Source organism: Haliotis rubra, unplaced genomic scaffold (assembly GCF_003918875.1).
Source record: "Haliotis rubra isolate DU_JTF1 unplaced genomic scaffold, ASM391887v1 Scf58, whole genome shotgun sequence".
NCBI lineage: Eukaryota > Metazoa > Mollusca > Gastropoda > Lepetellida > Haliotidae > Haliotis > Haliotis rubra.
The window spans coordinates 2,038,105-2,326,462 of NW_025767279.1; the positions used below are offsets into that span (position 1 = coordinate 2,038,105).

Here is a 288,358-nt window from a genome sequence, read left to right on the forward strand (position 1 = left end):
CATTTTTTCTTCTGTCGGTATTGCGACGATCGACAAGTACTGCCTTTTACCCAGACACGCTACCATTGACAGGGATGTGTATCTAATCCCACGGGGGTAGTGTAAATGTGGCTAGGTACTTGACGACTAACGCAAACACTCAGGTAATGTATACTGAAACTTACTTGACTTCCCGGTACGGAAATGTAATAGATCATATAAAACACCAGTACAGGTTTACAAAGTGTTAGGTTTCATAGCCGCTTGTTGAGCTTCGCCTTGTGCTAAACAATCACGTGACTCAGTCAATCGGTGCCACATGACTGAAACAGTCAGGCTGTGTGATCTTCCCTGAATCGATGCGGTGACTTATCTCAGCCCCCTGATTGGGTGTGGTGTACCCGGAAGATTGGATTTCAATGAATAAACTGGAAGGTCGAATGGTAGAAAAGAAAACTTATTGTGACATAATTACAGAGCGCAATGAGTCGAAACCGGGCTGTTTTGTTATGGTCGCGTGAAATGTGGGCTTCCGATATGCCAGGTCTCAATTGGCAACAAGATCATCCATGTTTCTTTCTTCTGATTTCAGTCTATCCACTTACCGGTTTTCATTTTCGTTTTTCGCCTGATTTAACTTCAGTGCACTCTGGTTATAACGCCAACCTGGTTACAGAGTTTATGATTTTCTAGTACGGATTTAAACCCATTGATATTCCCGGGTGTAATGTCAAAACTGGCTCTAACGCCACCGCCAGACCATTTTAGAACAAATATACCAATCCCCTAGTTATACTGCCCATGTTTGAGTAACACACTCTCTCACTCTCTCTCTCTCTCTCTCTCTCTCTCTCTCTCTCTCTCTCTCTCTCTCTCTCTCTCTCTCTCTCTCTCTCTCTCTCTCTCTCTCTCTCTCTCTCTCTCTCTAGTAGATTAATGACCTACAATTTATGCAATGTGAACACATGTTGTAGATGGTGAGAACACCGATTGTGAGATTGCCGATTCATAAACTCAGCGTTCGCCTCAGCACATAGCGCATCTCAGTAGCAACCGTTACATCTGCAGAAAATAATGCATGACGACAACCATGCCCAAGGCATATAGTCAACCATCACTAATGCATGGTTGCATGAATGCAATGGCTACAAGGATGGTCGAGAATCATCACCAATAAGACAAATTTATTTGTGTAGGTTTATTTCTTTTTCTATTTCATACACACGCATGACTTCATGTAGAAAGACTTTACAATGCTCCATAGAGGTGAACTAAAACGTACGTAAGTATTTATTAAAATCAACGCCGGTATATTTACTGCCTCAATTACCCTAAGAAATATGTCATGTTGGACATGATCTGATTGAGGGTTTTATTTTTACTTTCCTTTCTTTTCTTTTCTTTTTTTTTGGGGGGGGGTGTGTGTGGTTGGGGTGTGTGTGTGGTAGGGTTGGGGGTGTGGTCTTTTTGTTTACACTGTTGAGATGTTCGAGATCATTCTACCGACTGATATTTAAATACGACTACAATTGTGGCGTCATCTGGGCACGTTATCTTAAACGCGCACATCCACATCCTAAGAGAAGCCCATCCTATGAAAAGCGGTGAGGCGTGCTATAATGTTGTACAACATAACTTAACACGTGGAATATACGTCGAGCAAACAGAACTGTTTGAACTTTCCATTATTAACACAACCAACATCTCCCTCTACGTACTAAAGATTCGCAGTTGACAATACATTCTGCATTATGTCAACAGCAGAGTGAAAATACTAATTAGTGAATGCATAACATCAAACAGCATATTCTCTGTGAATATAGAACATAGGTTGTGCAAAACAAAAACAACATACTCTCTGTGAACATGGGGTGGGCATATTACCAACAGCATACTCTCTGTGAACATAGGTTGTGAATATTACCAACAGCATACTCTCTGTGAACATAGGTTGTGAATATTACCAACAGCATACTCTCTGTGAACATAGGGTGTGTATATTACTAACAGCATACTCTCTGTAAATATGGGTTGTGCATATTACCAACAGCATACTCTCTGTGATCATAGGGTGTGTATATTACCAACAGCATACTCTCTGTGAACATAGGGTGTGTATATTACCAACAGCATACTCTCTGTAAATATGGGTTGTGCATATTACCAACATCATACTCTCTGTGAACATAGGGTGTGTATATTACCAACAACATACTCTCTGTGAACAAAGGATGTGTATATTACCAACTGCATACTCTCTGTGAACATAGGGTGTGTATATTACCAACAGCATACTCTCTGTAAATATGGGTTGTGTATATTACAAACATCATACTCTCTGTGAACATGGGTGTGTATATTACCAACTGCATACTCTCTGTGAACATGGGGTGTGTATATTACCAACATCATACTCTCTGTGAACATAGGGTGTGTATATTACCAACAGCATACTCTCTGTAAATATGGGTTGTGCATATTACAAACATCATACTCTCTCTGAACATGGGTGTGTATATTACCAACAGCATACTCTCTGTGAACATGGGGTGTGTATATTACCAGCATCATACTCTCTGTGAACATAGGGTGTGTATATTACCAACAACATACTCTCTGTGAACATAGGGTGTGTATATTACCAACAGCATACTCTCTGTGAACATGGGTTGTGCATATTACCAACATCATACTCTCTGTGAACATAGGGTGTGTATATTACCAACAACATACTCTCTGTAAACATGGGTTGTGCATATTACCAACATCATACTTTCTGTGAACATAGGGTGCGTATATTACCAACAGCATACTCTCTGTGAACATCGGTTGTGCATAATACCAACAGCATACTCTCTGTAAACATGGGTTGTGAATATTACCAACATCATACTCTCTGTGAACATAGGTTGTGCATAATACCAACAGCATACTCTCTGTGAACATAGAACATGTGTTGTTTTTACATAATACCAACAGCATACTCTCTGTGAACATCGGTTGTGCATAATACCAACAGCATACTCTCTGTGAACATAGGGTGTGCATATTACCAACAGAATACTCTCTGAGAACATAGGTTGTACATAAAACCAACAGCATACTCTCTGTGAACATCGGTTGTGCATAATACCAACAGCATACTCTCTGTGAACATAGTGTGTGTATATTACCAACAACATACTCTCTGTGAACATAGGGTGTGTATAATACCAACAGCATTCTCTCTGTGAACATAGGGTGTGTATATTACCAACAGCATACTCTCTGTGAACATAGTGTGTGTATTTTACCAACAACATACTCTCTGTGAACATAGGGTGTGTATATTACCATCAACATACTCTCTGTGAACACAGGGTGTGTATATTACCAACATCATACTCTCTGTGAACATAGTGTGTGTATTTTACCAACAGCATACTCTCTGTGAACATAGGGTGTGTATATTACCAACAACATACTCTCTGTAAACATGGGTTGTTCATATTACCAACATCATACTCTCTGTGAACATAGGATGTGTATATTACTAACAACACACTCTCTGTGAACATAGGGTGTGTATATTACCAACATACTCTCTGTGAACATAGGGTGTGTATAATACCAACAGCATACTCTGTGAACATACGGTGTGCATAACATAAACCCAATACACTGTACAATGTCAATGTCAGCAGATCATCCATGAACAGATAACCGCTGTGTCTGCTAAATGTCAACAGTAGACAACAGTTCTATGATTATGACGCGACATAGTATTTCGTCAAGTCAATGTCATACTATAGGATTTAATGATTCACAGCTTGTCAGACTAGTTGTGTTACTTGCATCGTAATCCGAGACACACGGTTTGTAGTCAAGGTCAGTGTGTTGCAAGCACATTATTCTGGGTTATAATGTATGACAGATGTAGTTATGCAACCATGAACTTTATTCAATGCAATAATCTTGTGGTTTTACTTCTTGCACACGCTTGCCTGCTTGGTTGCTGTCCCTAGTATCTCCGTCCCATTCTTGAGAAAATGTTGTATTGGGTTAAATTGGGTTCAGATCCAAAGGATCACATAGACTTTCGCACTAACACACTGCAGGCTTCATTACTTTACTACAAATAGTTGTCCCCTGTGACACCTGTTTTCACATCCATGAGATGTGCAATTGTCGCTTTGCTAGCAACAGATCCATCACTGTAATTCTCACAACGGCCAATTCGGTTATCACTGGGTCCTGATTCTGTCGAAGACTCAGAAAGACCACGGCTTTTATAACCTGCTTAGACGAATTTCTCCTCTTTACAGCTGTTTCCATCACTGTGATTCTCACAACGGGCAATTTGATCGTCATTGGGTTCAGATTCTGTTGAAGATTGAGAAGGACCACGACTTTCACGCCGATACATAGCGGCTTTTATAACCTGCTTAGACGATTTACGTCGTCTTACAATCGTTTTTGCATCTTTGAGATTTGCAACTGACTCATCGCCTTCGAGACCTTTGAGCATCTCCCTAATTCTCACAAGAGGCAGGCGTAACCCTTGACCCGGAAGTATACAGCCTCGGAGCAGATGGGAAAGAGTCTCTGACACTTCCAGATCTCGCAGCTTCAACATACTGGAAGGATGAATTCCCTCGATGAAACGAGACAATACCCACGTTCGTTGTTCTTCATAAGGCCGCTGTTGGAGAAGGAGTTCATATAGGACGATCCCAAATCCATAGACATCAGCATCGGAGTCGTAGATGCCCCCTCTCAGAACCTTGGGACTCAGGCAAGTAAAGTCTCCAGCTTCTACCGATTCAACGTCAACTGGGAACTTGCAGGTCCTTGGAAGACACATGTTGCACAGTTTCACATCTCCAATTTGGTTGATCTATAACGATATGACGGACAGTGACTTAAAGTTAGACCTCGAGGGAGTGAAAATTTGAAATGCGTCTGAAACAATAAGCACCAGATTCTGAGCTGAAAGTTGGCACTGCCAGAGTTTTTCGGACTAAAAATGTGAATAAAAGTTTCTGTGCTATGTGACTAAGGTCCCGGTGTGAACTTCTAGATTTGAAAGTAAAAGTAAACGTAATTATTGTTAACATTAAGTTATATGAACATTATATTCATCCGGGTCTTCGTATATGCCTGTTGGGGCGGTGGGGTAGCTTAGTGGTTAAGTGTTCGCTCGTCACACCGAAGACCCGGGTTCGATTCCCCGCATGGGTACAATATGTGAAGCCCATTTCTGATGTCCCCCGCCGTGATATTGCTGGAATATTGCTATAGGCGCGTAAAACCATACTCACTCACTATATGCCTATCACTTTAAAAGAAGAAATGTTTACTCAGGAGTGGTGGCAAGGATTTCTGATGAATAGCACACACAAGTGGTCAGGGCGAGCACCGTTAGTACTTACAAGTACGGTATCCAGAGAAATCTCCATGTGGACGAGGCCATCTTTGTGAATGGCTTCAATTCCTTTGATAAGTTGATTCAGCAACTGCGGGACTGCATCCTTCACCCTCGTCGTCGACCGTCTCAGGTAACGACGTGCCGACGTCAGCTGGTCCCCAAAGATGAACGTTGTCATGTTTTCAGTGCGTGTCATCCCCAGAAATGACGCCACAGAAAGGTGATCCAGGCACCTGGGGAGAAGTTGAAGATGGATGGATAAATGGACGCGGCAGTTGACGAGGCTGAGATATGTCCTACAATTACGTCTTACACGTTGCCAATATGGTGCACGTAGAATGGTAAATGGTCCCGATTTATTGTTAAATGTTTATTGTTTATACTCCTATACTGAAAATCACACAGAAAGTGTTTCGTATATCATTTCTTATTTCATGTAACATGAATCATAAACTTCCCTTCTATAATGGTTTGGTTTGCCAAGTGGAATGCCAGAAAGATAAGTATAACGTATATTTCGTTAAAGATGGGCTTCCACCACAGCTGTAGAGTAAAACTCCCAGACTTGTTCCATCTGTTCCTGTCTGTTTCTCAATGGGAATGTAAGATCACGCTGATCATGTCAATATGTTTTGAAGAAACTACCTGAGATGTAAAAACCTGCACACAAGCCACTTCCCTTTCTCGGAAATATGTTTAAGTCAATATCTTACAGAATATTTGTAAAACGAGATGCTTTCTTAACAAATAATGCATTACCTCAATTTTGCGATTTCTTTGAAAAGATGCTGATCTTTTAGAGGACTGATGTAGTGTTTAGCCATAACCGGAATCTTGTCATTGTCAGTGTTGAGCTCTGCTGCTTGTACAACCGTCCACAGACCTGTTGCTGCAGCCTTCCTTGCAATGTGATCTGAGTCGGACGTTCTGAGGTACACGTTCACCTTCATCTGCGTTGAAGAAGATGCGCCCAAGTTGTCCATTTGCAGCAGGATCTCATCTGATGTAAAGTCCTTGACGTGGAGGTAGCCGAAACCCCTGAGTAGTTCCTTCAGAGGTTCCAGATGTTCCATGGTCTGCTTCAGATGGGTCTTGTCCTGTCTGGCTTCTCTACGGAACTGGATGACCTCCTTCATTAATTCTTCATTAGATTGGATGAAATTAGGGATGTTGAGGCTGATGGTGTTGATCTTCTGATGAATCTGCTCCGTGTATCTTGACACAAATTTACTGAGGAATTCTTTATCATCTTTGACAGTCGCGATTATCTTTTCACTCCTTTGCTCCATGTATTGCCGAGGTTTTTCTTTGAACGAACCCATAGCACGCTCTTGTGCCATTTTGAACATTTTACCCACAAGAGGTGCTATCATCCTGCAAGCGAATGCGCGTGGATTCACAGCAGCTGTGTTTCTTCCTTTTTCAGCGATGTCTCTAAGTCGCTGAACAATACAGCTTTTCTTTCGTATGCTCTTGAATTTCTCCACCAGGTCGTTTTCTTCATCACTACTGTCCGTTGAACTACTGGAAGAAGATGCCCTCAGGGCATTCGAAATATCGGTCATGTTTTGGTCTAGTAAATTTAAACGAAATCTGACTTGAAACATCATCTTGGTGCACATGTCTTGAATGAAAGTCTCGGACTCTTCAGTTTCATCGAACAGTTTGTAAATCTTATTCAAAATCATACTATCTATCAGTTCTTTATGTTTTTCCCAGCCGTCGACCGAGTCGGGAACGTCTGGAAGATCTCGATCATTCCACTTTTTAAGTTGCCCCCTAAAACAATCTGAAACAAGGATTCTTCTAAATTCCACAGCAAGTTCCTTGGCAGCTGAATCTACCTGCTCCCTGAGCTCGGTGATGGTTTCAGTTGCTTGGGCATTTAACGCTGACAGTTGCTGTCTTGCTTGCAGGAATTTCTCATCATGTTCCCTTTCAGTCATCGTGATCTGGGAGAGGATTGTCTTGAGGTATTTGGTGGACTCCTTCATTGCGTCTTTCAGCCAGCTGCAAGAGAAGATAATTAAATACTTCACTGTATTGTTATATCTACTTTAGTTTCGTCAGTTTGTTTGTTGTTTTACGCCGCACTCAGCAACATTCCAGCTATATGGCGGAGGTCTGTACATAATCGAGTCTGGACCAAGCAAACCAATGATCAACAACATGAGCATCGATCTACGCAGCTGAGATACGACATCATGACTGTGTCAACCAAGACCACCCAGCGGTCCCTAAGTAATCAAATCTGAACGACAAAATCCAATGGTTGACAAAATGAACATCGATAGGCCATGTTGAAGCCAAGTCAGTGAGCCTGACAACCCGATCCCCTTAGTCGCATCTTACGACAAGCATGGGTTGCTGAAGACCAATTCTAACCCGGATCTTCACGGGTGGTGTGTTTTCAGTTACAGGGCAGAACGGACAACACTCTTATATGACCAGCCATATTAACCACACCAGTAAGTGTCTGTTCCAGAATGCTATTCTTTAAAAAAGTGGTTTGGATTACATTACTTGGTAGATTGCGTGTCATTGTGTTGTGAATGTCACTGTGCTCATGACATTAGTCATTGGCTTGCCTGGTCCAGATTTAATTATCTACAGGTTGACGTCGCGTACCTGGGATGTCGATGTCTACGGCGTACAACATCATGCTTGGCGTCCGGCAATGATACAGCACTAGAATATTGTTAAAGCTTTCTCAAATCATTCTTACTGGATCGTAACTTTCATTGTACCTTCCTTCTAATATAATTGGGTGGTGGGATAACGTAGTTGTTCCAGCGTTCGCTCGTCACGCCGAAGACCCGGGGGCAATGCGTGACGCCCATTTCTGGTGTCCCTCGCCGTGATATTGCTGGAATATTGCTAAAAGCGGCGTAAACTCCAACTCACTCACTCACTCAAATATAGTATAAGTTTGAATAGTATTGAAAATGGGCATTCAAACGTTTACAGGCGCGTAGCAAGCCTTTTTTTACGTGTAAGCCCGATTGGTTGCAAAGCTTCATATTGAGATAGTATTAGGGGCTTGCCCAAACATTTTAACAATCATGTGTAAGCCCGGGCTTTTTTTTATAATGGTAGCTACGCCCCTGGTTTAAGAAATATATCCATGTAAATATATCTTACCTATATGACCTTTTGACCTCATCTTGCTGAGCCAGATGAAACAGTCCATGGAGGGAGGTCAGAAGAGCATGCAGATCATCTGTGATGTACTCACTGTCCACGCTAAGACTTTTCTGGGCCCTGGATGAGGACATGAAGATGACCTGATTGTCCTGGAGCTCTGGCCAGATGTCGTTTAGCTTCTCAAGGGCGTTCTCTCTGACATCGGACTTGTAGCTATCCTCGATCAGGTCCCAGCGATTGCAGACAAACAGGGCAGCTCGTGGGTTGAATGAATGTAACGAGGTTTGACCCTTGTTGTGTTCAAGGAAGGTCTTCAGGAATCGGACCAGCTGCAGGATGGGAAAGAGAGTGTCAGACCTCGGGACTAAACTATTACAAATAAAATACAGTACTCTGGTTTAACGAGTCAAATGGGTGTCGTAATGTCCCAGTAACAGAGCATAAAGGTCATGACTTTGGGGGTTTCCGGACTAAATGATTTCTATATATAGCATTGGGTATTCACACTGCAAACTCCTACATTTAAGGGGTGGTGGTGTAGTCTAGTGGTTATTTCAAAGAATTCGCTCGTCACGCCGAAGTCCCGGGTTCGATTCCCCATATGGGTAAAATGTTTGAAGCCGTACAATCCATGTTTGGAACTAAAATTCAGTATATCCATTATGCAAAATCTCCCTTTTCTCTCGCTCACTCAGGGGCGGTGGGGTAGCCTCGTGGTTAAAGCGTTCGCTCGTCACGCCGAAGGCCCAGGTTCGATTCCCCACATGGGTACAATGTGTGAAGCCCATTTCTGGTGTCTCCCGCCATGATATTGCTGGAATATTGCTAAAAGCGGCGTAAAACCATACTTAGTCAGTCAGTCAGTCTCGCTCACTCCTGCATCCAATCGAGCCGTATAATAAGAACACGGAAACATGAACACGGAAAATGAAAAAGAACTGGTAAGTTCTCTGAAACTTGGACTCAGAGCACTTTACTTCCCTTATCGGTTCAACCTTGCTTGTAACCTGTGACCTTCACACTCTACTGGCTGGGACTAGCTCCTTTCTATGTAATCAGGTAAGGTAATTATCCCACAGTTAAAATCTATATGATACAGACGGAAGGATGATTGTGCAGACAAGACAATGAGAATCTATATAGATTGACTACTCCTCTTTTATCTGATGACTTGATCTCATAATACGTGAAAGTCATTTCACCCGTGAGTGAATGAGTTTAGTTTTACGCCGCTTATCACACAATATCCCGGCGGGGGACACCAGATATGGGTTTCACACATTGCACCCATATGAGGAATCGGAACCGGGTTTTACGGGGTGGCGAGCGAAAGCTTTAACCACTAGGCTACCCCAACGACCCTTCACCATTTAGTATTTATGTTATATAACGGTGTGTCAGCTTGATCTGGGTGGAAACCCGATGTTAACCCGACCTTCACGACTTTGGTGAAACCTACGAGCCGCGAGTATGGGACTGACCACGCGAGAAACATTATCAGGGTGAAACGGATTCGAACCCGCGATCACCTGAGCCTTGTATGTTAAGGGAGGCAACTCCGAGCTGCGACCTGCAGCACCTCAGAGCAGTGTGGCCCCTGTAAAGAAAATAACCTGTACGGACTGTTTTCGAAAGTCTTACCCTGTCCTCCTGCACTCCACCAGCGCTGTCGGTTTTGACCACGTAGACAAAGGCAGCAACTTGTCCCTGGGTGACGAAATCACGGACCAGCTTCTCCATGGCTTCGTACTCCCCGAATCCAGGAGTGTCGATGATGGTAACGCCAGTCTATCGGGACAAATACATACCTTAAATTCCACAACTCTCACCTACATTAAGCAAACAAAGTAATGCTTAAAGAAGACAGACATTCTGAGATGCCTTGAAAACAGCGCAAGGTTAAGATCATAAGTTTCTTTCGGACATGCTGTTTGATACACCATTAGTTTTCTGTCACATAAGCCACATCTACGATACTAAGCTAAGGCCATCGTACTCTCTTGCTCAAAGTGCAACACATATCTAAAGCAATTAAAAAACCCCACAGATACACGATTGACTAAGATCACACGTCACATTCACACATAGGCCTACTTTGAGAATAGCAGCCGGAAGTTCTATGTCCACTTCCGGTACAGTTTCCCCGCGCTCACGGGCATCGATTTTTTTCTCTGCGACCAGATTGTCTAAGTAGGCCATTGTCTCCCCTTGGTTGTTGAACACGCGTTCGTTGACCTGGTCTTCCTGCTTGACCTTGACCTTGAACGTGGAGCCATACCGAAGTTTACAAATGCTTGATGTACAACTTAGGATGGATTTCGGCAAGACGTCCATACCCAGTAGCACATTTAGGAGGGTGCTTTTACCAGCGCTTGTTTGTCCTGGAGGGAATAAAGTTTCGTTTACGTATTTGTTGTTTGAAAGCGCACTTTACGATATTTCAGGTCTACATAATTAAGGCTAAATTGTTCTAATTAATTGTTAATTGTAAATAAAGTCGTGTGAGCGGGTTAGGCGGTTGACTCTGTGTGCTGGCGATTAGGGGCCTGACTCTGAGGGTGTGAGTTCGAATCCCGGATGGGGCTCAACTCAAAAAGGTACTAGAATTTGTAGTTTACTAAGAAAGTGTGTTACGTTCGTCACTGGTTGAACACATGTTACATATGGGATAACACGGTTGTACAAACTCTAGTAGATCTTGAGTAGAATCCGAACAGGGATTCGACACCACCCCATCCAAACCCCACACCGACCCCTATACCTCTCACAGAGAGGCACACAATCGTCGGCAGTCAGAGAACATACCCACTAGGCCACCGATCCTCCCACGAAACCAAACGTCAAACACCTGGCAATCTGGATTACGTACCTGGTGTACAACTCCGACAACTGGCACAGATCGCACGGCCGAAAGCTATGTAAACCCGTAGACAATAACTAGAGGTATTTGTGCTGACTAAGAAAGTGTAATCCGGAATGTAACACAGTGTTACATCTGACAATTTCTTAAAGGCATTGTGTATTCGGGTCGTGTACTTTTTAAAACGCATATTCTCCACGATAATAGTACCCGTGAAGATGTGGGTTAGAATTGGTCTTCAGTAACCCTTATACAATTGTCGTAAGAGGCGATTACGAAATAGGGTGGTCAGGCTCACTGATTTGATTGACACATCTCGTATCCTAATTGCGTAGATCGATGTCCATGCTGTTAATCACTGGATTGTCTGGTACAGACTTGATCATTTACAGACCGCCGCCATATAGCTTGAATATTTCTGAGTGCCCCATTAAAAACATACAAAACAAAGCACACAAACCTCCCTTTTATAATCAGGAATCCCAAAAGTGTAAAAGACCGCCTCCGTGGTGTAGTGGTTAGAGCGTCCGTCCGGAGAGCGGAAGGCCGCGGGTTCGATCCCCGGCCGCGTCATACCAAAAGACGTTCAAATATGGTACTTGTTGGTCCCTGCCTGGCGCTCGGCATTAATGGGTCCATCAAGGACTGGTCGGCTCGGAGTCAGTATAATGTGTCTGAGTGGGGTATTCATGCTTCACTGCGGCATGGTATCTCAGTGGGCTAGTACTATAAAACCAGCTTAAGTCTGGGCTAGTGCAAGCAGCCGCACATACACATACACACGCATGCACGTCGTCATATGAGCGAAATATTCTCCAGCGCGACGTTAAACCCAATTTCACCTCACCTCACCTCACCTCACCTCACCTCACCCAAAGGTGTAAAAGAAGTAATACAATTTGGAACAATTGGAACAAATTTGGACTATATCAACTACTTAGTCTGTGTGACACTCACCTGCTATCACTATATTGCATTCGCCATTCTTGAGGGAAGTCAGATTGTCCTGGAGTTCCTGTGCCAAATCGTCCGAGATTCCACGAGATTTCAGGATGTTGGACAAGAGCGGGAGACTGCCCTCCATGCTGGTTTGTACACTTTCTAGAATGTTGCATATGGCTTCTCTAGTCTGGCGGCATTCCGTACGAAGATTCTCGTGGCGGACAGGGTCCTGTAAACAACAACACCATATGAAATAAGCACATGTACATTTCATTGTTTGGAAGGACCGTTTGAATCCCCAAAAATTAGACGCTTAATAGTTTTCCCAAAAGTATTCATGATTCATCATTTGGCTGGAGCCCTGGAATGGAGGGACTGTTTTTTAGTCATTCAGTGTTTAGTAAGAAATTACTTTTCGTATTGTTTGTTTGTTTGTTTAAACATGCCACTCAGCAAAATTCCAGCTATATACCAGCGGTCCCTCAGTTATTGAAGCTGAACGACAAAATCCAATGGTTGGCACAATTATTGGTTGGTTGGTTTGTCGTTTAAAGTCGCCCTCAGCAATATCCCAGCTATATGGCGGCGGTCTGTAAATAATCGACCAGACAATCCAGCGAACAACATCATGAGCATCGATCTGCGCAACTGGTATACGATGACATGTGTCAACCAAGTCAGCGAATCTGACCACCCGATTCCGTTAGTCGCCTCTTACGACAAGCTTAGGTTGCTGAAGACCAATCCTTACGGTTCACTCCCAAAAGACAGACCTCCCATAAAACAGACTCAATGAGTACACCAATTAGCTGAGCCATGCTGTCCACCCCTATGTAATTAATGAGCTCACCCAGAGGCACTAAGAACACATTCCTATCTCTCCTAGTTTACAAGTGAATACATTGTGAATATGATAGTATTTAATACCACAAACTAAAGCTATAATTACCATTTATCTTATCATTGCAAAGACTCTGTGACAAATCACAAAGACTCTGTCACAAATCATAATGTTTCTGTCGCAAAAATCACAAAGATTCCACCCTCATTGTAACCAAGTTCCCTACCAGTGCCACTGATGATGTTGAAGTGACTTTCTAATAAGTGTTATCTGTGAACTGACAAACATATGATGTAAAATAATATGGTGCCTGGTCTCATATGCTTGATTGGTACATGTATATGAATTATTGTTTTTGATAATATTCACAAGTATATGTGAAAATATATGTTGATGTACATATATATGTTGATGCAATATGTCTTAATTTAAAATTATAATTGATTACATCAATTGATAAAAGTATAGTTAATACCTAATGTTGTCTTTGTTATTTAGGCACATACCATTATTATCAAGGGTACAGCTTGATGCTTATGCAACCAACCATAAAATGTGTTGTTTTAAGCGATCTGTCTTTTGGGAGGTCTGTCTTATGGGAAGATACCATTCTAACCCGGATCTTCACTTGGGGGGGAGTGGGGGTGGGGTCGTGGCAATTCAATTTATTTTCTGCACCATTGCTTCGATTTTTTTGGGTTATTTTTACATTAACCATAAGACCTTTTTTCAATTAATTCTGCTTAAAATATCTCAGGTAACTTCTATCTTGTATCTGGATCTGTACCTCTGGTGTTTAACATGATGCCTAAATAACAAGACTAGCGCTCACACATGAATTATTCAATGCAGTAGAGTTAACGTATGTGTCACACCCGCGTTCGATCAATAAGCAATATTTAGAAATCTATTGAAGCAAGTTTATATATTACGCAATATATTACTCGTGTTTATTCAACACGAAGCACAAAAGTCTGTTTGAACAGGATCGAATAGTTATATTATTCTCATACGACACCTGCATAAACGACTGTACTTGTGCAGCTGGTTCCTAGAAAGCGCCCCCAGATAGGGAAAACCAATGCAATACAGGGCAGTCCACTGGCGTGCACATGCTACCTAAAAGAGTTTTAAGGGGGTGGACAATTGTACTTTACATTCTAGCTCCCGGTCAAAACAGAGCCCTGTCTAAATATCGTGTATATGTCCTATTCATACTTCAAATCAGTATATTCTTAGTAAGTTCCTCCAGCTCGGCCCACGTCGTTCCGGCTGCCTTTGCCTCTGTGTCGATGCTTCTGCGTCTAGTCTGTTTTGGTCGACCCACTTTCCGCTTCCCTTGTGGATTCCAGTCTAGGGCCTGACGGGTGATGTTACAGGCGGGCTAGCGTATGGCCAATCCTTCCCCTTTTCCTTTTCTTGATCTCGGACACAATTGGGGCGTGTCTGGTCCTGTCCCACAGTTGTTCATTGGAGACAACTTCCGGCCACCTGATGTTGAGGATGTTCCCGAGACATCTGTTGGTAAATGTCTTGAGTTTATGGGTGTTTGTTTGCCACTCCAGGGAATGCTCGATGATGATGCGCATTGTGGCGATGTGGTCTGTGCATGATCTGTTCATCCCGGAGTGTCTTGTCCAGTGCCGTCTTCAGTCTTCTGGTACTCTCTCTTGCACCCAGATCTTATGTAGGAGTGGGTGCAGCCTGTCAATTGAAGTCTGGATGTCTGCCTTCAGTACTTTAGGTGGTATACCGTCAGGGTCTGCTGCTTTGCCTGACTTGATGGCTTTTGTGATCTCGTTCTTGGTAGGGGGGGTCGGTGTTGATACCAAGGAGTTCAGTAGGTAGTAAGATGTCTGGCGGGACGGATGGTGCAGGTCTGTTCAGTGTTTCCTTGAAGTGTTCAGCTCACCTTGCTCTCTGGTCCTCCTCACCAGAAATGGCATTGCCATTCTTGTCTTTGACAGGGCGACTAGGTTTGCTGTTTTTTCCAGAGAGGGTCCTCCCAGATTGCGTGTAATCTCATACAGACTCTTCATGTTTCTTTGGCCCGCTGCAGTCTGTTTCCTGAGTCAGCTCCTCAATAAAGTTTCTCTTGACTTTTCTTGCGGTTCTTTTAACTGCCCGGTTCTTGTCCCAGTAGCGCGCTTGCAGTACCTGCTTCTCTTCTTTGTCTTGCGTTTGGTTGGTCTGGTCGTTTAGCTGTTTTCTCTCGTTGATCAGTGTCCATGTTTCTGTTGTCAGCCACTCCTTGTGTTTCCTTGTATTCTTCCCCAGGACTGTTTGGCATGCTGTCTTCCAGGTCTCACGCAGACTGTGCCACTGCTCTTCAATTGCTTCCTCTGGGAGCTGGGAAAGCTGAAAGTTGTTCCTGAAGTTGTTCCTCAGTTCAAGCTTGAATTCTTCCGCTTTTCCTCTTTCCTTCAGGCTGTGCACGTTGAACTTGTGTGATGGTCTTCCTGTCCGGTCGTGGTACGCTTTGAGCTTGGTCCTGAGGGTGGCAACAACAAGATGATGATCTGATGCTACGTCTGCTCCGCGTTTCACCCTGACGTCGTGCAGGCTCCTTCTCCACTTTCGCCTGATTGTGATGTGGTCGATCAGGTTTTCGGTCCTGCAGTCAGGGGAAGTCCATGTGGTCTTGTGGGGATTTCATTATGGGGAATATTCCAGGCTATTACAAGAACACTAGTACATAGCCTGTATATAAATTCCCCAATACCGTTATTCAATTCTGAAATACGGAGTGCGACCCACCAGAGTCCATATACGGTATATTGCAAGCCACTACATTAAATCTGGTATAAACGCTCCGATATCCCTATTCTACGGAAGCGCTGAAGGGACCTCATAAAATAAAAATTATCTTGAGCGCACAAGTTAATATCTTGAGCGCTCAAGTTAGTTATCTTGAGCGCACAAGTTAGTATCTTGAGCGCACAAGTTAATATCTTGAGCGCTCAAGTTAATATCTTGAGCGCACAAGTTAATATCTTGAGCGCTCAAGTTAATATCTTGAGCGCACAAGTTAGTTATCTTGAGCGCACAAGTTAGTATCTTGAGCGCACAAGTTAATATCTTGAGCGCTCAAGTTAATATCTTGAGCGCACATGTTAATATCTTGAGCGCTCAAGTTAACATCTTGAGCGCTCAAGTTAATATCTTGAGCGCACATGTTAATATCTTGAGCGCACAAGTTAGTATCTTGAGCGCTCAAGTTAATATCTTGAGCGCACATGTTAATATCTTGAGCGCACAAGTTAGTATCTTGAGCGCACAAGTTAGTATCTTGAGCGCACAAGTTAGTATCTTGTGCGCACAAGTTAATATCTTGAGCGCTCAACTCCGTGTTTAGCATCTAATGGCATTAATGGAACGCACATTTGCTTGACTGCTGTCTAAAATGTACAAACTTATATCCTTTTTGGAAGATTTCAAACGATGCAAAGTCGGAGTTAACAATAGGTGTTTATGATGAGACTATGTAAAAGTATGCAAATGTATCATGAACATTGATAATGTTTATCATGTAAACGTTCATCGTCTTTATGCTTGTCAATACTATTCTTTGTATCTGATTTTACCACTTTTTGCTTTATTACATAAAGCAGGCCTAGGTATGTGTAATGTCATAATAAGAATTAAAACATAAACATGAGTAGGAGTTTATTGCAGGGATGAATAGTGGTTTTACTTGCTTCTTATATTGGTACATAGAATTATGAACACTTGGATAACTTGTTTTTTGCTACGGCTTTATTATGTATATATAGTATTACATGACCATGAAAAATGTAAACATTAAGTTTTATACTTAATTATCTTAATTATAAAACTAATGTCTGATGTATTGGAAGTAAAGTCGACCACTTTCAGGGAACTATAGTCTGTAGTCTTGGTTTGCATGTATCAGTAATGTTTCCTAACGTGGGTACAATGGCAGTTTAACTCTGTACAATATCATTTAAAACCCGCCTGATTTATTTGATCCATTAGTATGTGCACGTATAGCATATATACCGACTTTATTTCTTACTAAAATACCGTGTTCCCCGTTTCACTTCTTCCGTATCAATCCCTAATGTATACGTATGTGTGTTGTAGTTTATTTAACATGTTTTAACAACACAGGAAGTTGAAGAATAAAGACGTCGATGAAGACAGTGTCCTGAGCGAAATTCAACACCATTCGGGTCCAACAACGACCGTACAGTATCCTGTTTCACGATTAAACCGCATTGAATACATTTTTGATGCATCAACGATAACCATGTCTTTGTTCAGATCGTCGAAGTCGTCCGCAATAAAGTATGTAACATCAGCGCGGCGGTGGGGTAGCCTCGTGGTTAAAGCGTCCGCTCGTCACGCCTGGGTTCGATTCCCCAAGCTGGGTACAATGTGTGCAGCCCATTTCTCGTGTTCCCCACCGTGATATTGCTGGAATATTGCTAAAAGCGGTGTAAACCGTATTCACTCACTCACTCACTGTAACATCAGCAAATCTGGTATCTGGTACGAGAGAGGGACATACACCTCAGAATACGCTTCAAGTGGCGTACTATACTATACCCTGAGTTTTGACAAGAAGATGTGTTATGTGTTTGTATTGGAACCCAAGACTGAAATAAGCATGAATCAGTTCGCGTTTCCGCTCCTCCTTGCTTCCACATGAACTGCTTATGAAGCAGTGTATCTCAATATATACTAAGTTGAGCGCTCAACATACTAACGTGTGCGCTCAAGATACTAACTTGTGCGCTCAAGATACTAACTTGTGCACTCAAGATAACTAACTTGTGTGCTCAAGATACTAACTTGTGCGCTCAAGATACTAACTTGTGCACTCAAGATACTAACTTGTGCGCTCAATACTAACTTGTGCGCTCAATATACTAACTTGTGCGCTCAAGATAAATTATATTTCATGAGGTCCCTTCAGCGCTTCCGTACTATTCAGTGTTCAAAACAGGGAGAGTAAACACTCAAACTTGATCTACGGGTTGGTATATTGCAAGTCATTATATCAAATCTGGTAATCTCCCCGCTGTCCTTTTTCAATGTTAAGGGAGGAATAACCACCTTTCAATATCAATATACGGTTTTGTAGATTAGTAAAGTAATGAACTATAAAAGCCAGAGGCTCAAGTACATTCCCTGACAAACAATAAATGTACACATGGAAAAAAGTATCGCAACACCGTATATTTTTCATAGTATCAATATGTTATCATTCAATCCTCGTTTTAACTTAGTGTCTGGATAAACCGAATTTTAAAGAATTAGAAAATATAATTTCCACTTTTCATTATTTTGTTTTACTTTACCACTATTGTGGAATACGATTCGATTTGTTGAAGTCAACTCTCAAGCCCCACTACTTACAGAAGGATGCCAGTACATTAACTTTCTTCTGTGAACCCAATACTGAATCAGGAAAAAAACAAGCACAAATCACAAATCATCGGCGTTTAACTACTCATATTTTCTATACAAATATACAAATATGGTATAACGATAAATATAATTCTAGAAAGTCCTCGCCTACACAAATACCCGGGTCACCATGAAGTTGTAATACATTTTCAAGTTGATTAATAAACATGAAAACTAAAAGAGAACTGGACAAAATAAGTTAGGGATATTGGTATATTAATGATTGATATTTTATCAGTCTGTTAATGAATAAATATATTATTATTTCAAAATTTACATATCCCTAACTATTTTTGTCCAGTATATAACCTTGTCTAGCACCACTTCAGCACTCGAAATATTCCGAACTGCTGATGTCAGATAAATTCAAAGCTGCTGTGGTGTTACAAAAGTTATCCCGATTAACGGTTACCATTTTCCCACGAGTACTTCACTTTGACAAGACATACCATTAAGTTGTTGATGGAATATAATGTTTTGGCCTGTCCACAACAGAAAACAGACAATAGAAACTACATGTAGATTTTGATAGTTATTTTTGAATCAGCGACTGAAAGTGTGAAGCTAGTATCATCTGTTCAGCATCCTCTACAAAACCTGACTGACATTCTGGCTATTTATATACAAATCTACAAACTCCTTAAGCACGCTGTTGAGAACATATCTAAATATGTTCTCTCTAAAAATCTCCAGAATTAAAATTAAGGTGAAAAAGTACATGGAAATACGGAAACAACATATCACCTCCATATTTTCACACATCAGTGGTGATATTCCATCAGGTCCTACAGTTTTGCCACATTTAAAAAACAGATAAAGTTGATATTATTTCTACTTTTGTTATGCTACCCTTTAGAATACCGCCACTGTCGTCATGATTGTCTTAAGTGTAATCACGTGAAACATAGCCTCAGGCAAAACATAAAAATCAACAGATTGACCGATTTGTTCATGAAGTAATCACTCCACTTAGAGCTGGTGACGGAAGTCTATGATGAAGATGGATTTTGTATTCCATATTAAATGACAAACATTCTTTGAAGCATTACATTGACATTACATACGTAAGCAGTACATTCGAGTCGGACGAGTTCCCTTTACCTGCTCTTTAATGTTTCAGATTATTATTTGTTATATATATGGGTATATAGCGCTATAATCCATCCCATCTACAAACATGCGCAAAGCGCTTTTATATTTTGCCTCCATCATTAGATATCAATTTCAACGGCACATCGTATTTTCAATGTGAACTCCCTGGGGATCATACAACTCGTGAAGTCACTAGGGTGAGGCAGATGATCTAATTGTACTGAATGTTTAATGATGTGCGTGTGTATGTGTGTGCGTTTTTGTTATTTTTTTCCACGGGGTATTCTGCTATGATAAACATGTCCATTTGGCTGTTAACGCAAAATAAACAATATGTTGAATGCAGGTACTATATTTGCTTATGGGCTGAACTTCATTATGCTTTATTACACGTGCCATCAAGGAGTTCTCAAACATGGATTTAATTCAATTTCAGAAGGTGACGCTGGCCTAGAAGAGGGTAACCTGATCTTGGAGACAGACATATCGTTCATGATTACCATGTGACTGGAAATATGACCGTAAGAGGCCATGAACCTGAAAACAAATTACCCATGGCAAAGCAACAGCGTTATATGGGTAGGGCGTCTGAATAGGGGTAGCGTTCTAGGTTTGTCCTCATTCCTTTTCAGATAATACCCTTAACAAAATAAATCCCCAGTTGTATATCATAAATCACATTTTTCATTAAGCTCTAGTCAATGTTCTTTCCCCGGGTGTTTGTTCGTTTAATACCCAGGAGGTACTTTTAAATACCCAGTACTTTAATCATTTATATCAAGCTTAAATAACCAGTACCACAGACAAGAAGATTTCTAAGACTTTTAAAGGCATCGGGAACTTAATTTGTGTGATTACGTTCTAACCGTCACACCAATGCAGTTAATCTCAACCCTGTTGATAATACCTTTGCAAATAGCGATGTTCCTTCTACGACAATAGTCTAATAGGCTACTGTTGTTGTAAGGCGTTGTTTTGTTAAAACTGGGGTACGGATTCACCGAACGCAAAAATCAAGAAACTATTTAAACATAAACATAATTCTTAATTGAAAATGTTCTGTTACCACTAAGTCTGAAAAATCATTTAGCAAAGTATGTCACAAATTGTCAAGACCTAAAACATGAGGGGTTATAATACCTACTACCACATGATTTCAATACTAACCTAAAGTGATTTATTTCATCTATGTCTGTTTGCTTGCTTGTTGTTTAATATCACACTCAGCAATATTCCAGCTATATGGCGGCGGTCTGTAAATAATCGAGTCTGGACCAGACAATCCAGTGATCAAGAGCATGAGCATCAATCTACACAACTGGGATACGATGACATGTGTCAACCAAGTCAGCGAGCCTGACCACCCGATCCCGTTAGTCGCCCCTTACGACAAACATGGGTTGCTGAAGACCAATTCTAACCCGGATCTTCACGGGTCTAGGAAGACGTCGTAACGAGGCATGTCATTGTGGTAGCCCGGTGGTGTGGGATCAAAGGCGCCGACATACTTCACTAAGCGATAAAATATGTCTCCATGCCAGTGATACTACTCTGATTTTATAAACAACTGGCCTTATAATTGTATGAAATTATCCAACAAGATTTCGGATCGGCTTGTATGAACGCCTCAGAGACGTCTCTGGGCTCCCTGCTTAGAAAGTGAGTGGGTAATGTTTTACGCTGCATTTAGCAATATTCCAGCAATGTCGTCTACACCAGAAATGGTTTTAACACATTGTACCCATTTAGGGAATCGAACCAGGGTCTTCGGCTTGATGAGAGAACACCTCAATCACCCTACCCACGACACTTCTCTTACTAAGACTTAGTTCATATTATATAGACAGACGTCCAAGTATGTAAAATGTTTTTTCATATTTACAACTAGTACTTTTATAGCGATATGTTTGTCATTTCATCATTCACAAAAATGATAAATGTGTATGTTTAAACAAATTGACATGTCTGATTAAATCTGTACAAAGTGTTTAGATTGGATATAAAAGGGTTATGTAAACTCGCCAGTGTCTATTACTTGGCTAAGCGATAATGCACACTATATACAACTTGACTTTATTTTACGAAAAAACGTATACACAATGTGAAATTTATATATGTTATCAAATCAGAAAATATATTTAACAAACATAATTTGCATGAGTCCTCCAAGATCTCATACTTTTGGTATCATTAAATTTTCAATAGTATTCTTTAAAACTGTTAAAGAGCAACTTCCTCTGTCAACATAATTCTATATCACACTTCAGAAATTAACCGAAACTGCTAAAGAAAAAGCCACCATCAACTGGATTGGAATGAATATTTCAAACCAGAATAAGGCTTGCTTTTCACGCACGAAAACTCCCACTCAATGATAGAAACCAATAAAGAGTTTGCACTTACCAACAGGTGTTTGTTTTTGCCGGTAATCTTGTTCTTGTGGATAACCAGTCTCTCTTTCAAGTCCTCACAGGTTTCACATCCCTCCAATGACGCACCGATCTTGTCTGCTTTCTCCAAAATGTCGTCAATACTTTCGACATTCTCCACGTCTATGTTTCTCAAGCTTTCCTCGTTCATATTGAAGGTTGTTTACTTCCAATTTGATACATAAATGTTCAGTCTGAACTAAAAGACAAGCAAAGTGTTTCACCTGTCGTCTGCTTGTCGCATGACCGGATGTCGTCTGCTAGTGTTTGAGTTGAAGCGAATGTTCTCGACACAGTAGGACGTGAGGCATGTAGACAGTTGTAAATTCTGAAATACAAAAGTCATAAAGAATAGTTTTTAAACAACAAGACCTGACTATGTAACTATTTCCTGCAACACACCCTCGTGGATATAACATGTATAAACCTACACCACACGTCCCTCGCTTACCTCTAGATGATACGCATGACTGTCCGTCTGTACATCTGCGCAAGGCTTCTCGTTATATGTTAATGTCTTCCTAGAACAGGCACAAGACGTACCCGAGACGTAAATAGATATGGCTAACCAACCAGGAAGATACTTCGGTGGGTGAGAAAACAATGGTAGCCATATCGGACTACACCTGCCATGCCTTCTAGACGAGGCGAATGTTGAACAGACGACTCGAGAGAGTTGAATTCCTGTCGGTGAGCTTAACAACTGTCCTACAAAAGCTACATGCTTTGGATAAGTGTTCTATCACTACACCGTGTATACTGCAGCATTACTAGATCTTAACCACTGTGGACATTGCGGACTGTCACTTGGGGACTTAACACTTAATAACCTACCTTGTTATTTGGTTATGTTAAAGGGTGGATTTACCGCTGTAAATGTGTCTTACTTGTGAGTGGAACTGAGACAATTTTGAGGCATCCTTGGTGATTGATTAAAATATGAATCGAAAAGCATTTCGCGTTGAAAAGTTGGAACATGTCGACAAGATCCCCGACCTTCCGACAGCGATACGTGTGATGGACGAGCTACAGATCCCGAGAGGGAAGTGGTTCAACCTCCAGGAAGGGAAACGCTTGATATCGGAATACTTCCTCCAGAATGAGAAGAGGGTGAACAGTTTCTACCAGTGGAAGGTATGGTTGTGTATATTTCCCTTTATGATCTCTTCTCCCTGTGTCTGTTAATTCGCTGCTCAGGTTAACTGTTCTGACAAACGAAAATATCACCCAAACTTTGTCATGCGTATCATTGTTATTGTTAGGCTTCTCGTTGTCATTTTCATCGTCAGGAACTAGGATGCAGGGCTGGTCGAGTTGTATAAGGCAGCGCCATTTGCCTTACAGAGTTGCGCCCCTTTGGCGTGCAAGGAACGTCGGATCGTGGGTTCGAATCATATAATCTTAAGGTGTCAGCACCGTACCCGTGGTATTAAGTTTCCCCAAATTGGTAAACGGCTTAGACCTGCATCACTTTGGTCTCTCCTCTCTCATGAAGCTGAAACTCCATGCAATGGGCGGAAAGAGTTTAAACCGGTTGCCGGTTCAGTTATGTGTCTCATCGTGTTCAGTATCGATTCGAATATAATATTCGTTAAGACGCCACATACCTCAGTGTCGTTAATAGGTGTTAATATCATTTTTAAATAACCCTTCCTCGAGGCCCACTTGCACAGGGTGATGTCAACTCAACGGCTGTCCTAAGTCTATGTTAAAGTATGGAAGTTACGAACCGAAGTGCTGGAAATACTTCGAACAACGAGAACCTTACCATTGCCGAGTCTCATCGGGGATTTAAAGGACAAACAGAATACATGTCATCGTTCTCAAAAGGTTTCCCAATACAGCAATACCCGTGAAGGTCCGGGTTAGAATATTGATCTTCAGCAACCCATGCTTGTCGTAAGAGGCGACTAAGGGAATCGGGTGGTCAGGCTCGCTTACGTGGTTGACATATGTCATCGGTTCCCAATTGTGCAGATCGATGCTCATGGTGTTGATCACTGGATTGTCTGGTCCAGACTCGACTATTTACAGACCGCCGCCATATGGCTTGAATATTGCTGAGTGCGGCGTAAAACTAAACTTACACACTCAATACAGCAAACGTCCAAGTCGTCTAGAATTTCCTAACTTGATCGTAGCAGCATCCACTGATTGTGGTTTGGAATCCCAATTTCGCAACGAATTTGATCCTTTGGTTTCGAAATGCAACAAACATCTGCGAACGACCTGCCTGATACCTAGCTCCGCCATAGCTGACACAACAGAAAAATATTTCCGAGCGGCGTTAAATAAGATTCATTCACGTACTCCAGGTCACCCAATGGCACCGCCCTTTTACACAATGGCACGAAACACTGACTATTCTTACATGAACGAATCGGATAATTTTTAAGCTTCTTTTGAGTATATAGAAAAAAACCATCAACAGGCTGAAATATTCACTGCGCGTTTTATATCCACTTCATGGTTGACATATGGACAAACAGTGCCTACCTTGCATGCAGTCATAATATGCATGAATTCAAAAGCATACCTATACACTATGTCACATACCACCACTCGCACACAGCCTGGCAGGCAAACTTTTCAGCTGTGGATCATTCACGCTACTGATATGTCACAATCACACGAACCACTTTACGTCTTTCAGAGATAAAAAATGAAAGCGTTTTTGAATAGACTTAAATTTAACTGCCTGAAATTGGTGCAATAAAAGGGTTGTTTAAAAAACGTAATGTAAGTAAGACCATGAAACGGGTTTATTTAGTGTCAGCGATGAAGGGGACTCCCGCTGTGTTTTACTGTGAGGATTGGAAATGGTTACAAATAGGAGGGAACGCTTTAATAAAGGCCAGCTGGTCATGGGTTGTTTGGGTTGTTTGTGTCATAAGTAATAACAGTGACATAATCAACAGATAAAGATAGTTGTATATCTAAAGACCTTGATACATTCGTAAGGATTGTATTTTGACTCCACAGTCTGAGGTTGAAAGCAACAGCAACTCCTGCTAGTTTAGTCGTTATAGGAATGTGGCTCGAGCAGTTACAACATACATGTTTATATACTGAGTCAAACTGGAAACTTCATACTGATATATTAAATAATATATAAAAGAAAGGACACAAGAATGTAGTATACAGGTCATCATTTATTTGTTAAGGTCGATAGGATGAACTGAGAATAATCACAACGCCAAAACATCGGTTCCATGTGGTTACAGAATTTATCAATGAAAGGCGTAAACAAAGTGTCAAGTCACAAGAAATTAAATCTGATGTTTGACACGTTCAGTAGCGTGTATGGCCATCCCGTGCGTTCACAACTAGCCAAGGAACGCCTCCTCATGGACTGTCTGATGCGTGTAAACACATTATTGGGGAGTAGGCGCAATTGTTCCTGCAAAGCAGCACCAAGATCCTGCAAATTCTGGGGTTGGTTCCTGAGAGTGCGCACACGTCTACCAAGATCATCCCCCAGATGTGCTCGATTAGTGATCAGGTGACCTTGACTGCCAGTCAAGAACGTTGATTCCTGCGTTCTGCAGGTAATTCCTGGTCAAGATGGTTGTATGGGGTCTGGCATTGTCATGCTGAAAGTGCAGACCTGGACCATGTGCTGCCATGAATGGAATACGTTCGGGGGCTAGCACCTGGTCGCGGTAACCTGCAGCATTTAGGTTCCCACGGATAACCAGAAGTGGGGAACGGGCAATCCCACAGGAAGCTCCCCCCCAACCATGACACTTCCGCCCCCAAATCTGTCAACTGCCTATACACAACACTGAGCATAACGTTCACGGCGTCGCCTCTCATCCTACCATCAGCGAATCTGAGGGTAAATCTTGGTTCATCACTGAAGACAACTCGAGTCCAGTCTCTTTGAGTCCATCGGAGGTGTTGTCGGGCCCACAGAAAACGCTAACGTCGATGGAATGGCGTCAAAATGGTTCCTCGATATGGTCGTCGAATTTTAGCACATCGCAGCTGCTTTGGGTGGTTTGTGCCGACAATCGACCCCTAAACAGCTCATTTCAGATTCCTGTAGCCGTCAAGAAACGGTTACGGAGGTGACGTAGCACAATTTGACGGTCCTCCTCCTGTGACGTCGGCCTGGTGCCAGTTTGTTGCAGTCGAGTCTGCAAATCATAAACAGTCCGACGGCTGCACCCCATTGTCCTTGCTACGTCACTTACTAACGTTCCCGCTTCCAGCATGCCAACGGCTCGTTTATGCTGCACATTGAGAGGCGCGGCATAAGAACTGGCTGTTCTCAATAGTGCTGTAAAGTGATTTTTCACTATGTACAGTTGATGGGAACATGTGCGATCGAATGCACGAGCAATGATAAGATCACGTGACCAGGTACACGTGAGAAACAGGTTTCAGCACTATTGTGGGGTGCACGATGTGTGGATTGACTTAAATGTGTTTTTTCTTGATTTTGACGATACTTGGGGATATCTCGCTTATGATACCCGAAAACTGTCTGCTATAACAATTCATATTTTTATTAACAAATATGAATTGTGAAGTTTTTATTTTGACTCATTGTATGGATGAATATATACAGATATGATATTTATGATTAATACGTTGAAATATGATCAAAACATATGAAAATGAGTGTCATATTGAAGACAATGGATTCAAACACGTCCTATACGGTATGGAGACACACTAATTGATTACTCATGCAAATCTCACGCCAAACTGGATTCATGTGAAATAAATTAAGGCACGTATAGTTATTTTCTCTTGCACGAACTTTCTGACCACCTAAAATTAAACAAATAGGTCTGAAGACATCGTTGTCAGTGACCTTTCTGAGGAGGAATTTGCAATTATGCGTTGGCCTCAGGTGGGCGGCCCTTTGACCCCGGTATATCAAACTTTTCTCTCTCTTGGGGTGAAAGCTTTTAAAATATCCATATCGGAAAGATGGGGAGGGAATCCATCAGTAGGCTTAGCACATTGTACCACAATAACCTGTCCATGACATTCTGTGTCATAACAGATCGAGATATATTTTTGACTTATAAAATTATACCCGTCTCTTGATTCGTGATTCTTTAGCATTACAGTATACTCATAGAATCGCATTATAGTTTATGTAGACTTTGTCTTGCGATTTACATGACGTATGGGACTGTGGGGGTTGACTGAATATAGTGTATCCTATGACAAGCATATTTTCGTCATATGAAGCTATGAAGCCCAGAATGATCTCCACTATTGAGTGAAGGCGACATAACGTAACAAATATGCACAGCATGAACATCTGGATATTGCTGGAAACCGGTTTTACAGGTTCCGTGTTACACAATAGCCACTTTTTAAACTATTGTTAAGTGTTGAAACCCAAGTTGAAACTAAACTGTTAACCGGGAATCAGTCCGTAAAAGAACAAGGTGTTAAACAAACGAACAGCAAAGAAAACTGATGTAATGAATAATTGTATTCTAGAATTCACCGGGTCATTTTCAAAATTGGTTTTATTTCTGTCCGTTCCAAATTTTTAAAAAACTTATATGTTTACCAGACAGTAAATGTGTTGTCTTTTGAAATTTATACTTAACCTCATTTTAGGGTCAAAATCGGCAGATCTACTCTGTCCTGAGGTGACGTTCCTAATATCAATATTCACAAATAATGTTAACATGAATGCAAATAAACAAGTTAATTCATATTATGCCAATTAGGATTGACCAAGCATACTCAAACTGCATTTAAAATTCTACAAATTGTAACATGCTTGTCCTGTGATTTGGGGTCCTGACCGTGTATGAAATTCCGCAATAATATCTCCCTAGAGCTGGATTTTAATTCTAATTCCCGTGTCTGCTTGAGCTACCCCGTGTGCATGTGGCAGCAGATGAATTAAAGAGATTCATCACATTTTGCAGAAAATTGACACCATCAAATAAGTATCAATGTTATGTGACAACCTTAATTGTCCAGACCGTTAGCAACGTATTTTGTGTCAAATAAATCTCTCTTTTTAAATTTCAATGGATATGTTGCCCATAAATGGAGGAGGTGGAAGGCGTGTCCTTTGAAATCTTTTAGGAATCATTCATTTTTTTTCTATTAGATTTATTTACATGTTGTAATTAATAATTGCATTCTAGAATTAACTAAGTTTACAAATCAGTACTAAGATATCACTATGGCAGCACATAGAGTGGCAGTGAAATTTCAGTTATTATTACAATACAATTAAAAGCATTGATTTTAGCCATCAAGACTGAGATGGTAATAGTCACTTCACAACAACAGTGGTCACCCAATCAGACCACCCGGTTTTGTTCGGTTTAGGGAAATATTACCTTTAAAAGACTGGTTAGCCAATCAAAAGTTTTAAAAAACAATCACATAATATTTGTTTATTGAGAAGTTAAGGCAACACCAACGTTGTCTTGATAAAGTAGATGGACAATGTTCCGATGCAGGCCGGTTTTTTATTCCTCTGATAAAAATCAGAAGCATGCGCTATGGTTTTGTGTTAGAAATGTCTGTTCAACATACAGACAGGCACCCAATGCATTGTCTATCGTGACAAATGCTATAGAACTCCGAAAAGGCTTTTCGAAAAAGCACCACAATGGCCGAACTCGACTGCGACAAGGTGCCCTTTGACATCACCCATTCTTGATGGGCTGGCGCATGCATTTGATGATGTCTGGTGACGTCGGTGAAGTATTGTGTTGTATACATGCCTGTGCAATGAGAACATATTACAACGACCATCCTCTGTCTCAGATTCGACAAACTGTAGCGCCTGTATGCTGCCATTAACAGGAAGGGGTATTGTCAGCTCAGTGTCACGGCTCATTATCTACCATGTACACGAGGTGCAAACCCTTTCGCCCCGCTTCCCTTAGTTTCTGGGCCATTTGGTCTGCAAAACCATATCAAGCATTTCCCATATTACTCCAATTTCAATATTATCAACTCCGATTTCGTAGTGAGTTGATATCATATAAATGAACTCCAAATTCGTTATGTAGTTCAGTTTTTAGTATAACACGCCTCACTAATCCAATAAAACAACATATTAAAAGAAAGAAAGAAAATATGTACATTTGTGTGTCACATGGTATATATCAAACATACATAGACACTTTAAAACAATCAATAAAATGTCATGTGGCCTACGAGACACAAGACGCTATAATATACATAAAACAGATAGTTGTAAATAAAATATCACGGCTTTGTAATCAACAGTGAAGTGTGGAATATTTAATTACATGACTACAAAGTGTGTTTACGTCTATTAAACATTTTAATAACCAATGCAGCTAAGGGAGTTCTTAATTTAACATTACCTAGCATACATATGTTCACCTCAACCAAACATCAAAGGATTTTCACTGTAATACCAAATGTCGTTTTCCAGGGAAGACACCAATCCACGTGCTACTTCCTGGTTGAATTCAGCACTGTCATGGAAATCGTGTCATCACACCGATAGTTGTTGCCTGGAATATAGGTGATATTACCACCCGAGCGATAATGTCGTATTAAGTATCTTATTAACTACATACCTTCCTCCATTATATGTCGCGCTGACGTCATGGCTGTAGATCCACCAAGAAGAAATGATAGAATGTACACGTTAGGAGCCCACATTTCCAAATCAAACCTGTTTGTAATATACATTTTAATAAGATGTTTGATAGACATTTAGAAGTTGGTAGGGTAATACAACACACTTGATATGGATGTGCAACTTGCCCCTTCATTCACATGATGAAGGGGCGCCTGATGAAGGAGCAAGTATTAGCCCAGAAACGTTGATCATTCACCTGATGAAGGGGCGCCTGATGAAGGAGCAAGTATTAGCCCAGAAACGTTGATCATTCACCTGATGAAGAGGCGCCTGATGAAGGAGCAAGTATTAGCCTAGAAACGTTGATCATTCACCTGATGAAGGGGCGCCTGATGAAGGAGCAAGTATTAGCCCAGAAACGTTGATCATTCACCTGATGAAGAGGCGCCTGATGAAGGAGCAAGTATTAGCCCAGAAACGTTGATCATTCACCTGATGAAGGGGCGCCTGATGAAGGGGCAAGTATTAGCCAGAAACGTTGATCATTCACCTGATGAAGGGGCGCCTGATGAAGGGGCAAGTATTAGCCCAGAAACGTTGATCATTCACCTGATGAAGGGCGCCTGATGAAGGGGCAAGTATTAGCCCAGAAACGTTGATCATTCACCTGATGAAGGGGCGCCTGATGAAGGGCAAGTATTAGCCCAGAAACGTTGATCATTCACCTGATGAAGGGCGCCTGATGAAGGGGCAAGTATTAGCCCAGAAACGTTGATCATTCACCTGATGAAGGGGCGCCTGATGAAGGGGCAAGTATTAGCCCAGAAACGTTGATCATTCACCTGATGAAGGGGCGCGCCTGATGAAGGGGCAAGTATTAGCCCAGAAACGTTGATCATTCACCTGATGAAGGGGCGCCTGATGAAGGGGCAAGTATTAGCCCAGAAACGTTGATCATTCACCTGATGAAGGGCGCCTGATGAAGGCAAGTATTAGCCCAGAAACGTTGATCATTCACCTGATGAAGGGGCGCCTGATGAAGGGGCAAGTATTAGCCCAGAAACGTTGATCATTCACCTGATGAAGGGGCGCCTGATGAAGAAGGCAAGTATTAGCCCAGAAACGTTGATCATTCACCTGATGAAGGGCACCTGATGAAGGGGGCAGGTATTAGCCCAGAAACGTTGATCATTCACCTGATGAAGGGCGCCTGATGAAGGGGCAAGTATTAGCCCAGAAACGTTGATCATTCACCTGATGAAGGGGCGCCTGATGAAGGGCAAGTATTAGCCCAGAAACGTTGATCATTCACCTGATGAAGGGCGCCTGATGAAGGGGCAGGTATTAGCCAGAAACGTTGATCATTCACCTGATGAAGGGGCGCCTGATGAAGGGCAAGTATTAGCCCAGAAACGTTGATCATTCACCTGATGAAGGGGCGCCTGATGAAGGGGCAAGTATTAGCCCAGAAACGTTGATCATTCACCTGATGAAGGGGCGCCTGATGAAGGGGCAAGTATTAGCCCAGAAACGTTGATCATTCACCTGATGAAGGGGCGCCTGATGAAGGGGCAAGTATTAGCCCAGAAACGTCGATCATTCACCTGATGAAGGGGCGCCTGATGAAGGGGCAAGTATTAGCCCAGAAACGTTGATCATTCACCTGATGAAGGGGTGCCTGATGAAGGGCAAGTATTAGCCCAGAAACGTCGATCATTCACCTGATGAAGGGGTGCCTGATGAAGGGGCAAGTATTAGCCCAGAAACGTTGATCATTCACCTGATGAAGGGGCGCCTGATGAAGGGGCAAGTATTAGCCCAGAAACTTTGATCATTCACCTGATGAAGGGGCGCCTGATGAAGGGGCAAGTATTAGCCCAGAAACGTTGATCATTCACCTGATGAAGGGGCGCCTGATGAAGGGGCAAGTATTAGCCCAGAAACGTCGATCATTCACCTGATGAAGGGGCGCCTGATGAAGGGGCAAGTATTAGCCCAGAAACGTTGATCATTCACCTGATGAAGGGGCACCTGATGAAGGGGCAAGTATTAGCCCAGAAACGTCGATCATTCACCTGATGAAGGGGTGCCTGATGAAGGAGCAAGTATTAGCCCAGAAACGTTGATCATTCACCTGATGAAGGGGTGCCTGATGAAGGGCAAGTATTAGCCCAGAAACGTTGATCATTCACCTGATGAAGGGCGCCTGATGAAGGGGCAAGTATTAGCCCAGAAACGTTGATCATTCACCTGATGAAGGGGCGCCTGATGAAGGGGCAAGTATTAGCCCAGAAACGTTGATCATTCACCTGATGAAGGGGCGCCTGATGAAGGGGCAAGTATTAGCCCAGAAACGTTGATCATTCACCTGAAGAAGGGGCAGGTATTAGCCCAGAAACGTTGAGCATTCACCTGATGAAGGGGCAAGTATTAGCCCAGAAACGTTGATCATTCACCTGATGAAGGGGCAGGTATTAGCCCAGAAACGTTGATCATTCACCTGATGAAGGGGCGCCTGATGAAGGGGCAGGTCTTAGCCCAGAAACGTTGTGTGTAAATAATAAAGAAGTTGCACATCCATATCAAGTGTGTTCCATTACAACTTAATTGCATAAGTCAGATACATAAAGAAAATATCAGCGCTATAAAATACAAAAGGATGTAACTGACAGTCCTTCTGTAGAAAAGTCGAGGAGCAAGACTCTTATGCGTCCCTCTTCTTGGTTTCTTCTTAAATATGAAACTTGGAGTTGGTTGGTTGTTGGTTGGTTGACTATAATGGCTATATCCCAACTATATGGCGTCGGTCTGTAAAGAATCGAGTCTGAACCAGACAATCAATTGATCAACAACATAAGCATCGATCTACACAATTGGGGCACGATGGCATGTGTCAAACAAGTCAGTGAGCCTGACCACCCGATCCCGTTAGCCGCCTCTTACGACAAACATGGGTTGACCAATTCAAACTCGGATCTTCACGGGTATAAAACTTTGAATACATAGCCATCTTATTGGTTTAAATAAATATATGCAGACACAACAACGAAAACTCAAATAAACACTTGTGGAAACAAAAGAAACAGGTTAGGGCTTGAAATACAGGAGGGTAGAGATAACGTGAGTGAGTGAGTTGACTTTAATATCGATTTTAATGGTAATTCAGTTACAACATGATATGTCAGATAAGTGCGGGAGGATATGTCGAAGTAATGGAATCTAAGACTTTACCACTGTTGTGAAACTACGGGTGCAGATATTTTGCTAGGTAAAGTTAGGACATATTTGTTTTAATTGCGAATGGTTTAAGAAGGGAGGGGGTTCTAACACGAAGGGAACAAGTTAATGTCACTGAAGAAGAATCAGTAATCAGCCAGAGACGGCAGCAGTTTGCTCATATACAAATGAATCGAAAGGATGGGAAAGTCACATTAACTCGATGCGCCTAGTGACTGCAAGAGTTGTATGATCCCCAGGGAGTTGAGATTGATAATATAATGTGCCGCTGAGATTGACATCCAACGATCGAGGAAAAAACCTAGTAAGGCCATGCTTGTTTTGTATGTTGCGTATCTCCAATCTAGTAAGGCCATGCTTGTTTTGTATGTTGCGTATCTCCAACCTAGTAAGGCCATGCTTGTTTTGTATGTTGCGTATCTCCAACCTAGTAAGGCCATGCTTGTTTTGTATGTTATGTATCTCCAACATAGTAAGGCCATGCTTGTTTTGTATGTTGCGTATCTCCAACCTAGTAAGGCCATGCTTGTTTTGTATGTTATGTATCACCAACCTAGTAAGGCCATGCTTGTTTTGTATGTTATGTATCTCCAACCTAGTAAGGCCATGCTTGTTTTGTATGTTACGTATCTCCAACCTAGTAAGGCCATGCTTGTTTTGTATGTTATGTATCTCCAATCTAGTAAGGCCATGCTTGTTTTGTATGTTACGTATCTCCAACCTACTAAGGCCATGCTTGTTTTGTATGTTACGTATCTCCAACCTAGTAAGGCCATGCTTGTTTTGTATGTTACGTATCCCCAACCTAGTAAGGCCATGCTTGTTTTGTATGTTTCGTATCTCCAGCCTAGTAAGGCCATGCTTGTTTTGTATGTTACGTATCTCCAACCTAGTAAGGCCATGCTTGTTTTGTATGTTATGTATCTCCAACCTAGTAAGGCCATGCTTGTTTTGTATGTTACGTATCTCCAACCTAGTAAGGCCATGCTTGTTTTGTATGTTACGTATCTCCAACCTAGTAAGGCCATGCTTGTTTTGTATGTTATGTATCTCCAACCTAGTAAGTCCATGCTTGTTTTGTATGTTATGTATCTCCAACCTAGTAAGGCCATGCTTGTTTTGTATGTTACGTATCTCCAACCTAGTAAGGCCATGCTTGTTTTGTATGTTATGTATCTCCAATCTAGTAAGGCCATGCTTGTTTTGTATGTTACGTATCTCCAACCTAGTAAGGCCATGCTTGTTTTGTATGTTGCGTATCTCCAACCTAGTAAGGCCATGCTTGTTTTGTATGTTACGTATCTCCAACCTAGTAAGGCCATGCTTGTTTTGTATGTTATGTATCTCCAACCTAGTAAGGCCATGCTTGTTTTGTATGTTACGTATCTCCAACCTAGTAAGGCCATGCTTGTTTTGTATGTTATGTATCTCCAACCTAGTAAGGCCATGCTTGTTTTGTATGTTATGTATCTCCAACCTAGTAAGGCCATGCTTGTTTTGTATGTTACGTATCTCCAACCTAGTAAGGCCATGCTTGTTTTGTATGTTACGTATCTCCAATCTAGTAAGTCCATGCTTGTTTTGTATGTTGCGTATCTCCAATCTAGTAAGGCCATGCTTGTTTTGTATGATATGTATCACCAACCTAGTAAGGCCATGCTTGTTTTGTATGTTACGTATCTCCAATCTAGTAAGGCCATGCTTGTTTTGTATGTTACGTATCACCAACCTAGTAAGTCCATGCTTGTTTTGTATGTTGCGTATTTCCAACCTAGTAAGGCCATGCTTGTTTTGTATGTTACGTTTCACCAACGTAGTAAGGCCATGCTTCTGTTATATGGTACGTATCCCCAACCTAGTAAGGCCATGCTTGTTTTGTATGTTATGTATCTCCAACCTAGTAAGGCCATGCTTGTTTTGTATGTTATGTATCACCAACCTAGTAAGGCCATGCTTGTTTTGTATGTTGCGTATCTCCAATCTAGTAAGGCCATGCTTGTTTTGTATGTTGCGTATCTCCAACCTAGTAAGGCCATGCTTGTTTTGTATGTTACGTATCTCCAACCTAGTAAGGCCATGCTTGTTTTGTATGTTATGTATCTCCAACCTAGTAAGGCCATGCTTGTTTTGTATGTTGAGTATCTCCAATCTAGTAAGGCCATGCTTGTTTTGTATGTTGCGTATCTCCAACCTAGTAAGGCCATGCTTGTTTTGTATGTTACGTATCTCCAACCTAGTAAGGCCATGCTTGTTTTGTATGTTATGTATCTCCAACCTAGTAAGGCCATGCTTGTTTTGTATGTTATGTATCTCCAATCTAGTAAGGCCATGCTTGTTTTGTATGTTATGTATCTCCAACCTAGTAAGGCCATGCTTGTTTTGTGTGTTATGTATCACCAACCTAGTAAGTCCATGCTTGTTTTGTATGTTACGTATCTCCAACCTAGTAAGGCCATGCTTCTGTTGTATGGTACGTATCCCCAACCTAGTAAGGCCATGCTTGTTTTGTATGTTTCGTATCTCCAGCCTAGTAAGGCCATGCTTGTTTTGTATGTTACGTATCTCCAATCTAGTAAGTCCATGCTTGTTTTGTATGTTGCGTATCTCCAATCTAGTAAGGCCATGCTTGTTTTGTATGATATGTATCACCAACCTAGTAAGGCCATGCTTGTTTTGTATGTTACGTATCTCCAATCTAGTAAGGCCATGCTTGTTTTGTATGTTACGTATCACCAACCTAGTAAGTCCATGCTTGTTTTGTATGTTGCGTATTTCCAACCTAGTAAGGCCATGCTTGTTTTGTATGTTACGTTTCACCAACGTAGTAAGGCCATGCTTCTGTTATATGGTACGTATCCCCAACCTAGTAAGGCCATGCTTGTTTTGTATGTTATGTATCTCCAACCTAGTAAGGCCATGCTTGTTTTGTATGTTATGTATCACCAACCTAGTAAGGCCATGCTTGTTTTGTATGTTGCGTATCTCCAATCTAGTAAGGCCATGCTTGTTTTGTATGTTGCGTATCTCCAACCTAGTAAGGCCATGCTTGTTTTGTATGTTACGTATCTCCAACCTAGTAAGGCCATGCTTGTTTTGTATGTTATGTATCTCCAACCTAGTAAGGCCATGCTTGTTTTGTATGTTGCGTATCTCCAATCTAGTAAGGCCATGCTTGTTTTGTATGTTGCGTATCTCCAACCTAGTAAGGCCATGCTTGTTTTGTATGATACGTATCTCCAACCTAGTAAGGCCATGCTTGTTTTGTATGTTATGTATCTCCAACCTAGTAAGGCCATGCTTGTTTTGTATGTTATGTATCTCCAATCTAGTAAGGCCATGCTTGTTTTGTATGTTATGTATCTCCCAACCTAGTAAGGCCATGCTTGTTTTGTGTGTTATGTATCACCAACCTAGTAAGTCCATGCTTGTTTTGTATGTTACGTATCTCCAACCTAGTAAGGCCATGCTTGGTACGTGTTGTATGGTACGTATCCCCCAACCTAGTAAGGCCATGCTTGTTTTGTATGGTTTCGTATCTCCAGCCTAGTAAGGCCATGCTTGTTTTGTATGTTACGTATCTCCAACCTAGTAAGGCCATGCTTGTTTTGTATGTTGCGTATCTCCAACCTAGTAAGGCCATGCTTGTTTTGTATGTTATGTATCTCCCTAGTAAGGCCATGCTTGTTTTGTATGTTATGTATCTCCAACCTAGTAAGGCCATGCTTGTTTTGTATGTTATGTATCTCCAACCTAGTAAGGCCATGCTTGTTTTGTATGTTACGTATCTCCAACTTGTAGTAAGGCCATGCTCCAACGTTTAAGGCCATGCTTGTTTTGTATGTTGCGTATCTCCAACCTAGTAAGGCCATGCTTGTTTTGTATGTTGCGTATCTCCAACCTAGTAAGGCCATGCTTGTTTTGTATGTTGCGTATCTCCAACGTAGTAAGGCCATGCTTGTTTTGTATGTTGCGTATCTCCAACCTAGTAAGGCCATGCTTGTTTTGTATGTTACGTATCTCCAACCTAGTAAGGCCATGCTTGTTTTGTATGTTACGTATCTCCAAGCTAGTAAGGCCATGCTTGTTTTGTATGTTGCGTATCTCCAACCTAGTAAGGCCATGCTTGTTTTGTATGTTACGTATCTCAAACCTAAACTAGTAAGAGAACAGGGAGCGGGGGCGAACACAATAAAGTTAGAAAAAATTAAAAATATGTTTCTGACGAATTCAAATAAGTTTATGGTGTAGATCGAATCGCTTTGTTTCGGAAACAGGTTTTCAATGTATTTAGACGAAGAAAGGCCGAGCTGACCTGTTTTTCGAGCGTGCTCGAGTAGGAGTATTTCCCATTTATTAGGGCATGAGTTGACACGGCGGTGGGGAAATCTGAGGTGGGACATGTGAATGAATAATTTGCAATGGAAATTTGGGTGGGTGGGAGATGAGATATACTGAAAAATATACGCACCAAAATATTGTGACGTCACGATCTGAATGTCTCCTACAAACAATTTTCCCCAGATTTCCATCAACACATGTGTGACTTTACTGGCTGAATTTCAGCGTCATGTAATTCTAGTTCGAGCTATACAAAGCTAAGAGAGGACTGTTTCGGTCGGGCTGTTTCTTATAATAGATAGCAAGTAAGGCGCAGGACAATCCACCATGAGGAATAACTAGACGACATTGAAGCTGACAACCCTTCCTCTTTTGTGATCTTATTATGAGGTCATAATAGTGACGTGACATTTAGAAGTAACCATGGCAATGGTTCACGACATCACTACAGAGGTGTGAAGCTTAGAAAAATTACAAATTCATTTTCTGCACTGATGCTAGTCTGGATTATGCTAACAGAATATCTACCTACGTGGTTTTATTGTGCCACGCTGAAGTAATATGTTGACAACAATGGTTTTGCTACATAACTTAAAAACGTATGTAGATTGCGAGGCTCTTAGTGATCCATGAAATCGCTCTTTCAAGAAGCTTGCTACAGGCTTAACCAATGACACATCACAATCATACCTGCTTCCCCTTCCTCCCCACCCTCCTTCCCCACCCAACCCACCCGGATACCGGAAAGCCCAAAGTTCGGACGCAATGTTATTCCGAAACCACTTATACCTGATGCAATGTCTACATGTATTGTAATGAACATGACTCAGTTTTACGTTTTCGTGTTAATCCCGATGTTTTTGTGAAATAATAATGTTTCATACTACAATACAGTATTTCTAGAATACTATTATCCTTACGTCATAGCCATGGAACGCCTGGCTGGCCTCGTGTTATTACCCCCCAAGAAGACGGCGCCAGTATTGACAGTGTTGAAGTATGTCTGTGGGGTATTTCCCTTCTTATATGTGACCCACATACACACGTGGGGAACATACCGGTGCATTGGTTTCAGGATAGGGGAGGCGATGTTGGAGTGGGTGCAACGATTGATGTATTTGGTTATGGTCCGATGGCAATGCATCCACAAGATAATATGCCATTAACTAAAATGTTCTTTGATCAATCTTTCTGAATATTTTATTTGACAGTTCTGACTTCTTAGTTGTCGACATGTTAAGAGGGCACGGTAAACTAGCAATTCGCTATGTCAGCACCATACCCAGGCTATCGCATTTCTCATAATCAAAATTCATTCACTCTTACAAATATCCTCATAAAAGCGCATTCACCCAAACCAATAGTCCCTATCATTTCATCCTACCCAATTCCACCGATACAACCCGTGAAGACCCGGGCTAGAATTGGCCTTCAGTAACCCATGCTTGTCGTAAGAGGCGACTAACGGGATCGGGTGGTCAGGCTCGCTGACTTGGTTGACACATGTCATTGTATCTCAGTTGCGTAGATCAATGATAATGCTGTTGATCACTGGATTGTCTGGTCCAGACTGGATTATTACAGACCGCCGCCACATAGCTGGAATATTGCTGCGTGCGGCGTAAAACTAAACTCACTCGACAAATCACCCAAACAGCCAACCCCCGATAAACATCCATACCCAGCAACCTACCCTCACCAACACCCCACGCTTACACTCACCCACTCCGAATAGTCCCTATCATTACAAACCATTGCGAAACCAAACGCTGTTGTCTTTTCCCGGATGTTCTTTCGGCGAGGTCCCCAAACATGATCCGGATCAGACAAGAAAACTGTGATGAATAGACACGCGATACAACCCTCGGACAGATGGGCGGGGCTATATATTTTTTCAGATGGCATTCCAATGACTTTAATTGAATTTTCAGACTTAATGATGTGGAGGTAATAATTAAAATGGGATAGGTACTACAATGGAGATCTGACATTGCTCCACTTCTAACTGTTCCCTGAAAACCTGACCTGGGTTGGCTGACGTGACTAAGGTTTTGTTGGGCATTCCAATGACGCTTATAGTGACGAATGGAAATCCCGCGCTAAATCGGGTTCTTAGTCAGGATTGTAACGGTAGCTGGGTACCTACTGTTGTATTACTTTGGAATGTCGCTACATGAATGAGATAATATCCGACGTTAAATCCAACTTTACCAAACCTCCGTTGTCTCTTTGTAATAATGTTTATCATATAGAGTAAACAACCTTTTTACGAATACGCTTATGGCGAACTAACGGATACAACGAACTTGGGTGTTTCCCGTCCACCTGCTGTATATTTTAATCGATCTGCGTATAACGAACTACGGTTATAGCGAACAAGACTAACTGGTCCATTGAGTTCGTTATAAGTTTACTTTAAATCATTATGATGCAGCTTAAGTGTTTAATTAGCAAGCAAAGTCCAGTGAGATCTGAATGAAATTTGTTAACCCGTAAAGATCAGGGTTAAAAATGGTCTCCAGCAACCCCATTCGTCACCACTCACCCCTTTCCGTAACCTCCAAGAAGCTAGCTTGTCCCGGAATAACACGAGTGGGTCACGAATGCTTGTCCCGGAATAACACGAGTGGGTCACGAATGCTTGTCCCGGAATAACACGAGTGGGTCACGAATGCAGCAACCCATGCTTGTCATAACAGGCCACTTGCGGGATCGGATGGTCAGGATCGCTGACTTGGTTGACACATGTCACTGGATTGTCTGGTCCAGACTCGATTATTGACAGCCCGCCGCCATATAGCTGGAATATTGCTGAGTGCGGCGTTAAACAACAAACAAACGTATGAAACTTGCTAGGATGCTCTGTTTTGAACGTCGTTCTCCCAAAACATATTCCCGTTCAAACTTGAAACTGGACGCATTCATTTGTGACATCAGAAAAACTTCCTGCAATGTTTGATTGTTGGGTAAGTGTGGGCGCTGTGGTGATTTCAAGGGTAGATCAGATCTCTTCTACCCTATCTTTGTCGACTTAAGAATATTGGATGGTAGAAATTCCTACATGTGCATTATCCGTCGACGCTGCTCATGCTATTGACTTTGGTTTACCTGGTACAGACCCCCGTTCTGCAAAGTGAACAGAGCAATACGATTGTCATAAGCCTGTGTTAGATAATCGGAAGGATCGCTTTGTGGAATTTTGATGACAATCGGATGTTCTAGACAGATGTATGTACTGAGGCCACACCCACTACTACTGTTTCCTGATTGGCTGAGAAAAAGAAAATTGGAAAATACCCAGCCTAAATTGTTCAGCTTGTCCGAGTAATAAATAGAGCTCTCGCTCGGGAAATACCAATATTTACTCACTCGTGTCGTAAACATAGTATGATACGGGAAGGAATATAATATTTTGTTTATTACCGAAGCCAAATCTGTTTTCAAACATAGGCTGGCTACCGCATTAGAACGCAACGTCATAGAAGAAAGGTGACGTCATAGCATTGTTCATGACGTCACGTCACCATGACAAAGTGATATTTTGCCCTAGGGCATGGTATGAAAAATATGACCCCCGATATTTTCGCCCTCTTAGTTAATAAATAGAGAATATCATATGAGTGCCCATGTCATACTATACGCAGCAGCAAAAAAAACGTCAGTACGAATTCAAAATTAGATAGGCACTGTAATCAAAACAACAACAGGTGGCAGCACATTTTCCAATGCCATCGTAACACGATATCTGCATTGGTCAGTTGTTATGGAAACAGTAATGACGTCGCCGACCACCCACGTTTTGGGCGTCCCAAAGTAACGACGCCAAGACAGGACAGATGGATTCGGATGAATAATCTCAGACACAGGTTCCAGACGGCAGTGACCACGTCCCAAACCATTCCCCAGGCTTTCAATGCTCATTTGGTAGCCTATATGCGTCGTCGATGCACTGCTGTTCTTCACGCGCATGATGGTCATACCCGTTATTGACTTTGTGACTTCGTCGTGTGACCCCCTACTCAATTTTGAACTTCTGACGTCATCGTTACGGATATTGTTCATGTTCGCATTTAAAATTCGATAGGCACTGTAATCAAATCATTACAGAAATGGACATAATAAGCTGATCAAGTACATGTTTTGTGTACAATATCTTGACACATCAATAAATAACTCTGCACAATTCCAAGACATTATGTGAACGTTTGCAGTCCATTCAGACTCTTGACTTCAGAAACCGCCTCCGTGGTGTAGTGGTTAGAGCGTCCGCCCGGAGAGCGGAAGGTCGCGGGGTTCGATCCCCGACCGCGTCATTCCAAAAGACTTTAAAATATGGTACTTGTTGGTCCCCTGCCTGGCGCTCGGCATTAATGGGTACAACAAGGACTGGTCGGCTCGGAGTCAGTATAATGTGTCTGAGTTGGGTATTCATGCTTCACTGCGGCATGGTATCTCAGTGGGCTAGCACTATAAAACCAGCTTAAGTCTGGGCTAGTACAAGCAGCCGCACATACACATACACACGCATGCACGTCGTCATATGAGCGAAATATTCTCAAGCACGACGTTAAACCCAATTTCACCTCACCTCACCTTGACTTCAGTATCTAGTGTGACCACCACGAGTGGCAATAACTGCAGCACGTCTATGCATGGACTGCACCAATCCATTGATGAAGGCAATTGGCACCTGGAACCACACTCTGAGAAAGGCCTGGCGCAATAAATCGGCTGTGTTCGACCTTGGTACGACATTATTCAGTCTCCTCTCCTCCACTAGTGTAATACCGCTAGACTTGTGACAATTCTCTGTCACAATGGTATTAGACCCTGCTTGACTCGCGGAAAGTTGATATGAGAGTCATCACACTGAAGGCAGTTTTTTTATCAGTTTATGTTGGAGAGTAATAAACAGAATGCTAAACTCGCTTCCGTGAAATACCATATTTAATAAACTCGTGAAAGATTTAGTGTCAAATCATTAACTCGTTTAATAAAAATGGCATTGCAAGGAAGGTCGTTTAGTATCCTCTATGAAACAAATGTCAGTATTGTCTAATTACCGCATAATGTACATGTACATTTACAGTTAAAGAACCACTAAACTTTGTTTTTTGTTACTCTTTTAACCATTACATATGAAAGATTTGTGGTTAGTCTTATGCGGAAGACAAAATTTATTCTTTAAAAACTTGTGGTTGATTAATACCGAGCGATTAAAAGTGGCCAAAAAGTCGCCTGCTTCTCTCTCGCCCGCCAACGAAACCACAGACAGGTTACGTAACTCTGTCGCCAGAGCACTGCAGTGACGTCATATGAGGAACGATTTTCAGTTAGTTGTATAGAAAGTGTGTAGCATGCTCATCATTTTGATGATTTCTCGACATCAACGACGACATGCCGAATCGTTGCTTTGTCGTCAATTGCTCCTAGGGGTCGGGCGATGGTGTCACCATTCACAGATTTCCACAGAACCCCGCAGTTCGTGCTAAATGGGTTATGTTTGTGAGTGCGAAGCGAGCGTTGTGGAAGACTGAAACGATATCTTACTTGTGTTCAGATCGCTTCACGGAAGTTAAAGAATCAAAACTACTTACTAGTTGTAGTAAAATATGTATATGATTGATGACCATAAAGATTTTCCATGACACAACTTGTAACATAACGATTTCTTCCTCGAAGTGAGGTTGTGGTCGAAGTAACAATAATATTGTAAGTAGTATTATATTGACACCCACCTCGCTGCCAGGAGAAATTGTTATGTTATACGCTATGTCATGCAAAATCCTATTGGCCATCAATAAAATAAATATTTTACTACCAGTAGAAAATAGTTTTGATTTTAAACTCGGTGAAAACAAACCTAAATAGCATTTATCCTCAGACTGGCGGATGTTCCCGACAGAAGTCGCCGCCATTTTTGAAAATCGTAAAGTCTGTTAGAATTAATGAGATTATAGTTTGTTTTCATCAAGTTAGAAAATCAAAACTACTTTCTACTCGTAGTTAAATAGTTATTGGAATCATAACCAAACGGATTATGCATGACACAACTTATAACATAACGATTTCTTCCACGGAAGCGAGGTGGGGGTCGAAGTTACAATACTGCGCGATAAATTTCTTGCTACATTCACATGGTTAATGTCCACTCACCAGTATGTAGATACTAGTCAATGTGCGTCTTTATATTTGGTCTTATAATCCTAATTAGTTTATTATCATACTTGTATGCATTTTGAAACTAAATAAAAAGCAGACGATCTGCTGATACTTATAGTGAATTTATAACAGAACTGTAATAGCTAGACATTTTATAGTTTGCCAATGTGAATCATAATCCGCACACACACCCTAGTGTATGTTGTCTGTCTCATTACACTTCACGGCGAAAACAATGATTCTGTTGAATGCTACGACAAATGAATAAAAACAAAATGCAAATATTAAAATTAAAACAGATTAAAGTTATAGGAACAATATCAGGCCATTACCTTGTTCGAGGAATGTATCCATCAATATCCACAAAACTGTTCCAAATGATGTGTCGTTTAACAGTTTAATATACGAAAAAGTGATCAATCTTTTCAGGTATTGGTGTATAGTCTCATTGGTCACCCAAGATAGCACACCTGGCAACTAATTGCATAATGTCCGCCTTTCTTTAAAAACAGTAAATTAGTTAGCCAATAATGGGCAATCAATCAATGTATTGCCGGTTAATCCTTTGAACGAAGCACGTTGCTTTTACGCAGACACCGACACGACAGAGTGTATTCAGTATAGATTAGTAAATCTACATACATAAACACTACCTTTTGACAATTCCGCTGTGTAAGATAAAAGTAATTAATCAATCAGCGTGTTATCGGTTAATCCTTTGATCGATGTTTATAATGTTGAATATTTACTCCAGACACAAGAAATGCCAAATGGGAACCTTTGTCGGGTAATCTAAGTGTGTTACCACTAATTATACCTGTTATAAATTCATTAACTGACCATCAAGTGAATGATGACAAATAACATGTGTAGGTTTATACCACCTAACACGGGTTACAACAAGGGAGTATTAATTGCTGTATTGCATGTGAAAACTTATGGGCCGACACTGTTTTGAGAATACAAACAGATTTTTACATGACATGATTAAATATCGAGGTAAAAAAACACAGAAATGGGATCAATTTAGATCAGTCATTATACAAATAGGGCCTAACGACACCAATCGATTTTGACAGAATCGTCTATGAAAACAAGTTGTAACTCGGAAACTAGGCAAAGCAGGAGACAAAATTAAATGACAGTAGATTGTGAGAACATATAGCTTTCATTTTCCACAACAATTGTCACGATTTCAGGTTTATACAAGCCTGTAAACAAGATAATTTACCCCCCTAAAATGTAGATGAATTCTGCATCGGCCCTCAAAGCTATTCCTCATATGACGTCACAGAGACGCGCCGCTCTGATTGGTTGAAATTTCGTTCGCGGGTGAGAATTGTGCACTGTTGTCAAAAAGGTCGATTTAAGTCAATTAAAGGTCGAAATGAGTAGTTTTAATGACGGGGTTTCATTTATAACGATGCCAGTTAGTGATTTATGTATTTGTACCCCCTAGGGTTTATGTGACCTTTAAATACATGTGTTATAGGGACTAATTCAGGACAGTCATCGTCCAAATATTTTAAAAGTCCATAACCTATGTAGTCCAGATATGTGAGACTTTATTGTAATAAGTTATATGACGCTAACCTGTATTCTTAATCACTACTGTACATCCTTATCACTACCGCATTGTAAATTGACTTGTCAGACCATTAATTATTGTATAAGACATTTATAACCTTCATTGGTAATCCCCCCTTGGCCGTGTCTGCCATCACATCAACTGGTCAAGGAAGTACTATTGTTTTTCTGCCTGTCCATTGATGAGTCATCGCCTGTCCATTGTTGTCAAAAACTGTATGTACTTAGCATGCTCACATCTAGACGGTGAAGGAGTACGAGTCTGGTATACCGCCTGCTTGTGTAAGGACGACCACCAGTAGGATAATACCGCTCGTGGGAAACTTCCTGGGGTTGAGCTGGGACTCCGCTCACCACATTTTATGTCTTGTGTATTTGCTTGTCATGTAACTAAAGAAGTTTGAACTCAACGTATTCCTTCGTCTTATCAACGTATTGTACGTACACCTCATCTTAAACATGAGCTAATTTCCCACTCGACGCATAAACCACGCGTTGACACGTGTATTTGTACAAATAGACAATTCATCTGATATCTGATTTGTTTAAACTGAACAGATTCGTTCAATACTAAATCGTGACAAAGTCGTTTCTATTCCCAGTAACAAACACTTCCGTCTACAGGTCACGTTTCATATATACGTTTCGATTGGTCGGCCGTCATTGTGAAGAGAGTCGGCCGTCATAATGTTATTCTAGTGCGTATGAGCCTTTCAAAGAAGCCTTTGGGTTTTTTCAGGAACTGTATGTATGATGTGCTCAATACACGTGGCGCGTGTCCCTGTGTGATCTTCATGAGAATAAACCATTCAAAACCAGTCATTCATTCATTCCTGAGAGGCGCGTACCCAGAATGGGAAAGGGTTGAGAAAATGGGATCTGTTTCACGCTTCAGTAGAATGACAGTTCAAGGTCTCTCAGTCATCTCAAGGGCAGAGTTGCGACCTTTAGGTTTACCAGAATCTTATGATCGTAGGTTCGGTTCTACGATTCTTCCTGATTATTATTATTATTATTATTATTATTATTTATTTCCACTCATGTTATACATATGTCTCCATACATTGATACATTGTGAAATAAGGTATAACTTCAATGCCCACTTCAAGCTAAAAGGTTATATATATTTTCAACACTATACATTCTTAAGAGTAATACTTCAATTTCCACCTCATGTTTAAACGGGGCGGTGGGGTCGCCTAGTGGTTAAAGCGTTGGCTCGTCACGCCGAAGACCCGGGTTCGATTCCCTACATGGGTACAATGTGTGAAACCCATTTCTGGTGTTCCCCGCCGTGATATTGCTGGAATATTGCTATATGCAATAGTTACAGGCAATAGTTACAAATTCTTCTTGATTACGTTCGTTGGTTGATAACGGTACCATTGACCTCCCACGTGGAGATAACATGCCATGGTGTAGCTGACATTATACAATTATAGACTCTTGTAGAGGTCGATATCGGTTTTTATTGACCTGAGTAAAACAATATCGACCGAGCTTGCGATATTGTTTTTCTCAGGTCAATAAAAACCGATATCGACCTCTACAAGAGTCTATAATTGTTTTATTATATAATGAAAGAGAAACGGGTTTTAACATAAACTTTTAATGCGCACACTGTGCCATCTATCCGAGTGATCTGATTGGCTGAAAAGCGGGGGAAGCCCCTTCGTACGGGGTTCCTTGTCTATTTTTAGTAACCCAAGTCAATATCGTAATTTATCAGAAAACTCAATTCAATATCGTGTTTTGTAGTCAATCATGTGACGGTCTTTTGACCAATCGTGGTACAGGAAAAATACTACCTATATAATAATATATTATGTTATATTATGCGTCTGTAGGGAGGTGGGGTAGCCTAGTGGTTAAAGCGTCCGCTCGTCACACCGAAGATCCGGGTTCGACCCCCACATGGGCACAATGTGTGAGGTCCATTTTAGGTGTGATATTGCTGGAATATTGCTAAAAGCGTCGTAAAACCAAAACTCACTCACTCACTCACTATGACACGTATCATCAAGCTTCCAAGATACTGTGAACAGAAATAGTTTAACAAATGTCGCAGACCGAGTGATTTAGTTCACGTTAACGCTACATCGACTATGTTTCGGCCATATGGTGACGACCCTTTGACATGGATATCCACAGATCTAGACATGGCCGGTGTACGAGATCTGGCAATGTTGAGTACCAATCCGGAATGATACCTGCTTGGCTATGTTATATGATTGATGGTAGAGTCTCGGTGTTATGTCAGCTGTTACACGGTATACGCCTATACTTCATGATAGACGCATATTCGTATGATACGTCATCACAGTTCAGTCACACTTAAACCGAATAACACAGTTGTCTAAAGCAACAACATCTTGTATATAGAGTTGCGCTCCTTATATGTGCCAGAAACCTACAGCTTGTTCAGCTTGATCTGAGCTACTCTACATATGCATGACCCGGGAGGTCAAATGGCAAAAACGGCAGGTCGAGTTAACTTCATTAAATAGGGGAACAGAAAATGTAATTAATACTGCGTTCGTGCGAAGCATGCATACATGGATTCGTTACAGAACTTGTCCCGGAAAACAACACTTCTGAAAAAAAACAATCATTTCATGTTTTAATTGAATTGTTTATACAGTCATATGCAATGCTATCTAGCTTGGTTTACTAACTTTACAAATTACAGACGTCAGTTACTTTCACCCTCTACACCCAGTTCAATTATCACTTTTTCTATTTCATGAACCGGAAACATTAAACCGTCTGTAGCTTCTTTTTTTACAGAAAGTAAAGACATTGCTGACGGTGCACCCCTTCACCATAATAGACCCAACCAGTTGTGACACGGTCACGCAATGCATTAGTATTCACTTGATCAGGTCAAGCTGAACAAGCTGTATGATTGTTGGTTCGAACCTCGTATGTATCTTTAATAGCAAAATACTCATGCTTATGAGTTTCACCCAAGTGGTTTAAGTCTAGGTCCTGAACCACTTCGTACGTTCCACGCATGTATAGTGATAAAAACTAAGTGTTGTTCAAAGCGGCGTAAAACCATTCTCACTCACTCACTCACTCAGAATGCTGTACATACAACGTGGCAATTAAAGGGCGATAGGTTTCAGAAACAAATGTATTATTTTGTATTTGCCACATAATGTTATTCAAGCTGTGGTATAACTTAAAATACTGCTCAAAGCGGCGTAATACCCACTATAGTCAGGTAACTGTAAAGAATAGGTTGTGTCCATTGTCTTTGCATTGGAAGCTCTCACAGCCTGGACATTGGTCAGTGCACGGTCAACGCTGTCGGCTTCGACTACGTCGTCAGAGTCAAACTAGCCTCACTCACGGACTCCAGTCGTTCTGTCAAGGGGAATTTGGGGTAGCCTAGTGGTTAAAGCGTTTGCTCGTCACGCCGAAGACTCGGTTTCGATTCCCCACATGGGCACAATGTGTGAAGTCCCTTTCTGGTGTCCCCCGCCGTGACATTGCTGGAATATTGCTAAAAGCGGCGTAAAACTAAGCTCACATATTCACTCACTTTCTCTGTCTACAGGATCAGAATGCTATCGCCGACGCCATGAAAGAAGACAAAGAGAACAGGGTGGAACTGATCAACCTCTTCGAGAAGTCAGGTGCCTTCTTCAAGGAGCTGCCCAGTCGGTTCGGCAACGACCTGGAGAGAGTATTTCCGGACTTCCTGGTCACGCTCAAGAACAAAAGTCAGCAGCTGAACAAAAGTGACTGCGCCATCGTTGTCGCTGGTGAGTAACCCCAATATCACCGACCACGCCCCACCATCTGTGAAGATCCGGATAAAATTGATCTTTAGAAACCCATGCTTGTTATAAAAGCATAGGGAGGTCGGGTGGTCATGCCCGCTGGCTTGGTTGATGCCTGTTGTATCATCGCATCATGCGCATGGAGGTGCTCATGATGTCTAAACCTGGCTGTCACTGGATTGTCTGATCTTGACACAATCATGTAAGCACCGTCGTCATATAGGTGGAATACTGCTGAGTGAGGTAGAAAACAAACAAACAAACAAACAAACCGAAAAGATATGCCCACTGGTTTCATGATGAGATAACGTATCAATAATTTAAATGATATTCGGATACCAGACAGTCGGACCTGGTGTTTTAGATTTTCTTAAAATCAGATACAATCCTAAACGACCTCGAATCCGTGAAGTTCCGGGTTAGAATTGGTCTCAGCAACCCATGCTTGTCCTAAAAGGTGACTAACGGGATCGGGTGGTCAATAATGAACGGGATCGGGTGGGGATCGGGTGGTCAATAATGAACGGGATCGGGTGGTCAATAAGGAACGGGATCGGGTGGGGATCGGGTGGTCTATAATGAACGGGATCGGGTGGTCAATAAGGAACGGGATCGGGTGGTCAATAAGGAACGGGATCGGGTGGTCAATAAGGAACGGGATCGGGTGGTCAATAAGGAACGGGATCACCCGCTGACTTGGTTGATGTATGTCATCGTATCCCAATTCGGTAGATCTATGCTAATGATGTTGATCACTGGATTGTCTGACAAAGAAAGTAACTTCTCTTCAGTGCGGCGTTAAACTAGATTCACCCACTTGTATAATCCAGGTGATACAGGTGCTGGCAAGAGCACACTCATCAACCTGCTTGTGGGTCAGCGGATCCTGCCGACAAACGCCCTGCAATGCACGGCCACCGTGTGTGAGCTGCGGAAATCAACGATGCGAGCTATTGTCCTACATCACCGAGACGGAACCCAGAAGACCACTCTCGAGTGCCCGGATGACTCGCAGGTGCCCGGTTTCACAGACTCTTTGGCGAAGCACGTAACTGAGACTGACCCAAACACGGACGATAGCCCATATACAAAGGTGGAGATCCACTGGCCTTTCCACTTAATGGAGGTAAGCTGTGTTTTTCACTATATTCATCCTTTGATGTGACGTCATCGTTCGATAGAGCTTTCTTTGGCTGATAATGAAATGGGTAATAAATACGGATCTAGTACCGAAACATATGCCGATAGATGATAACTGCGTAGGTCAATAGCTACAGTGATTAATTTGATACATAAGGCTGAACCACTCAAATGTTTAAAAAGATATCAATGAGAAATGTAAAGGGAGGTAAATGGGGATTTGTTGTTAATTTCATGGTTTAACACTTCCGAGCATTCCTTTTAACCTATTTCTATCACCATACTGGACAGAAGGAAGCACGATGGTCCAGTTCTTACGGGCATTGCAATTCGCAGTGCTTTGCAGGGGTGGAAAAAACCCATTGCCCGACGTCCGAGTCCAGTGTTTTCTGCCGGGCAAGCAAATTTGTATATCACACTGTACCGGTGTCCAGTTGAATTTCCAATGTTAATTATGTTGTTTATTTTTTAAAAATCAGCAAGAAAACGGACGGTATAGTGGAGAAAATGATCAGGGCAAGTGATTTTACATGTGCCATTGTTTCGGAGTACACTAGCAATTTTAAAGTTATTTCCACCCCTGCTTTGTAGATACAGGTGACATATTGCCGGCATTGACTTACAAAATGATTAAAACTCATGGTGGTAAATCTGGTAGCTTCACATCCGACATCAAACTGACGTACTTGATGTAACAAATATGCTGTTCAGAGCAGCGTTGACCCCTCATCTGGCTACTGTACAGGAAGGGGTTGTGTTCGTGGACACGCCAGGTATCGGCGGCTCTCACAGCTTGGACATGGGCCAGTACATGGACAAGGCCCTCGGCTTCATCTACGTCATCAACACCGGGGACGCCGGCGGTATACACAGGGACAGGGTAGGTGTCTTCAACAGTTTCAACACCATAGAGTAAACTACTTGACCAAAATGGCTGGCATCAGAGAGATCTAGCAGTTACAACTAAAAATGTAGTTCTGTTTTTTTCCAATTTTCATAATGTTTAGAATTTCAAAACCACAACCACTTAATTACATAAAATTTCAGTAGACTGTAATAAGACCAGTCCCAGGGGTTCCAGGTTCCGTCGTAGCAACGAGTGAGTGAGTATGGTTTTACGTCGCATTTAGCAATGTTCCAGCAATATGACGGCGGGGGACACCAGAAATGATCTTCACACGTTGTACCCAGTCGTAGTGCTTAACGAGTGTAATGGATCGGTGGTCCAACCTGATAACGTGGTTGATGGCGTGTGAACGTACCCTAACCACGATAGTCGTTACTCATTATATCAATCACTGGCTTGTCTGGCTCTGAACTGGTTGTTTGAACTAATGTTGCATAAATATGATGCCAGCAAAATTGGTTACACTCTTTACACAATCTCACCGCCAACTCCACGCAACCCCCTCCAACAAAAACATTTTAATACTTAAATAAACGTGAAATCTGTGAATACATATTATTAACAGATCAACATGTGAAGGACAGGAAGGTGTTCTGTTGATCTTAACGATCACCCATCGCACAGGTGTACCAGTCTCAATTCCGTATACTTTTCAAGTCTCTACGCGGTGGGGTAGCCTTGCAGTTTAAGCGTTCGCTCGTCACGCCGAAGATCCGGGTTCTAATCCCCAGATGAGTCAAATGTGTGAAGCCCATTTCTGGCGTCCCCCGCCGTGATATGTGCTGGAATACTGCTAAAAGCGGCGTGAAACCAAATTCCCTCACTTGGCAAGCCTCTACATGAATGACCATTTCTGAGAGCAACGTGTTTAACTGTGATGTGCTTCCTCTGTTGCAGCTGGGAAGTCTTCTACTCCAAGGGGTGCAGCACAGCGACTTCGACCCTGCGACCGCCGTGTTCGTGTGCAACAAGTGGGACCAAGTGGATCAACGAGAGGAGGCTCAAGTCCAGCACTACGTGAAGGAGAAACTGGGCAAGTCCATCCCCACCATCAACGACAGTCAGATCTACAAGATCTCCGCTACACAGGTACCAGATCATCTAGTCTGTGGGTGCAAGGGGTTTTGTGTAGGTGCAAGAATTAGAGCAAGAATATGGATTAGTGTGTATGTGCATGGATTAGTTTGCGCGATACAGTCATTAGTGTGTATGGACATGAATTAGTCTGTGGGTGCATGGATTAATGTGTTGGGTACAGTAATTAATGTATACGTACATGGATTAGTGTGCGGGATACAGTGATTAGTGTGTTGGGTACAGTAATTAATGTGTATATACATGGATTAGTGTGCGGGATACAGTGATAAGTGTGTATATGCATGGATTAATGTGCGGATACAGTGATTAGTGTGTATATGCATGGATTAATGTGCGGGATACAGTGATTAGTGTGTATATGCATGGATTAATGTGCGGATACAGTGATTAGTGTGTATATGCATGGATTAATGTGCGGGATACAGTGATTAGTGTGTATATGCATGGATTAGTGTGTGTGATACAGTGATTAGTGTGAATGTGCATGGATTAGTGTGTTGGGTGCAGTGATTACAGTGGGGGTGTATGGATTAGTGTTTTAATTACAGTGATTAGTGTGCGGGATACAGTGATTAGTGTGTACGTACATGGATTAGTGTGCGGGATACGGTAATTAGTGTGAACGTGCATGCATTAGTGTGTGTGTGTGTGTGTGTGTGTGTGTGTGTGTGCATTGGATTAGTGTGCGGGATACAGTGATTAGTGTATGTGTACAAGGATTAGTGTGCGGGATAGGGTGATTAGGGTGTGTGCATGAATCATGAATCACATGGATTAGTGTGCGGGATAGTCATTAGTGTGAATGGATAATTGTGTGTGTACATGGATAAGTGTGCGGGATACAGTGATGTGTGTGTGTGTGTGTGTGTGTGTGTGTGTGTGTGTGTGTGTGTGTGTGTGTGTGTGTGTGTGTGTGTGTGTGTGTGCATAGATTAGTGTGCGTTATCCAGTGATTAGTGTGAGGGTACAGTGATATGTGCTTGGGTGTATGGATTAGTGAGTTCGGTACAGTGATTAGTGTGTGTGTACAGTGATTAGTGTGTGTGTGTGTGTACATGGATTAGTGTGTGGGTACATGGATTAGTGTGTGTGTACATGGATTAGTGTTTACGTACATGGATTAGTTTGCGGGATACAGTGATTAGTGTGTGGGTGCATGGATTAGTGTGTTGAGTACAGTGATTAGTGTGCGGGATACAGTGATTAGTGTGTATGTTCATGGATAAGTGTGTGGGTGCATGGATTAGTGTGTTATGTACAGTGATTAGTATGTGTTTGGGTGGATTAGTGTCCGTGATACAATGATTAGTGCGTATGTACATGGATTAGTGTGTGGGTGCATGGATTAGTGTTTTAGGTACAGTGATATGTGTGTGTGTGTATGTGCGCGTGTGTGGGTGTGCATGTATTAGTGTGTGTATGTGCATGGATTAGTGTGTATGTGCATGGGTTAGTGTGTGGGTGCATGGGTTAGTGTGTGGGTGCTTGGGCTAGTGTGCGGGGTAGAGTGATTAGTGTGTAGATACATAGATTAGAGTGTGGGTTCGGGGATTAGTGTGGTGGTGCACGGGTCAGCATGTTGGGTACAGAGACTAGTCTGAGAGCATAGGGTAGTTTTCGGCTTCAGAGCTGATTTATGGCTTCGCGTCCAGTTTGACGGTCAACGGATCATTGTACGTGTCCATAATTCTACATCAGATAGACACCAGGCTATTATCCTGCGTCTTATTTCAGGCTTTAGACAAACTGGACTACCGGAACATGCTGAAAGGTCACGTTGAGTTAGTGGAAGGGATTCGGCAGGTTCTACCTACAACATTCCACTCCAAGCTCTCGGCATTCTACAGGTGACTCGCGTTAACACATAACCAGTAACAGTGTTGTCACTACCTACTAAAGTACTGTCGGAAATCCGTAAAAAAACTGTTTTTAGGCTGTTACTCTGTATCCCTAAAATTTACACAATTGCAAATAGCATATGTCGAAATAACCCACATCGGCCTTACTGGGCGTTCAGTGGGATGCGTAATAAGATATCCAGAAAAGCATGTTTACTCGTAAATAGCGGGAAAAACTTGCGAACTTATACGAACAGCTGCTGAAAACAATAGATCAGACTATAGATGGCAATTAGGTCGCTCTGCCAGGTATGACAACGGACCGTCAACTCACTTGGCATGAAATGCACGTGCTGCCGACAGATACAAGGGGTCATCTCAAATATCTTTTATGCTTATCATGTGTACTGAATATGTCTCTAATGATTATCTAATCTTAGCTAATATCTCTATCCCCAAGCCCGACCCCAACTTCCGTCCCGTCTTGGTTTTGCTTTTGAGACGACCCCTCCTACCTGTTTCTTTTTATAGTGATAGTGAGACTCCATGGTAGCTACATCCTTCATAGTTTCAGTATTAAAGTTATTATTGTTTATGTCAGCTATCGTTTATAATGAAGCTAAGTTTAATTTCAAAATGGACATTAAACAATTGTCCTTTGTAATATAATATCATCGCACACTAATTTGCATAAAGCCATGGCCTGTTCCAAATAAGTCGCTTTGGACGCATTTCTCATTTCTGCACTAATCTCTCCTCAGTAAAGTCCTTTTTAGTTCAACAGATATTTCACACCTACACATTTTAACTACATAAATTGTAAATATCAATGCGATAAAACAGTTGTTTTCTATTTCCGACAATACTTTAGTACCTAGTTTACCAATGTGTCCCTATGTATCAAGATGGGTTAACAGGTGCCTCTGCATGTACCTCTATATCAGGGTCGACACAATCGTGTATCTCCACATGTATTCTGTATCAGGGTCCACAATCTAATGTATCCCCAGACCTAGTATCAGGTTGGGTTAGTACACTGCACGACCCGTAAAGATTTGGGTTAGAATTGGTCTTCAACAACACATGCTTGTGTCATAAGAGGCGACTAACGGGATCGGGTGGTCAGGCTCGCTGACTTGGTTGACACATGCCATCGTATCCTAATTGCCTAAATCGATGCTCATGCTGTTGATCACTGGATCAACAAACCAACCAACTAGTGCACCGTACCCCCATATGTACCTCTATGCCAAGTCAACACAAGCTTGCATCCCCAGATGCACCCCTATCTCCGGGTCAACACACGCCTGTACACCGAGATGTACCCAGCATTAGGTTGAGTTAACGCAGCCTCCTGTATCCCCAGATGCACCCCTATCTCCTGGTGTACACCTTCAGACATACTCATGTATCAGAGTAAACACTGCCCACTGTACCTAAACATGTACCCCTATATCAGGGTTAACACAGTCTCCTGTACCTAAACATGTACCCCTATATCAGGGTTAACACAGTCTCCTGTACCTAAACATGTACCCCAATACCAGGGTTAACACAGTCTCCTGTACCTAAACATGTACCCCAATACCAGGGTTTACACAGTCTCCTGTACCTAAACATGTACCCTTATATCAGGGTTAACACAGTCTCCTGTACCTAAACACGTACCCCAATACCAGGGTTAACACAGTCTCCTGTACCTAAACATGTACCCCTATATCATGGTTAACACAGTCTCCTGTACCTAAACATGTACCCCAATACCAGGGTTAACACAGTCTCCTGTACCTTAACACGTACCCCAATACCAGGGTTAACACAGTCTCCTGTATCTAAACATGTACCCCAATACCAGGGTTAACACAGTCTCCTGTACCTAAACATGTACCCCAATACCAGGGTTAACACAGTCTCCTGTACCTAAACATGTACCCCAATACCAGGGTTAACACAGTTTCCTGTACCTAAACATGTACCCAATACCAGGGTTAACACAGTCTCCTGTACCTTAACACGTACCCCAATACCAGGGTTAACACAGTCTCCTGTACCTTAACACGTACCCCAATACCAGGGTTAACACAGTCTCCTGTACCTAAACATGTACCCCTATACCAGAGTAAACACTGCCCACTGTACCTAAACATGTACCCCTATATCAGGGTTAACACAGTCTCCTGTACCTAAACATGTACCCCAATACCAGGGTTAACACAGTCTCCTGTACCTAAACATGTACCCTTATATCAGGGTTAACACAGTCTCCTGTACCTAAACAGGTACCCTATATCAGGGTTAACACAGTCTCCTGTACCTAAACATGTACCCCTCTAACAGGGTTAACACAGTCTTCTGTATCCCAGCATGTACCCCTCTACCAGGGTTAACACAGTCTCCTGTACCTAAACACGTACCCCTATACCAGAGTAAACACTGCCCACTGTACCTAAACATGTACCCCTATATGAGGGTTAACACAGTCTCCTGTACCTAAACATGTACCCCAATACCAGGGTTAACACAGTCTCCTGTACCTAAACATGTACCCTTATATCAGGGTTAACACAGTCTCCTGTACCTAAACAGGTACCCTATATCAGGGTTAACACAGTCTCCTGTACCTAAACATGTACCCCTCTAACAGGGTTAACACAGTCTTCTGTATCCCAGCATGTACCCCTCTACCAGGGTTAACACAGTCTCCTGTACCTAAACACGTACCCCTATACCAGGGTTAACACAGACTGCTGTATCCCAGCATGTACCCCTCTACCAGGGTTAACATAGTCTGCTGTATCCCAGCATGTACCCCTCTACCAGGGTTAACACAGACTGCTGTATCCCAGCATGTACCCCTATACCAGGGTTAACTCTCTCCCTCTGTTGGTGCAGATGGCTGTCCACCATACTGAAGCGGACGCTGTACTCACTAAAGGTGTCGAAGCAGCTGGACGCACGTAGCGTGGAGGAGAAGGAGACCATGTACAGGTCTGTGTGTGCCCAGATAGAGCAGCTGGAGACACGGGCCGAGAGCAGGATCAAAGACATGAGGAGGGATGTCAGGAACGCCGTGGAAGACATCACAGAGAGCGTCATCAAGGTGACAGAATATTCCTCTTGCCAGTTGTGTCACACGGCTAGCATGACTACACCATGCCTGTCTGCAGCAGTGTCAAAACTTACAGGGAGGACCAGTTTACTATCTGTATAAGTAGGATCAATCTTACTATCTGTATAAGCAGGGTCAGTCTTACTATCTGTATAAGCAGGATCAATCTTACTATCTGTATAAGCAGGGTCAATCTTACCATCTGTATAAGCAGGATGAGTCTCACTATCTGTATAAGCAGGATCAGTCTTACTATCTGTATAAGGAGGACCAGTTTACTTTCTGTATAAGCAGGACCAGTTTACTATCTGTATAAGCAGGATCAGTCTTACTATCTGTATAAGCAGGATCAGTCTTACCATCTGTATAAGCAGGATCAGTCTTACTATCTGTATAAGCAGGATGAGTCTCACTATCTGTATAAGCAGGATCAGTCTTACTATCTGTATAAGCAGGATCAATCTTACTATCTGTATAAGGAGGACCAGTCTTACTATCTGTATAAGCAGGATCAATCTTACTATCTGTATAAGCAGGATCAGTCTTACTATCTGTATAAGCAGGATCAGTCTTACTATCTGTATAAGCAGGATGAGTCTCACTATCTGTATAAGCAGGATCAGTCTTACTATCTGTATAAGCAGGATCAATCTTACTATCTGTATAAGCAGGATCAGTCTTACTATCTGTATAAGCAGGATCAATCTTACTATCTGTATAAGGAGGACCAGTCTTACTATCTGTATAAGGAGGATCAGTCTTACTATCTGTATAAGCAGGATCAATCTTACTATCTGTATAAGCAGGACCAGTCTTACTATCTGTATAAGCAGGATCAATCTTACTATATGTATAAGCAGGACCAGTCTTACTATCTGTATAAGCAGGACTAGTTTACTATCTGTATAAGCAGGACCAGTCTTACTATCTGTATAAGCAGGACCAGTCTTACTATCTGTATAAGCAGGATCAGTCTTACTATCTGTATAAGCAGGACCCGTTTACTATCAGTATAAGCAGGACTAGTCTTACTATCTGTATAAGCAGGACCAGTTTACTATCTGTATAAGCAGGACCAGTTTACTATCTGTATAAGCAGGACTAGTTTACTATCTGTATAAGGAGGATCAGTCTTACTATCTGTATAAGCAGGACTAGTTTACTATCTGTATAAGCAGGACCAGTTTACTATCTGTATAAGCAGGACCCGTTTACTATCTGTATAAGGAGGATCAGTCTTACTATCTGTATAAGCAGGACTAGTTTACTATCTGTATAAGCAGGACCAGTTTACTATCTGTATAAGCAGGACCAGTCTTACTATCTGTATAAGCAGGACCAGTCTTACTATCTGTATAAGCAGGACCCGTTTACTATCAGTATAAGCAGGACTAGTCTTACTATCTGTATAAGCAGGACCAGTCTTACTATCTGTATAAGCAGGATCAGTCTTACTATCTGTATAAGCAGGATCAGTCTTACTATCTGTATAAGCAGGACCCGTTTACTATCAGTATAAGCAGGACTAGTCTTACTATCTGTATAAGCAGGACCAGTTTACTATCTGTATAAGCAGGACCAGTTTACTATCTGTATAAGCAGGATCAGTCTTACTATCTGTATAAGCAGGACCAGTTTACTATCAGTATAAGCAGGACCAGTTTACTATCAGTATAAGCAGGATCAGTTTACCATCAGTATAAGGAGGACCAGTCTTACTATCTGTATAAGCAGAACTAGTTTACTATCTGTATAAGCAGGACCAGTCTTACCATCTGTATAAGCAGGACTAGTTTACTATCTGTATAAGCAGGACCAGTCTTACTATCTGTATAAGCAGGACTAGTTTACTATCTGTATAAGCAGGACCAGTCTTACTATCTGTATAAGCAGGACCAGTCTTACTATCTGTATAAGCAGGACCAGTCTTACTATCTGTATAAGCAGGACCAGTCTTACTATCTGTATAAGCAGGACCAGTCTTACCATCTGTATAAGCAGGACCAGTTTACTATCAGTATAAGCAGGACCAGTTTACTATCTGTATAAGCAGGACTAGTTTACCATCAGTATAAGCAGGACCAGTCTTACTATCTGTATAAGCAGGACCAGTCTTACTATCTGTATAAGCAGGACCAGTCTTACTATCTGTATAAGCAGGACCAGTTTACTATCTGTATAAGCAGGACCAGTTTACTATCTGTATAAGCAGGACCAGTCTTACTATCTTTATAAGCAGGACCAGTCTTACTATCTGTATAAGCAGGACCAGTCTTACTATCTGTATAAGCAGGACCAGTCTTACTATCTATATAAGCAGGACCAGTCTTACTATCTGTATAAGGAGGACCAGTTTACTTTCTGTATAAGCAGGACCAGTTTACTATCTGTATAAGGAGGATCAGTCTTACTATCTGTATAAGCAGGACCAGTTTACTATCTGTATAAGCAGGACCAGTCTTACTATCTGTATAAGCAGGACCAGTCTTACTATCTGTATAAGGAGGACCAGTTTACTTTCTGTATAAGCAGGACCAGTTTACTATTTGTATAAGGAGGATCAGTCTTACTATCTGTATAAGCAGGACCAGTTTACTATCTGTATAAGCAGGACCAGTTTACTATCAGTATAAGCAGGACCAGTCTTACTATCTGTATAAGCAGGACCAGTTTACTATCTGTATAAGGAGGATCAGTCTTACTATCTGTATAAGCAGGACCAGTTTACTATCTGTATAAGGAGGATCAGTCTTACTATCTGTATAAGCAGGACCAGTTTACTATCTGTATAAGGAGGACCAGTTTACTTTCTGTATAAGCAGGACCAGTCTTACTATCTGTATAAGCAGGACCAGTCTTACTATCTGTATAAGGAGGATCAGTTTACTATCTGTATAAGCAGGACCAGTCTTACTATCTGTATAAGCAGGACCAGTCTTACTATCTGTATAAGGAGGACCAGTTTACTCTCTGTATAAGCAGGACCAGTTTACTATCTGTATAAGGAGGATCAGTCTTACTATCTGTATAAGCAGGACCAGTTTACTATCTGTATAAGCAGGACCAGTTTACTATCTGTATAAGGAGGATCAGTCTTACTATCTGTATAAGCAGGACCAGTTTACTATCTGTATAAGGAGGGATCAGTCTTACTATCTGTATAAGCAGGACCAGTCTTACTATCTGTATAAGGAGGATCAGTTTACTATCTGTATAAGCAGGACCAGTTTACTATCTGTAGGAGGACCAGTTTACTTTCTGTATAAGCAGGACCAGTCTTATTATCTGTATAAGCAGGATCAGTCTTACTATCTGTATAAGCAGGACCAGTTTACTATCTGTATAAGCAGGACCAGTCTTACTATCTGTATAAGCAGGACCAGTCTTACTATCTGTATAAGGAGGACCAGTTTACTATCTGTATAAGCAGGACCAGTTTACTATCTGTATAAGGAGGATCAGTCTTACTATCTGTATAAGCAGGATCAGTCTTACTATCTGTATAAGGAGGATCAGTCTTACTATCTGTATAAGCAGGACCAGTTTACTATCTGTATAAGGAGGACCAGTTTACTTTCTGTATAAGCAGGACCAGTCTTACTATCTGTATAAGCAGGACCAGTCTTACCATCTGTATAAGCAGGACCAGTTTACTATCAGTATAAGCAGGATCAGTTTACCATCAGTATAAGCAGGACCAGTTTACTATCTGTATAAGCAGGACCAGTCTTACTATCTGTATAAGCAGGACCAGTCTTACTATCTGTATAAGCAGGACCAGTTTACTATCTGTATAAGCAGGACCAGTTTACTATCTGTATAAGGAGGATCAGTCTTACTATCTGTATAAGCAGGACCAGTTTACTATCTGTATAAGGAGGATCAGTCTTACTATCTGTATAAGCAGGACCAGTTTACTATCAGTATAAGCAGGACTAGTTTACTATCTGTATAAGCAGGACTAGTTTACTATCTGTATAAGCAGGACCAGTCTTACCATCTGTATAAGCAGGACCAGTCTTACTATCTGTATAAGCAGGACCAGTTTACTATCTGTATAAGCAGGACCAGTTTACTATCTGTATAAGGAGGATCAGTCTTACTATCTGTATAAGCAGGATCAGTCTTACTATCTGTATAAGCAGGACCAGTTTACTATCTGTATAAGGAGGATCAGTCTTACCATCTGTATAAGGAGGATCAGTCTTACTATCTGTATAAGCAGGATCAGTCTTACTATCTGTATAAGGAGGATCAGTCTTACTATCTGTATAAGCAGGACCAGTTTACTATCAGTATAAGCAGGACTAGTTTACTATCTGTATAAGCAGGACTAGTTTACTATCTGTATAAGCAGGACCAGTCTTACTATATGTATAAGCAGGACCAGTTTACTATCTGTATAAGCAGGACTAGTTTACTATCTGTATAAGCAGGACCAGTCTTACTATATGTATGAGCAGGACCAGTTTACTATCTGTATAAGCAGGACCAGTTTACTATCTGTATAAGGAGGATCACTCTTACTATCTGTATAAGCAGGACCAGTTTACTATCTGTATAAGGAGGACCAGTTTACTATCTGTATAAGCAGGACCAGTTTACTATCTGTATAAGGAGGATACTATCTGTATAAGGAGGATCAGTCTTACTATCTGTATAAGCAGGACCAGTTTACTATCAGTATAAGCAGGACTAGTTTACTATCTGTATAAGCAGGACCAGTCTTACTATCTGTATAAGCAGTATAAGCAGGACCAGTCTTACTATCTGTATAAGGAGGACCAGTCTTACTATCTGTATAAGCAGGACCAGTCTTACTTTCTGTATAAGCAGGACCAGTCTTACTATCTGTATAAGCAGGACTATCTGTATAAGCAGGAGTTTACTATCTGTATAAGGAGGATCAGTCTTACTATCTGTATAAGCAGGACCAGTCTTACTATCTGTATAAGGAGGACCAGTTTACTTTCTGTATAAGCAGGACCAGTTTACTATTTGTATAAGGAGGATCAGTCTTGCTATCTGTATAAGCAGGACCAGTTTACTATCTGTATAAGCAGGACCAGTTTACTATCAGTATAAGCAGGACCAGTCTTACTATCTGTATAAGCAGGACCAGTTTACTATCTGTATAAGGAGGATCAGTCTTACTATCTGTATAAGCAGGACCAGTTTACTATCTGTATAAGGAGGATCAGTCTTACTATCTGTATAAGCAGGACCAGTTTACTATCTGTATAAGGAGGACCAGTTTACTTTCTGTATAAGCAGGACCAGTCTTACTATCTGTATAAGCAGGACCAGTCTTACTATCTGTATAAGGAGGATCAGTTTACTATCTGTATAAGCAGGACCAGTCTTACTATCTGTATAAGCAGGACCAGTCTTACTATCTGTATAAGGAGGACCAGTTTACTCTCTGTATAAGCAGGACCAGTTTACTATCTGTATAAGGAGGATCAGTCTTACTATCTGTATAAGCAGGACCAGTTTACTATCTGTATAAGCAGGACCAGTTTACTATCTGTATAAGGAGGATCAGTCTTACTATCTGTATAAGCAGGACCAGTTTACTATCTGTATAAGGAGGATCAGTCTTACTATCTGTATAAGCAGGACCAGTTTACTATCTGTATAAGGAGGATCAGTCTTACTATCTGTATAAGCAGGACCAGTTTACTATCTGTATAAGCAGGACCAGTTTACTATCTGTATAAGGAGGATCAGTCTTACTATCTGTATAAGCAGGACCAGTTTACTATCTGTATAAGGAGGACCAGTTTACTTTCTGTATAAGCAGGACCAGTCTTACTATCTGTATAAGCAGGATCAGTCTTACTATCTGTATAAGCAGGACCAGTTTACTATCTGTATAAGCAGGACCAGTCTTACTATCTGTATAAGCAGGACCAGTCTTACTATCTGTATAAGGAGGACCAGTTTACTATCTGTATAAGCAGGACCAGTTTACTATCTGTATAAGGAGGATCAGTCTTACTATCTGTATAAGCAGGACCAGTTTACTATCTGTATAAGGAGGATCAGTCTTACTATCTGTATAAGCAGGACCTGTTTACTATCTGTATAAGGAGGACCAGTTTACTTTCTGTATAAGCAGGACCAGTCTTACTATCTGTATAAGCAGGACCAGTCTTACCATCTGTATAAGCAGGACCAGTTTACTATCAGTATAAACAGGATCAGTTTACCATCAGTATAAGCAGGACCAGTTTACTATCTGTATAAGCAGGACCAGTCTTACTATCTGTATAAGGAGGATCAGTCTTACTATCTGTATAAGCAGGACCAGTCTTACTATCTGTATAAGGAGGGATCAGTCTTACTATCTGTATAAGCAGGATCAGTCTTACTATCTGTATAAGCAGGATCAGTCTTACTATCTGTATAAGCAGGACCAGTTTACTATCTGTATAAGGAGGACCAGTTTACTTTCTGTATAAGCAGGACCAGTCTTACTATCTGTATAAGCAGGACCAGTCTTACTATCTGTATAAGGAGGATCAGTTTACTATCTGTATAAGCAGGACCAGTCTTACTATCTGTATAAGCAGGACCAGTCTTACTATCTGTATAAGGAGGACCAGTTTACTCTCTGTATAAGCAGGACCAGTTTACTATCTGTATAAGGAGGATCAGTCTTACTATCTGTATAAGCAGGACCAGTTTACTATCTGTATAAGCAGGACCAGTTTACTATCTGTATAAGGAGGATCAGTCTTACTATCTGTATAAGCAGGACCAGTTTACTATCTGTATAAGGAGGATCAGTCTTACTATCTGTATAAGCAGGACCAGTTTACTATCTGTATAAGGAGGATCAGTCTTACTATCTGTATAAGCAGGACCAGTTTACTATCTGTATAAGGAGGACCAGTTTACTTTCTGTATAAGCAGGACCAGTCTTATTATCTGTATAAGCAGGATCAGTCTTACTATCTGTATAAGCAGGACCAGTTTACTATCTGTATAAGCAGGACCAGTCTTACTATCTGTATAAGCAGGACCAGTCTTACTATCTGTATAAGGAGGACCAGTTTACTATCTGTATAAGCAGGACCAGTTTACTATCTGTATAAGGAGGATCAGTCTTACTATCTGTATAAGCAGGACCAGTTTACTATCTGTATAAGGAGGATCAGTCTTACTATCTGTATAAGCAGGACCTGTTTACTATCTGTATAAGGAGGACCAGTTTACTTTCTGTATAAGCAGGACCAGTCTTACTATCTGTATAAGCAGGACCAGTCTTACCATCTGTATAAGCAGGACCAGTTTACTATCAGTATAAACAGGATCAGTTTACCATCAGTATAAGCAGGACCAGTTTACTATCTGTATAAGCAGGACCAGTCTTACTATCTGTATAAGCAGGACCAGTTTACTATCTGTATAAGCAGGACCAGTTTACTATCAGTATAAGCAGGACCAGTCTTACTATCTGTATAAGGAGGATCAGTCTTACTATCTGTATAAGGAGGACCAGTTTACTATCTGTATAAGGAGGATCAGTCTTACTATCTGTATAAGCAGGACCAGTTTACTATCAGTATAAGCAGGACTAGTTTACTATCTGTATAAGCAGGACAAGTCTTATTATCTGTATAAGCAGGACCAGTCTTACCATCTGTATAAGCAGGACCAGTCTTACTATCTGTATAAGCAGGACCAGTTTACTATCTGTATAAGCAGGACCAGTTTACTATCTGTATAAGGAGGATCAGTCTTACTATCTGTATAAGCAGGATCTGTCTTACTATCTGTATAAGGAGGATCAGTCTTACTATCTGTATAAGCAGGACCAGTTTACTATCTGTATAAGGAGGATCAGTCTTACCATCTGTATAAGGAGGATCAGTCTTACTATCTGTATAAGCAGGATCAGTCTTACTATCTGTATAAGGAGGATCAGTCTTACTATCTGTATAAGCAGGACCAGTTTACTATCTGTATAAGCAGGACTAGTTTACTATCTGTATAAGCAGGACTAGTTTACTATCTGTATAAGCAGGACCAGTCTTACTATATGTATAAGCAGGACCAGTTTACTATCTGTATAAGCAGGACTAGTTTACTATCTGTATAAGCAGGACCAGTCTTACTATATGTATAAGCAGGACCAGTTTACTATCTGTATAAGCAGGACTAGTTTACTATCTGTATAAGGAGGATCACTCTTACTATCTGTATAAGCAGGACCAGTTTACTATCTGTATAAGGAGGACCAGTTTACTTTCTGAATAAGCAGGACCAGTTTACTATCTGTATAAGGAGGATCAGTCTTACTATCTGTATAAGCAGGACCAGTTTACTATCAGTATAAGCAGGACTAGTTTACTATCTGTATAAGCAGGACCAGTCTTACTATCTGTATAAGCAGGACCAGTTTACTATCTGTATAAGGAGGACCAGTCTTACTATCTGTATAAGCAGGACCAGTCTTACTATCTGTATAAGCAGGACCAGTTTACTATCTGTATAAGCAGGACCAGTCTTACTATCTGTATAAGCAGGACCAGTTTACTATCTGTATAAGGAGGATCAGTCTTACTATCTGTATAAGCAGGACCAGTCTTACTATCTGTATAAGCAGGACCAGTTTACTATCTGTATAAGGAGGATCAGTCTTACTATCTGTATAAGCAGGACCAGTTTACTATCTGTATAAGGAGGATCAGTCTTACTATCTGTATAAGCAGGACCAGTCTTACTATCTGTATAAGCAGGACCAATTTACTATCAGTATAAGGAGGATCAGTCTTACTATCTGTATAAGCAGGACCAGTCTTACTATCTGTATAAGCAGGACCAATTTACTATCAGTATAAGCAGGACCAGTCTTACTATCTGTATAAGCAGGACCAGTTTACTATCAGTATAAGCAGGACCAGTATTACTTTCCTAATCAACAAGACTAATGCTACCATCTATAACAGTGTTAATGTTACCGTCCTTGTAAAGAGTTTCATTCTACTGTCTAAACAAACAAGGTACCCTGATAAGCAGAATCAGTATTACCAATCTTATAAAGGATCATGTTATCATCTTCATGAACAGGGTTAAAGTTACCCTATAATATCTGAACGGAGTTACCGTTACGGCAGGGTCCATGTTGTTATTCCAGTTGTTGAACACCAACAACCGACGGGACCTGGTGGTGTGGAATTCCGACCTCTGTCCACGCCCTGACAACTGGAGGAAGGTTGCAGCTGAGGCGTCCACCCGGATATCTAGTCGAGTCCAAGACATCGTGGACAAGTGGGACCGCAGCAGGAACGTCGTGGACAACGTCAGGACCAGCATCATCAAGAAGTTCAAGCAGGATGTGGAACTGTTTGAAGACCAGGCCAAACAGATTGAAGGTAGCGAATGTTATACTTTGTTTTTGTTGTTTACGCCGCACCCGGCAATATTCCAGTCTGTAAATAATCGAGTTTAGACCAGACAATCCTGTGATCAACAGTATGAGCATCGACACAATTAGTATAACATGACATATGTCAAATTAAGTATTTAGAGTGGCAAGTTCTAGTTGTATACCATCATGATGAAACCCATTTGTATGGGTCTGACAGCGCAAGAATCAGCATCAGGTAGAAATTGAAATGGACAAACCCAAGATTCAAACTTAACTAAGGGATGTTTCTCAGACAATGGATCTACACATATGCCAACCAAGTCAGCGAGCCTGACCACCCAGTGACGTTAGTTGCCTCTAACGGCAAGCATGGTTTGCTGAAGACCAATTCTAACCCGGATCTTCACGGGTGACATGGAGCTGCACAGTTAAATGTTAGTAACGCACAGTGACATAGCTATAATACTGTTTAAAGCGGCGATAGACGCAACTCACTCACTCGATGTCGCGGGGCGCGGGTAGATCCATTGTCTGAGAAACACCCCTTAGTTCAGTTTGAATCTTGGGTTAACTCTAAATACTTAGTTTGACAAACTGAAACGCCCTTCAATAACTGAATAACTCGTCCGTTTCAAGATGGCGTTGTACCACTGGAAAGTGCAATACTAAATGCTTAGTGTGTATGACCTGTGATACAAAAGACGTTAGAATATGGTACTTGTTGTTTCCTTGCCTGCTGTCATGTCAATGCTCGTGTTTTATACCAAGGTGAGCTTGCAATACTAAATGCATACTGTGTGTTATTCAAAGCGGTGCGACTTGGTGTCTGACTCTGATGACGTTTTTTTCCCCATCGTATCGTGGACTGAGCCTCTGCCCGGAGGACGAAAGGGCGGGGTTTCGATAACTCTGCCGTGTCAGACCCAAAGACGCACCAAGATGGTCCCTGTTGTGACCTGTGGTTGTTGTACGAGGCGACCATGAGGATAGAGTGAGCTGTCTCTGGGTGACTGGAGGATATCGAACCCCGTCAGTCACGGAGTAGTTAGATCCGGACTACACTATTTGCAGAGGGTAGTTCGACTGTGGCATTCAATTTAATCATCTATATTAAAATGAGAGATAACGGTATTTTGTTATGGCATCCATTATTTTGTTTAGGTATCCCGTAATGTGTTCAGGTACCCTGTGTTTTGCCAAGGGTTACTGTTTGTCTAGGTATCCTATGACTTGCTAAAGATATCCCGTGGGATGTTGTTCAGATCACCTGTGTTTTGTTCAGGTACCCTGTGTTTTGTTCAGGTACCCTGTGTTTTGCCAAGGGTTACTGTTTGTCTAGGTATCCTATGACTTGCTAAAGATATCCCGTGGGATGTTTTCAGATCACCTGTGTTTTGTTCAGGTATCCTGTGTTTTGTTTAGGTATCCTATGTTTTGTTCAGGTACCCTGTGTTTTGTTCAGGTACCCTGTGTTTTGCCAAGGGTTACTGTTTGTCTAGGTATCCTATGACTTGCTAAAGATATCCCGTGGGATGTTTTCAGATCACCTGTGTTTTGTTCAGGTATCCTGTGTTTTGTTTAGGTATCCTGTGTTTTGTTCAGATCACCTGTGTTTTGTTCAGGTATCCTGTGTTTTGTTTAGGTATCCTGTGTTTTGTTCAGATCACCTGTGTTTTGTTCAGGTATCCTGTGCTTTGTTCAGGTATCCTGTGTTTTGTTCAGGTATCCTGTGTTTTGTTTAGGTATCCTGTGTTTTGTTCAGATCACCTGTGTTTTGTTCAGGTATCCTGTGTTTTGTTCAGGTATCCTGTGTTTTGTTTAGGTATCCTGTGTTTTGTTCAGATCACCTGTGCTTTGTTCAGGTATCCTGTGTTTTGTTCAGGTATCCTGTGTTTTGTTCCCTGTGTTTTGTTCAGGTATCCTGTGTTTTGTTCAGGTATCCTGTGTTTTGTTTAGGTATCCTGTGTTTTGTTCAGGTACCCTTTGTTTTGTTCAGGTATCCTGTGTTTTGTTCAGGTACCCTGTGTTTTGCCAAGGGTCACTGTTTGTCTAAGTATCCTATGACTTACTGCAATAATTACAACTACAATGGATCTGGATAGGATAAAAATAGTATCAGCTAATTGCAGAGGGTTAGCAGAAAGAAATAAAAGGCAAGAGATTATGAGAATATGGAAAAGAAAGAAATACTCAATTATCTGCCTCCAAGATATACATATTTCAGAAAAAGATAGAGATATTATGAAAACTGACTGACTGATTGAGTTTGGTTTTACGCCGCTTTTAGCAATATTCCAGCAACATCACGGCGGGGGACACCAGAAATAGGCTTCACACATTGTACCCATGTGGGGATTCGTACCCGGGTCTTCGGCGTGACGAGCCAACGCTTTAACCACTAGGCTACCCCACCGCCCCGATATTATGAAAAATGAATTGGGGTTAAACTGTATTATCGCCCCGTTTAAAACTAACTCAAGAGGTGTAGCAATTCTGTTTAATAACAACATTGAAATCAAGGTTAATAAATCCCTTATTGATGAAAATGGCAATTTCATAATAACTGACATAACAATGGAAGGACTGAATATTACCCTAACTAACCTGTATGGCCCAAATAAGGATGAACCTAACTTCTTTACTAAATTATTTGATGATATCATGGAATTTGGAAATGAATCAATTATTATATGTGGTGACTGGAATCTGGTGCTTAATCCTTCGGTGGATCTTGAACACTACAAGAACATAAACAATCCCCATGCAAGAAATACTGTTCTGGAAAAGATTGAAGAATTAGATCTGTTAGACATTTGGAGAGAACAAAACAGTGGATGTAAGAAATTTACATGGTGGAAGAGAAACCCTAAGCAGCAAGCAAGACTTGATTTTTTCCTAGTCTCTCAGGACTTATTCAATATATCTTATGAAACTGATATTGTCCCAGGCTATAAGTCAGACCATTCCCCAATTATACTATCACTTTCAAATAAATTAAGTAATGAAAGAGGCCGTGGTTATTGGAAATTTAACACCTCACTCTTACACAACGAAGAATATATAAAAATTGTCAAAAATATATTACATGATACTCTACTCGAATATGCAAAAAATATTGACAATATGAAGACGAATCGAACAACTTTATAAAAGACGGAACGCAGGAATTGATAATATCTGAATCTTTATTTCTAGAAACTTTCTTAATGAATTTGAGAGGAAAAAACATTTCATTTTCTACATACATTAAGATAAATAGAGAAAAAAACAGAAAGGATCTTGAAGAATCAATACAAATTCTTGAAGAAAATATAAGAAGCTACTTTAACAATTTAAATGAAGAATATTTAGCAGAATTAGCTACTAAGAAAACACTTTTGGAGCATATTAATGAGGAAGATGTAAGAAGAACTCAATTTCTAAAAAGAACAAAATGGTATGAAGAAGGAGAAAAACCCACCAGCTATTTTTGTCATCTGGAAAACAGAAATTTTACCAGTAAGCTTATAGGAAGTGTTATGAAAGATAATGGCGATCTGATAACTGATGGTAGTGGTATTTTAGACGAACTGAAACAATTTTACAGTAATTTGTATAGAGATATTCACCAACATGAGGATCAAAATGATATTGATTTAAGTTCTATTAACACTCCAAAGATAACTAAAAAAGAATTTGAGGATTTGGAAAAAAGAAATTAGCTTAGAAGAAATAAATAAGGCTGTTTTATCCATGAAGAATGATAAAAGCCCAGGAATTGATGGCTACCCCATTGAATTCTTTAAGTTCTTTTGGAAAGATGTAAGCCATTGGGTTTACAGATTTATAAAAGAAACCTTTACAAATAATGAATTAACTAATACAATGAACAGGGGAATTATTACTTGTTTACCTAAACCAAATAGAGACAGAAAATTCCTAAAGAACTGGCGACCTATTTCATTACTAAATTCCCTTTACAAAATAATAAGCACATGTATTGCAAACAGGTTTAAATTCAATATTAGATACAATTGTACATGAAAATCAAACAGGTTTTATACCTGGGAGATGTATGAGTGAAAATATAAGACTTCTATATGATATTGTCTTTGAAACAAGAAGGATTTTGAAAAAGCCTTTGACACTATCTCCAAAACATTTATAATACAGGCAATGAAAGCGTTTGGGTTTGGGCCCAATATTATCAAATGGATTCAAATTCTAACCGGTAATAATACAGCAGCTGTGATACAAAACGGGCACATCTCCTCCTTTTTCCACAAGGAACGAGGGTGTAGACAGGGAGATCCAGTCTCACCGTATTTATTTATCCTTGCTGTTGAAATATTAGGTATTATGATAAGGTCGAATCCGAATATAAAGGGTATAACACTTAATGATACAGAACAGAAGCTCGGACAATATGCGGACGATACACGGCTATTTCTAGATGGATCTGAAACAAGTCTTAGTGTTGCAATTGAAACACTGAATAAATTCTATCAAATGTCTGGACTCAAAATGAACTTAAACAAGACAAAAGCTATCTGGATAGGCTCAATGACAGGTAGTAATATAACTTTAGCCAATGACTCCTATCTTGACTGGCACAGTGGAGACTTTGAAATCTTAGGAATAACACTTAATGCTTCTCTTAAAGACCTTTGGGTAATTAACACCAGAAAACGCCTAGAACATATTAATAGATTACTTGCTAGTTGGCGAAGAAGAAACCTGACTCTAATCGGGAAAATCACTGTTATCAAAATTCTAGCAATTTCTACTCTAGTACATATTTTCTCACCACTTCCTAACCCGCCAAAAACATTCATCGATGAACTCAATAAAATAATCTATAGATTCATATGGAATAATAAAAATGATAAGATTAAAAGGTCTAATATCAGTAGAACTTAGGAAGATGGAGGCCTCAGAATGATTGACATTGAATGTTTCATTAACGCTTCGAAATTATCATCACTGAAATGTCACTTACAGAAAACTTCAAATTTTAATAGCATTTTTCCCTTAAGTCAACTGTACTTTCTAGGTTCTAATGTTGTTGATTGCTTACCTGGCAAAAGATAATCCCTATTGGAGAGATGTTTTATCTGCATGGAGAATATTTTATAAAAAACACACCTTTGACAGCGATGACTTAGACCAAATCTTAGCTCAGCCACTCTGGTTTAACCATTTCTTTAAATCTTCATACATGATAAGAAATTGGTTTAAGTGCGGTATACATTATGTCAGCGATATTTGTAATGAAAATGGATTTCTCAGTTTTGAAGATGTAAAACAGAGGTACAAAATAAGCGGGACCTTCTTAGACTATCATCATTTGTTAAATAACATTCCAATGAACTGGAGACAACTTGTAGGAAACAGAACTCTCTGCTTAAATCAATTAAACATTAATAGAGTTTACCTAGATATGATCTCAAATATTAAAGGTTCAAGGATATTCTACGATATATTGATTAAGAACAACAATACCCCTAAAGTACTAGAGTATTGGAAAACTGTCTTTCAGCAGGATATAATGTGGAGTAATGTATTCAGATATTACAGGAAATGCACAAATGATTGTAAGCTGTTAGATTTTCAGTACAGATTTATTTACAGAATAATCTATACAAAGAAAGAACTATTGAAGATGAAGCTAGTTGATAATGATACTTGTACTTTTTGTAAAAATACCTCAGAAGACATATTGCATGTATTTTTTTACTGTGATTTAGTTAAAAACTTTTGGCGAAAAGTAGAACAATTTCTAAATGCCCATCTCCAGTGTGATGTCACACTTACAAAATTCACTATCATGTTTGGAATGTTCTCAAACAATAAAATTCTAAACCATATTATACTTCTTGCCAAAAGATTCATTTATGTTTCAAGTATAAAACAACAAACACTTTCCCTTGAGGGATTTTTTAAGTTATTAAAAGATATATATACAACTGAAAAATATATAGCTAGGAAAAACAATAGCTTAGATCCCTTTATAAGGAAATGGAAACATTTATATACCTTACTATGTGCTAAACATTAAATTCTACTTATAATATCAGCTGAAACCTCCAGACCCTACTCACTACAACCATACTATTCAACTTTACCCCTCCATTTTCATACTCCCTCCACAGAAACTTTAATGACATCTTATGTATCTATATCATTGTTGTAATCTCATGATGTTATATTTATATATATGTATACATGCGTGTATGTATGTGCATATGTATGTATATGTATACATGTATGTGTGCGCGTGTGTGTATATGTTTGCAATACTGTCTTTTATGTCATATAGAACCTTGCAAAACATCACTGAAGCTATATACATATATATTTAGTTGTCCTCTTTGCCATATGTATTTTATGTGAGACTTGAAATGGAATAAAAAAGAAAAAAAAGAAAAAAGAAAAAAAAAGTATCCTATGACTTGCTAAAGATATCCCGTGGGATGTTTTCAGATCACCTGTGTTTTGTTCAGGTATCCTGTGTTTTTTTCAGGTACCCTGTGTTTTGTTCAGGTACCCTGTGTTTTGCCAAGGGTTACTGTTTGTCTAGGTACCCTATGACTTGCTAAAGATATCCCGTGGGATGTTTGCAGATCACCTGTGTTTTGTTCAGATCACCTGTCTTTTGTTCAGATCACCTGTGTTTTGTTCAGGTATCCTGTGTTTTGTTCAGGTACCCTGTGGTTTGCCAAGGGTTACTGTTTGTCTGGGTATCCTATTACTTGCTAAAGATATCCCGTGGGATGATTTCAGATCACCTGTGTTTTGTTTAGGTGTCCCGTGTTGTGCAAAGCTTTCCAATGTATTTTGCTATGATATCCTGTATTTGAGTTCGCTGTCATCGTTGAAAAATACTGTGTCTTGTTAAGATAACCTGCTATTTTATGAGATATCCTATACCAAGGCATCCGCCAATACCAATATCCATCTCATATTTTCAGGAGTGTTTCTTGGCGAAGACGTGAAGACAATGGTAGATCTCCACAATTCCCTCAGAACCCGGGCCCCGATCACGAAAGTATGGAAGAAAGCAGATAAGAAGACTGGGGGTAAAACAGAGGGTTTCATGAGTTTAGGAACTGCGGTTGGGAGTTCCTTCTCTTTAGACACCAGAGCCAATAAAGTTCGAGCGCTTTTCAAGACCTACAGCTCCAGCAACGCCCCACAGGTCATGCAGGACGCTTCGAAGATGTTCCTGGACGGACTGACAGAGAAGAACGTTACGTCGGCGGTGGAGAAGTTCTTTGAGCGTTTTGCCAAGAACATTGACAGAGTAAGAATACATATTGCCTGTTAGGAAGTGGGCAAATGGAACCGATGTTATGGTTTAGATTACCCGTTCTTGGTTAAGTGTTGACTAAACCCACTCACTCACGTATCAGTATGGGATGCAGAAGACCAATTCAAACCTGATCTTCACGGGTTGATCTGGAAATGGGGTGGCTTGGTAGCCTGCTGGTTAAGGCACTCGCTCGTTTCGCCGAGGACCCGGTTCGGATTTTCCACATGGGTATAGTGTGTAAAGCCTATTTTTGGTGTTCCCTGCGGTCATATTGCTGAAGGCGAACTCAAATACTGTTCAAAGCGGAGTAAGCCAAAAGTTTATACCAGTTTAGGTGTACATCGGTAAGAGTTTTATAATGCTGTTTAATGTTATTTGTGACATTTGTTGGTTGGATTGTTTACTTATTTATTGGTCGTTTCAGATTGGAAAGATGCTCCCAGAGTTTCTACGAGCTGACCGCCAGTTAATGACATCACTGACCAGAGAAGTTGACCACGGTCAGGCTAATCTCATGAATATGTACCCTAAATTCATCGAAGAAGCTGAGGACCTGCAAGGCTATCTGGACATGTTCTTCGCCAGGAAACTCATGAAGTTCAATTATGGTTTCGCAGAACTTAATAAGAATGCGACGGAAATCCCCATTGGTCGAGGGAGCTTCGCCAACGTCTACTACTCGCGCCTCGTCACAGCCGACGGCGACATCCCAGTTGCTCTCAAGGTCTGCAAGGAACCTCTGGACATCACCAACGTTACGGACGTGCTGCTCGAGGACAATACGCTAAGGTGAAGGTCAACGCCTACGAGGTCAATTTAACCGTATGTGTCGTGAGCCGAACTGACTGAATGAGTTTAGTTTTACGCCGCTTTTAGCAATATTCCAGCAATATCACTGTGGGGGACACCAGAAATGGGCTTCACACATTGTACCCATGTGGGGAATCGAATCCCAGGCCTGTGGCGTGACGAGCGAACGCTTTAACCACTTGGCTACCCCTACGCCCCAGAGGGGACTAACAGGATCGGGTGGTGGGACTTGATTCATTCAGGTTAATCGATGCTCGTGATGTCACATGTATGACCACAGTCATATATTTTGCTGACAGCCGCCTTAAACAACAAACAACAAAAATAACAACACAACGAATCCTTGTTCCATGTGTAAAAGCTCTGGCATGGTGTGTCGGGTTTCCTAAAGTGTTTAGAAGGAATGTGTAACCCCTCCAGTAACCCACAAATGTTCAGTTTCCGATACCAATGTCCAAAAGTGCTGGGGCGGTGGGGTAGCCTAATGGTTAAAGCGTTGGCTCGTCACGCCGAAGACCCGGGTTCGATTCCACACATGGGCACAATGTGTGAAGCCCATTTCTGGTGTCCCCCGTCGTGATATTGCTGGAATATTGCTAAAGGCGACGTAAACCCCAACTCACTCACTCACTCCTAAAATGCTGGGACACGGATCGGCCAGTCCGCGAATTGGTCTTCAGCAATCCAGGCGACTAACGGAATCGGGTGGTCAGATTCGCTGACTTGGTTGACACGTCATGTCATCGTAACGCAGTATATCGATGCTCATGCTGTTGATCACTGGAATTTCTGGTCCAGACTCGATTACTTTTAGCCCGCTGACACGTGTAATATTGCTGAGTGCGGCGTAATATAACAAACAAGCCTCTGAGGAACTATTCGCTATTCTGGGTTGCGTCCCTTGGGCGTACAAGGAACCAATGATCGTGGATTCGTATAACCCCGATTGTGTTCCTGGGTTTGTGCTCGTGGGTTTTGCGAAAATAATTGTGTCCTGTATTCATCCGGGCTCTAACTGACATCCACCTGACACGACGCATTAGTAGCAGGTCACGTGACTACAAGAGACCTTACTTGCTTCAGTTCTGCTTTAAAATTGTTATTATATGCATGAAATATCTATTTACAGGGATTTGAAACACCGAAACGTAGTGACCTACTATGGGGCGTCCAGACAGGTCAGTGGTCGTGAAATGAAGTGGGTCATGGTCCTCGAATACTGCCCCAAAACGCTCATGGCCAAGTTTGTAGGAAAAGAAGCCCGAAGCCCCTCTAAATACGAGGCGGACACAGAAGCCCAGATAGAAGCAATGAAGACGGTAGCTGTGTTCGCAGAACAGATACTCTGTGGTCTGGAGTACCTCCACAAGAAGGGCCTCGTCCATCGGGACATGAAGCCGGATAATATACTGGTAAAGTTGTGTCTCAGCACACCCGTGATGATCCGGGTTAGAATTGGTCTTCAGCAATCCATGCGTGTAGTAAGAGGCAACTGACGAGGTCAGGCTTTGAAAAGGGGAGTGTCCTATAAGGTGCCACAATTGGCTGTGCAAAGGGGGGTTTCTCAGGCAGTCAGAAATATAATCATGGACTGAAATCCATTCTTTGTTTGTTTTCTGCGATTCAAACTCAGATATTATGCCATATGATAGTGAGATGTTAACAAACCATGGCATCAATTTTGAACTGTGCGTCATTTTTCAGATTTTTGCCAACAATACACGGTACATTCAGTCATGCCCTGCTAAAGTCTGACAGTTTGCGACCACTTTCCGTCTCTATTATGATGGTATGGCATGACATAAATGAACTCCTTTTCAAACCGGCCTTAACAAAACCCACGGACTCTTTGCCTTCAGCATATGACCACAATTCTAATAAAGATTTGCTTTATTTACAGCTCGACGCAGACGACGTGGTTAAATTAACGGACGTGGGACTGGCCAAACGTGTTCACGACATATCAGGCACAATCGCCGGAAGTCCAGTGTATATGGCACCGGAAGTGCTTCTACAGAAGGGTCGCTATGACGTCAAGGCGGACATGTACAGTTTCGGCATCATCACGTGGGAGATGTGGTACGGCCAGGACGCGGCCAACCACATCAAGGGCCAGCTGTTCACCACGTTCGAGCGAGCGATTGAGAAGGGCCTCCGACCCTCCATGTCCATCAACTGTAAACCCCCAGAGCAATGGCACATACTGATTGTAAAGTGTTGGAACATCGATCCAGAGGTTCGACTCTCCAGCAGCCAAGCGCGGCAGTTCTTCCAGAAGTTTTTAGAGCATTACAAATAGTGTACCTTGTGAGAACTGTCAACGTCAAACAACTGTGGTCAATTTCCAGTTACAGTTCTGTAAATCAAGACATAGGTTTTGAAACTGACCAAATAATTGTTAGTTACAAATACATCTCCAGGTGAGATTATATTGTTTAATCATAGATTGACGAAGTGTTCATTATAATAAACAGATGTAGCAGACAAATTACAATCGTCCCCAAGGCTTTTTTTATGCAGTATAGCCATAACTTATCTAATCATTCTCTTTCTTTTTTCGATTTATTGGGCGGTGGTGTAGCCTAGTGGTTAAAGCATTCACTCGTCACGCTGAAGACCCAGGTTCGATTCCCCACATGGGTAGAATGCGTGGAGCCCATTTCTGGTGCACCCATACGTGATTTTGCAGGGAAAATTCTTTAAGTGGTACATAACTTACCTCACTCTTGTTATTTAAACACCACATGGACCGATTTTCCAGCATGCCTTCGAAAACTTGTTGACATTGACGATAGGGTGACAATCAATCCCAATATTCCTAACAAAAGGTTATTTAACCAAACCAGTAACTAGTTATATAAAGTTATTTGCGAATGTGGGTGCATGGTCTAAGATCTGGGGTTGAATAAACTTGTTTGTGAATATGCAAGTTATTTAAGGTCACACTTAAGAATATTTAGCTCATATGAACCCATAAATGCCAAGCAGGGACCAACAAGTACCATATTATAACCTCTTTTGGTACAATGCGGCTGGGAATCGGAACCTTCCACGGACCACTTCACAACAAATTGAGTTAAGCGATTATATGTGCATGTTCTAATACCTGGAGCTGAATAAAGTTGTTTGCAAATAGTCTGAACCTTAAAACACTCGCACATCTCCAGTTTGACTTGGAACTCTGGAGCAAAGCTAAATGGGTACAGGGTGTATATCACAAGTCTTTCATTTTACCCTCATTTGCAATATTCGAGCAAGAGCAGTAAACCAAACCTTGGCTTTTCACTCTGGTTTCACCCAGAGGCTAATTGAAGATGGCATCATTGCTGCTTTTATGTCACAATAAACACAAGCGACTGACTGTTTTGCTATTCAATTTATGTACAAGTCAAACAGACAATTCATCCTCCGGTTCACATACATTTACATAATGTACAATCAGTACTATACACCTTCAAAACTTACATTTGTACAGAATAAACATTTGAAGAAATGTTCAATTTAGTTGTGTTTTTCCTCACAGTTTGCCTATCATCCATGTCTATATATTGATGCACACAGTGTTCTGAAGATTTCAGCGATGTCACAGATGCTTAAAACACTGTCTGGATAGATGGAAGGACGAAATACCACGAAGCAAGATGAAATCTCATTTTGTCAGTAATCCAATCAAGATTTCGACTTGGTTATCAAGGATGAACATGGGAAAGACCTCTCAGTGTTCAAATGACTTCATCTTCAACAAAATCTGCATTAAAAGAAACGTTTCTTCCACTGTTGGTTGGTGGTGAGCAATGAAGTCATTGTTTCAAAAACTTTGAATAATGACCTTAGCGTTTAGTGTCATGTGCAAAACGGAATCGGGTGGTCAGGATTCGCTGACTTAAGTTGACACGTCATGTCATCGTAACGCAGTATATCGATGCTCATGCTGTTGATCACTGGAATTTCTGGTCCAGACTCCGTTACTTTAGCCCGCTGACACGTGTAATATTGCTGAGTGCGGCGTAATATAACAAACAAGCCTCTGAGGAACATATTCGCTATTCTGGGTTGCGTCCCTTTACAGGTACAAAGGAACCAATGATCGTAGATTCGTATAACCCCGATTGGTGATTTCCTGGGTTTGTGCTCGTGGTTTTATGAAAAATAATTGTGTCCCTGTATATTCATCCAAATTCTCCCAACTGACATCCACCTGACACGACGCATTAGTAGCAGGTCACGTGACTACAAGAGACCTTTACTTGCTTCAGTTCTGCTTTTTAAAATTGTTATTATATGCATGAAATATCTATTTACAGGATTTGAAATGACCGAAACGTAGTGACCTACTACATATGGGGCGTCCAGACAGGTCAGTGGTCGTGAAAATGAAGTGGTCATGGTCCTCGAATACTGCCCCAAAACGCTCATGGCCAAGTTTGTAGGAAAAAGAAGCCCGAAGCCCCTCTAAATACGAGGCGGACACAGAAGCCCCAGATAGAAGCAATGAAGACGGTAGCTGTGTTCATAGAACAGATACTCTGTGGTCGCAAGTACCTCCACAAGAAGGGCCTCGTCCATCGGGACATGAAGCCGGATAATATACTGGTAAAGTTAGAAACTCAGCACACCCGTGATGATCCGGGTTAGAATTGGTCTTCAGCAATCCATGCGTGTAGTAAGAGGCAACTGACGAGGTCAGGCTTTGAAAAGGGGAGTGTCCTATAAGGTGCCACAATTGGCTGTGCAAAGGGGTTTCTCAGGCAGTCAGAAATATAATCATGGACTGAAATCCATTCTTTTGTTTGTTTTCTGCGATTCAAACTCAGATATTATGCCATATGATAGTGAGATGTTAACAAACCATGGCATCAATTTTGAACTGTGCGTCATTTTTCAGATTTTTGCCAACAATACACGGTACATTCAGTCATGCCCTGCTAAAGTCTGACAGTTTGCGACCACTTTCCGTCTCTATTATGATGGTATGGCATGACATAAATGAACTCCTTTCTCAAACCGGCCTTAACAAAACCCACGGACTCTTTGCCTTCAGCATATGACCACAATTCTAATAAAGATTTGCTTTATTTACAGCTCGACGCAGACGACGTGGTTAAATTAACGGACGTGGGACTGGCCAAACGTGTTCACGACATATCAGGCACAATCGCCGGAAGTCCAGTGTATATGGCACCGGAAGTGCTTCTACAGAAGGGTCGCTATGACGTCAAGGCGGACATGTACAGTTTCGGCATCATCACGTGGGAGATGTGGTACGGCCAGGACGCGGCCAACCACATCAAGGGCCAGCTGTTCACCACGTTCGAGCGAGCGATTGAGAAGGGCCTCCGACCCTCCATGTCCATCAACTGTAAACCCCCAGAGCAATGGCACATACTGATTGTAAAGTGTTGGAACATCGATCCAGAGGTTCGACTCTCCAGCAGCCAAGCGCGGCAGTTCTTCCAGAAGTTTTTAGAGCATTACAAATAGTGTACCTTGTGAGAACTGTCAACGTCAAACAACTGTGGTCAATTTCCAGTTACAGTTCTGTAAATCAAGACATAGGTTTTGAAAACTGACCAAATAATTGTTAGTTACAAATACATCTCCAGGTGAGATTATATTGTTTAATCATAGATTGACGAAGTGTTCATTATAATAAACAGATGTAGCAGACAAATTACAATCGTCCCCAAGGCTTTTTTTATGCAGTATAGCCATAACTTATCTAATCATTCTCTTTCTTTTTTCGATTTATTGGGCGGTGGTGTAGCCTAGTGGTTAAAGCATTCACTCGTCACGCTGAAGACCCAGGTTCGATTCCCCACATGGGTAGAATGCGTGGAGCCCATTTCTGGTGCACCCATACGTGATTTTGCAGGGAAAATTCTTTAAGTGGTACATAACTTACCTCACTCTTGTTATTTAAACACCACATGGACCGATTTTCCAGCATGCCTTCGAAAACTTGTTGACATTGACGATAGGGTGACAATCAATCCCAATATTCCTAACAAAGGTTATTTAACCAAACCAGTAACTAGTTATATAAAGTTATTTTGCGAATGTGGGTGCATGGTCTAAGATCTGGGGTTGAATAAACTTGTTTGTGAATATGCAAGTTATTTAAGGTCACACTTAAGAATATTTAGCTCATATGAACCCATAAATGCCAAGCAGGGACCAACAAGTACCATATTATAACCTCTTTTGGTACAATGCGGCTGGGAATCGGAACCTTCCACGGACCACTTCACAACAAATTGAGTTAAGCGATTATATGTGCATGTTCTAATACCTGGAGCTGAATAAAGTTGTTTGCAAATAGTCTGAACCTTAAAACACTCGCACATCTCCAGTTTGACTTGGAACTCTGGAGCAAAGCTAAATGGGTACAGGGTGTATATCACAAGTCTTTCATTTTACCCTCATTTGCAATATTCGAGCAAGAGCAGTAAACCAAACCTTGGCTTTTCACTCTGGTTTCACCCAGAGGCTAATTGAAGATGGCATCATTGCTGCTTTTATGTCACAATAAACACAAGCGACTGACTGTTTTGCTATTCAATTTATGTACAAGTCAAACAGACAATTCATCCTCCGGTTCACATACATTTACATAATGTACAATCAGTACTATACACCTTCAAAACTTACATTTGTACAGAATAAACATTTGAAAAATGTTCAATTTAGTTGTGTTTTTCCTCACAGTTACCCTATCATCCATGTCTATATATTGATGCACACAGTGTTCTGAAGATTTCAGCGATGTCACAGATGCTTAAAACACTGTCTGGATAGATGGAAGGACGAAATACCACGAAGCAAGATGAAATCTCATTTTGTCAGTAATCCAATCAAGATTTCGACTTGGTTATCAAGGATGAACATGGGAAAGACCTCTCAGTGTTCAAATGACTTCATCTTCAACAAAATCTGCATTAAAAGAAACGTTTCTTCCACTGTTGGTTGGTGGTGAGCAATGAAGTCATTGTTTCAAAAACTTTGAATAATGACCTTGCGTTTAGTGTCATGTGCAAAATGGTTGATCTTGAAGATGTCACTGTCGTAGAAGGAGGTCAAGTTGTGAATGTTGATCTGTCGTGCCTGAAATTGGAAAAGTTTGACAACATTATCTAAAATCAACCAAAATTTCAGGATGACTGAAACATTTACTAAGGAGAAAACGAACAGTTTCCAAGGAGAAAGTCTTCAGATTAAAGAAGAGGAAGGAGTGTTGAGTTATATCAGATGTACAAAATCAGACTGATGTTATTGTATGTCAGGGCGGTGGGGTAGCCTAATGGTTAAAGCGTTGGCTAGTCACGCCGAAGACCTGGGTTCGAATCCCCACATGGGCACAATGTGTGAAGCCCATTTCTGGTGTCCGCCGTGATGTTGCTGGAATATTGCTAAAAGCGGCGTAAAACCAAACTCAATCAGTCAGTATTGTATGTCAACACTGCAGAATAAAGCGCTTAACAGAAAGACTCTTGCCATGAAAATCTGGGGTCATTCAAAAAATTTGAACAGCCAAATAAATGGCACTGTTTTTTGTGTATTCAGAAAAAAGTGACCAACAAATTGAGGGTGACGCCTGATGCCTTTTGACTAACCTTATCTGCCAGATCCTTCTCCGATATCTCTAGTGAATCCTGTTCCATGCCGTATCGGTTACGCTGGAAAGACATCTGATCCTGGGCAAGCTGCTTCAAGATGAACAGAAGTAGTTCATTGTTGTCTTTCCTGAAGGAGAGGTAGCGCCCGAATGTCTGCAGCAGAAGAAAACAGAAACATATACCATCTCCAAGGGAAACCTAGCATTTTTTGGTTGACAACACCCCATTCATCAGTATTAGGTGCCACTATATGGCAGTGGTCTGTAAATAATTGTGACCAGACAATCCAGTGATCAACATCAAGAGCATCAATCTATGCAACTGGCATACGATGACATGTGTAAACCAAGTCAGTGAGCCTGTCCACCCGATCCCATTAGTAAGCGATGAGCATCAATCTATGCAACTGGCATACGATGACATGTGTAAACCAAGTCAGTGAGCCTGACCACCCGATCCCATTAGTCGCCTCTTACAACAAGCATGTGTTACTGAAGACCAATTCTAACACAGATCTTGAAAACCTTGCAGCTTTTGTGATGTTATCAACCATTTTGGTTTCACAATAAACTTAAGTGAGTATGGTCTTAAGTAATTTGCAATTACTAATGAGAGGGTGCTGTTATTTACAAGCTTATGCTAGAAGATGGTATAATTTACAGTGGAGATAACGATCGCTGAAGGTGGAGTATTACCACATTACGCTATCAGATTCAGCATCTAAGCAGTGAGTTAATGATAGTCTGAGTAGTTATCAGTAAAGGCAATCACACAATGTAACCAACATTACAGAATGGGTGTGTGGGTGTGGGTGTGGGGGGAACGCACGATTGTTGAATTATTTCCACCTCTGCAGCACAGGTAACGTAAAACCTAATATCAACATCAAATGAAGTACTGCTTGCATCTCAAAGTCTGTCAGTTTTCTCACTCTCCTACTCAAACCAAAGGGAAGTAACTCTTAATCTGCATATTTATGCTTGCTAACTTACCGAGATTTTAAATTTACCATGAACTGACAGATACAGTGAAGAGTTTTTGCTCATCAGCTTGCTGTATATTTTGTCAAAATGCACGTAACTATTAGTGTTTTTTCAGTATAACTATACACTACTGTACCCTGTGAAATTGAAGATAAAGTGTTAAGCACCCACCTTTCTCATGCTTCTCATAACGCTGAACTTCTGTGTGCTGATGAAGCTCTCAGCATGATACGGATGGCCATGTTGACATCATCCTGTTGACGTAGTCACGCAGGTGCATCCTGGCGTGGGCCTCCGCCTATACGAGATGGTATAATTTACAGTGGAGATAACGATCGCTGAAGGTGGAGTATTACCACATTACGCTATCAGATTCACCATCTAAGCAGTGAGTTAATGATAGTCTGAGTAGTTATCAGTAAAGGCAATCAGACAATATAACCAGCATTACAGAATTACAGAAATGTGTGTGTGTGTGGTGGTGGGGGGAACGACGATTGTTGAATTATTTCCACCTCTGCAGTACAAGAAAACATAAAACCTAATATCAACATCAAATAAAGTACTGCTTGCAATCTCAAAGTCCGTCAGTTTTCTCATTCTCCCCTACTCAAACCAAAGGGAAGTAACTCTTAATCTGAATATTTATGCTTGCGAACTTACCGAGATTTTAAATTTACAATGAACTGACAGGTACAGTGAAGAGTTTTTTGCTCATCAGCTTGCTGTATATTTTCGTCAAAATGCACGTGACTATTAGTGTTTTTTTCACTATAACTATACACCACTGTACCCCTGTGAAATTGAAGATAAATTGTTAAGCACCCACCTTTCTCATGCTTCTCATAACGCTGAACTTCTGTGTGCTGATGAAGCTCTCCAGCATGATACGGATGGCCATATTGACATCATCCTCGTTGACGTAGTCACGCAGGTGCATCCTGGCGTGGGCCTCCGCCATACGGATCATGGACTCGATGTGACGCACTGTGATAGGGATACTGCCAGTTGCCTGTAACAATGAGGAAGTGACTCAGTTGTCTTACACAAGTTAACAGTTTCCTCTTTATCACTGTATTAAACATTATCCAGGTTCGAGGGGTGGCTGAAATGGTCACGTGGCCAAGATGGTCTGCATTAGAGATGTTGCCCATCATTTTTTAAACCTACACACTTTTTAGGTCCACACAAAGCTGGAGTACCAAGATCCCACTGATGTAGAAAGGTTTCCTCCCGCCCGGAACATTTCACCCACTCCTCATACAGCACTTTTAATAATAACTAACAATCGTCAGACAATAATACAGTCTAGTCAATGACTACCGTGAATAACCGTATTTAGGCCCACGTGAAATTTAGCCCATGGCCTAAAATACGGGATTTCCCCCCCCCCGTATTTAATTCTTAGGTGTTTAGAGTGCCGTCCCTTTCTAAACGCGGAGACTTTGACTCTGAATAGTGTCACAGCCATATATATCAGTCAGTCACTCCTGTCAAATTAGCAAAGAAGTTAAAATGTTCATGAATTCAGACTTGATCTCGTCACCATATGGCTGGAATAATGCCGATGGGACGTAAAGCCCAACTAAACTCTGAATTGACTGTTATAACTTGAAATACTCAAGTTAACATTTTCACAGCTTTGAACTCTGAAAACTAGTCACTCTGGACACTACTCATTGTCTTAGATGTCAGTCAGTCCTCTCATAATAGTTTGACGTTTGTGTTTTGCATTTTTTAAAATTTCAGCCCTGGGCTTAAATATGGTTAAAATATTTCATCACTAGAACAATGATTTTTTTTCCATGGGAATTCCCAGTATATATCATTGTTCAGACCCAATGACATTCAATCAACATTGTCGCAGGGCCTGACCAACCAATCCACTCAATCACATCTTAAAACAGGTTACTTGTCTCCTCCTCTCACAGATGGAAAATAGGCGCTAACCAGTCTTGCTAATGGTAAAGGTATCTAAGTGGCAAGATTCGAACATTTTAGGTATTTCTGTGTGACCACTACTCAGCTAGTCATTCTTTGTTAAATTCCATCCCTGATTCAAACTGGTGTTCTAGCCCTACAACCTACTTGAGTTGCAATGAGCACGATACAACTCATGAATATTGGACAATGAACACAATAACAAGCAGATGTTGATTCACTGAAACAATAACCAAGTATATGCTTGCCATGTTTTGACTACATTGACAATATTAATTACCACCACATTAACCAGTGACCACATTACTGTCAAATGAAATATGAAGGTATACAGTCGATACCCCAAATATGAATCGTTACAGCCTTCTACCCACCATGGATTCCCGTCGGAGGTCTGCGTACATCTTGGCCACTTTGTCTTGGTCCATGTTGTGGAGTTTGGGGTGGACCTTCTCCTTGGCGTAGATCACATACTTCTTCAGTAACTCCTGGGGTATGGGGTCAATGCCAGTATTGTTCAGGTTATCCTGCAAACAGAGTCATTCTTAAATCACCTTCATAGACAACGAGTAATATATGGTACCGGGCCATGAACTTTCCAAACATAGTGAGGATTGGAACAAATTTCTAACAAATTCTCCATACAATCAAATACTGGTGAATGCTGCTACCAGGCAGCCTTAACGCCACAGTGATTACTGAGCAAGAGTTGGTTTTATGCCACTTTTAGCAATATTCCAGCAATATCACGGCAAGGGACACCAGAAAGTGGGCTTCGCACATTATACCCATGTGGGGAATCAAACCCGGGTCTTCAGCGTGACAAGCGAACGCTTTAACCACTTGACAACCCCACTGACCCCCAACCTTCACAGTAAATAGGCAAGTTAGCTGCGCTTAATGATGTTTCATAGTATTCCAGTCATTCCAAAACATATCAACTGTGGATGTAAAGCACAAAGTGATGCATGTCAATGATGTTTATTACTTGAGAGATCTACAAACATGAGTATGGTGCTAAAAACGTACAAATATAGGTGTCCTAAAGCCACAAAGGTTTCAAACAAGCCTACGTGATGAATCTCTGTACTACAAAGGTTTCAAACAAGCCTACGTGATGCATCTCTGTACTACAAAGGTTTCAAACAAGCCTATGTGATTCATTTCTGTACTACAAAGGTTTCAAACAAGCCTACGTGATGCATCTCTGTACTGCAAACTGGGGCACTTTCAAAGACTCGGCCACATGGCCCATCACTCTCATATTAAAACTGCCACTTACCAGTAAGTCTTCTGTCTGTTCTGTAGCATTGGGATGGTGTTTCATATGACTGCTTGTCACAAACCTCGCAAGACGTTCATCCTGAAACAGACATCAGGAAACATGACAGGGCTGAACAAGAAATCTTCTACTGAAAACATATTTCCAAAGCTGCCACGACTACTACCTGTGAACTTGAGATTTATGAAATAGTTAAGATTACTGATGTAATTTCCAAGTTTAATGGTAGAGTCTCAACTCATTCCAATTGTTTGAGATCTAATGTACACTCATGATACTTATTTCTGAAAGGTGTGTAAAACCATAGTTACGGGCCTTATAATATCAAATACACTATCTAACAAATTACTTTCGATTGGATGAACTATTTGTGATAATATACAATATTTGTAAACATGGTTGCCAGGCAACAGTACCTACCTGCACTGGATCCACCGTGTCTCTAACTACACACAGGATATCAAATCTGGACAAAATCGGCTCTGTCAAATCAACCTGTCAAAAAATCAAGGCAACAATGTCAAAATTGTTTTTAAAAACAAAGGCATCTCGACAGTTTCTAAATGCTTATACAACCATCTTCTTATTAAATATATTTCACTTATTTGAAGCACATAACTTATTACTGTCCCCTTCAGATTTCAAACATTCTATAGTTAAATAGGACCTCAAACCATTCTTACAATTTGGAAACAAATTCTGCTTCTCAATCAGTTCTTTTTTTACCATATGTTAAGATCAAATTACTTTTGCCTTTCCGAATATAAAAATAAGTATTTCTCAGTTCCACATAACATTATTTAGCTTCAAGTGTTTCTTAAAATAAACTACAAAGTTAGAAAATTTGAACCAATGAAGATTCTCTACAGTCTCAAAGTACAGTGCTACTTGCTTGAAATGATCCTATATCAGGTGAGGTGAAATTGGGTTTAACGTCGTGCTTGAGAATATTTCACTCATATGACGACGTGCATGCGTGTGTATGTGTATGTGCGGCTGCTTGTACTAGCCCAGGCTTAAGCTGGTTTTATAGTGCTAGCCCACTAAGATACCATGCCGCAGTGAAGCATGAACACCCCACTCAGACACATTATACTGACTCCGAGCCGACCAGTCCTTGTTGTACCCATTAATGCCGAACGCCAGGCAGGGACCAACAAGTACCATATTTTAACGTCTTTTGGTATGACGCGGCCGGGGATCGAACCCGCGACCTTCCGCTCTCCGGGCGGACGCTCTAACCATTACACCACGGAGGCGGTCGATCCTATATCAGACCGTTGTGAGTAAAATAACATGAACTCAAGCCAATCAGCTCTTCTTGAGACCCTGTGTACATATAATAAAGAACAAGAAATACAAACTCACATTTTCTGAGAATGTGAGAGAGGGGTCGTATCGTCCGCCGATGGGGTTGGCAGCTGCGATGATGGTGCATCTTGCTTGAAGTGACGTCACAATGCCAGCCTTGGATATTGAGATACTCTGCTGTTCCATAGCTTCGTGAATACTTGTACGATCAGCATCATTCATCTGAAAAACACAATACAAGGTGGTCACTTCACGCAATCAAGTCCCAGTAAAGGGAGGTAACCCACCACTCAGTTTACACGTTACACTACACGAGGAAAGAATTAGTTGATAAGTTTTTGTAGGGAGCCTTCGGTGCAGATTGAATCATCTTGCATGTGACTGGAATATTTTGAGTAAGTGTTTTTTGGTGTGATTTATTATGTACATTTATCCATAACTAAAACTGACTACATTTATCTTGGCGACTTATGCTGAAAGTGACAGATATTTTCAAGTGAATGACATTTTGTGCAGAACTGGTCTGTTTAGCTTCCTGTACTCGGAAAAGGAACTAGTTGAGCTAGTTTGTTTTTTGCATTGTTTTCACTGATGCCTTAAGGCCAGGCCAGGCACAATTACATGTAGCAGCTGTTGAGGACTATCCCCTTGAACATAAGGTCCATTGGGTTCCAAACAGACACAATGTATTTGTACCTAGAATCCCAGCAAGGCAACAGACAACTTACCTTGTCAAACTCGTCAATCAGACAGATTCCCTTATCGGCCAACACAAGAGCACCCGCCTCAAGTGTCCATTCTTTGGACACCGGATTCCTCTGGACGTATGCGGTCAAACCCACAGCGGAAGCACCTTGACCAGTAGCAAACACTACCCGAGCTGCCATTTTCTCCACGTACTTGAGGAACTGGGACTTTGCAGTACCGGGTTCGCCACAAGCAAGTATGTTAATGTCTCCTCGTACTTTGTGCTTGCCGCCGGGGTTCTTGGGCTGGCCGCCAAATATCGCCAGAGCAATGGCTCTCTTGATTTCCTCATGGCCATACACAGAAGGTGCCATACTGGCAAAGATCTGAAAAATGACACACAGTTCAGAAATGGTGCCATGGTTTGGTAACGGCTCACTAGTCCAAACTGGAAGGGAAATAGTTCTTTCCTCCGAACAAAATCTTCATGAAATTATCTAGAAGAACTACACCATGTAAAATCTCTAAACAAACTGACTACATTGTAAGACTGGCACTCACCCTTTCTCCAATTCGTTCATCCTTGGACAGAGCAACGATGGCTTTAATGTCCTCGTCTGTCAGACAGGCTGCAGCCATCTTGTCGTCCTTCTTGGTGATGTAGTTGGCCTGTATGACTGTTGCAAACACGGGAAACCCATTTGCTGTGTTGAGGGACCCGTCATAGTTGTTGTGATATATACCTGTGAGTTCCTGAAAGACAAAAAATACAATCTGTTCACAAGGATCTTACGTAGTTTCAGCCCCAAAAGTTAAGGTCACACTCAGCCTAACAAACACCACTCTGCAACTTTAATTGGTTTGACTGTTTCAAGCCCTTCAAATAAATTTGATTCAATGTTTTTTTGTCCTACATCAGTGACAAACTTGTGACAGCCTTCAAATAAACCCTACCCCAAGATTGCTTAAATTACACAGATGACAATAAACATCAAATGACGATAAGTTTTCACTAAGTCATCAAAATGCAAGACAGTAAAAATTAACCAGTTCTCACTGTTTCAATTTTCCTACATATCCTATGGGACTAAACATGTAAACCAGCTACAAACTGAAACATCTGGATCAAACTTAAAACCACCAACAAACTTCTCTGATGGCATTGTGTTTACCAGATGGACACAAATTTCAAATCAGCATATTTAAAACAAATTGTAAAAGTTGGTCTCTACACTAAAGTGGTTTATTAACATCGGGAAACTTACAATCTCATCACCAGGCTTGCATGTGTCAACATTGTCATCCAGCAAGATGGCGTCCTTAGATCTGGGCAGACGTCCAGCCGGGACCTTCCCTGGGCTCTCCTGCAGGGTGATCCTCTGGTAGTTCTTGTACAGGGTCTGCGACATATATATGTACAAAGTGTGGTCATCCAAGAGGTGAATCAAAGTAAGTGAATGTTGTTTTATACATGTCCAGTAGCAACCTTCCAGCCTTATTATACCAGATACATTCTCAGCCAGGGACAGTGAGAGTTCAGTTCAACTCTACTAAAACAGTATTACTGTTGTTATTATTATTATTATAGGATATTTATATAGCGCACATATCCACGCAACTAGTACATGCTCAAGGCGCTGATATGTTTTCCCCTCGATCATTGAATGTCAACCTCTAGGCACATCGTATTATCAATCTCACTAAGTGCCAGCTACATCTCTTCCACAGTATGAAACTCCTCTCAAAGTAAACACTTGGAAGTGTATGGTATTTGAAATCTCCGGCAATACATCACTAGGGCTACTCAAAATCTAAAAAGCAATATGAACAAGGTAGAAAAATTATAATCTAGACAGCCCAATTTTTTATCCCTTTAAACCTAAGCCTAATTGTTACAGCATCAATATGTATATTTCAGACCCAAAAAAAACAAGTAAGTTCTGAAACTGGTAAAGTTTCATTGTTATGTGACAAAGACTCTGTTGGGAATACTTCAGGAGACCTATTGTATCATAAATGGGGCACAATCATCAAACACTCACCTGTTCCATGTTGATTTCGAAAGGTCCAGTGGACTGACACTCTGGACAAGACCCCGGCTTGACCTCCTGGTTCTGTGTCTGGTAGAAAGGTCCGAGGATGAAGTTACACTTGTTACAGTCGTACTTGATGACACTCAGCTGGGGGAGGATGCCGGTCGTGCTGGTCACCACGCCGCTCGTGCGGATCAACTGGTTCAGGTGAAGTTGTCTGCAAACAAATCAGTCATTGTTAAATCAACATCTGTATCTTGGACTTCTATTCATTTGTACTCACACATACAGGGGTGGAAATAACTTTAAAATTGCTAGTTTACTCCGGTACAGTGGCACATGTAAAATCACTTGCCCTGATAATTATTCCACTATACCGGCTGTTTTCTTGTTGATTTTATAAATAAACAACATAATTATCATTGGAATATCAACTGGACACCGATACAGTGTGATATACAAATCTGCTTGCCCTACAGAAAAAAACACTGGACTCGGGCGTCGGGCAATGGGTTATTTCCACCACTGACATAAATTTCAATTTAAATAATGACAGACTCTGCACCTGATACTACAATGTGCAGTTTACCAGAATTCCATTTCATGTGCATGTAAAGTGTTACAGCCATTTATCGCACACTTTTAAACACTCATTCCACTTAATATTACATGCTATCTGAATACATGGTCTACATCAAGGGTTGTCTCCCTTACATCAATCCACAGACAATTACTGCTTGACTTACTTATTGAATAAACAAAATGAACAGCATCAGTATTTGTTCACAGGGTGAGAATTATTTCATTATTAGACTCAAATAAGTAATCCCATGCAAACAGTGGCTTAAATGGGTTTTAAGTCAGGTGGAAAAAGATACAAAGACGTGATTTCTGCCTCAGCCATGCTGACATATTTCACATGCTAAGTTAACGATAATAGTTGTTAGCAGGGACATCGGCCAGATTGTCAACCTACCTGAGGGATCGGAGATCTTCGATCAAAGGAAGCTCAGCTATCCTGACACGGATTTCCTTTGCTATTCTTTCATAGTTGGGGTACATGCTTAACACCACCTCTTTCCCAGCCTCGTCAAAGTTCTGCAGCATCTCTGCAGGTGCCTCGGGCAGGAAGTAGGCCAACACTTGTTCCACCGATGCCAACATGTTGTAGTCGATGATCAGGCTTTCCTTGTTGGCTGAGCAGAATATCAACACCATGAGTTCTACCAATAGACTAAGGGAGATAACTTTTCATCACATCTCAACAAGAAACTTTGTTGAAGCAATGTTTATCATTGTTATCCCCCTCAACGCGTTTTGTATTAAAATGGACTTCGTCCGCCCGTGCACATTTGTCTTTTCCGGAGCAGAACTCTTAAAGCATTCAATATTTCTTCACCAAACTTGGCACATACATTGATCTGGTGGTGTACTGGTGCCTTTTGGCAGTTTTGGAATTCTGAATAAAATATTTTTGGCGTTTCCATGGCAACAAGTTCGACTTAGACTGACATTGGTGGTAGTGCTCTTTTCCGGAGCAGAACTCTAAAACCGCTTACTATTTCTTCACCAAACGTGGCACATAGATTGGTCTGGTGGTGTACTGGTGCCTTTTGGTAGTTTTGGAATTCTGAATAAAATATTTTTGGCGTTTCCATGGCAACAAGTTTGACTGAGACTGAAATTGGTGATAGTGCTCCTTTCAATACTCTCCTTCCGCTTTTCTATATACACACCTAAATATTTGACATAATCATAACTCGTATACATAATCATGAAGAGTATTTTGCCATTGCGGGGGATATTGATGACTTTGTCTTCTTGTTTTATTTTGTTGTAGTCAATGATCATATTTTCCTTTTGGCTGAGAGAAATAGTAAAACCAAAAGTTAAATCCATAGACTAAGGGAGATAACTTATCGTATCTCCACAAGAAACTTCATTTATCATTTTTCATTACAAGTAGACGTTTTTCTGATATTCCATACCTTCAACCATCTGTCTGATCTTTTCCCTGTACACGTTGTGACCTTTCTGATCTACGAATATGTTCGCAGGAAGTTCTTAAACCTGTTCTTGATTTCTGTCTTTGGTGCCAACATGGTGACCCACTCTCGGACTGTGTGCCCCTTCATGTCTTCTAGGTTTTCAATACTCTCGATCATCTGAGACACGAAAGGCACAATAGAAAAGTATCCAGAATTTAGGGACAGATGAACATTGTCAGATGCCGAACTCCGCAATATCACTGTGACAGGTCAATAGTCTTATCTGGCCAGGAAACCTCATGTCTGAGAGAAGAAGCAACTATCCAACACAAGGTTGCACGACACTACATCAACAACAAAGTCCACCTGTGTGTAAAGTCTGGCTATAGATATTAGTGTTGGGAATTGGTTGAAATCTCACAATTGATGATTGCTTCATTACCAACTAACAATCATCGAAAAAAATTGGTTAGCGTCATTTTTCAGATATTCCTATCCAGGTTGTTATTGCAGAAAAGTATAACATGATGCAACTTGTTACTTTAAAGTGATGACTAATATATCATGACCATAAACTTCCTGGAGTCTTCAAGAAATATTCAGTCATGACTTTTCAGTTAGTGAAGTCAGTTTTCTAAGAATTAAACAAGTTTGCAGGCCCCGACAACTTCGGAAGATATGTTCCATCGTCAAGTGTTTCAAAGACTAAAACAGCAGTTCCAAAATCGTTTGTGTTCGATTATGAGAAAATGTGATCAATTGCTTGGTCCCTTGGTCACTGCGACCAATCTTCGATTATTTCAATTAATCGGAACACCACTAATAGATATAGATCGTATAGACCGCTTAATGTTAACTTAACAACAGAGCAGTAACTTCAGACCATACTTAAACATTTTAACTCACTAACTAATCTCCACATCACATACCTCTTCCTCGTCAACATCACCCTCCGCTGCCCTTTCTGCCATCCGACGTTTGCGAGCAGGGCGATCTTCATCGTATCTGAATCCTCTACAAAAAAAAAATGACAAAATTTACTAAAGTATCTTAGTTTGGATTCTGTTTGTTTCTAAAAGGATTGTTGGAATGGAGTTTTCTGGTTTTAAGTTTGATAAGATATCTCAGCGAGAACCAATAAGCTAAGAAAATGACCCCATGTTTTTGCTGAAGGGGTTCTTGTCCCCACTTGGTCAGTTTCTGGGCAGAACACTGATCCATCAGACCACAGAGGCAGCAGTCACCTAAGTTTCTATGAGCAAATTAGGAACGTTAATCTAAATCCATTAATATAAGCAAATTCTTTGCAGAATTTTACCAAATCAATCCACATTTTGACTTACCATATATGAGACCCCTCCTCATACGACCAGCGGTAATCCCTTCTTCCCTCTCGCGTTGTCTGATCTCCCTCTCGGCAGCTTGACGCTGGGACTCGGATATGTCGGAGTAGTCCTCGTTGTCCATATTGTCCTGGTCATACCGGTCAAGGGCAGGGATGGTCTGGTAGTCCCTGTAGGAAAAGTACAACGTTAATAGGAACTGCTGACCATGTTGAAGAGGCCAATCCTGAAGCTATTATCAACAAATCATTTCAACATGTTAACATTTTGGGAACATCAGGGATTATCCAAGTCTGCTCAAATGATGTCTGATCCTAAGTCAGCAGCAAATGACAGTATGTCCTTCTGATATGTATTTGTTTGGTTGTTGTTTAACGCTGCACTCAGCAATATTCCAGTTATATGTTGACGGTCTGTAAATCCCTGAGCCTGGACCACATAATCCAGTGATGAGCATCGATCTACACAAAATGACATGTCAACCAAGTAAGCAAGAATGAGTACCTGATTCGGTTATAAACTTCTGATAGGAACGTATTAGAATGTATGAATATAACATTAAAACTATGCAATTTTGAACATTATGATTTTTTCCTAATTTGCAAGCTATAAGCACTGAGAATGCTAGATAAAGGATATTCCCTGATGAAAACTCATACACAAGACATGACTCATTTCATCAGCAACAGTTATAGAGAGAAAAACAACTATTAAATATATTCCATTGAATGCAATTCCATGCCTCCAAATATTCAAAATACAAATCATGAATTTAAAAACAATTTCTTACAAAATACTTTCCCACATTTTCCAGCTCCACAAACAAATCAAATGGTAAAGAAATGAACCCAAATTTTCTCACCTTTCCAGATTGTCTCCGAACAACTCCTCCCCATCTTCCTCCTCCTCAGCATTCCCAAGTTCAGACTCATCCTCGAACGGTGCCAAATCACGCCCTGGGCTGGAAGTGATGGGATCACCGCGACTGCTTCGTCGACCTCGGGAAGGACGAGAAGGACTGGTGGCAGTGGAAAATGGATCGGAAGAGGTTTCATCCTGTAGAAGTAGAGAATATATCAATCACTAAAACGAAACAAAGTATTGGTAAAGATATCCACTTTTACACTCAACACGAAATCTCCCTTTCATGAAACAAAGCAAATAATAAACACTTAAGTTGGTTCATTGCCAGTTCCTCAGCAAAATGATAAAATTGACTAAATGATCACCTTCAGTGTGTGTGAAGTACACATGCAGTATAGCAAAAATACCCTGGCCTTATTGGCCACACCTATCAAATGGTATGTCTTCAAATCTCAAACAATATTCACAATATTTGAAAAAAAAGACAGGAAAATACTGACATGACTTGGGAGAGAGTGTCTTAACAGAAGCATTTTTTAAAGAGTTCTTGGCTCTATTATTTTATAAAGCAGGTCAAAAACTTTTCCACGTAAATATATTGTTGTTTAATTTCTGACGTGCCTGTATTAACTGTAATTGTAAGCACTAGCAGCTTTTAAACCACTAGTAACAGCCGGTTAATGCAATCACAACATTACCTACAGTGAGAGATTGTGATTAAACAATGATCTTTGTTCATACGCTTTTGTGGTATGGGCAAGTCAATAAGTGTCAACACATTTTTTCATAAAGGTGAAATAATTCTGTGCTGTGATGCAAATAAGACATTGATCTGATTTAAACAGTATTCTTATTTCCCCAAAGACATTTAATATACGTTAAACATTAAAAGGATCAGCAAACAGGCTGTAACACCCTATGTACATGCTCCTCCTAGTGAAGACATTTATCTAGTTACATACAAAAAACAGCTACATTATAGCTTGTTTTCCTATAACTAATTTATTAAACCCGTTTAAGCAATTTTAATAACAGATCTGTGTACAAGCTAGTATATCCTCAAATAACAGAACTTGTATAGATTTTACAATAACACTTCCCATCACTACTGGTGAGGGGAAACTTGAGTCCCCTGGGCCACTGAAAAAAACCTCGAGGGTTACATATGTGTGTTCATAGTTAAAGTTTGATCGATTTGTAATCTCGACCTATAAAACCACATATTTGTTCTTACTCGTGTCATCATTTAGGCAGATTGCAAGAAAAACAATTACCAGAAGTTAAAACACTGCAAAGACGAAAATGTAAATTACTCGATCTGGCCTGCGCTGAAAGTTTCAGGATGAAATAATTTGTGATTTCTTGACATCGGATGACCGTGCTAAAGTTTGAGAGGACAGTGAAATCTCATTAATCAAACTACTTGTTAAACACCAACAGCCACGAATCGAAGTGTCAACTATAAATGTACTTACTGCCATGATTTAACTGAGATGAGAGCACTTGTCACAAGTACAGATGAACACTCGTGTTGTTGTGGACAAAGTGATCGTAAAGCGCGGGAATCGAAGGTGAGGTGTCAAGGCCGTGAGGTCACAACATAGTCCTCTAAAATACATAGTTCAACGTGTAAACAAAGTTTTATACACATTTACAGTTACTTATATATGTGCTTGATATCAAAATACACATATTACCTGGGAAACCAGTCAACTACGAACGATTGTTTGTTTATGTTATTGTGAATTCATACGCCGTTTCGCGCCATTCCGTCACGTGGTCCTTCTTATAGCTCATTCATAGTCCATTTACCAGCTGAGTTATAACTCACATCAAATGTTGAGGCATGCAGTAGTAGAAGAGACTGCTCGTGTCAGTCGGGTCAGATCGTGATGATATTATTTCACATGCACACATGTCTTTATGTCGACGATTAGTTCATCACACTTAGTGTCCTACGTACGTTGCTTTTGTTCCTGTAAATTAAAACAATCAGTGGAACAACGTTGGTTATTTTCCAGTGTTCTTCGTGTTTTTAAAAGTATCGTATTTCGTACCCTGCAAATGTTTAACATCTAGACTGACTGTTTATTTAACACGGGCAGTTGTCCATTCGTGACACAATGATAGTTTAATTTGTTAGGTGTATGGTGAGTGAGCGAGTTTAGTTTTACGCCGCACTCAGCAATATTCCAGCTATGTGGTGTCGGTCTGTAAATAATTAATCGAATCTGGACCAGACAATCCAGTGATCAACAGCATGGGCATCGATCTACACAATTGGGATACGATGACATGTGTCAACCAAGTCTTACCCGGTTCTTCACGGGTCTTAGGGGGCGGATACAGCGTTTTGAGAAAGTAATATTCAAACGCCAGGTACTAGTATATCATTGCTACCAGTATATGCTCGAATCTGGGCTTGGAAAACCACTGGTTACAGCATATATGTAAAAACAAATCCGTCAAGTTTACAAACAATCACCCAGATCAAACCAGACTAACCATCCTATCCCCAATTTACTTGCTCCGTCTTCATTTGTGTAAGGTGGGTTGGGGTAGAGAAGAGGAAGAAACAAGCAAGTATACATCAAAAGTTGAAAAAGAGATCGGGTGAGATGGAATACTCAAACTGAACGATTGGAAAAACTAGACCTGCCGTCGTCTTGCGCTAAATAACATGGTTCAGGGACTGTGAGACAGACTAAAGTATTACAAGAAGAAACGAAGTATCTCTGTTGTGTAACTCCGCACACCCAGCACAGCCTGCACACAATATTCCAGCTGTAGATGACGCCGCTCTGTAAATAATTGAGTCTGGACTAGAAAATCCAGTGATTAACATCATGAGTATATCAGACAGACAGACAGACAGTTTTATTCAGTAAAAGGCCACTGGCCCATAATACAGTCAAATGCGTGATCACACATCACATGAATGGTACACAATGATTTATAAAAATGTTCTGCTCTTAATTCTAATTTGTACATTGTATAAGAATAAGTATATCATACCAATAGGGTTTGATTTGTTTCTTGCTTAACGCCACACTCAGCAATAGTCCGGCTATGTGGTGGCGGTCTGTAGATAATCGAGTGTGGATTAGACAATCCAGTAATTGACAACATGAGCATATCATAACAATGGGGTTTGATTTGTTTCTTGCTTAACGCCACACTCAGCAATAGTCCGGCTATGTGGTGGCGGTCTGTAGATAATCGAGTGTGGATTAGACAATCCAGTAATTGACAACATGAGCATATCATAACAATGGGGTTTGATTTGTTTCTTGCTTAACGCCACACTCAGCAATAGTCCGGCTATGTGGTGGCGGTCTGTAGATAATCGAGTGTGGATTAGACAATCCAGTGATTGACAACATGATAGCAATAGGGTTGGATTTGTTTCTTGCTTAACACCACACTCAGCCATAGTCCGGCTATGTGGTGGCGGTCTGTAGATAATCGAGTGTGAACCAGACAATCCAGTGATTGACATGAGCATCGATCTAAGCATTTGAAACGATGACATACATCAACTAATTCAAAGACCCTGACTGCCCCTCCCAGTCAGGGCAGTCGCCTCTTACAACATGTACGCAGCATATATGCATTCGATATATGTGACAACCAGGGCCCCGTTTCACAAAGCTCTCGTAAGCCTAAGATCTCGTAACCTTTCTCGTAGCATTTGTACCCCCCATACTGTAACATAGGAGGTACAATGGTACGAGAAAAGTTGCGAGATCTTGGGCTTACGAGAGCTTTGTGAAACGGAGCCCAGGTCATCAAGCCTGACCACCCGATCCCCTCCTCTTACGACAAGCATGGGTTGCTGTTGACCAATACTACCCCGGATCTTCGCGGGCATGATTTAACTCACTTTATGGACATGTATCACGGGTTATATGTATCAAACTGATTAGTCATAATTAAAGTTTATTACATGACCATTGGAACTCTCGTGAAAACGGGACTGTGCACCCTCCTTTCTGAACTGTGCAAACCCCCCCACCCCACACACCCCTTCTCAGAAAGCTGTTTCCGCCCCTGTGCATTATTGTTCAACGTTTCTGTAAATAGAACATTATATGTCGTCGTTATAACGAAAAAAAACAACAGTTTTTATGTACATAACGTTCGAGTTGAAACAGGAAATGAAAACAACAATCATGAAATCAATCAGTTAAGGAACACCTGCGACATCGGCGTGTCCCTGGGGGAAGAGGGATGGACGGCTTACAGGGAAGTGTCACAACATCTAACGTATTAAAATATTTCCCTGGAACTTCGGTATTTGTTTCGGTTAGGGCAAGGCCCCAAGAAACGTTGTGAGGGGCCGCTATAGAACTGGTTGCTGGTCACCGTGCAGCGCTTGCACCACTCACTCACTCACCCAACCAGCCAACCAACCAACCTGGACATTATGGTATTCGTCCATGTTTACATCCTTGTACAAAACATATTCAGTATAATTCATTTCTCTAGATGTGAGGTTTCTATTTTTGTTCAGTATATCATCACTTGCCATATCGATCATTCAGGGTATGGTGAGGAAAACCAGGTTACATAATCCCAGTTATCAATGAAAAAAATGTCATGCAGGAAATATTTACCAACTTTGACTGTAAGTTTCCGCATAAAACTAGAGGTTTCAATTTTCATTTCATTTAATGTAAATCAATTCTTGACATATTTTCAACTTCCATATTTGAAGTTTTAGCTTAACTTTCAGAGGATCTCAACTAAATATGAACATTTCTTGAATAGAACAAGCAAGGGTTTTGGGTTGGGCACATGTTGAACTTTGTGTCCTTAGCATGTTGACACTTAGTCACAGCTATGACCAACCTATGAAGATCCTGGTTAGAATTGGTCTTCAGCAACCTGTCCATGCTTGTTGTGAGTGGCAACTGGAATATGACCAACCCCTGAAGATCCTGGTTAGAATTGGTCTTCAGCAACCTGTCCATGCTTGTTGTAAGCGGCAACTTGAATATGACCAACCCCTGAAGATCCTGGTTAGAATTGGTCTTCAGCAACCTGTCCATGCTTGTTGTAAGCGGCAACTGGAATATTGCGTAGCGGAGTGTGGCATTAAACAACAAACCAACAAACAAACTACAGTTTTCCCATCTGTCTGTTTGTGGCTGCACTAAGGCCTTTTTTTATTACTTGGTTTACGGATCCACCGAACCGAAATGTGAAAAAAAAAAGGGTTTTGCATTTCTTTTTGGCCACTAAATGCCGCCAATCTGATTAAAAACAAAGAAAGTAAAAAAATAAAGAAGAAAAAATAGCAAATTACACCTTTCAAATATCCCCTGAAACAGAGTGGAACAGAGAACAGGTAATGCCACAGACTGCTCAGCTGGCATGCTGCACCTGGCATATATGATGTACTCAAGTGTGCAAATAACATCTCCAAATTCCCTTGTTTTTCCATTTTTTTCCCCTCCCTACTGAGCTAATAACTTTTTTGAAAAATCTGTAACAAAGTAATTGAAAAAAAGGCCTGAGCAATATTGCAGCTGGATGAGGGCGGTCTTGAAATAATAGAGTCTGGACCAGACAATCCAGTGACTGACATTATAAGCATTGATGATCTATGCAATTTGGAAATGATAACACACATCAGCCAAGTCAGCGAGCCTGACCACCCGATCCAGACAAGCATGGGTCCATGCTAGTCTGTCTCACAGTCCCTGAACCACATTAATTTCCCTACTGCCAAGCCCTCTCTGCAGTGCTAAAACCCTAAATAAAGCAAGTCTAGATTTCCTCAGGTTCAGGCTGAATCTCTATCTATACCTAAAGTACCTATGTATACCTAAAGTGTGAAGCCACCTTTCTGGTGTCCCCCGCCGTGATGTTGCTGGAATATTGCTAAAAGCGGCGTAAAACCAAACTCAGTCAGTCTATACCTAAAGTAGATATGAACTCTTACACATCATAAATCGTTGATACTATGTGACTCTTCTCACACCCTAGATAAACAGATGTTCAAGGAAAACTTAGAAAGGAAACAGAAAATACAACACTTCTAAAAAAAATTCACAGTTACAGTCAATAATATCCACACACTTTGATTGAAACTGGCTCAGGGTTTTTGACTTGGTCCCCATGAGGAAGGAAGTTGTGGGTAGTTTCCCTTCCTATTCCCTGACCTCCATGTAAACTGTACAGATAAGAAACTGCTGATAAACCATGAAAGTCACTGAATGTGTTACACAGGGGGCTTTATGCTGCTTTTATCAACAGTCAAGCAATATCATGGCAGGGGTCCAGACTCGAACAAACAAACTATGGTCATTGACGGCACAGGGAAGTTGAAAAAACACAAAGAATGTTGTATCGATACTTTTTTTATTTACAGCATATCAATATTTTCAGTAGATATATTTCAGTATCTATAATAGCACCAACACAGAAAGAAGAAACATTGTTGAAATTAAATGACAGAGTTGTATTAAACAGTATTGCTTTACTAAAAACTCACATGTTGAAAATTGTACTGTATAATTTATGCTAAAAAAATATTTCCTATGTCTGAAATAAATATGACAATGTTACAAATCTTGGTGAATAGTTTATTTAACTGACTGACTGACTTTTAGCAATATTCCAGCAACATCATGGTGGGGGACACCAGAAATTTTATTTAACCATCAGAGTTGTTTCACCCATTTCTTGGTATAGACTATAGTTTTGCATTTGATGTTTCAAAACTGAAGCACTTAGGCCTTGTGTGATTTTCTTAACATTTTTAAGAAATATGTATGATTGAATTACAAATTCGTATGAATTTTGTTATTTTTACAGTTTTAGTTAAGAGAATTTGCAGTTTTACTTGTATTAACATCAGGCAGATTTGTATTACTTTGTTCAAAGAAAATACGTAATTCTCATAACAGTGGCCTCCTAAACATACAATTCTGGCAAAAAAAGTATATGCATAATTCTTTACTTACCTGAAATTAGTTAAACTTGGAAATTTTGTGTGAGCAAAATCATAATTAAAATCATTAGAAAATACTGTCTGAACCTACATTGATCTAAACATAATGATCTGATAACTGCAGTCACAACTGCTCATTAAATACCAAACCTACAGTTTGTACCAGTATACACACCAGTATATGAAAATATTAAATCTCTCAATCTTTACAATTTCCAATCACTAACATCTGTTTAAGAAAATAGCACAAAATACATAACACATTTTCAAATTTAGTATGTTCAACATAAAAACAACTAACTTTCAATTCATTACATTTGCATTTGATTGGGTACTATTACAACTTCACATTACGTACCCATAAGACATTTCATAAACATCTTTTGCCATTTCATATCATCATGCACCATCGATTGCTTCATTCATTTCAAATTCACTGTTAGTAGAAACGTCAGGCACACAAAGGATAGATGGGAATTGAATTGATTAACAGGTATATTTCAGGGTTTTTTGGAGCATTCAATTGTTCGTTCTTCATCAACTATTCACCAACAATTAAAACACCATCTTCATAATAAGCTATGTTTATTATAACATATGGCTTCAATACACGAAGAGGAACATTGTTATAGATTGACACTTTCTGTACTGCAATGAATGCGATGTTTCGGTGTAGATGCTAACTCCACTATCATGTAACATCGGCACTGAAACATCACATCCATTGCCGTAAAGAAGTTGTCAAAACATTAGTACCTCTTCATCATATACCAGCTTCTAAATGCCACTTAAAGTAGGCTTTGATACACTCAATAAAACTAATTTGATTAATTTAAACATGAAAGATGTTACAAAACAAGTTCTCCTACAAAGAGGTCTTCACTGTCTGCTGTCCCATCTGGGATGGTTCATTCAATTAAGAATCACTGGCCTGAAATGATAAATTACATTGAGAAAATATGTACATAAATGCTACATGTATTTAAACTGTGTATGAAACCTTTAAAATAAAGGCACCACCATGTAGCTGGAATACTGCTGAGTCCGGAGTTAAACAACAACCAACCAAACAAACAAATTATAATAAAGGCTGTACACTTTCATGTCCACATATCACATCAAGGTAAGTGAGTGAGCTGGGTTCTTTGCTGCTTTTACCAATATTCCAGAATATCACGGTTGAGACACCAACTTCACTTACTGAACCCATTCAAACTCAGGCCTGTAGCCTGCCAGGTGAATGCTTTAACCACTAGGCTACCTCCATGTAAGCATAGATAGGACATAAGGTTACTTCCATATTGTCTCCTTGGGAGTACAATTTGTACAAAATATGATGATATGTTTTTTTAAGTTACTTAACTGAGACAACAAATAAGGACGACAGTAGTCTGTAAAGTTTTTTATACCCAAAGAGTATTCATAGGCTTAACCTAGTTCAAATAAAGCAGAACAGGGGTTGCCCTGTCGATGAAATCATGAGTACTGACACAATCTGTGTTGAAAATACTCGGTTTAATTTTGCTGTTGAGTCGACTTGATGCAATGGTAAGGGAACCAATTCTCAAGATAAGTAACATAAAAAGAAACATGCTGACACTAGGACACCAATACAAATTGTTTAAAATTAACATTTGCATTAATGCATTCTTCGTTATTTGCATTCTCCCATCTTATGGAGTCAATACTTTCATATTGTTATACTTAATTTGTTAACGCAAATTGACATGATTTAATTTTCAGTCTGAAGATAATTATGCATATCATTGCTTTGGTAAATTCTTGGTTTTAAAAAATGACTCTTATTTTATGCACATGACGATTACCGGAAACAATTAAGATCAAAATTAACTGGCTACAATTATGTTTACTGAGGTGGTCATTTCAGTTATTTCTACATGGGATAGCAATATGTATTATCTTATCTCACACATAAATGTCGTTTTCTGATTGGCTGAGCCAATCTATGTACCCCGCTTACAAGCGAGTAACATTTTCTATGTATGTTACTCGCTGGAAATGCCAAACTGTGAGAATTTGTTTGGTACTTCATGTTAGTCGTGTTTGGGCTGTTGCCTAACTCCGGTACTCCTTATTATGATCCAATACCCGTACTTCAAACAGTTCCAAATTAACTTTCAGGTGTTCGGAAAGATAAATACGTTGTTCACTGGTCCCTTGGGGCCCATGTGCTGATGTACCCTCGATGTTTGTTTAGGTTCCCTGAGCCTGAAGGGTGAGGGGTAGATAAACAACGTAGAGGGTACATGTCCCCCGTCATGAACCCATGTTCACCAAGTTCACCAGGACCCATGTCCCCCTCGTGACCCCATATTCACCAAGTTCACCAGGACCCATGTCCCCCGTCATGAACCTATGTTCACCAGGACCCATGTCCCCCTCGTGAACCCATGTTCACCAAGTTCACCAGGACCAATGTCCCCCTCGTGAACCCATGTTCACCAAGTTCACAAGGACCCATGTCCCCCGTCATGAACCCATGTTCACCAAGTTCACCAGGACCCATGTCCCCCTCGTGAACCCATGTTCACCAAGTTCACCGCAGGACCCATGTCCCCTCAGTGACCCCATGTTCACCAAGTTCACCAGGACCCATGTCCCCCGTCATGAACCCATGTTCACCAGGACCCATGTCCCCCTCGTGAACCCATGTTCACCAAGTTCACCAGGACCAATGTCCCCCTCGTGACCCCATGTTCACCAAGTTCACCAGGACCCATGTCCCCCTCGTGACCCCATGTTCACCAAGTTCACCAGGACCCATGTCCCCTCGTGACCCCATGTTCACCAAGTTCACCAGGGACCCATGTCCCCCTCGTGACCCCATGTTCACCAAGTTCACCAGGACCCATGTCCCCCGTCATGAACCCATGTTCACCAAGTTCACCAGGACCCATGTCCCCCTCGTGAACCCATGTTCACCAAGTTCACCAGGACCAATGTCCCCCTCGTGACCCCATGTTCACCAAGTTCACCAGGACCCATGTCCCCCTCGTGACCCCATGTTCACCAAGTTCACCAGGACCCATGTCCCCCTCGTGACCCCATGTTCACCAAGTTCACCAGGACCCATGTCCCCCTCGTGACCCCATGTTCACCAAGTTCACCAGGACCCATGTCCCCCTCGTGAACCCATGTTCACCAAGACCCATGTCCCCCTCGTGACCCCATGTTCACCAAGTTCACCAGGACCCATGTCCCCCGTCATGAACCCATGTTCACCAAGTTCACCAGGACCCATGTCCCCTCAGAACCCATGTTCACCAAGTTCACCAGGACCAATGTCCCCCTCGTGACCCCATGTTCACCAAGTTCACCAGGACCCATGTCCCCCTCGTGACCCCATGTTCACCAAGTTCACCAGGACCCATGTCCCCCTCGTGACCCCATGTTCACCAAGTTCACCAGGACCCATGTCCCCCTCGTGACCCCATGTTCACCATGTTCACCAGGACCCGTGTCCCCTTCGTGACCCCATGCTCACCAGGACCCATGTCCCCCTTGTGACCCCATGTTCACCAGGACCCATGTCCCCCTCATGAACCCATGTTCACCAAGTTCACTAGGACCCATGTCCCCATCATGAACCCATGTTCACCATGTTCACCAGGACCCATGTCCCCCTCGTGACCAGTGAACAACTCATGATGTTCCATTCTTGTACAATTATCCAGTCAGCCTCAGCTATCACCATTAATCACCCTTCTACATTCTGGCCTTTTGACTAGGAAGAAGACTTTGGCACATAAGGATTGTCAAGTCTATATTTCATCAGGATGCTGTTACATTTTCCTGAAGACTTTCTGAATACACATGTACTTACTACATCTAAGGTACAGTTTAACAAAACAAAAGTGACCTCTAATTTTAGTAGGGGTGAAACGGTATACTGCGGTATTAGTAGAACCGCAGTATTTTGCCTTCGGTTCGGTATACCGTAATGCAATCAAAAAAATCGGTATTTTCGGTTTTCGTACCATTATTTTATTAACCTTTTCTATAATGTCTAGAAATCGAATCATTTTGTCAAAATCTATGTATTTCTTTGCTAGACGGTTGCTATTTTCACACAAGTAAGTTCTCATATACCAAATCTAAACGGACCGAACCGAAGGCCTTATACCGCAATATGAACGTACCATGGTAAGAGCATACCATTTCACCCATAATTTTTTTGTAAATTATAAACATAGTGTGTTATAAACATTTTGACTGAAATATACAAGTGACCACATCCCCCAAAATTTTCATAATAGGCATGTTTGTTATAAATGTAGTTTAGTGTACATTAAAACTACTGATACTAGTTCATCTAAGAGGGGGCATAACAAACAAATTCTTGAGTACAACTGATCTAATCTGGAAACCATATTTATAACAAACATTTAAAACTAATTAATAACTCTACAACAAATTATTCAAACATGCTTTTTTGTCAGATGTTGAGATAAAAACTGATGATTCGTACCAAAGAACACAATGTACAGATAACATAAAACAATGACTAAAAATAGAGCAAGAAATTGTAATTTGGAAACTTTGACATAAACAATAATGGTAAACAACATAAATCTTGATAATATCCTAACTTGACAGCAGTTTGGGCATTCAATAAACTACAAATACAACTGTTAATCTAATAAATTCAAATAATTAAAAGACAAAAATGTCCTCGAACATTACTAACTGTAGGTACAGATGTCCTATATTATCAGATAAACTATGGTTATCACAAACTCTAAGGAACCACAACATTTAGTTTGTTATAACCAAAGTTTATTGATTATATGCATTTTGTTAAAATATCAAGCAAGTGGCCACGACAAACAGTAAGAGTAAGAATATGTTCATTATCCTGAGTGAGTGAGTGAGTTTAGTTTTACGCTGCTTTTAGCAATATTCCAGCAATATCATTGCAGGGGACACCAGAAATGGGCTTCACACATTGTACCCATGTATGGAATCAAACCCGGGTCTTCGGCGTGAAGAGTGAATGAATGCACCACTAGGCTACCCCACCGCCCCATGTTGTAAACATAGTTTACTGTAACCATGGTAACTAATAAACAGATAACTAGACTCAACTCTGCCTCATTCCTTTATTCATCATCATCATGACCTGTTTCAGGAAGTACGAACTTGAAATAATGCAATAACTTTCCTTGGTTTTCCCATTTGCTAACACATCTAATTAGACCTACTTACTATCAGGTGGTGCTTGTTGACCAAACCGATCTTAGTGCTACGGTTATCGTAAGCCCAATGAGGAGATACAATCATCTTAGCTCTAAGATCGAGTGAATATAGTTTTACGACGCTTTTAGCAATATTACAGCAATATCATGGTGGGGGACACCAGAAATTGGCTTCACTCATTGTACTCATGTGGGGAATCAAACCCGGGTCTTCGGCGTGAAGAACGAATGCTGTGACCACAAGGCTACCCCACCGCCCCAAATTAAATAAGAACCACCAAGGTCATAGAAATGTCTGAAGTGTGTAGAAAAACAACATTTTAATTACATCGACTGACCTTTCCTGTATGCACTTACAGGGGTGGAAATAACTTTAAAATTGCTAGTGCACTCCGGTACAGTGGCACATGTAAAATCACTTGCCCTGATAATATTTCCACTATTCCTGCTGTTTTCTTGTTGATTTTTTAAATAAACAACATAATAAATATTGGAAAGTCAACTGGACACTGGTACAGTGTGATATACAAATTTGCTTGCCCGACAGAAAAAAACACTGGACTCGGGTGTCGGGCAATGGGTTATTTCCACCCCTGACTTATCATACTGACCAGGGGCGGTGGGGTAGCCTGGTGGTTAAAGCGTTGGCTCGTCACGCCGAAGACCCGGGTTCGATTCCCCACATGGGCACAATGTGTTAAGCCCATTTCTGGTGTCCCCCGCCGTGATATTGCTGGAATATTGCTAAAAGCGGCGTAAAACTAAACTCAGTCAGTCAGTCAGTCATACTGACCAGGAAACTGAATGATTGTGGCCCCAGCAAAGACCTGCTTGTACATACATGACACACCCTGTGTGGCAAGTTAAGGCAAAATAAGTTATTCCAATAGGCAGAACACACTGTAACATGTGTGCAGTGTTAGGAACTAAAGTCCGGTTGGGTTCAAATGAGAACGATGAATGATTAAAATAAATATCTCGAAATAGGGATAAGTGCACAAAACATAGAAAAGACACTGTGAAACCTCTGTACCCAACAGGATCTGAAATCTGACGTTTTATGATCAATCGCGGAAAAAGTTGTTTAAGAAACCATCATGTAATATTGTGCTATTTTCATGCTTCACAGCGAGGGGTGACAAACGGCTGGTGGAACAGCACCAGCACACATTCAGGTGCAACTCAGCACAGCCAGGTGAGATGACCCCAGCTGGTCAGGTGCTGTTCTATCAGCTGTTTACCATAACTGTGGATATTTCTTCTTTCAACACATTACAAACTGAATATGTGAACATATGGTATATGGTCAAAATTAACATGTCATTAACTGAGAATTTGAACATGGGTTTTCTGTTAACATGCTAATAGCAAAAGATTAATGTTATCAAGGGAAAAATGGAATGTGCCTTGTGTTTACATGTTATTGGTAAAAAATAACGTCATTAACTGAGAAATTGAACATGTGTTTGTGTTAACATATTATTAACCAAATTAACATGTTATTAATTGAGAATTTGAACATGTGTCTTTCTGATAAATAAGTATGTACACATCTCATGTTGACATGTTAATAACGGAGACTTTGTGTCTTTGTAGTGTTGACTAGCTACGAATATAAATGTTTGTGTGTGTCTTGTGTCAACTAGATATTACAGAACTAAAACAGAACATGTATTTGTGTCCTGTCTGAACATGTTATTAACTGAGAATATGGATGTGGCTTGTCCTAACATGTTATTAACTGAGAATATGGATGTGGCTTGTCCTAACATGTTATTAACTGAGAATATGGATGTGGCTTGTCCTAACATGCTATTAACTGAGAATATGGATGTGGCTTGTTCTAACATGCTATTAACTGAGAATATGGATGTGGCTTGTTCTAACATGCTATTAACTGAGAATATGGATGTGGCTTGTTCTAACATGCTATTAACTGAGAATATGGATGTGGCTTGTTCTAACATGCTATTAACTGAGAATATGGATGTGGCTTGTTCTAACATGCTATTAACTGAGAATATGGATGTGGCTTGTTCTAACATGCTATTAACTGAGAATATGGATGTGGCTTGTTCTAACATGCTATTAACTGAGAATATGGATGTGGCTTGTTCTAACATGCTATTATATGGATGTGGCTTGTTCTAACATGCTATTAACTGAGAATATGGATGTGGCTTGTTCTAACATGCTATTAACTGAGGATATGGATGTGGCTTGTTCTAACATGCTATTAACTGAGAATATGGATGTGGCTTGTTCTAACATGCTATTAACTGAGAATATGGATGTGTCTTGTTCTAACATGTTATTAACTGAGAATATGGATGTGGCTTGTTCTAACATGTCATTAGCTGAGAATATGGATGTGGCTTGTTCTAACATTCTCATAAATGAGAATTTGTACATATATCTAGCATGATTATCAGGAATATAAGTAGAACCAGAGATCTCTGGTAGAATATTATCTCCTCCTTAATTTGGATCTATGTGATTAAATACAGTGAAACAAATATCCATAAATAGTATTAAATAAACAATGATTTGTACACTGATTTATCCAGAAACTGGTGCGAATATATCTTTAAAGGTGAACTATTTTTTCACATCAAACCAGAGGTTGCTGCTTTCCATGCACCGAGATTACCCATAGGAGGGAAATAAAACAAACGCATCTACCATTAGTTCTTTCCACATACTTTTACTCAGGGACCGGTCTACAGTCTTGTGGGATCTGGGATTTCATCAAATTAAATAAGTAGTCCCAGAAATTGCTGGAATGAAACTATTTTGTCCCATACTGCTAAAATAAAGGGAAAAATTTATTTCACCCAAAACACATGGTTGAAAGACATTTAAAAAAAAGAAAAATTAGGCTTATAGTTTTAAGTTTATAAAAATAACTCATTTTGCAATTGTAACCTAACCTCTTGATAAATACCCACACCCCCAACAAGAACGGCAAATAGTCGGCCCCTGAAGAACATACAGCAACAATCATACCCCTGATGGTGAACCATGTCACAGTAGGCAATGAGGGCTGGAGACTGGCTCCTGGTTGTCTGTATGTTGCATCCCCTTTATGACATCATATTGCGATCTATTCCACTGAGTCTATTTAAGCCCAAAGCTATACAGGATTTCCTCCTTCTAACGTTCTGTGCATACAGCAGGCAGTGAATGACATACATAAAATTTGGGTGAGTGAGTAAGGTTTGACGCCACTTTCAGCAATATTCCATCGATATCATGGCAGAGGACACCTGAAATGGCTTCACACATTGTATCCATGTGGGGATTCAAACCCAGGGCTTGGGTGTGATGAGTGAACGCTTTAACCACTGGGATACCCCACCGCCCCCATATATGTTGGGATTCTTTCAGTTTGAAACAGAACTCATAATGCAACAAATATATGATATTACTTCTTAAAGTGATATTTTATCTCAACTTACAAATGAATATCGTCCCAAGGGGGGGCCTAGGTATACATGAGTTAACCACATTAATATAACATCTGGACATCACACATTTGTCCATTGTCTCAACTGCAGGTTGATCTAACAGTCCTTAAAAAGATGGACTGTGTTTCATGTCCTCTCTGGTCCTAATGCCTCTATCATCAATATACATTACAACAAAACATCTGTACACAAACTCCTTCCTTCACAGTGACTGTACCATTTACACATTGATGTTTGTCACATACTCATCGTCTTCATCACCCTCATCTCCACCTTCCATTGCCCTGTCGTCTTCCTCCACCTCCTCATTATCTTCCCCCTTCATCAGTCCCAGCAGCCAGTGCCTGGTTATAACTGTTAAAGAAGTTCATCATTTTGCTAGCCCCACATTTATACGTAGCCGGATCTACACTTGACCCAGATCCTGTACGGCTTTCAACAATATGTCCTTCACCTTGGTCAAAACCAATATTATGACCTTCACCTTCAAGGTCATGACCTTGACCTGCAGGTAACTCTGAATACTCAAACCCTTCACTTTGTCGGTGACAAAGATTTAAACTTCTTTGTCCTATGCCATGGTTTCTCCCAGGGTAACTTGTCTGCTGCTTCTCGGTAATATTATACATTCGTGACTGTTCACTGGACGCTGTGTGGTCCGGGAAGGGACTTGGACATCTGACGTGAAGATGTGTAGGTCTGAGAGGTGCTTGTCTCCGTCTGCTGATAAGGCACAGGGTACTGATATGGGCGTTGCTGCCTTGCCATCGGCGACAGCGTTTCACAGACCTCCAACACTGGGGATGGGCTGCCACTTACACTTTGCACATTTTGTGAGTCAATTCCTCCAGATCTAGAACTTCCTTGAATCAAAGGATTAGCACTGCTGACAACACAACCAGTTCTTGACAAATTAGCAGGAATCATTGTCGGCTGAGACTGATTTCCAAAATAGTCCGACTCTGACCCACTCGAACATGTACCGCCTTGAACTTCTTCAATATTCAATCGCCCAAAACGATCTTGAGCGAATTTAAGATTCATTTGATGCATATACGGGTGATTAGATACATTCTCCGTCTGGTCACAGTAAACCTGACACTGTTGTCCCACATTCATCTGTCTCTGCTCACTGCTACCATGATTCAAACAGTTCCCAGACACCTCCTGCGGTGCAACTCTATCAAATTCCTGTAAGTGGGGAGGCATTGTGGGTAATGGCCTCCCTCCTTCCCCAAATATCAACCCGGATGAAATAGAATCCTTAGAATCAGAAGAACTCTGTCGTTCAAACTCATCCATCTTCTTCAGTTTTGCCGGATCAGCCATAGGAAGATAGTCATTGTCCACCTTTTCTGATGACTCTTCTGGTTGTCTTGTCATCGGCTTCTCCTTATCAAACTGCTTCAGGGCCGCAAGTTTCCGTGGATCGGACTCCGGAATTTCAGAACTTACACTGTAATTTGACAAATTCTTACCACTCAGTTCATCATCAAACTGCCTCAATTTTTCCATTTTCTTTGGATCAGAGTCGAAATTGTCACACAAAGAACCATCCTGATCCTGTTTGTTCATTGCTTTAATCCTGGCAATCTCATCAAAGTGGTCACTGAGTCCTTCCTTCCTTGCATCAGCCATCATCTGAAGTCTCAGCGACTCAGGCAGCTGTGCTGGAAGAGACACACACTTCTGCATATCGTCCAGACTGTTCCTGTGCTGGTCGTAGTACTGTGCCAGCTTGAATGGGACTGGCAATTCTTTCCCTGATGTCTGCTTGAAGTACTCGAGTGGACTTGTTGGCTTGTTTGAGACTTCCTCCTTTTTGGGATCAGTCGGCAGCGAATGGGACATCTCCCCCGGGTTCGTTGCGAGGACAGGATGACTGTAGTTATCACCGCTAGTCACAGACATGTGGGCAGACATGCAGCTACTCTCCGACACTGGAACATTTGAAAATACATAAAGCGGTTATTTTGATTCCATTCTATTTTCATTCTCTAGGGAATGCTTCAAGACAAACATTGTTTTTCTCCGAAATGAGGAGCTTAAAAACGTTTTGGCTGCCCTTTGTTTTAAGACAAATTTATTTCTAAGCAGACACAGAAAAATAGTCTGATCTCATTCCCCAAATATATGCCCTCAGGCAATTTAATGGTCTGTCATTAGTAAGAAATACCAGTTTTTATAATCTATGACATGTTGACTGAAATCAACATACTTGTGCTCTGTGTTTCTCTCCATCGGTCTTCAATGGACTCTAAATGATGAAGAAGCTGAAAGAAAACAGAAATGGTAATACCGGTAATCAACAAATGATTCATTCATCTAGGCGCCAGTGAAGATCAAGGTTTACTGTAAAAGGCAACTAATGGAATCGGGTGGTCAGGCTCACTGACATAGTTGACACACGTTTATAGATGTATGTGATGTGTAGATGGGTGCTCATGCTTTTGATCACTTGATTGTCTGGTCCAGAATGGATAATTTACAGACTGCCGCCATATGCAGGATTATTGCTGCGATTGGCATTAAACAACTAACAAACAAACATTCATTCAGGAGTAATAAACAGCAGAGCATTTCAGGAGGTAAATCCGCAAGTCTGCTTGAAGAGCACTTCTTGTCTACTGCCTGTGTGCTTCATGACAATAAATTGCCTATGACAGTGTTGGCCCAGTGATCCCCCTGCCAATGGAGAAACAGTGTGTACCTTCTCCATGTCAATCCTGGCTTTCTTGGTGCCCTCCACTGCTTTGGCTGCACAACTCATAAGATCAATGACGAAAGTTTCAGGACACTCTCCAGCACGTTTGTCATGGAACAGACGACACAGTTTAGAGTTGTCTCCCTTTGTTTCATCTTGCAGATCACTGAAGTAGGAAGTCTGTCAAGGAGACATAGAATTAGGTTGTATGACATACTATGCCTCAAGACATCAAATGCACATAAAAATACTGACAGTTAAAATTTTGTCCAAACAGAAAACTTGTACTCATTTACTTTGCAAAAACATGCTTTTATTTCAACATCCTGATTTCTGTCTAAACCAGACAAGATCACACAAGTCCAGTTTATACAGGCTCCACTGTACAGAGTAAAACCTAATGCCACTAACATAAGCATCCTACTTGACCTTATAGAAAACAGCAGATCTGACACCATCTTCTATAATGAAACACATACAGTAAGTGTGTAAGACATTCAATCATAGTACTCTCTCAACTCGTCTCCATTGGTCAAAAAGTACAGGACTCGAGTCAGATGACCTCACTCTAATTTCAGTAAACGTTCTCACCAGAAACTTCGTATCACTTTCCCTCCTTTCATCATTGGCCTTCTCCCCGCTACATAATTCCAGCAAAACCTGCAAATAAATGTAAAACAGAGCTGAAACATAATATTCCTAGCATCTTTCTGTAACTTCTGTGTAGTACTGTTTTCCTACAAACTACTGTCATGGCCAGTAGATTTCATCTTGTTTAAATATATATGCCAATCAGAGATACAAAAATACTTTCCCCACTTAAACTCTTATTCAAGAATATTCAAGATATGTTTATATTTTATCCAAAAGAAAATGCAGATGTTTCATTTATAAAAATCTGTTAAGGTTATACTTCTGAAAAAGTGTGTCTGTCCTTTTGAGCAGTATATATACATTCCACATTCTGTCTACCGCTGGCAATGTTATTGCAGCATTTTAGTATTTATGGAGACACTGAAAAAGACCTGAAGGCCAGATACATTTTGATCTTTTGTGGCATATATGTAAATTTCCAGTCTGTACAATAAATTTGCTTTTCAAATATTTGCCCACTTTTCATTATTTTATGCTTGGAAGATTTATATACCAATTATCAATACCTTAAAATTTGTAAAGATGATGAATAACTGTGATTTTCATACTCTACTGACCAAACTTTTTCAGTAGTTTATCGAATGAGTCATCAACTTAGCATACCTTAAAAGAAAAATTAATCCTCTTTTTGTAAAATTTCTGCTTCCATTCAGAACACCCTAAAGCCTGACCAACTGTTCGATGGTAAAGTTAGTGTTTATTCTACTATTATCTGTATTTTGTTTGCAGATTTTGTACAAAGGACTAGTACAATCTCTCAACACATGATTACATTGTTTAGAACTCACCACGCCAAATGCATAGATGTCACTTTTGATGGACATGCGTCCTCCAGCCCTTATCAGCTCAGGCGCCAGATACGTCTTGGTGCCATAGATTTTGGAAGTTGCTTGCTTCTGTGAGATGTGAGTAAACCTCCCTGTGAGGACGCTGCTTGTCTTGCTGTTGGCGTACTGAGCTTGTCCCAGATCACCGATCTTTGCTTCAAAGTGCTTGTCAAGGAGGATATTGGCACTGGCAGACAAAAACAGAAAGTCTTGAGTTTTGAGTAGAAGTGAGTGAGTGAGTTTAGTTTTACACAGTTTTTAGCAATATTCCAGCAATATCACGGCAGGGAACACCAGAAATGGGCCTCACACATTGTACTCATGTGGGGATTCAAACCCAGGTCTTCGGTATGACGGGCAAACACTTTAACCACTAGGCTACCCCACCGCCCCTTGAGTAGAAGTGGAAGTGAGTGGTTGTGGCAGTGGTGAGTGAGTGGTTTAGTGAGTGAGTGAGTGAGAGCGAGTGATAACCTACCTCTTTATATCACCATGGACGAGTGGCTTGGCGCCAAACCGATGTAAGAACTGTAGACCTCTAGCTGCTCCGGCTGCAATGCCAATTCTTTTGTCCCAGAGTAATGGAGGCGTGTTGTCCTGGCAACCAATTTTATGTAAATATTTCATATCCATCAAGAAACAATAACAATTAAATTTTACCCTTATTCAGAGGCCATCCATATTTTTCTTTACATTTCTCATCTCAAAACTCAACCAGCAATAAATACACATTCTACCATGACCATACCGGATTCTGATTGGTTAATCGAAGTCGTATAATCGAAGAGGTATATAATCACGCTATAATACCTCTGACTTTCCAATACAGTATGTATTTTTTTTAAATCTTAATAACGTGGTTATGGTTGAATGGAGATAAATGTACTGTGTTGGAAAATTAGAGGTATATAACAAAATCATAATAGCTCTAAATTTTATTTTTTTTAAATCAAATTTAGAGCTATTATAATTTCATATATAATTTGGATTTTCCAACACCTGAGTTTCAACCAGAAGGGGAGCAGTAATGTTTAAAAATCAAATTAATAAAAGAACGGTTTTAGAAATTGTATTAGTAATTTTATGACAGGTAAAAGTTGAGAATAGATACGTACACCCTTTTCAAGGGTTCCTTTACAGAATTATATTATTACACAAATGTGTATTCAATAAACCAGTCAGTTAAACTTTTCATCACTATCTGTTAAATATGCAAATGAGGTCACAGATCAGGAACTACTTTCAGCAGACTGCACATCAAGCAGGGGATTACTTCTTCAAAAACTATTGCACAATGGTCCCTAAATCATTAGAGAGTGGTGTATCGATGTGCAAGAACTTCTGTAAACATTCCTGGATGTAAATCATTTGACACTGTATAACAAATGATGCAGTTTACCCAAGATTCAACTTACTCCGCAATGAATAGCAATATGTCTAAAAATTCCAAAAATTCAAGCATGGCATCGTGATATAGAAATTATATACCTCAGTATGTCCTTATCAGAAATTTCATATATTGCATTATAAATATTAATTATACTTGTTAAAGGCTCACATTATACAATTTTCACTCTTCATATTTGAGATTTACCACATGGAAACATACTTGTCTAATAATCAATATTTACTTAACATTACATAACTTTATTTGCTTACCTTACACTGTAACCTGTCTTCTAAAGACCCTTTGACCATGTGTTGATACACTAGACACAGCGCCGGTCCGTCTATTGCATACCCGTAAAGGTTCACTATATTCTCGTGACGATACCTGAACAGAAACGAGGAGATAGATCACTGCTGAATGAAAAGATGTTTTTAAAGATATTAACTGAGATTGGTGTTCAGCTTTTTGTACTGTATATTATATCAGAAAACATGTTGTCAGTAACTGAATTTGCTTCGGGATCAGGTTAGACTCAATGACTTGGTTGACACATGTCATTGTATCCCAATTATATGGATCAATGTGCACAGTGTTGATCACTGGATTGTCTGGTCTAGACTCGATAACTTAAAATAAAGACTATTTAACCCAGACTAGGCAAGGCTTTATCATGTGCTAGACATAAAGTCTCTTCAACACTGCAGGGTTATTACACGTTATTTCTCTTACCTTAGTAAAGCTCTCAGCTCACTAAACTGTTCCGATTTGTCCCCTTTCACATCTTTGTTTTCCTAAAACATGTGAAAATACATTAAATATCGATACATTAACATGAACTGTTACAAGCAATCCCATTAAAATCACATCTTAAACTCCAGTACTGAATGAGTGAGTGAGGTTTATGCTTTTGGCAATATTCCAACAATATCATGGCAGGGGACACAAGATTTAGGCTTCACACACGTTACCCATGTTGGGAATCAAACCCGGGTTTTTGGCGTGATAAGCAAACTCTTTGACAACTAGGCTACCCCACCACCTCTTTACTCCTAAGTATGCTGAGACACATCTCTGCTTGAAGCACTGATCGCATTATGTAAATGCATCGGGTAAACAACCAGTCACCAAGCAAACTAAATTCAGACATTACGAAGATAATCCTCATTATCTATTTCAGTGTAAACATATACAGATATAACATCAAATATTTATTTCTATATAAAAGGTTATGATAATAAAACTGTGTTGTTTGGAAATATGATTCTGTCACATGAAGCAAATATTAGAGTAATGACACCTGTTCATGCATACTGTACCCCCCAAAAAACTGAAAGCCTTTATAGTATGTCAGACATTCTTTATAATAGATGAGAATTTTATGATCCACTGTGTGTGCTGATATTATATAATATTCTTGAATTAAAGAAGTTTTCAAATAAGAACTGTGCCTGTTTAAGTAAATACAATATTGTTTGAACCATTCACACAGGTGCCACTTGTTTCAGTCTGAAATGAAGTGGACATGCTAAAGCCTTGTGATAATCAGAGATAGGGGGCATATGAACATTTGGGGGTTGAGCCCCATCCGGGATTGAACCTCCACTCTCAGAGTCAGGTACCCAATAGCCAGCACACAAAGTCAGCCATCTAACCCACTCAGCCACCGCAACTCCCACAAAATGTAAGCCTGACAACTAGCAGTCTAGATCCCACACTTTGTGTACCCCTCTGATAAGTGTAAATGTGCACGTCTCCCACAGCCGAAACTTATGAATACACAATATCTATCAGAAGAAACGTAACATATATCAGAGACATTATACATAGGATTACGCTTTCTCGGTCAAGTACAAATTCTATACCGTCTAGGGTGCAGTGGAATGGCCAAAAGCTATGAATACACAATGTCATTTATCAAAAATTTCTTAATGGCTTTGCTTATTCTTAGCTCTCGGCAACTGGAGCCATGCCAATTTATTCTTATTTGAACTGATCTAGCATGCTAGTCTTTGAGTTGGTTCAAAGTACATTGTTCAAGTGATTAAGGAATTTAGACAGGCAATGGACGGCTTCAATGGGTAATCTATGGCTAGTTGTTCTCAAGTTTAACAAAGGAAAAGATATTGATTTGGACAGTAATATTTAGGACTATACTGTATTACGGGTATACCCGTATATCGCAATACGCTTTTTAAACAATACGTATTGCAATATTTTTTCAGAGAACCGGTATATTGGGTAAAGAACATATGTGAAGTTTTGTGATTATCTCTATGGTTTAAATTAAAATATACACAGACTTCCATTCACAACAAATGTTTTCCTGGCGTTATTCAATTACAAAACGGTATACTGTAATGCTATAAACTGTACCAAAAAAAAGAACGAAAATGGCATCCCTAACTATGCCACCTAACTTTGAGATTGCTGTTATCAGTACCATAACACATATGTTTAGGGACACATTATGTAGAAAATAGGATCAACATGCACAAGTAGTGTAACTCACTGTCATACACTTAAGTTCCCAATAAATCGCAATACGTATCGCAATATGAGTACCTGAATAGCAATATATTGCAATACAATTTATTTGCCAATACACAGCCCTGGTAATATTTCTCAAACAAAGACTGACTCTTACTTGTAGTAAGACCCTTTGGATCATGATTCAGCAATGGACTTCCAGTTCTGGATAAATTGAGATCCATATTCACATTTTCAACCATTGAAGCCTGCCATGGCATTGAAAATACTGAGGGGGGTTTTGAAATACATATGAAAGACCACAGTTATCAAATGTATTCTTTACAAATTTTAACCTTGGGAAATTCTCACTACCTTTATGGACACTATAACTGACTGACTGAGTTTAGTTTTACGCGCCGCTTTTAGCAATATTCCAGCAATATCACGGCGGGGGACACCAGAAATGGGCTTAACACATTGTGCCCATGTGGGGAATCGAACCCGGGTCTTCGGCGTGATGAGCCAACGCTTTAACCACTAGGCTACCCCACCGCCCTTATGGTCACTATAAGTGTACTTGTAAGTTGTATACTATCTGTGGCGGTTTGAGACCCACGTCTGTACAAACACACATATGCCAAAATGAAATGTGTTTACAAACTTTAATACTTAGCAGTTCTCTGCCCAATGCGCCATGCAGTAAAACTTTGAATTGCTTTTCAGTCCAAGAACTAATTCAAGGAATTTTCAATGGACATTTCTGCAATAATTACATTCTCGTATCCCCATATCTCGACACCATATAATACAATAGGCACTACAGTTGCATTGAATGCTGATAAACATGATAAAGGCAATCTTATGGTAGAGACATATCACATGGCTTCACGAACTGGCTGTCCTAGTAGGTTTGGATCCACTCACAGATTAGATATTGCTAGGGACCCTATGTTCCAAACAGCGGTTGCTAAGAGACATCTGCATGCTGCCTGCTAAGAGTTTCAACTCAGTGGAGTGATGTGAAGGTTTTTCTGATAAGACACTCTACTAGTGGTGGTCCGATTAATTGAAATAATCGAAGATTGGTCGCAGTGACTAAACGACCAAGCAATCGATCATGTTTTCTCATAATTGAACACAAACAATTCTGGAACACTTGTTTTCATTAACAGTATTTTTCACAAGGTTCGTTTTGTCTGTTACATTTCATAAGCACTACAAGCTCATTTCAAGTCATGATTGAATTTATCTTAAAGACTCCAATAAATTTATGTTTACTATAGCTAGTCATCATTTAAAGATGTGAATTTTACCCCAAACCCCCAAAGAACTACATGTTTTTTCCTTATTTTTATGTGCATTAACAAATTTCATTAATGACGCTAACCAATTATTTTCGATGATTGATCGGTTGTAATGAACCAATCATCAATTATGAGATTTTAACCAATTCCCAACACTACACTCTACAATGTTTAACGGGAGCTTATGGGATCCTCGCATACAAATGTACAAATGGAGTCGTTTAGTGAGTGAGTTTAGTTTTACACCACACTCAGCAATATGCCAGCTATATGGCGGACAGATGGAGTAAGAGTGAGTGAGTGAGTGAGTTTGGTTTTACGCCGCTTTTTGCAATATTCCAGCCATATCACAGCGGGGGAACCCAGAAATGGGCTTCACACATTGTACCCATGTGGGGAATCGAACCTGGGTCGACAGCGTGACGAGCGAATGCTTTAACCACTTGGCTACCCAACCGCCCCTGGAGTAAGAGATTTTGACACTGCTCTCAAAGGTAGACAATGCTCTCAAAGGTAGACAATGCTCTCAAAGGTAGACAATGCTCAAAAATATCTCCATGTAATATTTTTTTTTTATATTTGAGGCCTTGGCTCTGAATGATTACAGTAATCAGAAGCTGCTATACTATATCATCAAATATTTACAAGTAGATAAAGAAAGTGGCGTTTGATGGAGCCCGCACTTTATCTCCATTGAAGATGCAATCGCAACATTTCTGACAATAATTAATTTCAGCATTTAACGAGCAGAATTGTTGTTCAGGTGGCACCAATAAAATGTGATGGGATTTGAACCCAGAACCTTCTGATCAGATATTAAACACCTTGTCCACATGACCAAAGAGGTTATCCCCAAGCCGACAAGATAGGAATGTTATCTGACACGTGACTCAACGACTTGTTACATCAAACAATACATTTACCATTTTCCCAAACTTAACGTACTTCTGTCAAAACGGAACAGTTCTGACACAGGAAACTGTGCGCTCTTACACTATCCAACATCATTCTCTCTATATGAGCACAAGAGGTGCATATATTCCCTTATAGAAAATATTACCATAGAGTCTTAGAATGGATTCAAATTTTCAACTGTTACTTTAAACATAATTCAACATCCTGTATATTTATTACACATTTTGTGCCTCACACCAAGGGTGGAAATAACCCATTGCCCGACGTCAAAGTCCAGTGTTTTTTTCTGTCGGGCAAGCAAATTTGTATATCACACTGTACTGGCGTCCAGTTGACTTTCCAATGTTAATTATGTTGTTTATGTTTAACGAGGGCATATTTCCCGTAATCACTCATACCGAGTTGGTTATTCTATTTATTACCCATAATGTAATTTAAAAGGAAGAACCACGAAATAAACACCACCTGGAGACAGGACTTGTGACCTTAAACAGCTGATTCGTATTCATGCGCGTATTAAACCTAACTTCTCCAGCGGTAATAACATAACTACGCTATGGAAATAGTACATCATAAAATCGCTTTAAAATACAACAAAATTATTATGCCTGGAATAATTAATTAACATTTGTTAATATGATAAAAATGATCTTTTAAATATATCATTGAACTTAATAAGAGCTAAACATTTATTCGATCAAGTCAGTGCGACGGAACATCGTTCATTCACGACTGACGTGTTTTCTAGTGACGGGTGACGGTGTAGTGTTGAAACACACTCTGGCAAAAACCTGTCAATTTTTTGGAAAGTCAACGGTTAAAAGTTGGGAAATCTAAAAGACAACCATCCCACGAATACATCTAGAAAAAGTTTTCTGTCAAGAAACTCAACAAGTTTGAAGATTAAACATTTTGTTCTGTGGAAGGCCTGTTACACTCTCGTCTAAGTAGAGTACAGCAGTTCCAAGAAGGATAACTCTAGTCGGAATCCGAGTCTATGAAATGTGTCAATCTCTGCATCGGCTACTGGGACCAACCTCTCGGATTGATTAGGAATGCATGGATATAAAAAGTCATCTTGAAGAAGAACACTTAGCACTGATTCCGGTAAGAAAGGAGCTGTTTTCTGGTTCGATGGCATGGACGCCGTGTCCGACTTACTTGTTTCACTTTCAGAAAACATCTTTAGTCGGTATCTTGCTGTTTCTATTTCCCCGAATTCAGTTTCAACAAAAACAGGTTTTGGGAATTCAAGGGCTGTAAAATTTTATCACTCTTCCTATTTGGTCACCGTCAACTTTAACTAGGTAAGTGACCTTGATCGGGGTTAGCCTAACGGCGGCCATGTTTGTTTACAAACAATGCAAACGATTGTTTTGGTGGGTTTTTTAAAGATTATATAATTTAAAAAGACTACTATTTATAACACAGTTTTATTCCAAAATAATAACGTCTAATAAAAAGAATTTTCATATTCTTTAACCTTAATGTTTTCTTTTTTAGATCTCGGATTGTGTGATTACACTACATAATGTCAATTTATCAATGAATCGATGAAACTTTATGAATGAGCGTAGTGTGTGAAAGTAGTTCCGGTATCCAATGAAATGTACAAATATACGATCAACCAATCAACGTCGAGAATCACTAAATTGCACACTGTGCAAATATCAAAAAGATATTACACGGGATCTCCTCACCCTCATGGGTAATAAAAAGTTATTTCCACCCCTGCACACAATGTCTTGTGAAAGAAACCATTATTTAATCTTGCACCAAAGAATAAGAAATTCACTAATTCTATCCTTCAAATCAAAACTAATTCTAAACAGCTTATTACAACAGCTTGTGAACAATTAGTGAATATTAGCTACTGCCTTCCCCTGTCCACCTTTGTTTTCTTATCACGCATGTTGTTTTCCACGAGTAGAATTACAGCTATCTTCTTCCTAGCTCTATTCATCTGATGAAGGAGAAAGAACATTGTGTTCTTCATATTTTAGAAGTTGACATCAATACATCTCCCCTTTATGTGCTTCTATTTAAATGTCATTCAAAGTCTTTATTTATTTAATAATTAATATGTTTGAAATACTATAATTGAATTAAATTAATCACACCAAAGGAAAGATAACTCCAAACTTGTGACCTAATGCAGAAGATTTAAAGTCTGTGATCACAAGACATTATTAAGAGTGGGCATGTTTCTGATCTCATCACTTGTTATGTCAGAACTTACAACCAGTATGAGGTACCTGGGACCATTTCTACCCCAAAATCATCATGACATCTAATTTGTGCAGAGGACATTTAAAAATTCAATGGTTGTTCATACTGAATGGTTGCATTTGAGAGCTATAATTCTGAAACAGTCGTCAGTGTCTCAATATTGCCATAAACTGACTGAAACGTAAACTCCTGAAACATTTCTGTCATGTTCAAGCAGGACTAGCTATATACTCTGTGGACTATTGAAATAAGGTAAAACCAAGTCATCTGGGTCCTGATCCACAGAACGTTTGTAGCACTACAACATTCTGAAGCCTATGGTACACTATAGAGTTACGACAGGTCGTACGACAGAAGCTTAATCAGTTAACATTACGACTTCTTAGCGTAACGGAACAGGACTGGTCATAAAAAAACACAAATGTCTAAAGTTGACAAGTTTTAGCTAACATTTTAACAAAACAAATCACCATAAGGCCAGACCAATTTTATTTCTTGTTTTACAGATCCGCTGGTCGTATTTTTTCAAGAATAAGAAAAAAAAGAAGAAGTTTATTTTCCCCCGCTCAAAAATTATAATCCTAATGTTTTATTGGTCAAAACTGTAAATTTACAAGAATTTTTTTTTTTAGATTGTGTTTTACCCCATATACATTTAATAAATTGACAAAAGTAAAATACTTTTAGTATTTATATATTTTTATTTTTTCCCTCCTGCCTTTAGGTTTTCTGAGGACAAAAATCCGTAAAACAAGAAATAAAATTGGTCTGGCCTAATAAGAAAATACCTGTCTACCATGTTTACCTCGTCAAGCCTCTTAATGGCACACCTTGAACACCTCAGTAGGCCTTGATAGACAGTTCCGAACGCACCAGCACCAAGTTTATGTGAGGAACTGAATCCTTCCGTAGCCTCAAACAGTTCCTTATATTCAAAGAATGGCGTGCCTACAAGTGCAGCTGCATCATTGAAGCTCAAATTATCACTTTTCATGTAACTTTTTAAACTCTCAAATCCCTTCATTGGATCTGACTTCTCAATCGATGAAAAGTCAAAAGAAGAGGAGTCCGTGCTTTCAGATGCTTTCGAACTTTTGTTTTCTGTTGAGGAAGCAGATTCTTGAGGAACCCGTTTTCCAAACATTGAAGGTCCTGACGGGATGGAATTGGTACTTTTAGTGCCTGGAATCACTTTATCGTCATACTGTTTCTCCTTCTCGGAAACATCCACATGGATCTTGGATGACACTTTAGATTTAGTGGCTGTGACTTTTAGTTGGTTAAAGTTGATCTCGTTGGAGTTGGAATCATCCACTTGCGGTTTCGGAGGTGGTGGCTTTGGTAGATCTGGAAAAGGATATACCATAATTAACACTTAAAAATTAGGCAAAAACTAAATAAATATATTTCTGGTCCCTGTTGATATTATTTTCAAGTGTCTGCAGGATTGTCATATTTTCCCCAGAGCAGATCACTAATCTAATCTTTCCTGCAAGTATACTCTTTAAAAAGTAGGGGAACTTCATTATTAATTTACGATTGAAACAGTTGGGAGATATATCAGAGTCAATCAATGTTGATATGATAATAATGAATGTTTTGAGAGGGCATTACCACTTGCACTTCCTTATGACCATAGTTGTTTGTACAGCACTTTCTTTCGCTCTTGAAAGATGATTGGTGTTTGGTGTGAAATTTGCATGCGTAAGATTTTCATTTTCAAAAGAAAAAACAAAAACAGCTAGAAACAAACACTAACAACTGTGTGATGCAAAATGATTGTCAAAATTAATGGACTACAGTGATTTATCGACCCTCTCAAAAAACGTCACATTGCATTGTGCACGTGCATCCCATGCATTGTGTTTAGGGGTGGTGATAAAGAGAAATGGTGGTGCTTTCATAAGATGTCTGTCTTTGAAAAGTTTATTAATGCATATATTTCCTATCCCAATTGAAAGTTCAGGTTCCCCTATTTTTTTTTAAGAGTATACAAGCTGCAAATAATGCACAAGACATGACCTGGATGTGTGAGCTGGTTGTGTGATGACTGGGTGGGGGAGATTAGAAAGCCTGTCGGGAGTGTCAAGTACAATTTTAACATAGCTCCACTGAAGCTGCAGCCAGGGTATGCTATTCATGGAGACAAAGCTTTTCCTCTACACAAAATGTTTCAATTCAGGTTTGATCTAGACAGAAAAATAGCAAAATGAATAGTGTCTGCAATGTGGACCAATGATAATTGTCTCACTTCTCTTCCAGAAACACCAAACTCTACTTCAACTCATTTTCAGAGACAAAGTCTAATCTTATATCCATGGAAACAGAAGAAATAATATTTCCTGAGCAAAAAACAGCAAAATGTTTTGTAAATGTATAGTTTTCATAGTTTAAGTGCATACAATCTGCTATAATCATGATGATATACAGTGTACCTATTGGAAACATACATATAGAATATTTCCAAATATCTTCATAAGACCTTTCATGTATCAAGTTTCTTCCAGTTTCCAAATCTAATTTATATTTCATTACAAGGGATTTCTAGATTTCTCTTGCTATCTCTCTAGTTTGCTTGTTACTTCCAAGATTCAGGTATTGATTCCCCAAATGGGTACAATGTGTGAAGCCCCTTTCTGGTGTCCTCCGCTGTGATATTGCTGGAATATTGCTAAAAGCAGCATAAGACTAAACTCACTCACTAACTTGTATTTACTTACCATCTGTGTTGATGCAGGAAAGACTCGGGACTGGTCTGTTTGACGGATGTTGTTCCTCAAAGTCGCTGTTAAAGGCCTTCTCTGGCTTGTTGGAGAGCTTGGGCTCTTTAGCAGTGGCAACTAAAACATATTTTTGTTAATCATAAAGCACTGTAGGATGCTTCCTTACGGACATCAGTTTTTCAGCTATGTATACGTTTACACCAGATCTTTGCGTATCACCTACAAACGATGAGGTATGGCGGCCCATGTGTCAATGATGCTGCCATTTACTATGAAGGGTTGCATCACCTTTGGAATGGCAGAAACTAGGATTATGGGTTTGAATCCAACATTAAACCCAACAATCACAATCGCATGCTCACACCAAACAAACAGACTTAAAGTAATACAAAGTGTTAAAGGGATCTAAAAAATTGCTCTTAAAATTATGCATGCAAGCACTTGGTAATCTGTAGTGACATCGTACGAGCAATTACTGGCAGCCAGCCAAGTCACTGAATCTGAACACACAATCCAATATGGGTGTATCTTTATAAAGAGATACAGACTGCTGGGAACTTTCTCTAAACGGGATCCATGCAAAGTTTCAAGAACTGGATCTTAAAAACAAAGTAGCTTCCATCAAGCTCATAGTCAAGAATGAAGTTGACATCTCAGTGTGATAACAAAATCTCCATATCGCCATTACCAGACAGAACATTACGACATGCAAAGAGGTTGAGATGACATGAAAACTCAGGAATTCGTGCGTCTGCTTCAGAATGGAAGCCATTTTGCAAAAATGAAATTGAAAGGACCAATCTGACTAAAATCAGATGTTTTACAACAAAACATTATTTCTCTGTGTGATCATTGTGATAAACATGAAAGGTAGCGTCAATTAAAAATGGAGGATGTATTGATCACACAATCAAACTAAGGGATACATGATTTTTCAGCCAATCAGGTGTCGGTACTCTTGACCACTTAATTACCACAGTAGACAAATATTCCTTCATTAGTAAATCCATTTAGGTGTTAATGCAAACAAACAGGTGCATCAAATAGCCACAACATAAAGTATTGTCACTTTTGTCCATTTGGAACTTATTACATCGTCTCATCAGAAAGAAATCTTTTTATTTTTAGATTGTGCCAGAACCTGTTCATTTTCTAGACTGGTCATAGTGAGGGACCCCCCCAGTTTGATTTGATTTGATTTTATTGTTGTTTAATGCCGAACTCAGCAACATTCAAGCTACATGAAGGCAGTTTGTAAGCAATCAAGTCTGGGCTAGACAATCCAGTGATCAACAGCATGAGCATCAATCTATGCAATTGGGATATATTGACATGTGTCAACCTACCCTCACAGAGACTTTACAGGATGTAAAACAGTCAAAATTTACCATAATTTTCCAGGATTTGCATCTCTCGAACTCGATTGAGGACCCTCAGTTTATTATGGAGGTCTTTGACTGTGGCATTACGGCTTCCCCAGTCCCAGAGAAGAGCTTTGGTTGGGCTGCCGCTGTACTTCTGATACTCAAGCTCAAAATACTTGATCTTATCAAAGCTGTATCCTATCTCTCCAGCTGTAAGAAAAATTCAAAAGTGTCTAAGATGTTGCTTTCTGAGTTGTTGTTGTTGATCAGTTTTGTGAGGTCAGGGTGGCCACAGAGCGTCTAAAGCTACAAATGTGCACCAATGAATTGGGGATTGGAATCTCATATTTCGTCCTTATTACTAACTGACCTGGGTTTAACAACACTTTGAACAGTATTCCAGTTAGCTGACGGTATGTAGGTTTAACGAGAGAGGAAAAACCAAACTGATGCAGATTAGATGTACAGCACTTTGGTAAAACCTACAAGCAATGGGTATAGTGCTGCACATCAGGCTTTGAACCTATGTCCAGGTTCCAGGGGTGTCCAAGGGATGCAGCTACAGGCACACAGCGGCTCCTTAGACAAATATGCCACTAGTGCCCCATTACCCTGATAATGATCCTGTGCATGGGTTTCAGTAAAGTGTTACACATCCAGGACCAGCATCGCCAAATTCAGAACTTCCCCCTAAACTGGGTAGCCTAGTGGTAAAAGCGTCCGCTCATCACGCCAAAGTCCTGAGTTCAATTCTTCACACAGGTACAATGTCGATTCATCACACAGGTACAATGAAACCACCAATCATGATACCACTTCTGTGATATTCCTGGAATATTGCTAAAAATGGCATAAAACCAAACTCATGATCTCTCTCTCGCTCCTCCTAAACTGATGTATAGTGTTATCTGACTGACCAAAACTTAAAGCCAACATGTGACCCACATTAACATACGAATGTGTTTTGAAACAATATTTGTTGCATTCCTGATGGTTTTAAAAGTGTCTTCAAACATAATACAAAATGCATTCAAAGGAGTCAGTAGAAAACAAAACTCTGAAGTTACAAGAATCCTTAAGTGACTATTCTTAACCTGCTTTATAACAAACCCGCTGGCCTCATCATTTGTAAGTTACTGGCTATCTATTATACAAGTGTAGCTTTAAGCACAGAGCTATCATTCAAACTGTCAAATACCTGTCTAGAGTGTAGAATAATTGTCACGTAATCGTCGAGCTTCGTTGGCATCTATTATATACATAGATGTCTTGCTTTTTATGATCGTCTTACAGTACATCTATAGTTATACGACGCCTGATTTATATATGATGAGTATTAAGCTAGATCCGTTGATGTCGCAGCTAGATTAAATATTTGGGATTGTACTTGAATAGGAACTTCCTATCGCTACCAACATACCAGATATCATGCGTGTACGCAGTTTCTACCAATCGTGTCAACGGAATCACCGCATTGGTTCGAGTGATGTACACAAGGACGTACACTGCTTCGAAACAATCTATCATGACGTGACACTCGTTGTCTTTGATTATTGTTGAGGCATTCGAAGACAACTTACCCAGATGCTCCCATGACTTGTCTGCATCCATTGACATGATAATTTCTCTTGTAACGCCATAGGGAATCTCGTAGAGATACTTCCCCTGCGCCATATCTATGGTGGCTTGACCCGTCCTTGACCTTGGATGAAAATAACACAAAATGTGAGTGGCTGGGGCTTCCCCGTGACGTCACATCATGAATATTCATAGCGCTAACTTCCGGGTTCAACACACCGAATCGTTGCTCTTTTCTTGGACAGAATAAGGATGGTTTTAATGTGCGTATATAAGACACGGTGGAAATCTGTATACTTCGCCGTTATGACAACATACTAAATGAGCACTGTGTTTCAGCTATGATAACACTATAGCGAAGGAGGGCTTTGTTTAACGTGACCCACGAAATGAAAATAGAGATGAACAAGTCTATATGAGATTGGCCTAAAAACATCACTATCGCATGACAGATTTCTTTGAAAAGTGCATACTATACTAGGAAAAGGGGTTTGTTTGATTGCTTAAAAATCTAACCGCTTATTTGCTGTTATTTGCTGCTATGAAAGAAGTTGTAGTGTGCTGAACTCTGATTGTGATGTATATCCGATTCAGAGTTATAATCCATGATTTCAATACGTTTTACTTTTCATTAAAGTGCTTTCTAGGAACATCGTCAGTGTATTCAGCTGAACCGGCTCTGAGGAAAAGGAGTGGCGCGCTTTATGATTTGGAAATTCGCATTATTAAACAATCACGTAATCTAGTTGTAATATTGCACCATAATGAGCTGGTCACATTGTGCTGTCACACGTATTTCTCATTAAACTAGATCCCCTACAAAATTGCTCAACGTGAAAATGTTTTATCTCAAAATGCACGTGCGTGTGCGTGTGTCCGCAATAAAATAACATGTGCTGTTAGAACCATTTCCGATTCCTTCAGCAAGTACAAGACCATCAAACAAAAACAATTCTAACAATTTTAGAGAAGCAATTCATGTCACTACTGTAACAATTCCCGTTTTATCACCCAGCAAAGTAAACATACTTACTGCTGAGGCCACGGTGTGTGGTGTCAGAATAATATCAGTTTGTCCACGCACGTGCTTAATCGCGCCGAGCACGGCTTACATGAAAAGTCACTGGCATACATTAAATGTGCCACCTAATGAAATGTGATCTGCCACGAAGTACCGGCTGAAGTGTTTGTTGTTGCTTTCATCAAGGATCTGGCGATATTAACATACATTGTAATCGTCAATAGGAAATTATCATTCTCGCGAAAGGATTTCGTGACGAGGAATTTTGTTATACTTTATGGCGGAGCCACGATACTATCATGTGTGATAGGCGTGAGGACTAAATCGGTCAACCGCAATGGGAAGCTGATAACGTGTTCAGTCTGGCCCCGGGATTACATAAGTTAGAATGTAAGGATTTATAAGCCTCCGGTGTATTTTTATCGCACGAGCGGATATCTCACGGAACAATCGTGAAAGAGTTGCAACTGACACTCTATTCTATATATAAATGTTACAAACAATCATTAGTTGACCGTGACGACCGTTGTGTCATGTAATGCTATGTCATGGAATGGTTGGATGACTGGATGGATGGATGGTTGATGGATGTGTGGATGGATGGACGGACAGACGATCGAACGAACTAACGGACGAATGAATGAATGAAAAAGGAAAGAGAAAAAAAGAAATAATGACATGTACAGTAAATTACGGTTATAAAGAACTCGAAGGGACTAATCCTTTTTATTCCCTATAACTGTAGTTTCGTTGCATGCATTTCCACTAAAATATAGAGGAAGTGGACCATACCTAACTGTTGGTAGATACATACAGATGCTGTACACACTATGCTCAAACTTACACATCAATAACACATCAACTCAATATCTGCACTTAGTGCTATTTCAGAAGAAATGAGTGAGTCTGTCAACCAGATCATATGCATTGTTAAATAGCCGACCTGTAAGTATGTGACGCCGCCCTCGTATGGGGTAATAGTGAGTGTAAAGCTTTCGCTCAACCAGACGAACGCTGGTTCGATTCTCAACACTGGTGTACGCAGTGACGCTCATTATGTCCTGTTGTTTGTTTATCTGGTAGAAGGGACGTGTTGTATATCACATAATGAGTGAGTGAGTATTGTTTTACGCCGCTTTTAGCATTGTTCCAGCAATATCACAGCGGGGGACACAAGGAATGGGCTTCATACATTGTACCCATGTGGGACATGGAACCGGGTTCTTCGGCGTGACGAGCGAACGCTGTAACCACTAGACTACCACTCCGCAACATTAAGACCAGTCAGTCAACTCTATTGTAGTTGTTAAACGCTGCACTCAGCAACATTCCAGCTACATGTCATCGGCGTGTAAACATACGGGGTCTAAACCAGACAATCCACTGATTGATATAATGAGTAGCGTCCATTGCCGTCGTTGTGGGATGACAACGGTACGATGTACAATCTGAAGGTCATCGAGAATCACAACCTTGTAGTCACCCCGTACACATGAGTTGAATATGTTAACGATGCATCGGCGTTGTTGCAGCCATAGAGCGACGAGACCGCATACAAGAATATGTTATTATTGACGTATTCTAACCCGACCTCCACAGTTTTGGTTGATGTACTACGAAGCCAGTTGCCAGTTTAAGTTAAAAGGCGAACTTTGCGGGAGGGAAACGAGTTGTGTTTCCACACCACGACTGTGGAATATATGAATTTATTTATAGCAAAATTAGATGATATAAAACAATCTAACTAGCTATTCCAATTTATGGCATCAGCTTCAGCTATAAAATGTATTTTAGAGAGAAACATATATTCTGTAATAAAATATTCATAGACAGTATGTCGGTCAAGCGTTGGATGTCTACTCGATTTATGAAACGGCGCACGTGTTTCATTTAAAAGGGCAGAAAAGGGCTCTTATCATACCTTTTGTCATTCTCCAATCTGTCTATCAAGCCCATTCTGTCTCACAGCTCCTGGATCAAATCACTTCCTTCAACACCGCCCTTTAAGTAACACATACACTTCACATAAAAGCAAGTCTCGATTTTCCTCAGGTTCAGGATCTGAATATTCAACCTCAATTAAACCCCTTTTCGTATTTAATGGAGTCATTTGTATCTACCCAAATTACACAATTTCAGAGACTAAGCGTTAGATTCCGACTTTTACACCAACTGTCATACACGGACCAAACACTGCATCAGATCTAACACGTGACCTGAGCATAGCGGGCTGATCAGGGGATTCCCCTAGAATTTCTAGTAATTCCGCACGTGTGTGCTTGTCACGCTCTAATAAAGAACTTCGTGACTCCTAAACATCGATGTATATATAATTATTTAGTCTTTGAATGGCACCTAGAATTCATATGTACAGCGTCAGTGAAAGCTACACGAGGCTATTGACATCGGGAGATTCCAACAAGGCACCAACAGTCACCAAGGAACGTACCTGTCCAGCGCTTGGGACTTACAATAGCGCTTGAATTAAACATCTGTGTCTTCCATTCAGATGGCTTGCATAATATCAACACCAAACACCACCACCCCGATCCATAGTCTCCCAGAGCGTTATATTACCCCTAGTGGCTTTTTGGGTGGGTGTTTTTTCACCTATCAGAACTGGTTGTCAGGTTCGCTGTCTTTGTGACACATGTCATCGTATCCCAGTTGATCGATGCTCATGCTGTTGATCACTGGTTTATCTATTTACAGACCGATATCTCTGAGTGCGGCGTTGAACACGAACAAACAAACAGAAACAAACACCTGTCCGTACCTGGGTTTACTCCTGATTTCTGTTTGCCCAATCAGCTACTGGCCTTCTTTGTCAGTGTCCATCTTGGTTATCTTATCGCTGTTGTTTGTTTCACATGTACATATACAGCTATGTGCTTTCATCTTTCATTCACCCGATCAAGGAGTAAGAATACTCCACAATACCTCGTGTTCCTCATGCAAAAACACAATTTGACATATATAGTCCCCCACACTCAGTCTATGTAGAGTTATATGTACATTATACTTACTTAATGTACTCGAACTTCTAGCTTTCTAGATTGTCCTGGTAACAGACACCTCCTGCCGTTTAACTAGTATAGGACTAGTTGTAACGAAAGCCATATATTACAAGTTGGTGTTGTGTGTCCCATCTCAACAGGAAGCGTGACTAATGCTCGGTCATAGTTCAAAGCGTAGAATATCATAGGAGCAGCCTCTGTGATGTTAAGTTGTATTCATTAAATATTAATGATGTGCATCAGCGATTCTGACCGACCAACCGATCCCGTTACTCGCCTCTCAGACAAGCACATGCCTGGCTTGCTCAAGACCAATTCTAACAGTGCCGGTTGCCATATATGGCATGTAAGGTGTTATGGTTAGGTTAGAGGGTAAGCAGCCAAGAGAGTTGAACGTCCTCTTTTTGGGCTCCGTTAATAAAGGCTTTATTAAAGCGGATGTAGAGATAAGGTGATCGTAATCCCCATACTTTCATGTCGGCTTTGGATAGTCGTATCGCTAAGGTTGCTTTGTGGAAGGGGGGTCTGGACGAAGCCGACGTATGTCGTCAGTTATAATTACGACACAGCATTCAAATCTTCATATTTTATTATTGAACGCAGCAACCGGTAATATTCCAGCTCTTGGAGGACAGCCTGTAAATAATCGAGTTTGGGCCAGATAATCAATGATTTATAATTAGACCAACGATCCGGCTGTCGAGGCTGGAATCAACGAGTGAGTGAGTTTAGTTTTACGCCGCTTTTAGCAACATTCCAGCAATATCACGGCGGGGACACCAGAACAGGGCCTTTCACATTGTACCCATATGGGGAATCGAACCCGGGTCTTCAACGCGACGAGCGAACAACGCGACAACCATTAGACTACCCGCAAGGATCAACAGAGTCACTGAGGTGCGTGTCCCAATCCAGTAAGTCGCGCCTCTTAAACGTTGCCGGTAAACGTGAAGTTACTGGAATCTGATAAATCAGTTTAAGCGACTGCTACGGGTGTTGTTGGGCTAGGTTACCCTAACTTTGAGGACGATGAATTGAATTTGAAACCGAAAGAGCTGATATGCAGATAAAAAGGGGTACAATATTGCTGTGGACTAACATTTTCCTTCCGTGATGTAAATACTGTTGTCATCCAATCCCCGGACAAAGGCATCCATTAAGTCCGTGTCTGACTTTCCTAACAGACTAGCCGTCTCGGTCAAGTCCGCCAAGTAAGCATCTACAGTTTCCGTAGGGGATAGCTTTCTACTCACAAATGTTTCCAAAAGGGCCCAACGGTCTGTCGGATGAACATACTTTTCCTTAAACAATTTCTCAATCTCATCGAAACGGATAATTTCTTCCTCTGCGGATTCCATTAGATCTCGGAACCATAGATATGCCGCGTCCTTCAAGAAGAGCGGGAAAACTTCAATTTTCTGCGCATGAGTCCACTTTTTATAATTGCCAAAATGAATAAAACGGTCAAGCCACTCGGCAGCATGAGACGAGTCTCTCTACCTGTGAAATGTTCTGGCATTAAAGTGGAATCGCCCATATTGAATTCAGGGGCAGAAATAGAACTACTGGAAGATGACAAATCTAAAGAAGAAAATGAAAATTCTAAATCTTCCTGAGAAAGAGATACGGAGAGGTCCGGAGGAGCAGTTTGAGGGTGATCGTTAAGGGGGTTAGAAAACTGAAACAGCGGTAGCGTTATACCAAGGCGGGTCGGATTAGTAAAAATGTTGAAAGTGATGGGACGAAAGATTGGACTGTCATATGATGTAGATGCATCTGAATCATTCTCACGAGACATTACAATTCCAAATACCCTAAGAAGAAAACTGCAGGTAACATATCCGATCCGCGAAAAGGGAACCTACCGTCGTCAAACGTCCGCGCAAGCGAATGAAAGGGTAGGAACGACCATAAGAAAAATAGCAATGGGAATCGTCTTAAACATTTTGTTCAAGAAAATCCGCAATCTCCACCATGTCGTAACTGGCGTTTGGGTGTTAGTAAACCCTACCCCAGTTACCTGTTAATTATGGTCGTTCCACATTGTTCGGGGAGATGTTGCTATGGCGCTCCACTCGCTTGGTCCGTTGCCGGATGCTAAGTCGGGGAGTGAGGGGGGGTCGGACGACCGTGACTCCCAACTAGCCACATAACATTCATGTACTGGCACACATACATTCATAGATAAACGCAACACCAAGTTTATACTCACATAGTTTTACTCTGTCTCAGTCCATCTCTCTAACTACAACTTCATCAACAGACAGGATAGGCTCGTACCACACAGATAACTGAGTGACGTGGACTGGCTTCGGTCACTTAAAAGCGCGCACACTCGCTCAGTGCCAAACCTATCTTTTTATATGGTTCGAGCCTGGCCTGATCCTGATCACCTGTTTCAACCCATCGTTTTGATTCGTTAATCCTATATCCGTCCCAGTTCTCATGAATATTATGATTGGAAAATTATCGGTAAATACAGTTCGGTAACTCCCCCAATATTGATTGATTTATTATTGGGTTCTGTCTCAAGCGATATATATATTTCTAACTTACGACTAACGCCATTCTCTTTAGACTTTCTGTCTCCCAACAATGTCTGGGCGTTATCTAACATGAGCCAAACTGTAACTCTATATACGGAGTCTGATGTAATTGTCTTACTGCTTTAGGGATGCATTTTTTACCTTATAACAATACATGCTGAGGCCGTCAAACGAGTTGTATGATCCAGAGGTGGTCATTCCCATTTGAAACCTCTTATTGACATCAAAGTTGACATTTTCATGAATGCTGTATATCTTTTGATATAATCTAATAAAAGTCGCTGTTAGTTCTGTATACAAACGTACAACTCTTTTCTGTGCGTGGCATAGAGGGGATATTGCAGTGTATATCTCTCCGAATGACAAAGTCGTTATATTTTGTTTGGGTCACATATATAATAAACGATTATCGTAATATTCTATTATCTATATGGCGGCGGTCTGTTAATAATCGAGCCTGGTCCAGACAATCCAGTGATCAACAGCATGAACATCGATCAACGCAATTGGGATACGTTGACATGTGTCAACCAAGTCAGCGAGTCTGACCACCGATCCCGTTAGTCGCCTCTTTATTACGACAAGCAGGATTTACTGAAGGCCAAATCTAATCCGGTTCTTCACGAGTAATAAAATTCGTTATAAATCCCCTTATACGTGGACTCATGGCTTCATACTCTGGGGAATGACAGCCTAGAGCGTCATGTCAGACGTCGTTCAATTTACAACATACTTGGCGACTTTTACTCGACTTTAACTAGCACGAAAGGCGATGTTTACGCAGGCATGTACAATCTGACATATTTTCATGATCCGTTGTAGTTAAGGATAATTCATACGGTTCATAATTCCCTTTCTGTCCGCGGGTATACTTCGTAAAGGTGAGTGAGTCGGTTGGATTTACGACCGTTTTGAACATTAAGTCGTGTGTTAGGGACTGGCCGTTTATTGTCACTGGTCCGAGGACTGTATCACATTTTGCAGACAACATAACATATTCTGTATCGTATTTTCGCTGTCTTCAATAAATGACTAGTCCCTATATAACGTTCAACGTTTTAGAAAAAACAAACAGAACTAGGTCATTTTCAAGATGTTTTCACAATTCTTCAGTTTATAGTAATGAAATACAATTTCAACATATATTATCGACTTTTTTATGGTAGGAAAATTTAAGTTTAGAAGAAACAAGCTCGATCAGCGAGGGCCACATGGCTTAAAATATTTGTATTTACATTGTGGTACAGTAGTTTTACGATGTACGTTTATTTTTGAGATTGTTGATTGTTTTACCTTTGGCTTTTGTATTGGAAACATTGTTTACATTTGCCTTTCTTGTTTTACTTTGGTTGAAATCCCTCTTTATTTCACTGTGTTAACTTTGATTTACCTTTGTCTTTGTTTTACTGCTTTAGCTTTGATTAACCTTTGTCTGTGTTTTACTGCTTTAGCCTTGATTTACCTTTGTCTTTGTTTTACTGTTTTAGCTTTGATTTACCTTTGTCTTTGTTTTACTGCTTTAGCCTTGATTTTTGTTTTGTTTTGTCTTTGTCTTTGTTTTACTGCTTTTAGCCTTGATTTACCTTTGTCTCTGTGTTTTACTGTTTAGCTTTGATTTTACCTTTGTCTTTGTTTTACTGCTTTAGCTTTGATTTACCTTTTTCTTTTTTTTTATTGCTTTAGCTTTGATTTACCTTTGTCTTTGTGTTTTACTGCTTTTTTAGCTTGATTTACCTTTGTCTGTGTTTTACTGTTTAGCTTTGCCCATGTCTGTGTTTTACTGTTTTAGCTTTGATTTACCTTTTGTCTGTGTTTTACTGTTTAGCTTTGCTTTTTTACCCATGTTTGTGTTTTACTGTTTTAGCTTTGATTTACCTTTTTCTGTGTTTTACTGTTTTAGCTTTGATTTGCATTCGTCTGTGTTTTACTGTTTTAGCCTTGATTTACCTTTGTCTGTGTTTTACTGTTTAGCTACTTTTTAGCTTTGATTTTGATTTACCTTTGTCTTTGTTTTACTGTTTTAGCTTTGATTTACCTTTGTCTTTTTTTTACTGTTTTAGCTGTTTTAGCTTTGATTTGATTTACCTTTGTCTTTGTTTTACTGTTTTAGCCTTGATTTACCTTTGTCTTTGTTTTACTGTTTTAGCTTTGATTTACCTTTGTCTTTGTTTTACTGTTTTAGCTTTGATTTACCTTTGTCTTTGTTTTACTGTTTTAGCTTTGATTTACCTTTCTGTCTTTGTTTTTTTACTGTTTTAGCTTTGATTTACCTTTGTCTTTGTTTTACTGTCTTTTTTACTGTGTTAGCTTTGATTTACCTTTTGTCTTTGTTTTACTGTTTAGCTTTTGATTTACCTTTGTCTTTGTTTTACTGTTTTAGCCTTGATTTACCTTTTGTCTGTGTTTTTACTGTTTTAGCCTTTGATTTACCTTTGTCTTTGTTTTACTGTGTTAGCTTTGATTTACCTTTTGTCTTTGTTTTTACCTTTGTCTTTGTGTTTTAGCTTTGATTTACCTTTGTCTTTGTTTTACTGCTTTAGCTTTGATTTACCTTTGTCTTTGTTTTACTGTGTTTAGCTTTGATTTACCTTTGTCTTTGTTTTACTGTTTTAGCTTTGATTTACCTTTGTCTTTGTTTTACTGTTTTAGCTTTGATTTACCTTTGTCTTTTTGTCTTTGTTTTACTGTTTTAGCTTTGATTTACCTTTTACCTTTGTCTTTGTTTTACTGTTTTAGCTTTGATTTACCTTTTGTCTTTGTGTTGTTACTGTGTTTAGCTTTGATTTACCTTTGTCTTTGTTTTTACTGTGTTAGCTTTGATTTACCTTTGTCTTTGTTTTTTTACTGTTTTAGCTTTGATTTACCTTTGTCTGTTTTACTTTGTTTTGATTGTGTTAGCTTTTGATTTACCTTTGTTTTACTTTGTTTTTACTGTTTTTAGCTTTGATTTACCTTTGTCTTTGTTTTACTGTGTTAGCTTTGATTTACCTTTGTCTTTGTTTTAGCTTTGAGCTTTGATTTACCTTTGTCTTTGTTTTACTGTGTTTAGCTTTGATTTACCTTTGTCTTTGTTTTACTGTGTTAGCTTTGATTTACCTTTGTCTTTGTTTTACTGTGTTAGCTTTGATTTACCTTTGTCTTTGTTTTACTGCTTTAGCCTTGATTTACCTTTGTCTTTGTTTTACTGTGTTAGCTTTGATTTACCTTTGTCTTTGTTTTACTGTTTTAGCTTTGATTTACCTTTGATTGTTTTACTGTTTAGCTTTTGATTTACCTTTGTCTTTGTTTTACTGTGTTAGCTTTGATTTACTTTTGTCTTTGTTTTTTTACTGTGTTAGCTTTGATTTACCTTTGTCTTTGTTTTACTGCTTTAGCCTTGATTTACCTTTGTCTTTGTTTTACTGTGTTAGCTTTGATTTACCTTTGTCTTTGTTTTACTGCTTTAGCCTTGATTTACCTTTGTCTTTGTTTTACTGTGTTAGCTTTGATTTACCTTTTTGTCTGTGTTTTTTTGTTTGCTTTTAGTCTTTTTTACCTTTTTTACTGTTTTAGCCTTGATTTACCTTTGTCTCTTTTTTTACTGTTTTAGCTTTGATTTACCTTTGTCTTTGTTTTACTGTTTTAGCCTTTGATTTACCTTTTGTCTTTGTTTTTACTGTGTTTAGCTTTGATTTACCTTTGTCTTTTGTCTGTTTTAGCCTTGATTTACCTTTGTCTTGTTTTAGCCTTTGATTTACCTTTGTCTTTGTTTTACTGTTTTAGCCTTGATTTACCTTTGTCTGTGTTTTACTTTTGTCTTTGTTTTACTGTTTTTTAGCTTTGATTTTTACCTTTGTCTTTTGTCTTTGTTTTACTGTTTTAGCCTTGATTTACCTTTGTCTTTGTTTTACTGTTTTAGCTTTGATTTACCTTTTGTCTTTGTTTTACTGTTTTAGCCTTGATTTACCTTTGTCTTTGTTTTACTGTTTTAGCTTTGATTTACCTCCTTTGTCTTTGTTTTTTACTGTTTTAGCTTTGTTTTACCTTTTTGTCTTTGTTTTGTTTTACTGTGTTAGCTTTGATTTACCTTTGTCTTTGTTTTACTGCTTTTAGCCTTGATTTACCTTTGTCTTTGTTTTACTTTTGTTTTATTTACCTTTGCTTTGATTTACTGCTTTAGCCTTGATTTACCTTTGTCTTTGTTTTACTGTTTTAGCTTTTTTACTTTGTCTTTAGCCTGTTTTAGCTTTACCTTTGTCTTTGTTTTTACTGTTTTAGCTTTGATTTACCTTTGTCTTTGTTTTACTTTGTTACTTTGTGTTAGCTTTGATTTACCTTTGTTGATTTTTTGTTTTACTGTTTTAGCCTTTGATTTACCTTTGTCTTGTTTGTTTTACTGTCTTTAGCTTTGATTTTGATTTTTTTGTCTTTGTTTTACTGCTTTAGCTTTGATTTTACCTTTTGTCTTTTGTTTTACTGTGTTAGCTTTGATTTACCTTTGTCTTTGTTTTTACTGCTTTAGCTTTGATTTACCTTTGTCTTTTTGTTTTACTGTTTTAGCTTTGATTTACCTTTGTCTTTGTGTTTTACTGCTTTAGCCTTGATTTACCTTTGTCTTTGTTTTACTGTTTTAGCTTTGATTTACCCTTGTCTTTTGTTTTACTGTTTTAGCTTTGATTTACCTTTGTCTGTGTTTTACTGTTTTAGCTTTGATTTACATTTGTCTGTGTTTTACTGTTTTAGCCTTGATTTACCTTTGTCTGTGTTTTACTGTGTTAGCTTTGATTTACCTTAGTCTGTGTTTTACTGTTTTAGCTTTGATTTACCTTTGTCTTTGTTTTACTGCTTTTAGCTTGATTTACCTTTGTCTTTGTTTTACTGTTTTAGCCTTGATTTACCTTTGTCTTTGTTTTACTGTTTTAGCTTTGATTTACCTTTGTCTTTGTTTTACTGTTTTAGCTTTGATTTACCTTTGTCTTTGTTTTACTGTTTTAGCTTTGATTTACCTTTGTCTTTGTTTTACTGCTTTAGCCTTGATTTACCTTTGTCTTTGTTTTACTGTGTTAGCTTTGATTTACCTTTGTCTTTGTTTTACTGCTTTAGCCTTGATTTACCTTTGTCTTTGTTTTACTGTGTTAGCTTTGATTTACCTTTGTCTTTGTTTTACTGCTTTAGCCTTGATTTACCTTTGTCTTTGTTTTACTGTTTTAGCCTTGATTTACCTTTGTCTTTGTTTTACTGTTTTAGCTTTGATTTACCTTTGTCTTTGTTTTACTGTTTTAGCTTTGATTTACCCTTGTCTTTGTTTTACTGCTTTAGCTTTGATTTACCTTTGTCTTTGTTTTACTGTTTTAGCCTTGATTTACCCTTGTCTTTGTTTGCATGTAACTCAGCCTTCATGAGAGACGGACCCGTGAAGATCCGGGTAAGAATTAGTTTTCAGCAACCTTGGCTTAATTGTGTGAGACGACTAATAGGATCGGATGGCCAGGCTCACTGACATGATTGTTGCATGTCATCGTTTCCTAATTACGTAGATCGATGCTCATGATGTTAGTCACTGGATTGTCTGGTCCAGGCGCGATTATTTACAGACCGTCGCCATATAGCTGGAATATTGCTGATTCTTGTGTGTTATCTTAACTTTATCTTTGTTCGTTATATTTCGTCATCAGTATGCAGTGACCCGGGTGTTTTCCCGAGGCTAGCTGTACTCTCCTTATCTTACTAGGGTCGACTGTGTCATTTTCATTGCTATGACTCCTCGGTAGTTAATTATCTGCAAGTAACTTCTGGTCATGAGGACGGCCGTGACGTCGCAAGTAGACACTGCCGATGCATGTAACTCAGCCTTCATGAGAGACGGACCCGTGAAGATCCGGGTAAGATTTAGTTTTCAGCAACCTTGGCTTAATTGTGTGAGACGACTAATAGGATCGGATGGCCAGGCTCACTGACATGAGTGTTGCATGTCATCGTTTCCAAATTGCGTAGATCGATGCTTATGATGTCAGTCACAGGATTGTCTGGTCCAGGCGCGATTATTTACAGACCGTCGCCATATAGCTCGAATATTGAGTACGGCGTAAAACAATATACAAACAGAACCCCTGTGAGACGCGCACTAACATGTTCATAGGGTAACAGGATATGGGGCAGAGGGCTAAGGTTGGACTGAGATAAACAAACATGAACCAGTGAAACAGACGTAGCCGTGAATTCAGCGTGTCGTGAGCGTATTGTCTTGAACAAAAGAACGTGTCATGAGCGTATTGTCGTGAACTATAGAGCGCCTCGTTGGTCAAGCCTAGAATTGAGAGTGTCTTGAGTCTGGTCTTAAACTATAGAGCGTATCGTGAGTGTATTGTGGAACTATAGAGCGCCTCGTTGGTCAAGCCTTGAATTGAGAGAATCTTGAGTCTGACCTTTAAGTATAGAGCGTATCGTGAGTGTATTGCGGAACTATAGAGCGCCTCGTTGGTCAAGCCTTGAATTGAGAGTGTCATGAGTCTGACCTTTAGCTATAGAGCGTATCGTGAGTGTATTGTGGAACTATAGAGCGCCTCGTTGGTCAAGCCTTGAATTGAGAGTGTCATGAGTCTGACCTTTAACTATAGAGCGTATCGTAAGTGTATTGTGGAACTATAGAGCGCCTCGTTGGTCAAGCCTTGAATTGAGAGTGTCTTGAGTCTGACCTTTAACTATAGAGCGTATCGTGAGTGTATTGTCTTGAATACCTAAACTAACTCATGATATAAGTGGTAGTTTATATACATAGAACACCCCTCTCTCCCTCCCCATCGCAACCCCGACCCCCATCGTTGTACTTGAGAGGAAAAGGATGTTAAATGTCCTGATGCTGTGAAATCTACGGAAATCATCAGCTTTTCACTCGCACACATCCGATAAACGACATCCTCGTGAATGTGACCGTTGCCACCGACTTGGCTCCTAACTGAGCGGTATATGTACAATAACTGACGACACCAGATGAAGGCGGAAAGAATGTTACATGTCAACTTGCCACCATTTGTCCGCAGATCTGAGGGGAAGAAATTTAGCTGTTATAATGTTCAAATAATGCTGATTAAAGGGACCCGGGAAATGTTAAGTTAATCATTTAAGGAAGTGATGTGTTTGGCATCACTAGTGTACCTATTGTAGATTTGGGCAGTAAGGCGATTGTTCGCGTTATACGGACAATAGATATATTCTACAGAGCAAACTGACGGGTAAAAGAACGCCAAAATTACAAACGTTCGCAAAACGCTACTGCATGGTTTGCAAGAGTAGCTGCAACACCATATACCTCAATACATCACTATCTGTCTGTCTGTCTGTCTATTTGTCTCTCGCTGTCTGTCTATCTGTCTATCTGTTCAACTTGTCTCTCAGTCCGTCTATCCATCTATCTATCTATCTGTCTGTCTGTATGCCTGTCTGTCGATCTATCTGTCTCTGTCTTTCTGTCTTTCTATCTGTCTGTCTGTCTATCTGTCTCTGTCTGTCTGTCTTTCTATCTGTCTGTCTGTCTGTCTATCTTTATTACCTACAAGGGCGAAAATATCGGGGTTCATATTTTTCATACGATGCCCTTGGGTAAAATATCACTTTGTCATGGTGACGTGACGTCATGAACAATGATATAACATCACGTTTCTCCTGTGAAGTTGCGTTCTACATGCGACGACGGCGGGTAGCTAGTCTATTATATGTTTGAAAGTAAATTTGGGTCTATTTTCCTCAATTTGACGACTTCCATAATAAACAGGTGAGCTATTCTTGAAACGTTCGTAACCCTACGAACGTCTTAAGTCCATTCTTAACATATTGGCTACGATCAAAGTTAAGAATTCTTAGGTCGACGAACGTTTCGAGGTGAGGTGAAGTTGAGTTAAACGTCGTGCTAGCCCACTCATGCCGCAGTGAAGCATGAATACCCCACTCAGACACATTATACTGACTCCGAGCCGACCAGTCCTTGTTGTACCCATTAATGCCGTGCCGAGCGCCAAGCAGGGACCAAGAAGTACCATATTTTAACGTGTTTTGGTATGACGTGGTCGGGGATCGAACCCGCAACCTTCCACTCTCCGGGCGGACGCTCGAACCACTACACCACGGAGGCGGTCGAACGTTTTGAGAATAAGGGCCCAGAATATTATATTCGTGCTCATATCATGCTATGTTTACGACACTCGTGCCTAAATATCGGTATATCGGGAAATACCAACATTTAGGCACTCGTGTCGTGAACATAGTATGTCATGGGCACTCATATAATATGCTCTATATCTGTTGGAATAACGGACTACTGACATTTAATGGTGCATTGATAAAACTTGGTGATCAGATAATTTAGAATAGTTACTTCAGGACAGAAAGGACTTAACAAAATACTGCATCTAAGTGCATGTATTATGTCGCTCACGCGATACCTACTTGAGGCGTATTTTAACCCAATATATGGTATATTCTGGCACGTTCCACGTGACTTTGCGTGGGCGGCAATGCGATACATCCATCACCTCGCCTACAGAGACCACGACAAACACAAGCAGTCGCCTCACATTGATGTCGTGGGTGGATCAGGAAGTTATACAGTAAACGTGTAGTAATAATTTATTCAATCCTTTTCATTGTCATTCTCATGATACAAAATGATGCAATATTCCCTATGCATGTCAGAAATTGTTTTGGTTGATGAAATTTTCGGAACAACCCAAAACGGTATTTTTGTCTCTTAGCCAAATTTGTAGGCTTGACGTGTGTAAATATGTGTGTGGAAAGCACGGTATTACACTGGGCCAAACATTTCACAGATCAGGTGCACTAAGATCTCAGTAGCGTTAACTTTACTCACTATGCACTAAGATATCAGCAGCGTCAACTTTACCCACTATGCATTAAGATATCAGCAGCGTCAACTTTACCCACTATGCATTAAGATATCAGCAGCGTCAATATTTGCCACCAGCAACTTCTCACACGCAACACAAACACCATAAATGGTCCTACAATGTCAAGTCATCATGAATGGAAATTGAAATGACTAGTTTCGAAACAACAGTTTCGATATGGCGACCTACTGTCACGCCGGACAGTTATCGCATGACTAATGATATCAGACGGGGAAACATAGACTCTTTGTCACCATCTGTAAATGACCATTAAAGAGAACCCTTTATCACTTTTTCCGTCTAGAACTACTTCTCTTAGCAACACGAAAGTTCAAAACTGCAGATTTGTCTTCAGTACTAGACACCACTGTGTGATACCCTGAAACACAGACTCGCTGTCAACATTAGTAATTACCATTGAAGTAAACCCAAATCACTTTCGTTTCCGCCTGGAAAGCAACAAGAACGTTCAAAGCTGCAGATTTGTCTTCAGTACAAGACACCAATGTGACATAACAAAAACCAGTTTCAGTAGTAGATCTATGAAATCATAGAATATATACTTATTGCCTGATAAAGAGGGCATTTTGATGAAGAGAACAAAACAATTTATTTTGAGTGTAGATTGCCCTCTACACCATACACTGTGATTTTTCAATGCGTAGTATCATCACCCCAATATCACAAGCAAGGTACAGAAGAAACGAGAAACACGGTTATGCCATATACCTTTAACCGTCAACAAGGTGGCGGGTGACCTGGTGTTTGAAGCGTTCGTTCGTCGAACCGAACACCCGGGTTCGATTCCCTATACATATAGGTACAATGTGTGAAGCCAATTTCTTGAGTCCCCTGATCAGGTATTGCTGAATATTGATAAAGGCGATACTCACTCACTTACTCACTCACTCCAAGCATACAGTATCTATCCCCTAACATATTCAGTCTGCCTAAATTATTTGGTAGTTATGGTACTTGGTCATATTCTCAAGTACCATATATCTCGCCGACATTTGTTAAATGAGCACACTGGGGTTCGCGTAGATGGGATGGATTGGTAAATTCAGAAACTAATATATGTTGAGTTACAATATTAAATGGTGGTTTCATTGATACCAGAGAATCACTAAAGTAGATCGGGGGATATCATGATATACACATTTGGACACTCTTGTAACACATACTAGACTGGCACAGTCTATATTATTATTTAAGTTTATAACACTATCTGAAATACTATCAATACCAAGCAAACAACTTCAAAATTTCAACAAAAATCAAACTAAGATATCATTTAAACATTTGATGATATGAAGGCTTCCTTTTTTTCCATTCGGGACATGAGGGAATAGAATGCATATATAATCTCATACGTTATTTACACATATTCATTTAGAAAAATGGAAAGCTAAAATGAATTTTGACATGAAATACTTATACATGATGGAATTTTTAAATCTGCCCTTTCCCCGTGCTAGGAGTAATTTACATTCAGACTATTCTGTAGTGAGGGAGATAATCTTCGAAGCGTATACTCTAAAGCTGTGTTGTTAATGACACTGGCGTCCATAAATTGTCTCTCCTTTGTGTATCACTTCTAAATCCTGATTCAAATACTGTTAGTGTTGTGGATATAGCCACGTTCAGTCAATCAAGTGTACAGCAACTTACAACTGATAAAATTTGAAAAGATAGACAATAAATGCGTGTCTATTTGATCATCAAACCTATTTTTCGAGCAAAAGTAGCATTTTTAAAATATTGATAAAAGAGACGTAAAACTATACTCATACATGCACTATTTCCTTCTTTCCTGAAAATATGAGACCCGTGAAGATCCGTTTTAGAATTGTTCTTCAGCAACACATGTTTGTCGTAAGTGGCGACTAACGGGATCGGGTGGTCAGGCTCGCTGACTTGGTTGACACATGTCATAGGTTCCCAATTGCGCAGATCAATGCTCATGCTGTTGGTCACTGGATTGTCTGGTGCAGACTCGAGTACTTACAGACCGACGCCATATAGCTGGAATATTGCTGAATGCAGCATTAAACAACAAACTTTAGATACGAAAATGGACGTGTTTGGAAACCTACACTATTGTAAACAACTGTTATATAAATAAATTGCGCATTACCTGTCATCTTCTTTTTCTCTCCCTGGGATTGGGTGGAATGCGCCCGACTATGAGAAAAACAGAAATGCCACAAACACTTCTGGATTACTTTATATCTACTACTACAACAACTACTACTCTATTTAACTACTACTACTACTACTGGCTACAACTACTACTACTACTACTACTACTACTACTACTATACTACTACTACTACTACCACTACTACTACTATACTAAACGTCTACTCACGTTAAACTTATACTCACCAGAGTCCTACTAACCTCTGCTATTGAAATACTCTACTACTACAAAAGATCTACTCACTACCATACATCTCCCACCACTACTAAGACAACAGGGCGGTGGTTTGAAGTGGTTGCTAAGGCGTCTGCCTCGTCATGAAGACCTGGGTCTGATTCACATGGGTGGGCTTCATCGAGTTGCAAAGCTACGCAGGCCCATTTCTGGTGTTCCCCGCCGTGATATTAGTTGTTTTGGAATATTGTTAAAAGTGTGGCGTGTAAAACCAAACCTTCCACCCACTCACTCACCAAGACAATAACACTCACTAATTACTACACTCCACTACTACTCCAATTCACTACTACTTCAAATGGCTCACTTTCCCTCTTCCACCACTATTACTACTACTACTAATACTACTACTAGAACAACTACCACACTACATCACCAATCACTACATTTACCACTCACTACGTCATGACAAGAGCACCTAACAACTCTACCACCACTACACATCTCTCACCACTAAGACTACAATAACTACTCACCACTTACTCACTAATACTACTTCTTCACCACCACCTCACTACTCACTACTACTACCACTACCAACTCACCACTACATCTACCAATCTACTACAGCACCCACTACACACCACTACACCGTCTACCACGACATTACATAATACTAAATACAACCCCTAAATACCACTACACATCTTCACCACTACTAAGACAAATCAATAACTACTACTACCACTACTACTTACTACTACATTACTTACTACTTCTTCACTTACTACTACTTACTCTACATACTTACTTCCACTACATTTCACTTCTTCTACTTCCTACTATTTTTCCTCTTCTACCACTACTTCTACTACTTCTACTTACCATTACATCTCTTTTACTACAATAACAGTGACCTCCACTATATATACTCTGCTTCTATCCAACGTCTACCATTGACACATAGCACCTACTACAACTTCTCCTACCACCACTAAGACAACAATAACCACTACTTTACTACTACTCACTACTTCCATCTACTACTCTTCACTACTAAATTTAATACCATCTATTACTACTACTATTTCACTACTACTTACTACTACTTCAATTTCATTTCCTCACTACTTACTCCCACTCTACTTTCACTAATACTTTACACTCCCTCACTACTACTCAATTCTACTTACTACTTAACTTACCATCCACTTCTACTACTACTTCCTCCACTACTTCTACTACTTACTTCCTCTCTACCACTACTTTACTACACTACTGCTACTATTACTAGCATTCTTACTACTAAGCAATAAAGATTCTATCACTACTTTATATACTCTCACTACCGTCTTCTATGACAGGATAACTGTCACAACTTCTACTACCACTACACATCCTCCTACCACTACTAAGACAACAATAATCCACTACTACTTACTACTACTTCCCTTTTACTTCTACTACACTACTTATCTTCCTACTTTCTACTCTCTTACTACTAAATTCTCTCTACTACTTATTTACTACTACTACTACTTCTTCTACTAATCTCACTTCCATTTCCTCTCTACTTTCACTACCACTACTCTTCTACTACTACTACTATACTACTACTTTTCACTACAACAACAGCACCCCACTAAGCATTTACTAATTACAACGTCTACTACTACAAGAGTGTGATAATACAACTTTACTACTATACACATCTTCTACCACTACTAAGACTTCACTACTACTACTTCTACACATCTACTACTACTTACTATTTTTCCTCTTTCTACTTCACTACTACCACTTACTACTTTCATTTAGCTACTCTTACTACTACTTAATTAATTTTACTCTACTACTTCACATTTACTTCCAAGACTACACTTTCTTTACTACTTATACTACTCACTTCTACTACTTCTACTTGCACTCTCACACTTCATTCCTCTTCTTTCACTACATACTTACTAATACTACTACCACTTCTACTCTTCTTCTACTAATTACTTTTCATTTCTTCCTTCTTCTACCACTACTACTCATTACACTTACTCTACTACATCTACTACTACAAATAACAGCACTCTACTACATTTACTCACTCATCAACGTCTACTTTCATGACAAGAGTACCCTAATACAACTTCTACTACTCACTCACACATCTCCTACCACTACTTTGTCAAGACAACAATAACTACTTACTACTACTTATTACCCTTTACTACTCACTACTCACTATCTTACTACTACATCACTTTCTCACAATGAAGCACCACTACTCACTACTAACTTCACTACTACTACCCCATACTACTACTACTACTACTACTACTACTACTACTTACCACTACTTCACCACTACTACTCTTCTACTACTGCTACTTACTTCTCCCTTTCCTACTAATACTACTTCACTTTCTACTACTACTACTACACTACTACTACTACTACTACATCTACTACTACAACAACAGCACCTACTACATTTACCACTACAACGTCTACTTTCATGACAAGAGCACCTAATATATAACTTCTACTACCACTACACATCTCCTACTCACTCACTAAGACAACAATAACAACTAATACTTACTACTACACTTGACTACTCTTTCACTCTACTTTACTTTCACTACTACTGCTTCTACTACTGCAACTACTTCTTCTTCTCACTAATACTACTTCTCTTCTCCCAATTTAATAATACTACCACTACTCACTACTACATCTACTCACTACTACTACTACTACTACTCTACTCTACTACTACTACTACTTTTTACCACTACTTCCCTACTACTACTCTTCTACTAATACTACTTCTTTCCTCTCTACCACTACTACCACTACTACTACTACTACTACATCTACTACTACAACAACAACACCTACTACATTTACCACTACAACGTCTACTACGACAAGAGCACCTCATACAACTTCTACTACCACTACACATCTCCTACCACTACTAAGACAACAATAACTACTACTACTACTACTACTACTACTTCTACTACTACTACTTCTACTACTACTACTACTTCCACTACTACTTCTTCTCCTACTAATACTACTTCTTCCTCTTCTACCACTACTACTACTACTACTACTACTACATCTACTACTACAACAACAGCACCTACTACATTTACCACTACAACGTCTACTACGACAAGAGCACCTAATACAACTTCTACTACCACTACACATCTCCTACCACTACTAAAAGACAATTTCTACAATAACTACTACTACTACTACAACAGCACACCTACTACATCTACTACTACAACGTCTACTACGACAAGAGCACCTAATACAACTTCTACTACCACTACACATCTCCTACCACTACTACATGGAATTCTACAACAATTAAGATGCCAACTAGTCAGCAAAATGTGCTCGAGGCAGGAGTAAGCAAACGTCCACCATCAAGACAAAACAAAGCCAGCAAGATTTCAAGCCTGCACTAAACGTTGCCACAAGGTTTAAAAAGTAACAGTTTCAAGACACTAGTCGGTCTGATTTGGGTATTGTTTTTAAAAGAAGATAAAAAAACATATTCCAATTAGTAAATTTCATTGAATTAATATACACAACATAACTCAGAGTCATTACAACGAAACCATGAATCAACAACCGTATGACTCGACTGAGTGACCTCATCATTACGCGTCTCTATTCATCTTGATCAGTAATGTTGTCTAATAGATCCCATGCTGATAACAACCCTTAAATTGAACTTTCAGTTTCGGAAGTCATATGTCCTATACACCACAACTTTGAAGGAGTTACACGCTCTTTCGTTGATAGCTGATGGTCATATTACCCACTGGATTGTGTAGTCCAGACTCCATTAGAGACTGCCAGCAAGATGCTAATCATTCGGCGAGACTTGACGGAGCCAATAATGGTCACCAAGAATTGTCAGGCCCAGAAGGTGCCAGCAAAATGTCAACTATACAGACATATACCCCTCGAGCAAAACCAAAAACAAACAAACCCAAAACCCAACAAAACATTGAATTAACACCAAATCAGGGTTGAATATTGAAGTATGAAGGAAAAATCTGTTGTGTGTCGCGAGTTGAGATAGGCTGATCTTTGTTCCGTGGTGTGATGACAATCCGGCTTTGTTAGTGTTTAAAAATAGTATTACTGTGCGAGATGTTGCTGGATTACCTGCCATGCACTGTTCGCCGGATGATACTAGGAACATCAGACGTATTTCCTCTTAAATATGCCCATATTCGGTTCCCATTCAACAGCTCCGTAATCCGAGTGGATTGCGACACCCATTGCAGTGAGTGAGTGAGTTAAGTTTTACGCCGCTTTTAGCAATATTCCAGCAATTTCACGGCGGGGAACACCAGAAAGGGGCTTCACACATCCATCCAGTACAGTAAACCACACGGGTTTGTAGAAATCATTATTATAGGAGAGAATGTTGCTAAAATATCCCTCTCTTGTAACATACTCACCGACCGAGTTCAAATTTCATTCCACATCGGACGAATTCAACAAAATCCTAACTCCAAGGAAACTTCCTTCTTACAATGTTTCAGGACAAGTGAAGACCCGGGTTAGAATTGGTCTTCAGCAGCCCGTGATTAAGTAGGCTCTTGCGGCCGATATGAGTGAGTGAGTCAGGTGGGTTTTACGTCGCTTTTAGAAATATTCCAGCAATATATCAAGACGGGCTACACAAGACATGGGCTTCACATAATGTACCCATGTGGTGACTCGAACCCTGGCCTTTGGATGAGCGAACGCTTTAACCACTCGGCTACCCACCGCCAGACACGAGGTACCGGGGATGTATATTCAGACACCCAATCCCTTCAGGGTTCAGTTTAAATATTTCGTGCGGGCTGATCTGTTGAATTGTAAAAGTTATTACACGTAAATGCGACACGTCATAACAAACATCAGCCTATGCTCAAGTTAGAATTTGACTGCTTGAAGATCTAACTCTTTAATCTCGTTTAAATTAATTTCCCGTTTTTCATTACCGGTCCTGCCAATAATATCTGTCTCATTATTGGCATTGTTTCGAAAACATTTCACTCGAATTTCGTTTTGGCACATGATTCCGACATTTTGTTGTCAAAAGGGTCACGTGGTACCTAACAAAAATATCAAAGAAATGCTAAATATAAGAGATCTTGAAAGTCATTAGAAGCAAGATTTTTTTCTTACCAGGTTTCATGGATTCTGCAGTCGCGGTGAATATGTTCACGCAGTTATCTAATGAAGACCTTCTTGAAATATTTCGTTCTCGGCAGCTTAGATTAGGAGTGGTACAGTCTGGTTATTAAAACCCATGTCTCTATTCCCGACGTCAGCAGGAAGACTATTATGTAACAATGACATGTCAAGACCAATTGATGTGTCATCAAGTAGATGTTTGAAACTAATTCATTTTGAAAAGGAGGACGTGAAAGTAGTTTATACATGTACGAGGAAAGGACATATCATTTCAAGTGGTGCTTGTTGTTTTGAAGCAGTTCTGTGTTTTGACTGACCTCCTGGAAGAGAATATAATTAATATTGTTTGATTAGCCGATATAATATAATGTGAAAATGCCGATGATGACAGCAACAATAAGAATAATAGTAAATCCAGAACCTGTCCCCCTAACGTTGTGTCGGTATTGGGACAAGTGTTTCAACAGCGGCGGTTTTCTCGGGTCACTATTTCGTGTGATGTGTGAGGGTTTTTGTGTTGTTTTTTTTGTTTGGTTGGTTGTTTTTTTACGGCACACTCAGCATATGCCATGCTATATGGCAGGGGTCTCTGCATGGACCTGACAATCCAGTGAGCATCGATCTACGTAATTGGGATACGATGACGTGTCAACCAAGCCAGCGAGTCTGTCAACCCGATCCTGTTATTCACCTCTTACGACAAGCATGGATTTCTGAAGATCAATTCTAACCCGGATCTTTACGGGTTCGATGTGTGCGTACGTGCGTGCGTGACCCCTTGTACTAGTCAGGATCAATGCCGGTTCTATAGTGCCAGCCCACCGAGATACCAGGGCCCTTATTCTCGAAACGTTCGTAGCCCTAAGAATTCTTAACTTTGATCGTAGCCAATATGTTAAGAATGGGATTAAGAAGTTCGTAGGGCTACGAACGGTTCGAGAATTGCGAGCCAGGTCGTCGTCAACATGGACAACACTGGACACTTCACCGAGACAGTATACTGACTGCGGGGTGACATGTCCTTGTGTAAGATTTCGCCTTAATGCCGAGTGACTGAGTGACAGGCAGGCAGGGCAACAACAAGTACCACCTTATACGGGGCGGGATCGAAACACGGAAATTCCACTCGGCTAGCAAACCACCCTCACCCTCACACACAGCGGAGATACTCAGGTCTTCTTTCGTTTTTGATTTTGTGCGTGTGCGTGCGTGCATGTATGTATGCATGCATGCATGTTTTGTATGCATGTTTTGTATGCATGTTTTGTATGCATGTTTTGTCTCCTTCTCTACCTTTACATGCCAACGAGGAAGTCAGATGTTCTATTAATGACGTAACCGTCATTACATTTAAACGCATTCCTTCCGCTACCGCATACTTCACATATTGTTCCTTGGATTCTCTTTTGTTTAAACGTCTGGCTTAATATCCCTGATGTCGTAAATTATACACTACCGTGTTGATGCACACGGAAGACATGAACATGTAACCTGCCATTATTATTCTATTGTCGGCTCTTAACTGTTTCGAAGAGATATTACCGTTTCTATTTATAGAACTATACGCACGCTGTGTTAGACATTATGATGTTTTATTTGCAAGTTCTTTGACAAGAGCAACTGTGTCTAAGGACGGCCTGAAATGATGGAATCTTGACCAGGGTGCCGTTGTACAAGGGCTATGACTGCCTTAAATCTATGTTAAGGTATGGGAGTTACGGTCAACTTAACGCTATGATCTTGACCAGGGTGCCGTTGTACAAGCGCTATGACTGCCTTAAATCTATGATAAGGTATGGGAGTTACGGTCAACTTAACGCTATGATCTTGACCAGGGTGCCGTTGTACAAGCGCTATGACTGCCTTAAATCTATGTTAAGGTATGGGAGTTACGGTCAACTTAACGCTATGATCTTGACCAGGGTGCCGTTGTACAAGCGCTATGACTGCCTTAAATCTATGTTAAGGTATGGGAGTTACGGTCAACTTAACGCTATGATCTTGACCAGGGTGCCGTTGTACAAGCGCTATGACTGCCTTAAATCTATGATAAGGTATGGGAGTTACGGTCACCTTAACGTTATGATAGCTTTGTACAACGGCAACCACGTTGATGTAAGCACCGGTTCACCCTGCTGGAACACGATCACTTACTTTCACATTTGCCAATGACGTTGTAGATATCCTGATATCACAGGGGCGGTGGGGTAGCCTAGTGGTTAAAGCCTTCTCTCGTCACGTCGATGACCCGGGTTCGATTCCCCACATGGGTACAATATGTGAAGCCCATTTCTGGTGTCCCGCGCCGTGATATTGCTGGAATATTGCTAAAAGCGGCGTAAAAACTAAACTCACTCACTCACTGAATCCACTGCTTTTACCGTCAGCCATCGAGGCATGTGATGAAAGGGAGGTCGATATTACGTAATGGTGTCCAGTGGTCTACATGCTGTCTTTGTCTTGCCCATTGTCTTTGATTCGTCTTATACCGCGACTAAGCTATTGTTTCACGATACGGTATTCCGATGGTGTGGTTTCTTATTCTGCCTGGTATTTCATGAATTTAAACGGGTACATTGTATATCCAAGAAATATATCCAAGAAAGCCCATGAACGTCTAGAAAATGTGGCAAGTCTAGATTTAGACACATTCTGGAAATGAAGACATCCATTCATTATATTTTATGAATATTATTTAGGAACTGTTTTTTTCTGTAAAATATGTTCATTTCAGAGACTAAGAGTCCCTGGGTTCCTGTTCATTATATACTCTTCAAAAAAAGAAATTTGACATAGGACAAATTTGAATTTTAGGAAAACATTTTGACACAAACCAATCCATGCTGAATCCCAGAATGTGGGGGAATGGCTGCCGACGACAAAACGTTTGAAAAAAGAAGCGTTTAACAAAAACGTAATGTTACACTCACGTCTGTATCGAATCGCTAAAAAGCACCCTACATGACATGCACGAGCACCATGAAATTGTGTATCACCCTGAGCTGAACCCTACGACTGTAGGCTTTAAAGAGCCACATCAATGATACCCCGCATGCATTGCTTTAAGCCACTATAGACGACAAGAGAATAAAAAGACTGACCGAGACGACACAACCCCATCGGCCGTTTACAATGATGATCGCAGCATGATGTGGCAAGGCAATTCAGCGTGTCCAGACCGACCATCTCAAACCTATGGACCGATACAAAAGTACTTGGGGTGTTAATGACAGACCCGGGTCAGGTCGACCTGGAGTTACCACCACCGCCCAGGATCGCTACATCTGGTTGAGACATCTTCATTCGAACACCACGGCCGCATCATCAACATCAATCCAAATCCCTGAACTGCTCCGAATCCCCGACTAGACAGTGCGCAATTCGCTATGGAAAACCAGAAGACCAGTTCAACGTCAAATCGTTCCCTACATCAACGTCAACGGTTGATCTTTGGAGCATGACAATGCCCGACCTCACGTTGCACGTGTTTGACAGGTCTTCCTCCAGCAATGTTCAGTTGTTACCTTGGCCTTCTCGATCACAGGATTTGTCCCCCATTGAACATCTATGGAATACTCTTGATCGACGCTTGCGCCAGCATAATCAGCCACCTCAGACACTACAAGAACTGCACACAGCACTTCAGCAAGAGTATCAAAACATTCCTCAAGACAGCATTAAATTCGGCATCTGCTTTCTTCTATGGGTCACCGCTGCCAAGCTGTTATCGATGCTCATGGTGGTCATACCAGACACCACAATGATGAAATGTTTGAATCAGTTATAAGCACTCAGTAAGTAAACTCCAAAACAGCATGTCAAGTTTCTTTTTTTAAAGAGTATATTTTATTATTATAATTTAGGAACTTTTTTTCTGTAAAATATGTTCATTTGAGAGACTAGATGTTAGTCTACTATTTTAGTTAAAAATCTAAAATATGGGAGGAAGTCACTTCGTACGACCAAAATAGGCAGATAAAGACTATTTTACCCCCAGAATCACAGGGATATTAAGAACAAATTAAATTATATTTGTGACGTCATTCTATTGTTTCAGCACTCCATTATTAATGAGGAATGGACAGTTGCTTATAAGTAATGAAGATTGGTTGTTTCAGTGCACGTGTTACATGCTGTGTGCACGTCTAGCTATATATGTATGTATGTATATATAGACAGTTTCATCAAGAAATGATTGAGGTAAATTTCTCGGAAAAGTTTTGACCGACTACACCAGAAGCGTGTTAAGTGGTTGGTGCATCCCGTTGCATAACCTCTGTAGTCCCAACAGCATATTGAGGAAGACTAAAAATAACAACAGAGCTGTACGGTGAATCATATATCACTGTGTGAGTTGCAAACCACGGCCCTATTCTCGGAACGTTCTTAGCTCTAAGAATTCTTAACTTTGATCGTAGCCAATGTGTTAAGAATGAGCTTAAGAAGTTCGTAGGGCTACGAACGTTTCGAGAATAGCTAGCCAGGGCCTAGAATTTCGAATCTCTCTAAGAGCTAATATAGAAGTAAGTTAATGTTAATGTATGGCACTAACGACTATCTTAGCGGTAAGAGAGTTCCGGAAATCTAGGCCCCACTGAAATATGGTTCAGTGGGGTCCGAACGAGTGAGTGAGTTGTGCTCTACGCCGCTTTTAGCAATACTCCAGCAATGTCAGAGTAACCAGAAATGGGCTTCCGCTCTTCTGCGAATGGCGGTTTGGCGGAGACTTTACCTATTAGTACCAGTAAAGATCCGGGTTAGAATTGATCTTCAGTAACCCATGCTTGTCGTAAGAGGCGACTAACGGGATTGGGTGGTCATCGTATCCCAATTTCGTAGATCGATGTTCATACTGTTGGTCATTGGATTGTCTGGTCCAGACTCGATTATTTACACACCGCCGCCATATAACTGGAATACTGCTGAGTGCGACGATAGACAACCAACCAACAAACCATTAGGCTAGCCTACCGCTCCTGTCTAGCTATTCTCGAAACGTTCGCAGCCATATGAACTTCTTAAGGCTTGGCTTCGATCAAAGTTACGAACTCTTAGGGCTACGAACGTTTCGAGAATAAGGGCCCTGGGTCCCTAGTTCCCTATGATTGTCAGAAAACGGGGCGTGGTTGCTATATTCTTGCAGCTATAGAGAATCGAATCTAGACCGGACACTCTGGTGATTGAAATCCTATGCATCTATATTCTACATAATCGAGATACGATGACACAGAGGAAACACAGTCAACCCACCCGTTACAGTAGTCACCTTGTTGCTGAACACCATTCCAGCCCGGATCTTCACGGGTACCGGCGACTGTTAGCTTCGGCAATTTTAACGAGTCGGTTGATGTTGCAATATTAGCAATATGTTAGTGATACGGCGACGAATGTAGAACGATCCATACGATCAACTAATTGAGTGAGTATGGTTTTATGCCGCTTTGTGCAAAACTCCAACAATATCACGGCCTGGGATACCAAAAATGGGCTTCACACATTTTACCCATGTGAGGAATCGAACCCGGGCCTTCGTATGACAAGCGAACGCTCTAACCATGCATCTACTCCACGCCCTGCCACCACCCTGCCCATACAATCAACACGTGACAGCAGATTAACCTATCCGTTTACGATAAGCATGTTTCCAAGAGCGGATCCAGCACGTGGTGATCTTGAGTGATGATCTTGAACGAACCAATGAAGTTAGGTTGTGAGGGGAAATCCTAGCTGCAGGGTCGTTCCGCCACAAAGGCCTGTTCTGACTTAATGCTACTTACAAAATTAACATACATAAGCGATACAGATTGACAATTGCTGGCTGTTACGTAAAACAACCTTCTCTAAGGTATTCACATAGGTCTGAGTAAACTCTTCCGGCAGAAACGCCTGACACCCGATCAGGATTCCGTGCAGGGCCCTCATATCGTGTTAAACTTTTCGTAAAAAGATCCTAAATCACAAGACAGTGAACAAAAGCACACAGTTTGTTACACGAAATCAGATTACAGTGTGACAAAGGGGAGGTCACTGCTGGGGGTTGGGATTTTATAACTGAGGGTTTTCTCATGCATGTCCCAACTGCCTCCCACTTGGTATTCTGTTTACCACTAAGTTTTGATCACATCCTTGTACACGGGTGGTATAAGTAAATGACACTATTATCTGCTCATACATTGGACCGGTGAAGATCCGTGTTTGTGTTGGTCTTCAGCAACCCATGCTTGGCGTAAATGTCAACCAACGGGATCGGGTGTTTAGGCTCACTCACTTGGTTGACACGTTGTGCTCATGCTGTTGATCACTGGATTGTCTGGTCCAGACTTGATTATTCACAGGCCGCCGCTTCATATAGTGTGAATATTGCTGAGTAAGTAATAACCAACCAATCACATACAGTGTCCAGATCACTTGTGACCGCCTTCGTGGTGTAGTGGTTAGAGCGTCCGCCCGGGAGCGAAGGTCGCGGGTTCGATCCCGGCAGCGCCATACCAAAAAGACGTTGAAATATGGTACTTGTTGGACTCTGCCTGGCGCTCGGCATTAATGGGTACAACAAGGACTGGTCGGCTCGGAGTCAGTGTAATGTGTCTGAGTGGGGTATTCATGCTTAACTGTGGTATGGTACCTCAGTGAGCTAGAACTATAAAACCAGCTTAAGTCTCGGCCAGTACAAGCAGCCACACATACACACCCGGGTCTTCGGCGTGACGAGCCAACGCCTGTCACATAATCGTTTCTAATTTTCAAAGAGAAATGTAGATAAATAAATACTACAGTTCAACTGGTGACCATGTTTAAAATATTCTCACAATTCTGTGAGCTAATAGCTGGATAATTAATACAAAGATGATGGCTAGTCTCTAAGATGCGGTGAATGTAACAGCTGATGAGTGAGTGGGTGCGTGAGTGTTTTTTTTACGCATCTTTTAGCAATATTCCAGCAACATCACGGCGTGGGACACCAGAAATGGGCTTCACACATTGTACCCATGTGGGGAATAGAACCCGGATCTTCGGCGTGACGAGCGAACGCTTTAACCACTAGGTTACCCAATCACCCCTTATAGCTAATGACAGATGGACAACTGGACAGCGGAAGAAGTAGGTGACGTAAGCAACAAAACCGTGCTTAAATTTTTCAAAGGAACCTTTAATGGGAGGCAGTTTTTTTCAAGTGACAAGTGACGTGATGATAAAAGATAATTCTCAGGTAAATACCTACATGTATCTATAGCTTGTCTTCTTCCTCTTTACAAACAATAAACCTAACATATCGTATGCACCCACTGCTTTATAACCATGTGTATGAATACAAAAGATTTTTGACAATACTGAGTGCATGTATAATATCTTCCTCGTTCAGAATGTCCTCGTAACTCTCCATTCCTTAAAAATAATGGAGCCGAGGCCGGGGGTGGGGGTGGGGTGGGTGGGCGAGGCACATTATTTTTAAGGAATGGAGAGTTACGAGGATATTACCCCACTTAAATTACATTCGAAGTATTGGGAATATTTCTGTTATAAAAATTAAATGTCAGAATGACAAAATGAAGGTTTTATTTTGAAACTGGTACACATCGCTCCATTCCTGAAAAGTAATGGAGCGAATGGAGCGAACAGACAATGGAATGACGTCACAAATGTAATTTAAAACTCCGTAATTAACTGGTGCGCTATCACATTACAATGGCGAGGTATGCACCCATACACTCCACAGCATTGCATTATATGTCACGCACTATTCACCAACATCTGGCCACCAATGAGCTCCTTGCAGGGTAGAAGGAAGCGGCCCAAATGTTTTGCCTTAGACTAAGGCTTAGTCTCTGAATATATATAATTTTGATAGTAACAAACAAGCCCATTTATATTGAAAAGGAGCCCTAGGGAGACCAGAGATTCAGAACCTGAGGAAATCTAGACTTGCTTTATTTAGGGCTTTAGCACTGCAGAGAGGGCTTGACAGTAGGGAAATTAATGTGGTTCAGGGACTGTGAGACAGACTAGTTTTGCCTATGCACAGGTGGTTGATTCTGTAGATAAACATGGCTGTCAACAAGCCAAAACATGTGAGCTCACACACTAATTTGATCTCAAGTTCAGGAGATGTACTTTGTGATAATTCAAGATAAATAAAATCTGTCAAATTATAACTTTGCCTGCACCGCTCCTATAGATCTAGAGGGTCATCCTCAAAATTGAAAACGATTTATTTAAATGTGTTCAAGTTATTGGTTGAATAAACATTCCCTTTTTTAAAGCTCGAAATATGTAAATTAACACAATCCTTTCAAAATCTAGAAAATCAGAACCAAACATTTCACAAAGACAGGTACGCTGTTTTCCATATTAGAGAAATATTTGGCCAATACTTTTTAAAATCTTTGAAGGGCATATAGAAGTTGAATGCATAAAAAAGCAATATTTATGGAAGTCAACTTATTTTATTGTGAATAACACGACGTTTCAGAGCGCATGCTTGCTCCTTCAACAGGTCTGATGAAGGAGCAAGCATACGCTCCGAAACGTGTTATTCACAATAAAGTTGACATCCATAAATCTAGCTTTTCCTAATACTTTTTAAGTTATTGATTGAACAAACATGTCCAATTTAAAGTTTTCATATTGCTGTAATTTAAACAAAGTAACAAAGCATTATAATCAAAATTTCCACTGATATCTCCTTCACACAATGAACTAGTCCAAGAATTTGAAAAACAATCAAGCCAATAGTTTTCAAGTTACTAGTATTGGTTGAACAAAATTCTCTCCGGAGAACGAACGGAATTCTTTGGTATAACTATAACCCTCTACCTCTATAGGTCGGAGTATAATTATTTGAGACTCCGTGATGCATGAATCAGTTCATCTAAACACCGTACACAAACTAGCTTTCTAATGTAAAGATACTTTAAAGAACATTATTACCCTGGTGCGTGTCCTTATAGTAATAATCACATACTGATTTAAAAAGTAAGGAACCGCCCGATTCTATCATATGACTATACTTCGTATGTCGTGCTAACACGCAATATATCGTAATAAAAAAAAAAGGGATCAGTCTAGAAAATATAATCTACTTCCCAACACAATGTTTTTGGTAGCGGGGATCACCAGCAATATGACAAGTAGAGATCTGCTGACCTCTGTCAGTCCAGTCGTAGAATGGCGGATGGGTAGCCTAGTGGTTAAAGCGTTGCTTCCGTACTTCCACGACTCGGGTATTGATTCCCCTCATGTGTGAAACCCATTGCTGATGTCCCCTGCCGTGATATTGCTGGAATATTGCTGAAAGCGGCACCAGTAGGATTCCTTAGGAATGGAAGCCATCGCCTGCATGGTCAGATGATGAAACAGAATTTTTCATCCGAAAGCTAGCAAACCAGAGTTTGTACATTCTTAAATTAGAAACCGCGAAAACAACTCACTACCAGTCGAAGACAAGGACACAATCCCTTGAAAGTACACACTGTAATGATAAGAACTGCCACTCTCCCCTAGATTTGTTAGGGGCGGTGGGGTAGCCTTGTGGTTAAAGCGTTCAGTCGTCACGCCGAAGACCTGGGTTCTATTCCAAATGGGTACAATGTGTGAAGCCCATGTCTGATGCCCACCGCCGTTATATTGCTGTAATATTGCTAAAAGCGGCGTAAAACCATACTCACTCCCAGATTTGTTAAAATTGTAGTTATATGTTGTAGGGTAGGGGACCCCAGAAATGGTCTTCACACATTGTACCCATGTTGGGAATAGAAGCCAGGTCCCCTTGTTAGGCGGTAGGGCTGGGACGGGTACTCGGGTACTCGAATCCGGGTCGGGTATGGCTGGAATCGAGTGCTACTTCTAGGAATCGAGTACCCGGAAAAGGAGAAGGGCACATAATAACTTGCCTTTTTCATCATTGACGTAACACACATTTGCATCATTGGTATTGTCCGATTAATGGAGGTCATTATTAACGACTGTATATATCTGAGCATGAGCAGTGAGGAGTCAAATAACTGTAACAGCTGTAACGAAAAGTCCTGTGTTTTAACGAGGAATGCATGTAATGGTGTTACTCTCTATATTTGTTAACTAGACGTTAATTAAATAGCCTACGTTCAGTTTCAGTGTCTTTTTGCCATCCTTTCAAGGTTTGTATAAAAATCTCCCTCAACTCGTGATAGAATATTCAGAAAGTGGACAGAAGCGCTTTATTCCTTACTTTTCCCGGGTACTCGATTCCGATTCGGGTACGTACATGCCGGTACTCGATTCCATTTTTTCTTACCCGTCCCAATCCTATTAGGCGGCAGTGCTATTTATTGTGTAACATTGTTCCACATGTAATACACTGTATATTGTGCTGTTTAGACATCTGCCATATTTAGACAGTTCTGGTACAACCCTAAACGCATTTCCAGAGACACAGGGAACAGGATGGAAAGATCTGGTAGCATGCTCTTAGGTATATATGGGGAGTTAACTCTGCCCCTCAACTCAAATTACATCTCAAGTTTCAAGAAGACCAGTGGTGTGTGTGATGATCATTCTTCCCTGTCTATGCCTAGTTGGAAGCACTGTTAAAGTTGCAGGAATAATTGCTTGATGTAATTTTGATAATTTAGACACCCTGTACTTGTCATCTGTTTTAAATCTTTCTGTCAGAATTTTACAAGACCCAACCCATGTTCTAAACCCTTGTTATACACTTTTACCATCTGGTCGTAGGTATCTTTTACCAATGTAAAGTCAAAGAGAAGTAAACACTCTTTTATACCAGTTAGCATATCCTTTTTAAACAAGTCTTAACATTATTTTCTTAGTATATTTATTGCTAGATGTTTTTCTTATAAATACTGTTGTTTACTATATATTCAATGTCATTATTCAAGTCTTAAATGTTGTTTTCTGATGTTCTTAACTGTGATGTACACAAAATTCTCTTCCAGGCAATAAAGCATTATCTTATCTTATCTTAAGTTGGATTACTGTTGCTTACAGGTGAATATACCTGTGAAGGTCTGGGTTAGAATATTGGCCTTCAGTAACCCATGCTTGTGGTAAGAGGCAACTAACGGATCGGTCAGGCTCACTGACTTGGTTGACATGTCATCGGTTCCCAATTGCGCAGATCAATGCTCTTGCTGTTGATCACTGGATTGTCTGGTCAAGACTCGATTATTTAGAAACCGCCGCCATATAGCTGGAATATTGCTGAGTGCAGGGTAAAACTAAACTCACTCACTCACTAAAGGTGAATATTACCATCAGTCTTTTTACAATAATCACTAATCTTCTATTATATCACCTTTGAATTTTAGCAGGCCACTATATTTTCTACTGTCAGAGTGATACCTATGTATTGATTTTTTAAATTATTAATTTTTGAAAATACAATGTTAATTACATCATATTACTTTGTTGTTTGTTGATTAACACTCAGTTCTTGTACGGACTGATTCATGGTTAACTTTAGTTTACACTTGGGAATCAAACTGTAACAATGTTGGGAGTCGAACCCGGGTCTTCTGCATAACTAGCAAACACTTTAACCACTGGGCTACCCAAACAGCCGATTGATGGTTTATCCGCTGAGAACATTAAAAACTTGGTGTTGTTCCACCAGGATGATGTACACCCTGTTGCCATGGCTGCTATTCATACAGAGGATAATTATTTCTGTGAGGATGGATAATATTTCATCTTTACGACTTCTCTGTACCATTATTTTTATAGATGAAAAGATATTTTCATAGACCCAAGTTAGGATGAAAACTTGTGGAGTAATTCAACTCTACCAAAAATTGGTTTGAAAGGTCTTATTCACACCGACAAGTCTATCCTATTTACGGACAGCCCATTTCAAAAGAATATTGGTAATGGTACTTTCGCAGGTGTTAGATAATTATGGGTATCTAACTCTTTACATCATGTCCACACTAACAGACAGATGGAGCATACACGGTGATGAGGAACAAATAAAAGACCTTTAAATTTCAAAGAAATGGGAGACAACATGTAATCTGACTGTTGGTCACCCAATAAACAACATCACAAAACAACCTTGTTAAATATTTTTAATTTTTCACATACAATTTTTTACAATTTGTACAATTGAATTTCCGCATATTGCAGCAGAATGTGTAAAATCTGATAGCACTTTCCTACACTGGCACTAGACGGCCTGTCACAGATAACAGAAAACCCTAACAATACTCTGTCGGCCATTGAATCAGGTGTAATCTCTTCAAAACATCTTGAGATCTCCAGTAGCTGAATGTCCAAGGTTGCTGAAAACACACGTTCAGGTCCACAGTAACTGAAAATACATGACCAGGGCTTCTGAATATACATGTTCCGGTCCAAGCTGTGGAAAATAGACATTCTGATCTAAGCTGCTAAAATACATGCTCAGGTCCCTGTACAAACAATTCTAAAGCAGTTGATATGTTCAGCAGCCTTGCCTTTAACACATGAAGCTCTGTTCCTTGTCTGATGTCATTTAAAACCATGTTCTTGACAACGTATCTCCAGGTAGCTGGGTGACAGCTGTAGTTGATGTTAGATGTTGCCTACGTAGATTCTAGCCGTGAGATTCCATTAACACATTGAAACATATGCAGCACTCCTGCACCAACTTGAACATATTATCCACCGAAGACACACATACTCTGTCAAATGCACTTTATACACATACTGTCTTTGTCATTAAAAGTTGATAGGTTTTCCACAATAGGCAGCCAAGTTGGCTTCCCTGAATGCTTCAGAAACAGTCTGAAATACAAACATGTGTCAACAATTTTAAACAAGAGATATCAGCAAGATGACAGTGAGATGATTTCAGCAACAGAATATTGGCCATGATATTTATTAGTTAATGAGCAAGACAAACAATTTAATGTAAGATCAAAGACACTGCACTTCTCAAAGAAAAAACAATTTGGAGAATATCAGAATCAGAGGCGTCATATCAATATCACCGGTGTTCATATACTTCAGATTTATTTCAAAATATTATCTCTGTAATTCTGTAAATGTGGTCATTTCTCTCCAAGAAAAGTAAATATTCTTCTATTTTCATTTCTTTAAGAAGGAAACAGTTTGACACACTGTTAGTATGATATGATACTGTATGATATGATATGATTATATTTTACATATCAATAAGCTAACTCACGGGATGTGCATGACAAACTCTAGCTATATCTTCACATGATGCTCCATATTCCATCGCAAATGCTGCCTCATTAATCAACTCTCCTGCATTAATCCTCTCCTGCAACCTGCAAAAAACACATTTCAAACACACATTGAGGGTGCAATAGCAATGTCAATAGCAGCTTCACAACACTGCATCTCACCTGGATTCGTAGCATACAGTTTAAAATGTCTGCAACGGTAGACACTAAAGAAAAGTTGCTGTCGGCACTGGTAAAAGATAATATTGACAACTCAAGAAAAACACTAACTTCTAATTCAGTGAACTAGATATGTCATCATGGACGAATAAAGAGCAAAATATGGATTTTGAGAGGATACAAGACCATGGCAAACACGAGGTTATATAATATAATAGTGCACAACACATTACTTTGGCATATCAGTAAACTTTTATTAAAACAAATACATTTTCATACTTCATCATCTAAATATTTTTACCACTATGGCTGCTGTAGAGGCCATATTGAAACTGGATTTGTACCTCATTAACAAATTCACATGGCATCAAGGTGAGAACACATAATAACTAACAATAAATTCACACAAAAGTGATAAAAAGTGATCAAATATCATCACGCTGAAAGTCCTGTCTGCACAAGGGCAGATCCCTGTTGACTTACGGAGCCGATGAAGTGAACTCCCAGAAGCCTGTCGGTGCTTTTATCTGCCAGAACCTTCACCAGTCCTTCCGTGTCCTGGTTACACTTGGCGCGACTGTTGGCGATCAGCGGGAAGGTGCCGATCTTGTAGTCAACCCCCTGCAATAACCAGAGTTATGTGTGACATTAGTGGCAGTAGAAGCTCTTGTAAATATATTTGTAGACGCTTTCATCAGGAGCAGGTGGTGAAACTCTTGCTGTCTTGGCAAAAATTGAACAGCATTTGACATCAGAGGCCGAGAAATTTCATCACTGTACAAAATTGCCACATAAATATGATTTTGTACTGGTATCAGAGTTATCTGCCCTTTGCTGTACACATAAACGTGGCAGGCTTGATCATTGAACAAGTTTCTGGGTGGGATAGTTATAAGCTGTTTTCTAGAAGAAAGATCTGAAGCCTTTTTTAACCTAGTGTGTTCTTTCTCTGTATGATCCATGCCACATGAAGGTAGCTACGTCCGACTCACCTCCTCCTTGAGCTGCTCCTCTGTCTTGCCAACCCAGGCCACCTCAGGATGTGTGTATATGACGGATGGGACACAGTTATAGTCTATGTGGACAGCTCCGCCCAAGATACCCTCCACACAGATTATACCTGAAACAGTGTTTACAATAGGGGTGGGTATTGCAGAGAATTTTCATATTGCGATATATTGCGATGCGGAAGCATATTTTGCGATATGTATTGCAATATATTGCAAGGCTTATTTTTTTAACAAAAACTACTTATAATCGAGTTAATGCTTGATTATAAAGCAAAAAAAACAACAAAATCACTATGATTGATTAACCTTTTATAAAAACTTTTAATCATGACAAAATGAAAATGTAAGTAACATTTGGCACTAATGAAACAGGGAAAAGAACAATTAAAAAGACGGAAATATCTGAAGATTTCCGAGTGTTACGAAGTTTTCCGAATGCATGTCAAAATACCGGTTTTCGATCAGCGTATCGCAATACGGATCGTTTTCATGTCTGAACTGGTAAATACTGGTAAACCGGTTATATTGCGCAGCCTTAGTTTACAATAACATCATTCCTGTTCTAAACTTCCACCAGTCTGACCATCTGGACAGCAAAAATACAGTCCACCATGATACAAATTGTAATGAGATACAATACATGTCCTTCAACTCCATAGATGTAAAACCTTGGCTTTGGCTTCACTGGACAGTAGAGACAGTGTATGTTAAGGGGACCTATTATATCAACAAAGGGATTGACGAGACTCCTCTGGAGGACTCTTGCATTTGCCATTAGAAAATGATCTCTTTCAAATATAGAACATGAATACTGATCCATTTGTGTAAATAACTGTATTAATACTGGAGTGAAGTATGGTTTTACACCGCTTTAAACAATATCAGAGCAATATCACAGCAGGGGACACCAGAAATGGGCTTCACAAATTGCACCCATATGGGAAATCAAACCCGGGTCTTTGGCATGACGAGCATACGCTTTAACCACTTGGCTAGCCCACTACCTTTCAATGTTGTTCAGGGCCATTCAGTGTTATTCCTTCCTTGCATACAGTTGATAGCGACACCGTCCAGACAGTTACAAGAAACATAACCTATAGACCTACTCGGGAAAACTCAGCTTAAATAGACACAAAATCATTTGATTGCAACCAAATATATTTGCAACAAAAATAATCACATACTATTATTAACTTCCCCCATCAACAAACATACGAGAACCCTACCTTCATCTTCTGCCTTGTGAGCCAGCATAGGTCCATGTATGCAGTCCCCGATGGCGTAGATGCTGGGTACAGAGGTCTGGAAGCGGGAGTTGACCGGAACGCGGCCCCTGCTGTCCAACTGGATGCCCAGATTGTCCAGCCCAAGACCCTGAGTGTAGGGACGTCGCCCGATACAGACCAGCAGCGTATCACACTCCAGCTGCAAAACATAGAGTGTGAGGTGAGGTGAGGTGAGGTGAGGTGAGGTGAGGTGAGGTGAGGTGAGGTGAGGTGAAATTGGGTTTAAGGTCGTACTTGAGAATATTTTTCGCTCATATGATAACATGCATGCACGTGTATGTGTATGTGCGGCTGCTTGTACTAGCCCAGACTGAAGCTGGTTTTATAGTGCTAGCCCACTGAGGTACCATGCCGCAGTGAAGCATGAATACCCCACTCAGACACATTATACTGACTCCGAGCCGACCAGTCCTTGTTGTACAAGTGAGTGAGTGAGTGAGTGAATAATTTCCTGTTACCCTAGGCAGAGTTCCATTTGCACAGATTGAGATTACTGTGAAATAGTCTTATTAAACAATTTGGGAAATTAGTTACACATTTTATCCTGATTGAGCTAAAAGACATGAAAACCTGTAATTGAAAACAATGTCTGCGCTTTAAGCATAATTTGTTATGCATGTGCTATGAGCACATTCCATGGAGGCTAGCATGTGATAAATTACATACTAATATACAAAAGATCTCTAGAATTCACAAATATCCGCCATATCAACATGTATGTGCCGAACTGTACACAAGTTATTGTTACCATGGTTACTGTTCAATCTGTATCATCAACTTGCCTCTTGGGTCTTGCCATCCTTGGCTCCCTCGACAGTGACTGTGATATTTCCTCCAGACTTGGTGGCGCCGGTCACCTTGGTGTTTAGCATGAACTTCATGCCCTGCTTGGTGAGGATTCTCTGGAAGTTCTTTGAGATCTCCATGTCAATACCCAGACCACCGACATGCCCCAGGAACTCCACACAGGTCACCTGTGCTCCCAGTCGCTGCCACACCGACCCCTGAAATACAACCAATCTAGATACTACATGTGTGCTGTGAGTGGGAACGGTTTTGTGTGGGAACTGAGCAGGGTACTCTTGGCATATGATGAGCACACTATTTCAGCGGTAACCAGTATGCAGTAAGGTCTATTTCAGCACCTAGCTAACCAAACATCAAATATGTGTGTCATGATCACCCCATGACGTCTTCTTTCAAAGCAACAGAACGTATTACACATAACTGTTTCATGGTGTTGCATCTCTTACCAGTTCAACTCCAATAACGCCAGCTCCAATGAGGACCAGTTTCTCAGGTACTTTCTTGAGTGAAAGGGCACCTGTTGATGACACGATCTGCTCTTCATCAATCTTAAATATACAAAAATCATTCAGTTACTATGTGTGTACAATGAAAAAAGAAAATCTTTATGAGCACTGGATTGCAAAGAACAAAATCGTCACATTTATATGGCTTACCTGAAACAGGAAACACATTAACGTTTAAGCAAAATGTAAACCAGATGTTACAGACAGATGGTGTCTTCTAACCTTCCTGCTCCGTTAACCAAGTCACAGATGACACAATGGGTACTCTTAATAATGTTGGTTTCATAATTTGTTTACTTAATTCATATAATCTGATAGAGTGAGTGAGTGAGTTGAGTTTTACAGCGCACTCAGCAATATCCAGCTATATGGCGGCGGTCTGTAAATAATCGAGTCTGGACCAGACAATCCAGTGATCAACAGCATGAGCATCGATCTGCGCAGTTGGGAACCGTTGACATGTGTCAACCAAGTCAGCGAAACTGTAATCTGATAGAATTTGTGACTGAATGGTATAGAAAGCCTTTGTTATTAAAAAACATAACAAAATTAAGAGAATAATTAAACCTCCAAAGATTGGGGCAAGAGGCTTGCTAAGCAAGTGGTAGCGCTTTTGACACATGGACCCCACTCTCCTGTAAATGTTTTGGTTTGGTTGTTGTTTGACGTTGCACTCAGCAGTATTCTAGCTACACGGCGGCGGTCTGTGAATAATTAAGCCTGGGCCAGACAATTCAGTGATCAACAGCATGAGCATCTATGTAATTGGGATACGATAGATACGATGACATGTATCAACCTGCGAGCATGGCCACCCGATCCCATTAATTAGTAGCCTCTTACAAAAAGCATGGGTTGCTGAAGATCAGTTCTAACCAAGATCTTCACGAGTCTTTCCTGTAAAAAATGTATTAGAAACCATGATCATAAGTTTATGGAGCACTTCAGGACCGCAACTCGGCACGGTGTACTGCCGGCCTTTACACCGTTGAGGCACTTGTGCAGAGACTAGTGTAAATATAATGGTATACTGAATATTACATGTTTTATTAGTACGAACAGACAGAAGGAGCCTAATACTATATCCCCCGCTTCGAGCTAAACGTGTAGCGGGGAGATAATAAAATCATCTCTTTCTTTTGGGAGACTTCAAGTGTCCATCTATTTTGCCAAAGAAGGACCATACATTTTTCCTAATTTCCTATTCAAGCAGCTGTTCTAACATACAGCTGTTCATGCTACAAGCAGCTGTTCTTGTACCATACATCTGTTCGTCATATACTGCTGTTCTTTTAACAAGAAGTTGTTAATAAAACACAGAACAAATCTGTCAAAAACATGATTTCATGAAGACTGCAAATCACACAAAACTTGCTCGGTACAACAAATGTGAGAACTTCAAAGTGCTTGTCACTCCATTGAGCCCACAAAACAAACAAATATGTCCAACATTAAAAGATGTCAACTTCCTTGTGTACAGGATCAAAGCCACTCAATTGGAACCTATTTAACTCTATCTACACCTGTTGAAATGAGGAAAATGAATGGTTTTTTTCCTCACTCACAAAACAAGTCAACTGTTTACAATCAAAATGTACTTATCGCCAGGAAGATTACTGTATCCTCATAATACATTACGCTGCATTTCATATAGAATATTTTACTGTACAACAAACTTGCTCCCATCACATACCCAAGACCTTGTTGAGATTAACATTTGACGCTGACTTTGAGCACTAAGATACCAATCCCTAATTAATTTGTCATATCCTTAAGATTTGAACAAACCTGCATAGGTTACTGATTCTTTGAAGACAGTCCTCCTTGGGATACTTAAAAGCATTAAAATGTCAATTTAAAATCCTACAACAGTTGTAACTATATTTTTCAATAAAATATTTACAAAACAAAAAAACGTAATCAGACAAAATGTTGTTACCCCAAGGAGTAACCTATGCAGGTTTGTTTGATTCTTTTTCAGAAGAGATTCTCCTTGGGGTTCTTATAAGCATAGGACAGACTCCCAAAGATTAGTGAGTGTGGAGCGGCATTCTGTCTGGCAAAACGAACCCAACTACAAGTGGAATTCTTCAATCTATCGTTGATAGAAAAACACTCACCCTGTCATGTGACTGCCAATGTCAATCAGGTGGGGGCGTGGCTTAGGGTCAGGGACGAACAATACCAAGCTTATGAGCTTAGAGGCAAATGTGCGACTCGAACTCCCCCCCCCCAATGTTTTGGAAGAGTACAGTATAGGGACTCAACAAAAAATTCCCACTAAACTATTAGCCCAGCTAGCGAAGCTTACTGTGGGAATTTCAAATGAGTGTAACCAGCAGTCGCTGTAAAGCTATTAAAAACCACCAGCAAACACTTTTTACCCAAAAAGGGGGAAAGTATAATAACCCATCACCAAATAGTGCAAAACAGCGTAATCGCGAACGCTCAATCAGCTAGGGAGTTACGACACTGCCTAGTTTTGAAAACTGAGCAAACCGAGCATGCCCACAAGAGTGTCTATGTCGGATAAACATGCTCGGTCGGTTCCAAATAGCCGCGGAGCAGATCTCCTCAATGGACAGGGCCGCAGCATATGACTTAGATGTTGTAACTGCCCTAACTGAATGAGCTTTCAATCCCTTGGGGCAGACAAGCCTTTGTGTATACATCCCATACAAATGGCAGAGACAAGAAAGCTAGAAAAAGTCTGCGTGTTTGCCGGAAGACCAGCCTTGCCCCCGCCGTAACAGCAGAACAACTGCTTATCCTTCCAAATACTCATTGTTTGGTTGATGTAAGCCTCAAAGTCTTACGGAAATCTAAGATGTGAGTACCTCGAAGAGAGGTACTAGACGAGGGAGGCTGAGATAGAACAGGGAGCTCAACAGGCGCGCTGTTACGTGGAAAGTGCCGTCTATCTTTGGTCGGTAAGAGTCTGGCAAGCGAATGGTGACCCTGTCCTCGTGAAAGACAGTTAGCTCATGATCTGCTGACATTGCATGAATGTAGCTGACCCGTCTGCCAGACTTTACCACCACAAGAAAAGCCACCTTCCAACTCAACTGCTGGAGAGAGAGAGCCGACAGATTCTGAAACAGAGGACAACCAATCAAGAATGATTGACTAATCCGCCGAACGATCCTGTCCACACCTGCAAGAAAGCGCTGTACAAGAGGGTGCTGCCCCAGAAGTGCACTATCGATGCACTTTGCACCATAGGTATGTGAAACGCTGAAATAGCTGTGGAGTAACCCCAAACAGTTGAAGCTGAGAGACCTGGCTTCCAAAATTGACTAAAGGAACACCAACACAGTGACTAGATCTGCAGAAAAGGGATGAAGAATCCCCCTGCCGACACACTCGCACGCATAGCAGGTCCATCTATCCTCCTACTGAACGTTCATTGAATCCCTCCACAAAGCCAGAATTGTGTCTGCAACTAGTGCAGGAATGCTTGGAGGCGATTCCGGACAGTGGCTAAGCCACCCACTGAATCCTAAGATTCGGGTGGAAGCTCCGTTCTGGGATAGAAGGTCCGGTCGAAAGGGTAATAGTACAGGAGGCTGAGCCTCACCATCCTCCATAGCCTCCTCATCACGCACCTTGACTAAACTCGTTTCCAGAGTAGTCTCAGAGGACGTGAATGATAAGTCTAGTATGAACCAAGGACATCATGGTAACTACTAGGTGCACCGGCCCACTCGGCAGCCCCATGTCCAAGGCATCATCCAAGAACAGGCCTGAACTTGTGTGACTGTGCCGAAGCGGCGCCAGTTCCCTGGGAACAACCATCCCCGGAGCCCAGGCTCGGGTCGGATCTGTCCCCTGGATCTGAAGCTCATAATGGGCCTTCCCCACCAGAGAACCTGCACCATGGAGGAAGAAGAACTTATCAGTCAACTTCACCCAATTACCCCCTGCCTCGGATGATACAGAGGAAGAAGAAAAAGAAGCACCATTAGACTTTTTGTGCTTTGACGACTTCTTAGAGGGTGGGTCCTGAACACAAATGTCATGCTCTGCCTGAAGAAGTGTGGAGTAGAATAATACATGGGCGTGAAGGCTTGGCAAATAGCGCATCCTTGATCATTATGGGCTTCTTCAGCCAAACATATTGAAATGCTAAACATAACAATAAGAAGCAAAACTTAGCTAAACCTGTAGAGGTTTCCAATTCTTTGAAGAGAGTCGTCCTTGGGGTACATATATGCATTTTCTGCGTCTAAAAATGTCATGTGACAGTTGTATCAATGTTTTAATAAAAATATTGTACAATAAATAAAAATCTTTTTTATCTATTATACGGCCCCCACCACGTGGAGTTACCTCCCTGCTACGCATGCGCAGCCAACCAGGTAAGCACCTAGGCCCGTAGCATCATTCCTTCTGCTGAATAAATCAGTGAAAGAATTGCGAGTCCTACCCCAAGGACGACTCTCTTCAAAGAATTGGAAACCTCTACAGGTTTAGCTAATTCTTTTTCATAGAGATCGTCCTTGGGGTACATATATGCATTAACTCAGACTCCCAAAGACCGGAGGCCAGGGAGGAGGGAATTCTGTCAAAGTACACATAAATAGCGATCATTAGGAAGAATGTAACAGACGCCACAACACTCACCTGTCACGTGTCCCGAAGCTTCCACGAGAGGCATGATGGGAGGGTAACCGACAGGGAGGATAAGTACTTAGATCCGACCTCATAGGTTAAGCACGGCATTTCGCACACAGTGCGAAAGTAAAAACCCCGCCCACATCATGATCTTAGTGAGCACCGTAAGGGGGAAAAACCTACTCACAACTGACCATAATCTCCGGAGAAAATCGAAAGGACTTAGATAACACAACAGCGGATATATCAATAATACACAATTGAAAGCAGCGTCAACTGTCCAGATAACCAAGACTCATCCGGTCAGGGTGGTAGGACACTGTCCACTGGAGAGAACAGAACTGCCAAAACGCACACGATCACGTGAATGTGTATCGAGCTGATAGTGCCTAATAAAAGTGCTAGGCCTGCTCCAAATAGCGGCAGAGCATATCTCTTCAATGGGCAGTGCCGATGCAAAAGCCTTTGCTTTGCCCTGACCGAGTGAGCCTTCAACCCCTCAGGGGGAGGCTTGCCCTTAGCCTGATAAGCAGCACAAATGACTGATACAAGCCAGCAAGATAGGGTCTGTTTGCTCGCCGGCATCCCAGCCTTCCCGCCACCGTAACAGCAGAACAGATGGGTACCCGTACAGATCCCTTGTGGTCGTTTGATATAGACCTTGAGAGTCTTTTATGGACATCCAACGGGTGAGTGCTCATTGCAGAGGTCTCCGATGTGGAAGGCTGGGTAAGAGTAGGAAGTTCGATAGGAGCTGTCACATGGAAAGCGTGATCGATCTTCGGACAGTAAGTATCTGGGAGGCGAATACTGACACGATCTTGATGGAACACAGTCAGCGCCGGGTCTGCCGACATCGCATGTAAGTCGCCGACCCTACGCCCAGATATTACCGCCACTAGAAATACAGCCTTCCATGTTAACAACTGAATGGAAATAGCCGATAGACGTTAGAACGTAGGACCGGACCGTTAATCTAGCCCCGGTCGGGCGACAAGGAGACAAGACCCTTGTGAGTTGTGAACAGCACCTTGAGAAAAACCAAGTCCTGGGTGGGTACCAGGTCGGATTTCTTGAGGTTTATGATCCACCCCAGTCGAACTAGACTGTCTATCACCGTATGGGTAGAATCTAGGCTCGCTGGCTGAGTTAGAGCGCTGAGCAACCAGTCGTCGAGGTAAGGGTAACAACGCCTTCGTCGCGAGGGTAGCTGGCACTAACATGAGCTTGGTGAACACCCTGGGGACAGTGGATATGCCGAAGGTGAGCACCGTGAACTGGTTACCCATCCCGTCGTAAGAGAACCGGAGGTACTGCTTGAACGATGGATGAATTGGCACATGTAGATACGCATCCTTTAGGTTGATCGACGCAAGCCAATGAAGTATCTCCATCTTGAAGGATGGAACCTCTAGCATGCGATTCAGCCCTTTGAGGTTGAGAATGGGACGAAACCCGCTGTCCTTCTTCGGAACGAGGAAGTACGTGGAATAAAATCGCGTCTGTACCTCGCCCGTTGGTATGTGTTCTATTGCGGACTTGTCCAGCAAAGCCTGAACTTCGTCTCGCAGTATACCCGCCCTGACCGGACATGACGGCACCGGACTGCGACGTACGCCGGTGAACTCTGGCGGGCCTCGCTTCCACAGTCGGAAATGGCCGACGGTGGATAGCACCTAAGTGTTGCTGGTAGCCTTCTCCCACTCCGGCAGGAATAGAGAGAGGCGGCCCCCTACAGGGACGTGTGGTAAGAGGGCGTGAGTGGTCCCTTGCAGACGAACTGACTGGGACAGACCCACGGCGACAGCCTGCAGGTTTAACGGGAGGTCGGGGCAGATCCCCCGCGACTGCGAAAAGGCTGATGGAAGGCTGATGGGAGCCAGACGAAGAGGACTGCTCCTTGCCCTTACCTTTGGCGGGACGGCTCCTCCTCCTACCCCTGCCCAGCGGCCGAAGCCAGTAGCCGGCAGACTCGGGCGTAGGCTGCACCCCAGAGGAGGAACCCGCTACGGGAGCGAAAAGCCTCCCGCCTCTTGCAATTCCTTATAGAAAAGGAAATCCGCCGCCCTTCTCTTCTGGGCCGGGGGGAAAAAGGCCATACAGAGTTCACAGAAATCAGGGTTATGTCCCACCTTCTCTAAGCAGCACAAGCATTTATCATGCTTGTCGGCTCTAGGGATATTCTGCCCACAGACAGAACACCCAGTAAACGCCTTAAAGCAAACACGCAAGCATGTAGCTAACAGCGGAACCAGCAGCAGAAATATACACGTACAAAACATTGAAAATTACATGATTGCGACCACGGGACATGAAATACTTGGTTAATAACGCAATATGACAACCACGTGGCACGCTAAACTTCCCGCCATGGAATAGCAACACATGCGTAAACCACGGAAAAGCTAGCTTAAAGGTTTAATACAAAGTCACAGAAATGAGAAATAACAGACTGCAAAGTCAATTAAACTGTTCTTTTTCTTGTGCAAGAACGAATAAAGACCATACATACAGTTGTTGAAGTCTCAGACATTCTTTTTCACGAAGTAAATCAGCTTGTAAAAACGTGTGAACGCTTGAGTGACAGCAGAAGCAATGATGATATGGGCCTAGGTGCTTACCTGGTTGGCTGCTCGCATGCGTAGCAGGGAGGTAACTCCACGTGGTGGGGGCCGTATAATAGATAAAAAAGATTTTTATTCATTGTACAATATTTTTATTAAAACATTGATACAACTGTCACATTACATTTTCAGTCACAGAAAATGCATATATGTACCCCAAGGACGATCTCTATGAAAACGGACTGAACATGGTAACATGTAAAGTACAGAAATAATGCTACACCCGATGCTGTAAACGAGCGACCAGCCAGCAAAGTTACAACAAATTATGAATGAAAAAAAAGAGTATGATTCTATCGCCCCTGCGATAAAGAAAGGAACCATGCATACAGTATTTGCATCATTTCCACTCATCTTTAGTAGAATTCACACCCTCGTCCATCACACAGAATGACAGCATGAAAAGTTAGGCATGAGGTTGACGATTAGAGTTACATGCTCTTGGCTGTTGGGGTCCTGGAAGGGTGGCCAAACAAGACAAAAACAAGTTTTTTGTTTTGTAAATATTTTATTGATAAATATAGTTACAACTGTCGTAGGCTTTTTAAAACAGACATTTTAATGCTTATAAGTACCCCAAGGAGGACTTTCTTCTGAAAAAGATTTGTTCGTTGTTTAGTGAGAGAGTTAGTTTAGTTTTATGCCGCTCTTAGCAATATTGGTTGACACACGTCATCGTTTCCCAATTGCGTAGATCGATGGTCATGCTGTTGGTCACTGGCTTGTCTGGTCCAGACTCGATAATTTACAGACCAATATGGAACAAGTTTTATGGATAACAACTTCTTTATTTCGTGAGTGCGACGTTTCGATACAGATTCTTGTACCGTTGTCAAGCAAGAGTGATACATGAAGTGGAGGAGCTGCATATTTATACTGTGTATAACAATGAAACAACATACATTGTAATTGACAAAGGAAACAACAGAATCTGTATCGAAACGTCGCACTCACGAAATAAAGAAGTTGTTATCCATAAAATTTGTTCCATATTGTACGTCTCAACTTCTAAAATGCCACTCAAACAAGTTATTTACAGACCGCCGCCATATAGCTGGAATATTGCTGAGTGCAGCGTAAAACTACAATCAAATACAATCAATTTACAATCAGTGTGTAGACTCTGAATATTTCACACAACATACAATAACCAGATATTTCCTGAATGGGTTATTTGTATGTTGCCAAGTTACATGACCTTACCTCTATGCCTGGGAATGGTGTGACCTCTGACCCAGTTGCAATGAGAATGTTCTTGGTGGCAACCTTCTCCTCTGTGCCATCACTCTTCACAACTGTCACCTCGTTAGGTCCAGTCACCTTGCCGAAACCTCGAAACTGGGTCACCTGAAATACATGTATCCACACAACCGTCAACACTCACTGCACATGATCAATCAAACATTACCCAGCAATGTAGCTGCCACTATTCCCTGCATTCCAACAGTGAGCAAGGAGTGTGGTTTTACACTGCTGTTAGCAATACTCCAGGAATATCACAGCAAGATGAAATACTAGTATGAATCTGAGGAGAAATACTCAAAATAATTCAAAACACAAATTCGATTGTTTTGTATCATTTTGAAAAATGGCCACTAAAACGAAAGCAAGATTTGTACAGATGCAAATCTCATACAATGTGCTTTTTAGATCGACATGAGAACAAAAACACATCTAGCCCAATTTCAAGTTAAAGTTGATTATGCTTTCTCAGTAAAAAGGAACTATACTGCCTAATAAGCAATGTTTGTGACCCAATGTGTGACAGCCTCGATGGACCAACTGGTTCCCTTACCTTGTTCTTGTTGAAGAGATGTGCGATACCACCAGTGAGAGCCTTCACTGCACCAGCCTTAACGGACATCATTTTCTCCAGGTTCAGACGGATTCCATCAACTGTTTTAACAAGCAGACAATGTCAGGTTCCGGTGATTACCCACTGTTAGCACTATGACACTCACAACATCAACATTGAGTTCAATATTGTTTCACTATCACTGGGACCAGCATGCATGTGTGTTCTTGTTTATTCTGATACAGATTCATACACTTTTCACAGTTTTAGTTGACTGAGATGCCATACAGAAGTTTAACATGGATACCGACAAATGCTTGTTTTAACCTCTTAATCATAATGTCTTTTGGTATGACACAACCAAGGTGTCAAACCACATACCTTCTGCTCTATGAGCAGAAACCTTAATTAAGAGGCTTTCAGTCTTGATCCATACCAAATAACTGTTACATTTTACAAAACTATTTTCCCTACCAACAAATAGTCATTGCACTGATAGGACTCTTTTCATGCTCTACTCAGCAATATTACAGCCATATGGAAAGATGTTGATAAATAATCGAGTGCAGACCTGAAAATGTAGTGATTGATATTGTGAGAACACAATCAACATCCTGATGACACACAATCTACACCCTGATGACACACAATCTACATCCTGATGACACACAATCTACATCCTGAAGACACACAATCTACACCCTGATGACACACAATCAAAACCCTGATGACACACAACCTACACCCTGATGACACCCGATGACACACAACCTACACCCTGATGACACACAATCTACACCCTGATGACACACATCCTACACCCTGATGACACACAATCTACACCCTGATGACACACAATCTACACCCTGATGACACACAATCTACACCCTGATGACACACAATCACACACACCCTGATGACACACAATCAACCCTGATGACACACAATCTACACCCTGATGACACACACACCTACACCCACCCTGATGACACACAATCTACACCCTGATGACACACAATCTACACCCTGATGACACACAATCCCTACACCCTGATGACACACCTACACCCTGATGACACACAATCTGATGATGACACATCTACACACCTGATGACACACAATCTACACCCTGATGACACACACAATCCTACACCCTGATGACACACAATCTACACCTGATGACACACAATCTACACCCTGATGACACAATCACCACCCTGATGACACACCTGATGACACACATCCTACACCTGATGACACACAATCTACACCCTGATGACACACATACCTACACCCTGATGACACACAACCTACACCCTGATGACACACAATCTACACCCTGATGACACACAACCTACACCCTGATGACACACAATCTACACCCTGATGACACACAACTACACACCTGATGACACACAACCTACACCTGATGATGACACACACACACCTACACCCTGATGACACACACCCTGATGACACACAATCTACACCCTGATGACACACATCCTACACCCTGATGACACACAATCCTACACCCTGATGACACACAATCCTACACCCTGATGACACACAATCTACACCCTGATGACACACAATCTACACCCTGATGACACACAATCTACACCCTGATGACACACAATCTACACCCTGATGACACACATCCTACACCCTGATGACACACAATACACCTGATGACACCCTGATGACACACAATCCTACACCCTGATGACACACAATCTACACCCTGATGACACACAATCACACCTGATGACACACAATCTACACCCTGATGACACACAATCTACACCCTGATGACACACAATCTACACCCTGATGACACACAATCTACACCCTGATGACACACAATCTACACCCTGATGACACACAATCTACACCCTGATGACACACAATCTACACCCTGATGACACACAATCTACACCCTGATGACACAATGAATCTACACCCTGATGACACACAATCTACACCCTGATGACACACAATCCTACACCCTGATGACACACAATCCTACACCCTGATGACACACACATCCTACACCTGATGATGACACACACAATCCTACACCCTGATGACACACAATCACACCCTGATGACACACAATCTACACCCTGATGACACACAATCTACACCCTGATGACACACACACCTGATGACACACAACCTACACCCTGATGACACACACAACCCTACACCCTGATGACACACAATACACCCTGATGACACACAATCTACACCCTGATGACACACAACTACACCCTGATGACACACACAATCTACACCCTGATGACACACAATCCTACACCCTGATGACACACAATCTACACCCTGATGACACACACACCCTGATGACAATCACACCCTGATGACACACAATCTACACCCTGATGACACACAATCTACACCCTGATGACACAATCTACACCCTGATGACACACAATCTACACCCTGATGACACACAATCTACACCCTGATGACACACAATCTACACCCTGATGACACACATCCTACATCCTGATGACACACAATCTACACCCTGATGACACACAATCTACACCCTGATGACACACAATCTACACCCTGATGACACACATCCTACACCCTGATGACACACAATCCTACACCCTGATGACACACAATCTACACCCTGATGACACACACCCATACACCCTGATGACACACAACCTACACAACCCACCCTGATGACACACAATCTACACCCTGATGACACACAATCTACACCCTGATGACACACAATCTACACCCTGATGACACACAATCTCCTACACCCTGATGACACACAATCTACACCCTGATGACACACATCCTACACCCTGATGACACACAATCCTACACCCTGATGACACACAATCCTACACCCTGATGACACACACCTACACCCTGATGACACACAACCTACTGATGACACCCTGATGACACACAATCTAAACCCTGATGACCACAATCTGACACCCTGATGACACACAATCTACACCCTGATGACACACAATCTACACCCTGATGACACACAATCTACACCCTGGTGACACACAATCTACACCCTGATGACAAACAACCTACACCCTGGTGACACACAATCTACACCCTGATGACAAACAACCTACACCCTGATGAAACACAATCTACACCCTGATGACACACAATCTACACCATCTCAGAGCCTGATCCCCCTGTCCAGGACTCGCCTCTAAGGACAAACCGGTTGCTCAGGAACAATAAACTGTTCTAATTAGCCTGGCTCAGTAAAAGAAAAGAACCTACTTGCACCCAGTATAACCTTACCGTATATGACCGTCTATAAGCCGACCCCCAAACTTGTCCCTCAAAATCAGTGTCAAAATCATATCTCTCATGGATAGGCCGACCCCCCGCGATGGGTCGCGGCCAACAGAGACCAGAGTACCCGGTAAGTATGTTCCATCAACGACGAGACACCATTACGAGAATATTACATAATAAAGATTACCGGTGTTTGTTTACCTTTTTTTAACGATCACTGCTTGCATCAACAACGAGACGCCATTTGGAAAGTGGATATACAGCGTGAGTATGGAGAGAAAAAGTACCATCGGTAAATAAAAACTGAAGTCAACTTTTGTTTCAAAATATATTATTTAAGTGTCCATATTTCATCTATATATATATGACAATAAGAAAAATAGTCCACTAACAATAAACACTGACATTTCTGCAAGAGAGTTCTGAGATTTTCACAAGTCATCGGCCGTAAACCCATCAAATTCCGTGTCACTGTCCTCCTCATACTGTAAGTCAATCCACATTATTCAAAGAATTCACTGTCATATATATTGTGTCTACTCACGGATCGAAACGAAGTGTAGTTGACAGAAAATGCATAATATATTTTGCTTCTCTAAATATCATATTTATTGTAGCAACAAACTGGCTTGCTTATTTTACCCCATTCAACAATCACAAACTGATTACCGCCTCGTTCCATGTCACGTGCTTACCACGTTCATGATGGTCCGTATAACCTTAGTGTTGATTATATATTTTTTACATAAAAACTATTACACAATGCTAGGATATATTTCTTTGGGTTAAATAATAGTATTCTATCAATAGAATTCGTCCCGTTATATTATTGTGCATGTTTGAACTTGTTCGCCGGGAAACGTGTGCACAGCTGATTGCTATTTCGCTTTGTGTAATGCGAGACAAATCGCATACGGTAATCTTAATTAATTTATAGAGCAAAACTGTAACTAAAATTACACAATGCTAGGATATATTTCTTTGGGTTAAATAACGGTATTCTGTATTATATTTTACTGATGACTGCGCCAGAATTGGATCCCGTTATATTATTGTGCATGTTTGAACTTGTTCGGCGGAAACGTGTGCACAGCTGATTGCTATTTCCGGCTTTGTGTACGAGACAAATACGCAAGGTAATCTTAATCCCTGCAAATAAAACAATGCCCAGCAAAAACAACTTATAACTTAAATGGTAATTAATCTTGTCTAGTGATGTTTAATTGCAAATTTGACGTCTCTACTGACAAAGTCGTCTTCTGTTGTTTGTTCAAGCGAAGTGATACGATGTTGTTTTTTAACCCCTGGAAAAAAGTTTGACGAAAGTGTAACTCATGGATAAGACGACCCCCTTCTACAGACGGCTTTTTTTGGTCCTCAAAATTCGGCTTATAGACGGTCATATACGGTAGGTAACACACCAGACAAAAACAGGATGCATCAGCTGATCAATATAGAGCTGATATAATGCTTGGGTATAAATTTTGATGATTTAGAACATCATCATAACAAAATTATTCTGGGTCTGATAAGATCATCTCATCTTATTTACATTACATAAAATTTCATGAAAAGTAAATGTAATCAACCACTGTCCATGTAGTCAAAGGGGGTTACCGCCAAGAAAGTTCCTTCTCTTTTCCAGTCTAAGTAAACTTAGTCTCAGTATTATTCGTTACACTGCTATTCAGAGTCTAACAAACCCTAGTAGAAGGTCGCGTCAGCTAACTTTTGGACTGACCAATCAGAACACAGCTTACCAAATCACGAAAGTTAACATTCACACATACCGTTTGAACCCTTACCTCAAAAACTCAAATGATTCTGAATGCTATTTTCCGTACGATCGCTTCTGGGTGATACACGCAATGAGTAAACACTCGCTGAAAATTGCATTTTCATCAATATTCAAGGATGTCATCTTGCAGAAATATAAGCTAATAGTAACCGTGTCTTTAGAAACCCCTAAGCGTATATACTGCAGGTCAAATATCTGTGTTTTATGAGGATTTTCATTTGTTGATAGATCAGTGTCAGCGACCAGGAAAGAGAAAATCCAAAAAACGTTTTGTAAGTCCCGCCGAACCCTAACAAGTAGTCGTTGTCTGATTGGTTAAATCAGTTCGGCCGTCTCGCGTTTGATTGGACAGTCATAGGTCGCTCAAAGGTTAGCTGACGCAACCTTCTACAAGGGTTTGTTAGACTCAGTATAAGCAGTGTAATTAATAATACTGAGCCTAAGTTTACTTAGACTGTTCACTTTTCCAGATGAAGTCTGTGTTCTATGAACAGCAAAATATTATCAAGAACTGGGTGCAAGTTGATTATATATGTAAGAGGTAGTGAGTTTATTTTTATGCTGCACTCGGCAATATTCCAGCAATATGGCAGCAGCCTGTAAGTAGTCGGATCTGGACCAGACAATCCAGAGATCAACAGCATGAACATCAATTCAAGCAGTTTGGATACGATGACATGTGTCAACCCAGTCAGCGAGCCTGACCATCCAATCCTGCTAGTCGCCTCTTAAGACAAGCATAGTTTACTGAAGATCAATTCTAACCCGGATCTTCACAGGTTATATAAGAGGTAACATTTTGCAGATGTTTCAAGCCCTGACCAAGTCTGCACTCAGTCAACACCAAGTAACCTACACTCGATTCCTCTTCCTTCCAGGTCCTTGGTGTTGGCCATGGCGTACAAGTGGGAATTGTTCAGGAGGGCCTTGGATGGGATACAGCCAACATTCAGACACGTGCCTCCATACGTCTCGTTCTTCTCCACACATCCAGTCTACAATCAGAATTTAATGGCAACGATAGATATACTCTAGTGTGCTTATTTATGTTGTTCCAAGATCACCATCTGCTGCATCTACACCAAGAATATATAATAATAATAATAATAATAATTGATTTATAGAGCACCTATTTCCAAAAGATATTGCTCAATGGCGCTATGAAGAGAAAAGATTGTAGACAATGTCTATGGAAAAGAGAGTTTGAACAGATGAGTTTTGAGGGCAGTTTTGAAAGCATCAGCAGATTCTATTTCTTTTAGGGTGAGTGGTAGAATGTTCCAGAGATAGGGGGCTGCAGCAGAGAACGCTATCCATATCTCTTTAGTCACATTTGAAATTGTGACGCAACCATGGGTAAATGTGCCTCTTATAGATGAGAAACATGGACTAGAGACAACATGTCAGTCTGTATACAAACCTTGAGGCCAAGCTGAGCTGCCTTGACTGCTGCCACATATCCTCCCGGCCCCGATCCCACCACAACCAGGTCAAGCTCCTCTGGAAATGTAACAAGTAAACTCAGCTATACCCTGAACAAGAATAATGAGACAAACAATAGTTGCTATACTTGTTGCATCTTAAATCATTCACTTTTTTAGAGATTATTCTTTCTTTTAAATCTCCGCTTTTAATTTTTTTTTAACATTTTTGCTGAAGACATAAGTCTCAATTTATGGAAATGAAACACTTGCACCCAGTGCAACCTTAGGTAATAACCTTGTTGCACCTGCTGCTTAGTATAAAATTATATATAATGCTTGTGTTTTGGTACTGATGATTTAAATATCTGATCAGATCCCTTTAAGGTCCGGGTTAGAATGAACCTTCAGTAACCCATGCTTGTCGTAAGAGGCGACTAACAGGATCGGGTGGTCAGACTCGCTGGCTTGGTTGACACATGTCATCGGTTCCCAATAGCGCAGGTCGATGCTCATGCTGTTGATCACTGGATTGTCTGCTCCAGACTTGATTAATTACAGACCGCCGCCATATAGCTGGAATATTGCTGAGTGCGGCGCAAAATTAAACTCACTCGCACTATTTCATAAAATTTTATGAAATGAACAGTAACAATCATTCAGTCAGTGTCCGTGTAGTCATCAGAGTCATCATATGTAATACTGCAAAGAGTAAACAATCCTAGTGTACATACACATGCCTCCATCATGTCGAATCCAAGAACTAATAGCAACACTAATTCCCTGTTCTAGTGTGCCCTACAGCTTGGTAAAAATTTTAAAGAATGAAATAAGAGGTATGATTATTACTGGATAAATTCACATAGTTGATTTTTTTAAAATGTCAACATGGACTAGGTGCAAGCTGGTATATATGAAGTCGTAAATAGCCCTTTCAGGTTGCACCAGTGCAAGTTCTAAATGTTTAAATTGAGCCCTGACACAAAATCAGATTTTACCTCCAGAGGAATAATTTCTAGAGTAGATAGCACCAAGACATCTCCCTGTAGTGCTAGGATTCCCCTGTAAAAGAAAGGTTAAATACACGGTAAAAATTAATTATTACAACAGAGATAAGAATGCATATAGCTGGATCCCTTTGTCCATAATGTCCAGGGTGCGGTTGTATAAAAGAAGTACTAAGACAGTCGTAAGTCTATGTTAAGGTATTGGACTTACGATCACCTTAACACTTAGAGTGAGTGAGTATGGTTTTACGCCGCTGTTAGCAATATTCCAGCAATATCACGGCGGGGGACACCAGAAATGGGCTTCACAAATTGTACCCATTTGGGGACTCAAACCCGGGTCTTTGGTGTGACGAGCGAACGCTGTAACCACTAGGCTACCCAAAAGCCCCCTTAACACTTAGATCGTTTTGTTCAATGACAAGCAGAAGCCCCTCACAAAAGCGTTCTTAACTTGTTTATTTGCTTTGCTAAAAACAGGCGATTCAGGAAGTTTTTCTGACATTTTGAATTGAATGTCATGGAGGTTAATATTTTTTCTTGAGATGTATACATTTTAGGGTGGAGACCAGATTTTATAATCATGCCGGTCATCCAACCTATTATTCAAACTACTAAATAATAATGATACTGAGAGTCGCCAAATGTTTTGAAACCTGGTTAGAATGCACTTTAACAGGCGCGGCCCTCGCTGCTCCCTGTACGATCCTTAGGGTTAGGGTTTAGGGTTAGGCACACTTTACGATCCTTAGGGTTAGGCACCCTTTACGATCCTTAGGGTTAAGTAACCCCAGCAGCGCTAATTAATCTGAAAAAGTGTGCCCGGTAAAGTGCAGTACACCCTTAAACCTGATTATATACAAATAAAACATGGCTAAGGGGATCGTTTTGCAATATTCATGTTCAAATTTAGGCCTTAGCAGAAATGCACTTATCAGTCTAAAAACAAGTTATCATTCATTTCTATTTAACGATAAATCACATATTCCTCATTTGGTCTTCATCATCAATCCGATGTTATCGACACAACAAACAGCGTCGGATCTGATACCGGTCTTGCACGTCCTTCAAGATTTTCGAACACTGATGAAATGATTCATTATTAAATATTGAAGCGCAATGATTGATGCAACTAGGCTAAATAAATCGTTTCGCAGTAAGAAAACCGCCAGTGTGTGATTGAATTGTGCAGTGTGTCAAACTATACCCGCAATAGTAACGAAAATCGCGACACAGAAGAGGCCAACATGACTTTGGGATTTTAGTTTGGTCCGAGAACGCTAGAGGGCGAAGCTTTGTAAAGTTCCGGTTTCTCGAAAACACTATTCTTTACGACATATGTTTGAAAATAACGTCATCTGGAATCTCTAGTGAAACCGGTATATGAAACTTTGGCTAAAATTGATAAACCACCACAAGGTATCTTGCATATGTTTCAACAGACCGCCTGCATCATTCGTTTTAGTTTAGCTTAGGAAATGAAAACCTAGACACTATTTTGCGTGTTGTCATGTCTCCCTTCGCACCTGTCTGAGGATTGTATAAACAAACATGTAATTAACATGTATATAGTATATACTTATTTTATGTGTTTTTCTAACATAGTTAAGAGGGAGTGAGATATAGTCACTCGGTCAAGACGTGTTCAGCCCTGAGCGATGTCTGGAACGAAGATAAGGTTGGTGATAGTCTGATGGTTGGTGGTATGCCGTTCCACATATTGATAATATTGTGCTGGGAAGGAAACTTTGTCGTAAGAGCTCTGACAATAACTGTATATACAATCGGTATAAACACAATCAACATAATCTGCATCGCTAATCGACTAATCTCGATGTCGTAAATAACCAGAAACCACACACAAACCACACGGCGTTCCTTTGCGGTGGGGTAGCCTAGTGCTTAAAGCGTTGGCTCGTCACGCCAAAGACCTGGGCTCGATTCCCCACATGGATACAATGTGTGAAGCCCATTTCTGGTGTCCCCCGCCGTGATGTTGGTGGAATATTGCTAAAAGCGGCGTAAAACCAAACTCACTCACTCACGCGGCGTTCCCCAAGGTGCACAAACCGGTTTTCATTTGTATTGCCGTGGCATTGCTAGTTTCTAGATAAGAGAGGTGTGAAAATGTGTAATAATGTTTTTGTCAATACAAAATCATTCTAAGATAACACATCAATGCTTGTACTCCAAGGGGTACCTGTCAAATTCCTCCAGCAACAAAATGCCCAAGCAAACGCCCCGGATGGCAAGTATGTTTTTTCGTGTAAGCCCGATAGGTTACAAATCTTTATATTTAGATAGTATTGAGGGCTTGTCCAACCTTTTAGCAACAATCATGTGTACGCCCGGGCTTTTTTTCATAATGGTAGCAACGCCCCTGCCAATTTATTTAAAACCACTATGCATTTATGGCCAAAAAACATTATGAAAACATTTTATTTAATTTTTGTACTTCAATACGAAACATTAATAACGTGCACAATAATTGGAGTTACAGTGTTGCCTATACAAAAATATTCCTTTTGCTCAGAAATATTACTTCCTTTATATGAAGGATATAACATCAAAGTTGACAAAGTTGTAGCTGGGGCAATTTGACTGCATGGGGCAATTGTACCCTACCAAAGCGGCTGTTCGTGGAATGGGCAGGTTAAAGAAATAAGTAATAAAGTAAGTCTGATGATAAATTGCCTCATAAGTCTCAAGTATCGACTTAATGAAAACACTAGAAACTATGTACATTTCTGTATAAACCTTTGCGATCCTGTACAACCTTGTGTTTCAGAAGCCAGAAGTTACAACCTGACAAATAGTAGGAAGGAAATCAATTAAGAAGTTGCAAAATATCAAGTTCAAAACAGCAAACCTTTCTAAATCTTTTCTTCCAGACACAGTAAACCTTTGGAATGTACTGATAGATTGGGTGATTTCACAAGGACAAAAGATTATGTAATTTATGTTTCCTTTTTCGATCTTCACATCGAATCTAGATTCTGTCAGATTTTTTCACTACTGTCTAAGACTTAGTCGTCTGTCTCATAGTCCCTGAACCACACCATGTTCCCTAATTCCTAGCCTTCCTTGCACTGCTAAAGCCCTAAATGAAACAAGTCTAGATTTCTCCAGGTTCTGTTATCATCTACAAAAAAAATCCTAACTCACTTCAGGGTCGGGTTACTAAGTAAACATATCTAACTGCCATGGCTGGCCGGACCAACATCCTCACCAGTGGTCTGGAATCTTGCCTCACATTTTCATCTGTCAACTCTTAACTAACACGGGGTGATACGAATCTATAGTGGAGGCCTTTAGCACAGTTTCTGGTCTTTAAGAGACAAATCATGCGCAGACTCCGGTCTTTTCACTTTCATTGAACAGTTTTCTTCTAAAAAGGGGTTTGCCTATCTATATCTATATCCTCTCCTCATATTTTACAAAATGAAACTTTGGAGACAAGTTCAAATTCTAATCTCCCAGCTCACCGGGGCTCCTTTTCAATTTAAATGGGTTTATTTTTTACTATCAAAGTTATATATGTTCAGGGAGTAAGCGTAAGTCTAAAGATTTATAGCTGTAGTGATCCTAATGCCTACATATTTGAAAGAATCATGTGGCTACCAGAACGAAGACTCTCGATATTCATTTCTTCCTTTCTCGTGAAAATCACATCGGTGTAACAAGAAGCACGTACTTCCATTATAAAAGGATATATCATAATTCCGTCTTATTTGGAAATGCCAATGAAACTAACTTAATAAATCTTAATATAAAATCTGAAAAAATGTTCTTTAATAAATCTGATGGATTCCCCAGTTTCATGTTACATGTAACAGGTCATGGTGTCTTAGTGATAAAAACGTTATGCTGTTATTTTATTTTTCCCTTACAACTTTCGAAACTTTTCGACAATTTTGTTATCGTATATAACAAACTTGGACTGCGTAGATATCTATTGTTATACTTTGTAATCTAGTGCGGTTAACATAACTTACTATTTCTTTACCAGTCCTGTTAACATTTTTGTGTGAAATAGATATGTTTAAATCATTTAATGTAAAATTGTACAGAAAAGGTCCTAAACTATTATTGATAGTGATAACTAACATGCCACGTCACATTCATCATTTTCTTTTCCATACCTGACTGTTTCATTTCAACTATTGCCATAACGTTTTACACCGTTAAACAAGACATATCTTCTTTTAGGAGTACGCAGACCATGCCTAGTTCAGGCTCAGGCAGTAACTATCGTGTAAGATCGGGGACCAACAGAATGTCTTTACGGTATGTACAATGCTCTTTGGGAAATAGTATGTAGCAATTCACCGATAGATGGCGAATGACAAAAACATCCGGTTTGCTTGAGGGAGGAAGTGGGCAGACACGGAGTTGTGTTTAACACCGGCTTCAAAAATGTCTGTCTTTAAACGATTACGGGGAAAGAAGGACAGTAACACAGAGCAGGTGACTGTGGGGAGATGTTTAATTGATAAAGAAATCAGATTTGCATGATATGACATTAATAATGCAATCATGCTAACATCCGTCAAACTTGGAAAGTTGACGTTTTCACCTCAACACCACAGCCTGAAATAAAATAAAAGTGAAAATGTTGCTGCCATGCATTGCATGTACTCTAAAAAAATCCATTTTTCGTGCATAAGATCATGCATTAGTAACTTTTATCTCACTTAATTAAACAATAATGATGATGCATGTCCTATTGCATGAGAGGTGAAATGAACTTGACAAAAGTTAATTTATACAATATGCTTGACTGGGCAGGGTTAGAAGGACATTACACAGGTGTTTACAGTCATTGATGTACCTATTGTTTAGCCTCTGTCGGAGTATTCTTATACCAATGAACTAATGTATATGCACTAACTATATAAGACAATGCATCATGTAAACATTTCAACTTTCAGTTCATAAGAAAACACTTGCGTTCTGATATGAAAATCCACCCAAAATGTGTCAGGTTACCTGTGTAGTAAAAGAATGTGTCCAATTTCACTGCATGAACTAACAAGGTTACTATTTGATACGAGCCACGATATATTAAGGCTCTGACATCACACAGAACACTGGGCAATGTTTATTCTCATGCATCTGATTCTCTTGTAGGATGCTTCCCCAACCCTTGCCAGTCGCTTTTCCTTCCCCAGTTTCAATCGTACACCGTCACAATCCCAGCCTGTTGAACCAGAACCTCCCAGCATCGATGAAGCACAGGTATCCAATGACTCTCACTGAACAGCATAACCATGACATGATTATCTTATCATGCTTAAAGCAATTTGGGAGAGGTTGTCACATACTATCAGCAAGATGATTACTAGCCTGTTAATTTTTTGGATATAATGTAAATTTGGTAGATCTAACCAACCTCACTTTGCAATTTGCATGTAAGGTTTCTGTTTTCAGTTTTCAGTGCTCACTGCTAACGTAACGGTCAAAATCTGTTCTTTTTCAGTTGTCTTGAAAGTTATGTTTGCATTGCATCCTGTGATTGTCAAAGCAGACAAATACCTTTTTTCATGTTCAAGTTACACACTAAAGCATATTCTATATTACGCAAGCATAAATAACCTGTTTGTTTGTTCTGTATGCTGGCACTATTGCTAACAAGGGTTGTCAATCATAAATGTATCTCCACCTGCAAAAGAGGGGATATCTAGATGCATAACCATGATAACACCGGGTCAAGAATGATTTGTTCAAAAGATGCTCATATATTTGCTGCGACAAATCTTGTGTTATTGCTATCATGTTTTATGTTTTAATTCAAACACATGATTATACAAGTGGCAGCAGTATCGAATGAAACTGATATTCAGATAGGTTTCTTACATGTGTACTTTCCTTGTTATGAGACACAGGAGTTACAATGATTATTGATCTATTTGAACAAGGGTAAATAAGGATAAATTTTATCTGTCTAGCCACATCCATATACACCTCCTTCTATCCGTCTTACCTCCTATGACCTGAATCTTCCCCTACAGGGCTTTCTGTGTCCCATGTGTATGCAGTCACTCAGGTCAGCTGAGGCTCTACAGATGCACTTTGACATAGAGCACAGTGAAACAGATCAACTCAAAGACCAGGGCGTAAGGCAGATGCATGCACTTTATCACTGTTTGTGATTCTTCACAGTTTATTTAGATATATATGTGGTTGTGTAGTGCCAAATCTGTAGTGTGTAGTGTTTCTCTCATTGACCTTTGAAATATTGAAGTATTTTAATTCAGTGTTGTTTTGTAAAATGTGCCTGGTGATGCTTTTGAACATTTTCATTATAGATGCAGAGTAGGTTCGACAGTATTATTTGTATTATTTTTTTTAACATTATTCTGTAAACATTTCATTTTGAAAGCCAGAATGGTATTTTTAGTGTGATTCATATTTGTTTTTGTGTTTCCATGATAACTGATAGTCATGAAAATCTTTTCATAATGTATTTGTTGATTATTTGCTATCTTTTACCCTTTTACTACTTCTTACAAATCATGACAAATAGTTCCATGTAAAACGTGGTTACAAGCAGAAATGTTGAACCCTCTGGTGGTGTCTACAACAAGGGGATGACTTTCTAATGATGTCACAGTCACACTTCTTGAATCTCAAAACAGTAATTAACTCACATTCTCAGATTGTTTATTGATGAAGTAAATATTTCTGACTACTTTGATCAGGATTCTTTTTCAAATTGTCTGTCTGATATGAAAATAGTTCGGTGTATGTGACATCGGTGCAGAGCAAGATTTCGTTGTCACTTGCTTGGAGGTGAGGTGAGGTGAAATTGGGTTTAACGTCGTGCTTGAGAATATTTCACTCATATGATGACATGCATGCGTGTGTATGTGTATGTGCAGCTGCTTGCACTAGCCCAGACTGAAGCTGGTTTTATAGTGCTAGCCCACTGAGATACCATGCCGCAGTGAAGCATGAATACCCCACTCAGACACATTATACTGACTCCGAGCCGACCAGTCCTTGTTGTACCCATCAATGCCGAACGCCAGGCAGGGACCAAGAAGTACCATATTTGAACGTCTTTTGGTATGACGTGGTCGGGGATCGAACCCGCGACCTTCCACTCTCCGGACGGACACTCTAACCACTACACCACGGAGGCGGTCCACTTGCTTGGAGTTCAAACATGGGAGAAAGATGCCCAGAACTTTACTAATGGTGCCACATTTCATAAAACGTTCCACTGTATAAAATATGAGTCACACTATCTTAAAGGTGAAATGATCGGAGTCACTAAGGGGTGTGAAATGTGAGGTAAAAATATGTTCCCGTGGCACCAAGAGGGATGAAAATTTAATTTAATGATCCCAGAATTGGATTTTTCACCTTGGCACTATGTTAGGTTTGCACTGGTCATAAATCTTATGTTGTTACATGTTGGTTCAACTTAAATATATTTGACTGTTCCATTTTACCTTAAATATTACCCACTCACTCTCATGTCTTGCACCATGCACACATAACACATTTTCCGCCATAGTACTGGAATTTTTGTCAGCAGCAGCATATCAAAGACCTTTTATCTTTCATCCATAACTCTTATCATGTTAAAAAACTCACCATACTTAGACTTACCCTCCAATGAGGAGATTGAGGAAGAATTGTTCTGATGTTCTGAAGCAGCCAATGTGTGTAGCAAGAGGCGAATAACAGGATCTATATGCTTGATTGGGCAGGGCTAGCACGACATTGCATAGTTGTTTACAGTCATGAATGTACAATTTCACTAAATGGTATCGAAATTGCATAGCACAATGATCATCATGTCAATCACTGGATTGTTTAGTCCATATCTGATTACAACAGATTTCCATTATATAACTGGAATATTGCTGAGTTAGGTGTTAATAATCAACAAACAATAGAATCAAGCCAGGTTTTATTATAAGAATGTTAGTTGACTTTAGGATGCATACATGTATCTATTACGAAGAGCATGATGTGGTATGTTTGTATCAGGAGGGTTTCCTTTGCCCGATCTGCAAGAAGTCTTTGTCTTCCCCGGAGGAACTGACGGAGCACTACCAGTCCATGCACGAGACCCCAGTGAGACCAACAGAGAACAGGTAGTTCTTGTCATACACAACATTCTGTTTCTTATCATGTATTTGTGGCAAAAATCTGGATGTCTGCCGGTATGAATTGTCTTTATGCGACTGTACTAACACCTTCTTGTTACTACATCTATCAGCCTCAACAATACTGTAAACGTATTATATTTCGCGCAGGTTTTATTTTTCGCGCTTTTCGCGCAAAACATTTTAGCCCGAAAATTTATACACCGCGAATAAACCTGTCATTCATTCAGTCTAGCCAAGCTCGCCCCTGAGTTGTTACCATAACACATCACGTTTGAAGAAATCAACGGGAATCTTAAAATGACGACTGATCATACTTAACTGTCGCTGTAATGGATTTCCCAAAACATAATTAAATAATGAGCCAAATCCCATTGCCGAATTAGCCGCCTGACAGGTAAAGCAACTCTGTTTGTTTTCACTGCTATTAGTGGCGGCCAAAGAGACAGCTGGCAGTTCCGGCAATTACTGATTGCGCGAATAATTGACCGTGCGATGTAGTCTAACTGTCAATTCCGCGAAAATTGCACCACGCGAAAATAAGTACGTTTACAATATTCAAGCAAAGTGTAAATTTGGTGTGGTACTCAACAACTTTGCATCATTCCCTTCTTCCCTGAGGCAGTTCGATTAAATCATAAATCCGAATATCTCTCTAAAAAATTGGTTAACCTGTCTTATACAGACTAGCAGATATCCTTATTTTCAAGATGTTCAATCTTTTTTATGTGTCCCTCAGTAACCTGCTGTTATGTACAGAACATGCTGAACCTATTGGAATTGTTTTTTTGCATTGCCTTGTTACAACTTCACTCTAACCCACTTGGGTAACAAGTAACTGTGGCTATATAAATTCAAAATTTTCCAGGGTGGTGGGGTAGCCTAGTGGTTAAAGCATTTGCTCGTCATGCTGAAGACCCGGGTTCGATTCCCCACATGGGTAAATTGTGTGAAGCCCATTTCTGGTGTCCCCTGCTGTGTAATTGCTGGAATATTGCTAAAAGCGGAGTAAAACTAAACTCACTCACTCACTCCAAATTGTCCCTTTGTTTTAACATTATAAGGCCATTTCCTTTATTTTACATTTTTAGGGCATATATATATTTCCCTGGCTAATGAAGCTTTTGAGCTAAGTTCTAACACTGAGGGGGCGGTGGGGTAGCCTAATGGTTAAAGCGTCGGCTCGTCACGCTGACGATCCGGGTTCGAATCCCCACATGGGCACAATGTGTGAAGCCCATTTCTGGTGTCCCCCACCGTGATATTGCTGGAATATTGCTACAAACGGCGTAAAACCATACTCAGTCAGTCAGTATAATGGCACCCATGTGTTTTATGGAGGGAGATAATTGAAAGGGTTAATTAATTTGTTAGGGGTGTTTTGAGAACTGTTTTGTTTGATTTTTCAAACATATGTTTCTGACAAATGATAACCACATCCTAATGTCTGCAAGTTATCATAATCATGGTTATCAGATAATGTCTGGTAAAATCAGTATCCATCAAAGCTGCCATGATGGTGACTAAAACACTATGATCACATGCCATCGTCATGATTGAAATTTGGCTCTTTTACACAGTGTTATCTGTGTATGATGTACCGGAACAATACCACTGTGTCAAACACGGTAGCCATTCCCGCTGAAACTCTCTGTAGAAGTTTAGGAATGAGATGTCCTGAAAAAAGTCCGAATATACAAAACATCCCAGATTAGTGTTATTACTGAAATATGTGAGCTCCAGTTGATTGTTCCAGAAATGTTAGGGGCGGTGGTGTAGCCTAGTGGTTAAGGCATTCGCCGGTCACGCCAAAGACCCGGGTTCGATTCCCCACATGGGTACAATGTGTTAAGCCCATTTCTGGTGTCCTCCGCCGTGATATTGCTGGAATATTGCTAACAGCGGCGTAAAACCAAACTCACTCACTCACTCCAGAAATGTTAAGGACAACCTGATTCCTTCATATTACTTCCGTTTATCGGTCATGGCACACCCCTGCTGTGTTACTGCTGGAATATTGCTAAAAGATGAGCTATAGAAATGAAACAGAATCAGGTTGTAGTATATCATGCTTCGATGAAAGAATCAGTTTGGTTTGGGTTGATATAAGTAATATGGTCTCTCTATACATTTTATTGAGCAGCTTATGTTTTAAACATACTCCATAACTCATCACATGATGTTTTTCAATGTCCTTGAATCAATGGGATGAGATTGAGGTCATAAACACATTCTCAGTGAATCATTAACATAGATGTCAGTCCAAGTGTCAAGATACTTCTTAGTCTTACTGTAGTTTTCCATTTTTCATACTTTTGCAGCCTTGCAAAAATATTTATTATTAGTCACTTCAGATTTTAAGGAAAACAAATGATCATTTACTTCTTTTTTTTTATGGTTTTCTCATAAAAAAATACACAATAAGTAACGAGAATGTGAAGCATTTACAATGTTGTTTTTGTTTTGTTTTTTAAAGTATTTTTATTTCTGTATTTACAATTTTTAATTTCAATAATGAAATCATAACTTCAATATCAATTATTACTTTCCACTTCTTGCAAAAGATTGGTTGATGAAATTTATCCTTTTGGTAGACAAGTAGTATCCTTTGCTTAGAAATAGGTCACATCTGGCCACAAAATGGAGATGTATTAAATACACAAAAGGTAATCTCAGGGAAGAGGATGTGAAATTACTTTTGAATTATTTTAGATATTTGACAGTTAAACACATTTCAAAAAATAAAGGAGTCAAGTTAGTGGACCAAATACTTTGCTGAAAATGACAAAAATTCACAACAGCCATAGAAAGATGTTTTTCTGATGTTGCATTTTTAAGGCTTTCTGTTTTTGTGAAAGTAAGACACTGAAAATTTCAAATTTCTTCCTTTGTCCCTACAGAAACAGGAGGTAGGTATAATTGTTTAGGTGGTCGGACTTTTCTCTCTGTCTCTCTGCAAGCGATCACTGTCTCAAATATCCTTACTACTCCTTGGCTTCGTCTTTCTGTTCTGGTCTATTACTTTCTCGTCACTGCTTCTAGTTCAGTTGGAATATGTTTGTATGACAACTACCAGTACTCACGTATATATAACTCATCTTTCACTTCACAATGTATTACTTACATGCCTGGATTAGTTTCTATAATATTCATTATATAATAACCGTCTTCTGTATCCAGAGTGCTTACGTTTCGATAGACCTCACTAACAACTGGATCTAGTCTGTGGTTCTCATGATTTCCAATTACCTGCCCTAGAGTTATATTTGCTAGTTGATTTGGTACAGTATTCGGGTACCGTTCATAATTTATGGGGTGGGGGGTGGGGTGGGAGAATGGTGATGATGATTTTAAGAGGGGGTCACCCATTTTGTTCTGGGGAGGGAAGGGGTCAGAAGTTTTGTACACATGTACTAGGGGGGTAGCAATTTGTACATAAAATATGTTTAAACTTATGCTTAGAAATTATGGGAAGGGGAGTGGGGTCATTGATTTTGTACATGACATGCAGTGGGGGTCACTTACTTTGTACATAAATTTTAGGGGGGGGGGGAGGGGTCATTCACATTGTATGGCTTCTCCATAAAAATCATCATCACCCTCCCTAGCTATAAAGTATGAACGGTCCCTTAGTCCAACAGACCAATCAGAATAAAAGTTACAAACCCGTGTTGAATAGGGGATATCAACAACATGACATTCTGTCCCATCGACTGTGTGAGTTTGAAACACATTCAACATTGGAACAGTGACGGACATATAAAAGAAAGTCTTCATGTTCATTAAAACTGGCAGTGCCAAGTCCCTTTTCTACCCAGCATATACCCATTTCTTTATCCTTCTCTTGACATTGGAGTGGTCGGTAAAATCAAAAGTGGGTAATTTGAGATCCAACAGGAATGGATCCAGGGGTTAGTGTAGGTTTAGCGAAGGGCAAACCTTAGAGATATGCAAGATTTCTAATCAGTTTTACATTGTAATACCCACAAAACCCCAAGCGTTTGTTTTAATATACAAGCCATTCCAGTAATATGCAATTTCTGCTATGTCAGGTTTTCAACGTAGCAATCAGCCATCTTGTATCACATTTCAAGTGGAGTAAGGAACTTGTTTGTATTAAAACTTACAAACTAAAGTCTGTTTCCTGGGAGTATTTGTTCTTCTTGACGAAATCAACAGCTTTTCTTTCTAAAATGACTTGGAGGATGTGATACACGACAGAAATGATGTTTAGAAACACCTAATGTCATAGAACCAACGCACTATAGCTGCTCAGTTATTAATTCCATACTAACTGTCAACAAGTGTCCATACATGTATCGTAGTACTGATAGTATTGTTTCTGCTAGAGGCATTTAGAAGCTGGTATGATGAAGAGGTACAATTTGTGGATAGACAACTTCTTTATTATTGCAATAGACACATCTATATCATGTTTATTGCAATAGACACATCTATATCATGTTTATTGGAATAGACACATCTATATCATGTTTATTGGAATAGACACATCTATATCATGTTTATTGCAATAGACACATCTATATCATGTTTATTGCAATAGACACATCTATATCATGTTTATTGCAGTAGACACATCTATATCATGTTTATTGCAATAGACACATCTATATCATGTTTATTGCAATAGACACATCTATATCATGTTTACTGCAATAGACACATCTATATCATGTTTATTGCAATAGACACATCTATATCATGTTTATTGCAATAGACACATCTATATCATGTTTATTGCAATAGACACATCTGTATCATGTTTATTGCAATAGACACATCTATATCATGTTTATTGCAATAGACACATCTATATCATGTTTATTGCAGTAGACACATCTATATCATGTTTATTGCAATAGACACATCTATATCATGTTTATTGCAATAGACACATCTATATCATGTTTATTGCAATAGACACATCTATATCATGTTTATTGCAATAGACACATCTATATCATGTTTATTGCAGTAGACACATCTATATCATGTTTATTGCAATAGACACATCTATATCATGTTTATTGCAGTAGACACATCTATATCATGTTTATTGCAGTAGACACATCTATATCATGTTTATTGCAATAGACACATCTATATCATGTTTATTGCAATAGACACATCTATATCATGTTTATTGCAATAGACACATCTATATCATGTTTATTGCAATAGACACATCTATATCATGTTTATTGCAATAGACACATCTATATCATGTTTATTGCAATAGACACAACTATATCATGTTTATTGCAGTAGACACATCTATTGGATAGACACATCTATTGCAATAAACATGATAAAGAAGTTGTCTATCCATAAAATTGTTCCTCTTAATAAATTACCAATACAAGACAATTTTTCAGTTAACTGAAAGAGACAAGATAGATTCACTTTGTATTCAAAAGTGAAGATCAGCTTCGATATCATGCTCTAATTAGTATCTCATGCAGCTTATAGGAGTCAACTTGAGTGAGGGTAGAGCAGTAACAATATGTGACCTTGGTGTAGTTGTACAAAGCAATCTTAGCGCTAAGGTTAACTCCCATACCTTAAAATAGTCTTAGCGCTAAGGTTAACTCCCATACCTTAAAATAGTCTTAGCGATAAGGTTAACTCCCATACCTTAAAATAGTCTTAGCTCTAAGGTTAACTCCCATACCTTAAAATAGTCTTAGCGCTAAGGTTAACTCCCATACCTTAAAATAGTCTTAGCTCTAAGGTTGCTTTGAACATTGTGTGTCGGTGTAAGTGAGTGTTGTAGCTGATGCTATAAGCCACTTGTTTGCTTGCTCAGACTGATTGTTTGCGGGTTGTGACAAAGCTGGAATATTGCTGAATGTGCATAAAACAACATTCACTCATCAATTTAGTGGTCCCAGATATAGATTGCTATATAATCAGTTCAATAAAAAGATGCTTCATTAATATTGAGTTAATATCCAAAAATACAATGTTCCTCACCTACGTCATTGTACTTGCCCATGAAAATGTGTACCGTTTTCAGTAATATTGGTCTCTATGAGTTTGGTATATACTACTGTGATAAAGATGTCAAGGTCACTTGTGGTTTCCATAGAGACGGCGATGTGTTGGCCTTGAGACAGGAGATCGAGGACCTGAGGGTGTCTCTGAAGGAGGAGAAGTGGTACACTGAAGAACTGAAGAAGGAGCTGGAGAAGAATCAGCAGAATGGGGAGGTTCCGGAAGCCATATCTGCTGAGGTGGGTACTCCTCAGGAACTCACATACATTCCCAGGCTGTCCCCCAGAAGCGGGTTAATAAGGTGTAGGGAGAGGAGTCTTGAGTTCCGAGTGAGCTTGCACCACAGGGGATTTCACATGCCGGCACCTTGTCAGTTGTTACTCTAGAAGTTCCCTTGGGGGGTCAGAGCTTATTTTCATGGACTGTTTTGTATTAGCATCACAAATGTGTATGTATTTTCTCATTCAGCCAACACGTAATACAATAGCCGCAGCTATGTCTGTCACCTTAAAACTATGTGAGATGATGATAATTCTCACCTTCTCTCCCAGATCATGTTCCTGAATGACCAATTTTCAGGATGCTTAAAATAATGGCATGAAAGTCTGATTCCTTGTGTGATACACAGTTTATTATGGTTGAGTCCGTCACTTTCTTTCATTTTTGGGGCGGTGGATTAGCCTAATGGTTAAAGCGTTGGCTCGTCAAGCTGAAGACCCGGGTTCGAATCCCCACATGGGCACAATGTGTGAAGCCCATTTCTGGTGTCCCCCACCGTGATGTTGCTGGAATATTGCTAAAAGCGGCGTAAAACCAAACTCAGTCAGTCAGTCTTTCATTCTTGTATTTCCACTTCAGACAAAGAATGAGCTGGAATTGCTGAAGATGCAGTTGAAAGGCTCCGAAGAAAGTAGAACCCTCTGTGAGTTCATGTTATCCAATGTGTTTGCTGTCACCATCTTCTCCCATTCTAGGGTATACCATACCCAATCTGATCCGATAATACCATGTACCAACTTACTTGTTTGGTTTGAATGTCACAATGCCAAGAATTATCATCCAGTGAAATGCGTGATTGAAACAAGTCAGCAGTATCATTGTTGCTCCATTTGTTGTATTATGTCCCTCTCTAAAATACACCTGGGCATGCCTGATGGCATCATGACTTCACCGACCCGTGGAGATTCGGGTTAGAATTGATCTTCAGTAACCAATGCTTGTCGTAAGAGGCGACTAACGGGATCGGGTGGTCAGGCTCGCTGACTTGGTTGGCACCTGTCATCGGTTCCCAATTGCGCAGATCGATGCTCATGCTGTTGATCACTGGATTGTCTGGTCCAGACTCGATTATTTACAGACCGCCGCCATATAGCTGGAATATTGCTGAGTGCCGCGTAAAACTAAATTCACTCACTCACTCATGACTTCACTACACAAATTTAAAGCAGGAAAACAGATTTGGAGGATCAAAAAAGTCATTCATAACCATGATTACAATCTATCTGACTGATTAATGAAATCCAAGTTCACCACCCTGTGTGCCAGTTCCTCTTTGTTAAAATCTCCGAGAGATGGGTCTTTGCTTCAGAATTATCAATGATCACACAACCAGTTGTTTGCCAGTATCACAGTCCTTCATTTCTAAGGTTCAAATGACCTCATGTCACTGACCCCCACTTATTGCAGTGAGACCCGTGAAGATCCGAGGTAGAATAGGTCTTCAGCAACCCATGCTTGCCACTAAAGACGACTATGCTTGTCGTAAAAGGCGACTAACGGGATCGGGTGGTCAGGCTCGCTGACACATGTCATCGGTTCCCAATTGCGAAGATCGATGCTCATGCTGTTCATCACTGGATTGTCTGGTCCAGACTCGATTAATTACAGACCGCCGCCATATAGCTGGAATATTGCTGAGTGCGGCGTAAAACTAAACTCACTCACTTATTGCAGTGAGTTCTGAGGTGCACCACCTCCAGGCCCAGGTGTCCGAGGTCACAGGTCAACTGAACGCCGTGAAGGAGGAGAAGGAGAAGATTGAACAGAAAACTGCACACATGGTCAGTACTGACAGACTGTCGTTACCTTACAGCTCTTCTTTGGGGGGATTCTCACTGAAATTGGTCCCCCTCAACCTAGGCTGCTATTAATAGGTGAAAATGTGGATCAGGTGATGAAATGATTGATTGTCATGCATCCCCACAGTGGGGATCTTTTCTCACAGCAACAGTCAGTGGATTGCCTGGTCCAGACTTGATTATTTCCAGGCTGCAGTAACACAGCTGGAATATTGCTGACATGAGGAGATTTAGGTGAAATGATCCCCGAAAAAGCAGAGACTAAACTTAAACTGCTTTAAAGAAAGTACCTGTAAGAGAAAACAATTCCCTTATGTTGCACATGCTCTCATGGTAGCAAACCACTGAGGGACGAGGATTCAATCATCACTTATGGAGTCAAATGATCAGTAGGCAGATAGACACAGATTTGTAGGTGTTTTGTTAATATACGACATCATAACAGAAAACGTGTCCTTTTTTTGCTTGATATAAAATTCTTTTGGCTCAGAAAGATATCAAACTTGATGTTTCGTATACTTTGGAGGTTGTCTGCATGTGAGGGATCCACAGGAGTTTGTTTGTTCACATTAAGCCTGTGGGTATGTAACTGAGATGTAGACTTTTCAATGACCTTTCTAGGCTGGTGAGATGGTGAGTGTGAAGGCCAAGGCTGATGAGAGCGAAGGTCAAAGGGCAGCGCTGGAGGACCACATCCGTACACTGAAGGTGAGGCCAGACTCTTACACTACAGATGGCCTGTAACGGACAAGGTTCAGTGCCAGTTATAACAGTCGGCTGACATGGCAATTACATTGCAATTGTTACTTGACAGATTTTTTGTCATCATGCACTGACTGCATAGGTGTTTGTTCATGCCATCAACCTCTGGTTTGCCAGGACCAGATTCTGGTATTTACAGACTTATGTGGTACATCTGATATATTGATCACTGCAGCATAAAGCAACATTCACTCACAAACACACTCAGATTTGATGTTCTAGGTTTTAAACCCCTCTCGGGGCGGTGGGGTAGCCTAATGCTTAAAGCGTCGGCTCGTCACGCTGACAACACGGGTTCGAATCCCCACATGGACATAATGTGTGAAGCCCTTTTATGGTGTCCCCCGCCGTGATATTGCTGGAATATTGCTAAAAGCGGCGTAAAACCCAACTCACTCACTCACTTTAAACCCCTCACAAACATTTTAAAAGTAATCAGATTCAGGGTTTAGGTTCTAATCAATTGATCTGTAAAGATCTGGTTTAGAAGTGTTCTTCACTAACCCATGCTTGTCATAAGAGGCGACTTACTTGATCAGATGGTTACGCTCACTGACTTAGTTGACACATGTCTATCCCAGTTGGTTAATTCAATGCTCATGACTGCAATCACTGGATTGTTTGGTTCAGGCTTGATTATTTACGGGCCGCCATCATATAGGTTGAGTTCAGTTGTGGGTCTCACTAGAGAGAGAGACTTTATTAAGTATTGGACACCGTGTGGCCCAGAGTACGAATACAAAGTAATTCATACATATTAAAAACATATGGATATAAATGTACATTTGGTGTGGGAGCTCAACTACAAACATACATGTTTCATTTCAAGTAAATGGCTAAACCTTTGATTATGTTTACAAGACAGGAGTTGAACAAACTTTTGCTGTGTTGGATAATGATGAAAAACATTTGGTATGAGTTTTGTTCGACTTTCCTTAAAGAAAGGACAAACAAGAACAAAATGGAACTCATCTTCAATAGCTCCTAAATTACGCCTCTCACATACTAAATCAGAATGAGCAGTGGTTTTATTAAAACACACTGTTTATGTATTGTATGTAGTGCAGTGCCGTCAGTACTAGTTACAGCACTTATAGACCATGATGTCTACGTTGCAGGTGCAGCTGGATGAAAAGGATAGCTACGTCCGGAATGTGGAGTCCCAGTTGTCCCAGAGGTGATGCTCCTTTCAGGTTTTAAATATGGCTTGAATATTGATATTCCAAGACAACACTCACTCAGTCACTTGAGACAAGGTTGATAGTAAAGGTGTTGGTGTTTGCAGGCCCGGGGCTGATGACGTTCTGGTGCTGAAGCAGGAACTCATCAGTGTTCAGACTCTGATGGACAAGATGACTCTGGAGCAGGAGAAGGAAAAGGACGACCTGGAGCGGGAGTTCAAGGCACTGCAGGAGAAATACCAGGAGTAAGTAGAGCACATATCACATTCATCACCCATCATTCCAGTGGTTAAAGGATGTTCTCTCTGGATAGGGTATCAGCCTTGGTCAGGAGGTCATTCCTCTGTGATAATAGATAACAGATAACAGGCTGTTCCTTTGTGAACTGGATACGGTGTCAGCCTTGAAATCAGGAGGTCATTCCTCTGTGATAATAGATAACAGATAACAGGCTGTTCCTTTGTGAACTGGATGCAGTGTCAGCCTTGAAATCAGGAGGTCATTCCTCTGTGATAATAGATAACAGATAATAGGCAGTTCCTTTGTGAACTGGATGCAGTGTCAGCCTTGAAATCAGGAGGTCATTCCTCTGTGATAATAGATAACAGATAACAGGCTGTTCCTTTGTGAACTGGATGCAGTGTCAGCCTTGAAATCAGGAGGTCATTCCTCTGTGATAATAGATAACAGATAATAGGCAGTTCCTTTGTGAACTGGATGCAGTGTCAGCCTTGAAATCAGGAGGTCATTCCTCTGTGATAATAGATAACAGATAACGGCTGTTCCTTTGTGAACTGGATGCAGTGTCAGCCTTGAAATCAGGAGGTCATTCCTCTGTGATAATAGATAACAGATAATAGGCAGTTCCTTTGTGAACTGGATACGCTGTCAGCCTTGAAATGAGGTCAGTGCTTCATTTCCTTGGCCGTGTTGTACCAAATGGTATTAAAAGATGCTTGTTTCCCTGCATGGTGCTTGGCATTAAGAGGACTGGTTCGCTCAGTATATTGTGTCAGAACAAGTTATCTATTTCAAACTGCGATGTATCTCAGTAAACTAGTACCCATGAAGATATGGGCTAGAACTGGTCTTCAACGACCTATGCTTGACTTGGCTGACATATGTCATCGTATCCCATCGAGTTTGATGCTCATGATGTTGATCACTGGATTGTCTGGTCCAGATTCAATTATTTACAGACCATATAGCTGGAATATTGCAGTGTGCGGCGTTAAACAACAAACACAGAAACAAACAAACAATAAGTTAGCATGATCAAACGGGCATGTCTTGACAAGTACAAGCAGCCACACACAAACATGTTTGTTGTAAATATTTGCAGTAATTTTGAACACATCTTTATCCCCCATTTCACCTTATCTGACATCAAGTGATTATGTTAGTACTGTCATTACATCAACGTCTTTCCATCACAGGTCCAGTGTAAAGTATAACGAACTGAAGGTTGAGCTGGAGAAGGCCCCCAAACTGGAGGAGGTGGCACAGTGAGTGGGTTGTATTAACAGATGACAAGCATTGGGATGAAATACCGTAGTTCTTATCGTTAGGTTCTGCCACGTAAAGTGAGTGAGTGAGTTTCGTTTTATGCCACTTTCTGGGACACCAGAAATGGGCTTCACACATTGTTCCTACGTGGGGAATTGAACCCCGGTCTTCAGCGTGACGAGCGAACGCTATGGTAACCACTATGCTACCCCACCACCCATTTTACATAAAGTATGTTGTTGTCTTGTAAACTGTGAGTAGGTTTCGGACAATTCACAGTCCAGGGCCTCATTCCACAAATCTTAGCGCTAAGAAGACATAACTCCATATTTTGATACAGACTAACAACTTTCATAGCACTAAGATAGATTTGTGGAAGGTGTGATCTCAGTACTACAATTTGCCAGTGCTAAAGATTGTGAGTTCTCTTAGTGCTAACATTGCTTTGTGGCTGGGGCTGAGGCAATTGTGGTAAATGTCATTCCTACAACACTACCCAGTATACTTACTCAGTTATGCTTAGAATAAGCCTTTTCCTTAAACTTGGATATAACATGATACCAAGTGTCCTTAACATGGGCAGGGACCTGTACACATGATAACAAAAAGACTCTGTCTACACCGACCCGTGAAGATCCAGGATATAATAGGTCTTCAGCAACCCATGTGCTTGCCATAACAGGCGACTATGCTTGTCGTAAGAGGCAACTAACGGGATTGGGTGGTCAGTTTCGCTGACTTGGTTGACACATGTCATCGGTTCCCAATTGCGCAGATCGATGCTCATGCTGTTGATCGCTGGATTGTCTGGTCCTGACTCGATTATTTACAGACCGCCGCCATATAGCTGGGATATTGCTGAGTGCGGCGTAAAACTAAACTCACTCACTAAACTGTCTACACCAGGTAATAATTGCGTCTTCTTGAGCTAAACATTGAAGCCCAATCTGTCTTTTTAGATCTGTTTTCTGAATCCACTTAAATTATATTTCAGTCTTCAGACTGCTCTCAGTGAGCGAGACTCAGGGTCTCAGCACCTGGCTTCAAATCTGCAGCAAAAGGAAGCCGAGATCAGAGACCTCATTGAGCACAAAGCAAAGGTAATCTACTCCTGTACAGATGTGTGTTCATTGAATGTGGATATTCAGTCCTGTCTTATTGTCCTGGGCCTAGATTTTCGAAGCTCTCTTAGCTCTAAGATAGTCGTAAGTGCCATACATTAACATTAACTTGCGACTATCTTAGCGCTAAGAGAGCTTCGAAAATCTAGGCCCTGATATGTGCAGTGCTGAGGAATGCAGAATATGTTGTTTATACAAATGTGTATGTCTGAGAGGTGAACCTGTATGGGTGTAACTTGGTATCTTTCACATGGACCTGTCTAACTTGAGACCTATGTGGCTGTATCTCGGGTGATATCTCTAAAACTGACCACTAACCTGTGTTGCTGTATCTTAGGTGATATCACTCAAACTGACCTGTAAGGCTGTTGATGTCGCCTTCCTTTCAGTTGACCCAGCAGCTGGAGGATGTGAGACTGGCCTCGGGGGACCAGCAGACAGCCATCACCAAAATGCAGGATGACTACACGAGCCTGGAGGAGGAGAAGCGTAACCTGGAGAACAAGCTGCGCACCAACGAGGTCAACGTGGCAGAGCTTGGGCAGGATCTGAATAAGGTAACGATCATATCTGTTATATAGTATGGTGCAGGTATTCCAGGGCAAATGTTGAAAATTCTGTGCAATAAAACTCAACATGTTCTGAATATTGGAGGATCTTGATGAAAGTAAATGTTGTTTCGAAGACTGGAACCAGGAGAGACAGCTTGTTATTTATCGGAAATAATGGCTTGTTGACTCTGGGAATTGAGATGTATCTAGACTAAGAATGTTTTTGTGCTTACGTTGTCCTATTGTTTGTTGTACTCAGCAATATTCCAATTGTCTGATGGCGATTTGTAAATAATCAAGTCAGGACCAGACAATCCAGTGATTAACGTCATGAGCATCGATTGATGCCATGCATCAACCAGACCACACCACATGCTGACGACAAGTTCTCACAATGATCTTCACGTTTTGTTTGTGCAATTACGTATAGGTTACCAGTTACGATATTGGCTAGCCACAGTTCGTTCCTTCACATCTTACTTAGGCCATTCAACAAATTGCATGTGTTAAATCTGTTTCATTTTTAAAAGGGTATTCACATAGATGAACATTTAACTTTATGTGGAAAAAATATCCCTTACTTTTGAGTTTTTGGGTGATTGGAATCTTAAAATATTACAAAACAATCTGCAACTCAGATCAGACTGTGAAGGAGTGCCTCGGTGTACTGAAGTGTCTGTGAAACAGAGTGCCTCATTGTACTGATGTGTCTGTGTTTGGTTGTTACAGCTGCATGGCAAGCTGGAAGAGGTACAGCTGCAGCTGACAGAGAGAACCTGTCAGCTGTCAGAGCTGCAGGCCACCCTGGATGAAAGAGATGTTAAGATCAGCCAATCAGAGCAGGAGAACCAGTTGAGAACTGGGAAGCTGTCTGAGGTTGGGGAGGATCTTATCAAGGTAAAGTTGTTTTGACGAGAAGATGTTATTATGGTGAGGCATGGGATGAGAAGATTTTATTAGGGTGAGGCATGGGATGAGAAGGTCATATTAGGGTGAGGCATGGGGTGAGAAGATCTCATTAAGGTGAGACATGGGATGAGAAGATCATATAAGTGTGAGGCATGGGATGAGAAGATTTCATTAGGGTGAGACATGGGATGAGAAGATCAAATTAGGGTGAGGCGTGGGATGAGAGGAACTGATTAGGATGAGACATGGGATGAGAGGATCCTATTAGGGTGAGACATTGGATGAGAAGATATTAGGGTGAGACATGGGATGAGAAGATCATATTAGGGTGAGGCATGGGATGAGAGGATCTCATTAGGGTGAGACATTGGATGAGAGGATCTAATTAGGATGAGACATGGGATGAGAGGATCTCATTAGGGTGAGACATGGGATGAGAAGATCATATTAGGGTGAGACATGGGACAAGAGGATCTCACTAGGATGAGACATGGGGTAAGAAGATCTCATTAGGGTGAGACATGGGATGAGAGGAACTAATTTGGATGAGACATGGGATGAGAGGATCTCATTAGGGTGAGACATTGGATGAGAGGATCTCATGAGGGTGAGACATGGGACAAGAGGATCTCATTAGGGTGAGACATGGGTAAGAAGATCATATTAGGATGAGATATGGGATGAGAAGATCATATTAGGGTGGGGGATGGGATGAGAGAATCTCATTAGGGTGAGACATGGGATGAGAGGATCTCATTAGGGTGAGACATGGGATGAGAGGATCTCATTAGGGTGAGATATGGGATGAGAAGATCATATTAGGATGAGACATGAGATGAGAGGATCTCACTAGGATGAGACATGGGGTAAGAAGATCTCATTAGGGTGAGACATGGGATGAGAGGAACTAATTTGGATGAGACATGGGATGAGAGGATCTCATTAGGGTGAGACATGGGACAAGAGGATCTCATTAGGGTGAGACATGGGTAAGAAGATCATATTAGGATGAGATATGGGATGAGAAGATCATATTAGGGTGAGACATGAGATGAGAAGATCAAATTAGGGTGAGGCGTTGAATGAGAGGATTTCATTAGGGTGAGACATTGAATGAGAGGATTTCATTAGCATATGAGGAGAGGATCCCATTTAGTTGAGGCGTAGGATAAGACTATCTGATTAAGAAGAGGATCGCATGTGAAACAGGTGTATTCTAATGAGGATTAGAGTTAGACACACTCCTATGCTCAGCAAGATTGGACAGGATGTCATGGGTGAAACGTTGGACAGTAGGATCTCATGAAAGGATGGGCATGGGACAGTCAACAGTTTGAAATAATTGGATCCATTCTAGGACAGGAATAGGAATTAAAGAAATATATGGTCGATGATGATTGCAGGCCCAGGGCCAGTATGGGTGCAGTCAGTTATCCATCTGTTTGAACTGATCTGTATACATTTATCCCAATAATGTCTGTTGTCAGACTCGTAAGGCTTTGGATGAGAAGGAGAAAGCCATGGCAGATCTCCAGAAGCAGCTGTCTGAGTCCAAGTCCGACTTCCAGGACCAGCTCCACCAGAAGGAGCAGGTGCTTAATGACCTCAAACTCAACCTGGAGAAGGTACAGTTATCTCCCCTTGACCACTCTCTTTGTCCCAGGAATGTGCAGAACATCTTTGATTGGCATTCTAGAAGTTGAGCAGAGGAAAAATGAGGACAATTTCTATGGATATACAACTTCTTTATTCTGTATAGGTGACGTTTCGACATAGATTCTAATGTTGCTTGATGACATTAGAATCTATGTTGAAACGCTGCCTGTACTGAATAAAGAAGTTGAATATCCATAAAAACTGTTCTCATTTTTCACTTGTAGAACATATCTATGTATTCACTGACATTCATATATATGTACCACAGGGGTGTAGGTAGATAAATTCTACCTCAGGGCTGAAGGGATGGATGTTAAACAATAAACAATGTTTTCAAACAATTTAATGTTGCCATTCTTCCGATGAGCATTAGGAACCATACATAATATGTATCTAAGAGACTATTAAAAGCATTGTGATTTATGAACACTTCGGTAGCCTGATGGTTCACTTAGAAAGTAGCTATAAGTTCAAAGGTTGTAAGTTTGTTTCCACTGAAATATTTGCATCATTTACTGTTTGATTTTACATCATTCGTGACATTTTCCTAAATTATTCAAATTAATGTGTATTATGTAGATTGTATTCAACACAAAAATATGTGTATATACGATGACTTGTAGAAAGTGGTCAATTGTTACATGTTATTTGGGATTACGTTTCCAGTACTTTAGGTTGAGTCCAATTCAGGATTCGAACCCACACTTTTGCTGCCTGTGTGCTGGCAATTAGGTGCTTGACTCCAAGAGAGTGGGTTCGAATCCCTGACAGGACACAGCACCAAAATAGTACTAGAAAGTGTTATCCCAACCATAGTAATACCTAGTATCTCTCGATCCCAGGAGAATTTACCAGTGATCAAGAGATACTATGTAGAAAGTTCCAGCTGAAAGGCTATGTTTTAGCTTGCATTCAGCCATACTAATGCTTATACCTACCTGTTAAGCTACCTACCGTAAGTTGAGTGGAAACGAGGTGTAAACACAAAACTACCCCACCTGTGCAATTACCTCCCCCTTCCCTGTCACCAATCTTTCCTGTGCTTCGTACCTGTAGGATGTGCGGAATAGAGTTCTATATTTTCCTTTGTTGGAAGTGTTGATAGAGTTTGAGAAGTAAAGTTTTTACTTACCTTTTTCTTTGTGTAAACATTTTTGTTGCTTCGGTAACTATTTTTTCTGTGACTTTAAACACTTTTTGCACTATATCTTGTGAGCACATGTTGATGTTTAAAATGTCAACAGAATCTTTCTAAGGCTAACCCCCCACAGTAGTTGTCCATCTTGCCTTGAGAAGGACGTCTATGCTCCATGTTCTGTTGAACTGAAATGCATCCTGTGTGATAAGTTGTCCGAGGAGGATTTCAATGCTTATCTGAAAGCTATTGCTAAGCGTGAGGCTGATCGGCGTTATAAGAAGAAGCGTCCTTTATGTCGGAATCAGGCGAAGGAGGCTGTTGTCATCAAAGATTTACCGTCCAGAGACAAAAGTTTGACTGAGCCGTCTCCAGCTGACATGTTGCCATCTTGTGTCGATCCGGGTACATTGTCTGACAGACCGGTATTGGGGTCAAGAAGTGGGTTGTCGACTACCAACGCAGACGATAGCGACTCAATTTGAAGTGATGATCTTTACGATGTCAGACAGAGGGAACGTACAGCGCCTGTGTTGAATGGATCTAATGACAAGATGGATTTACAATCTACTGTTGATGTGATTCCTTGTAAGGTTTATCGAAACCTACTCCAGCTAAGACGGAATCTAGTGGGAGGATCAATGCGGATGATCACATTGTTACGACTCAATGGATTGACGGGATCGTTCTGAGCGTTCCGAGGATCGAGTGCCTGAACACTATATGGATTTTCATTATGACGACTATGATAGAACCAATACTGAGTCGTCTCGGCAGTTTGATGATTCTCGTCTGTCTCGGTATGATCGCCCTCCTCGTTATGACAGGTCGCGGTCAGCTACTCCTTCACGTTATGGTCGGGGGCGTTCTTACGAGGAGGATTACTCTTCTCCACGTCGTTGTTCTCCTTAAACTTACACGCGTAGTCGTTCTCTGCGACGTCAACCTCCTTCGGCAACTATTACTTCATCCAGTGTGCACCCTGATATCTCTCTGATTAGTTTGGCGGCGGCTCCTCCTTCTCTTACTTTACCTGCTGACATTGTGACACATTTGCGTACTGTGCTTTTTCCATCGTTCGATCCTGTTGAAAAGGGTCGTTCTCTACAGTGCCTACTGCGACTTCGCCATGGACTGTTCCCTCCACGCCTAATCTGGTTTTGGATGAAGGGGATGATAGCTCACCTGCACCTCCATGGGACAATGAAGTGTTGGCATGGATGTCAAACTTCATGGACGCCTACGATACATCAAACCCCACAGCTGGAGGTTTTCAGCTTGGGGACATCCCGGACTCTTTCCGTTTTCCGCCACCTTCCTCGTTTGCGAAACTGACATGAACACATCTTTTGCCGCGGCGTTGCCATCTCAGCCATTTGCTAAACCTGAATTGCGCCATAAGATTCCCATATATGGGATGGACTGTACTGCTCCTGTCTCTAAAGATCTGGACTGGGCATTACTGTTTCCCGTAACTACTTCTGACCCCATTGATGGTAAACATTTGGAGTCTGTAGACACTGCAGCGTGGCATCAACTGTTACTTTTGGCCATGGTTTCCACTGCGATGGATTGTCTCAATAAATTCTTTAAGGATAAGGATGACCTATCGGATGATGATCGGATGGCAACGGCTACACTGTCATGTGGACATAAGTGGACTTCGGACGCGCTAGCACACACTCAGAGCACGTCACTCAACTTCAACGACAAGGTTTTCTCTCGATGTCTAAGCTCCTGGAATGGCATACTAGATCACTTTTTCGTCGCCAACCGGTGCAGAACGTTCCTGAACAATGATACCAACATTGTCATGTTCAGCAGGTTTTTCGAGCCAACTGATCGACAAGTCGTGACCGATGATCTGTTGGGGACAGGAGACGGGTGTCCTTTTCAATGCCTAGGCAGGGTGGCAAGGGCACGCGGGGGAGTAAATGACTATCCTCCCTCACCAGAGAGAGATCCGGAATCTCCTCCATTGGCTCAACCGTCAGAAACACTACCGGTTTGGGGGGAGGCTTCAGTTCTTTTCTCAGAGATGGGACATTTTAGACAACCCAAATGTTCAATGAGTTTTGGCAAATGGCTATGCACCTCACCTAGACAAGATTCCGCCGTTAACATCGTTCCCTTTCTCAGGAACTCCACCAACGGCCTGGCTGATGGAGGCCATCAACACGATGGTAGAGAAAGCGGCTTTTTACTCCCCTGTCTTCCTGGTTCCGAAGAAGAACTCATACAAAGTGCACCTCATCTTTAATCTAAAGCATTTCATTGCCACGTATCTCCATCTGCCGGACAAGTTCACCATAATCTCAGTTCTCTCCGTCAGATGATTTTGCCAAACAATTTTCTCATATCGATCGACCTGCAGGACGCCTATCTGCTTGTTCCGATTCACTAAGGGTTCCAGAAGTATCTCCACTTCATCTACCAAGGCATTCATTACCAATGGGCGGCCCTGCCATTTGGAATTTCCATGGCCCCGTACCTTTTCACTCGAATTATGAAGCCTGTTGTGGATTTTCTCCATCGCCAAGCTATCAGGGTCGCCTAGACGACGTTATGCAAGGAATCAAATCTTGTCGGACTTACATCTGGAGATGACTACCACACTCGATCTGCTAGCTCACAAGATTGTCGCCTGCATTCCCGACCTTCTGCATGCGCCATGAGGTTCTAGGGCTGTTGACGTCAGCACTGGATCTCACTTCTCGTGGTCGCCTCCACCTTCGTCCCCTGCAGAGATTTCTTTGCCCATTTTCCGATCGTCTGCTTCACTTGCCAGTCCATCTCTGTTGTCATCTGGAGTGGTGGCTCCTGCCATCAAACATTTGCGTAGGCATCTCTATAAGCCTGCCTCCATTTCAGTCTCATCTCTTCAATAACGCCTCCCTCGTGTCTCCTGTTCCGGATCAGCTGACTTGGGACCATGACTCCCTGGCGATATCGTGGGAAGGTCTCGACGCTTATGCGTTCCCTCCAACCATTAATTACCTTTAATCTTGGAGAAGATTCGACAGACCAACTGACATCGTCTGCTTTTGGTCGCGCCTTATTGGCCGGCCAGGATGTGGTTCCTGGAAGTGCTACGCGTCATCGATTGGCCTCCACTTGCTCTCCCATTCTGGGATGATCTTTTGTTGCATCCACACAGCAATGCCCTGCACGTGGGGTTACACAACTTCCAACTTCACGGGTGGGATTGCTCAAAGCCTCGTTGATCAAGAAGGGTTACTCGGCTAAGGCTGCATGCCGCTCTTATCTCCTCTGCTCATCGTGTCACGACTCGTAAACTGTATGATGATAAGTGGGTTGCCATCTTCACTTTCGCTGAGAAGCAGGGGTTTGTTCCATTTTCTGCTACAGGTGGTTGACTTCTTAGTCCACCTTCGGTCATCCCGGTGTCTCAAGGGTTTGACCATCTCGACTTATTTGGCGGCAGTCAGTTTGGGTGTCTCATCGGGTTTGGGAGACAAGCTCACGAAAGTTCCTGCCCTTCAAAAGCCCCTTTGGGAAGATCAAGTCCGTAAATTCAGTTCCCCTGCTTGGGATCTTACTGTCGTTCTTCGTGATCTTACTAGCAACTCCTATGAACCACTGGATACAGTCTCTTTTGACCTTCTGACTCAAAAGACGGTGTTTCTCCTCCCCTTAGCTATGGCGGCTAGGATGTCTGATCTTCATGCTATCGATTATGGTCGGGTCCAGTTTGACCAATGTGTCCACGGCGATGTCCAGCTTGGCTTACGGTGGGATTTTCTCGCCAAGAATCAGCTTCCTGGCCAGGAGGCTAGAACGTTTCACACTCCTCCACTTTCTGCCATTCTGGGTTCTCAAGATCATGTTGACGTGTCCCTTTGCCCGGTGTATGCTTTACGCATTTGCCTTCAATGTTCTGAATCACGTCAAAAGAATTGTTCATCCCATTATCTACAACCTCCAAGTCAGAGATCACCAGGAATACTCTTTCTTAATGGTTATGGGCTGTGATTCTCCTTGTATATGCTGCACAGAATATGGATCCACCATCCTCTTCCCACCCTCACAAAGTTCAGGCGCTTGCATCGACATTTGCCCTCCATGATGACTGCTCTCTACAAATCAACCTCGGTTTTTGCCTCTCACCATTTGCGGGATGTCTCGACAGCAGATGTTGCTGGCATCCAGCAGTTTGGGCCACTAGTTGTTGCACAACAACTTCCCACCGCCCGTCGTCAGTGACTCTTGACTTCATGTATCTCGACTTCACATTGGTGAATGTGATTCACTCTTGTTCTTTATTGCCTGGCAGTATTATGATCCATGTTTGCTTCACCGCTTGTTGTGGTTTACAGTTCACTTGGTCACTGTTCCCGCAGGACGTTGTTACCTGGTATACTGCACATGCTGTATCTTTTTAGTGAAGTTCTGTCATTGATATTTGCATCCTCGATCCTTCATCATTTTTCTACTTGCTTACATACAGAGCCGGTCGGCCTAATGTTCTTGTAGATTGTTGCGATCGTGTAGTTGTTGTTTCATTCTTTACGACTTTGTGAAGAAGACTTTTACCCTCTTTGTGAAGTCTGTCAATACTACGTGTCACCAGGGGTGTGTCGGCTTAACTTAGGCAATCTACTGGTTCAGCTTTGTCCCCTACCGCCTGCCGACGGATAAAGCATTACTACGTCTGAATGTAAGCTAAAACATGTTGTTGTTTTTTATTGAAAACATTGTTTTAACAAGCTTACATTCAGATGTATGGTTTAGTCCCCCCCATCCACCCCTCTGGACTTTGGCCTTTTTGTCGCTCTTCTACGGCTTTTTGGCCTTAGGCTCCGTAAAGATTGGTGACAGGGAAAGGGAGGTAATTACACAGGTGGGGTTGTTTTGTGTTTCTCGTTTCCACTCGACTTAAGGTAGGTAGCTTAACAGGTAGGTATAAGCACTAGTAAGGCTGAATGTAAGCTTGTTAAAACAATGTTTTTAATCTAAAAAACCCATTTATCCTAAACAAGGCCCTCTAAAAATAAAAGGCTGACATTGCTAGATGTTTTTAATCATAGCTTAACATAAGTCGTGGTTTACCCTGATTGTGTTTCTAGCGCTGTACCATTACCATACTCGTGGGTTTCACCAAACGAGTAAGCGCCTGAGACACGCAGCACTCCTGGCTTTCCTCCCACAAAGTGATGTGAAGTCCAACTCTCTGACTGTTACAGGTGGAGGCAGCTGTAGAGACCAAGGTGTCGGAGATCACTGACCTCAACCAGCAGCTGACACATGTACATAAACAGTACGAGGATGAGGTAGGCCGGTTTGACTAAATATCCGGTGCTTGTTGTCCATAGACATCTAGATGGGGCCCATGTGGGTATTCCTGGTGAGGAAAGACTGACATCAATCCATGCTTGTCACATGAGGCGACTTATCAATCTTGGTTTCAGTGACTTAATGGCTTGTGTGTCATGGTTACCTGATAGCATGGATTGTTCATTATAGGATCACAGGATTGTATGAAGTAGACTGTATTATCAGCTGAGGTCATGGAGCTCAACTTCTGCTGTATGTGCAAGATTGCAGTAAATTAACAAAAGTTGTAACATAGCTGTAACGTTGCTGATTGATACAAATTTTAACATTCAGTAAAATATTTGTGTTTCATTATCTGATCTCTCTAGCGGGCTATGGATGACATTGAGTAATAGTAAAATCTGAAAGGTACGTGATGCCCCACACTGACGTCTATGTGAACAAGACTATGTGTATGTGACCCACACTATGATATCTATATGACCCACACTATGATATCTATATGACCCACACTATGATATCTATATGACCCACACTATGATATCTATATGACCCACACTATGATATCTATATGACCCACACTGATATCTATATGACCCACACTGTGATATCTATTTGACCCACACTATGATATCTATATGACCCACACTATGATATCTATATGACCCACACTATGATATCTATATGACCCACACTATGATATCTATATGACCCACACTATGATATCTATTTGACCCACACTATGATATCTATATGACCCACACTATGATATCTATTTGACCCACACTATGATATCTATATGACCCACACTATGATATCTATATGATCCACACTATGATATCTATATGACCCACACTATGATATCTATATGACCCACACTATGATATCTATATGACCCACACTGATATCTATATGATCCACACTATGATCTGACCCACACTATGATATGTATATGACCCACACTATGATATCTATATGACCCACACTATGAATGATATCTATTTGACCCACACTATGATATCTATATGACCCACACTATGAATGATATCTATATGACCCACACTATGATATCTATATGACCCACACTATGAATGATATCTATGTGACCCACACTATGATATCTATATGACCCACACTATGATATCTATCTACTATGATATCTATATGATACCACTATGATATCTATATGACCCACACTATGATATCTATATGACCCACACTATGATATCTATATGACCCACACTATGATATCTATATGACCCACACTATGATATCTATATGACCCACACTACTGATATCTATATGTATGATGACCCACACTATGATATCTATATGATCCACACTATGATATCTATATGACCCACACTATGATGATATCTATATGATCCACACTATGATCTGACCCACACTATGATATCTATATGACCCACACTATGATATCTATATGACCCACACTATGATATCTATATGACCCACACTATGATATCTATATGACCCACACTATGATATGATATCTATATGACCCACACTATGATATCTATATGACCCACACTATGATGATATCTATATGACCCACACTATGATATCTATATGACCCACACTATGATGATATGACCCACACTATGAATGATATCTATATGACCCACACTATGATATCTATATGACCCACACTATGATATCTATATGACTACACTATGACTATATGACCACACTATGATATCTATATGACCCACACTATGATATCTATATGACTCCCATGATATGACCCACACTATGATATCTATATGACCCACACTATGATATCTATATGACTATGATACTATGACTATGATATCTATATGACCCACACTATGATATCTATATGACCCACACTATGATATCTATATGACCCACACTATGATATCTATATGACCCACACTATGATATCTATATGACCCACACTATGATATCTATATGACCCACACTATGATATCTATATGATCCACACTATGATATCTATATGACCCACACTATGATATCTATATGATGACCCACACTATGAATGATATCTATATGACCCACACTATGATATCTATATGACCCACACTATGATATCTATAATGATATCTATATGACCCACACTATGATATCTATATGACCCACACTATGATATATCTATATGACCCACACTATGATATCTATATGACCACACTATGATATCTATATGACCCACACTATGATGTCTATGACCCACACTATGATATCTATATGACCCACACTATGAATGATATCTATATGACCCACACTATGATATCTATATGACCCACACTATGATGATATCTATGTGACCCACACTATGATATCTATATGACCCACACTATGATATCTATATGACCCACACTAACATGATGATATCTATATGACCCACACTATGATATATGACCCACTATGATATCTATGATATCTATATGACCCACACTATGATATCTATATGACCCACACTATGATATCTATACTATGATATCTATTTGACTATGATATCTATATGACCCACACTATGATATCTATATGATCCATGATATCTATGATCCCATCTATGATATCAATATGACCCACACTATGATATCTATATGACCCACACTATGATATCTATATGACCCACACTGATATCTATATGATCCACACTATGATCTGACCCACACTATGATATCTATATGACCCACACTATGATATCTATATGACCCACACTATATCTATATGACCCACACTATGAATGATATCTATATGACCCACACTATGATATCTATATGACCCACACTATGAATGATATCTATATGACCCACACTATGATATCTATATGACCCACACTATGAATGATATCTATGTGACCCACACTATGATATCTATATGATCCACACTATGATATCTATATGACCCACACTATGAATGATATCTATATGACACACACTATGATATCTATATGACCCACACTATGATATCTATATGACCCACACTATGATATCTATATGACCCACACTATGAATGATATCTATATGACCCACACTATGATATCTATATGACCCACACTATGATATGTATATGACCCACACTGTGATATCTATATGATCCACACTATGATATCTATATGACCCACACTATGATATCTATATGACCACACTATGATATCTATATGACCCACACTATGAATGATATCTATATGACCCACACTATGATATCTATATGACCCACACTATGAATGATATCTATGTGACCCACACTATGATATCTATATGACCCACACCATGATATCTATATGACCCACACTAACACTATGATATCTATATGACCCACACTATGAATGATATCTATGTGACCCACACTATGATATCTATATGACCCACACTATGATATCTATATGACCCACACTATGATTGCGCTCATGTGTGTCTCCCCCCAGGTACATGTGAGTGACGAGACGCGGGGTGAGCTGAGGGACATCCAGGCCAAGCTGGAGGAGGAGACCAGGAAGGGAGGGTCCAGGTACGTCACTTGGTGCAGTGGACCCTTGCTGTCTCAATTCCTTTTATCTGACTTTCAGTCGTGTTTGTGTTTGAAAAAATATCTAGCTTCACATGACATGCAGTTGAAATTGTAAATCATATCATACTCCCATACTTTAACAAAGACTGACAGTAACAGCACTACAATCGCTTCGTGGAATGGTGGTCAGGTTACTTTCTCCTGTTTGCTCACATGAAGCTACACCAGGTAGTTTCTCAATACACAATCAAGATAGCATATTTTCCCAGATATGAGTCTGTGACTGGCTAACCACCCCCTCTATCCTTGTGATGCAGAGAGAGTCAGTGTGTGGAGCTGGAGGGTCAGCTGCAGCAGCTGAAGGAGGCAGTACAGAGACTGGAGACGGAGAGGGGAGACCTTTTTGCCAAGGTAAGTTACAACCAGCCACTGTGACCTTACATCAGTATATTCCACTAGTTACTGAACGTGTACAGATTCCGGGCTGGGAGAAGGATTGGTCTTCAGCAACCTATGCTGGTTGTCAGCTCTCTTTCTGGCCTATCACTGTACCAAGATGGATAATGTCTCATGATATTAAGCCCTTGGTTTTCCGGTCCAGTCTGGATTATTTACAAAATGCTCTCATATAGCTGGAATATTGCTGAGTGTTGCATTTAAGAAGGAACACCCAATTCTTATGAAACATCTTGTTCGTGATATCCTGGTACCTGAACAAACTTTCTTCATTAGAAATGAGGTAACATTATGTTTTCAAGTGATTTTAATTTCTGGAACAACATTTTCTTCATAGCACAAAAACCCTGTTTAACGCTTCCTTTCCAACCGAATATCATAGGGTCAGCCCATAATGGATGTGGAAGATTGAAGACATTATACTAAGGCAGTTAGTTTTTTTGGAACATTATTTCATCTTATAGGGTTGTCTATCAAGGAAGGCCTAAGCTTGTCAAGAGCCACTGATTAATTTTGTGACGAGTTTTCTCATTGTTTCTGGTTTTGACAGATTGAGGCTGGTGAGGGAGTGAGTGAAGCCATGAACCAGCTGAAGCAGGAAAATGTGAGTACTGAACACGCATGGATGAAATGGTTGTTAGGATTCCACGATGTTCCAGGCTACAAGGTTTTGATTGGTTGACAGCACACTATGCTGGTCAGGAGAGGAGACAGAATGGTGGTCAGTGATTGGTTGATGCATAATACAGAAAAGTGTGGATTGATGCTGATACAGGCTACCTTCAATTAGCTTGGTTGTTGATACCGTGGCATTAAAGAACAGAAACCGAAGATAGTGTACAAGACATGCTAGATGTTAGTGAACATTGACCTGACATAGATCTACATTTCTTATAGCAGTGAAATGTGGTATAACTGTTTTACTGCGCAGCATTTAGTAGTTGCTAATACCAGTATTTCCTGGGACGGTGGGGTAGCCTAGTGGTTAAAGCGTTGGCTCGGTCCGCTGAAGACCAGGGTTCGATTCCCCACATGGGTACAATGTGTGAAGCCCATTTCTGGTGTCCCCGGCCGTGATGTTGCTGGAATATTGCTAAAAGCCGCGTAAAACCATACTCAATCACTCACCAGTATTTCCCTGTCTTAGCCTCACCTGTTTATAGAAAATAGCAAAGAATGAGTAAAGGTGACAACACCATTGTGTCGAACTTGTCCTTGAAGTGAAAACTTCCTTCCCTTCGTATTCTTTCTTTGTTTATTTATTTTTTCGGTTAAGTCAAAATAACTCTTAGTATTTTTGTAGGTCCCTTTAACACACCAGCATTTGACTGTAGTTTGATTTTCCTTACTTTCCTTATATCATTAAGACAAGTCTGCAAGAGAAGATCAAAGAACTTCAGGAAAACCTGCAATCTCAAACAGGAGAGAGTTCCAGCAAACAGGAAGCACTGCATAAGCAAATGACCGAGTTGAAAGGTCAGCTTCAGGCAGAGCAGGACAAGTGTCACAAGCTGGAATCAACGTCGGAGGAGAGGATGGAGAAGCTGAACACGTCTCAGCAGAAGCTGCAGCAAACAGAAGCTGATCTCAAGACCAAGGTGAGGATCTGTCAGGATAAGTTGGGCTCTTGGGGTGAGATGTTCCATATACTGGAGAGTGCCTGGGAGGTGTTTTCTGCTTTTGTAGATTGAGCTACTTTTGAGTGTCCCCAATTTGAAGTGTGTTGACAAGCTGTTGTTTGTTGTAGAATGAGCTGCTGTTGGCTGCAGAGGCCGCCAAGACGAGTCAAAGGACCGACCTGGAGAACCACATCAAGACTGCCCAGAACGTGGTAAGACGAGCGGAATGCGGAGCTCACCACACTACGGAACACACTGGAACAGGTAGGTGGGAATCTAGCCACAGAAGCTTTAACACAGTGAGTGAGTGAGTGAGTTTAGTTTTACACCGCACTTAGCAATAGTCCAGCTATATGGCAGCGGTCTGCAAATAATTGAGTCTGGACCAGACAATCCAGCGATCAACAGCATGAGCATCTATCTGCGCAATTGGGAACCAAGTCAGCGAGCCTGACCACCCGATCCCGTTAGTCGCCTCTTACGACAAGCATGGGTTACTGAAGATCAATTCTAACCTGGACCTTCACTGGTCCTTTAACACAGTATGTTGGTTAGATGTAACTCATTACTTAGATACAAGCTGTGTCTATCTTATATAAACTGATCTAGATATAGTCATTTCAGAGTTAATTCAATTAGTAAACATTAATCACTTAGTAACCCTGGGTTGGTCATATGAATCTATTGATATTGGCATTAAATTGTTACAATTTCTAATCTGATCGTGTTGATTGTGTTCATGCTCATGCTATCCACCACTGGTTCATGTTATCATTAACAGGCTTCCATGATATTGCACTAGTTATTGGGAAAGGGGGATGGTTTGGGGGGGCCAAAAACAATTTGGGAGTTGATTTGTTGTAGTTGCACATTGAACTAATGTACATGTACTGCTGTATTTTGATGACATGTCGTCTACCTGTATCTGGCAGTCTTGGCTTGAAATTCTCGTAATATTATATTTACATGTTATCAGAAGTTTATGGTAACAAGTGTCATGTGTTTGGGGTGTCCTGCATTAATTGAGTTCAAACATATTTTACTTCACTCCTTCAAATATCTTGAAGTCCTCACATGCATCTACTTCAGCAGCACCCATGATGATTCGGGTTAGACTTGGTTTTCTTGACCCATGCTTGTCGTGAGAAGCGACTAACAATATCAGGTGGTCAGGCTCGCTGACTTGGTTGACATATGTCATCGTATCCCAGTTGTATAGATTGATGATCATGCTGTTGATGACTGGATTGTCTGGTCCAGATTGTTTACAGACTGCTGCCAGATATTGCTGAGTGCAGCGTTAAACAACAAACCGAAACTTTAGCAGTGTGCTAAATCTGATCATAATCACAGACATTTTAGAGGGGAGTAAATCTTAGACTAAATTCAAAGTCTACAATACAGTTCAAGTGACTGTGTGACCGAAGTAGGAATGAGTGAGGTTGGTTTATTGACACTTTGAAGAGTCCCCTGCTGTCAGCTTGGTATGGGAGCGAAGCCCAAGGTGTTGCAGGTCTGCTACTTCAGTGTGGGAAATGAGCTTGGGTATATTGCTGACCAACCTAGATACACTATCAGAAGATTCCAGCATTAGAACCCACAAATGTAGGATTCTGGCAATAAAACCCACAAACATAGCATTCTGGCATTTGAACCCACAAATGTAGGATTCTTGCATTAGAACCCACAAATGTAGGATTTTGGCATTCAAACGCACAAGTTTAGCATTCTGGCATTAGAACCCACAAATGTAGGATTCTTGCATTAGAACCCACAAATGTAGGATTTTGGCATTAAAACCCACAAATATAGGATTTTGGCATTAGAACCCACAAATGTAGGATTCTGGCATTAGAACCCACAAATATAGGATTCTGGCATTAAAACCCACAAACATAGGATTTTGGCATTATAACCCACAAATGTAGGATTTTGGCATTAGAACCCACAAATGTAGGATTCTGGCATTAGAACCAACAAACATGGGATTCTGGCATTAGAACCAACAAATGTAGGAATTTGGCATTAGAACCCACAAATGTAGGATTTTGGCATTAGAACCCACAAATGTAGGATTTTGACATTAAAACCCACAAATATAGGATTTTGGCATTAGAACCCACAAATGTAGGTGTTTTGCATTATAACCCACAAATGTAGGATTCTTGCATGAGAACCCACAAATGTAGGATTCTGGCATTAGCACCTACAAATGTAGGAATTTGACATTAGAACCCACAAATGTATGTTTCTGGCATTAAAACCCACAAATATAGGATATTGGCATTAGAACCCACAAATGTAGGATTTGGGCATTACAACCCACAAATGTAGGATTCTTGCATTAAAACCCAGAAATATAGGATATTGGCATTTAGAACCCACAAATGTAGGATTCTGATATTAGAACCCACAAATGTAGGATTCTGGCATTAGAACCCACAAAATGTAGGATTCTGGCATTATAACCCACAAATGTAGGATTTATTAGAACTAGAACCCACAAATGTAGGATTTTGACATTAAAACCCACAAATATAGGATTTTGGCATTAGAACCCACAAATGTAGGAGTTTTGCATTATAACCCACAAATGTAGGATTCTTGCATGAGAACCCACAAATGTAGGATTCTGGCATTAGCACCTACAAATGTAGGAATTTGACATTAGAACCCACAAATGTATGTTTCTGGCATTAAAACCCACAAATATAGGATATTGGCATTAGAACCCACAAATGTAGGATTTGGGCATTACAACCCACAAATGTAGGATTCTTGCATTAAAACCCAGAAATATAGGATATTGGCATTAGAACCCACAAATGTAGGATTCTGATATTAGAACCCACAAATGTAGGATTCTGGCATTAGAACCCACAAATGTAGGATTTTGGGTTTAGAACCAACAAATATAGGATTCTGGTATTTGAACCCACAAATATAATATTCTGGCATTAGAACCCACAAATATAGGATTCTGGCATTAGAACCCACAAATGTAGGATTCTGGCATTAGAACCCACAAATGTAGGATTTTGGCATTAGAACCCACAAATATAGGATTTTGACATTAGAACCCAGAAATATAGGATTTTGGCATAAGAACCTACAAATAAAGGATTCTGGCACATCAAAGGGAAGTAACTCAGCAAATTGTGTCACCTTAGCTGTACCTTCTATGTCCTGACCAGTATATGACTGACTCCTTGCAGACTCAGGTGGAGCTGGCAGCAAAGAAGGACAAGATCATGGAGCAGGAGGGGCAGCTGAAGGGGGAGGGGGACAAGCTCACCCACAGCAACAAAACCAATACCGCCCTGGAGAGGGAGCTCAAGGAGAAGGTGGGTGAGGTCACAAGTCACATGAGGCTAGAACTGTGTGATTTCTGATTGTCCATAGAAATGGCTCATTATTAGGAGGGGCATGTTGTTAATGTATGTATCACTACAGACAAACTTCCAATCAGGCCAATCAATATCCAAGAAAAGGGATTTACATGTGGTGGCCTATTTGTGAGTATTTGAGGATTCTCGAGAAAAGCACATTTTGGGGTACCAGACATGAAATAAAAAATAAAATGTGAAGTACTTGACGTCTTGAGCTGCTGGCATGTGGATTACATGACTACAGCACCAACATCCAGTGTTACCAAGGCTCAAGGGTTTTATCCCTTGGCAATATGATATTTATTGATCTTCCTTAACTATGTGCTATTTATTGATCTGCCTTAGCAAGATGAATTTGTTGATCTGCCTTGGTGATACAAGATTTATGGATGTAGATGGTATGAAACTTATGGATCTCCCTTTATACTATGAGATTGATGGCTCTCCCTTGGTAATATGAGATTGATGGCTCTCCCTTGGTAATATGAGATTGATGGCTCTCCCTTGGTAATATGAGATTGATGGATCTCCCTTGGTAATATGAGATTGATGGCTCTCCCTTGGTAATATGAGATTGATGGCACTCCCTTGGTAATATGAGATTGATGGCTCTCCCTTGGTAATATGAGATTGATGGCTCTCCCTTGGTAATATGAGATTGATGGCTCTCCCTTGGTAATATGAGATTGATGGATCTCCCTTGGTAATATGAGATTGATGGCTCTCCCTTGGTAATATGAGATTGATGGATCTCCCTTGGTAATATGAGATTGATGGCTCTCCCTTGGTAATATGAGATTGATGGCTCTCCCTTGGTAATATGAGATTTATTGATCTCCCTTGGTAATATGAGATTGATGGATCTCCCTTGGTAATATGAGATTGATGGATCTCCCTTGGTAATATGAGATTGATGGCTCTCTGTTGGTAATATGAGATTGATGGCTCTCTGTTGGTAATATGAGATTGATGGCTCTCTGTTGGTAATATGAGATTGATGGCTCTCCCTTGGTAATATGAGATTGATGGATCTCCCTTGGTAATATGAGATTGATGGCTCTCCCTTGGTAATATGAGATTGATGGATCTCTGTTGGTAATATGATATTTATTGATCTGTGTTGGTAATATGATATTTATTGATCTCCCTCGGTGATATTAGATTTAATGATCTACCAAGGTATATATCAAAAAACCTTTTACAGAAATATATGGTATTGGAATATCTGAGTCTTTTCCTTGCAGAAAGACTTCCTGGCTGGTTTGCTGAAGGATAAAAAGGAAGTGGAGGACAGTCTGGCCAAGACAAAGAAGTCCCTGGAGGAGGTCACCGGCCAGAAACTACAGACAGACAAGAACCTTGACAGTGTAAGGGGTCCCAATGGCAATATAAAGCATGTGTGCGTGCAAATGTGATCCCAGCAGAATTCCTGTGATAGTTGTGTGAGATGTGGTCAGGCTTGGTGGCTTCAATGTGTGTCATCTTACTAAGACTGGAAGTATTGTTTCCTCATGATATCAATCACTAGTTTAGATTGGTTAGTTGCACCTCAGAACCATCTGTTAAGCCTATTTCTCGTATTCCCCACCATGTTATTGCTGGAATATGGCTAAAAGTGGCATAAACCTTGATCCCTCACTCAGTTTTCATATATTTGAGTGAGTATGGAGTTAAGATTAATGCTGCTTTGAACAGTATTCCAGTTACATCACAGCCTGTCAGTTTGATGTAGGAGGAAAGCACAAAGTTAAGCAGGTAGGATACTGACAAACATAATCCAGGTGAACTGTCACAGGCTCCTGGCATGCCTAAGGGACACAACATGGACATGGAATTGCGATGTGTCTGATGACTGGACCACCAGGTATTGGTCAGGGTGAAATGATGGGTGGTGGATGCAGTGTATCATGAGCTGAAATACACTTTGAGAAATTGTTAGTCAAGTGTCACTCGAATTTCAGGACTCCAGACTAGCTGCATATTTGACTAAAATGCATAAAATATGTCACAGTATTTTCCTTATCCTGACTCATGCTCTTTTGCTTGTCTTCTTCTTCTTGCGAACATAGTGGAACACTTGTATCTCCTTATTTGAAGCTCCTTCAAAATAAAATCACTAATTGGTACTCACCACGAGTTGCTCCCCTTTGTCTCCCTGGCGGAAAAGGTGTAAGCCACCCTCTGGCCATGTGCTTCACTCTCTCCTTCTTAGCCCAGTGAGCAGGATGTGAGGCGCCTTGTGTCTCCTTACACACATATCCTTTGATAATCTCTTAGTTTTACCTCTCATAGGTTACTATAGAGGTATAGCTAGTATCCTTTACTATTTGTATTGATTAATTATCATTATTTCTACTGTTTATTCCGTGTATTAAGTGATTGTTCAGCTAACTTTACGTTCATGAAAATCTGTGCGATTTGTAGATTACGTTTTTCTGCCTCCGATCCACATGTAATATGCCCTAGTTGTTCTCGCCGTGTCGCGTTTAATTCACGTTGCAGTTACTGCATTAATTTATCTCATTCTGCATTTAATAAATATCATCTTTGCGTCTTAAGGCGTGCTGCAGATAGATCCGCAAACAAGGGCAAAACATGGCAGAGAGTCCAGATATTCCTTCCAGTCAGCTGCTAGCGATCGACCCTCTCCGTCTGGTGTTCTGCTAGAGACCCCGGCGGCAGAGGAGCGTGGGGCGCAGATCCGTTACCTCGAAGAAGCGACCGGCCTCCCCAGACATCCCGTCATTGCAGACTAAGTCTAAGAGGGCCTCATCGTCGTCTCAAGCGCCAGATTGAGGACACCCAGGGCAGCGCAGACTTCCAAAGGGAAATCTCACGAAGACAGCAAGAACTTTCTCAGCGAGATCGTTCCAGCAGCAGAGTTGGGCCTCTCTCGATGATCAGCCGATAATCATCCCGACTTACGGCAGAAGAAGCGACCGGTGTCAGCGACTGTGACTTCTGCAGAGATCTCCATGCAGCCTGATGCCTCTACACCGGCGTCAGGCGTCATTGATGTGAACCCCATGCAGAAAGGCGCCCGGCGACTTCGTCTAGATCATCCCAGAAGACATGATCGCGGCAGATTATGAACATCATGGAGGACCACTACAAACTGCGCCAAGCAGTCCGAGCAACCAGCGAAGGCTCCAGCGTGAACAACACCCCAGGCACCCCCGTCAGCGTAGCAGCCAAGGCGATGTCACCTTCGGCGAAGGAAGTCCGCACCACCTTGACGAAGGACCTAGATGTACAGCCTTCAGCGAAGGCCTTCGCGGGCGGGAGAGATCATCACCATCTTCGATTTCATCTCTAGATATGGACTCAGACCATCAGACATCACGGAAGCCTTCGCGAAGGTCATATCATCGATCCCCGGACCGGACGCCAAATGAAGCTTCAGCGAAGGCATTAGCGAAAGACATATGATTCCAGATCTTCATCGTCTAGAAGAACATCGAGGGACTGCCGAAGAGCTTGCGAAGCTATCAACATTCACCTCACAAGTCTCCGAGAAGATCATCCCATAGGCGATCTCCACTCCGTTCATCACCAGGTCGATCACCCATCAGATCTCCACATAAGCGGTAGCACAAGTCAACTAGATCGCCACAAACCTCATCAGATATTCAGACAGCTACCGCGTCGCAGTCGAAGAGCATCTACAATTTATTAATGATGATGGTTTTGAGGATGATGGAGGAATCATATTTTCTGATGCAGAGATCACGGTATTGGATGGTCAATAACCTAGATCTCACATCACCATCTAAAAGTGGCAATACAGCTCAGGCGTATTTGATGAAGGAAGATGATCCAGATGCAATCACTCTACCCCGATCGACCCGATTGCGGCAGTGCCACAGAATCTAGATGCAGCTTTCCAGAAAGCTACGAAAGTTCAGATACCACATCTACCCAACTTTCAAGCCAAGAAGTTCTCCGCGCATAACATGGACTCCTTCTACAAGGCCCAGGACATCGATGAGAACTATAAGATCATCAGCGATGTAAAGAACAAGATTTACAAGATGGATGATGCCAAGTTGGCTCATATAGAAACCATGGCCGAGGCGTATGTTCTTTGGGTTAAATAGATCTAGGGCGATCAATGAGACTCTTATTACTAGATTCGGGATTCCACGGCGGAAGATGATAGAATGATTTATTCTGCCTTACTTATGCAAAAGAAAGATCAGCAGTTTTAACGGATCATCTTACATCTGTTTCAGCAGCACTGACCTTAGCTTCGTCGTCAAGGCCTCCTCGCCTCCTGTAATTGGGGAGAACTTTACAGCCCACTTTATACAGCCCGTGGTCGACAACATCCATCTTTGTGCGGAAAATCGACAAGATTAAGCCAAGGAAGTCTCTAAGGATTCCAGGGAAGTCCTTATGATTAGATCGATGGACACACTAGCCAGCGTCATTCGTCAGACTTCACAAAGATACTCAGGCAGATCTAAGTTCACGGGCCTACAAAGAGCAAGAGACAGGAAGATAGCCAGCTCTAGAGGTAAAGATTCTTTTAAATTAAGCCCATATGGCAACTATAGAGGAGGATCAGGAAGAGGCAGGACACCCAGAGGTTCCGCAATTATAGGCAGCTGAAACACAGGTTGAACGACTGGAGTCTTCCACCCCAGCCGTTCCAGTACAACCAGCTCAAGTGGGTGGGCCTCCAACTACACTGGGAAAACTGGGGAATACTGCAAGATCCTTACGTCTCCAACATTATTCAACACGGTTTATTATCCCTCTACAGGACAAGCCTCCGCTGACAATCAAACCCCCAAGTTCGATTTACAAAGCGCCAACAACTACCAAAGATAAAAGAGGCTGTCTCATCACTCCTATCCAAACAGGCCATAGAAGTAATAGATCAAACAAGCGTCGAACCAGGTTTCTACTCCCCAGTTTTCCTAGTTCCCAAGAAAAACTCCGCGGAGAAATACAGACTCATCTACAACATGAGCTTTTTCAACAAGAACTATCTCGCCAAACCACGAAGTTTAGCATGATACATTTACCTCAGTTTCGCCAGATGATTAGATCCTATGGACTACATGGGCAGCATAGATCTACAGGATGCCTACTTGCATCCCCATTCATCCCGATTCAGGAAATACCTCACGATTTACTCTAGAAGGGCTACATTACCAGTGGAAAGTACTCCCATTGAATATCATCAGCCCCTGGCTATTCACGAGGATAAAGAAACCGATTATCAAATTTCTACATCGTCAAAGGGCTCGCCCAGTGCGTTTTACCTCGGCGGCGGGATACAAGTAGATCAAGATCCACTGCGTCTCAAACTACAGTTAAATTACATCATAAAGCTACTAACACAACTAGGTTGGTTAGTAAACTTACGCAAGTCGGACCTAGTACCATCGCCAAGACCTACAGTTCCTAGGTATTCGATTCATCACAAATCGCAACCGTATTATGGTACCAGAAGACCGTTGGCTCAAGATACAACAGACCATTCCACCAGCTCTACTCTCTCCGTTACCACTGCGACAATGGCAGAGCCTACTAGGTCTTCTCACATCAGCCCAAGACATGACTGTCACAGGCAGATTACGATTCGTCCCTACAGGTCCTCATCAGCGCACATCTCAGCGATGTACAACCATTCAGTCTACGAAACATCTCAGACCATCTACTATGGTGGACCAAGAAATCGAATGTCTGCGAAGGGATTTGTTTAGCAGAGCAGGAATACAAAACCCATCTGTATGTAGGCGCGTCACTCCAAGGTTGGGAGCTCATCTCACCAACCACCGATATCAGGGTTATGGAATCAGCAAGAATGCAAACTCCATATAAACAGTCTAGAAATGAAAGCTGTAATCAGCGCCATTCTACATTGGAGCACATTTCTACAAAATCGCCCTAATGATCCATACAGACAATTAGACAGTGGCGTTCTACATAAACAAGCAAGGCTCAACGAGATCGATGAACCTTTTGAACCTAAGCTTTCAACTGTTAGATTTAATACAAGATCTAAATCTACATGTCAAAGCAGTGCACATTCCCGGGCCAGAAATATACTAGCAGGCGGCTCTCTCGGCCTCATCTACCATCACCGACAGAGTGGATGATCAACGGAAAATTTTGCACAGATAATCAAGCAATTAGGGCGCCGCTAATAGACCTATTAAGCCGCGCGATTCAACAATCAGCTACCGACATTACGTGTCACCAGTCCCAGACCCCCAAGCTTGGGCAGCGGGCGGCTCTAAGTCTATCATGGGAAGGCCTCAATCGTGCAGCGTTTCCGCCGCCAGCAATAATACCTCAAGTATTACAGAAAATCAGACAAACACAGAGCCTACAACTCACTTTGGTGGGCCCTACTGGCCGGCCAGAGCGTGGTTTCCCATACTAATTCAAAAATCGGTCAGCCAACACTGGAGCTACCCAAGCGCGCCAAACCTGTTAATTCATCCTCACACCAAACAAGTGCGGAAACCCAGCAATGTTCCAACTACTGCGTATGGACTGTATACAAATGTGTTTAAACAAGAGGATATTCTGCCAGGGGCGGCAAAAGCAGTCACGCTTGCCTTCACGTTACTCAACTCGTAACAATGTCACGGCGACAAGTGGCACAGTTTGAAAATTATGCAACAAAGAAAGGGTTTACAGCAAGAGGCTTCACAACCTCAAGTGGCAGACTATTTGTGTTACCTCGCCAAAACAAACATTTAAAAGGTTCAGCGATATCAACATATCTTGCGGCGCTTAGCTCTGTAATCACCATGAGAGCGGGTGTCAGATTGACAAGATCTCCAGAGTTACTGGCCTTACTACGAGCTTTCCGATTGGAGGACCAAAGCGGAAGTTCCACGCCCAGCAGGATCTGAATGTAGTGTTACAACACCTCACGAGTGAGGTCTATGAACCCTTGGAATCGACAAACTTTGAATTTCTCTCACAGAAAACATTGTTTCTGCTATCGCTAGCCACAGCAGCAAGAATGTCTGAAATTCACGCTCTGGATTCTGAGAGGATACAGTTTGATGACAATCATAACACAGCGCACCTCAGTTAAGATGGGATTTCATTGCAAAGAATCAACTGCCAGGTCAACCAGACAGATTATTCCACATCCGGCTATCCTCTATTCTCGGATCACAAGATACACAAGACCTATCACTGTGTCGGTAAGAGCTCAAAGTTTATTCTGACGATCCAAAACAAGGAGAAGATTTCTCAAGCGTTTATTCATCCCATTATAAGCCTCTGAATCAAACAGAAGTGTCACGGACCACAATATCTATTTGGATAAGGACTGTCATTCTCCGTGCCTACAAGGCAGCAGGCTTGGACCCACCAACAGCATCAAATCCACATGAGATCAGGGCACTGGCCTCTACCCTCGCCCTACTACGGTAACTGTTCCTTGAACACGATTATGGAAGGATGCTATTGGAAATCTAACATGGTATTTGCTAATCACTACCTAAGAGACATCACTACAGAAGATGTCTCTGGCATTCACCATTTGGGACCACTGGTCCTGGCTCAGCAACTGACAGTCCCTGCGTGGCGTTAAAATATTAGCCTCACAAGATTAATATGTATTTTATACATACTCATCTAGCTTATAACTCTAAGGAGTTTTAGGGCTATGTATATATGTTCAGCTTAAGTATTCTACCTTAAGCATATACTTGGATATAGTCAATTTCAGTGCCTCTATCAGAGTCACCTATATATATATATATATAATTTTATATGTATTGTTCAATATATTCATAATGTAATTCCCCTTTAATGGCTTTATATAACCTATGGTTTTCTTTATACAGGAAACATCCTAAATCTAAGACTTCATGAAGTTCCGTGGGGATATTACAGTATATCTATACAAAATCACTAATTATAAATCCAAAGTATTCTGTTACCCACCTCCGTTCCGTGGGATGCTACAAACAAAGAGCATGAGTCAGGATAAGGAAAAATATGTAATTTTTAGAGTAAAATTGATATTTTATACTTATCCTGACTCATGAGGTTAACCCTCCCATCCTCCCCACATAACACTTTGGATTTCCCTGTAAATTCAAGTGTTGGGCTCGCTAAATCAGGAGAGAGTGGAGCACATGGCCAGAGGGTGGCGACACCTTTTCCCGCCAGGGGAGACAAAGGGGAGCAACTTCGTGGTGAGTACCAATTAGTGATTTTATTTTGAAGGGAGCTTCAAATAAGGAGATACAAGTGTTCCACTATGTTCGCAAGAAGAAGAAGACAAGCAAAAGAGCATGAGTCAGGATAAGTATAAAATATCAATTTTACTCTAAAAATTACATTGTCTGATCCAGACTTGATTATTTAGAGACCACTGTCATATAACTGGAACATTGATGAGGGCAGTATTAAACAACAAACAAACAAACAATGGTATATAGAAGTGTGAGAACTCTGTATCACTCTAACAGAGTGGCACATTAGCCTAGTGGTTTCAGTAATCACTTGTCACACTCAAGGCCAACATGTGTACAGTGTGTGAAACCCGCACTTGCTATCCTCCACCCTGATTGTCATGGAATATTGATAAACGTGGTATAAAACAACACTCATTCACAATGACTCACCATGCTGTTGCTAGGTAGCTGCTTTGACGGATGAGAAGAATAAGGTAAGAGAAGAAAAGATTGAGGTGTCCACAGAGCTGGCAGATCATATTGGGCAGCTGAAGACAAAGGAACAGGAGTTATCTGCCCTGAGACAGAACCTGGAGACTTTAAAGGTGGGCAGTGTAGACACTTACTTTGTCAAATTAAGATTGCCGAAAAGTGAAACTCAAAGTGTTCTTTAGAAAAGTTACCATTTGCATTTTTTCTCTCCGTTCTTGTAGAATATATTATATTGTATATTCACAGTATAAATGCAAGCAATATCATTAGATTTAACACTAAAGACGTCTGAGGTTACAAAAGACTTCAGGCACGTGCATTATATTTCCCCTGCTTTATAAGTACTAAAATTTAGTTGTGATTTTCACTTCCCATATCAATAAAACAGCTTGAATTCTTGCTTTGAAACAAATATGCTACCATTTTGACAAACTGACATAAAACTTCAAAATCCTGATATTATGTACCAGATTCCATAGTATTAAAAAGAAGCACATTACCAGTAGTGTAAACTATGTTTTCAGTCATTGAGCAGTTTCCTGAGAAACACTGTTTGATTATAATATTTTCAGACACAGAAAGACACAGAGGTTGGTAGTCTGAAAACAGAATCTGAACAAAAATCGGAAGAGTTCAAGTTGAAACTGTCCACAATGGAGGAACTGCTTAAAGTGGAGCAGGTTGGTCATCTGATTAATTTGAAATAAACGTTAAATACATGTTCATAAAGTTTGGAGCTGTCGAAATTTAGTTGGAAATTCTCTTTAATGTTTGCTCAAGATCCAGGTTTTATTCTCACAAAGTCTGTGAAGTCCATTCATTTTACCCATCTATTTTTACTATGAATTTAAAAACTATTTGATACTGATTGGTGAGTCAGTTTTAAATCAGAATAAACCAGGTCTGATTGGATGTTTAGGAAGTCTTTGCTGAACAGTTCTTCTTTCTTAGTTGTGAGTTTTGTTTTTAGAATTATTTAGCCAATCTATGTATACCAAGCTGCACAGTGAAAAGACAGCATGTTTGCGGTCATTCTTCCATGATGAAAATAAACAGAGTCTTTGGTATTAGTCACATTAATGAGAGAAGTCCAGTGTGTTTTGAATGGACTGGTGATCTGAATTAAGGGACCAGTGCTGGAAGCCTTTCATCAAAGTATGGTGTTGTATATTATCAAGCATTGGGTCTACATAATCAGGCTCCCATGTATACTGTAAGCAGGGTCAGTAGTATAGCCGGAAGTATAGCCAGAAGTATAGCCAAAGTAGCTACAATGGTTCATTTATTGCTGGATGCTGTTGTACAAAGCAACCTCATCACTACGAATATCATAAGTCTGCATCAAGGTATGGGAGTTGCAATCACCTCAGTGCTGAGATCACTCTGTACAGCATCTCAGGTTCATTTATCATGTCAAAAATCTCAAAGTTCAATGAAACATGCTCATGACATATTCGGAATAATATGATGGTCTCTGGTTTTATCGGAGCTTTCTTATGATTATGGGTTTCATTGCTTATATTTCAATCTTCCACATAGGCACCATCTTGGGTCTCAAGGCTGCAGTATTACATCGCTGTTAATGTGGGATAAAATCCGAGTCACTTCATTGTTTTTTATTGCGATACTCCTGTAGTGGATTTTGCAAAACTTGTCGATGCATTGTATTAAAAAGATTTCTCATTTCTTTTCAGGAATCCATGAAAGCAAAAGCATCAGAAATTGTAGATTTGAATAAGAAGGTACCTATTATGTCTTTCTAATTGTGTGTTTGAATTCATATATGAGAACGCTTGTTTAGGCTAGAAGGGTTCAAGTATCACACTAACCCTGATTTTTTTGTAGTTTATTGAATTGATCTGTGAAGAATTTGGTTAGAATTTATCTTCAAGAACTCATACTTGTTGTAAGAGGCCACTAACAGAATTTGCTAGTCAGCCTTGCTGACTTGGTTGATCATCATTTCCCAACCGCATAGATCGATGCTCATGATGTCAATCACTGGATTGTCTGTTCCAGACTCGATTATTTACAGATTGATGTCATATAGCTGGAATATGGCTGAGTGTGGCATTAAACTACAAACAAGCAAAACATTGTCAGCCAAATTGGCTGTTGGTCACCACATGCATATTTCAGTAACTTCAACTTGGTGATACATTCTTTGCCACATCAATTACAAGAAAATGTCATGGTTGATATATTTTGCGTAAGCAATGCTGCTATTTTCTCATTGTGTCCTTCCTCTCTATAGATCAGTGATCTTGAGAATAGCAGTAAGGAGCTTGATGGTGTAAAGACAGATCTTCAGAAACAGCTGACAGAACTGAACGCCCAGCTGAACCAGCAGGTGAGACCCTCATTATTGTACAGGTTAGACCCTCATTATTGTACAGGTTAGACCCTCATTATTGTACAGGTTAGACCCTCATTATTGTACAGGTGAGACCCTCAGTACTGTACAGGTGAGCCCCTCATTATTGTACAGGTGAGACCATCATTATTGTACAGGTTAGACCCTCATTATTGTACAGGTTAGACCCTCATTATTGTACAGGTGAGACCCTCAGTACTGTACAGGTGAGACCCTCAGTACTGTACAGGTTAGACCCCCATTATTGTACAGGTGAGACCCTCAGTACTGTACAGGTGAACCCCCCATTATTGTACAGGTGAGACCATCATTATTGTACAGGTTAGACCCCCATTATTGAACAAGTGAGACCCTCATTATTGTACAGGTGAGCCCCTCATTATTGTACAGGTGAGACCCTCATTATTGTACAGGTGAGACCCTCAGTACTGTACAGGTGAACCCCTCATTATTGTACAGGTGAGACCCTCATTATTGTACAGGTTAGACCCTCATTATTGTACAGGTGAGACCCTCAGTACTTTACAGGTGAGACCCTCAATATTGTACAGGTGAGACCCTAATTATTGTACAGGTGAGACCCTAATTATTGTACAAATGAGCCCCTCATTATTGTACAGGTAAGACCCTCATAATTTTACAGGTGAGACCCTAATTATTGTACAGGTGAGACCCTAATTATTGTACAGGTGAGACCCTAATTATTGTACAAGTGAGCCCCTCATTATTGTACAGGTAAGACCCTCATAATTTTACAGGTGAGACCCTAATTATTGTACAAGTGAGACCCTCATTGTTTTGCAGTTGAGACCCTTATTGTGGACAAATGATGGGGTGATCTGACTTGAATCCAAGAACAAATAGTTGGCTGAGAGTTGGCTGAGAGTCAGTATACTGGAAAGACTTGTCAGGGTACCATGGCATCACTGTAAAACTGAACAGAGATAGAAATACTGCAAGCACATGCATGCTGACACACAGTCATTATTCGGGATTACACTGTCTGCACAGATTCCAGTATTTGTTTTAGTTGAGTCCCATCCAGGATTCGAACCCACACACCCTGAGTGAGACACCTAATCACCAGCTTACTTAATCCCAGGTATATTCTGTTAAAACATGAGACAAAGGATAGGTTTATGTTGACTTATTTGACTGTGAAATGGCAGTTTTCTGTGACAGTGAGGTATCAAAGAATGACGTGTGTGGTGTGGACTGTTCACATGGAAATACAGTACTGGCTCTTTTACTAAAGGCAAACTATAGGATAGTTCATGTTTAATATCTCAAGTTGACCTCACCTGTCAGCGTTGTATGTATTGACATTCACACCAACATGTTGACGTGTGTTGTTCAGATCAGTGAGAAGACCAGTGTAGAGAAGGACATGCAGGAGAGTTTGGCCAGCAAGGAGAGGGAGAACACTGACCTGCTGGCACAAGTACAGGTGAGGGGAGCTACTGACCAACACACACCTGTTGGACATGTGTGTCACACTTCATACTGATGAGCTTATGTGCTATGGCTCTCTGATAATTTGACCGCCTCCGTGGTGTAGTGGTTAGAGCGTCTGCCCGGAGAGCGGAAGGTTGCGGGTTCGATCCCAAACCGCATCATACCAAAAAGACGTTAAAATATGGTACTTGTTGGTCCCTGCCTGACGCTCGGCATTAATGGGTACAACAAGGACTGGTCGGCTCAGAGTCAGTATAATGTGTCTGAGTGGGGTATCCATGCTTCACTGCGGTATGGTATCTCAGTGGGCTAGCACTATAAAACCAGCTTAAGTCTGGGCTAGTACAAGCAGCCGCACAAACACACACACATGCATGCATGTCGTCATATGAGCGAAATATTCTCAAGCACGACGTTAAATCCAATTTCACCTCACCTCACCTCTCTGATAATTTTCTGCCTGTTCAGAAACATGAGGCATCTGGTGTAAATTTGTTCACCAGTATAAATAAAATAAGATGATGACATGAAAGACTACATGAACACCCTACGAGAAACTATGAATGTGGTTGTGGTGTGGGATCTTGTGCAATGAGCCCAGTTCACAAATCAGGTGAAGTTAAGCAACGTTGGGCACAGAGTCCTTTGATGCGTGACCCTGGTTGGCAGCTTGACTCCTGAGAGTTTCTAGGACTTCTGTCCTGCCCCACAATGAAGCACTCATAGCACGTGGTCACACCTTAGGCAAGTGAGTTTGTTCCAAATTGTCTTCACAGATCAATTCCAAATTGTCTCTGTTCACCGAGCAGAAAATGGGTACCCGGTGGGATAAGTCATATAGCTATTAACCACCTTGCACCTCACAGTTGGAGTTATCTGGGGTAATAATGCCCATATGTTGTATGGGCTTAAAGCATACCTGTGTTGCGTATAAGTGGCCTTATTAATGTCTTTGACAGAATAATACAGATTATCAATGCCACTGACACTCTGTTTGAGATTATTAATGCCAGTGCGAACTATGAGACACTACGAATGCCTGTGAGACTACAAATGGCAAAGAATACCTTTGAGAGACTATGAACACCAATGACAGACAATGAAAACTCTCTGCCTTCAGACCCTGACCGGCAAGTCTGAGGCCCTGGAGAAGAGTGTGGAGGAGTTGCGGACGTCGCTGAAGGAGGGGGAGCAGAAGCAGCAGCAACTGCAGGAGGAGATAGCCAAGGCCAGGGACCGGGAGAAGGAGCTGAATAACTCCTTTGAGGAACTCAGTGAGGTAGGTGGCAAACTAACCAGCTGGTGGAGATTGGTGTCTTCATGTTCTGTGGAATCATAACTACCGAATTGTGCTTTTGTTATCTCTCCTTTTAGAAGCTGGTATGATTAAGAGGAACATTTTTTATGGATTGACAACTTCTGTATTGCAATAGGCATATGAGAATTGATGCTTGATATTGTGCATGTTCCCTCCCCAGGTGCGGACGGCCATGAATGGTCAAATGTTGAAGCTGGACACGGAGCTGAAGGAGACAACAACAGTCAGGGATGAGTTGCAGACGCAGAAGGTTAGTTGGGAACCGGCACTTGTATAATTCTTAACATGTGTAATTCTGAAGTCATTAGAGCAGTAATTTGTGATAGTAAATGTTGAAGTTGATACCTGAAGACTATTTCAGGAATGTGTTATATTAACCTGTATACAACATGGCAGAAAATACAGATATGAAAAAAGATAAAAAATACTGTAAAGGTGTTGCAACACCAAACCAAACAGGACCCAGTCTGTATGGGAAACTCTTCTTTGAAATGCAGGAAGCATAGGTGTGCTATGGTGTTCATGGTGATATAGATAACTTGCCAGTGCTTCCAAGGCAATTGGTCGTTTTATCAGGCAGTTCTAATTTATGTTCCATACCATTTTTTTCAAATTTGGGGGCATATATATGTAATTATTATGTATATGTATGTAAACCTGATCTACACATTGGAGTGAATGTGATTCAACAACAAATATAATCATTATCTCCAGGACTCCCTTGAGGAAGAGTTGTCTGCCCTGAAGAAGGTGTTTGACGAGACGAAGGCAGCCTGTGTGTCATACAAGAAGGACCGAGAGTCCATGAAGGAGCAGTTAGAAACAGAACAGGAACAGCGAACACAGGTGATTGTAGGGTGTAGTTAGGTAAATAGCTGGTGATACTTTACTTGTCTGTAGGGTGTAGTTAGGTAAATAGCTGGTGATACTTTACTTGTCTGTAGGGTGTAGTTAGGTAAATAGCTGGTGATACTTTACTTGTCTGTAGGGTGTAGTTAGGTAAATAGCTGGTGTCTGTAGGGTGTAGTTAGGTAAATAGCTGGTGATACTTTACTTGTCTGTAGGGTGTAGTTAGGTATATAGCTGGTGATACTTTACTTGTCTGTAGGGTGTAGTTAGGTAAATAGCTGGTGATACTTTACTTGTCTGTAGGGTGTAGTTAGGTAAATAGCTGGTGATACTTTACTTGTCTGTAGGGTGTAGTTAGGTAAATAGCTGGTGATACTTTACTTGTCTGTAGGGTGTAGTTAGGTATATAGCTGGTGATACTTTACTTGTCTGTAGGGTGTAGTTAGGTAAATAGCTGGTGATACTTTACTTGTCTGTAGGGTGTAGTTAGGTAAATAGCTGGTGATACTTTACTTGTCTGTAGGATGTAGTTAGGTAAATAGCTGGTGATACTTTACTTGTCTGTAGGATGTAGTTAGGTAGACAGTACTACTGTAGTGCTTTGTCACAAACATGCATATGTTATGGCCAATTTTCTTGGGGCCTTAAGTTTAAGATATTGTGATAGGACTATTCTTATTACTGTTATGGCCAAAATTATGAGTTGGACTTATTTTTATGAAAAACTTTTTTGTGCGAAACTAAATTGGTCTACATTTTGGGACAGTTAGCTCCAGCCAGGGGCCAAGGGAAGTAATTCTATGAGTTGACACAGGACTAGAGATGTGAGCACATGGTCAGAGGGACTCCATGTAATGGTGTTAGTTGTGTACTTGGATTTGGAGTGTTGGCTCTATATGTTTAAGGATATGAGGACCTGCATCATCATATATATTAATGTCAATCATTCAAGGACTGATGAAGAATAAAAGTCAAGTCAACTGTATTGAAGTATTGGCATTTTTTGTTGAAGAAGTGCATGACATGTGACTTTGAAGTTGAATTGAATTTGAATTGAGTATAGACTTGATTGGAACTGAACAAAGGATTTTGAAACTACAATTACCCATACTGCACCGTTACAGGAAGTGTCGAGTCTGGAGGAAGCCAAGCAGATCCTCATCACCCAGAAGCTTGAGATTCAGAACAAACTGGATTCCTTTGAGGAGCTGCTCACTCAGGTGGGTGGTAAGGAAGATGATGTACTGGCTCACAGCAACTACTTGTGTAGATCTGTGCTATGGATGATTTTGTCCTGAATGGATCAGGTAGAAAGTCTCATTTAAGAGAGTCATTGAAGCTGTGTTAAATGTTTCTCTTTTGTCCTCAGACAAAGAATGAAACAGAGAGTGTGAAGTCTGAATCTACCAATATTCAACAAATGCTGAGAGAGGAAAATTCAAGTCTACAGACAAAACTGGTAGGTGGCACACACTGTGATGACTGATTTCAGCTGACAGCCAGTAAATATGTGCAGACAGAAGACAGGAATGGTGCTTTTTAGTCATGTAAACTGCTAATTTGATATTAAAGTTTATTCAAGCTGAAGGGGTGGTGAGGTAGCCTAGTGGTTAAAGCGTTCGCTCGTCATGCCGAAAAGACCCAGGTTCGATTCCCCACATGAGTACAATGTGTGAAGCCCATTTCTGGTGTCTCCCTGCCATGATATTGCTGGAATATTGCGAGAAGCCGCGTAAAAGTAAGTCGCTCACTTACTATTGAAACGAAAATAAAAGTGCTTTCAGTGTTTGTTAACGAATCATGTCAATGATATGTACTTTCATTGTCAAACTAAACAAATCAATGAATGTTTTTATATTAAATGAGTATCTACAGCCCTACTAATAAAATCTTTTTCAGGCTTCTGAACAACAAGGACGAGAGACTTTGCAGAAGCAGAAGGATGAGGACGAGGCTCGGTATGAGATGCAACTCTCCGTCCTCAATGAGAACTTGACCACTGTTCGGTCCGATCTGACAGTCAACCAGCAGAAGGTGGAGGACTTCACCAGAATCAACGATGAGCTGAGGGGGGAGAAGCTAGGTATGTGTGATCCTTACAATAACTTATACTGGTTTAATGAGGTAGTCTAGGAATGTATGTGCAATCAGATAGTCTAGGAATGTATGTGCAATCATTAGAATATAACATGTCGTATTTGGGATTACACTTTCTCAGTAAAGAACAGAATCTAGTACTTTTGTTTGGTTGAGTCCCATCCGGGAGTCAGGCACTTAATCGCCTGCATTAGAAATCAAGTTGATGTTGGCCACTATTGTTGTATCACTTGCTTGTAATGTTTATGGACCGGGAATGCATGCTTAAATAAAATGCTGTAAACTTTCATTTTCGTTATTTCTTGTGGCTTCACAATGATGGATATTTATTATCCCCCCCCAGGCATGTAATGCCGTCCATCTGTCTGTCCGTCCGTCTGTCCGTAATCAGTTTGTTTCTGGAGCATAACTCAAAAACTGTTAAATATTTTTCATCAAAACTTGGTAGATACATTAAACAGAACCTAAAGTGGTGCCTTTTGCTATTTGCAGATTTTTGACATTTATTTTTTTCTTGGTTTCCATGGAAACGTTTTGGACTTGGTCTCAAAAGGGAGGGGTGGACTTCGTTTCTTGAGTACACCTCGAAAACCGATCACTATCTTTCTTCAAGACTTGGTAGATATATGAGACAGATCTTGAAGTAGTGCCTTTTGCTATTTACAGATGTTTAGGGGTATTAAAATAGGGGTATTAAAATGGACTCTGTCCGTGCGTCCGTCCGTCCGTGCACATTTGTCTTTTCCGGAGCAGAACTATAAAACTGTTAAATATTTCTTCACCAAATTTGGCACATAGATAGATCTGGTGGTGTACTGGTGCCTTTTGGTAGTTTTGGAATTCTGAATAAAATATTTTTGGCGTTTCCATGGCAACAAGTTCGACTTAGACTGAAATTGGTGGTAGTGCTCTTTTCCTGAGCAGAACTCTAAAAACCTTTCAATACTCTCTTTCCACTTTTCTATATAATCTCCTAAATATTTGACATAATCATAACTCGTAGACATAATCATGAAGAGTATTTTGCCATTGCGGGGGATATTGATGACTTTGTCTTCTTGTTGTCATTTTTATTTTCCCCGGTTTCCATGGAAACGATTCGGACTTAGTCTCAAAAGGGATAGGTGGGCTTCGTTTCCGGAGCTCAACTCAAAAACTTCTTAATATCTTTCAGCAAAACTTAACTGTAACTGTCAGTTGATTTGTTCTTTCAAATTTTGGGGGGCGGCGAGGATTTGTCATCTTCTGATGACTCTTGTCTAAAACAAAGTCAGCCGTCTGACCCACTCAGCCACCATGTCAGGACTGACAGACTCCTGTCACATTACCTTTCTGTTGCAGAACTGGAGGCGAAACTGGAAAACAATAACGAGGAAAGAAGGATGCTGGTTGAGAGGTCAGTCTGACAAACTGGATGCATTACCTGGTGTATGGTGTCAGACAAATCTGCGTACAGCCCTACCTGGTTATAATGCCACCTTTCATCATGTACAATATATGGTATTATATCCCGGATGGTATCATATCAAGGGAGGTGAACACCAGACTTTTCTGACCTATAGCACTGAAGTATTGTGAAAACTAATTGTAAAGTGGACAGTCTAGTGTTTAAAGGACTGGATAGTTTAGTATTTAAACAAGAGGATAGTACTGTAGTTAAATACAGGTGGATAGTCTAGTGGTTAAATGAGTGGATAGTACTGTGGTTGTATGCAGATGGATAGTCTAGTGGTTACAGGAGAGGATAGATACAGGTGGATAGTCTAGTGGTTAAATGAGTGGATAGTACTGTGGTTATATACAGGTGGATAGTCTAGTGGTTACAGGAGAGGATAGATACAGGTGGGAAGTCTGGTGGTTATAATAGTGGATAGTACTGTGGTTATATACATGTGGATAGTCTAGTGGTTACAGGAGGAGGGATAGATACAGGTGGGAAGTCTGGTGGTTATAATAGTGGATAGTACTGTGGTTATATACATGTGGATAGTCTAGTGGTTACAGGAGGGGATAGATACAGGTGGGAAGTCTGGTGGTTATAATAGTGGATAGTACTGTGGTTATATGCAGGTAAGTCTAGTGGTTACAGGAGTGGATAGATACAGGTGGATAGTCTAGTGGTTAAATGAGTGGATAGTACTGTGGTTATATACAGGTGGATGGTCTAGTGGTTACAGGAGAGGATAGATACAGGTGGGAAGTCTGGTGGTTATAAGAGTGGATAGTACTGTGGTTATATACATGTGGATAGTCTAGTGGTTACAGGAGGGGATAGATACAGGTGGGAAGTCTGGTGGTTATAAGAGTGGATAGTTCTGTGGTTATATACATGTGGATAGTCTAGTGGTTAAAGGAGAGGGTAGATACAGGTGGGAAGTCTGGTTGTTATAAGAGTGGATAGTACTGTGGTTATATACATGTGGATAGTCTAGTGGTTAAAGGAGAGGGTAAATACAGGTGGGAAGTCTGGTGGTTATAAGAGTGGATAGTCTAGTTTTGAAAGCAGTGGGTAGAACAGTGGCTGAATAGGCATGTGGCTTGGTGGTTGTTAAAGTCCATCTCACTTGTCAAACACTCATGTCCAAGTTAGATATACATTTTGTTCCTCATCAGTGTCACTCTGTAGTCTTCCCTCAACAGTTGGGGCATTGGTGGACGCAGATCAGTAACCAATAATTCAATCATCCTGATAATATTTCTAGGTTTGTCATTGATTTTGCAAAAGTGGTAAATGTTTGAGCTATACATCACTTCAGGCTGTGCTCTTGATGTGAGCTGACATGCCAAGGGTTAAACTGGATTACTGTTCAAAGTGCCATTTAATACAACTCACCCACTCACCCACTCACTCATCCCATAATATATCAAATAGGTTCAAATATATCTGATATTGTAATTTCTAATTTTAATGAGTACATATTGAATGTGATGATGCTCCATATTTGCAGGTGCTTGACTAGCGAGAAGGAATGTGAGAAGTTGAGGGAGAAAGTGACGGAAACACGACGAAAGTTAGATGATACACAGGCAGCCCTGCATGAACTGGGCCGAGAGAACCAGTCTCTACAGGTACACTATATCACTGTGCTGTCAGAACTTGCTTGGAGTTGTGTGGTTAAGGGATGGAGTCACTAGTGGTTGAAAGGGTGGGTACCCTACTTGTTGAAGGGGTGGGTACCTTACTTATCGAAGGGGTGGGTAGACTATAGTGGTTAAAGGGGATGGGTACCCTACTTGTTGAAGGGGTGGGTACCCTACTTATTGAAGGAGTGGGTAGACTATAGTGGTTAAAGGGGGTGGGTACCCAACTTGTTGAAGGGGTGGGTACCCTACTTATTGAAGGAGTGGGTAGACTATAGTGGTTAAAGGGGGTGGGTACCCTACTTGTTGAAGGGGTGGGTACCCTACTTGTTGAAGGGGTGGGTACCTTACTTATCGAAGGAGTGGGTAGACTATAGTGGTTAAAGGGGGTGGGTACCCAACTTGTTGAAGGGGTGGGTACCCTACTTATTGAAGGGGTGGGTAGCCTAGTGGTTAAAGGGGTTGGTACCCTACTTGTTGAAGGGGTGGGTAGCCTAGTGGCTAAAGGGGTTGGTACCCTACTTGTTGAAGTGGTGGGTAGCCTAGTGGTTAAAGGGGTGGGTAGCCTAGTGGTTAAAGGGGTGGGTAGCCTAGTGGTTAAAGGGGTGGGTACCCTACTTGTTAAAGGGGTGGGTAGCCTAGTGGTTAAAGGGGTGGGTAGCCTAGTGGTTAACGGGGTGGGTACCCTAGTGGTTTAAGGGGTGGGTTGCCTAGTGGTTGAAAAGGTGGGTAGCCTACTGGTAGCCTATTCAGCCAACCAGTCATAACCAAGCAGGCAGCCCAGCTAACCAACCAACTAGCCAACCACCAAACCCAACCCAACCCAAATGATGATGCAGTCTATCTCCATGTAGCCTTTCTGTAATGATTCTTTCTGTATTTCAGATTGTGAGCACAAAGGTCCAGAACAGGAAGTGGGCAGATGACAGCCTGGTGACGGAGTGCATGGGGTGTTCCAAGGCCTTCTCCATGACTGTGAGGAAGGTATGTTGCTGGCTACAACACTTCCACTATTACATTCCTGTAGGTGTCAAACTACAGTGTATGTAGAAGCAAGTATGATCTGGTTATGACATAAGGCCACTTTACAGTCTCAATATCCACATCACATTGCTCACGTGTGAGACAGTGGTACATGGGTCTATACTGAAATGTCGCTAAAATTTTATATTGTATAAGTTGTTATCCATAAATTGCGTCTACGTTACTATATGGCGGCGGTCTTGAGTGAGTGGCGTGAGTTTTAGTTTTATGCGCGCACTCAGCAATATTCGAGCTATTAAATAATCAAGTCTGGACCAGACAATCCACTGATCAACAGCATGCGCATCGATCTGTGCAATTGGGAACCAATGACATGTGTCAACCAAGCCAGCAAACCTGACCTCCCGATCCCATTAGTCGCCTCTTATGACAAGCATGGGTTACTGAAGGTTCATTCTAACCCGGACCTTCACGGGTTAACAATAAGTATATGATCCATGTACAAAATGTAATAAATAAGGTCACCAATTTGTGCAATGAAGTTTCACATACTTACACATTTCTGAAAATATAAACAAAAAATTCATGCACACTCATTCCTTAATAAATGCATGCTCTGGTATGAACTCCGTAATTGTATTTTCTCCAAAAGCACCGTTCTCCACAATGATTTCCCCCTTCCAGCATCACTGCAGGAACTGTGGCAACATCTACTGCAATGACTGCTCCCTGAAGTCAGCCACTGTGGCTGCCTCCAAGAAGCCTGTGAGAGTCTGTGATACCTGCTACAACGAAGTAGTGAACAAAAGGTGACAAGGGAGCCACTGACCTCCTCTCAAAGAATCCTCAAGTGTAATGGAGCCTTGCAGCCACCGAACAACCAGTAATATACATTGTATTCTGGTTGACATGTTACCAAATATATTTCTATACTGGACAGGAATGTTTCTGAGAACTATGGTGTTGAAGGCTTATAGTGTGTTCAAGGTAGAGTGAAGTCAATATCGTTAATGAAAGATGAAGAATCCCCTGTAATACTATGTTACTTGGAAATACTGGTTCATCCTGTATTTTATTCAACGAATAATAGGCAGCACTCCGGCTGATCTTGTCTCTTGGTAACTAGGCCGCAATGAATTGATTATATGGTAAATATGATTAATCACTTCCAGAAACTCCAGAATATATAAACCCAGGAAATTAAAAAAATAATAGATGTTTAAACATTTTATTCGGGTCAAACCTGTGGATCAGAGACAAGTTTCAGAAAATATGGCTATCAATTGATAGAGGTAGTATTTTAAGAATTATTATCATTGATGATAATACTTCAAGATTTGTCTTTCTGACACCTTTAAGATGTATCTTAATGACAATGATATTTAAAAGAATATTAACTACTATACCAAATTCTACTAACTTGTGAGAACAATTTGAAACATTAACTGTCTTCTTTTTGAAGCCATATATTGTTCCAAAAAGACATTTTCAAGTTTGTCGCACAACTTACTGAAAGGAAACATGTAAGGATTCATTCATTGTAGCTTAAGTCATTTTCTGAAAATTAATGAGCAATATAAACATCAGATTTCTTACCTCTAGCTTTGTCATGAAGACAACATTGCTGCAGTCTTTGCATCAGTTCGGAAGTCACTTACACGGTGTTTAAGGTTAGATCAGTACGATATAGATCTGTAGGTCAGGAAATGAAGGAGCCAAGCACAGAGAACCATTCCAGATGTTACTTTCTTGAATGCCAATTGTGTTATCCTTGTGCTGTTATCCCTGGTGGCAACAATCAGGAATAAGGTCTGCTCCCAAATGTATTAAAAACATCTCCTGACATGCATGGTATGTACATGTATTCATGTCTGGTTCCGAGTTACTGCAGAAAATTATAACATGGCTGAGATTTGTATCTCACTTGTCTCACTTCAAAACAAGGAACCATTGTCTTCAGGAGCCACGATTACCATAAGAACATTTGCTTATGAAACTGTAAACCTACTTATTCCGTAAGACTGTTAGTCACAAACTGCCTTTAGTGTTACTTGTTAGAAAACTAGGGGTGAAGGTGTAATGACTCCTTCATTGAGGGTTGCTTCTGAAGCAGCTGTGATTTCCTCACCTGCCGTTGTGTTCCGACCATTTCCATTCCATACATTCCATGATGGATGTTAACCCCATCGCTTATAAAGCTAGTATTACCTGCATATCTTATACTGCATATCATTTACACATACAATGAATGTCGAACCATCCCTGAATACCAAGTGAGTAATGGTTCTATAGTGGTATGTACCATGTACATTTGCAACCACACTTTGGTTAACAAAGTGACGTAACCATCCCTTTCTTTCCTATCTATATTTAAAGTTATGGCCTAGTACATGTGAGCCTTTGATATATTCAGCTGAATCAAGAAAATGTTAAGAATGAATTTTTGGTTTTACTCATGAGTATTGACAGGGAAGTAAGTCTAAAACGACAAGGCATCCCTAGTGTAATTTGAGTGGTTCGTTGTTATTTTCACCAAATTTTCCAGGCTCAGCACAAAGCTATGGTCGAAAATTGTCCAAGGATATTCATTAAGATTGGAGGGATTAGTCCCTGGATTGTGAAGGATGAGGTTTGAAAATCTGTTTTGTTTGGACCTGACTATCTTGGAACCCATGTGTCTAGACAACTGACGTTAAGAAGGCAACAAAAAAGGGGACATAACTCATTCTTAAGGATTCAATATTCACTGTGAATGATACTCCCCAGCAAATGTCTTGTCCCAGACAGTGAATTCAACTATTTTAGTATCTTGGTAGTCATCATACCGAATTCTAATTAAGTGTATTACCATATACTATGATGTATTGGCCTATTTATTTATCTACATTTCTCTTTGAAAATTATTATGTGACAGGCGTTCGCTCGTCACGCTGAAGACCCGGGTTCAATTGCCCACATGGGCACAATGTGTGAAGCCCATTTCTGGTGTCCCCCGCCGTGATATTGCTGGAATATTGCCGAAAGCGGCGTAAAACCAAACTCACTCACTCACTCACTGTGATGTATTGACTTATTATTTTTGTAATCCTGAAAATGAATCAGAATAATTTTAAAAGTGCATGAATAACACTTGTAAATAAATACTGGTGGTGGAAGATAGTTCATAAATAACTGATCCATGAAGTAGTAAGGCTTTTGTTGCAATGTGTACAGTATTAGGTCCATGTTATCTGTGTGTAGCTTACACTTACAGTTTATTTCATCACAATCACAGATGATTTTCAACAAGTCTTGGCAGTTGATGTCAAGAATCTTAGTTAATTATTAATTCTTCCTGATGAGTTTCAGATTATTCATGATCTGTGCTCGCGCCATTGCTGTTGGTTATTACAGTGTTGTCTTCCATACCACGAAAATGTACACAGAAATTGTCAGTTGAGTTACGCCATGGACTAAACAGTTGGCTGTGAAATCTTTGAAATGGTTTCACTTTGTTAATCTGTTCGAAGCTGCCACTGTAGTAGTTTCGTCAGACAGAAAACCTTTTGTCTTAAATATCAGGTAGTGATCAGGGGGATTGTTATATTTTCTGGAATCCTGTCAAATGTGTTCTGGACTGAGACAACATTCAAAGTTCTGTATGAATACTGGAAGCCATATTTTGTTGCAGTGTTTCCGTTCTCCGGTATATACCTGAAAATCGCCGGTAAAATTTGTTGAGGACCGGTAAATTGAAAGCCAGCCGGACACCGTGTCCGGTAAATAATCATGTATTAAAATAAAACATCATGGGTAAGTGAAATCAGTCTTGGCTGTGCTTTCAAGGTCGCAAAAGTTGTTATGTTTGGGAATACCAAGGCTAAAAATAACTTTAAAATGAGTACTTTTACAGTATGATAATAGGATATGACCGGCAAATTTCAATCATGACCGGTAAAATTTTAGGTTGCCAGACACAGTGCCCGATAAATAATTTAGTCAGCGGAAACACTGTGTTGCATATGTGTTCCAGTTCATTGTAGATGTATTGACAAATGATGAGTCTGGAAATGACCCAAACTAGTGTGAGATGGAGACGTTTCTTAATGGGATTTTGGGGCACCTGAAACAAAATGGCCTTACTTTGTCCTGTGTGTTGTGATTATTTCTAGAAGTGCTGTGTTTGACTTAGAACATTTTGCTTGAAAAGTCACCTTAGTGTTTCTTTTGTTGATGACACACTTCATGAATGGTTATTTAGTTTTAAATGGTACAGTCAGCTCTCGTTAATCTGACACTCATTAATCCGACAATCACGTTAATCCAACAAAAAATTAGGGAACCATTTAAAACAGTGATAATGACTCTCGTTAATCCGACATTCTCGCATTCCGACTCCGACATACCAATCTAACGAGAGCTGAGTGTATATCAGTCCATGTGTTTCTTAAACTTGATTAGTTATGTTCATATTTTAACTTTTTTGACAGATCATGTGATTAGAAATTTCCCTGTTTTTACCAGAAAAATGTTTGGATATACGATGTAGGGCTTTGTATTGGCAAATCAACTGTATTGCAATATATTGGTTCAGGTACCTGTGTTGATATATTGGGAGCTAAAGTGTTTGACAGTGAGTGACACTGTTTGTACATACAGATCCTGTTTCCTACATACCAGTACCAAGGCCTGGAAATACATGTCATACCTCTGACAATGGGCAGTCTCAAAACTCGGTTGGATTGTTAGGGAATCTTTTTTTGTTTTTTTTATACAATTAAGAGTCAAGTTTGGGGGTCGGCTTATCTATGGGGTCAGCTTATAGACGGTAATATACAGTATGTAAAGTATGCCGTATATACATTAAGTACGTATGTTCATTAACTACAAAAGGAAATGTCAGTTGTGTATGAAAGTCGAGTAGATTTTGACTAAATCATAGAGATAATCACAAAACTGCTTGTCATTCTCTCGGAAATAAGTATCATTTTGAAAGATTAGTATTGCGATAATACTGTGCAGTCCTATTATGAAGGGTGCTTTGAAAATCTTGCCAAGTGATCGACCATTTTAGTGTAGATAACAGTTGACTATAGAAAGCCTCCTTTGTATGGACAGAGTTAGTGAACTAATTTTGTGAGTTAGCGTTTCTTCTCATATACTGATCAGGTCAGGTTAGTGTCAAATGGCCTTGACCTTCCCAACTGTATGGCACACACGACATGGGTATTAGTGTTTTGTTCTTGCAGTCTCCATATTGGTCACCTTGTACAAGATGATTCCTGTATTATAAATTCTGTGGACTACATACAATTTCTATGCAGTGTATTTTTAAAGTGAACTGTTTTGTGTTTGGTTGAAGAAATGCTAACTGCCATCACCTGCTTTTCCGTCTTTTTGCTATTATTTAAATGTCATACAGGTTTAAGGTAGTAATGGAAGCTTTTCTTTAACTTTATTTCACTAAATCGTAACCAGTTTGTTCTTGATGCCCTCAGATTGGGCAGGTTCTGCAGGATCTAATGCTAATGTAGACAATGATATTTTATCGATTATTAAACATGTCAGTCGCACCAATGTCTTATATTTTGCCCTGCTTTCTAAGCTTTTTAAGTGGAGTTATAGAGGTCAGGATGGTGAACGTTTTAATGAGAGTATTGGATCTATGCTTAGTGACATTCATGCAAGTGATGCAAGATAAGTATCTTTAGATTTAGTATATAGGATACAACTTGATGACAACTTGTGTATTTTTGCATTAACGTTTCAGGGGGTATGTACTGACCTTCTGTTGAGTGATGGTGTTGGAGAAGCACAATTCTTAGTGACATTTATTTAAGTTGGTATAATGTGGCTCTGATTAAGATTTAACAAAACTCTACGATGGGCCACCTTTGCTGGAAACAAGATTTCATTTGGTTGATATATTCATGACATGTTCGCACGGGGAGCGATTGGCTCAGTCATCTGAGGACTGACAGTTCATATTGGAGAGTTATGTCCCTTGGGCCCGCCAGAAGTCTGTGATCCTTTGTTGAAACTCCGGTTGGTTATGTTTCTTGGCTTATCTGCACCATACCTGCGCTCCAGGGTTTCACTAGAGAGATCGGGAGGTGGGGTAGCCTAGTGGTTAAGGCATTCGCTCATCATGCCAAATTGACCCGGGTTCGATTCCCCACATGGGCACTTTGTTTGAAGTCCATTCCTGGTGTCCCCCGCCATGATATTGCTGCAATATTGCTAAAAGCAGCGTAAATACCATACTCACTCACTCACTCACTCACTAGAGAGATAAATGTCTGAGACCTGCGTCACCTTGGGCACATTCCCACATTATGCTGACACGTTTTGATATAATTTGGATACTGTACAAAACAATGTTTTACCCGACTCAGTCACAGACTTTTGACCCTGAAAAATCATTACCAGTAGTCATGACCTTGAATTAGGAAGGTTTGGTAATTTGGACTACATCACTTTGTTAAGGCCTTTGAAAGCAAACACACATTCATTTGATGCTCTGATAGTGTGAGTTATAATTTGTAGATGAATGAATAATATAACCAACTCCATGTCTAGATGAATCTTTTTGTTCGTATGATTGTGAGATTATTAGAGTCGATATTATTGATTTATGCAATTAAAACACTTTTGTCTTGCCAGACATGGTTCCTATTTACAGTGGAAACTGTTTTGCTGATTGAATGTGTGTGTGTCAGCACCTAGGTTGTGAACTCTATAGTGTCAATATGTGTAGTGTTGCGCTAGTGTAGGGAACACTGTGTGTAGTGGTGGTGAACACGGTAATACTGCCCAGGTGTAGGTGAACCTTTTGTAGTGCTGCTCAGTTGTAAATGAACACTGTGTGTAGTGTTGTACTATTGCCTTTGAGCTTGATACTGCAATGAAACTTGATTGTACTATTGCCTTGGAGCTTGATACTGCAATGAAAGTTGATCGTACTATTGCCTTGGAGCTTGATACTGTATTGAATTTTTATCGTACTATTGCCTTTGAGCTTGATACTGCAATGAAAGTTGATCGTACTATTGCCTTTGAGCTTGATACTGCAATGAAAGTTGATCATACTTTTGCCTTTGAGCTTGATACTGCAATGAAAGTTGATCGTACTTTTGCCTTTGAGCTTGATACTGCAATGAAAGTTGATCGTACTTTTGCCTTTGAGCTTGATACTGTATTGAAAGTTGACTGTATTATTGCCTTTGAGCTTCACATATACTTGAATGAATGTTGACTTTACTAATGCCTTTTAGCGTGTAACTGCAATGAGAGTTGATTATTCTATAGCCTTTTACCTTGATACTATATCAGCGAGAGTTGACTGAACTATCGTGACCATTCCAGCTGCAGACAGTTCAATGCCTCATTGATTGTCAGTGACATCTGCCATTATCACCACTCAATATATGTATTTACCAGCTTCCCATTACTATCTTTATATGCCTACAGATGATTGTACACTAAGTCATTGTGCAGTGTATCTACACTTAATACTTGCTTGGATCTGAACTTTGTCATTCAGTTGATTATGAGGATCTATGATTGAGTTATCTGGTTTGGTTAAATAACAATTATCACGATCTGATGAAGGAAATGCAAGAGTGATTCCATAGATGGACTCCATTATGTACATGTTTTCATTCTCCACACAACTACGTCCATAGGTTCAGAGGTTTGATGACCACACTAGTCAGATGTTGAAGGGAATAACAGAGCCACCTTGTGAACATAGCTTAATGTTAAAATGATGCGATGAGCTGAAATGCAGTTGTAAAAGTGTGTGTGGCACATACTAGGGCCAGTTTGATACACTGCCTTGTGTAAAACGTCACTCATTCTCCATGACAACGCAATTAATGTTTGTCATCCACTCTGACTAAAAGAAAATGTAATTTAAACAGGATCTGTCGCCGGTAGATAATTTTGATTTCAGCTGCATGAAACTGAGCTGCTTTCCTTGATAATGGAGAAGACGAGTGTGGTAATCAGTCTTATTTATAAAATCAGGGATACCTCACAATGGCTTTGTTTTTTAAACATCCTTTTGTCTGCTATTCATGTTATGTAATGCTTTAGTATCTCGTGGCTATGTTCTTGCACCATAAAGATGTTCTTGTTATGCTATAGATAGACATTTAATACCATATATTTTGGTTAAGGGGAAGCAGGGGGGCTCATTTTTTGGAAGTTAATCAGCTACTAATATGAAGCACATATAAAACTATGACTGATTCATTTTAAGTCTTTTTGTGATATATACTAGTCTGCTAGTCTGAATAATTAAGACCCTATTTTACATATTACTCTAGTTAAAGGATCATGGCATGGTAGATTAGCAAGTAGTAATATGAAAAAAAAACTTCCTTAACTTGTTTTGAGTAGATTATTTCAACTGAATATGTTGTTAAAAAATGTGAATTGCCCAAACTACACCTTTTTTCAAACAGATGTATCAATGCATGTATTATGACTGTAATGGATGCTCTCAATCATCATAAACTTTGCGCTTGAGACCAAATCAATTGATTTGCACAAATATTATAGTAGTATTGATAAAGCAGCTGGATGTCCACCAGATAATGAATCATTATTATTATTATTATCATTACTCTTCACTCTTGTATTCATGGGTCACATACAAATTCTTTGTATGCTAAGAGAAAGGTGCTGTTTATGATGATGTAATCAGATTTGAAGTATTTTATGTTCAGCATAACTTGGTGATGTGACATATTCTATTGACTGTCAGAAGACTCTGTGACTTCGGGACTGTGTGTTAGGGAGTGATATCTTGATTTGATTCACCTAAAGGAATAAACTTCCTACACCGATTGTGAAACACATGCTGCTCAAAATATATTAAGGGTCATGAATATAGAGAGGAATATTGAAATTGTGTGGTCAGTCTACACTGCCAAAAATGTCTCCAGGAATATCACTGACCCTAATTTGTTTTGTTTAATATAGCTGAGGTTTCTGGCTCTCAAACAACATGATAAACAATTTAGCAGCAATTCCAGTCGTTTTAAGGTGTGTTGATCCAGGTTTATTTCAACTGAGTTGTTCCTGTGTTATTTTAAGATTTGTTTTACAGTTATTCCTAGAAGACTGTTTAGTAAATATTACAACTTGTTGTCTCTGTACATTCTGTTGACATAATATATCATGTTTGTAACCTCATGGCCTTACACTATATTTTACATAAATTTACAAATAATGAAATAAAATACTTAAACCATTTTTATAGTTGTGTTTATTATAATAATAACAATAGTCCACTCACAGAGCGTGTAACTCCGCACACGGTGTGTGCTTGAAGTGCACAAGAAAGGTTCCAGTTCAGTCAATGAAGCTAAGCCTGTAAATGTGTTTTTTCACGATCAGATCACAAAGCACTTGTAGCTTTGCAATTGTCTTAACGCTACACTCAGCAATATTCCAGCTATATGGCGGTGGTCTGTAAATAACTGAGCCAGGGCCAGACAATCCAGTGATCAACAGCATGAGCATCTACGCAATTGGGATACGATGACATGTGTCAACCAAGTCAGCAAGCCTGACCACCCGATCCCGTTAGTCGCCTTTCATGACAAACATTGGTTGCTGAAGACCAATTCTAACAGGGCCCTGGAAAGTTGACGAAACTCTTAGTTTGAGTGGGTGACTGTTCCACTCCATGGCCTATAAGAGGAGGAGCATGGATAGCCATGTTTTGGCCATCTCCACTCATGATACATGGAGGAAATAGTTGAGGATATGCAAGCACTGGTAGGATAGTCAGTGATACATAAGCAGAGATGAGCATCACCTTGGCACTGGTAGGATACTGAGTATGGCAGCAGAATCCAGTATTAGCTAGTACGTAGTGGAGTAAGGTTGTACTCATGACATGACGCTCTCTTCACAGTACTATTCTGAATCCACCAAATTTGTTTACAAGGGGCATCCACCAAGGTTGTTTTCTAGAAATGTATGTATCACACTTTTCACACTGTTATTTCCACTTTGAAGCACATCTCCATTTAATGTTTCTTTAACCAGTTGTGACGTGTTTCTTCAGGATATATATTTTGGTTGATACCTGTCAACAGATAGGCTCCAAGCCAATCAGATGAGTTGAACACACTGTCTGTTGCTCAATAAGCTGTCTGAGAAGTTATTTTTAAAATCCATATAAATACTAGAAAAGATGAATAATATATTCCGCATCACATCCCTTTGGCTTGCACATTTTTCAGTCCTGACATGTCAGTTACCAGTATAAAGACAAGAGGGTCACATGTTCTTCAGAGTATTACACAGAGTCTGCTTCTGATAGGGCCCTGTCCACTTGAGGTGCCAGACTTGCCCATAGCTATCTCCACGGCCTTCACAGCCTGCAACACAGCCTTGGCAGCGCCGTCGATGTCTCCTGTCTGTGCTGCCCGTGCTGCCTCGGCCGTCACCCTGGCTGCAGCCACCTGGATAGGACAGTACAGGGTATATTAGGGTGTTCTATGTGGGATTTTGTGGCATAGGGAGCTTAACGATCCAGCAGAGGTACTGTTTGTTGACATTAGTATCACAACGACAATGCTAAATTTATGTTAAAGTGTGGGACCTACGATCACCTAAGTGCTACGGCAGCTTTGTCGAACGGACCCTGGCAGTCGGTCAGTCCATCATCTGACTCACCTGAGCTGCTGACACAACCTCCTTGTACATCTGGCTGCTCTCACACTCCGACGAGATGAACTCAGCCACAGCACTAGCCATGATGGCCGCCACGAACCCAGACGCTATCCGTGTCGCTTCCTTCACCTCCTCTTCCTCTGACCAGGCAATCTTCACTGCACCCTTCCCACTCGGCAAGGACACGTCCGTCACATGTGGAACAGGAATACTCTCCTCCCCTTTACCCCCTCCAGTGATGGTGTTTTGTGTAGCTGGAGTTGTCTCCTCTTTGACCTCTGTTTTCTGGTTAGGGTCAGGCTTTGGTGTAGCGTTGGTTGATGGAGTTCCTGCCGTGGGTGGAGGTGGAGGTGTTTTGTCTCCTACTGGTTCTAACTTCCACTTCACCTCTACACTCTATGAAAACAAGGATGCCCTTTATCACTCTAACATTATTCCAGTTTTAATGTTGCAGTACCCTTGCAAGCTGGTTAACTAAAGTATACTCATAGGCAAAAGTAAGTGATACGTATTTTTAATTATAGATTACACAATCTGGTGACAGTGTACACTAGAAACTTTATGTTGTTTTAATGCATATTTGGCCGAATTTGCTTACTTCAAATACAATTACCCTTTTACAATCACTTTTATCTTACCTCACACATAAATGTCGCTTTCTGATTCGCTGAGCGCTCTTCTATTAGTTTCAATGTTCCCCTCGCCATTGGGCACAGGGAACATAAACAAACATCGAGGGTACATCAACCCATGCCCCCCTCGTGTCCAGTGAACAACTTATAATGTACAGAAAATACCTCGCACTGGTAACACAATGTAACCAGACATTAAACAAATTTACAAATGTTTACAGAAACAAGCACAGACTGTAATTAATTTAATATAATTACAAATTGAAACATGAATAGTTATTTGGGCCTAAGAAAACCATAGTTGAATGTTTCTACTTATGGTCAGGAAAGAGTCGACAAACCTTTTTCTTCTTGCTCTTGAGCTTCATTGATCCCTTGCTGAGGAGAAGCAATGGGTTAATCTTCAGGGCCGTCTTCGTGTCTGTGGTGGGCTCCATGATTGTGTTGCTCTCCTCAGAGGGGAACACAAGATGCTTCTTGTTTAACACAAACATCAACCAGTCCTCGACACAATGCAGAGTTGGGCAGTCTGAAATAGTGAACACAGCCATGATAGACAGAAGATGCTAAAACTAAAGTGTTATTGATTGAGTATGATTTTTACACTGTATTTAGCAATATTCAGGTAATATCGTGATAGGTGTCATCAAATATAGGCTTCTTTCATTGTATTGTATGTGGGGCATCGGCATGACGACACTTTGCCACAAGACAACCCACAGCATCCAAAATATTACTGAGGAACATCCTCTTTACATAAAAACGTTTAGAGCTTTATCAATGGGTTATAATGTGTAAACAAAGTAGTCAACCTTTAAACAAAGGCATCGACCAGCAAATAAAGGAGTCAACCAGTAAACAAAGGCATCGACCAGTAAACAAAGGCATCGACCAGTAAACAAAGGAGTCAACCTTTAAACAAAGGCATCGACCAGCAAATAAAGGAGTCAACCAGTAAACAAAGGCATCGACCAGTAAACAAAGGAGTTAACCAGTAAACAAAGGCATCGACCAGTAAACAAAGGAGTCAACCAGTAAACAAAGGAGTCAACCTTTAAACAAAGGCATCGACCAGCAAATAAAGGAGTCAACCAGTAAACAAGGCGTCGACCAGTAAACAAAGGGGTTAACCAATAAACAAAGGCATCGACCAGTAAACAAAGGAGTCAACCAGTAAACAAAGGAGTCAACCTGCATAAGTGCATTCACAGTAAATACTACTGTCCTCTATGATAAAGATGTGCAACGATTCTGTCACAGTAGATCAAAACACAGACTCCCAAGGACCTTGTGCACATCCTGCCCCTAACAGGCATGCTCTCCCCCTTCATTATCCTGAAGAATTGGTCTGCAATTCATGTTTGTCCTAAGAGGCGACTAACGGGATCGGGTAGACAGGCTCGCTGACTTGGTTGACACATGCCATCGTATGCCGATTGTGTAGATCGATGCTCATGCTGTGGATCAACCGTTGATCACTGGATTGTCTGGTCCAGACTCGATTATCAACAGACCCCCGGCATAGAGCTGGCGGCATTAAACAACAAACATACAATCTGCCCTTTCATCTTGAAATGTCACCCAATAAGTATGGACCAGGATAATTCAATCTTTGTTGGATAATTATTCATATAATCAAAACTTGATCCTTAGGAATGTTTTAGCATTATATGTAATTATAATACTGACTATCAAATCATAAAAAGTTATAAACTTGACATAAACTAAAAGTCACAGCAAAACCTTTTTCATGTGCAAGAAGAATCCAGAAGTTTCAAAGGCCTAGAGTGAGTGGGTTTAGTTTTACGCCGCTTTTAGCAATATTCCAGCAATATCACAGCGTGGGACACCAGAAACGGGTTTCACACATTGTACCCATGTGGGGAATCGAACCGGGCCAGTTACAGGCCGATTTGCTTGGTGATCAGATTCTGCACAGGAAATGTCCATTGCAACAAATAACGAACAGCTGATGCCCTTCCTCACTTACCTTCATACATTGAGAGCACACTTAGCGTACACACGAACAGAGGAATCTATTTCCAAACTCACTTATCGTGGCTCTTTTACATTTATGACATCTACTGTTTCAGCACTCCATTATGTAATGAATGGAGAGTTGCTTGATTACTGGAAAGTGGTTGTTTCCGTGCACGTGTTACAGGCTATGTACAACACCTCAGTTGCTTAATGAGATTGTTATTGATAACATATATACTTTTTCGAGATAATTTCTGCATTACGATGTAGGAAAAATATCAAGACACGTTTTACCAAGTCACATAAAACAATGTAAGTTGAGGAATATCCTCGTAACTCTCCATTCCTTACAAATAACGCTACCTCGGCTCTTGCTGGGAGAGTTACTCGAACATTCCCCTCAACGTAATCTTTTCCTGAATGATATCGCTTACCCTGACGCTATGAGTTTTGCTGCCTTCGGCCACTGTGGTCAGACAGTTGTGTGGTGTGGTCAGTATGTGTCCACTGACAGGTGGTTATAGAAAATCAATGCTAGTTATCAGGAAACGTGTGATTAGTGAGTTCGGAAGCCGGGTGTGAGACTTGTATCACAAAAGGCTCAAGCTTGACTGATAATAAGGTGCTGATCAGTTCCTGCTCGGACAGCTAACAGCTAAGGGTATTTAGTGGACATTACCATGGGTAATTATCTAACAAGCTCATGCTTTCATTTTGTTAATGATCTATGATTCCTTAACAAAAACAGATCTGCAGCTCACCTGACAATAAATAAATAAATGTCTGGATTTGTAGGCAGGTCGAAATTGAATTGAAATTTGATAAACAGGTACAACTTATTTGCGACGCACTCCTTCACATTAACGAAAACATACACTTATTAGACTAAACAGTGGGAAGAGGTTATCGTATGAAAAATTAAACGTGTTTTTTGTTGTTATTTTTTTAATATATTTTTATTTATTATTATTTATTTGTTTTATTCATTTATTTTTGTGTGATCACGAACACATTCAGTTTAACGGCTCATGTAGTTCAAAAGAAGCCGACAAAACTAATTTGTTGAAGGCATTATCGATGTGCAAACGTTTTGGTTGTTTTGTTTAGTCTAATTATTGGTGGACATGTTGCTCTGTCGTGGGGTTTTATCCGCTTGGCGCAGACCACGTTAACCGGTTAGCATGTACGACGTTTTCCCATCACCGCTGAATACACATAACCGTTTTCCAGCGCAGTCTCTTTTGACCAGTCAATCAACTGGGACTGTGACCCAGTAATCTTAGGCGCTGGGAACGTAAGAAAAAGATACTTGTGGAACTGAAACCAGGTTCGGCCCTGATGTCAAAGGTCACCACCATACCCGTGCTGGTGCTTTTGTACCTGTGCTGTTTTTTTTGCACACTTAATTTTCGCGAGAGTTTCAATGGTCATTTAATAAAATTTTAGGACAAAAGAGTGGGTGCGCACGCACGCACGCACACACGCACGCACGCACGCACGCACGCACACACACACACACACACACATGTACACACATGAGTAAGCTCATCGACATTCCTTCACTAAAACAAGGCTGCAACACTACTATCCCATAGACCAAATGTATTCAGGGTGATACAGAAGAGTGCTATCTACAGACCGGTATTGAGGACGGGAGAATGATAGATCTAAAGGGAGCTGTAGCCTCACCTTTGAAGGGGATAAGTAGGACGTACAGAGAGCTGTAGCCTCACCTACAGAGAGATGTAGCCTCACCTTTGAAGGGGATAAATAGGACCTACAGAGAGTTGTAGCCTCACCTTTGAAAGGGATAAGTAGGACCTACAGAGAGATGTAGCCTGACCTACAGAGAGATGTAGCTTCACCTCTGAATGGGATACGTGGACCTACGGAGAGCTATAGCCTCACCTCTGAAGGGTATAACTAGGACCTACAGAGAGCTGTAGCCTCACCTCTGCAGGGGATAAGTAGGACCTACAGAGAGCTGTAGCCTCACCTCTGAAGGGTATAACTAGGACCTACAGAGAGATGTAGCCTCACCTTTGAAGGGTATAACTAGAACCTATAGAGAGCTGTAGCCTCACCTCTGAAGGGTATAACTAGGACCTACAGAGAGATGTAGCCTCACCTCTGAAGGGTATAACTAGGACCTACAGAGAGCTATAGCCTCACCTCTGAAGGGTATAACTAGGACCTACAGAGAGATGTAGCCTCACCTTTGAAGGAGATAAGTAGGACCTATAGAGAGCTTTAGCCTCACCTCTGAAGGGGATAAGTAGGACCTATAGAGATCTGTAGCCTCACCTCTGAAGGGTATAACTAGGACCTATAGAGAGCTGTAGCCTCACCTCTGAAGGGGATAAGTAGGACCTATAAAGAGATGTAGCCTCACCTTTGAAGGAGATAAGTAGGACCTATAGAGAGCTGTAGCCTCACCTCTGAATGGTATAAGTAGGACCTACAGAGAGCTGTAGCCTCACCTCTGAAGGGGATAAGTAGGACCTACAGAGAGCTGTAGCCTCACCTCTGAAGGGGATAAGTAGGACCTGTAGAAAACTGTAGCCTCACCTCTGAAGGGTATAAGTAGGACCTACAGAGAGCTGTAGCCTCACCTCTGAAGGGGATAAGTAGGACCTGTAGAAAACTGTAGCCTCACCTCTGAAGGGTATAACTAGGACCTACAGAGAGCTGTAGCCTCACCTCTGAAGGGGATAAGTAGGACCTACAGAAAGCTGTAGCCTCACCTTTGAAGGGTATAACTAGGACCAACAGAGAGATGTAGCCTCACCTCTGAAGGGGATAAGTAGGACCTATAGAGAGCTGTAGCCTCACCTCTGAAGGGGATAAGTAGGACCTATAGAGAGCTGTAGCCTCATCTCTGAAGGGGATAAGTAGGACCTACAGAGAGCTGTAGCCTCACCTTTGAAGGGTATAAGTAGGACCTACAGAGAGCTGTAGCCTCACCTTTGAAGGGGATAAGTAGGACCTACAGAGAGCTGTAGCCTCACCTTTGAAGGGGATAAGTAGGACCTATAGAGAGCTGTAGCCTCACCTCTGAAGGGGATAAGTAGGACCTATAGAGAGATGTAGCCTCACTTCTGAAGGGGATAAGTAGGACCTATAAAGAGATGTAGCCTCACCTTTGAAGGGGATAAGTAGGACCTATAGAGAGCTGTAGCCTCACCTCTGAAGGGGATAAGTAGGACCTACAGAGAGCTGTAGCCTCACCTTTGAAGGGGATAAGTAGGACCTATAGAGAACTGTAGCCTCACCTCTGAACGGGATAAGTAGGACCTATAGAGAGGTGTAGCCTAACCTCTGAAGGGGATAAGTAGGACCTACAGAGAGCTGTAGCCTCACCTCTGAAGGGGATAAGTAGGACCTACAGAGAGCTGTAGCCTCACCTCTGAAGGGGATAAGTAGGACCTATAGAGAGCTATAGCCTCACCTTTGAAGGGGATAAGTAGGACCTATAGAGAACTGTAGCCTCACCTCTGAACGGGATAAATAGGACCTATAGAGAGGTGTAGCCTCACGTCTGAAGGGGATAAGTAGGACCTACATAGAGCTGTAGCCTCATCTCTGAAGGGGATGAGTAGGACCTACAGAGAGCTGTAGCCTCACCTACAGAGAGATGTAGCCTCACCTCTGAAGGGGATAAGTAGGACCTGTAGAGAGCTGTAGCCTCACCTCTGAAGGGGATAAGTAGGACCCACATAGAGCTGTAGCCTCACCTCTGAAGGGGAAGAGCAGCTGCAGGTCGATCTCTCTCTCCACCTCCCCATCCTTGAAGCTGTATTTCTTGTCGGCCAGCCAGTAGGACAAGCACTTCAGCAGGGACACCATCGGCTCACTCTCCACCTTCTCCTCGTGGTAGAACTGGTGGCCCAGAGGAAGGATGACCATCTAGGTAACAGATACACAGTGAACGGGTGAGTGACTGAGTGACGGTTTGATTTTCCTTTGATTCTTATGGGCAGTAGGGTAACTTAGTGCTTAAAACGTTTGCTCATCACTTTGAAGGCCTGGCTTCGAATTCCCTCCCGGGTACAATATGTGGAGCCCATGCCTAGTGTCCCCAGCTATGATATAGCTGGAACTTGGCTAAAACTCTCTCAAAGTTTGTGGTTTAACATCACTCAGCAATAAGCCAGCAATGTGACGGCGGTCTGAGCCTGGACAATGTTTTTTTAATTGACATTCAAGTTGGTAGGTCAAAAATGAAACATACAACTTTATGGATGACAACTTCTTGTTTATTGCATAGAGCGACGTTTCGACGTAAATTGATAACATTATAAAAATCTACATCGAAACGTCGCTCTATGCAATAAACAAGAAGTTGTCATCCATAAAGTTGTATGTTTCATTTTTGACCTACCAACTTGAATGCCAATAAAATATATTTGTCCAGACTCTGACCGCCGTCACATAGCACGAATCTAGGAATTGGGATGCAAAACCATGTATGAACAAAGTCAGCGAGCCTGACCACCTAATCCCGTCGGTCGCTTTTGAGGTACCTTACCCCCTTGAAATGAAGAAGAGACAACGTCACCTTGTAGAAAAGCCCGGGCCAGAAGTTGAGGAACTTGTTCAGAGACAGCAGGAACGGCGACAACGACACCCACAGCAGCTGCACGGCCGAGTCCTCCTGGCCAGGCTCGTCGGCGTTCACCCGGCAGCTGATGTTGAACTGGGAGTTGTCGTGTTCCGCGCAGACTATGGCCTACAACAAGAAGGTGGTTACATCTGTGAGCTTAAATACACAGTGTCAGATATGACAATCTTCTTCATCAGACTCATAAACAAATCTATACGTTTACTTCTGTAACACAATAAACAGCTGCGTTTATCGTAAACTATTGTTGTATATTTCCATGAATACTGAACACAAGTATTACAAACATAAATACAGAAAATGTAAAAAAATTCTGTACTTAACATACTATTTCTGTACTTAACATCAAACAGAAGTACTTTTTATTTTTTATATAAAATAAACTTACATAGCTTGTTTGGGGTAATTTTCTTTAAAAACGTTTTAACAATATGAAACATTCATATGTTCAGTACAAGAGACCATATATAATTTGTATTCAGCTTAATTGTAAACGGTAGAAATAGATTGTTCGACATGTATTGTGCTATGAATACACAATGTCATTTAGTGGTCAAACGTAACATATCGTATATTTGGGATTACACTTTCTCAGTAAAGTACATGTTCTAGTACGTTTGTTGGGTTGAGTCCCTCCGGGATTCGAACCCAAACCCTCAGAGTTAGGCACCTAATCGCCAGCACAGAAAGTGCTGCATGAAAATAAAATGATCTGACCTTGAAAATGAGCACCCTGGACATTGTGTTAACATGACCGCAGTGATATTGCTGGAATATTGCTAAAGACGGCGTAAAATTAAACTCACTCACTCACTGTTAACATAAACTTTTTGGAAAAGGAAATATAATATACATCTGGAGATTAGAATATCTGTCATCAACTGTCATTGATTGAAAGCAAATAATATTTTTAAGATTCAACCTGGGTGTGCCTCATTCCCCACTGCCGAATATATTAGCATTATTTTATCCATATTAGGACCGAATGTCAAAAAGTCAAAGTCGGCTTTAACCAAAGGCTTCCCCTTATCAGTGGAACCTACCTCCCCGACCCTCTGGAGCACCCCGTACTTCCACATGTGCCGGTAGGAGCTGGTATCCTGACCCACGTACTGGCAGTGTGCCAACAGCTGTTTGGCCACACCCACGGGGAGCCCGGTGGGGAAGACGTAGCCTATGGTGATCTGCAAGTCTCCCTTGAAAGGCTTGGGTGTCCAGTTAAGTTGCTGAAGAACATTAATCAGACAGGTTATTCGTGACATGAAGACAGTTGCTAAACCACACACCACTAACCTACTTTAATACTTACATAAACTGTGGGTAAACTGTGTTAAGGCCATTTCTGTTGTTCTCCATAATATAATTGGAATACAGTAATCTACGTCTACGACGAACACATCTACAACGAACTGACGGATATAACGAAACGTTTCTCTTCCCGTATATTTTAGTCGAAATGCGAACGGTTATAACGAACTAAAATTAGTGGTGCCTTTAAATTCGACATAACCGTAGTTTGCTTTATATATCAATTATATCATGGAGAATAACACCAGAAATCGCCTTAACACAGTTTACCCATGCTTGACTCGTTTGTTTGTCGTTTAACACCGCACCCAGAAATATCCCAGCCGTATGGCGGCGGTCTGTAAATAATGAAATCTGGACCAGATAATTCAGTGATTGCCAGTGATTGCGATCATGAGCATCGATCTATACAATTGGGGTACAATAACATGTGTCAACCAAATCAGCGAATTTGACCATCCGATCCCGTTAGCCGCCTCTCACGAAAAGTCCAATGCGACACCTTCGGATCAGCACTTCATCTTGGCGATTTAAACCAGCTAGGGCAGTATATCTTATCAAAGGTTGTATGGCATGCAGTTTATTTGATTATATATGTTAAGTTCTATCATTGCTGCCAAACGTTTTGACATATTGCCAAATAGGAGGTTTTACGACAGTGTATGGAAATTTACAGCTTGACAATGACTTCCCAAGAGCAGATTTAACTGCCACAATACCAACGTGACTGGGTAGCAAACGAAAAAGAATTTAAATTTTAGCCACAGACAGATTAAGATGCCATTTCAAAATTTCAACCAAACACGAATGGTCAGCTTTACGGATTTTGATTGCCTGTAGACATTGTAAGCTATCTGAAAATATGACAAATCTGACTTCCTTGGAACGGTTAATAAGTTGCAAAGCTATTAGAATAGATTTAGCCTTATCCCTTGCCGTAAAAATGGAACAGAAAGGAGCCAGGCCGTCGTAGACAATGTAGTACGAACATTGTAGCGACACGTTCCTCATTAAGGTCTTTGTAAGGAATTCAGGGGAAATGTCGCATTAGACAATTAGACATATTCATCCGTGGAATAATGGTGTGTCTAGCTGGACGTTGATGATCAATGTAATCTGTTCAGTCGAAAACACATACCACTCGAAATGTTTCAATATCATCTTATATCTACGGTATCCCCTCGCACACATTCTTATCGATATCCTGTGGTATTTGTGAAATTTAAAGAGTTACAATTCTTATATTTTCATTGAAATGTTTAGTATATATGCTAGCACTTTATCAAGCATCTGCACCGGAAGTTGAAACCCGAAGTCAACTCTGGCTTCACCAATTCTACAAAACATCGCGTCAGATCCCGTGGAATGATAGAAATATGGTCGGCACGAGGGTGTGTTGGTACTTACTGGTCTGTTGTTGGGCAGCAGATCCAGGAGGACAGCATACAGACAGCGCTGTACCGACAGGTGGGGGTAGTAGGGAAGGGCTAGCCCCTCACAGTTAGTCTTGCTGTTACAGTAGCAGATGAACAGACCCAGGTAGGTGAACACACGCACCAGGTGCATGATCTGGTCCTCGTACAGGTTGCTCTCCTGGAACATTGGTTAAAACAGTGTCAGTGTTGTCAACATGAGGCAGTGTCAGTCTTGCTAACATAACTCAGTGTCAGTGTTGTCAACATGAGGCAGTGTCAGTCTTGCTAACATAACTCAGTGTCAGTGTTGTCAGCATGAGGCAGTGTAAGTCTTGCTATAACATAACTCAGTGTCAGTGTTGTCAACATAGGTGAGTGAGTGAGTTTAGTTTTACACCGCTTTAAGCACTATTCCAGCGATATCACGGCGAAGGCAAACAGAAATGGGCTTCACACATTGTACCAATGTGGGGAATCAAACTCGGGTCTTCGGCTTGACGAGCGGAGGCCTTAACCACTAGGCTACGCTACCACCCCGTTGTCAACATCAGGCAGTGACAGGGTCAGTGGTGTCAACATCAGGCAGTGTCAGTGTCAGTAGTGTCAACATCAGGCAGTGTCAGTGTCAGTGGTGTCAACAGAAGGCAGTGTCAGCGGTGTCAACAGAAGGCAGTGTTTTGGGTCAAGATGACGGTCTTCTCACTTTTAAGACGATTAATGAGAGATCCCAATATGATCACTTCAAGGAAACACTTGCATTATCTGGCTTAACTCGATCGGTGGTCCCAGCATTGGTTTTACACATTTTACCCATGAAGACCTTGTCAGATGAGCTCACACTACACACCAGAGCCACTTCATGCTATAATATGGTGAACTAGTTAGAGGTGGTCTTTGAATGACAAGCTCTCCATCAGCTGTTTGGTCTAGACGTAAACCGGTCAGGTTGTCAACCGTGAAGGCTTGATCGTGCTAGACCCTTTACATCGCATTGAGACATGACAGCACAGGAAAGCCAACAAATTTCACTTCCTACAGTCTGTTTTGTTTCCTTTATTTGTTGTTTGTTAGGGGCGGTGGGGTAGCCTAATGGTTAAAGCGTTGGCTCGTCACGCCGAAGACCCGGGTTCGATTCCCCACATGGATACAATGTGTGAAGCCCATTTCTGGTGTCCCCCGCCGTGATGTTGCTGGAATATTGCTAAAAGCGGCGTAAAACCAAACTCAGTCAGTCAGTGTTGTTTGTTGTTTAACGCCACACACAGGAATATTCATTCAACTGCATGACGGCTGTCTGTAAATAACCAAATCTGAGCCAGACATTCCAGTAATTGACATAATGAGCATCGATCTACCCATTTGGGATACGATGACATGTGTCAATCAAATCAGCGAACCCGTAAGTCGACTCTTACGACAAGCATGGGTTGCCGTTCCGACCCTCCTCGTCTTACAGGTTGACGTCCCTTGTATTCACCGTACTAAATGATTATATAATGTTCCGACTGGGAAACATGTGTACATGTATAGGAAGGATATCAGGATAATAGCTGATAATAGCTGATAATAGAATGAGGTAATCTATTCAGAAATCACTCACACCCATTACAGCCAGGAAATGAGATTATATACAAGTTCTCACAGACCAGCTCACCTGCCACAACAATGGAAGAAGAGACTCCCTAATTAGACCTTCATGAGGTATCGACTCCAGCACCTTGCACAGCACCTGAGGATCTGGACGTTTGAAGCCAGAATCTTTGGGCCAGAACCTGCACGACTCGAACCTGAAGGCTTTCTTGTCGTCGTCGACGAGGCAGCAGCACACGGCGTTGGCGAGGACGCCGGGGTGGACACAGATAAACCGGCCCGTCCCCGCGGTCGGGATGTTGGAAGTGGGCTTGTCGGGAGTGTTGGAAAGGGATGGTGTCATTTTGAAATCGAGCAGGCCTCCCTGTAATGTTGACAAAATGTGGATGGAAATGAGCTCTTGCACTACGTAAATTATATTTTTAATGGAGGCTGTTGATTGCTTGGAAAAGACATACATATTTCATGTACTAATGCAATAACGGCGACATGTTCAAAATATCAGCAACTTCATCGATATTGCTGACATCAACTTCATCGACGGTGTTCTTCGTATTAATAAAAACATTAACACTGAAAACAACCATTAACACAACCGATTTGACAGCCATTAGAAAGTTACCCTAAACACCACAATTCCTTGTCGTTCGTTGAAACGTCAACACCGGGGGTTAATCAGGTATATAGATTCTATTGGAAGTTAAAGGCATAAGAGTTTAAAAAATATAAATGGATCATTGAAAATCAGTGGGGACACAAGAAGTTCGCCAAAAGGGTCAGCATGATTTGCTCTTCTGGAAGAATATGGATATTAGTGCCACAGACCCTTTATCTTCTCCATAGATGAAATTATCATCTACGTGGATGATATAGTTTTTGACTTAGCACTAACATACTTCCGTGATCGGTAGCTCGGTATACTCCATAAACATATTGTGCAATAGTTGGAAAGGAAACCCGAACAATAATCATTATCGAATTTCCACTCACTTATCCGATACAAACACGGGTCTGTGATTCGTCGTGATCAGTTGCTTTTTCAAAATTGATTTTCACAAAATTATAGTATTTTAAATAATCTATTCACATTGATAGCGACAGTAAGGGAATTGTCAAATGGCTTCAACAAAGAGATAGCTTGCTTGATAGTAAGTGTATATATGTATGTATGTATGTATGTATGTACGTACGTACGTACGTACGTACGCACACACGCACGCCTCTCAGAAACTATTGATCACTGGATTGTCTGGTCCAGACTCGAATATTTACAGACCGCCGGAATATTGTTGAGTGCGGCGTAAAACTAAACCCACTCACTCACTCACTCACTCAGAAACTAGGAGGTGATTAAATGATTAGTGATATGGTTTCAAATATAATATGTAAACAAATTTATATCAGTTCACTATGTTAAACATTTTGAAATATAAGCCGTTTATGTTTATGATTTTATCTTTATGATTTTACTGAAATCCATAATTACTTTCAATAAAATATACAAGTTTACACCTGAATATACAAAATATGCATAATAAGACTAACAATTGTTTGAAGGAAAGCAGTATCCTCCTCGAGCGTGTCATCGCCATCAGGACTCAGCTGATTCGCTATATCTCGAAATTGACCCCATGTCAGCAGAACGAGATCTCGTTCTCGCAGCTTCAGAATCTCGTCGTACAAGGAGATGGTGCTGGGTTTGATGGTCCGGTCCAGGTGCGGGAACTTCACGGGGTCCAGGGCTGTTTGGAAGATGACCGTTTTCAGTTCATCGATACCCTAAGTGTGAAATAATAAAATAGTTTATGAACCAAACGGTAGCAAACAAAAACAGCGACGAACGCCGCCGGTTACGTTGACACGGGACCTGCCAGGTCCAAAGTTGTAATCATCAATTTCCAAATTTCATTGGTTCGTTTATCCTTACTTGAAATCCTAACAGGTAATCTAATTATAAGCTTTAACATACCATGGAACATATTATGCTAACGATACGATCTATAGAAAACACCTGTTTTAAATATAGGCAATTATCCTAATTAAAGTACATGGTATTTTCAATGATGTTTTCGTTTTTGAAATGTTAAATGCTTTCTCTATCAAATTATAAAGATGATTTTTTGGAAAGAGTTTAGAATTCATTTCAGACAAAATTAATTGGTAAAAATACAGGGTGGTGCTTATTTTATGCACAGATGTATATATTCATTTTGTGTTTCTCATCTCCCAAATCCACCAAGTAAGGGAGCTTTAAATACAAAGAAAGATCAAGCTGATCTTGAACTATTTTTAAAATACTAAGTTAATACTGTACTCAGAAGGCAAAAATAATGTTTCATGGAATTGGCAATCTTTTAAATGAATCTTTTCAATTTAAACCAAGGAAAGAGTGTGTTAAAATAGTCGAAACAACGGTGTTAGCATCTACACCATAACGTCGCATATATACTGTAATAAACAAGTTGTATATCCATAGAACTACACACACACACACACACACCCCCCTCCCCCCTGTTCATCAGACGAACTTTTAAATGTCATTCACATAAGAACGCCAATTGTTGTGATTGAGGGGAACATACATGATGTGAGGAAAAAGGAGGGATATTCCAAATGGCTGCTTGGCCGTTTTGCAACCGAAAAACGCGTACGACGCTTTTATTACTCATGTCACGCTCTAACCACAAAACCGGTAAATCTTTCGCCAAACTGGGTTCATATGAAAACAGTTAAGACGTGTGTGCAGTTATTTTCTGTAGCATGCACATTTTAACCATTTAAAATCACACAAATAGGTCTGAATACATAGATACAGTTATGATACGATACTAGCCACAAGACGTCGTAAAACCACGATCAGATCAGGGCTGACTCGACGAAGAAATCGAGATAATTAGCAGATTGGGTTTTAGCATCGTTAATGTCATATATTCAACAACACAAATTAAATTTTTAAAAAACATGTGACTCGTATAATGCTCAACAAAGGATTGCATAATAGCTTTGGATTTTTCCTAATAAATCATATTTACCATACAAAAACTCATTCCGCTGTTGATATGAGATAAACGTGTCGCGTGTTATCAATGTTGGGTTACCAACTTAAAAAAAATACTGTCGGAAATAGAAAAAAACTGTTTTTTCACATTTATCTCTACAATTTATGTAAAAGTGTGAAATAACTGTTAAACTAAGTTCGGCTTAACTACAGTGTCAGTGGTAGGGAGATAGGAAAATCAAAATTAAAGGACTTTACTGGAGATTAGTGAAATGAGCAATGCGGGTTTTTTATAAGTCCAATGCGACTTATTTGGAACAGACCATGGCTTTATGAAAATTAGTGTGCGATGATATTGTATTACAATGGACACTTTTTAAATGCCCATTTTGAAATAAAGCTTAGCTTCATTATAAACGACAGCTGACGTAAAAATAATAACTTTTATACTGAAACTATTAAGTATGTAGCTACCATGGAGTCTCACTATCACTATAAAAAGAAACAGGTAGGAGGGGTGGACTCAAAAGCAAAACCAGTACGGGTATATTGAGACATTTAATACGTTGAACTATGGCTGATTTAAACTTTTTCTATGGGTATCACACTCTTTTATATATCTCAACATAAACCTTATGAAAGAAAGACACGTAGGATACTAAGATGTTAATCAATAAATGAGACATGAAAACACACATGAAAAAGCCCTGTTGTGCCTCTGCTGACGTCGATGATGATGATTCTGAGATTTTACGTGCGCTTTCCGACATGATGCGCATTTCGCACACGATGTTGACTTCGTTCTCGGCGCTGTTTTATAGGTGTGGTTTTTTTTAACTAATTGGTTGTGACAATGTCCATGTCCCTAATAAGGTCCTTTATCAGCAGGTGATAACTGCCAATCAGTAAGTGTCTAATATGTGAATCTCACGCTCGTTTTGGGGTCACAACAGGCAGCCGGCTATATCAACCGACGACTCAGCCAGACAGTAACTGTCCAATTAGTGACCCTCGAATCATTAGGTGATCAGAGACCGGTACTAAGCTTAATCGCCAGAAACTCCTGGTCAGCAACTGACCGATCGGTGACCTTATAAGCCTCCATCAGATCATTGAAACAAGAACTCATAAAAACAGCCTTTGAGATATTATCACAGATCGGCAAATGTCGATTTCGCATAAAAAAAACCTACCCCGCGAGTCCGTACAGCCTCTGCCCGCTGAAAACTGTTACAATTACTCGCATACATCACAGACATTTACAGTAACTGGCAGATATCATGAGTGACAAGCATACAAATAAACATAAAGCAAGACTTACAGAGTTCTGTTCAGAGTCCTGATCCACAAAGCCTTCGTAACGTTACGACCTGTCGTAAACGCTATAGTGTAGCGTAGGCTTACGAATGTCGTAGCGCTACGAACGGTTTGTGGATCCGGACCCTGAACCGTGAGTCACCATACGGGTCACACATGATACAGCAATATAATTATTTCTAATTGCCTACCGATAATATTTTAAAGAAAAAAACTGTTTCTGTTAGACTTAGTCTGCGTGATTTGAAGCCCCCGACTGATCAGTCAGAATGTAGACCTCTTCAAATTGCTTACCGGAAACGGTGAAAAATGAACTGATATTTCATTTCTACAAATGTATGGTTCCTCCTGTGATTAAGCGGCCGTCAACTCGGCAGTTTCTGTCAGACGTAGTTACTGTTATTTGAAACCTCCGGGGTATGGGGATATGAGCCTTTGATAAAATAAATGATAAGCATCAATTTTTAAGCTTAACGACGGTTTGAACATTATTTCTGTTAATACGATGTGTCAGCTTGCAGTTTACCTAAATTATATTTTCACGTTTACATCCGTTGTACATCCGGGTATGGCACCGATTCTGACAAACTATAAATGTCAGAATCAGAATGAAATATTGAAGCACACCAACGACTAACGGATTTGTTAATTCCCCTGGGTTGCCTTCTAACAAAGGCATGCAACCGTGTTTCCCAAGAGTTTGGATGTTGTAACACATTCCTGTACATGTTACCTGGCCGTCTAACGAGCTGACATCGTACACTTTGGTTGGCACGTCCTTGACCTTCATGAGGATGGCTTCACACACCTCCATCTGAGACTTGACTACAGGGTAGGTGTCGCTGTGCCTGTGACGTGTGTCGTTCTTCTTGCTCTTGTTGGCCGACTCCGGTTCTTTGGCGTGCGCTTCTCGTGACAACAGCCTTCAAGAAAACAGTCGGACTTACTCACAACACCGGGATCATTACTTAAAGCGAAACAAAACTCAAACGTTTAGTCGTCCATTTTATTTAGCCCGAGTAACCACCGGACGCCAATTAGCGTCAGCGACTCAAAGAACTGGGTTTAGGACCAGCCATGTAGTGTCAACTACAGGAAACCTGCAGGAATCCCCTTGAATTATCTTATTTGATCTGGTTATGAGTGAGTGAGGTTAGTTTTACGCCGCACTCAGCAATATTCCACTTATATGGCGGCGGTCTGTAAATAATCGAGTCTGGACCAGACAATCCAGTGATCAACAGCATGAGCATCGATCTGCGCAATTGGGAACCGATGACATGTGTCAACCAAGTCAGCGAGCCTGACCACCCGATCCCGTTAGTCGCCTCTTACAACAAGCATAGTCGCCTTTTGTGGCAAGCATGGTTTGCTGAAGACCTATTCTACCCCGGATCTTACGGGTCTTGATCTGGTTATGCTTACCATAACCTTTCAATTTGTAAATTCGTATATGTGTGTAAATGTGTATACAGTTATGTACTTCAGAATACAGCAATTACGTGGACGTATTATTTTTGTAACAATGTCCTAAAAACTGTTACGTATTCAGACAATTGCATACAACGAAACAGTTACGACTTCCCATCTTTTTAAGCAGTTAGTGATGGCAGCACTCGGATTTTCTTGACTATGCAACATTACTCAATAAAGTCCACCACTGCCTCTGAAGGTGTCAAGATATGTACCAGTCTGTATTTCGGATTTGGCATTTCGTGTGTCTGGAGTAATTATTCAGTGCACAATACTGATTAGCGGTTGTCTTATTTCAAATGAGTTACTTAGTAAAGTTATTTCACACTGTCTTATATCACTTGAGTATTTTCCCATTATCTGATCTCACTTGAGTTCGTCTATCTCCTTCAGGACATAGAACCTCCAGTTGTCCAGGCTCGTCCTCAGGGAGTCGAGAATCTGTTCCCCTGACGGCAGAGTGGCACGGTTCCCGTCGGGCGGAGATTTGTCCGCCTTTGTACTCGCAATGATCACGGTGCTTCCTGGAGCCTGTAATAACCATTTTACATTGATTGAATATACAACCAGTACACGTCTTGCAGGACGTCTGCATAATCTATATACAGCCTGAATAACAGCCTAAAGATCACAGATTGGCGCTAGTGTGGTACTGGTGACCACAGCGCTTCCTGGAGTTGTTGAATAATCATTGAGTGAATACACGACGAGCATACATCTTGCAGAACTTCTGCCTATAGGTTTAAACAGCTTTACTTATAGCCTAAGGTGTTGGTATTGCATTGGGATGGGCGAGTTCTTGAACTGTCAACGGTATCGTAGATATCCCACAGCGATACTAAAACATTATATCACAGAGAGGGCACATATGTATGAAAGCGATCTATCGAATGCATCACGGTTACTTCACGGCGATATCGCTATTACATCTGCATGATCACAGACACGTAACATTCACGGTCCGTAGCACATAAGTTATGACCGAAACTAGTTTGTCATCATGTCGTAAGTAGTAGTAGTTGTTGTGGTTTGTTGTTTAACACCGCACTCAGCATGTGTTCCATCCATGTGGCGGCGGTCTGTAAATAATCCAGTCTGGACCAGACAATCTAGTGATCAACAGCATGAGCATCGATCTACGCAGCTGGTATACGATGACATGTGTCAGCCAAGTCAATCAGCCTGACCACCCGACCCCGGTAGTCGCCTCTTACGACAAGCATTTATTGCTGAATTCTAAACCGGATCTTCACGGGTAAGTAGTAGTAGTAGTAGTAGTAGTAGTAGTAGTAGTAGTAGTAGTAGTAGTAGCTTGTATCGTCAAGGATTTCCTCCAGGGAAACAACGACAACGTGCTACCTCGGCCTGCTCGGTCACCTGACATGTCGCCAATTGAGCATTTGTGGGACCGTGCGTGACCGGTGATTCCCGGAACCAGACAATAGCGTCTTCAGGTTCTTCAAGAGGAATGGCGAAGAGTATCTCCGCACGTTATCAGGCGTCTGACATTTACAGCACAACGCCAAGATTAGATCTATATTGATGCCCGTAGTGGAGAACGGAAATCGCTTTTGTAAATATTCACGTTCTAATGATTGAGATAGGATCGAAACATCTCTCGCTTTAAGGCCTTCCGCCGATTTTGATTTTAACGCTGATTAAATGAAACTATGGTCTTCATGTCGACCATACATCTCATTTGCATCTTTTTTCAAAGTTTTGCGTGGTTCCTGAACGTTATGGTTAAAATATCATTTGGTAATGTTTCTTTTCTCTGATAGCTCAGTCATCATGTCTTAAATTCGGTGCTCTCACTATTGACCACTGGTTGGGATACACTGAAACACCACCGTGAAATAACCGAAACATATTATTGACCAGATACTTATGTACAAAGTCACAACTAACAACAATGACGCTGAACACTTTGAATGTCCGTTTTTCTGACAACGCAATGTCCTGGTGAATAACCTAAGGCCAGTTCGTGGTGGAAGAATCCTAAAAGGCGATTTAAGGAAGAGATTAACATTCCAGGATTGGCCGGTGATGGACTCCGTTAGGATTACACAAACTTCACATATATATTGGGTAGTTTATGGTAGAAACTGTGTAAAATGTATTTGAAAAACATAAAATGTGCAAGAGAGACTTCACGTGATGATTTGCCCATTTTCAGTATAGACACTGATCTTTATTCAGTGAATGACACTCAGCAATTGTCTTGCCATTGCTTGTTTAGCTGCTTAACGCTGCTCTCAGCAACGTGTCTGTTACATGGCGGATGTCAGTAAATAATCTAGACCAGACAAACAGGTGATTGGCATCATGAGCATAGATCTACGAATTTTGGAAACAATGGCATACAGTTGTCTGCGAGCCTGACCACCCGATCATGTGGGTCGCCTCTTACGACGAGCATGGGTGGCTGAAGCCAATTTAATATCTTGTAGTAAATACGGTACGTGGTGGTTGTAAGCGTTGTTTTCGTCCCCCAAAACGAGTTACCAGACGAAGGAAAGAGATGTTTGCCTGACTTGAAACACAATTGCTATGACTGCCAGCTTGCCTGAAACCAGGCCCCGTAATGCCTCAAGTTCAGATTACCCAAGTCAGATGTCCGTTTCGGGAATGTACCAGCGACGAGGAAACCAAGATCGATATGCTCCATTCGGTTTTAATACAATAAACATGGCCGTTTGTATGATTTGATCTGATCGTTCATTTGTCTAACTACTCGCCGATTTCTATCTGGCTTGAAACAGACCTTCGTTTGATTCCTTTGTTAAAAATAGCGACAACACTGGCCATCTGCCACATGTATCAGTGGGAAACGGGCCCGTGATGTAACTGATGAAGTGCTGTTACTGCATCTGTCAAGCTATGTCCAGGCAGACACCAGTGGTTCGATTAACAGACATTGGCTGCAAACGGGATGCCGGTTTCTGCTGACCACCACAACGTAATAGCATTGTTGAAAAATGTGGCGCTAACGTGGTATGTTCAAACCACACTCCATCAGTTCAGTTGATAAGGCAAACGCTCAAAGGCTCTGAACAACTTGGCTTACCAGTGTCTGCTGACCACGACTGTGCTATTGTTGAAATAATGCCTAACGTGGTATGTACCACACTCCATCACTCGTTGAAATCAAAAGTCAACTCTGACTTCTTACCAGTGTAGACTGACCACGACTGTGATATTGTTGAAATATGGCCTAACGTGGTATGTACCACACTCCATCACTCGTTGAAATCAAAAGTCAACTCTGACTTCGTACCAGAGAAAGTTACAAATATCCCCGTCTGAGGTCAACCGTCAATGTATAGAACTGTGCCTGAATGTCCTTTGAGAAATTACCATTTAGACAGCGCTGAGAATTCAAACTATTGCATAATTCAAGCATTACCATTTAGACACCGTTGAGAATTCAAACTATTGCACAATTTCAGCATTTTACAATATATTCCGCTGAAACAATGAGGTCCGTTCCATCACAGCCACCACATTCTCAATCAATGCCATCAGCGGAACAGACAAGTGAATTCCATTACTGGAACGGTAAAGGCTCCTGGTAATGTGCCATTTCAAAACCATTACCGCTCATGTTCCGTGCACATACAGTCTCAGCAGCCTGAGCAGACCATTATACCACAGATAAATCAGGGATTAGAACCCGGAACTACTTAAACACGGTTTGAGATTACACATCAACAGCATCACTGTCAGAGTGATCCGGAGAGGGTTTGTTGGGTGATCGTGTCAGTGACAACCGCTCTGGTAGGTCAGCAAGTTTGTTGGTTTGTTTGTTTGCTTGTTTGTTTGTTGTTTAACGGCGCACTCAGCAATATTGCAGCTGTATAGCGGCAGTCTGTAAATAATCGAGTCTGGACCAGACAATCCAGTGATCAACAGCATGAGCATCGAACTACGCAATAGGGAACCAATGACATGTGTCAACCAAGTCAGCGAGCCTGAAAACCCGATCCCGTTAGTCGCCTCTTACTACAAGCATGGGTTACTGAAGATCAATTCTAACATGGATCTTCACGGGTCGTAGGTCAGCAGTCGAGGGGTTCGCGTTGTTGTGATTGTTGTTGGGCTGTAATATTGTCTGTGTTTTGTTCCTTGCATGGAATCACGGGTTAAATTGTCTCCAGAGTGGGTCAACACATATACAGCTCCATTCTCTTCCCACAGAGGTTACTTCTCATATCTTCCTACGTAACCTCTGTTCTAATACGGCCACATTTCCCGGTTCTCGTAAAATCCCCTAGCGGCAAAAGATCGCAACACGAATTATCTCCCCTCTTTCTATCCAAACAGAACACGTGTTACATCGACTTAGATTCAACTTGACTAACACAAGCAAATGTGGGGCCACAAATATCCCCCATCTGCCGGGGACTTGTGTTGATGTTACACACAAGACGTGTAATGGCTAGCTTGTCCGTTGTCAACGAGGGCGATGGAGACGCCACTGATCCGCCATAACATGACTGAGTTCTGTCTAGAAGAAACGTTTGCGCATCGCGCAGGGGAAGAGGTTTAGTTTTCTCGAAGCATACGGAAATTACCGAGGCCTTGCCAATGATCACTTTTGAAACAGCGTCGCTGATTGCACAACTAAATCTGATTGCCTCCAATCACGAGTCTTGAACGCTCACACCATGAAAGGGACGTATTAGAACAGAGGTTGTGTAGGAAGATATGACAGGAGTAACCTCTGTGGGAAGAGAATGATGCAGCTCTGTCAGTCGGTATTAGTGGTAGATGTAGTAGTAGTGTAGTTGTAGTAGTAGGAGGAGGACTACTAGCACTAGTAGTAGTGCTTTGACACCGCACTATGAAGCTACATCTGTAAATTATAGCGAATGGACAATCAAGGGACCGAAAGTATAATAAGCGAAATACGTCACAAGGGTTAGGTTGACCAGCAGAGGTTTCTAGCAAGCCCAGGTATCTTTGCATCTCCATGCAACAATAGTAGTAGTAGTGAATGCCATAGTAGTAGACGTAGTAGCAGTAGTAGTACTGGATGCCTTAGCAGTAGTAGTAGTAGTAGACGACGTAGTAGTAGTAGCAGTAGTAGTAGTGGATGCCTCAGCAGTAAACGTAGTGGTAGACGTAGTAGTAGTAGTAGTAGCAGTAGTAGTACTGGATGCCTTAACAGTAGTAGTAGTAGCAGTAGATGTAGTAGTAGTAGTAGTAGTAGTAGTAGTAGTAGTAGTAGCAGTAATAGCAAACCGAAACATGAGTGTCATTAACCTATTCAGACAATGACCTACTTTTCAGCCGATCCGAATTTTCTCATGTGAAAGTGAAAATAGATATAACAAACAACTATGGTTAAACTGAATTCCAATTTCTTGTTTCATAAGAAATGGTATTTACAAATGAATTTTAATTTTAAGATTTAATAACATCGTATTTCTATATTTTATGGCGAGGTGTAGGCAGCATGAGCTTAACTAAGGCGTCACAGACTGCCCCTGTTTGATGAGGTCGTACAATGATTCACCAAGAATCTGACTCACTGGTTACACCTGTTATGTGTTTTTTTGCGGTTATTCAATGTAGTTCAATAACGTACAATGTGATTGATATAATATCAAGTCCGTACCAGACAGCCAAACTTTTCTAGCGGGAGAGCCTCGTTTGAGATTTCCACGATTTCCAGGTTTCCTTTTGTCAGAGCTCGCTGTACGACAGAGCATGCTGCACGACGTGTTTGCAAGGATTAGGAGCGTAGTGATTCAATATACAAGTGCTTAGATGTATCAAATAATACTGATTAATAATTATGTATCGAGTTAAATGAATTGGTCTCAAAATTCTGGACTGGTTATTGTACTAAGTTGCGCAATAGGACGGAACCCAGTCAACAGGAAACGAGACTGTTGTGTAATCAAAGTTTTGACTTGACTGGATGCCTTAGCAGTAGTAGTAGCAGTAGCAGTAGCAGTAGCAGTAGCAGTAGCAGTAGCAGTAGCAGTAGCAGCAGCAGCAGATAATGAAATAACTCACGGCCTCCTGGATGCTGGTGTAGATGGGGAGGACACTGTCGCAGCTGGTGTGGTCCACCCTGTTGTAGAGGAGGAGGAAGATAGACTCCCGGGTCAGGTACATCTGGTGGGCGTGTTGACACACCTGCAGCACGGTATACGGTCGTCAGAGTCATGTACAACACTGGCTACATTGACGTTTGTAGAAACACTGACTCCGGCCGCTGGGACGACTTTCGGTGTATTACATTATAAGAGCCATAAATGAATTTGCATACGATAAACAAAATGTAAATATCAGCTGTGAAATGGGGTTTAACGTCGGGTTCACGATTATAGCAGTCACAAGACACAGATACACAGACGCACCTGTCTCCCTGTCATATCCCAGATCTCTATAATGAGGTGATGCTCTTCCCCGCTCAGCTTCCTGTCTAACAAGCTTTCTGGAAACATTTAAACATGAGTCGATGTGAGCTTTGACAACAAAGAAACCCTGGGCTCGATTCCCCACACGGGCACTGTGTGTGAGGCCCAGGAATGTATTGTACAGGTTCTTGTCCTCGGCGCACACTGTACCAGCCCAAGTCCTGGGCAGCGGTTTACATGATCGGGTCATATTCGTTGTGTTTCACCGATGTTGTGTAAATTGGATCTAGTACCACGCAACATCTTTAATAAAAAAAATATTTTAAAAAATGAAATAATTTTTTTTTTTTTAATGACATTTAGAAAAAAATCTTTAATAAAAACCAGGTGTATTAAAGACAATGCATTTGTTTCCCCTGCTATGACGTTTTAAATGTGTGTACTTATCCTGTACAAGCTGAGATATGACGGTAATGTGTTAAACATACTTTCATCTCACATCCATGACAAAACTACAATACAAGGATATACATCGTGACAGTGTAAATAGCTTCTTTATAGTGTCACGTCGCACTTAGAGTTATTCTAAATTACAGTGACCTATAAATAATTAGATCTTGACCAGACAATCCCGTGACTGATATTGAGAGCAACGATGCACCCCGTCGGGACACGTGGCCACACAATCAACCAAGTCACCATACCTCACTAACCGATCCATCTTGTCGCCTAGTACGAGAAGCATTGGGCGCTGGGGACCTGGAATCTACAGTGTACATTGTAAACAAAGAAGTTGCTATCCAAAACATCGCATGTCATCACTCATTCCGACTTACGCTACCCCACCAAAGATTGAACATATTTAGTAACGCTTCCACTAAACTTTTGAAAGGTATAAACTAGGCCTGCGCCATATAACCGGTTTACCGGTATTTACCGGTTCAGACATGAAAACGATACGTATTGCGATACGCTGATCGAAACCGGTATTTTGACATGCATTCGGAAAACTTCGTAACACTCGGAAATCTCTTTGTGCCAAATATTATTCACATTTTTATTTTATCATGATTAAAATTTGTTATTAAAGCTTAATCAAGCCTAGTGATTTTGTTGTGTTTTTGCTCTATAAATCAAGAATTAACTCGATTATAAGTAGTTTTTTGTTTAAAAATACTTCATGCAATATATTGCAATACATATTGCAATACATGCTTTCGCATTGCAATATATCGAAATATGAAAATTCTCTGCAATACCCATCTCTAGTATAAACCCAAGTGCAATATTGACTGTAAACTGTATCTCCATCATGTACGTACCATTATGTTTGGATGTCTTGAAGGGGTACCATAGCTCCACCTTGACGCCGTCCGTGGGGTTGTCGTTCAGTTTGGGGGTGGGGCCGATGAGGGACTGAACCAGACTTGTCTTACCGCAGCCAACATCGCCCATTACGAACATCTTCACTCTGAAAATACCCGTAAAGGTCCGGGTTAGAATGAACCTTCAGTAACCCATGCTTGTCGTAAGAGGCGACTGACGGGATCGGGTGGTCAGGCTCGCTGGCTTGGTTGAACATTGGCATCGGTTCCCAACAGATCGATGCTCATGCTGTTGATCTCTGGATTGTCTGGTCCAGACTCAATTATTTACAGACTGCCGCCATATAGCTGGAATATTGTTGAGTGCGGCGTAAAACTCAACTCATCCACTCACTCTGAAAAAATTACTATAAAGAAAAAGTCGTAGACAGGGTTAATAATTAATTACGTTCAAGCACTAGCTGACACTACTTAGTCACCATCATGATCACATGGTAAAAGACTCTTCCCTTTGTAAGTACTTGCTGGAGATGATCAGATGTCTGACGTGATAAAGATGAACATTGAACATTCACTACTCGTATGAATAAATGAAACAGGAACGGAGTAATCATACACCCTTGTCTCACCCCCATGCGACAAACTAATGTACCAGATAAATGTTTACTTGGACGAACATTCACGAACAGATTGTTCCCATGTTTGTATAATAGCTTCAGTTGAAACTAACTGTGAATGGAATATAAGGACTTAGAAAATCATTAAATGATGCATAAAACGCAACACCATTACGCAAAAGGCAACACGGTAGAAATTCTAACAGTTATCAATAGCCGAACAACAACTCTCCTTTCAAGGCGCCGTACTGTGACAAATGTCGGATCATGTTATTGGACCCATTGTGATGTCGTGTACGTAACCTGGAATTGTCCCTACTGCTTTACCACACCAAGATGACCCCGATACCCATCTGTTCCGGACAGTGTCCAGAAAGTCCCCTCTTCTTCCCAAGTCTTATTGTAGGCAACAGAGTTGGACAGTCTGATCGATCAGACTACAATCCCTCACCCATCCACCCTCTAAACGATTGAGTTTTTCCAGGTTTCCTTGCACACTGTGTATACTGATCCTGCTTGAGCTAGTTTTTATGTACTTAACCAGCTGAGAAATGAGGAATCAATTATCTGACTGATTGTATACTGCGTGACATTAAGGGCCAATTCACGACTGGAAAGGTGTTGCCAATCTCGCCAAACAGCTTGGTACCCCGTATCAGGTCGTTTTTATTTCTTTGCACCGTACCTGACGGGGCCTGGAATATGGTTTTTCAGATATGTCTTTGATTTCTAACTCTGTTGAATTGATCTTAGCACTGGTGAAAGATCTCTCTCTCTCTCTCTCTCTCTCTCTCTCTCTCTCTCTCTCTCTCTCTCTCTCTCTCTCTCTCTCTCTCTCTCTCTCTCTCTCTCTCTCTCTCTCTCTCTCTCTCTCTCTCACACACACACACACACACACATACACTCCCAAATTCCAATGTCATTCACACGCATTGTAAGTGAATTATTCTCTTGATGCAATTCCACAGGATTGTGACCTGCCTCAGATGCATTTGGTTTTGTTTACACAGATCTGTAATGGCAAGGGGTTTATCTGGTACATTATCTACTTCACATGGAGCTTCCTTAATAACACGAACCACATGGGACTTAATGGATTCCCATAACAGCAACAAGCACCTGCTTTACGGTCTCACCATCACAGTGTCTGGGGTTGTTAGAGACACGGGGACATAACCTATGAACCTAAACATTACCCAAGTTGGAGAAATATCAAACATCTTGCCGTGGCTTTTACACGAACTCTCGATTTTTATATTAAACATATCCACATGAATAGATAAATGTTTAATATATACTATCACAAAACATATGGTTGATATCTTATTTTCAGTTAAAAGTTAAAAATAAGCCGTATCGCGTGTACAGCTAAACATCCTCTCCTAGGATATGCCACTTGATCTCAACCAAGCTCTGCGTGGAAGCCATTTTGACAAATCATTTACTGTCGCTATCAATGAGAATAAATTATTTAACATACTATAATTTAATTCTGTCAAAAGTCAATTTTGAAAAATCAACTGATCAGGACGAATCACCCCAGAGCTGTGTTTGTATCGGGCGAGTGAGGTGAAATTTAAGGTCAGGTTGGCAATCATTCAGCCATATTGTGACTAGTCTGTAACGGAAGGAAAGTAACTCAGTTTCTTTAATTCCCTATTCCCCGAACCTCGCTTTTTTCAAACCTATCGAAAATTTAATTATAATAAATCAACAAAAGCATAAAAGTGCATTTCCCTAAATGGCAAAACATTAACAACAAAACCCATTAAGTCCAGCCTCGCACACACTTACGACAGGATCTTATTTTATGCCGCTTTTGAGAAAATCCTTGAGTGTTGAGAATATATCCACATTCTGTTTTGGATATAAAACACGCGGATGAAAGTTCGCATGTCGAGCATAAAGAGCTTGAACGTACTTCCCAAGTAACTTCTCGGGTTAATATTGGTTGGTTATGGCGGACCGACAGGCGTTACTCCACGACATGTGGCGGAATGACCCTGCCGGGAGTCTGAGCACATCAACAACTATGTAATCAAACAGTCTCCCTAGGTCCTGTGGTACGGCATTATCAGTGTGTTTCAAGTGAGGCTGGATCTTAATCGATCCAGACTGCCGCAGTGGCTGAATTTGAAACGAAACAATGATAAAAGGAAACAAAACCGCACCATTGCAGACATCCATGAGAGTATCCAAAATGCCTTTGTATATGGCTAAGAAGCATTGATACTCTCCTTGGTGTCGTATTGAGAATGTGTATAGCAATCACGAGAAGACAAGAAGGATATGTGTGATTGCGTGCGTGTGTGCGCGATAGTGTGCCAGCTGGTACTATCTCATTTGTTTGTATTACCCGGAACTAATGCCAAATGTTCATCTGAATAACTACGCCGTAGCTTACCAAGAACACCGCTACCCAACTCAGACACAGTATAATGACGCTCAACCGACCAGTTCTTGATAAATCCCCGAGCCGCCAGGCAGGGTAACAAACACTACCATCTCTTAACGTCAGAATACGAGGTATCCTTTCTTCCTCGTCACTGGTGTGTTCCAAATGCATTCACTGCCTATGTTCAACATCCTTTTGGTCAGCCACTGTTTGAATGTCAAGATATCTACCGGTATTTCTGTTTCAACAATAATAATATATGGAACCTGAGTCTGTTAGAGTAAAACCAAACCATGCAAGGGAGGATAACCTGTGTCTCAGACTCGAGAAGATCCGGGTTAGAATTGGTCTTCACCAACCCATGCTTGTCGTAAGAGGCGACTAACGGGATCGGGTGGTCAGGCTCACTGACCTGGTTGACACATGTCATCGGTTTCCAGTTGTGTAGATAGATGCTCATGATGCTGATCACTGGATTGTCTGGTCCAGACTTGATTATTTACAGACCGTCGCCATATAGCTGGAATATTGCTGAGTGCGACGTTAAACAACAAACAAACAAACCTACTTTGATGAAACCGATGAGCATGGATATGGTGCTGACATACCTTTAAAAATAACCCGGGATTCAAACCCACAATAATAGGTTTCTGGCGATCCCAAAGGACGCATTTCCGCAGAGGGAATTACGATGTCTGAAACCACTCGTCAACCTGTGCTCCCGGGAATGATATTGATAACTGGTAAGACAATACAAAAAAAGCCGGAACAAAACAACAAAACATGAATAAATGATTAAACAATGGCGCCATCAATCTGTCTTCATTGTGTCAACATGTATGTATAACAACAGAAATATTAAAATCGTATTTTTGTTTGAAAACGGTTTGATCAAGTACGTGAATACAATGGTTCTCCAATCTGATGTGTCAGGCACGATTATCTGTTTAGATATGTCGTAAGAAACACAAAACAATCACATGCAGCTGCGACAATTCATAATCTTTTGAAACAATATCTGTTTGACACGATAAAGAGCATATGATATATACAAATACGGAAATCTTTGAAATTTAATGATAAAAATGACGTACCTAAACAAAGGTCCGGGACAATTCACTTCATCTTCGTTGGAATATAGACTGGCTTCGCTACATTCCTCCATGTTGTCTCAAAGTCCCCCTCAACGACCAGATCTTATCAGCTGCCGGAGGCTGAGTATGTAAAGAGAACAGGTGCTAGCAATTGCAGGCAGCCATCGTCAATATCGCGTGCAGGTTGGGGCTGGAGAATGGTGTTTTGAGGTGTATCTGCTTTGTTTACTCCCGAGCACGGATTTATCGTGAAATCGATCGTCTACTCGTTCGCTGCTTAATTTGTGGGTGATGGTTTGAGACCTACAAGGAGAGTGAATTTTATGGGACAGTGTGTTTGAAAAGCGAGTGTGATTGGATTGAAAGATAGTGTCAGGTCAACCTACATTGCAACACCAAAGGTCAGACAACCCATGAGAGGGGACTCAGTGTCGGGTTTGGAATGGAGGTTCCAGACGGTTCCAAACCCGCGAGCATGGATATTGTGGTGCCAGTGTTGGGAACAATATCAGGACGATTCCGGCTATTCTGGTGACTTCTGGCACGTCTGACACACGCAATTCAGTGTGAAATGTGTGCCTCACGCAACTTGGTCACCCGTAGCTCGGAGTGTTGATGACAGGTCAGATGAACACTGCATACATTTCTGCAGTTGAAAATGTAATTTCAGTAGAAGAGGCAAATGGTTCACAGTGTACACCTATGAAATGACAATACGGAGGCATTAAAAGTGTGAATGTAACATATTTTTTTAGTTTTAGATGTCTGAATGTAACAGATTTCTGAGTTTAATAGACATCTGAATGTAAGATATGCCTGAACACCGCAGATCTCAGAATGTAACAGATCTCTGAGTTTAATAGACATCTGAATGTAAGATATGCCTGAACACCACAGATCTCAGAATGTAACAGATCTCTGAGTTTAATAGACATCTGAATGTAAGATATTCCCGAACACCACAGATCTCAGAATGTAACAGATCTCTGAGTTTAATAGACATCTGAATGTAAGATATGCCTGAACACCACAGATCTCAGAATGTAACAGATTACTGAGTTTAATAGACATCTGAATGTAAGATATGACTGAACACCATAGATCGCAGAATGTAACAGATCTCTGAGTGTATTTGGTATGTGAATGTAAGAGATATCTGACTACCACAGATCTCTATAGTAACATATCTCAGAGTTTAATAGATACATGAATGTAACAGATCTTTGCGTTTAATATAATTTAAATGTAAGAGGTATGTGTTTGCAACAGATATCTGAATGTAAAATGCCTTTGAGAATTCAGGTAAGGCACCACCTTTGTATATTATGGGGATCAGATATTTATCTTTTAGACGTTTATTGTTTTCAGTTAGTTCTTCAAGACATTTCTTTATAATGGAGGAGACGAACGATTTCCTTGGGCGTACAACACATTTAACATCCGGCATTGGCACAAAACATTTATAGTTGTTTGTAAAACCAGAGGAAATCTTTCCAGTGTTTTCGGGAACAGAATAATAACTGGCGGGCCCCTGCCGTTATAGTCTCATTGTATCGAGCACAGATATTATCTTGGAGGAAGGGTTCTGGAATGAGTACCATAAAGACCGATTCCATCATCACAACATAATGCGATTGGTTGTGAGATGAGCTTGCAGTAGATGAAGGACATCAATGCCACACCGTATCATGGATCCGGGACACGGTATGACCTGAGTCCGATACAGTGTGAGTTGACCCACTTTGGCCCTGTTGCACGAAGCGATCTTAGCGCCTCGGCTATTGTAAGCCTATGTTTAAGGAGATGAGTTATGATCATTTTAGAACTTAGAGTGCTTTGTACCACCGACCCCATGGTAAAGAATAGGTCCAAATCAGCCTGTGTTATAAGGTGCTTCTGAGATCCCAAGGAACGGTTTAGCAGATCCCTAAGTAAGATCCTGAGTTAGAGCATGCGCCGCTTCTCTGTAACACGCCTAGATCCGAGAACCGCTTCTCCTAACTGTTTGTTATTGTTTAACGCCACCCTTTCAGCAATATTTCAGCTATATGACGGTTCTTTTAGATAATCGATTCCGGACAAGACAATCTAGTGATCAACATCATGAGCATTCCCGACTCAATGTATGCTGCGACAACTTGTTAGATGTAAGATGTAAAGGCAGAACCAAGCTAACCCGTTACCGTTTGCCTCCATTTTGGTTATTGGAGAGTGTGAGTGAGTGAGTTAGTTTTACGCCGCACTCAGCAATATTTCAGCTATATGGCGGCGGTCTGTAAATAATCGAGTCTGGACCAGACAATCCAGTGACCAACAGCATCGATCTGCGCAATGGGGAACCGATGACATGTGTTAACCAAGTCAGCGAGCCTGACTACCCGATTTCTTTAGTCGCTTCTTACGACAAGCATGAATTACTGAAGAGAAATATTAACTCGGATATTCATGGTAGGACCTTATCACTCTCCCAGGACATTCATGTACTGTCGCATGTACCCTTACAAGAATCAACTCAACGCAATCTTCATAAGTGACATATCAATTGATCGGGTTGTGGCGTGTGACCATAGCCCGATGGAGTGGAGGACTGGTGAGCGTTCAACATTAAACACACAGACAAACCCGTGATTGGTGTGCTGGTCGGCCTGACAGGACCTGAATGTCACAGTGTTTGCCCCGATGACGTCATGGATTGTTGTCCATGATATCAACCACCGGGTTTCACGACACAGACCTGAATACTGACAGACCGTCGTGATATGTATACCAGTGGAATACAGTAACTGTGCATTATTTGATGTTATGCCATTTTAGTGCAAAAAGATAAATCATGATTTGTGGTGTTTTCCTTAATCACTGTTTAACTGTTGACAGGATAATATCGAAATCTGTATGATTTGACACTGGACATCGTGAGACGTTCTTGAAGAGATGTGGTGTCAAAGTCAGTTCACAAATTCAGTATCGTGTGTGTCCACCATTGGCGTTGGTCCAGGCTTGGCAACGGCGACGCATAGACGACACTAAGCGACTGAAGAAAGCTTGGGAAATGTTCCATATTCAGATAACGCCAATGGCTGATTCTGGGTTGGACGTATACGTTTGTCCATTTCATCGCAAGCGTGCTCCATAGAGGGCAGGTCCGGAGAAACAGCTGGCCAGGGGCGTACCCGGACGTTCTCCTGTCTCAGGAAATCTGTCACAACACGAGCGACATGTGGACGGGCATTATGTTGCTGAAGCGTGAAATTACGTCTTGTCTCCTGTACTGTAGATGCTGTCTGCACCAGGCAAGACGTGCCTGTCGGTGACGTTGGAGCAAAACTGGACGAATTGCAGGCCGTCAGGACCAGATGTTCCGTACTGTGCTGAAACTGATTAGACGTAATCCAGGAATGGTCCGAGCAGTCAAACTGGCAGTCTGAAATCGATTCCTGAGATAAATCAGCCGAATGTGGTTGTCTTGCTGAGGTGACGTCACGCGTAGACGGCCGGTCCGAGACAAATCTCACCCAAATGTCTCGCCACTTCATTTTGGGCCATTCCAATCTCCAGCATACCTACGGCGCGGAGATGCTGATTTTCTGTCAACCTTGACATGACGTACGCGCAGTTAAGGTTGAAATTAACGTGCTTTC

At 40.8% G+C, this 288,358-nt stretch overlaps 8 protein-coding genes and 2 long non-coding RNA genes across 13 annotated transcripts in view; 3 read left to right on the top strand and 7 right to left on the bottom strand.

Annotated features, from left to right (window-relative positions):
* Positions 1-3,787: 3,787 nt before the first annotated feature.
* On the bottom strand, positions 3,788-22,762 carry LOC124254680. 3 transcript variants are annotated; one of them, XM_046688528.1, is made up of 9 exons: positions 22,671-22,762; positions 22,102-22,455; positions 12,348-12,561; positions 10,625-10,911; positions 10,172-10,318; positions 8,528-8,859; positions 6,146-7,396; positions 5,391-5,619; positions 3,788-4,855 (listed from the first exon to the last, which is right to left on the bottom strand). In XM_046688528.1, the coding sequence occupies exons 2-9, from the start codon at positions 22,276-22,278 to the stop codon at positions 4,259-4,261; spliced, it is 3,234 nt and encodes a 1,077-aa protein (XP_046544484.1). In that variant the 5' UTR covers positions 22,279-22,455; positions 22,671-22,762; the 3' UTR covers positions 3,788-4,258. The 3 variants fall into 3 exon arrangements, with proteins under 3 accessions (XP_046544484.1, XP_046544482.1, XP_046544481.1); XM_046688526.1 differs by lacking the exon at positions 22,671-22,762 and adding an exon at positions 22,579-22,664; XM_046688525.1 differs by lacking the exon at positions 22,671-22,762 and having other exon boundaries at positions 22,102-22,571.
* LOC124254682 (dual serine/threonine and tyrosine protein kinase-like) lies at positions 22,738-77,863 on the top strand. The gene is made up of 12 exons (XM_046688530.1): positions 22,738-23,261; positions 48,569-48,776; positions 49,625-49,920; positions 50,680-50,814; positions 51,739-51,930; positions 53,674-53,786; positions 56,670-56,877; positions 66,032-66,269; positions 73,216-73,547; positions 73,981-74,345; positions 75,496-75,778; positions 76,267-77,863. The coding sequence occupies exons 1-12, from the start codon at positions 23,067-23,069 to the stop codon at positions 76,663-76,665; spliced, it is 2,964 nt and encodes a 987-aa protein (XP_046544486.1). The 5' UTR covers positions 22,738-23,066; the 3' UTR covers positions 76,666-77,863.
* On the bottom strand, positions 54,933-56,647 carry LOC124254684. Its single transcript, XR_006892521.1, has 3 exons — positions 56,312-56,647; positions 55,917-56,179; positions 54,933-55,872 (listed from the first exon to the last, which is right to left on the bottom strand). It is a non-coding gene; the product is annotated as an uncharacterized LOC124254684 (long non-coding RNA).
* On the bottom strand, positions 67,422-67,810 carry LOC124254685. 2 transcript variants are annotated; one of them, XR_006892522.1, is made up of 3 exons: positions 67,653-67,810; positions 67,533-67,572; positions 67,422-67,451 (listed from the first exon to the last, which is right to left on the bottom strand). It is a non-coding gene; the product is annotated as an uncharacterized LOC124254685 (long non-coding RNA). The 2 variants fall into 2 exon arrangements; XR_006892523.1 differs by having other exon boundaries at positions 67,533-67,658.
* Positions 77,864-78,857: 994 nt separating the features above from the next.
* On the top strand, positions 78,858-80,684 carry LOC124254700 (putative serine/threonine-protein kinase PRKY). Its single transcript, XM_046688546.1, has 2 exons — positions 78,858-78,959; positions 79,449-80,684. Exons 1-2 carry the CDS (start codon positions 78,858-78,860, stop codon positions 79,845-79,847), a joined length of 501 nt encoding a protein of 166 aa, XP_046544502.1. The 3' UTR covers positions 79,848-80,684.
* Positions 80,685-80,910: 226 nt separating this feature from the next.
* On the bottom strand, positions 80,911-95,977 carry LOC124254683 (DNA replication licensing factor mcm2-like). The gene is given in 19 exon segments (XM_046688531.1): positions 80,911-81,467; positions 81,977-82,132; positions 83,792-83,974; positions 85,278-85,430; positions 86,186-86,266; positions 86,606-86,680; positions 87,554-87,718; positions 88,225-88,569; positions 88,745-88,936; positions 89,449-89,583; positions 90,226-90,433; positions 91,193-91,412; positions 92,205-92,259; positions 92,262-92,381; positions 93,134-93,207; positions 93,210-93,218; positions 93,548-93,717; positions 94,410-94,603; positions 95,887-95,977. Coding segments are annotated over 19 exon segments (2,652 nt in total). The 5' UTR covers positions 95,893-95,977; the 3' UTR covers positions 80,911-81,356.
* Positions 95,978-109,045: 13,068 nt separating this feature from the next.
* LOC124254681 (interleukin-1 receptor-associated kinase 1-like) lies at positions 109,046-145,845 on the bottom strand. Its single transcript, XM_046688529.1, has 13 exons — positions 145,810-145,845; positions 128,212-128,333; positions 126,656-126,841; positions 125,265-125,384; positions 123,350-123,891; positions 116,357-116,418; positions 115,897-116,011; positions 114,716-114,834; positions 114,199-114,424; positions 113,348-113,416; positions 112,763-112,936; positions 112,271-112,325; positions 109,046-111,992 (listed from the first exon to the last, which is right to left on the bottom strand). The coding sequence occupies exons 2-13, from the start codon at positions 128,303-128,305 to the stop codon at positions 110,692-110,694; spliced, it is 3,063 nt and encodes a 1,020-aa protein (XP_046544485.1). The 5' UTR covers positions 128,306-128,333; positions 145,810-145,845; the 3' UTR covers positions 109,046-110,691.
* Positions 145,846-163,314: 17,469 nt separating this feature from the next.
* Positions 163,315-186,083, bottom strand: LOC124254673 (dihydrolipoyl dehydrogenase, mitochondrial-like). The gene is made up of 13 exons (XM_046688519.1): positions 186,000-186,083; positions 184,784-184,847; positions 183,785-183,864; positions 183,221-183,359; positions 177,252-177,352; positions 176,660-176,803; positions 168,159-168,260; positions 167,688-167,909; positions 166,846-167,044; positions 165,602-165,729; positions 165,091-165,230; positions 164,429-164,516; positions 163,315-164,025 (listed from the first exon to the last, which is right to left on the bottom strand). The coding sequence occupies exons 1-13, from the start codon at positions 186,039-186,041 to the stop codon at positions 163,960-163,962; spliced, it is 1,515 nt and encodes a 504-aa protein (XP_046544475.1). The 5' UTR covers positions 186,042-186,083; the 3' UTR covers positions 163,315-163,959.
* A 3,044-nt stretch (positions 186,084-189,127) lies between these two features.
* On the top strand, positions 189,128-246,179 carry LOC124254701 (early endosome antigen 1-like). Its single transcript, XM_046688548.1, is given in 40 exon segments — positions 189,128-189,259; positions 189,923-190,030; positions 190,804-190,908; positions 192,794-192,900; positions 195,813-195,821; positions 199,022-199,166; positions 199,786-199,849; positions 200,881-200,987; positions 201,627-201,713; positions 202,886-202,944; positions 203,053-203,193; positions 204,385-204,453; positions 205,449-205,554; positions 205,965-206,132; positions 206,856-207,023; positions 208,523-208,660; positions 215,031-215,117; positions 218,558-218,640; positions 218,958-219,051; positions 219,647-219,700; positions 220,464-220,694; positions 220,844-220,930; positions 220,932-220,979; positions 223,931-224,059; positions 225,349-225,471; positions 232,728-232,868; positions 233,328-233,435; positions 234,450-234,497; positions 235,010-235,105; positions 236,487-236,576; positions 237,705-237,863; positions 238,063-238,152; positions 238,617-238,748; positions 239,876-239,971; positions 240,121-240,210; positions 240,651-240,834; positions 242,190-242,244; positions 243,797-243,917; positions 244,815-244,913; positions 245,598-246,179. Coding segments are annotated over 40 exon segments (4,206 nt in total). The 5' UTR covers positions 189,128-189,208; the 3' UTR covers positions 245,727-246,179.
* Positions 246,180-254,746: 8,567 nt separating this feature from the next.
* LOC124254744 overlaps positions 254,747-288,358 on the bottom strand; it is a 40,040-nt gene continuing 6,428 nt past the window's right edge. Inside the window, exons 2-16 of the mRNA XM_046688588.1 lie at positions 284,721-284,840; positions 280,612-280,760; positions 279,290-279,366; positions 278,943-279,065; positions 273,289-273,449; positions 272,179-272,368; positions 268,676-268,909; positions 267,195-267,494; positions 265,533-265,718; positions 263,861-264,043; positions 262,755-262,925; positions 261,931-262,102; positions 256,558-256,745; positions 255,588-255,980; positions 254,747-255,373 (exon numbers count right to left, since the gene is read on the bottom strand). Of these exons, the coding sequence (XP_046544544.1) occupies positions 255,200-255,373; positions 255,588-255,980; positions 256,558-256,745; positions 261,931-262,102; positions 262,755-262,925; positions 263,861-264,043; positions 265,533-265,718; positions 267,195-267,494; positions 268,676-268,909; positions 272,179-272,368; positions 273,289-273,449; positions 278,943-279,065; positions 279,290-279,366; positions 280,612-280,760; positions 284,721-284,791 (2,772 nt within the window). The 5' untranslated portion in view covers positions 284,792-284,840 and the 3' untranslated portion in view covers positions 254,747-255,199. The remainder of the gene's footprint in view (positions 255,374-255,587; positions 255,981-256,557; positions 256,746-261,930; positions 262,103-262,754; positions 262,926-263,860; positions 264,044-265,532; positions 265,719-267,194; positions 267,495-268,675; positions 268,910-272,178; positions 272,369-273,288; positions 273,450-278,942; positions 279,066-279,289; positions 279,367-280,611; positions 280,761-284,720; positions 284,841-288,358) is intronic.

Bases quoted from the DNA above. Each gene is read 5' to 3' on its own strand.
- LOC124254682 (XM_046688530.1), top strand. From the start codon at position 23,067: ATGAATCGAAAAGCATTTCGCGTTGAAAAGTTGGAACATGTCGACAAG. The intron at 56,878-66,031 runs GTGACAGAATAT...TTGTTATTCCAG, and splicing joins TCACAGAGAGCGTCATCAAG to TTGTTGAACACCAACAACCG. The intron at 73,548-73,980 runs GTAAGAATACAT...TGGTCGTTTCAG, and splicing joins TTGCCAAGAACATTGACAGA to ATTGGAAAGATGCTCCCAGA.
- LOC124254673 (XM_046688519.1), bottom strand. From the start codon at position 186,041: ATGTTGGCCTCTTCTGTGTCGCGATTTTCGTTACTATTGCGG. The intron at 183,865-184,783 runs GTAAAATCTGAT...TTACATTTCCAG, and splicing joins TAGAAATTATTCCTCTGGAG to AGGAGCTTGACCTGGTTGTG. The intron at 165,231-165,601 runs GTGAGTCGGACG...TGGTTATTGCAG, and splicing joins AGGAGCAGCTCAAGGAGGAG to GGGGTTGACTACAAGATCGG.
- LOC124254681 (XM_046688529.1), bottom strand. From the start codon at position 128,305: ATGGCGCAGGGGAAGTATCTCTACGAGATTCCCTATGGCGTTACAAGA. The intron at 126,842-128,211 runs GTAAGTTGTCTT...TTTTTCTTACAG, and splicing joins CAAGTCATGGGAGCATCTGG to CTGGAGAGATAGGATACAGC. The intron at 125,385-126,655 runs GTAAATTTTGAC...AATATGTTTTAG, and splicing joins GCAAATCCTGGAAAATTATG to TTGCCACTGCTAAAGAGCCC.
- LOC124254680 (XM_046688528.1), bottom strand. From the start codon at position 22,278: ATGAACGAGGAAAGCTTGAGAAACATAGACGTGGAGAATGTCGAAAGT. The intron at 10,912-12,347 runs GTGAGTGTCACA...TATTCCCTCCAG, and splicing joins ATGCAATATAGTGATAGCAG to GACAAACAAGCGCTGGTAAA. The intron at 7,397-8,527 runs GTAAGATATATT...CTTCTCTTGCAG, and splicing joins GAGGTCAAAAGGTCATATAG to CTGGCTGAAAGACGCAATGA.
- LOC124254700 (XM_046688546.1), top strand. From the start codon at position 78,858: ATGAAGACGGTAGCTGTGTTCATAGAACAGATACTCTGTGGTCGCAAG. The intron at 78,960-79,448 runs GTAAAGTTAGAA...CTTTATTTACAG, and splicing joins TGAAGCCGGATAATATACTG to CTCGACGCAGACGACGTGGT.